The 232,479-nt window shown below is 41.7% G+C and overlaps 3 protein-coding genes across 12 annotated transcripts; 1 reads left to right on the top strand and 2 right to left on the bottom strand.

The window, feature by feature from the left end:
- Window positions 1-16,650: 16,650 nt before the first annotated feature.
- RBPJ (recombination signal binding protein for immunoglobulin kappa J region) lies at window positions 16,651-175,557 on the bottom strand. 4 transcript variants are annotated; one of them, XM_075420662.1, is made up of 13 exons: window positions 175,407-175,557; window positions 52,831-52,884; window positions 51,841-51,952; window positions 49,070-49,108; window positions 45,584-45,679; window positions 33,378-33,543; window positions 32,055-32,229; window positions 30,412-30,549; window positions 30,084-30,196; window positions 27,720-27,860; window positions 22,968-23,123; window positions 22,147-22,250; window positions 16,818-21,354 (listed from the first exon to the last, which is right to left on the bottom strand). In XM_075420662.1, exons 3-13 carry the CDS (start codon window positions 51,864-51,866, stop codon window positions 21,039-21,041), a joined length of 1,470 nt encoding a protein of 489 aa, XP_075276777.1. In that variant the 5' UTR covers window positions 51,867-51,952; window positions 52,831-52,884; window positions 175,407-175,557; the 3' UTR covers window positions 16,818-21,038. The 4 variants fall into 4 exon arrangements, with proteins under 4 accessions (XP_075276780.1, XP_075276777.1, XP_075276779.1 ...); XM_075420665.1 differs by lacking the exons at window positions 52,831-52,884; window positions 175,407-175,557 and having other exon boundaries at window positions 16,651-16,911; window positions 21,295-21,354; window positions 51,841-52,040; XM_075420664.1 differs by lacking the exons at window positions 51,841-51,952; window positions 52,831-52,884.
- A 10,132-nt stretch (window positions 175,558-185,689) lies between these two features.
- Window positions 185,690-191,695, bottom strand: SMIM20 (small integral membrane protein 20). 3 transcript variants are annotated; one of them, XM_075420658.1, is made up of 3 exons: window positions 191,485-191,676; window positions 187,547-187,603; window positions 185,690-186,219 (listed from the first exon to the last, which is right to left on the bottom strand). In XM_075420658.1, exons 1-3 carry the CDS (start codon window positions 191,591-191,593, stop codon window positions 186,182-186,184), a joined length of 204 nt encoding a protein of 67 aa, XP_075276773.1. In that variant the 5' UTR covers window positions 191,594-191,676; the 3' UTR covers window positions 185,690-186,181. The 3 variants fall into 3 exon arrangements, with proteins under 3 accessions (XP_075276773.1, XP_075276776.1, XP_075276775.1); XM_075420661.1 differs by having other exon boundaries at window positions 186,178-186,260; window positions 191,485-191,689; XM_075420660.1 differs by lacking the exon at window positions 185,690-186,219 and adding an exon at window positions 186,267-187,307 and having other exon boundaries at window positions 191,485-191,695.
- A 37-nt stretch (window positions 191,696-191,732) lies between these two features.
- On the top strand, window positions 191,733-231,290 carry SEL1L3 (SEL1L family member 3). 5 transcript variants are annotated; one of them, XM_075420655.1, is made up of 24 exons: window positions 191,733-191,808; window positions 196,236-196,803; window positions 198,870-198,996; window positions 201,869-201,990; window positions 203,379-203,494; window positions 205,773-205,828; window positions 206,842-206,974; window positions 207,555-207,687; window positions 208,435-208,587; window positions 208,987-209,198; window positions 210,741-210,920; window positions 212,021-212,140; window positions 212,772-212,912; window positions 214,317-214,379; window positions 216,584-216,760; window positions 218,353-218,480; window positions 219,108-219,191; window positions 221,425-221,515; window positions 221,620-221,704; window positions 223,871-223,980; window positions 226,599-226,726; window positions 228,401-228,503; window positions 228,599-228,671; window positions 229,981-231,290. In XM_075420655.1, the coding sequence occupies exons 2-24, from the start codon at window positions 196,305-196,307 to the stop codon at window positions 230,145-230,147; spliced, it is 3,201 nt and encodes a 1,066-aa protein (XP_075276770.1). In that variant the 5' UTR covers window positions 191,733-191,808; window positions 196,236-196,304; the 3' UTR covers window positions 230,148-231,290. The 5 variants fall into 5 exon arrangements, with proteins under 5 accessions (XP_075276770.1, XP_075276769.1, XP_075276768.1 ...); XM_075420654.1 differs by lacking the exon at window positions 191,733-191,808 and adding an exon at window positions 192,035-192,300 and having other exon boundaries at window positions 208,435-208,581; XM_075420653.1 differs by lacking the exon at window positions 191,733-191,808 and adding an exon at window positions 192,035-192,300.
- The last annotated feature ends 1,189 nt before the right edge of the window (window positions 231,291-232,479 follow it).

The raw sequence follows: 232,479 nt of genomic DNA, 5'->3' as shown, positions 1-232,479 counted from the left end.
AAGTAAAAAAAATTTCTTTTTTTTTTAATAAAATGAAAATAAACATTGGTGACTTTGTGGATGGAATGCATTCTTCATTTAGGCGATAACCAAAGTTAACATCATTTCATGTATTTTTGGCTTAAATAAATCCCATAGAACAAGCACAAGGAAGTGGCTTTCTTCTGTGCAGCGGCAGGCACCCACACGTGCTAGTGGCAGGGTCTTAGATGCGACCCGAAGGGAAAAATGCTTGGGGTGAAGGTAAAGAGGTGATTTTACAAAAGACAGAGGAGTGAAGACACAGGACGCTGTTCACGGTAGTAACATATTTCACAAATATATTCACAGTCACTCCTGGCTGGTACTGCCTACATGAAAGAAAATAGAACCCATGGGATGTGGAAGGGCAGAAACAGCAGGCATGATGAGCAGAGGCTGAAAGACTTTGTCAGAAAACTTAGTTTTTCTAAACTTTGGAACAACTATTTTCTCCAACTACACATGTTTGTAAACAGACTCAGCACAGGAAAAAAATCTTTGGATGATATGGGTGGTTCACTGAGCGAGGAATTCAGGCTCTTTCCTGAGCAGCGCATGGGTGAGTGTGGGTGCTCAGGTCATGCCCTTGGCCCTGTGGAGCTCGGCAGAAGTTATATCATTTATTTTGTTCCGTGAAAATATCCTGTTGGAGATGCTTCTGTCTCCTAGCCGAGTCAGTATCATTTAAAAAGCTTGTTATTAGGCAGAGATTAAATTTGAGCACAGCGTGGAATGTAGATGTGGATATTAAGTATAACCGCTCTCAAGGTTTTTAATCAGGAACATCTGATCTCTTTACAGAATGATTTTAAATTGGAAATATAGTTTGAGTTCCAGGCACCCAGATCCATGCTCTGCATGCAGTTATTGCCTGCATGGGTTTACCCACACAACTTAGCACACAACTTTGGCTATTATTTTTTTTTTTGCGTCCAGCTTGTCCACAGACAGGAAATTAAAAAAACAATTCGAAACACTGTTTATGCACAATCCATAGAAACAATGTCTTGCCTGCCACGTTAATAAAGGAGCACTGTTCCTGGAATGGTGCTGAGACTACTGACATCGATCTGACCTTTTGCAGATACCCACCGAATTAAGTTATGGGATTTAACTCATAACAAGGAAATGAAAATTTTGCTTCACTTAAGGATGGAGGATGAGACCCTCTACAAACCTGTCCTGTGTGTTGAAACCGAAGGAACAAATTTAGCTGCTTTTGGATTTATGTGGAACAGTGAGAGCAGAAAAAAAGATTTGTGAAGTATTTTATATCATTTGAAAGTCTGTCTCTATTATAAGACATAGTATAAAAATTGTTGTTTAAATAAAATAATTAATCACATTTTAATAATCCACTGGATGTGAATAGTGCTGACTACATGCTGTATAGCGAGACAGCCTGCTTCACAGCTCTGTATGCACTTTAACAGGCAAATTCCTTTTGTAGATGTAGATTCTCTGGTACCTTTAGAGCCCACGTGGCGGTACGTGCACTGTTCACCCGCTCCCACTGATTAGTCTGCGGATAGTGGTTTTGGATGAAAGGCAAAAGCTGTTTTCAACAATGCCTTAATCAGATCACAGGCCCCCCGTGGCCTCCGGTGCCCGCAGCTGAAAGGAGCAGAGTCTCTGATTGATTCCCTGCTCGTAGCTATCAGGGAGCACAATTTGGAGGTGATGAAGTGAGGGAGGCAGAAGAAGATGCTGACAGGGCAGCAGCCAGGAGACGATCAGGGACGGGTCAGAAATGTGCCAGAACAGACACTTTTCCTTTTCACAGAATCACAAAATCACAGAATGTTCAGGGTTGGAAGGGACCTCTGTGGGTCACCTAGTCCAACCCCCCTGCCGGAGCAGGGTCACCTACAGCAGGCTGCACAGGACCATGTCCAGGTGGGTCCTGAATATCTCCAGAGAAGGAGACTCCACAACCTCCCTGGGCAGCCTGTTCCAGGGCTCCTTCACCCTCAGAGGGAACTTCTTCCTCATGTTCAGAAGGAACTTCCTGTGCCTCAGTTTGTGCCCATTGCCCCTTGTCCTGTTGCTGGGCACCACTGAAAAGAGTCTGGCCCCATCCTCCTGACACCCACCCTTCAGATATTTGTAAGCATTTATAAGGTCCCCTCGCAGCCTTCTCTTCTTCAGGCTGAACAAGCCCAGCTCCCTCAGCCTTTCCTCGTAGGACAGATGCTCCAGTCCCCTCATCATCCTTGTAGCCCTCCGCTGGACTCTCTCCAGTAGCTCTTCATCTTTCTTGAACTGGGGAGCCCAGAACTGGACACAGTACTCCAGATGAGTACTGATGACACCTTTTGTCCAAGGCCCACCTACGCATATGTCCCTCTTCCCCTCCATTACCCTCTATGCACCTTTGTGCTTCTTAAACCAGTGCATTAACTCTTTGAGCAAGCCTCCAAAGTCACGAACCTTAAGCCAAATTCCAGCAAGGAGTAGGAATTAAGTTTTTAAAATGCAATATTGCAATTCAGTCATTTTGTTATCTTCTGCCCTGGTCTCCTAGCACAGGAAATTTCAGCCTTTCTGAATCCTGTGTGCATCTTAATGCCGTTTCACCTGATTTGTGCGTTGTAGAAATCATTCCTGGCTCCAAAAGTCGCCCTTCTGTTGCTAAAGAGTCATGGAGTCCTCCCAGCACCTTTAATTCAGGTACTGCCATCAGTGGAAATGTACCTTCAACAACAAATGTGGGTGGAATAAACTTGTAAAATAATAAAAAGAGCCCACATAATAAAAAAGCCCACAAATTCTCCTTATTTAACATTAGTTTATAGGGGCTGGGGGGAGAAATCCTATCTGAAAAGTCTACTTCTACAATGGGCAGTAGTACCTAAAGGCAAACTGTTACCCAGATGTAGGAGACAAATGGCAAAACAGCAAATTTCAGGTGTATAATGCCCATACGTCTCTGAAGTCTTTCTCCTCTTCCCCTTTCTCCCCTGACTCCCGGGGGTTTTTCTCCCTTTGTCTTTCTCTTATCCCTTTCAGCTGCATGTCACCATCTTTTTTTCTTCCGTACCCTTCCCAGTCTCTAGGTTACTTCCCCCCACCACCAATGATTGCTAGGCTTTTTTTTTCCTCTTTGACAGGTTTATTTCCCTTCCCAGATTTATATTCCCAGAAATCACCCTCATCTTCATTTCCCCATGTCATCTCAGGCTGACAGACTCCTGAAACACATTGCTCTGAGCAATATATCCTGCCCACAGGGCAACAGTTCTGCCATCACCCCTTACAACCCTACGTCTGAGCTCATGCCGTGCCTCTCTTGAACACCAGCTCCTGGCAGGCTCAAACAAACAGTATATACTGGTCCATAAAACAAACCCACAGCGCTAAATAACATCCAAGTCCTCCTTTGCTACTTCTGTCATTACTGCTCGCAGCCTCCATTATTAGGATGTGCTTGAAGGCAGATGCCTGAAATACCGCCAGATACAGCACTTGGTGGGGGGGAACATGAAGGATACATCTCACTGTTGCCAAGGCAAAATACAGGTGCTCTGAAGGAACAGCAGCATGTAGATTCAGAACTGCACCCACTAAAGGTTTACACACCCTTTGCACGAGTTGTGGCCTCTTTTCTAGTGTGGTCAAGCCTCTCTTGGCAAGGTGGTGAGGCTGTCCGGGGTCCTGCCTGCTCCTCCATCCCCACCTGCTCCTCCAACCCTTCTGGCTCCTCCATCCCCTCCTGCTCCTCCATCCCTTCTGGCTCCTCCATCCCCTCCTGCTCCTCCATCCCCGCCTGCTCCTCCATCCCCTCCTGCTCCTCCATCCCCTCCTGCTCCTCCATCCCCGCCTGCTCCTCCATCCCCTCCTGCTTCTCCATCTCCGCCTGCTCCTCCATGACCGCCTGCTCCTCTATCCCCTCCTGCTCCTCCACCCGCTGCTGTTCCTCCATCCCCACCTGCTCCTCTGTCCCCTCCTGCTCCTCCATCCACTGCTGTTCCTTCATCCCCACCTGCTCCTCCATCCCCTCCTGCTCCTCCTGCCTCTGAGCCTGGGTATGCTGCAACCTGCGTTCAGGCGTCGTGGCTCGTCATGATGATTTTCTGGCTTGGAACAGATTATTTCAGGATTGGACGATACTGAAATAATACAATGAGGTACAGAAATATTGCAGCCAAAGCACAACAAATACGCACCAGCACAGTTCCTAGGAGCATTTAGCAGGACTTCCCTTAAAAGCAGGCACTTGCTCAGACCCCACGCACAGCCGTGCTAGGGCAGAAGGCTGACCTGAAGACAGCTGCCTTTCGTGGGACCTCACAGCCAGAGACTGGCAGGAAAATCTTGATTAACAACTGCGTAGCGTGGGGTGTAATAGTCCTAGTGTTTCTGAATCAAAGCTAATCCCAGGTCACATACACTCGCGCTATGCACAGACCAGAACATGGTAGGCATTTAATGACTGCAGTCAAACCATCTCGTCATCTTACGATTGCGATGGTGAACACAGTTTTTAAACTGTTTTTCCCCCCATGAAGCATTAATCTTGGAAGTACTCATTTAAGGTGCTGAGAAGATTTTAATAGCTACTCACTTCCTTTGCTTTCTCAGACACCCATTTTCCCATAGCTGATGGTTTTTGACACAAATCAAGGTACACAAACTGAGAGTGCCTTCAGATTTAATGACTGTACTTGCTTCCTCTTCCATTTCTCAGCACTTTGGTAAACATGCCTCTTTTTTTCCCTCAGTCGAAACTAAACAGATGATGAGAGGAACGCAGGGTTCCTAGTGGCAAAAGATGCCTGTTCTCAAGAGGAAAGTGAAGAAAGATAAAACTTAATCGCTTTGAGTTAGGGTTATATGAAAGGAGAGGCTGTAATCATTCTATTGCGGCATCCGAGGCAGGGTGGTAGAGAGTATAAAAAAAAGTTGGGATTTTTTGTGGTGAAGTGGTTTTTTTTTTACTAAATGTCTTGCTCTTCCATTTAAAATGTGACAGAGACGAACCAAATCCCACTTCACTCAGGCGTGCATGAAGGTCAGCAGTTTCCTCGCTCCGTGATGAGAGTTTTCCTATCCATTTTTCTATCTGCATTATTCATTGCTGTTAAACAGCTCCAGCTTTTTACGTACGATCCATCCCAGACTTCTCTCTCATCAGTTACTTCCACATCACAGTAATATGTGCCTCGAAGATGTCAGAATTTCTGTCTAAGTGGTTTATAAAAAGACCCATTTCTAACATTACCATTTTATTTTTCCCTCCTGCAACGCTTGTTAGGCTGCCTTGGGTAGCTACCAAAGGAAAAAAAATTGACAGGAAATGTTTGTGAATTGTAAAGCTCCTGCTTTTCTTGCCTAGCAGCAAATCATCCCTGCCAGGAGTTACTTGTCTGCATCTCTACCAATAATTATGACATGAAGAGTTTTCTTTGGCTTCCACTCCCAGCTGTGTCTAAAAAGCACTGATTTTGAGCTAGTGAGATGTCGGTTGTCCACTCTACACTGTGAGAGGAGAATAAAACCCCTTCGTTAGCACAGGCAGTTAGAGAACTCCAAACAGGAATCATCCCTCATGGGGCAAACACCATTTAGTGATTTCCTGCAATTTAGTCATTAAAATTTTTTAAAATATCTCCTGGTAGAACAAAGAAATGCAACCTGTATACTGAGTTTGATTTAAAACAGTGGACAAATCACTGCATAGCTCCCGTGGATGTTGCACAAATACCAGCGTTACAAAACAAGTGCGAAGAACGGTCACACGTCCAGAACCTGAAGCCACAGCAAAGACGAGGGGCTGCTCGCGCTCTTGGCTTGCTGTCAGAGGCAACTTTTTTTTTTTTCTTATTAAAATGGACAGTGGCTCAGGTCCTTGTTCTGAGAATATTTAGCAACTAATAAGAGGCCTCATTCATGACCAAGTGAAGAGAGACACACTGAGATGAAACCAGGGGACAACTGCAACAAACAAATGGCAATGCCCAAGAGAGAACCAGCTGGAAGCGCTGCATTGACTCTTACAAACCTGCTGCAGGCCTTCTAACCCCTGAGGACTTCAGGCTCTCATAGCTAAACTGAAGGAAGATGTGGAGTAACCAGAGCTGCTTCGTTGCTCTGAAACTGGCTCAAAACTCAGTCCACATGCCTGTGCTGGCATCTGGCAGTGCCGCTGTGACCGGCTTGCTATTATTCTAAAGGAATATAAGGAGAGTAACATCATCCAAGACACTCTGTGTTTGGAGCTGATTTTTGTGGTGGCTTCCCAAAAGCTGGTGATGCCACAGTCTGCATGCAAGTAAGAAAAATAGTGCTACAGTGATGGCACTGAAGCTGTCGTATCAGAGAGGGTGCAGCTGCTACTTCTGCTGAAAACCCAACCTCCCGTCCCTTCTAGCTTCCCAGGGTGCTATAACTAATTTAACGCACCTCTGATCATCTGATGGGGAAAGACAGGAGTCATCGCAGGATGAGGAAGCTGCCTTGTCTTGAAGACAAAGAGCTTTTTATTTGCAGTCCAGATGTGGTCAGTGTTCAACCGAGTTGCAAGAAAATCAGTAGCCACTAAAGCGAATTTTCGGCTACAAGACAGCTTCTCAGAGCGGATTTTCAACAAGAAGAAAGTTCTGCTAATATCAAAGTCCTCGCTTCACTGGGATTGCGGATCTAGGAAAAGGTATCTCAGTGCCCTTGTGTTTATTAAATAGGAAACCTGTTTAAATAGTGTCAACTGACTGAAGCAAAACAACACAGTGCAGGAGAGACTGTCAGGCGTAACTCTGTGTTCCCTGGTATTTTTCAAGCATCTTTCTCCTTTTGTATTTATTACTTTACTTTTTAAAAGCAGTGAAAAGTAAAAGCTGGTGGAAATCCAAAGAACTTTTATTGAAAGGCAGGGTTTTCCACAAGACATCAAATGTTTAACATCCAACGTAACTCATCCGCTGCATTAATTTGTCAAATATTTATTAAAATGAGGATAGACTGTCTTTGCTACACACTGAAGCCAAGACTGACGAGCCTCCAACTGCAGAGGCTGCGTAGAAAGGGAGAGGAAGGGGGGAGAGAAAGCAAGCTGCAGGTGTACGGCTTGGTCCCATATTGCTTTTGTGAGATTAGTAAGAGATGAATGAGGCTGGTAGAAGAGCAAGTATTTGGAGAGACCGTGACTGAAGACAAAGCTGAATCCGACGCACTCGCAGCTGGAGACGTGGTTCCGCAGAGCCCAAACACTGGGCTGGGGAAGGAGCGGAAGGGAAGGCGAACAGGAAACATTTCAGCCTTGCAGAGCAGGAGGGGAAAGAATTCTAAGGAGGAGGAAGTGACCAACGTGATCTGATCTGTGGAGAGAGAAAATCATCGCAAACATTTTCTGGTTCTGGATTGTCAAGCCCCCCTCGAGAGCAAGAGAAGAGGCAGCTGTGCCCTGCGTGTGACGGAGGCACACGAGGAGCAGACAAAAGTTTCCCTCGGCAGGACGACGGAAGGAGAATCAAACTTCATTTTGGGTACGAAAGCACTTGTTTTAGGCAAGGTTGAAAGTGAAGACTTGAAAAGAAAATGACTATTCTGGGACAAAGAGGGGTACTCTCTGATAGGAGGAGATAGCTGTTGCCTCTCCTGCCCCACCTCCAGCTCACTTTGGCGAGAGCTCTTTTCCACCACAGAGCTTCTGTGTCCGCGTTCTGACGCCTGACAGCAGCAGTCTGTCAGGCATCTCAGTGCTACAAGTGGGCTTCGCTAGATAATTTCAAAATCTACGTGTCTGCTTAGACTGCAATGCCTTGTACATTCAATTATTGCCCTAACTCTACCAAGAGCAGCATGTTTCTAAATTAATGTAAACTTACAAAAATGCAATTTTATAACTGATTCATTTTGCATCTGTGCTGCCTCCAAATTCAGTTTGAATAACGTTTTCTAATCTACTACTACATAAAACAAACTGAAGAACTTTGATATTATTTCCATATGCCCATGGGTTCAAACGTAGCCATCTGCACAGCTTCAGGGTCTGCTGCTGAGCCAAGAACTGTTATTTACTGACATTTGTCCTTGGTCGTCTCTGGAGGAACGTATTTGTGCAAGTGCTTTTGAGTACTTTCCTGGGTCTGTGAGACTCTCTCCACCTGTGTGATCAGTTATCACAGATAGCAGTCGGAAGGGCTTTTGAAGAAGGGACACTTGGAAACACGTGCATTTAGTTACATGAATAAGTAACTTTACATCCGCCTTTTTTTTTTTTTGATACTGCAAAACTTAATATCTGGCCTGAGTTCTCTTTACTTTGTTTCATCGTTTTCACACAAACCTTTCTATTTCACAGAATCACAGAATGGTAGGGGTTGGAAAGGACCTCTGTGGCTCATCCAGTCCAACCCTCCTGCCGAAGCAGGGTCACCTACAGCAGGCTGTACAGGACCGTGTCCAGGCGGGTCTTGAATATCTCCAGAGAAGGAGACTACACAACCTCCCTGGGCAGCCTGTTCCAGTGCTCCGTCACCCTCAGAGGGAAGAAGTTCTTCCTCATGTTCAGACGGAACTTCCTCTGCTTCAGTTTGTGCCCATTGCCCCTTGTTCTGTCACTGGGCACCACTGAAAAGAGTCTGGCCCCATCCTCCTGACACCCACCCTTCAGATATTTATAAGCATTTATAAGGTCCCCTCGCAGCCTTCTCTTCTTCAGGCTGAACAAGCCCAGCTCCCTCAGCCTTTCCTCGTAGGACAGATGTTCCAGTCCCCTCATCATCCTCGTAGCCCTTTGCTGGACTCTCTCCAGTAGCTCTTCATCTTTCTTGAACTGGGGAGCCCAGAACTGGACACAGTACTCGAGATGGGGCCTCACTAGGGCAGTGTAGAGGGGGAGGAGAACCTCCCTCGACCTGCTGGCCACACTCCTCTTAATGTACCCCAGGGTGCCACTGGCTTTCTTGGCAGCCAGGGCACACTGCTGGCTCATGGTCAACTTGTCGTCCACCAGGACGCCCAGGTCCCTGTCCGCAGAGCTGCTCTGCAGCAGGTCCGCCCCGATCTCTAATTCTGGCACTTCCCCTTTTCCATGGGGAGTCCGTCAGATCTAACGCTCTCACACCAACAAAACTATCGTCGTCTTGTATCCAGAAAATTAAAGCAATTTTTGACTGCTTTTCCTCATGCACTTTGATTAGCTTCAACAAACTCTAAGGTTAATTTTACCAATATTTCAGGGTTTCCATGTCCTCTCTGACAAGCTGCCTGTCTAAAATGTCAGACCACATTGCACAATTCGGTCTCTTGTGTTTGAGCCCTTGAGCTCCTTCTGTGGTGCAAAGCGAGATGTGACAACTCACCTCCCCCTTACGGAGTGGCCTACTGACGGCACTGAAAACAAGGGGAGGCGCAGATGTATTTTCTAGATTTCACTTATTGCAGTACATTTTAAGGACTGACAGCACACACAGATATATTGTTAAGGGAGGTGGAGGTTTGGGCAGCAGCATGAGTGGATTAAAATTTTTGGCCCCGGTGAAGTAGGAGCAGCGTTTTCAGGCCACTGAATGAGTATGTAGATTGTGTCTGTATTGAAATTAGAGGAAATTAGTTTAAAATATAGACATTTAAATGTCTTTTGGCCTGTGCCAGTGGATGAGGTAGCTTACACCCACAACAGAACTCTTCAGAAAGGGATAAACCTTGCAAGAAATGCTCTAAATAAAGACCTGCAGAATACCCAAGGTGCTGATGATGACTTGGAAACCTCGACTGCTTCAATAGCTAGTTCTGCTTCAAACCCAGTCCCGGGTCAGTCCCAGCCAATCCCCTTTGTTCCCAAACAGCAGCTGCTGCAGATTCTTTCGGGCTTACATCTGCAGATTCTTTGTCACCAATGCGAGTTTACCTGGGTAAGGATGTCAGAATAAAGCGCAACATCGCTTTTCTCAGGGTACCTGAGAGGAGATTGTATATTTATTTTCAAGTGTTTACTCCCAGTGGTCTTACATACACCAGCCCAGAATGTCACTCCGGTGTGTCCAGGGGGACTTCTACTTCTGACCCCACACACCCTTTTCAGGAGGGTGGTGTGGGGCTGGGGAGGCCACTGAAGCGAGAGTCTCCATCCGGCCAGCTGAAGTGCAGGCTTCTTTTATGATTTTTATTCAGGTTATTTAGAGCAGATAGAACAGGTTTAGTGTTGTAGTAAGATGCTGGACGGTTTGTATCCTTTACAAGAAAACAATTCTTCTTTCACCTTCCTAATGAACTGAAATCTTAGCTCTGCCTCTAAGCTGAGATTCCTGCATCTCTCCATTCAAAAACTCAGCAGATTACCAGGCTGACTTCTTGAGGCGGCTTAGCAAGCAGAAACCCAGCATGTTATTGGCATATTCCTGATCAAACAACAGCCAGCAGGGCTTTTCTGGGCAGCAGCTATGGTTTGAAGTCCAGTAGCCCCCAGTTTCCCTTATACACAAATTCTTTCTCATCCCTTGCATTTTTGTCTGTGGTCTGCTGTGCCCAGATCCTTATCTGGGACCTGAAAGTACTGAAGGCGATGCCTCTTTAGCATCCTCAGTAAACAGGACACTGCTTTTCATTTGTGCGCATCAAATCATTCGTATTTCGCCACCCCAGGAATATAACTCACTCCTTGAAGAACTTTACAGTTCAGCTTCACCTGGTAAGTCAGGTGAAGTGACAGTTCGTCTGCAGCTTTCCTATTACACTACCTAATAAAAAAATTTTTGATGGAGATGAGCCAGTCACAGCAAACCCTTTCTGGCAGGGAGAAAGCTTCTCTAGTCCAAGACAGAATTTCTGATTTGAGATGAGAGAGAGACAGGTTTTAGCTCTTCCTGTTCCTGCTTCAGAAAAAGGTTTTAAACCTCAGTTTGCTCCATTCCAGGCAAAATGGACCCACTAAACGGTCACCCGGAAGACAGACTTTACATCCTCTCTGGTCCAGGGTTTTATCAATGCCTATGAACTATACTGGAAATCCAAGAAAAGAAATTATAAATCCCTAAAGAAATTATTACTGTGCTTCAGTGGGGTGCGATGGAGCTAGACTCGCATCCCAACTTTGCATCCAAAGCAAGTATCTTGACCAGATGAACTTTTTTGTTCACCCTTTTCAAAATCTTGTATTTTACAGGTCTACACAGAACATCAAATTGGTTAAGATTAGGTAAATTCAAGATGATTTCAACTTGGGTGGCATACATGCCTTTGTTTTGCTAGTAGATATCTTGTATATCATTTGATACTTTATACCGGAGCTCTTGATTGTTTACCAACGCGAAATAATGAATTCCTAGAGAACAACAGATTGTAACTCAGTTCTGCTAGAGTCCAGCAGCTTATTGTTATTACCATTCATCTGTTACTTGATTTTTCTCATTTTACATTGTTAGGTTTTAGAATAAAATGACTCCTCAGTTCTGGCCATCAAGGTGACACCTTACCTGGTACTCGACAGAGGGGTTTCATGCGTGATCGTTCCTCCTCCTTCTGAGCCAACATCACCTTTGGCCAATGGAACAACACCCTATCAGACAGCACACTTCCCCTTGGCTTACATGACCAGTAACCTTCAGACTTTAACAACTGCATCAATTACATGATTCATAACTCCCATCAGACTTGAAACTTCCAGCAGGTTGGCTTAAAAACTAGCATTCACCTTTGCTGTTACCGCTCTCCTTCCATCGTATGTAATAATTTGGCAGTACTTACATTTAACTTCAGGTCTAAACTAATTTTTTCCACCCTCACCCGGGACCTGGACAAATGTCCTTTGCTTCAGGATATTACTGTATTGGAACTGTGAATTTCCTGTGTCAGAATAATGAAAACAGTCCAATTTGCACTGAACATGCCATAGTGCTTTTGCAGAGAACACTTCACAAGCTGGCTAGCATTTAATTTTTAAAAGTAGCATTTTCATAGGCACGTAAATAGTGAATTAATTGCAAAAGAACATAAAGATCAACATTGTTATTGTTCACTCTAACATAACCAGCTGCAAAGGATTTACCTCTTAAAATAGGATAAAAGTACAGGGGAAAAAAGAGAAGTTAGATTCTAATATAATGTGAACTAGTGAGCAAAGTTTCCTCAGATCCCAGCAGATGACTGGCAAAACTCTACCCATATTTCATAACTGTACTCCTCAAGGTAGCTGGAGGAACAAGTTGCAAACAGAGATTCACATCTGATTTTTAAAAGGTATGGCTGCATGACACATTTAAATTTTCTCCTTGCTGTGAAGATAATCCCATGCAGGTAGTAGCCTAGTTTATTGTTTTTCCATCCTAACGTCCAGTGAGAGGAGAAGAATTTGTTTTCTAATGTAACACATTTATATTGGGAGCTGATATTTGCTTTCTATAAGTTTACCTGCAAGCTGACAGTAAGACATAGCGTAAAAGTAGAATTTTATCAAAATCTATCATTTCAAGCTCTGAATTTTGAAGAAGTCCAGGATATAAAGACACCCAGAGCATAAGTTTTAGGATGAAACACACTTGGCTCGTGACAGCTCAGATAAAGAACAAAGTGTTTGAAGATAGAAATATAAAACAACAAAAGAAACCACATACCATTTTTTCTTTGATTGAACAGCATAAAATTGTTATCAACTTGAAAAATGAACCACTTGGTAGAAAGAGCAATGTATTTGAAAGCTTAAACACTCACCTATTGCATTTATCCACCCAAAATAAGGAAAATAATTTTCCTAATCAATATTACTTGTAAATCAAAAGAATAAACCATTTATTCAGACCATTCTGATTTGTACGTCTATTAAATCTCCAAGGTAAAACTCTTTACCAAAAATTCATTTAGAAGTCCACAACTTCCTGAACGTGTGAAACCAGGCAGACGACAAACACTGGTCTCACAACTGAGGTCAGCACATCAACCAGAGTCCAAAACCCAGGGGGCTCCTTAAACCCAGGCACGCAGTAAAAAGCAGTACGGAGGGGCTAGAAGACGGTCAAAACAGATACACACGCCCACACAAAGGTTAATTCACATCAGGCCCTTCAGAAATAATTCAATTTGCTCAGAACTCTACTCTGAAATTTGAAATAACTAATCAGCAATCTGCACAGCACTGCCGCAAGACGTTTCGGTCTCTTCCAACCCAAAGTATTCTACGATTCTATGATTTTTATTTGGAAAAAAAGAAACCAAACTCCTACTTCATCAAGAATTTTGTATTAGTTACCTACTTTGTCAATACAAAATGTAACACTTTTTTTTTTTTTTTTAATAGTTTCAGATAGCATTCTGCTTTGTATTACTGCAGATCGCCAGACTGCCACCTTAGCAACTACATTTAATCACAATGCTTGAAATGACTGTGACACAAATCAGGCTGCAACACCTATAAACCTGAGCAGGATAAAGGAACAACGGGACCGCGTACTTTCTTCCCTCCAAAGAAGAAAGCAGATGCGGTATTAGAAACTGCATTGACATCAAGAAGCAAATCTGCAGTTGCCTGGTCTGTACGTTGAGGTGCTGATTCTCTCAATCTTGCAAAGAAAGAATTCCACAGAATTATGTTAAGAAGTGTGAGAAATTTAAAAGTCTGGCTTTCAAAGCTGAAGCACAGAAACACCTTTCATTAAGACCAATATGAGAACATTAAAAAAGTCAGCTATACCATTTCCTACCCTAATGATCTCCCTCATTTTAAAATCCAACAACATTGCTGAATCTCTGTCTTTTTTAGAATTTCCCAGTTACGTTTTTAAGGCAGTAAATTCAATCACCATGAATCCTCAGTCTGCCCTTTCCCAATTTCCACAAAGTAAAATGGTTGGCAGTGAGAGAACTGAAATAAAATTTGAAACACACCTAATTGAGAACAAACAGAAAAAAGTACAAGAATAGGAAAGAGACATAATTTAAGACATCACAGATTACTTGGGATGAAAAGGAACAATGAAAGCTAACAAGATACAAACCAGCCATTTGTGTCGTTGGGGATTTTGTGTGTGTGTGCGTGTGTGTGTGTGTATATATCTATATGGCGCTGCATGAGATGCATTTATGCAGGTAAATAAACGTTTCGAGTTCACACTGAACTAAACTCTGCAGCTACATGCACATACAGAAGTATCATGCAAAGTTGTCTTGGACAGAAACAAAAAAAACCAAGTCTGATGTCACTGCTGTCACGTTTGCCATGTGTAATGAACACACCAATGTGGATCTCACGATCACATCCCATTTCGCAGCACAGACACCCTGGCTGGATTAGCTCTAAACTGATTATGTACAATTCTATATCAGAACTGTCGAAGTCAAGAAGAAACACTGGAACAAACTGGCTAACTCGAAAAAAAATAAAGCACTGGGCTCAAAACAGAATTAAACTCACTCGGAGATTTAAAGAAATACTCATGCGTTTGTGGCCAGCTGGCTATTAAGAGACAGTATCAACACAGAAAACATAGCACGTATAGATCTGTGTTTCCACCTTTTCTACAATTGTTGACATTATTCTTCAAGCACAACTACAAAGTTCTTCAAAAGATCCTGATGATATGGTCTGTAAGGCTGCGGTTTCTGTACCGAAACCCTTCCTTTTAAAAACGATAGCCAATGGACAGTAATTTATTATAACTCCCCTTCACATATTGATAAAGCAATGCACTAATTAATGCAGTTGCTATTATTTATTTGTATGTCAAGGGCCCGAAAGTCAAGCCACTCAAGAGAAGCTACAGTAGAAAGTAAGTGACGGAGGTAGGGTGCAGATGCAGACTGAATGGCACAAGATCCCATCTTGCCTACAAAATGCATCTATGGGGGTTTGTCGAGGTGGAAGTGGATGAATTTTCCAGAGGAAAAAATCAGCAAATGGAACAAAGGGGTTTTTTTGTTAAAAGCAGAGAAGATTTAAGGTTTTAATGAACACAGATTAGGGGACAAAATGACATCAAATACAACTAAAGGTGGATAATACGCAAAGAATTTCTAAAATCAGAAACTAAGATTCACGGGCACCTTTATATGATTCCAAATTTAAGCGTGTCATCTTCAGATAAAGACCTGCAGATCATTAAGACCAGCTCTGCAGAAACTACCAGTGTACATCCAAGCAGCTTAAAAACCAATCAACCTTTTCTCCCCCACTTCACAGCACAAAGCAGAAACACTACAGAGAAATGACAGCACATAGCCTCCAAAGTTATAGTTCACCTTACTTAACATCAACTCCTCTCTCCTAAATTATGCAGCAAAATCTACACTTCCTGAGAAAAACTGCAAACTAGTGAAGGATCTGGAGAAGTACACATGAACAGTAAGGGAACTAAGACTAGCATACAAAAGCAGTAGTGCGTCAAAAAGATGACAGCAAACTTTTAACCATCTTTTTCCATATTTGAAGGAGATGCAGAACCTGAGATGTCAAACTCAGGCAGCTTTTTCAGATCCTTTTTTAGAGAGCAGTTAGCTTGCAAGCTTGCTTCTACAGACAATCAAGACTTCAACTTATTTCTCTTTAGAATACCTAATTAATGTTGATATTCAATACAAAAATATTTTTAAATACAGGCTGTAACTCCTCATGCTTTTGGCCTCACACTAAGCATGTGCTACTGGGTGTCAGAAATAAATGTCCTTCATGAACACGCTAACTGAGCACATTGAGGTTTTTCTACCCTTCTCAGAAGCATGCAACTCCAATCTCAACAGGGCACTGTGAAAGGTAAGCTACCTGTCTCAGTTCTGTAATTCTGAATGTTCTGAAGTGGCACACATTGCATGCAATCCTCCAAATGAATCCTTTCCTCTAGCCAAATAATTTCACACCATTCTCCTTTTAATCCTCTGCTCTGGATTTTACCAGGATTTATTATTGAGACTATCTATATAGCCAATTCCCAAGGTTTAGATGAACAGACTTTTTTATAGCTGTAGTTCTTCATCGAAGACCAGCACCATCCCACACAATTTCTTCCAACTATACCAACACTACACTTTAGCAAGTGATCGTTCTCTTTGCCAAAACCTCAGAAGAGATCTGATCTCTATTCTGTTCCAGAAGAATCAATTTATCGTTCCAGAAATGGACTGCAAGAGTCTTTAATATAATTTTTAAATGTAATCGGCCCATACTGTCCCCCTTTCAAACAGCAGAAGCTCTACCAGTGTTGAGTTTCTGGCTATTTTATGTGTCAGTAACATCAGCATTCACCTTTGCAGATGTTTCAATATAAATCTGTAATGCCTTCTTACAGTCAGATGATCTACTTTTTCCAATCGAATCTCTCTTGCTCTCGCCACACCTTCTTAACAACCGCTTCTGGGCCCTTCGCAGTCTTATGGTTAAACTAGTAGTTCTTGTATCAGTTTAATACAAAACTGGCACTGGGAGGTTTCTGCCACTCCAAATTCTCACTCTGTTGTGTCCACTTCCCATCCCAGAAACTTTCTTCAAGTGACTGTGTCATTTGTGCTTGCAGACTGAAAGAATGCATGATTTCTAGTAGTTCCCTATGGCCCTACCAGAAACAAGCTAGCTTGCTAAACTTGTAGTTCTAGTTATTATCCAGCTGAAATAAGTACCAGATAGTCTGCAACTAAGAAAAGGAAGAAAGTAAGTCAGGTATACTAGTTGCAATAATAAAGTTGCTAAAGTTAAACAATTAAACACAGTTCATTTTTTCTTATTTAATAAATAATATAAAAAAAGTGAACCGGTTCTTTTTTTTTTTTACATTATTGGAAAAAAAAACAGTTTCTTATCTAACTCCAGCAATAATACAAGCAATAATGAAACCGATAGAGACTTTTGGGTGGACATTCCATATCCCGTTTAAGTGGAGTCCAGTGTGCACAGCCTCACAACTACTGATGACTTTTCCACTCCTGGGGTTGGTCTTCTTTTGTGCTGTTCTGGTTCCATAGATGACCCCACTGTTCATTTGTAAACAAGAAAAAAAAAAAATCATATTCCTTGGTTAACATTGAAAAAAATCCACAAAAACGTAGCAAGTTTCAACACCTGATCAAATCTGAACTACTTTTAAGATATCGTCATACAGATGTTCAATTATCTTTGTCACATCAACAGTAACATAGCATTCTATCTTTAGCCTTGTAGAAAAAAATGAAACCCAGTATTGTATGCACGTACAGACACAGAGTACACTTGACAAAAACACTTTTATGTGGTTTACATTTAACTTTTATTTAATCCTCAAAACTGCCCATATTGCAGGGTTTTTTCTTGATGAAATATGGAACTGAGCAATTAACTCTACAAAATTATGGTAAAAACTTGCTCATTTTTCTACCTTATTGCTAAGAAACTTTACAGGTGCAGTTTGTAAAAATAACCCTTTTAAGACTGAATGTACATACATGCTACAGGATTTTTTAAAAAATGACATTAGCATAGCACCTCCAGATGGGGCAAATGCAGTGCTGAACACAGACAGAACGTTTAGAGAGTCAGAACCGCTCATTTATTTTACAGATTCTAAAGGGAAGAAATTGTTCAGTCCTAAAAGGGTTAAGTAGAAACCCTAATATACTACTTTCTCTAACAAAGCTGCCATTCAATCCCACAGTACAGTGCTTGAAAACAAAGTCAAAAGTCTGGCACAGGAAAGTATACACATTTGTTCAGTACTCAAACACAGCTGCTTTTGAAAGAAAGTAAATAATACGGTTCACAATTGAAGAGCATCTTAGTTTCAAGGTAGACACCTCTATGGAGTCATTTAATCTATAAGGGGGTAGCTCACTTCCAATAGGTAACTTTTTTCATGCGGCATAAATATTTTCTACATGGGGAATTCACTGATTTATGTCTTGAGTTCATGTCTTTTCAGGTAACCATTCTGATCTTGTAAGTCTGTGCAATGAAACAAAGTATTATTAACACAGTTGTGGGATGCCTTCAGGGCAAATAATTAGGAAAAACAGCAGCACCAGATTATTAAAGACTAAGCTAGTGTTGAATTCTGAAATGCAGTTCCAAACAAAAGAAAACAAGAAAAGGCATAGCTAAATTTGAGCACTTAATTTGCTTCTTCTTCCTATTGTTGGAACTATAACAACATTCTGAACACAGACTCAACTTCTATGTATATAGAATTAACAGCAGACTTAACAGCTAGACTTGAACAGTTATAATAGTTTCATATTGAAACATTCTAAAAGTTGTTTTATCAAAATCTTGAGATATTTTTAATATCATGAAAACTTATTAACACCTCACAAGGCCAATAAATGTAACAATATCACCCCACAGGACAAACTTCAGGAAGATAGTATATCTGAACAACTGGACATGTTAACAACAGTAAGGACCTGGAAGACCGTTTCTGTACTACAGAATATCTACTGGCAACAATGAAGCCACCAGCCCAAGGGAAAAATGGCCTTTAAAATGGTCTTATAAGCAGATCTTAATAGTCTCTTATTCTCACCCACTTGGCTGTAGTGTGTAGAACAGCAGAAATTAGGCTAAGTTGGTTAGGTTCTTTACAAGTCAAGGAATATTACATCTATTGGGCAAAGTTATTGCAAGTAAAGAAACTGAATATAAAAAGTATTGCATTTCTATGCAAAAAAAAATAAAATAACGAGTATAAAAGCAGGTGTCAAGTTCTGAAAAGCTATTTTAAACAGTCTTTGAAGGTTAAAAGGCTTGTTATGGTTTGACTACTGTGTGGTTTGTTCTTGAATACCCTCTAAATCCAATACATATATCGCTCATTTTAATTCTCAGTCTAATTAGTGATGAATATCTGTGGCTCTTGAATTAAGCCGTACTGTAAGATACTTATGTGCTTCTAACAAAAACACTGTGAAATGATTCCTCCCACAACACAACTACAACAAAATTTTATAGCACATACAAAGGTAAACAGATTTGCAAGTAAATACCAGTAAACAGTTTAAAACAGAGATAAGGCCACAATGAATTCTGCCCTTGGTCACTGAAACAGAGATGAGGTGAGGCAGTATTCACTAGTGCTAAGAACCAGCATTGCAACTATGTCATGGGAGTAAGTTTCATAATACAGAATAGCAAATAGGAAGACCTGTGGTAGAATACAAGCACATTTTAGGACAGTGGCACTGATTTTACTATTAGCTAAATACGCTTTATAACTGATTTCTTCCTTTAACCACATTATTTTCACACATACAATGAAGCACTAAAGCAAACAAGTAGAATGGAGCGTCAGAGTACACAAATATGGTGCAGAGACAATGTTTTAAAATGGTGGTGGATGCTTTAAAATGGTGGTGGGTGTTTAAACTGGAATAAGTGGTCAGAAATAAAAGCCCTAAGAAAATGGTCAACACATATGCTTGTAAGCAATGCACTGTAGGAAGCCATGGGTTCACATTTACACAGCAGTTGTGGCTCTTGCTTCAGGGTATAGAAAAGGCTGAACACACTACAAGACTTGTATTTTGGCTTTTACAGAGGAAGATCACACTATCAGAACTTGTCCTACAAGTCTATGCCTAGTTCTGTGACTACAAATGAACTACTGGGGTATACTTCCAAATACAAATGAAGCAGGCAGGTCTACATGGAGGGACAAAACATGGCAAAGTCAAAATGAGAAATAAATGCAACAACCAACAAAGTCAAAGTGCAAATGAGCCTTGAATTTATGATGGAGAGAAGACTTGAATGTTGCACAAGCTGTTGGCAGGGAAAGAGAAACCCACAGGAAAGAAGGATGGGAGAAGCTGACATCTTCATAGTGCTTTTACCATCTTCTATTTGCCCATTTCTAAGTAATAAAATTTACTTCTAGTTATTATGGTATGATCACTTCACAATGAAAGCACGTTCTCAACACAAGTGTTAACACCAAAGTCTGGCCTAATTTACTGAACAGTATGAAGAAAAACATGCTTGTTGTGATTCTCAAGTGATGAAGGGCATCACCGACCAATCCCATTCGTAGCACATACTTCTTATGGTATTTTAGTTACATGCCAACAAGACAGAAGACATGCTGCCAAATGAAGTTATTGGGAACATTCCGCTTTCAAAATAAAACATTTAACTTACACTTAATACAAATTATGTACAAGATTAGAAAAACCTGAACAGATCCTGAAACATTTTCAGATGCAATATGACTGAGCAAGGAAGAGGGGGAGTAACCCAGTAACAACCCTTCAAAAACACCAACGTATGCCTGTGACATGAGCAATCATTAATATGACTGCTTGAGATGCCACTTAGAAAAACAAACTCATGTAATGTTAGAACCTCATGAATTATCACTATAAATACATATTTAAAAAAGGAAACCAGAAATAACTATTAACAATGACTGAAAACAGAGCACTAAAGTTAACATACATTGCATGTATTGCAGGCAAGGCAGAGGCATTTTTTAAAGCTTTTGCACAGACTTCATATAATCTTAAAAAAAATATGCTGGCCTTTACAAGGTTCTACTTGCTGAAATAAAAACAATTTCAGTTCATAAAAAGTCACAAGACTTCAGTTTAAAAAAAGGAACAGTTCCAGCCACAGACCAAAAATATATATATATTTTTTTAAAACTGGAAGAGTATGGTAATTAGATTATACAAGCATGGTCAGGCTTGGAACCTGAATATACTTCAGAGCAAAAGCTCAGAGGAAAAAAAAATATAAACTATTTGGTAACAAAAGTGTACTATACGTTGTGATACAAAAAAGGTATGGTGAAAATGTACCTTTTATACTAAAGCTTATACAAGTTTCTTGGTCCATAAAAACTATTTTGTGTTCATGTTTTCTAGTTTGCTCAACATGTATCCCAGCCACATTTTTTGTTTCTTGCCCATTAAAAAAAACAGCTGAAAAATAGATTTTCAATAAAGTTCTTACGTTTTGGATGTTTTTTTTTTTTTTTATTGTGGCTTCTATATTTAAGATCAGCACTTGCAGGTAACAAGGTTCAAATAATATCACCTAAAATGGAGAGGTGTTTTCCCATGAAACCACAAAAATTGTTCAGTTCTCTTGAATGGAGCACTTAAAAGTCAGTTAAAGTCCGGACAAACGACAGTAGTTAGGAAACTACAGTTGCTGTAGATGATGTGACATTGGTTGGATTTGTGCTGACGTTTGTGTAACTTCCCTCGCTGTTTGTATTTGTTTCACTGGAAGCCACGAGGCTTGAGTTGGCTCTGAGGATTGCTCCAGCAGCACTGCAGTGTGGTCGTGGCCCTGGTTCCGGTGTGTATGTAAAGGTAAGGCTGGTGGAGTAAATTATGCCATCGTTACGGACCAAAGTTACTGGAACCTGGACTGGCTGACGGACCCACCTCCAACCCTCTCGAAATGCAGAAATGTCTGGAACAACACATAGCATGCTCTCTGCGCATCTGAAAAACAGGAAAGTCAACTAAGCATAATAAAACTTAAGCTTAAAGAATAGAACAGAATAGCTCAATTGGAAGGGACCTACAACAATCATCTAGCCCAATTCAGTGCTGACCAAAAGTTAAAGCATATTATTAAGGACATTGTTCAAATGCCACTTAAACACTGACAGGCATGAGGGATCAACCACCTCTCTAGGAAGCCTGTTCCAGTGTTTGACCACCCGCTTGGTAAAGAAACATTTCCTAACACCACGTCAGAACCTCCTGGGTGCAGCTTTGAACCATTCCCATGTGTCCTGCCCTTGGATAATCAGGTAGAAGAGCTCAGCACCTCCCTCTCCACTCCCCCTCCTCAAGAAGCTGTAGAGAGCAACCAGGTTGCCCCTCAGCCTGCATTTCTCCAAACCACACAATCCCATAGTCCTCAGCCGCTCCGCACAGGCCATGCCTTCCAGCCCTTCACCAGCTTTGTTGCCCTCCTCTGGACACATTCAAGTACCTGAACATTGTCCTTAAATTGTGGGGCCCAGAACTGCACACAGTGCTCAAGGTGAGGCTGCATCAATCCTAAATACAGTGGGATAATCGCCTCTCTTGACCAGCTGGATGCGGTTTGCCCTCTTGGCTGCCAGGGCACACTGCTGACTCATATCGAGCCTGCAGTCAACCAGCACTCCCAGGTCCCTTTCTGCAGGGCAGAAAGTGTACACTTGAGTGTATACACGTAAGTATACACTCTTCAAAGCATCCGATAAGATGTAATCACCATGAAAGTAGCAGGAAGTACTATACCTGTACATGGTTTCAGCTTCCACATCCCCAAACCAGACACGTAAATTTGGAGTGAAGTTCTGTCCTGTAAGTTCCAACATTGCTACATCCCCGCCACCATTCAACTGGAAAGGGAGTGAATAGAAAAAAGAAGAAAGTCCACAAAAAAAAATGTATTAATAAAAACAAACACCCTCTCTCAGAAAAAAAAAATTAAAAAAAAATTCTTCACATGCATACAAAAACTGTAAACAGTGCTGTTTCTATCAGCTGGATAAAACTGAAACAAACACACCTACACAACTGAACTGCAAAAAAGCAACACATCTAAAAGATACTGCCAATTAATCTGACAACTGAAGGAACTTCAAGGTTTTGATAGTGGCCACTTAGAACAGAAGTCAACAAGGCTTTGAAAACAAAGGACAAAGAATCTTTCACAGAATGTGTTAGGAGATCTTCATTTTTTTCACAGCACAATGCTGATTTTCTTAACGTGGTTTCAGTCTGGCTCTCTTTGCTCTGTAACTGGCACTTTGAAGAGCACAAATCAATTTCTAAATCATCAGAGGTAGAAGTTCTAAGGATATCACTACCATAGTATTTTAAAAAATAAAATTCTGCACGTATAGAACAATATCGAATAGTATTCTTGTCATGGACAGGCTCATGTATTCTGAAACATAGGTGAAGAAAAATTATTGCAACATGAAGTAATTTTCCTATTTATAAAGCTAGCAAGAATGTTTTCCTACAGTATTCCACAAAGGTACAAAGAAGGTTAAATCAGTATGACAAAAATAATCTCACACAAAAGAGTTTATTAGAAAAAACAAACTTACCTGAAGACTTTCTACAACAGGCACAGGTGTCACTGGTGCATGGACAGGTCCCATCCCCTCATAAAATGTGTATTCTGCTTTATCTGTGCTAATGATTGTCCAAGAAGCTCCATCATTAATCATTTCTTTATTTGGTTCTTTTGGGCATGGAGTGGCCTTAGAAAGAAAGAAAGGTAAGGTTTAAATCTGACCTGTAGACTTGTTTCCCAAGTCACAGAGCTAAAAACCAACTCAGCCAGTAACAATCTCTGTTATTTCAAAAATGTGTTTCCTTACGTTTTTCCTCTAACAAAATGACCTAGAGAAACAGCCACACACATTTCAGCAAAACTAGTAGAAAACTAAAACTTGTGAGGACACTGTACCTCTCACCTATGATACTGTCATCTCTCCAAACTTCTGTTTATTATTGGGTTTTGTTTTAGTTCAGCTTTCAAAGTTTTAACATTACTCAACAGCCATTAACCAACAAACTACAGCAACTAGAAGTAGTGACTTCAAAATAGATCTTCTTTTATTAACGCCAAGTGACAAAAACAGCTATGGACTGAAGTGGAACACTTTTCCTCAACTGTGATTTACATCTTTTTAGCCAAGATTTTGTTTTCTTTGCAGAGAGTTGTTCACCATCCACATGATGGAAAACAGAAGCTTGTATTTCTGTGTTTGTGCACAGACGTGGGAGAGAAGCTGAAATGACAATCTTGCTAATTAGTCAGAAACCTTCACTGTCTCCTTGTAAATACAACTAAATATTACTAAATTAGTATACATACATATTTACATAGATAGAAAATACAGTAACAACTATTTTCTATGGCAACAAAAGCCTCTCTGAACAATTCCATCATCTAGCAATAAACAAGCAAGTTGTGTACAGGTTAAACACATGCACAGAAAAAAATGGGACTCAAAAATTTTACTTTTAATACCTAATTTCCGTTTTCTTCAACTAAACTTTAAAGATATCTATGTATATGTAACCATAACTTTCACGCTTCAAAACTGTTCTATAAACTTCAGTTAGCACAAATATACCAGTTCAGATGAAAGGAAGTTAAGATCAAAACTGCATACTCGTGTGGTCTCTTCATTCTGGTATGATCACGTAAAAAAGCACTAAGAACAGCTTGCAAGGCAAGTGTGTAACAAGGATAGTAACTACAGATCTTTTCAAGCTCAAGACCGAACTGATATTTTTAATGGAAATATATGGAGCTTCTAAATTACTAGCCAAACTTCAGAAGAGGAACTGTTGTATACTATTTTGACACGACATTTTTCCTATAGGTTGACTAAAGTCCCTGTAGGCATAGGCTGACGTACTGCAAATCATGACAAATAAAAAAATGGATATCAAAAATCACAGAATCAAAGAATGGTAGGGGTTGGAAGGGACCTCTGTGGGTCATCCAGTCCAATCCCCCTGCCAAAGCAGGGTCACCTACAGCAGGCTGCACAGGACTGCGTCCAGGTGGGTGTTGAATATCTCCAGACAAGGAGACTCCACAACCTCCCTGGGCAGCCTGTTCCAGTGCTCCGTCACCCTCAGAGGGAAGAAGTTCTTCCTCATGTTCAGAAGGAACTTCCTCTGCTTCAGTTTGTGCTCATTGCCCCTTGTCCTGTCGCTGGGCACCACTGAAAAGAGTCTGGCCCCATCCTCCTGACACCCACCCTTCAGATATTTATAAGGTCCCCTTCTCAGCCTTCTCTCCTTCAGGCTCCCTCAGCCTTTCCTCATAGGACAGATATTCCAGTCCTCTCATCATCCTTGTAGCCCTCCATTGGACTCTCTCCAGTAGCTCCTCATCTTTCTTGAACTGGGGAGCTCAGAACTAGAAGCAGTACTCCAGATGGGGCCTCACTAGGGCTGAGAGGAGGGGGAAGAGAACCTCCCTCGACCTGCTGGCCACACTCCTCTTAATGCACCCCAGAATGCCATGGACCTTCCTGGCAATCAGGGCACACTGCTGGCTCATGGTCAACCTGTTGTCCACCAGCACTCCCAGGTCCCTCTCTGCAGAGCTGCTCTCCAGCAGGTCCGCCCCAAGCTTGTGCTGCTGCATGGGGCTGTTCCTCCCCAGGTGCAGGACCCTGCACTTGCTCTTGTTGAAGTTCATCAGCTTCCTCTGTGCTCAAGTCTCCAGCCTGCCCAGGTCTCACTGAATGGCAGCACAGCCTTCTGGTGTATCTACCACACCTCCCAGTTTGGTGTCATCAGCAAACTTGCTCAGGGTACATTCTAACTCTTCATCCAGGTCATTGATGAAGAAGTTGAACAAGACTGGGCCGAGTGCTGACCCCTGGGTGATACCACTAATTACAGGCCTCCAACTAGACTCCGTGCCATTGATGACAACCCTCTGAGTTCTGCCATTCAGCCAGTTCTCAATCCACCTCACTGACCACTCATCCAGCCCACACCTCCTGAGCTTCCCTATGGGGATGTTACGGGAGACAGTGTCGAAAGCCTTGCTGAAGTCAAGGTAGACAACATCCACGGCTCTCCCCTCATCTACCCAGCCAGTCATGCCATCATAGAAAGCTATCAGATTGGCCAAGCAAAAAAATGAATGACCCCTGTACAAGATCCCTGACTGGCTTCTTCAGATCTGCTAAACCCCTGCCACAAAGCAGAAGGCAAATGCCACAGAATTTGTTCTGGAAGTCCTGCTATGTGAAGAAGCATTTCAAGAAAAAATTACTTCTCCTGTAACAGAAATCCTTGAAAGATTATAATTCCTCTTCTAGAGAAGCATTCCTCCCTGTCACTTCCATCTACATTCTTTCTGTATTCTCCAGAACACACGGACATCTATCTTTAAAGAGAAATCTGGCTGGTACTTCAGCAACTGAATTTCAAGGTTTTTGTAGGTTCATGCTGACCTGATGACTTTTTACAGTATCTCTGCTTTAAGCCTCTAAGGTCTCTGTATTAGGCTACTTCCATTCACCCAAGAGAGATTTGTCACCCTCAAGTAAAGTTTGAGGGGTTTTTTTGTGGGTTTTGGTGTTTTGTTTTTGTTTTTCTTTTTTCTTCCCCAGTGATCACAGTCTGTCTAGACTCCTTCTATAGGAACTGTATTCAACTGTAAATGCTTAAGAGCAGGCAGGTGAAACATGGTACACATGCCTGTTTCTCTGATCTTGGTGTTCTGGTCCAAAGGAAAAAACATATAAAATGCGATTTCTCTTGCCACTGGTAGAAAGAGTTTGTCTTCCACAGGGATTTCACTTACCAAAGAGTGATAACAGCCTGATGTGCAAGTTAACAGATTTTATTCAACAAGCAGAAGCAGCAGGCACCTACTCCACTAAAAGAAATCAAAATAGTGGGTTGTCCTTTTATCTAAGTCCCACCCATGTGAAAGTTCAGAGCTCTTATCAGATTCGGCTCCATCAGTGCTGCAGAAACTGAAGAATGGTAGGATGTCTTGGCAGTTCCACAGGCAATTCCGGGATGTTGAACTAAGGCAGCTGCCAGAAAAGCAGGGAGTTGCTTTTTCATTCAGCCCTTCCCATAAAGTACTTTGACAAAGATCAAATAGCAAGATTGATTCCCAGTTATTGCGATTCCCATGTCGTAGCTTTCTCCTTGATGAAGGTCTGTTCTCCTTTACAAGAAAATACGTTGACAGATGTATCTCTGCTATGTGCTGTGGGTAGGACCAATAGATCTGGTCCCTTCAGAGCCACAAGTCATGAATATGCCTCCTGAAATAGGAACAAATCTGCTCATATTCTCTTTCCATTGTCCCAATTCAGGACAGCAGCCAACTGAGCCTTCTTGTCCCTTCAGTTACGGGAAAACTTTTAAAAAGTTAGCTTCCCCCCTTCCTGCCTCTACCCTTCTTACCCAAGAAGCTACAGCTGTTCCCCTAAGGAAGTCCTAAGTCTTTCCTGAGTGCGGCCATCTTCCTGGAGCACAGCATTATCTCTAAACACCCTGTGCTATTTGAGCTGCCTTGGATGCTTAGAGAAAATTGCAATACTTAGGTAGGCCTGAAATTGGTCACAGTCTTCTTGCTCCAATGGGAATCATCATGCTGAAAGTCTGCTAAAAGCATAACAACATACATAAGACTAAAAGTGCAATTTATTAGCGCATTGTGTAAGCTGTCAGAGTAACTGTATACAGTGGTATTTTTATACATCTCTCCCTAGGGGTTCATTCCTGTTAGGGTAACTTGCTAGCGATACTTTCCTCCACCTGCTGGAGAAACAAACACTTGAACACTGAGACAGCTACATTCTTTACAGACACACCAAATTGCTGTCGCTTTACAAATTACTGTGGTCCACTGCCATAGCTGTCTATGCTCTTAGCCAAGAGCAAGACAGTGTACCTCTGCTAAGTTCATCATGAAATAAGACTATCATAAACTGTATTGTTTCCTGTTTGCTGTAATCTAGAAATGGATACACAAGTGGCTCAACTCCACTGACATATGTCAACATGTTAAGCCACAGTATCAGGACTGCGTGCACAAGTTCCTAGTATGTTTCCATTTCTTCTGTTGGAGAAAATACAATTCATTTCCAGACAGACACGGAAGAAGGCTATGAGGAAAGAAAAACTGATTTGGAAAGGGACAGAAAGTTCATTGCTTTCCATCCTGTCTTTTCAAAACAAACTATTAGACTTGCATTCAAAACCAACTGCAAAACTGGCATTCATACATACTTTGGGAATATTTGGGAAAACTTCGCAACCACACTTCTCACCTATTGAAATATGTTTAAACAACTCACTTGAAACTGGATTATTCTCTCCTGGGAAAGGCACAAATACATTCTCTCAGTGTCTTTAAGGTAAAATGCGCATTTATGGAGCTGCGATACTGGATCATCTGCATCCAATAACGCTGTTTGTTTATCTACTTTTCGAATTATCTGTGAATGAAAATCATATATGTATTTAGGACAATTTCTGTACTTCATTACATTTGAGATTACATATGTCATGTCAGTAAAGGAAGTGAAAGGTCATTTTTAAAATCTAATTTTCATGCCTCCTGTTTCGATACCAACATTAGATTCATAATTCTCAAAGCTTTTGAAAGAAGAACACAACACTGAAGTGACACTCAGTACTACAGCTTCAATGTGCTGCATGCATATATATTTCATCTTTTTTGCTACAGGAGTGTGGAAAAAAATTGAAGCTTCAGCAAAATCTACTTTTGTTCCATTTCCTGCTACTGAAGAGCAGTAGGTCAAGTATTAATAGACTTCTACAGAAGCTTCCACCATTGATAGCATCAACAACATTCTGTGGCAGACTGGTTGCTGAACAAGAAAAGCTGAAAATAAGAATTTACTTTACAGGTATTGAGATGTCCTTAAGTATAATTTTGCAAACGCAACAATCATAGCATATATTAACAATAGTTGGTCATTAAATATTTAAGACAACTGCAAAGAACAATTGTTTCTCACAGCTGGCAGTTCAGTCAAAAAATATCTGCTGAATTAATTCAGAGCTGTTACACTACTTTATTTTTAAAAATTAAAAAAGTTATTCCCTTACAGACAGTGGAAATCTGTAGCTTGGAATTTTAACTCAACTTTCAGAAAAAAGTTTAATACTTCATTTTATGCAACATCAGCAGAAGCAGCAGCCAAAGTGCTTGAAGATTTCTAAGCCGACAATCAGAAAGCCAACCATGTCCTCTGGGATTTCTAATGATAATAAATGGCATTATTAGCAATATAAGTTTCAAGGATAACCTGTTTCTTCAAAGTTCTTTGCATTAACTGATAAAATGTCTGCAAATTACCTTTTAATTAGATCACCTTCAATCAATCTTGCAAGGCAGCATGATAAACGTTCCCAACAGCAAACAAAACAGGAACCTTTATCCTAATTTGTTTTAATCTATGTCTATCTACAAACAAGGTTTTTGGAATCATAAATAATGGTGTCTCCTTTCAGCAATAAGAAAATATTAACTTCAAGCCCACAAATGAAGTGAGATTCTCTTACTGACTTTCATGCACACTGAACCAGAACAGTAGTAACTGGGTCTGGATTTTTCTGTCAAATAATGTGACTTAAACAACAAAAAACCAAACAACCACCAACCAAAAAAAAGACATGAACTTAAATTATCTTTTTATACCATTTACTCTGAGCAGGCTATCTTCCTTTTTTCGCTAAGTTTGCTATTGGGAGAGAATTACTCATTACAGTCCTAGTAAAATAAGTATGGGAACAGGAATAAAAATCTGCCTGCATGGAAGGTAGGTTTTACACTGGCGCATTTTAAAAATTATTTCCAGTTAAAAGTGAAATTAGCAATGGGCTGACAAACCACTATTTCAGAGAAGATCTCATATGAAGCATTGTTTATTATCAGTCACAAAATTCCACTTAGGGCGGCATTAAGTGCATAAAACAGAAGGAAAAAAATCTATAATTCTACTTAAATTTACTTATAAAAAACATTACTGTGTATCCAGCAGTAAAACAATTTTTTGGTTCACAAACCTCAAGCAGTTATAATCAATTTTGTATCAGTGGCAAAGACAAGGGCTGAAATTGTCTCTTTCTAAAAAATGTTATTCCAAAAGCACTTCCAATGTTCCATGCTTAAAACAGACAGTATTAATAAGTGTCCAAAATGCTTTTGCAAACTGGTATCAGTATAATTATGTATTCTTAGATGTACACAGAAGTGCTTTTAGATTCAAATCAGTAGAGCATTTTTAAAGCTGTCCTGAACTCAACAAATGGAATAGTCCTACTGGTTGCAAAGACTTTACTCATCTACTCATTATCAATATTTAAAGTATTTTGCTACATTGAGACCTACATTACTGTTTTTAAAATAGACTTCTTCTTAAGGATAGCTTGCAGATTAACCTACTTTGGCAGTTATGAATTCTGAAAAATTCTCCATGCTTATTTTACAAGCTGTTCTTTGCTTACAGAATTAATCTGCAGATATAGAAATACGCTTTTATTAAAATGAATGCCATTTTCCATATAAACCATGTTATTACCAAAAGGAAACATACAAAGCCAAAAATTGTTAACAATGCAAACCCAATTATGCAATTACACCAAGCAGCCATCTACAAATTAATTACAGCATTGGAGAAATTTAACTGTACCAGTCTTGGGAGTGCCATGCCAGTAACTGAGCAGACAAGTTTGACAGTCTGCCCATAATGAATGTAGCCATCTCTCACTGTGAATTCTTCTCCTTCTGATTCATCATCATCCACTGCATGAAACAGGAATTTTCACATTAGTTGTTTTAATCACTGTTTTCCTCAATAGGAGGAACATTTAGTATCACGCTACTACATCAAATGTACACTCAGTAAGAAAACAAATCTGCATATGGGCAATTAATATAATATGGAGGAAAAAACGCAGGACTCATGTAGGGATGGAGGGAGGGAGGTGACAAAAACATATTGCTTCATTTTTACTTACAGAGGTGAATGTAAAATGCTCCCCACTGTTGTGAACTGGCATGGAAATTGCCACCTTCTACGTGCAAATATCTGGTGCTAACTGTTTGGGATCGAAGTCTATTAAATAGTGCCACTTTTGTCCCTGATGCAATACATACTGTAAGGAACACATACAGACTTGAGATTATAAAATTACTTCATTATTACATACAAAAGTAACAAGAAGTCACAAATACAGTAAAATAAATTAATGAATACTGGAAATCAAGGAATAATTCTGAACTATTGGTGAATTTAGAAAATATCTGTATTTGTGACAGACCAAAAATAATCAAAAAATTACAAGTGGGATAATGTACATAGTGGCTGTTCTCCAAAGGCATGCTAGTTCACAGAATTTTGCCACTTCGCCAAATGGGCCAGTGCTTGCCAGCTGAAAACTCCTTGTGTTCATAGTTCTCCAACAATTGATTATTTGAGCAGAAGCTTTAGCTTGCCCTTGTGAAGTACTTAGACAACTTTCAGTGATCATTTGATGTATAAAGAAAAATTATTCTTATAAATCACAATCGATTGAAAGGAAGACAGACAGAACTATGTAAAATTGTAACCATGCAACTTGAAATTCTCTCATATTTGCACTTACTTATCATTCAAGAGAGAGAAATGCTATGTCTGCTCCCCTAAAAAAAAAAATCAGCAAGTAGCATTTTGCCATCAAAACAGGTATGTTTCTTCTACTTGGTTCATATCTACTATCGAAGAATGCTTGGTTCGTATCACTGTCCATCACAACTATCTGTCTGTACACAAAGTCAACCATGCATACTCTGAGCCCACGGGTGTGAACTGCACAGCAACAGATTGCCTTTAGTCATGCGGCAAGCTAGCAGGCGAGATCCACATTCCCTAGGTGAATGGGTTCCAGCCCAACACAGATGGAAGAGCCTTTTAAAGCACTAATGAAGAGAGCGCGAAAAACAAACAAACAAAAAAAGGGTATCTCTTGAGGTATGCAGGCAAAAACTTTGGTGGAAAAGCAAAAATGCTCACAATTATACATTAACACCAGAGATGTATTTAGTTAAAAAAATAAAAAGTAAGCAAATAAATCTGAGTGAAATATCACCGTACAGATTTCTTAACCAATTACTTAAAAGGAACCATGCAAAACATGTTAAAAATAAAAACAACATGAAAATGGCATGAGACAGTAAGAAGGTGGCTGTGATGTGAAGTGCAGTTTGGATAACATTATGCTACTCATTTACCACAATCTGAAAGCTATCTTTGATACTGATCAAAACATCCTAAGCACCAGATCATGGCAGCTTAAGAGATCCAACAGTTAGAAAGCTCAGGCAGAGCATTCTTCGTGCATTTGTCTACAAGGATTCATTCCTCAGAATAAAGTTTTTTTGGTGGACCTTTTATATTTACTGAATAATTAACTATGACAGCATAAAACTCAACAGTGCAACCTATCTATATTGGAATACTTTAAAATACATTGATGTGTACTGTTCTGAAATACATTAGAAAAAGCAGAAATTGAAAATTTCATTGTATTTACTTCGTAGTCAGACGTCAGAATACATAACAAAAAATCAGTAGGAGGCAAAATGAATTGCTACATAAAGAAAAGAACTGCAAAATACTTACAGTCTGCATTTTTCAGTGACTGTTTCTTTTTAGAAGGTTTGGAGATGACTTTGATCCGTTTACTGAGGAACACACCGATGTCATCACTATTTCCATAGAACATTTTTACCGATAACATGAAGTGCTTTCTTTTGTCCGAGTCTGATATGTATAATGTTTTGGCAGTGCAATAATTCTGCAGGTGAAAACATACTGTTGTTTCTTCTTTTAGGCCAACCCAGTTCAAGAAACCACGTATGTTTAATTTTGAACAAATTAGGAAAATTGATGCAACAGTTGCTAAAACAGATCAGAAACCGCTTTTTCCATCACTTCCATATGGATATTTTTATGACTACTGTTTAGCTTTGTGAAGTTTGGCACCTGGCTTCAGCCCTTTAGCGTCTTTCGAAAGACCCTTACCAGGACTGCAAAACAGATGACTGGAGACTATAGCTGTGTCAAAGCTATCTCTGAGTAGTTAAGAGCACTACTAAAAATTACATTTCAGTAGCGCTGTACAGGCCGTACACTGGGCATGCACAAGATGCTGCCTGTGCAGAAAATGTGAGCCAAATTGAGCCAAACTTTTCTTCAAAGGATGGGACACAATTGGGTTTTGAAACACTAGAAAGTTACTTTTGACTACCTGTTCACGCTAGGTGACAACAGGAGCTTGGAAAAAAAAAAAACACCTCAAAAAGAACTTTTATTATTCTTTTCCTATTCAGCAACATATGAAGCATTTCTAAGCAGACTGGGTAGCTAGGTAGCTATAAAATGCCGCTTAATAAAACCACCAGCTAAAATGAGCACTCACATGCTGCCAGTTGTATTCCAACTCTTTACACAAATATCTTTAAAAAAATCTTGTAGCAATTTATATCACTGCAAAAAAATAATCTACAAAATATATTAAGATGCTTTTTTAAGTGTATCGTTATGGAAATGTACTCAAAGACTACTTCTAGTAACAGATGTTGTTCAGACACTTCCTTGATGAGATTATCCATGCATGCAAGTCAGGGAAACGGACATGGAGTCTGGGCCAGAAGCCTTACTCCAGTTAACCCCTGATGCCTACGAAATAAGCTAACAGTTTAGTGACTCTGAATCAACAACCTACAATGAAAGGGTAGTGCCCTGCCACGATCTCACAAACCAAATCCACATATTCCATTGTCCTACATATGTTTGAGGGATTTTTTTTAAAACCACTTATGTAATATCTGCTACAGTGCAACAAAAGTAATCAAAAATAGGCAAGGGTATTCCTTGAAATATGCACCATGTAGCTATAACATCCTTTGCAGTAATCTGAGCGATTTATTACAATTAGTCTACCTTTCCTTCCAAGTTCAGTTGCTGCATTTCTTGGTCGCTGTTTCCTATTCCAATGAAGGCGCAAGGTTGTGACTCTTGCTCAGTGCAACCATCCCGTTCCATTTGCTCTTTTTTTTTCTTCCATCCACTGCCCATAAGATACACACACGGAGGAGGACAAAAGAACCTGAAAACGAGAAATGCATTATGAGATTACACACAACTTCCAAGAAAACTCTAGAGACAGAAGAAACTGCTGTGCACCCAAAGCTTTCTCAGCCCCTTCACACTTTGCATTCGAGTTTATACGTGCATGTCCTTCATTTGCCTTGAAGATTTTCTAAAACGCAAATCAAAAAAAGAGAAAAAGCAAGGAAAATCAGCATTAGCTGCACTGTCAGTAAGTATCTTTCCAGTTCTATAGACCATGGGTAACAGTCTGCATCTCTGTAGAATGAAATGCTTTCTACCCTTACAAGAAAATAAAAAGACCTTGAACATGATGACAGTGTTTTGCTTTTGTAGGTGCTTAACATGATGCAGCAATTAATACACACGGAACAGTTTCACAAAATAATTTAATGGACAACTGCTGACTACAATTCCTAAACATTTAGTGTTTCATCAGTAGCAAGGAGGGAGTCTATCCTGTTCAAACATAAATACAAAGACTTGCAATCGTTTCAGTTAATGCGCACAATTAATGCATATTCTTTGTTAGAGAAACAATCAAATTTTAAGTTTTATTATAATTTAAAATGTCTCAGTGCTTATGCTAATGAGCAAAAATTATTGCCTGCAGGAAAAAAAAAATCACTTTCTATCTCACCAATAAATGCATAGTGAACATTTTTCCCTTCACTCTGTTTAAAACACAGCAAAACTGACAATATACCAATATACATACAGCTTAAGTATCTATGAATGTCTTTCAAAAGTATCATGCTCTGGTTTGAAAAACAACAGCATACAAAAGAGAATTTGTAGAAAGTAGTTCGTTCCATGACATCAAAAGATTTGCATGTTTGAGAAGCCCACTAAATTAATTTGTGAAACTGCTCCTATAGATTGCTTTTTAAACTTAGTAATTTTAAACAAACAGAAACAAATGCTCTATTTCCTCCACTATGATGATCAACTTCAAAAAAGACTTGTCATGACAATTATTTACTCTTTTTATTGCCTTCACACTGTTCTGAAGCATAGAAACTTCTATAAATATGGAATTATGAACTAACAGAAAGCCACTTGTAGAAGTAAACTATTCAAAGTTTAACAACTACCATTTTTTCATGTGCTTATTCCATTGGTTTTAATGATTAGTATTTTATTCTTTGGGGTAATTATGGGTCATATGAAGGCTCTGGAATTTTTTCTTCTTCCATTTGAAAATGCAGAACAGAGAACCACAGCAACAGGTAGAAACTTGCCAATTTGCAAAGCAGATGTTTCCTGGTAGAACTGTCAGGTCGAGAAAGTACACAGTAAACTACCTCAAAAATAAAATTTAACACTTCTGCAGTAGCAGCACAGGAGCGTACTTCCACTAGCCCAGCTGTGAATCATAAAGCTGAAATTTATAGTTATTTGACATTAGAATGGGTTATTATAACTTTATTGCTGCAATAAGTTCTGAAATTTGAAAATCACCATGAATAAAAAGGTAAGCAGTAATGAATGTTATCAAACAGCACACACTGTGTATCACCTTTCTGCTCGCTATTATGCCTTTTGCTTCTTATCTTCTGCTACCTGACCTCTGTTCCAGCTTTCTTCATGAAAATGCTGAATAATGCAGTAGGGGTATATTTAAGAACACCATGAGTTTCTGTTACATGCCAATTAAATCCTCCCCTTCCTACTACAAGTTTTTGATCTCAAAACCAGGAACGCATTTCCTACTTTTCAATTGCATTTATTTCAAATAGCACAAATGACATGACCTAATTTCCCTCAAATGCTTCTTTACCCTAAAGGAAAAACGACCTTAACAGGACTTATGTTTGTGAGGGAGACAGCACAACAACAATGGTAAAGATAAAAAAATCAAAGTACAAGGTGTATATTTAGTTTCTACACGACCAATCTAATTTATATGCCCTTTAGCACCCCTCATCTAGATGCAAGTACCATAACTTGTTGTTAAAAATGTATTCTGAGGCTCATCTACTGGTTGCTACAACGTTCGAGATGTTTTAGGAAAAGCAAAAGCCAAAACAAAGCAGGAAATAACAGCTTTAGCATTACACTGAGAAAATTGCTACTGTAGACAATCGTGATCACATTTTTTAAAATACACAGATACACACAGGTATTTGCGGGCGGGAAGGAAGCAAGAGCATAAGAAAGAGTCACAATTTTATTAGACTGGCAAGGGGTCAAGCGAGGGCAATGATCATGCCCAAGTACTGTTTAGGAGGCCTACTCTACTTTGCCATCCGAGACAGGGGAAACATGACAGTGGTCCTCTATAGACAATACTTTTCAAATGGGGGTTATGAACTAACTCTAAGGTTAGGAAATGCAGTTTTCTAGGGGAGAAACTTCAAGTAACAGATGACTTTATTCAAGAGTTGATCTTCTGGAAACAAACTCAGATTGCCAGAAAATGCACACCACATATCTAGTCAGCTTCTGAACTCTCAAACTCGAATGGCAACACAAGATCCTCTCTGTGTTAATGGATATATCCCTCTAGTTTTCTTCTCAAAAATTATAAGCTACTTCCAATGAAGAAATTATACACAAACTAAAAATTAGTATCAAACTTTATTAATGCAGCAATGCTTTGCAAAAAACAAACCAAACCCCTGGTAGTCCAAGTAGGTATAACACCACAAAACAAACATCATGCATTTACCTTCTTCCTCATGTACTCTTTTCCATTTATCTTACTGATCAGAACACAAGAAAAAAGATCCCAAACTTTTTTCATACCCTTTTTCATTTCAGCTCTATGCTAAACCAAGTGTTTAAACAACTCTTGAAGTGTTTAAACAGCTCTTTAAACAACACTTCTTCCATGCACAGGAGCAATGCATCCCCCTGAGAAAGAAATATAGCAAAGGAGGCAGGAGACCTGTGTGGTTAAACAAGGAGCTTCTAGCGGAGATCAGGCAGAAGAGAAAGGTCCATGGAATGTGGAAAGAGGGACAGGCCACTTGGGAAGAGTACAGGAACGTGGTCAGAGCGTGCAGGGATGCGACGAGGAAGGCCAAGGCTCACCTGGAATTGAAGCTGGCAAGGGATGTCAAAAACAACAAGAAGGGCTTCTTCAACTACATCAGCAGCAAAAGAAAGGCTAGGGACAACGTGGGGCCGCTGCTGAATGAGGGGGCTGTCCTGGTGAGACGGAGGATGCGGAGAAGGCAGAGCTACTGAATGCCTTCTTTGCTTCAGTCTTCAGTGCTAAGACTGGCCCTCAGGAATCCCAGGCCCCGGAGGTAAGAGAAGAAGCCTACAAAGAGGACGACTTTCCCTTGGTTGAGGAGGACTGTGTGAGGGATCGCTTAAGTGATCTGGATGTCCACAAATCCATGGGCCCCGATGGAATGCACCCACGAGTGCTGAGGGAGCTGGCGGATGTCATTGCTGAGCCACTCTCCATCATCTTCGAGAGGTCCTGGAGGACAGGAGAGGTGCCCGAGGACTGGAGAAAGGCCAATGTCACTCCAGTCTTCAAAAAGGGCAAGAAGGAGGGCCCAGGGAACTACAGGCAGGTCAGCCTCACCTCCATCCCGGGAAAGGTGATGGAGCAGCTTATCCTGGAGGCCATCATCAAGCAAGTGGAAGAAAAGAAGGTTATCAGGAGTAGTCAGCATGGATTCACCAAGGGGAAATCATGCCTGACCAATCTGATAGCTTTCTACGATGACATGACTGGCTGGGTAGACGAAGGGAGAGACATGGATGTTGTCTACCTTGACTTCAGCAAGGCTTTCGACACAGTCTCCCATGATATCCTCCTAGGGAAGCTGAGGAAGTGTGGGCTGGATGAGTGGTCGGTGAAGTGGATTGAGAACTGGCTGAATGGCAGAACTCAGAGGGTTGTCATCAGCGGCGCTGAGTCTAGTTGGAGGCTGGTAACAAGTGGTGTCCCCCAGGGGTCAGTACTGGGCCCAGTCTTGTTCAACTTCTTCATCAACGACCTGGATGAAGAGTTAGAATGTACCCTCAGCAAGTTTGCTGATGACACCAAACTGGGAGGTGTGGTAGATACACCAGAAGGCTGTGCTGCCATTCAGCGTGACCTGGATAGGCTGGAAAGCTGGGCAGAGAGGAACCTGATGAGGTTCAACAAAGGCAAATGCAGGGTCCTGCACCTGGGGAGGAACAACCTCATGCACCAGTACAGGCTTGGGGTGGACCTGCTGGAGAGCAGCTCTGTGGAGAGGGACCTGGGCGTCCTGGTGGACGACAGGTTAACCATGAGCCAGCAGTGTGCCCTGGTTGCCAAGAAAGCCAATGGGATCCTGGGGTGCATCAAGAAGAGTGTGGCCAGCAGGACAAGGGAGGTTCTCCTTCCCCTCTACACTGCCCTGGTGAGGCCTCATCTGGAGTACTGTGTCCAGTTCTGGGCTCCCCAGTTCAAGAAAGATGAAGAGCTACTGGAGAGAGTCCAGCGGAGGGCTACGAGGATGATGAGGGGACTGGAACATCTCCCCTACGAGGAGAGGCTGAGGGAACTGGGCTTGTTCAGCCTGAAGAAGAGAAGGCTGCGAGGGGACCTTATAAATGCCTACAAATATCTGAAGGGTGGGTGTCAGGAGGATGGGGCCAAGCTCTTTTCAGTGGTGCCCAGTGACAGGACAAGGGGCAATGGGCACAAACTGAGGCACAGGAAGTTCCGTCTGAACATGAGGAAGAACTTCTTCCCTCTGAGGGTGACGGAGCACTGGAACAGGCTGCCCAGGGAGGTTGTGGAGTCTCCTTCTCTGGAGATATTCAAGACCCGCCTGGACAAGGTCCTGTGCAGCCTGCTGTAGGTGACCCTGCTTCGGCAGGGGGGTTGGACTAGATGACCCACAGAGGTCCCTTCCAACCCCTACTATTCTGTGATTCTGTGATTCTGTTTTGAATACCTACGGCCACTAGATGGCAATGAAGACCTATAAGAAACAAGTTTTAACCCATTGATGAAGAGAAAACAAGCCACAACAATTACAGAGAGAAAGATCTTGGAAAACTATGACTTACTGAACAAAGAAAGAAACTTGTGAAGCTGAGACAACGTTAAATTTTGTTAAAACTACCAAACAAGAAGAAAGAGTCCAGACATTCATAATGTGAATGCGTTTTCTTATGTGTCAGCCTCTCACCCTTCAGATATAGACAAGTACAATCTACGGGCTTTTAACTTCGTATTTACAATCCCAGCAACTCACGTAGAAGATATTAACTGTACATTTTCTATCCAATAAGTGAGCAAACCATGAGTATCAGCATATTTCTCATTTTCACAGAAGATTAAAGAAAGTGTCTTTGATATGTATAAAAAAATTACTGGAAACAGGTTGTCATTAATAAAACATTTCAGATGTAAATAGGAATGTAAATGTTCATGTGAGAGGCTGGCTTTCAGGTAACTACAAAGAAGAAAATAGAAAAAGTAAATCACCTCCCCTAAATAACTAATTTAGGTAAATTAATTTCCAGTATTAGTGATGGGAAGTAAGGTAGGACAACACTTGGCAGAACAAGTGAAAATACTCTTCTTTCGACCTTTGATTTACAGAGCCTACCTCTCTTTTTTCTTTAACCACAAAACTGAAGTAAAACTGAGTAGGAGGTAAAAATTCTTCTGAAGTATTAATCTGACCTACAGTAAAAAGAAAATTTTGTTGGAGGGAAAGGCAGCTGTGTCTGGTTCTTCTGAGCTCGTTCAGAATTCTCAGTACAAGAAATAATGGTGGAAAATCGTGTAGGATGCAGTTTCCTCACTGAACTTCTAATGTATTCTCTTAATATCTCTTCTCTGTGCTATGAGCAGACTGGCAACTCCTTGCTGAACGAGCAGCAAAATACCACAGAACATTCTTCCGTCTGGTAAACACCTAACAACTTGATCTAAAAAAACACGTGACATCGTTGCGTATTAACTCTGCGAGCTCTTTCATTACTGGAAGTACAACAACCAGGGATGTCTTTCCTGGAGAAAACCTGTTCCACACTTGCTAGAGCTGCAAAGACAAGATGCAGATTCAGTGCTTCCTACTTGTTCACACAAAGCACAGTGACTGAACCAGGGCAACATTTTGGGATACCAGGTCTCTGCAAATACTTCACGTATTTAACATATCTCCACAACATTTTGTTGTGGACTCCTAGTTTCTCAGCAGAGGCTCTCTGTGATGCTCCTCCTATGCACCTTCCAAGAATTTGTGATCAGTGTAATTAAAACAATGGGCAGTTTTAAATTAAGTTAACATTGAGACTGATATTAGTCAGGAAAGGTCAGAGGATCAATCTCCAAAAAGTAAAGGGTGTCTCCGTAGTGCCTTCTTATACTGTAATTTCACGTATTGCTCAAGTGAGGAAATACCCATAGCATCACCAACCTCATATTAGACTCCAGTCTCAGTAACTCAGTACAGCAAACAGAAGCAAGCTGTTACTCATCTGTTCTGACAGATTGGTTCCGCCAGACCAACTGGAAATCAAACATTTTTCCAGGGCAAGAAAATCAAGCTGAGATTTGTCTAAGGATGCTCCCCTTTATTCGAAAAGACTTGAAGGGAAGAACAAGATAATTTCTAGTGGTTTCTGAGTCTTGACTGCAACAACGCGAAGTGGAATAGGTTGAGCCTTTGGCACCACCTGGAATATCATTTTAAATCTGACAATCACCAAAGGAGAGAACAACATTCCTTCAGTCCCTTCAGGCCACTCCATACAGAGAAAATATGGTACTTCAAGTAGAGAAGCTACCCTGACTGAACCTGCCAGTCAGCAAGGGGTAGACAGTAAAATAAAATCAGCTTGTTAGTACCCAGTTCTGATGCACTCAATGCTCTTTTCAAACCACAAGCTTCTGTTCACAATGGCTTGCTTTTTCAAATCATCCCAGTCATCCCTGTGTTCATCGCACAGAAGTCTTTGCCTTCAGGAGGGTTTAGAGGTGTCTGCTAGCTGGATTTATTTATGTTGAGGGTGACGATAGCAGGAAAGTTTTTCCTTTGTACCTGTTGGTCAATTCCGAGTAGGTCAAGGAAGGAGGTGTTTGTCAATTACCCGCACTGCTCTGAGCGCGAAAACTGCTCAGTACTCTTCTTTCCCTCTTTGGAGCTAAAAGAACTAACAACATCCACTAAAGAATTCAATACAACAACATGCAAACGAAAAATCATTATGTGCTAGAGTGCTAAGGATGAAGTAGCGGAGCCACGGGGTAGGCCCTGGAAAAGGTTATGCTCTCAGTGACAACAGTGTTAATTGGAGGGCAGGCACACTCAGTTCAATGAAGGAAGGAGTAGAGCAGAAATTACAGGAGCTCCTCCGCTAACAGCTGTAAAACAAGACAAGATAGACCATTCTCAGGCAAACCAGTAGTGATAATGTTTAAACTCAGAACAGCATGCAATCCACAAATACCAATCTGGCTCACAGTCCTTGATGAACTATATCTTGGAATCCAAAACACTTCAGTCCTTTAAACTGTTGAACGTTCACACTGTTCAGACTCTGAAGAGAGAATTCTCAGTGAATGGTAAATATGAAAAAAATACAAGAAGCACAAGCCGAGCACCCACACTCCTCAGGACTAAACATCACCTGAGTGTCTATCAGCTGAATGCCTTTGAAAGATGACAGCCATCCAACAGGAAACATAGAGCAAAAAGTCTTAAATTCAACTAAAGTCCATCACTGAGCTTCTTACCTCCTGGCTTCTCAGTTAAACTAAACATTAACTTTGGGAAGAGCAAGGCTAATAAGAAGAGTCCACTCAAAAAAGAAAGAAATCTGCTTTCATTGCTGTTATTTAGGGACAAGTATCAAGAACACTCTCAAATTAACCCAGAGAATCTCCACCCCAGTGACAACAATCTGGAATTGTGTTTCTGTGAGGCCTATTTAAACCAGACCACACTACGTGAGATCTGCACCGTCTACAGTGAGTTTTCAACACAGTATTTCACCATCTACTAAGCTTCATTCAAACACTGAAAGGTAGTTATTGTGCTAACCTCTTAATTATGCCATGCAAGGTCTATTAATGATAAATATTTTCCATGACGTCACAACAAACAAGGTTTAAAGACTGGAACAAAAGGTGGAAGTCCTGTGTTTACTTAAAAGACATATCAAATTTAAGAAATAATTCCTTTTGTAACTTGAATTCTTAGTTACAAAGATAGCACAATTTAACTAATTCTTTATGGATCAAAAATTAATCAGATTATATCCATGCCATAATGCAGACCCATAAAATTTCTCCACAAAAACAGGTATGAAATAGCTTTCTGTCTATAAAGCAGATGCATACAAAACAGCTCACTTCAGAAAAGGTGTTTAATGTAAAAATGGTGAGAACTTGATTGACCACTTGCACAAAGCAGCCTTAAACCTTTATTAACTTTGCTCAGTCCAGCAATATGAAGAACAAAAGGGCATGTTCTGCTACGAATAAAACAGAAGCAATTAAAAAAACTCAAAAGCTAATCCATCATTCAGTCTGACTAAGTACCTTAGGGCACACATGGACCCAAGGATTTAATAACTTGTGTTTTTCTTTATGCTGATAACAACAATGACATGACTGGCTGGGTAGACGAAGGGAGAGACATGGATGTTGTCTACCTTGACTTCAGCAAGGCTTTCGACACAGTCTCCCATGATATCCTCCTAGGGAAGCTGAGGAAGTGTGGGCTGGATGAGTGGTCGGTGAAGTGGATTGAGAACTGGCTGAATGGCAGAACTCAGAGGGTTGTCATCAGCGGCGCTGAGTCTAGTTGGAGGCTGGTAACAAGTGGTGTCCCCCAGGGGTCAGTACTGGGCCCAGTCTTGTTCAACTTCTTCATCAACGACCTGGATGAAGAGTTAGAATGTACCCTCAGCAAGTTTGCTGATGACACCAAACTGGGAGGTGTGGTAGATACACCAGAAGGCTGTGCTGCCATTCAGTGTGACCTGGATAGGCTGGAAAGCTGGGCAGAGAGGAACCTGATGAGGTTCAACAAAGCCAAATGCAGGGTCCTGCACCTGGGGAGGAACAACCTCATGCACCAGTACAGGCTTGGGGTGGACCTGCTGGAGAGCAGCTCTGCGGAGAGGGACCTGGGCGTCCTGGTGGACGACAGGTTAACCATGAGCCAGCAGTGTGCCCTGGCTGCCAAGAAAGCCAATGGGATCCTGGGGTGCATCAAGAAGAGTGTGGCCAGCAGGACAAGGGAGGTTCTCCTTCCCCTCTACACTGCCCTGGTGAGGCCTCATCTGGAGTACTGTGTCCAGTTCTGGGCTCCCCAGTTCAAGAAAGATGAAGAGCTACTGGAGAGAGTCCAGCGGAGGGCTACGAGGATGATGAGGGGACTGGAACATCTCCCCTACGAGGAGAGGTTGAGGGAACTGGGCTTGTTCAGCCTGAAGAAGAGAAGGCTGCGAGGGGACCTTATAAATGCTTACAAATATCTGAAGGGTGGGTGTCAGGAGGATGGGGCCAAGCTCTTTTCAGTGGTGCCCAGTGACAGGACAAGGGGCAATGGGCACAAACTGAAGCACAGGAAGTTCCGTCTGAACATGAGGAAGAACTTCTTCCCTCTGAGGGTGACGGAGCACTGGAACAGGCTGCCCAGGGAGGTTGTGGAGTCTCCTTCTCTGGAGATATTCAAGACCCGCCTGGACAAGATCCTGTGCAGCTTGCTGTAGGTGACCCTGCTTCGGCAGGAGGGTTGGACTAGATGACCCACAGAGCTCCCTTCCAACCCCTACTATTCTGTGATTTTGTGACACCATCACTGATGCTAACAGTCTGGGATCTAGCAGAACAGTACCAGAGACAGTCTAAAAGGTGCGTTAAAACATAAGAAAAACTAAAATATTTAAACAGAAAATTGAAATCTTAGTATGTATTCCAAACTTTCATTTCATACCCATACCAGAATGGCAATCATTTCACCATCATATTATTTTATAACAAACATCCAACCATTTTCATTCCTAGTTGTCTTTTGCAAAGATCCAAAATTCTCTACACTCATTTGACTTGATTCCGTTTTTAAAGAGGTGAATCTGAGATACGGTTCATGAACAAATGCAGTTGTGCTGAGATAGGCAACTGAACTGCACCTCACAAAATCCGAAGTGGGAGAAGAATGCCTAATTCCAGTTAGCAGTCGTTTCAAGCAGTAAGAAACAAACGACTAGTTTACTGAACATTGCCAGTACTTAGGTAATGTATGTGCCACAGTGGCTTTAACAGCATCAAGTGCAGTATACACTTCTGGCAATGCTACGAAATGCACACAGGAGCTTTCAGAAACTGTCAGCAAATAACAGTTTGAAGCTTTGCCCTGTATTCTTCAAAACATTTAAGTTTTCCAAACAGTAACAGAACTTTTAATAATCAAAAATACATATGTTATCTTTTTATTTTCTCCCTTCTTTTGATGCAATTTGTTCTCTAAAATAATGACACAGAGCACAGCTTTGCAGAATGTTCCTGCCCTCAAGAACTGCTCTGGTCCCAGGAGAACTAACTGACTGAAGTTACAAATGCACTGTTTAGAAAGTCACTTTCTTATCTGCAGGCACACCCCTCATTATTTAGGGAGTAATATGCTTAACTCATCTGCAGTGATCAGTTAACTATGCAACTCTTGAATGACAACACAATTCGAGAAGATAACAGAGGTCCCTATATTGACAGGATAAATCATTTTGACTGTCGAGTTTGCTGCAAAGGGTTGAAGTTATCATTTACTGGTAGTAAGGCCTTGCATTGCAACCCTTTTGCATTTAAGCATGGCAATGAGCAAGAGGGCTGTGTAATTAAATAGCAGATACACAGCATACTTGTCTCCATACATGCCCTTCCTCCTTCCTCTTTCACTGACTTCCCATTTGATATTCATTAAGAATTTCAGAAAGATCTAAAAAGTACTTTGAGTAAACAATTCCATGGAGCTGCAGAACCTGGACTCAAGACACCGGCTAACAGAAAAGATGACACATATTGAAAGACTAGTACTCAGGCACACAATACAGGCACAGAACAGTCTGCAACTCTATGATTCACAGACATCAGGAAGAGTGATTGAGATTGGCAGCAACAAACCGAGAACTTTGTAGGCTTAATTCTAACATTCCCATTTTCTAGCAGTTTCACACATAAATATCCTAAAATCTCAAATCTCAGAACTGTAAAAAACATCATGATGTAACAGGACTTGCACAACAGTGGCAAAAGAAAGGTTAAAACTTCAAAACTATTAATGTGCTGAATATGTGGCCTTTTGTGGTGAACAAATATTAATAATACAAAGTATCTGAAAACTAACCAAATACTGCGCTACTTATTTTAGTGAAATTTAAGGTAGAAAAGTGTAATTTATACTTTAACAAAATTCTGTGTCATCATGAGAGGAACAGAAATCTGTGTATGAGGGATCATCCCATTTGCTTCTATTAGTCATGCAATAAAGACACCACAGAGAAAACTGCAGGAAATTCACCTTTGCTAAAATGCATTCATCTTCATGTCTTCCTGTAGATTCTATTCCTTAGAAAACCACCTATTACTGTAACTTGTACTGTACTGACTTTTACAAAACAATGTTTACCAAAAATATGGTTATGACTGACCTGTCATTCTTTTTAGAGCTATCGCAGATCTGATTCAGAAAAGTATTTACTGAGGCTAGCAATTTCCTTTTCATATTAATTTGAAATTACTCAGAAAAAACACTCCTCTACAAATAGTCACCATTAATCAGCTTGTTTAATCCAGACTTGAAATGGAAGGTTTAAAACTTGAGTCATTTTAGTTCAATGGAAGAAAAATGTCATCCACAGACAGAGAACCTGTCGTAAGAAACAGGCATCACTACATTGAGTGCCACAGGTTTGCAGCATTTGTCACAATCAAATTATTTACAAGAACACATTTTGATTTACGTTTCTTCAGACCATAGTACAATCTGAGGAATTCTGCAGTGTACTACGCACCAGACTACACACTATAGTTTCCCTAGCTGGAAGCTGTAGAGGGAAGCCAGGAAAGAATAGAGACTTGCCTTTTTTCATTTCCATACGACTTCTGCGCAACTTTAGCATGGAGTATTAGAACTGTTTGATCACCTCGTTCCTTTAGGTAATTTCGCATTGCTTCCCTAAAAATTAAAAGACAAAATAAGCTTTGAAAGTTCTTTTGGTTTTGTTTGTAATTACAATAATTCAAAGACCGCTTTAGGACAAAAAAACCTCCAAACACCTGAAATTCAAAAAAGGCAATCATTAATGGGGTTAATATGAGTTTGTTTTGTTTAAGAGAATTACACAACAAAAAGAAGCAACTATCTTGCATGAAGCAGTAGGGGTCTGTGGTCATTTACAGTTACTACATTTTCCAGAAAAAAAAGATGCTTGTGATGTAAAGTCATATCAATGCCAATCACTACACCATGTTCAAAGCTCAATTTTTTAAACGTACCCTGCCACAAATATTCAATTACAACACACTTTACTAATTCAATATTGTCTCCTTAACCAGTTTAGTCTCTCATGATAATGACAAATTGTTCTGAAATTTTGTTTAAGCTATTAACTAAATCATTGCATGTTTATACAAAAGTTTTCTTTTGGTTGCAAAGATACTAACAAAAGTTAAATTCTTCAGCTTATCGTTTCACCTGGTCTTCTAGAGAAAGCCTCTACTTCCTGCATACAATCAGGTAAAAAAAAAGAAAAAAAAAAGATTTTCTGTTGTTCATCATCACTGTAATGACAGACGTCATATAAAAGCTGTAATTATCTCAAACACACCAACAGCAATTCCTTGAGAGAAGTAAGAGAACAATACACCCTATCATTCTTCTGTATAATAATCTAACTGTTCATTAAGCAGCATGCCAAATTCAACACCCTAGGGTTTAGCTGTGTCGCAGTGCTGACAGGAACACTTTCAAGTCCCTGGAGGAGCTTTTGCAGGTTGAATGCCCACCAATGCACTCATCTTCAAAGTCATGAATCCGAGAAACAAATTATGAATTTAACAGGAAGTTACATGAAGAGATGAAACCCTATAGCAGAGGGATCTTGGGGGTGTGTGTGTGACCTGCATGCAACTGTTGAATCCCATTTGGATAGATCTAGAAAAACAAACATTTCCACTGAAATAAGAGGGAAGATAAAAAGTAGTATTTTGTTGACAAGACCTTTTCCAAAAGAAATCCCCAGATATAGTTTCACAGAGGAAAGCAAGTAGATTGAACGGTGGTTATGTTGGACAACAACAGCAATCCAGCTTTGCTAATGATGTTTTGTAAATTGTTGCATGTCACGCCTGCATAAGGCAGTGATCAGTGCTAGATTTTCTGTTTAAACAGCAGCATATAAGGGCAAAGACTTGAATTACTGTTTTAAATTTGGACTACCTTGATCTATGTACATTTGACATTGGTAAAACTGATGTTTATCCATGAAAGCACAGATGGAAGAACAGTCTCAAAGCACACAGACTTACCTTATTTACAACCATTGTTTAAGAACATATTTTAAACCACAAAACATAATTCACTGTGAAATTTCATTACGATACATATTAGCTGCATTTAAGTGGTTTAAAAACTTTTTATCTGGCAATTTTTAATATTCTTAATAAAGAGTACTGTCATACTAAATTAAGAATATCTATCATACTAAAAACTTTTGACTTGACTACCACGAAAAGAAAACCACTCAATACCAGCAACCCACGCACAAAACCGCTAGTTGCTATCGAATGTTTATTTAGCATTGTATGAGGAAGAAATTCTGCCTTTTCTACTGGTCTGTTGCTACAGTGGATTTGTACAATCCAAGCTCCTAGGAGAACTAGGAATGTTCCTCTCTAATCCCTCCCACTGATAAACACATAACCATTGGAATTCTTATATTATGTTCCTCATTATTAAATCTTAAATCTCTCCATGAAGGCAGTACTATTATAGTTTACATATAAAAACAACTAGCACCGTATGAACAAAATAGTGTTGTTCCGCTGGAGCTTCCACCACAATGAACAGATTCCTAGATGAACAGGACTGTCTTTACACCAAAAAGAACAATAATTCTCCAATAATTGAACTAAATTAAATGCCTTTACAAAAACATTTTTTAGCATTATATAAACAAACGATACTCTTAAAAATTTGTGTGACAGTTTTTCCATTTCAGCATTTTTCTCTTCAGAGAAGAAAAGTCAGGTTGCTTGTTTCCAGCCTCTATCAGTATAGAAAAGATCTACAGGCTACTGCTTTGAAGGACGGCTAGCAGTTCCCAGATGCCTAGCCTGTACTCATAGGAAAGAGTACCTGGCACATCTAGTAGCTAAAATCCTGCACGTGAAATTCAGAGTCACTATAGTTAACAGAAAACTTAGTTAAAAGACCTTAGACTGAATAGTCATTTTTTCAGTTGTTCTTTTTAAATCATAGAAGATAGATGCTATCAGTAACTTCAGGGTGATGCTAACAGGTGTTACTGCTCAAGATGGAAAACAGTTCATTATGCGAAACTTAATATCTTTAAATATCCCTGAAAATAAGTAGGCGAACAGGAAACACCAATGTTTGTTCAATTACCTGTAAGTCAGTATAGATCAATTTTGCATTGAAATGAAGTTTAACAACGACACAAGATAACGTGAAGCTTATTCAGAAATGCAATGAGACAGATATCCCCAACACAAAATGTAAATGCTCCCCCACACCCCGTGCTTTACATAAGGCACCATAATTTCATTCAAAACACAAGTAGGCCAGAGTGACAATGGGCTTCCATGCATTTATACAGCACTATTACCACACAAAACTGTAAAATAATTGCATGACTTCTGTACTTCAAGCAAACAGTGGATTTTAAACTCAGTAGCCACTTGGAAGTTTGTGGCACAGAATAATAAATACTTGCATAGACTGTGTTACAACAGTTTGAAAAAAAATCGTGACTACTTAATAGTTTCTAGTATAAATATTTCCCATGCAGGCCAGGAGCAAATCAGACTCCAGTCACTCTAAACACTTTTCAGAATGGATTGACTTGATGGTACTATTTGATGCTATCTCTGACTGTTTAGTTTTCACCAAAAATTGGTTAAGATCACTCCTTGACAGCACTGTGTTCATTTTGCTCTTACCTGCTGCATGACAGCAGTGACGTAATAGCTGAATTTTGGCAGTAAGAAGTGTTATTTTACACAACCTCACGAGACACTTTTACCCAGGAAAAGAAATCCAGCTCCTTCCTGGTGACTTAAAACTAAGCAGATTAACATCCTACTGAATAACCTACAATAACTGGTATGTGAACTCAACATCGTTTCTAAAAAGACATTTTGAGTATCATATTAAAAACAAGCAATTCACAGTTCAAAATTTTACTTCTGGCATAAAAAAATTGAAAAGCTTGGATATTTAACATTCCAGGATTAGAAAGCCACAATTTTTTAACTTAGAAATCCTTCTGCGAATGAAAAGGTAACTTCAGAAAATTGTTAAAAGCAGTATTTCTTTAATGCTTACCTGGTGAGTCGTTTCGGTTGAGGTCGCTCTCCAAATTTCCTGAAAAAAGAAGAAGTTGCTAATTTAAACCAAAAATGTTTAGTCATAATTTTACAGTGAAATACTATCCTGATTTTACAATTTTTGGAAATGCATTAGAATTTGGTGTCTTTTCTTTGCAATTTTCTAGACAGATTACTATTAAATATTAATCACCTCCTTGCAACACCTTTTCCCACAACAGCAGAGGCTTTTTTTCTTTGGAACACTAGATTACTTTCTTTGCTAAAGTCACATTTGCTTTCTCTCTGAATTGCTTTTGAAACGTTCAGATATCACAAATATGTAAATAATGAGGAGATCTTTGCCATAGCATTAACCAGAAGTGCCAACAAAAAGCAGTCGTCATCAACATACAGAAATTAACAGACTTATCTTTGAGTTGGCAATTGACAGTAAATGCAGGACAATTTCTCAGAAATCTATTTTTCCTTAATAACTTCTTACAAAACGGATGACAACTTATTTCATACATGCCAGTACAGAACTATAAGAAAAATCTCTCTTGTGGACTGTAGCCAAGCACGATCAAGAAACATCCTGCTATACGTTTTTTAGCCATAAAGTGTTTTGAGACAGCTGTATTTCTTTCAGTACTTTAACACTGTTCTTGAGAGAGCGTACATTCTTTACACTAGGTTAAGACTTTCCATGAAAGTCTTTATTTATGTAAGACACTGGATTGATACAGGACAGAAACATTTTGGTTGGACTAGATGACCCACAGAGGTCCCTTCCAACCCCTCACATTTTGCGATTTTCTTTAACAAAAATCATCCTCAGATTAAACCAAAACGGTCAGGTAAAAGACCTGAAAAAAGGAAGGCTGTACCCAGCAATGTACATCTGCAGTATGCATCTGTTCAACCTGGTAAGGAAGTGTAACCACAAGCTAAAACGAAGACGAAGAGGGAAGAACAACAAACAAACAAGCAGGCTTAGCTTAACACCTTTCTCTCTAAAAATAAACTGAGGCATAAGAGACTGTGCTTCTGCTAACAGTATTCATAAACATCTCTACGACTTGCCAAACTCTTTGATAAGTGGGCATATCTTTCTCTTTATGCATCCTAGATAGGGAAAAACCCCTCTCCTAATATGGCCCTACAGCAGTGTTGGAGGCTCCCTAGGACAACAGGGACTTGATCATTAGATGATGTGACAAGAAACTCCCCTATTCGTGCAGTGGATCTGTCCTGAACTCTACAGAAACTCGTTGTGGAAGCATCTGATGCATCCCAATTTCATTTTAGTAATTCTAGAAATGTACAAAGTAAAAATACATAGCTGTTGCCATTCATATAGTTGAGCAGAACAGCACTCTCCTGAAAAGACAGTGACAAGAACATTCAGTAAATATTGAAGTTTTGAGAAACTAAGCTTCTATTTCAAAAAACGTGAGAAAATAGGCTTCTAAAGTACTGGTAGTCCACTCTACGTATGGGAATTGAATAAACAAGATGAAGCTAAGGGTTTGTTTTTTTCAGTTTAAACAATTAATTTAAAATTTACTTTTCCAATCAGACAGAAGTTCCTTTCATATTTTACTTTGTTGTTATTAGTATACTGTTCACTTGTTTGGCTTTATTTTAACTTTAAATGAAAAAATGAAACTGAAATTCTTGCTGCAATATTTATTTTAATGTATTTCAAATTTCAAGGTCTATTGGACATGTACTGCATTTACATTTTTTTCTGCAGTATGTATCCCTGCATTGTCACATTTGTAATGCAGAAAGGTAACTAGTAAACGCAAACAGCTTTGCAGTTTGGCAGCAGGAAAGTTTTATCGCAAAGCCTTTCTGCTCCTACCACTTGCCTTTTCAGGATCTGCCTAGCTTCATCTCCTGAGCATGCCCTGTGCCTCTGATTTCCTCTGGATAACAGTGTGAGTAGGTGTGCGTATCGCACTCCCCAGTACCATCTCTGCATTTACTGTTCTCCCCTAAAGACCTAGGATCATTATATCTGGCAGAGGATTCACCTGTCTGTGACCCACTGACTAGACAAGAGATTACTTTAAGCGACACGCTACAGACAAAAAACATCCCCATAGATGAGCTGCCTGATTTTGAGTAGAACCAGTCTTTGTTTCAATCCCTCTGCACATTTTAATTCACCATGAAAAAATTAAGAGCTGCCTATTTTGGAGCAAAGGAGGCACTACACACACCTCACTTGCTTGTACTGTGGCCAACAGATCCAATCCGAGATGAGGACACTCGTACATCAGAAACTGCATTAACACATAAAAAAACATCCCAGACAAAATCTTACACTCCCCTAAGGCAACGTCTACCCATGCAGAACCCTTGAGCACAGCAGATATGTTCCCCTTACACATACACTTACTGCTGCCAAAAAAGAGCTTTATCTACACAAACCAGTTGCAATTACTTAAAGAAATAAACCCCATCTTTTCCTTTAGTCAAAATCTGAATATACAGCATAGGAAAAAGTACCAAAATCCCCATTTGGCAGAGGCAGAGCTAAAGCACTGAGTCATTCTGGAGATGCACAGGGTCTCCTTGAAGACTCATTGACAGAATCAGAAATTAAACCCTGATGATTTGATGTTCAGTGCAGTACCTTTATAAATCACATGCCAGCTTTCCCTAGCCTCCTCCATACTAAATGACAGACACTGTACAAGCTATGATTGCTGTTATTTCAAACTTTCATATTTGACTGGCATGTTGAAAAATGAGCCAGTTCAGACATTTCAAGGTTACCTGTCAGAGACGACAGACGGCAACATTTTTCTTGCGTAGGTTTTCCCTGGATTTCACTGTTCTCGAATTTCTTTTTATATCCAGTATTTCTATTCCTTCTCTTTGTTTACATCTTGAAAATATGCAGATTAATGGATAACAAAAATATACAGGAGAGGAAACTAAAAATTTATCATAGTTCTATTCCTATAGTGGTTATTATACAAGCTAAATATATATAATTTGAAATCCTAATTATAAGTTATATATCATTATATCTGAATGCTCACCAAGTTCCTTTCCATGCCTGGTTTTTTTTTATTTAACTGTCGAAGACTAAGCACTGTTTCAGCAGTACTGTATTGGAAATCTGGACACACAGTCAAACTGCCGTTTCAATTCACAAAACTAATTCAGTGCAAACTGTATTTTATTAATATTTCCCTGAGACATTGTACTGCAAACATGTATGTGAGCATTAGTCACACCACAATCACTTGTTGTTCCAGCAAGTTATACGTTCTAACAGTTCTTTTCCCAGTCCTGTATTTTCTCCAACCACTAGTTTGTATTCTATTATTTAATGTATTTTGTCTTCTGATGCTTTGCATAAATTAATTTCACTTCCAGATTTTGTACCGTAGGCATAACTTTGCCTCCTACATAATGTCCCAAATCATTCTTCTTTTCAAGTCCATCCTTTTCATTTTGCAAGTCCCAGTTTGCCACGCAAACTTTTATTCAAGCTTCTTTTCCCCGTGGGAATGAACGGGAAGTGAACTTAACTCTTTTACTTTTTACCACTTTAATGCCCCTCAAGTAACTATGGAAATAAACAAGTGCACTAACATTAAATTTAGAAGTACACCAACTGGTTTTGCTCAGACTTTCAATATTCTCAGGTTAGGTAAAAAAACATGACACAATGTGTAGGGTAAGTTACAAATGTTTTCAGAAAATATCAGAATGCCAAATTCTATTTGGAATTCCTAGCTCAGATACAATACGTACTACACTACAGTTTTCTGTGGCTGCAGGAGTATGAATTTCCACTGTTCCCAGCATCTACAAAGGAGCACAAAGACAAAGAAAATCTATCAGTTATTATATGCCTCTACTAAAAGCACCATTTTTTTTTTTCTGTTATACAGTCTCTCTTTCTGGAGATAAACTTCACTGTTGTGGCTGATTTTTTTTTTTTTCCCCCAATGTGTTAATCGGTCTATGTGTCAAGTCAACTTTGGAAGGAAAAACAAACTAACATTAACCAAGACTATTTTGCCATTTGCAAGAACAAAAGTATTAAAAAAAATACATATACTAAAAAAAAAAAATATCACATGCAGTCCCTTCCTCAACTTTGAAAATCTGTGGTTACTAAACTGCTCTAGCACCTTCCTGCCTGGAATGTAAACTTCAAATTTTTCCACTATTGGTCTTCAGCCAAGAACATCCTTTTTACAGTACCTGAGAAAGTCCATTTAGCTTTCTTTACCAAGCACAGAAGCCTTAAAAAATATTTCTATAACATTCAAATAGAGGCAAACTTCAGCAATTTGCCTTAAGAATTCCATCTTCGTTTGGCCTACAGACTAACACAATTTTTGGCATCTGGTAGGATTAGCATGGATCTTTGTAAATAATGCTCTCCCGGGATGCAAAAAGCAAACGAGAGTTGTCAAATTTGAATACAGTAGGACTGACAGCTGAGCAGAAAGCAAGCATGTTGGAAAGGCCAAAATGGGGGAAACAGCAGGAAGAGAGAGGACTGAGAACAGGAAGACATGAGTGGCAAAATAAGACTTGCTAGGTAAGAACGGGCCTAAGAACATCATGGGAGGTGAGGCACCAGAAAAGCCTGTAGCAAGGCAAAACATTCAGATTTAACTCCAGAACATACAAAGACTAGTAAAAATACACCACAGTTACTGTCTTCTCTGTCTACCTTTTTTGTGACAGAAGTTTTCATGGTGTCATAAAAATTTCAACGTTGAAAATAAAAGCAAAATACTTGTCTTACCCCGAAGAATCCAAAAACATATTATCACAGAATCACAGAATAGTAGGGGTTGGAAGGGACCTCTGTGGGTCATCTAGTCCAACCCCCCTGCCAAAGCAGGGTCACCTACAGCAAGCTGCACAGGACCTTGTCCAGGCGGGTCTTGAATATCTCCAGAGAAGGAGACTCCACAACCTCCCTGGGCAGCCTGTTCCAGTGCTCCGTCACCCTCAGAGGGAAGAAGTTCTTCCTCATGTTCAGACGGAACTTCCTGTGCTTCAGTTTGTGCCCATTGCCCCTTGTCCTGTCACTGGGCACCACTGAAAAGAGCTTGGCCCCATCCTCCTGACACCCACCCTTCAGATATTTGTAAGCATTTATAAGGTCCCCTTGCAGCCTTCTCTTCTTCAGGCTGAACAAGCCCAGTTCCCTCAGCCTCTCCTCGTAGGGGAGATGTTCCAGTCCCCTCATCATCCTCGTAGCCCTCCGCTGGACTCTCTCCAGTAGCTCTTCATCTTTCTTGAACTGGGGAGCCCAGAACTGGACACAGTACTCCAGATGAGGCCTCACCAGGGCAGTGTAGAGGGGAAGGAGAACCTCCCTTGTCCTGCTGGCCACACTCTTCTTGATGCACCCCAGGATCCCATTGGTTTTCTTGGCAGCCAGGGCACACTGCTGGCTCATGGTTAACCTGTCGTCCACCAGGACGCCCAGGTCCCTCTCCACAGAGCTGCTCTCCAGCAGGTCCACCCCAAGCCTGTACTGGTGCATGAGGTTGTTCCTCCCCAGGTGCAGGACCCTGCATTTGGCTTTGTTGAACCTCATCAGGTTCCTCTCTGCCCAGCTTTCCAGCCTGTCCAGGTCACGCTGAATGGCAGCACAGCCTTGTATCTATTATAGTAGATATCCATGTGTTGAGATCTCTATTTTCTTTTTGCCTTACACAAGCATGAGCAGATCATCATGGGTGTTGGGGGCTAAGCCCAGCGGGCACCTAAGCACCACATAGCCACTTACTAGCCCCTGCCACTGGACAAGTGAAGGGAAAAGCAAGAGTAAAAAGCAAGAGAACTTGCAGGTTGAGATAAAAATTGTTTAACAAACAAAGGAGAAGTGGAAGAAGAGAGAAACAAAACAAAACAAGCCAATCACTCACCACCTCCCGGAGGTAGACTGATGCCCAGCCAGTTCCCAAGCAAAAGCTGGCTAACCTCTCTCGCCCCCTCTCCTCTCCTCTCCTCTCCTTTTTATAGCTGAGAGTGACATTATATGGCATGGAATATCTGGTTAGCTCGGGTCATCTGCCTGGTTGTGCCTCCTCCCAAAGTCTTGTGCACCCCCCATTCTATTCACTGGGGGGGACGGACACGGGACAGAGTGAGAAACAGCGCAGGCCTTAGCGCTGTGCAAACACTGTTCAGCAAGAGCTAAAACATTACTGTGTTATCAACAGTGCTTCAGTCACAAAGAGCACACCACCATACCAGCTGCTGCGAAGAAAATTAACTCCATCCCAACCAGACCCAGCACAATGAGAAAACTAAAGAAAAATGGATGTTTTCTACATGGGAAACAAGTGCTGGATTTTCCAAAGGTGCACAGTGCCTGTTCATTGGAAAAGTTTCACTCCCAAACGTCCGCCTGTCAAATCATTTCCAATTGGACTACACACTTGTCAGTGCTTTTGACTGATCCAGCAAAGGTCTAACATTTTTCCCTGAATAGTGAAGCCAATTCTTTATTAGTCCAGGTATATGATAGCACACATCACAGTATTTGCTGCAGAACAGTTTAGAGGAACTCATTAATAAGCTACGAGAGATGACTGTAATACCTCAGGATGGATTCTGGAAACAACCCCCAGACAAGCGCCCAGAAGGAAACTTCCCTGGAAGGAAGTTATCCCCTAACTGTTCAGTGCAATCCTTCCAGCTCCTTCTCCTGAAACATACGCCTCTCAACACTGTCAGAAAGAAGATACGGCAGTCAGTAATCCAGGGCAGCATGAGACCTGGAGACTGATTGGGCAAATCCCACTTGCCTGAAACAAAGCTGTCAAGTAAATGGGTTTCAAGACAAATACAGCGTGCTTTGCACAGGCTTACTAGGGGATAGAGATGATTAAGAATACTGAATTAAGTACAGGATAGTGTGACTGAAGAAAGTTTTTTACACCCTCAGAGGAGGTCTGAGGGAAACAATGCTTGAAACAGGAGGAGTCTAATGAACAGAATTTCAGATTTTATACAATCTCTAGAGAAGTTTCAGAATACACTACGCAATTCAGAAAGAACGAACGTAAGAAATTCCAACCTCTGCTCTCCAACAATGTGAAGTGACAATGAAGTTTGGCGAGAGGCTGAAGTTAAGTTCCAACATTTCTAATATCTACCTAATAGTTGGTACCCCAAAGCCATTACGTGTGACAGGATTGGGGAGGAAGAAATACTGCCATTTCAACTACTACGGGTATATTGCGGTTAGGAGTGTAGCAAAAGAAATCTCTTGTGCTTAGCTCAATCCCAGTTCTAAAAACACATTCAACAGTCAGACACAACTTTCTCCTAGACCTCTTATATAGGCATGAACCTTGTGAAAGAATGTGAAGAGTTTGGGGTTGGACAGTGAGACAAAAGCCTTTTAAAGAAAGAAATTAAAACAAGTAATTTACGGGTATTTTTTAATCATTCTCCCTCAACTTTAAAACAACTGCTACATATCTGGAACACCAGAAAGTCTTTCCAATGTACATTCAGCCTTTAGCACAAGACGACCCTCATCATACCAGGGCCTATTGCTTCCACCCTAAGAAACAAAAATACTTTTCAAAGAATTAATTTCAAGTTGCTAAGTGATCAGTTATCACAAACCTATTAAACATGGTGTACTACAAGCTCACTAGTTTCACTTGGCCTACTGAGGTTATCTAAGATCTAGGAAAGCAAAATACTAGGTTTTCTAATTTTACATTTAAAGTTTGAGGATTAATACAAAATTGTTCCTTTTCAGCTGTTAACAGAGACATCATCTGAGAAAAGCTCAAAGAGAAGGATTCAAATAGCATGCTGGGACTATTTTCTCTCTTTTTTTAATTCATTATCCTCTACCCATTTCCAGCTTCAATTTGCTTACCACAGACAAATTAGTGAGGAACTGAAGAAGCACAGAGGAAAATTAATACTCATGGACCTTAAACATGGTTAAGATTAGCAAAGCAAACATATACAACAGTGCTCATGTACAGAATACACTGAAAAGTTCTCAGGAGCTACCCCTTAATCTTCTGTTTGTTAAAAAATATTTCATACAGGTTAAGCAGTACACTGCAACCTACACAGTAAGGCTCAGCTACTCCACTTCAGCCTTGTTTTGGTTTTGCACATTTCTACATTTAGAGGAACATGTTACACCAACAGTAAAAGCAGTACGTTTTAAAACACAGTAATTTTCTGTTAATGGAAGTATATTTTCATATGCACAGATTTCTGTGAAGACAAGATGCAAATACTCAAAATATTTCTGTGCATTCACCTACACAACCATATTCTCTTACAAACATTTCAGAACACAACTCCCAAAGGAAAAGATCATCTATCACTGGGAAACTTTATCCCATCTGGTGGTTTCACAGACAAAGAGAATTCCTACGTATTAAAAAATGGCCATTTATGATCCAGCATAAGCTGGCGTATAAAAAAAGACCACAATATTTCATACAGTGGTTTCTGCTATGACTGGTCTATCAAATACACATTAAATGTAGCTGTTGATTCACATCACTTAATGTTTGCTGTTGGAGATAACTGATGCACTTGATTTCTGTAACTGCACATTATCCACACTGATATCCTTTATTTTTCAAATGAAGCTGAAAATAAAGTACTGTTATGATTTGCCAATGGTAGAAATGCATGGCTAAAAAAAGTGATGTCCTACAGGTTTAACAAATAATTAAAAAACCTAACTACCTAAAGGACACAACTTTTAAGAGATTAATCCAAAAGACATGTAATTGGATATATGAATTCAGATAAGATGGAAGTAAACACAAGCAATTAATATTACTTACGCTCAAATAGAACATTTCATATTTATCTTTTCCACGAGTCAGGATATTAAATAAATGAACCACACAAACTGCTAAAACAAAGACCTACAGTAGGAAAATTTTATCTTCTCCAAAGCAAAAATGGGTTCAATATCCACAGGTCTGATCATGAAGGGAAACAGATAGTGGTACTACCAGCAACATCCAGGGCTAAAGGAACACCACACTGGAAACTCAAACTAAAAGGAAAGAACTAAAATAAATAAGCTTATATTGCCAAAAGAAAGGAGAGATGATGAAGTCATTCTCTCAGCCACTCTATCCTCCACAGCCTACAATTCCACACAACCTTCATTCTTCATAAAGTTCTGAGAAGATTTACTTTTCTCGGGCTACCCACCCCCCCCATGTCTCACATGTATTTTTTCTTTGCCCTCAACTGATCTTCATAGTTTGTTGGAACTTCATGCCATACAGGCTAACATGACTCAACTTTCACTGTGAGTGTCCCTAACTACTGTGGCTTTATCTGCGCAGCATCTTAGACAAACGAGCATTTAAAACCTTAGACTACTCATACCCTGAACATTTTATGGTCTTCCGCTATTTCCTTTCACTTAGCAGAACCATAGAACCTGTTGCTGTGCTACTTCCTCAATAAAAGTACTGCTGTGGCTGCTACTCAGTTCTAAGAAAGGTGCAGAAGACACTGCAGATTATGCAGATCTGTTACTCTGCAGCTATATATGCATCTTAGGAGTGTTCTTTTTTTTTTTTGCTACGAACATACTTAGATTTATGTAATATGACATATGTAACTAAATACACAGATAAATGATGCATTTCAGATGCTCTGACTCCTTCTATACTATTAAGACACCTGTGGTACAGAAACTGCTGAAGAAATGACACCTGTCTCTCCTGTTGCTCCCTCCAGGTGCAACTGTGTTCATAAGCACAATCTTCTAGAGCTGATAAAGTCAGCAAAGTGACAGTTTCCAGACCACCCATCATGCCGCAGGCTGGTTCATCATTCAGGATGAACACATGCACTAACAGAATCACATGCAGTCATCAACTCACTCTCACTTTCGCCTGCCAGAGGCATTTAAGCCCTAATTCTCATTAGGGTGTCTACTGTAATAAATATTGCTATAAAGACCTTGTCCTGAAGATTATGAGTTGAACTAAAAGCTAACCCACTTTCAAAAATAAATAGTTTTCACATCCACATACAATGTACAAAGAGCCAACATCAGCCAATCTGCTTTGACATACTCCTGACCCAACACACCCTCTTTCTTATCCATCCTACAAAAGGAGATAAAATTAATTAAAACCTCACCAATCAAGAATGTCTAAGGGACATGAACAATGCTAGCATTTCTCCTACTCCTAAAGTCCTTTTCTCCTCTGTAAAGAGCAAATGATGGGTGGTCCAACTGCACTGTGTCTCTTTGGAAGTAGGGGGCACAGCAGCCCCTGAAATCACAAAACCAGAAAGTTTTTGATCCATACACAAAACATTCCCTCTCTTCAAGTGGAAGGAGAAAAAAAAAACACCCACCTGCTCCAGGGTGAATGCCACCAACCATGCACTATCACATCTTTGTACTGCATGATCCTGTACTGCTCCGGCCTATACTTAAGAGACTAAGTCCTCCAGCACAGGCAACATGTTACGTGTTTGAAAGAAGTCTTCTACCGTACAGCACTATATACACTTTTGGCACTACATCAAATAATACTGACATAAATATAATAGAAAAAGCTCTGCTTCATTTAGTCACGCCCTCTCACTGGAAGTCACTGGTTCAATTAGAAACTCCCTCTCCCTTCGCTGAACTGCTTTCATCCTCCCACGTCGCTTTCATTATTGTCCTCTTTTCCAATTCCTATAAAAGGAAAATCACAGAACCACGACTGCAATTTAAATACAGCTTGCACTGTATCAGTAAATAGGCTCACTTTTAAACAACTTACAGAAAGTAAACAAAATCACTTTACAGTACTCTACCTACATTTGGAAAAAAACTTCATCCAGTAAATCACAATACTTGTACATGATTCTAAAAATCAAAGGTCTAGTCCTAAAAGGACATAATTTCCATCCATACAGAACTCGCACAACTCTGCCACACTAAGAAAGGCAAGCAAAGTCAGTACCGATAGATTATTTAAGAACAAGAAAGTGCCTAAACATATACCTGGAGCTGTGTTTCCCCTTTTTGCTTGCTGCTGTAGGTACCTGTTGCAAGAAGCTACAGTAGCCCCAAAGACCTCAATTATACTAAAGAACTTAGATATTATCAACTTAAAGGATGCCATTAAAATGTTGGAATGGTTTAGAACGTGAGAAACATCACCAAAACTTACTCCATTTATTAAGATTCCTTTATATTCGCATGCTGTTATTTCTTTTTGATTGACTCCCTAATAAAGCTGGCTCAAATGTTCAGTGGAAACTGCAGATTTGCACACACTTACCTTAGCAACTGAAAGAGTTATCAGCTTGAAAAATCAGCATGCCAACAGAATCTCATTCCCTAAAACACAATATAATTTGGCTCAGCTATTGTAACCACACAGCGAATGTGCAATATAAGGCTCATTAGTTTTATATTCATCCACTCAAACCAAAAAAGAGTGACTGTTAAGAAAAAAGGAAGACAACTGCATGCAGTTCACAAAATTGGCTACTAAAATAATAGTAAACTGCTAATACGTAACAACAGTCTGAAGCATGCTTCCACATGTAACGTCCCACATTCACAGCTTTCAGCGACAACTACTTTCCTCAGCGTACGGTTATTACGATTCTTCTTGTCCATCTAGCACAGTAAATTTTCCCCTCGATCTCACTTTGCACATCACCTGTGAACAGATACTTCACAAATGAAATTGACTTTTATGTCCTAAATGATTCTACGTCCCCTACTAAACCGTAATTTAAGTACCAGCAAGCCTTTAAAAGCAAGCCGTTACCTTTTAAGAAATTAAATTTCTAAATATGGTAAGAACAGACCTATTGAGTAATAAAGCAGTGCTTTTTACAGTTACCATCTGCCCATAACTGCAAATAAGATTTAGTCTGAAGAAGGATTTTTTTAGATGCACGAGGAATCAACTTTAATAAACATACTGATTGTTACCTCTGTTGCCTGATTACTTGACAAAAGTCACAAATTAGTCACAAGGTGAGACCTTTTTAGACCACTCTCCTGCCCGTATAGCAACCTTCCTCTATATTATAGTACCTGAGGATTTGCTCAACCTTGCTTTCAATGACTGAATGCCTGTAGTGTTCAGAGAACAGTTTCCCCCTCTTTAAATATACCTTCCGTCCTTAACTGGAAGAAGATAAGCATTCATCTTTCCATGCAGAAGGCAACTTAAAAAAAAAGGTAGCACAAAAACTTAAGGTTCTTTGTTTTCTTTTAATTGCCGCTGTTCACTGTAATGCCAAAAATACATAATAGAAGCAGAAATTGTGAATGACTCTGCAAGGAAGTGGTAAAGAACCATACTGAACTTGCAAAGGAGGAAGATTCTCAAAAAGCCAGCCTAACCTCACTAACCATAAAGACAACTACATATTTCTTTTGAACACCTCTTAAAGGGATAACAGGTTGACAGGGACAGCCATTGGTCAGCTCAAAATTTCTAACCACTGCTCTACTAAAGCAATAGGTTAATCACTCTTCCAAATGTGCCTTTCCTTACTCTATGTCCATATAAACAAAGGAGCTTCACTACCACAGTGACTGCTTCCTATCCGCAGAAAAACAAGGAGAACATACTAATCTGTCTCTAAGGCGCTTGCTGTCCTGCTCCAAGCTCCTCAACCAGCTTCCCCTGCACCACCTGCAGAGCTCAGACCTTCAGAGAGAGCCAACTCATCCCATCAATCTGTCACATCACTAATACACTGTGAAGCAGGAGGCAGAGAGAAACCAGTGGCTTTGGTTGCAGAAAGCTGTTCGGTCACCTCAGCAAATTCAACTTCAACAGAAGCCAACACAGATTACACAGAAGGAGCAGCTAAGCTTGTTTTCGCTTACATCTAGCAAGCCTGTAACTCTCATGGTAAAGAACTGTATGTAAGAAAAAAAAACATAGGAGAATTCTGTAAGGAAAATGACTTGCAAAAAACAAGTCTTAAGCATAAATAAGAGATTTCACCATCAGACTAACATCCTTAGTCAAAGTTTAGCTTAGGATAGTTGTAAGACTCTCATCCCAAATGCAGTCAGAACTTCATGCAAAATGACAGCTAAGCATACTAACATCTTTAAGGTTTAAGCTGACCAACTCTGACAAGTCTTGCTGTCGTAGTTTAAGTCACTGCTGTCTCAAATGCCTTTCCCACCTCTCAGCGGTCTGTGTCCCAGCTGCTCCAGTTCACAGCTGGACTGTGGCTCCATGGGCAGCTGAGCTGGTTTGCCACCACCAAACACAGGTCTTGCATGCCAGCTTCCCCCTGGCTACACCTGCCCTTACACACCAAACTCTAGCATGCATCAGACCTTTCCACAGATAGCCTGGAACCAGTAACCCAGAAAAAAAAAACCATCTTTCGGGGAAAGAGGGGAGGAAAGGAAGGCAGAAAACTGAACTTTAGCAGTCACGAACCCAGTGAGTGCCAGCACCACGACAACACAATCAACAGGAACGCTCACAGAAGAATGTGACCTCCCACTTTGGTAGCGGTGTGCTATTAGAAATCTGCTGCACCCATAGCTTCAGTTTAGACCCACTTCATTGTATATTAAATAATGTAATAAAAAATCCCAACAATTCATCCATCCCTTTATTGATTTTTTCAGGAACTGTAAGCTCTGACAGCAATACAGTGTACAGCCCACCAAAGCAAAAGTTTTAAGAGCTACTTTTAAAAAACCTTTACTGTATTTTTCTACTTCTAAAAAACACATTTAGGAAATGTGGACAATTCCCTATCATCTCCTCCCTCCAGCAACTCAGTCAGTTGAGTCAATGTTTTATATTTTAGAGGTTTTTTGGTTTTGATTTTTTGTTGTTTTGGGGTTTTTTTGTTGTGTTTTTTTTGTTTGTTTGTTTTACACACACAGTATTACTAACAGTCTGTACCTTCTCTTCATTCCCTTTCTTCGTCCAACTTCCATACTACTGTAATCCTTCAAAAGGCAAAATGGAAGCAGCTCCTTATATTCATTAAAAGGAAACTGCTAGAGTTATACAAGCTTACTTCCATGTAACTACGTCTCATCCACTGATTCTAGACTCATAAAACAATTAACAAATGGTATCAGTATGTAAGCAGGAAACAGGTTATCAGCTCATAAGCAGGTTTCCATGCAAACAGTAATTTCCAAATTGGCAAATAAAATTAATCTCTTCAGTAGATGAAAATGATGACACAAAACCTGTGAATACATACACTTTTTAACAAAGCCATATTTGACACCAACCTGTTTTACAAAATTACAGGTTTTCCTAGATTTCAGATGTTTTCTTATTGCATCACCCAGGAATTATGCGGTTACACTAACATTAACTGGGCGCAGTTGCAAAATGAGCTGTCAGTATCCTAGAATTAATCAGTCTCAAGTATATTGTTTCGTAATTAAGCTTATGAATACATCATCCCACAACTATAAAAACAGCAGCAGTAAACACACAACTCTGAAAAGAGGGAGAATTAGAAGGCTCATTTTCAACTTTCTAGGACAGCTAAATCATTTGGAGGCCATTCTTCATCATCAATCTTTTTCACTGCGGTTGTGCTAAGGGTCTCCAACTGGGGAGCATTTTATAGAAGCAAATTATTCTTAAACCTTTAAAGTCACATAACAAGACAGCAAAATTAAGTGGTATTCCCTCTGCAGTTTACAAACCTGTGTTTTAATAAAAACATAAATGCTTGAAGAGATTTAAAAGCTTTGGATTTTTTTTGTTGTTGTTGTTGAATTGACTCATAGGTAAATTATTTCTGTGTTTCCAAGAGATTAATGTATACTTCAGCTACAGCCCCTGCAATAATTAAGAGAGCATTCCCACGTAGGAAAGACAGAAATTCAGATTCCCATTTAACAAATACCTGACTCTTGAAACAGAAAGAGGAAAATATGGTATGTGTAACAACAAGTATGTTTGTTTAAGTGACATAAGCTAGAAGTTCCTTTTATTACTGCTATTCTTAATCGCAAAACTGAAATATTTAGAAACAAATTGCTAGAGAAATATAAACTCCACAATGCCTATCATCAACTGCAATCATTCTTCTAATGACTGTTGTGGTAAATGGGTCAATGATCCCTGAACAAGATAATTAAACACACTCCAAAAATACACTTTTACTCCTCCTTATCACCGTACATTTACAACAACCATATGAAAAGATTAGATTATGTGTCTGGGATGTCAGCAGGCTAACACCTTATCATCCTTTCTTCTGTTATTATAATATTACAGTTCTCTTATGCCGTTACACATGCTCCTATTGTGCCCAAATAGCTTTTATTGAGCATTTTTCATAAGAAAAAAAAAGTCTGCTGAGCACAAATGCAAAGCTGTTATTATTGTCCATTTTTTAAAATGGAAATTGTGTGAATCATACTTAATTCAAGTAGGCTTGCTTTTCAGGTCTGTCAAGTTTAAACTCCACACAGATGCAAAAACCTCTCCCTGCATCTTAATGAGGTACATTATAAACTATGAAGCCAACTTGAAAACGAGAATATTTCACAGACAAATTCTACCTGACCTAGGTATTCCAAGTGTTTAAGGAACTAGTATTTTAGAAACAACGTTTTACACACCAGCACTTAACTTCTACATGATCTTGAACCTGTGACGGCTACGACACTAGTTTCCCAGAATAATGCCTGTGCTGGCACAAATTTTTGTGTAAGGATTTTACTGCATGATAACGTGCCTAAGCAGTGTTGCAAAGACTCCCGACTGCTGAGCTCTGAACCCAGCCTCTTTTCAAAACATTGTCTCATCCTTTCAAGTACATTCAGGCCAGAAGGGAAAGCAAGTTGTCCAAACTATTCTGCAGTACTGAACAACCAAATTTAAGATGGCTTTTTAGTTAGCAGCTACCACTGCCTCACTCATGGGACTGCCAAGCGCATAGTATGTGGAACACACTAATCAATCAGGAGATTTCCTTTCCGCAATTCCTGCCTACTGCTGCTTCAAACAGGCCAGACTCAGCTCTCCAAGAAAAATGCAAAGATCAGGGACAAATGAAATCACTAAGGTTCAAAAATCAGATAAATAAGCTGAACTCCTGAATTAAAACATGCAGACACCTGTGCAGCCAAGATAAATGAACAAAAAAAGTCTCAGCCTAAAGAAAATCAGGGGATGACCTATACTAGAAGTTATGCCTTAGAATTCAGCGTTTTAGAGATATCGTATCTTTTCTTCCAAGGCATTAATGCATTCTGGAAAATACAGACACGCTAATGGGCCCACAGAGCAGGCTTAGTATTCTACTAATGGCTAATACTCCTTCGTTGCTTTAGTTTCGTAGATTACTAAAAAATGAAGCTTGTGCTATAAAACTGATTAGCCATCCTTGCAATAACTTTGGAACCATTAAATCAGTTCTAAGTAAGTTTAAAAAGAAGAAAAGAGTTTTGAAACACAATTAAGTCGCTACAAGTTTTATGAAAAGTGGAGGCTGGAGAGACATTTCCAAAACACTGATGTCACTGAAAAAGACAAACAGAACTTGGAAATTACATACTGTTTCACAGCTGGTCACTTTGCATATGCCATTTGCATAGATAGTAAGCATATGCCTTTAGCTACACTACAGCTACACTTTGCCCATTAGGGATGAAGGAGCTCATGGTATTGTCCCATAAACTTTCCTCACCATACGGGGCACAAATGTATAAGAAACACAAGTTCTCCAGTCCTGTTGTTTATAGGACAACTTGGAGACCAAAAAAATCCTGTTACTTGACAACAGCATATGCAAAATGCAGTCTAAACATATGAAGAAAATTCAGAACGTCAATTTTAAAGTGCTTAAATTATCTTATACGGTTATGGGAAAGTTTAAATACTGTCAAAACAGCATTCACGCTTACAAAATACAATACCAGCATTTCATCTTACAAGTCTTCAATTTGTTATCTACATGCTGTTCACCCAGGCATCAGAAATACAGAAACCAACTGTTTACTCTACAGTCAGATTGTAAGCAGAGGGTCTCCAGAACTTCTAGAAATGCAACTTAACTCTTGAGTTACACACAGCTTTAGGGGCCCTGCCTTAAGTGGATTTTTAAACAAAAAAAGCCCAAGTTGCATACTAAATTTATTTCTGACTATAAACATCTTGGAACAGGTATCATATTATGTTATGTTTACTAGCCTGAAGAAAGTCTAATAAAACATTCTGGCAATTTAAAAATAAACACTAGAAAAGTATTTCACTGTGTAACTTAAATTTTTTATTTCCCCAGTGGTTCACAAGTTGTTGTAGTAATTCTGTGTGCCAAGTTACCTACCATATTCTCTATGATGGTGTCCAGCACTTTAAATAGATGGTATTGCTATGGGGACAAAAGAAGAACGGCTGGACTGTTTCTATGACGAGAAAGGTAGTGGGAGAAGTGAAATGCGAGCGGCAGGTTTGGAAGTCTGAGGTATTTTTCACTTCTGTTTTGTATTTTTTCCATCTACACAGGAAACTCCCTTGGGGGGAGAAAGACCAACTTCCCTACAGCTAGATATAAGAACATGTGTAAAACAGAACAGCCATCAAGTCTTCAATGTTTCCATACCTTAAAAAAAAAAATCTAAAGAATCAGACAAGAACTTCAACACTGAGATAGCAAAATCTAATTTTCCCACTTCCAAAACTTCTTCAGACAACAAGCTCTTCACAGTAGTAAAAAATCAAGAGAATCAAGAGACAAGAAGATTAGGACTCCTGCGCGCACACACACATCATCATCTGTCTCCATATTTAAAGAGCTCATTCTCTTCCCCAACCCCAGACTACTGTCAATCCATTCTTCTCCACCCCCTTTGGCTGCTGCGAAGCAAGCAAGGCAATGATCAGGAAGAAGTGCGGAGTTAAGACAGTACACCCAGAGGTGCAGAGCCTTCTGCTCCCACTGTCAGTGGATATTCTCATTTCAGGCCAAGACTCCAGCAACCCATTTGTCCACCTCCAACACCAAGGTTAACGGACGGCTGAAGCAGAGTAAGAACTAGACAAGCCTAAATGGTACTTCCCCTGAACACTCTCCTGCCTATGACTATTTTCAGTTCAGGGGATTTCTGAGCCCAATGTTGATGCCAAGAATGAACACAGCTTTTCTTAATAACTGGACCTCACATGGTCCAAGCACATGGTAGATAGCAATGGACACATACTAAGTGCGTTGGAGACCAGTGAGGCAGAGAAGAGACCAAGGGACAGTTCTGCTATAGAACAGGGCTACATTAGATGTGCAGGGCAATCCCAAGGCAACTTGGCATCATAAGTATGATCAGCCTCAAAGCATCACCCCGTCCCAGAACTAAAATGAATTTTTACCATGCCAGAAAAGCCAGTTTCATATTGGAGCGACACTCGAAAAGCCTACAAATCACATGGCTCAGAAGTCACAGACAATCACTGCTGACTTGTGCACTGTAACAGAATGCCACAGATGTGTGAAGGTACACACAGAAAGCCAGCTGTCAAGTGGAGCATGATAATACAAATGTTTATTAATAGAATTACCTACATACAGTAAGGGAAAGCATAATGAATCTCTACTAGCCATTAGTCACGTATTTGCTTTCCAGAAAGCTAATTTAAACAAATAAAAAAACAGAGCTTCTGCATTAGAGGGTCCCAAGCAGTTTTGCTTTGGTCTCATGCAACACAGCTCTGCTACCAGATGTTTCTAACTTTTGAGAACAAAATAAGATCTTTAAAAAAAAAAAAAAAAGCTGCAGATTCAGCTGGATGGGGGTTGGGGGTGGGGGGTTGCTTGCTTTCGTTTATTTAAGCTTTTTTGCCAAGGAAATGTTTTTCCAGTTTTCCCCAGAGACTGGAAACTACAAAGCACAATGTCCTTTACGAAATACATCTCCATTAACCACACAATGTTGTGACAGGCATCCAACAGCTGTTTAACTATGCTACTTTTCATAGTTACAAGATCTGGTCCACCATGACAGCACCCCTTAGGACAAACCTAAAGTACACTCACCATCATGGCACCACCCTTCACAACACACAAGGAGTACAGAAAGGTCCTGAGAGTTCCAGTTATCCTGACTGGTTTTGTAATGAAAACCTGCACAGTCCATCCTTTCAGGTACACTAGAGCCCCTGTTAAAAGCAGTCCCTGAATCTGCACGCCACGCAACAGATAATGTTTGCAAGGAGTAAGAATTATAGGTGAATACAGGCTCCTTACTGGAACAATACTGTGCCGAGACACAGGGCACTTGGAACTCAAGAGTCCTCAGGAAGATGTTTCTAACAGCTACAACTAACAGAAGACACTGTGGAACCCAAACAGAATAAGGAATCAAGAGGACAGACTGAAAGGAAAAAGAAAGTGGACAATGCAATAAACAGCCTGAGGCAGAAAAAAATGTAGTGGATTCCATTACAGATATTTGGCAAAGAAGCAGCTGATAAATGACTGAACTCTTAGGAGAACAGCATGAAGTTACTTTTGGGTTCCAAGAGAGAAATTAAGAAAGCAGCTGAAAAAAGGAAAAGGCCACCGACAGAAGGAGCAATGAAGATCTGGGACAAAGCTTAAGTGTTTGCTTCCTGTGGTCCAGTGTTGCAAGACTGAATGTTCAAACGTTACTTTTACCAAAGAAGAAAGGTTGCACACATCGAGCCTCGCTGCATGGAACTATTCTTCCATTGTGATATCCAACGGACACGATTATTTAACTTTTTAAATCTTGTTGCAAAATGAAGGGAGGAGGAGTGCTTTAGCCAAAGGTCTACATGAGCTGCTTAATGACTGCAAGTAAACTGAGGCTCACTGTTGAAAGAAAAAGTGCACTAGCGTTACAGATCTACTTCAGGACTATCTTGATGTTAATCTTTCAAATACGTATTTTTTTGTGATGCAACAATAACACACAAGTTCATGACAAGTGTATCACAAAATCTACGAACTACTAAAGATTCCTTTTCCGATAAGAACAACAAATGTAGGAGAGAACTATTTCCATCAAACTGGTAGTTTTTATCCTATATTAAAACACCTCAGTATGAATACTATTTCTCTAAGCTTCTGAAAAGCTATTAAGAAAAGGAGATTTAATGTTTGTATTCAACCACTGGACCAGGTAAAAAGAAAAGTTACAATTTTACACAGAAAGTTACACAGGTTCTGTTAACCCACCTCAAGTTAGGAGAAACTTTCTGTATAGTAAATATTAATTCAAGTTGTATAACAAAGCTGTATAACAAATAACCTGCAGTTTATCTGTATACACACACCCACCCCCTTTTTTGGGCAATGCTTATTTACAGAATTTAGCTTTGAAAACCTGGTCTCAGCTTTCCTTTGTTTGCTTTCATCACTTCAAAAACAATCCTTTCTCCCAGTTCTGTTGCTTTAGAAATGACCCATGCTAGTAAGAACAACATGTCCTGTTTCTTCACAGCTTTCAATATACTCCCTACAAAGCCACTAGCAACAGACTGCAGTCTCTGAATTCATTCAAACTTCTATTTTATTCATTCCTCTTGGAGTAGCAAAAGGGTAACAAAATAGTAACAGCTTCCCATGCATTTCTAAGACTATGAAGAGGACTGAAACATGTCAAAAGAGAGAACGATAGTGAAAGGAAATAACGAAACCCAACCAAAATAAAGTGGTCCTCCCCTATGTCTTCTTCCTACCCCTCCCAAAATACATTTCCTGCCTTCAGAGGATCCTGCCTTAGGATCTTTCTTTGGCTTTCCCCATGTAACAATTTTCTTCATCTCTCTGTATCAATGTTTTGTCTTTTGTTACACAAGGTATCTGGAGTTCTTGAATTCTTTAGATTCTATTTTCTCTCCAATCCTCACCGGTTCTTCAGCTGGGAGACAAGTAGCATACCAGTGCTCATTAGACATCCCCTCTCACAATCAAAGACACTGATATGGCCAAGCTTCAAATTCCAAAAAGGAATAAGGTTTGGACTTGACTTAAAACCTACAACTGTTAGATTATCACACTGGTTGAGTGACTTCCCCATTCTGCAGACAATGGTGGTGACACTCTAAGCACATCACAAGCCTTACAGGGCTAGTAACAGCAAAAATTGGGGCAGAAGGGAAGTACTGCTCAGGACAAAGGTAAATGAACACAGACTGCCCAGGAAAAAAAAGAGAATAGGGCTTATACCAAAACTTCACAGGAAAAAAAGTGGAGAGAAAGTATTCTGGTGTACTACTCCATAAATAAAGGGGGTAGAAGCAAAATTAAATGAGGGCTGGTCACAAAATTAATGGAGAGGACAAGACTGAAATCAACAAAGTAAAACTTAAAAAACCTAGATTATTTCAATATGCTATATATACAACAAAAGGAAGCAGCATTGACCAGATCTAAATTGGAATCAGAGGAAAGGAATGTCAAGCAGTGGCTATAAACATTTTTCAACTAATGTCAAAACAAAAAGGAGAAAATACTAGTTAGGAAAGCAATTTGGACACTGGTAGAATAGCATCTTCCATCTTAAAAAAAAAATAAAAGTAGTATCATTAATGAAGGAAACTGCCTAAAATCAGGACATTAAGTAGGAGAATACCGAATACAACAACGTATCAAAAGTGCTACCAGTAAGACTTATGTAAAGAAAGCACCTTAAACTACAACATCCACGATTTGAATCTTATGCACCAGAAGCACACAGGACAGCTTTCAGTAAGTGAAGATGCCTCTTATCTCTACAGATGTAATACTCATCACTGTCTAATAACTTCTGGCAAACACAGCTCTGTTACTCGCTGGGTGTTTTAAGAACTGTTCTAACCGAAGAAGTTAAACTTTCGAATTTGAACTGATGCAATACAACTTTCATGACTGTGCAAACTGACAAGACTAACTAGCCTACTACTAACTAAGAGCCACATAGCAGTAAAATTAAAAGCTAAGAGTCAAGTTAGTTATTCTGATTGCTTCCTAAGTACTGAACAATATATAAAAAAATAATTAAGACTTTGTCCAGAAAAACCATCTGGATGAAACACTGGAAAACCACTGGATACGTCCAAAGAGTTCTTTCTTAAATATTTTATTTCCATATGGAAATTCAGCCTAGATTTGGGGAACACTCAAGACAAGGACTGGCTTCAAACCCTGCCTTGACAGGTACCTTCAGCATATCTTCCAAGGTCACCTTTTATTTACTGCTGTCTCAAAAGCTACATGTAGATACAGCAGCCAGTTGAAAAGAAGAATAATTATACTTACAGCTCAAGGGATACAATAAAAAGAGTTGTCCTATTCTGTCCAGGCTATAGGAGCCTTTAACACTTGCAAATGACTGTAAAAGCCTGGTCCACTTCTCTTTTGCTATCATTTGAAGTATGATTTATCACTTCAACAAGTTAATTTGGAGTAAAACTTCTCAATAAGACCTTTCTAAAAAATTGTTTCATAATGATTCCTTTGTTTTGCCTGTTAACTACTGTGAAATACAGATACTTTGCCCATTGCAAATAAAAATGCAAAAAATTCTGACATTTGTTTTCGCATAGTTGTCACGTTTAACACAGTTCTTAGTATTTTGAGAGGGCTGCTATCTAAATGTAAGCACCGCAAACACAAATTTCTTTACTGTTTTATCAAAATTGAACATGAACCTGGCCAATGTCTGTATTATTAATTAAAATAGATATCAGAGTAAGTTTTGATGCCTTAACTTTCCTGTTTCTGATTACCTTTATGGTAAGAAATTCAGATTTAGAGAACTCCCTATTTTCTATCTCTACATAACGTATTCCTCTTATCATGCCCACAGGTGAGCTAAGAGGCACACTCACCTCCATAGTCAGCAGCAAAACAATTAATACTAGAAGCCATGCTTGTAAACTTACTGCTTTTATGAAGATCTCTCAAACTCTTACATCATGATTAAGATTCAAAGTTAGTATCATCTGTGCTGACTGAAAGTTTGTCACAATGCACTAAGCTTCCTATGAGCCTCTTCCAAAGAGGAAGCCTAATACCAAATCCTTGTTTTGATTAACTGCTCAGCATAGCTTATTAATGAGAGATTTGTAATGCACATGTAAACAAAACCAAACCAGTACCAATCGTTCAATACTAAAAAAAATATTGGAATGCAAAAGGGAAAAAAAAAACCACAAAAACAACACCAAACCAAAACCAACAGCCCAGGACTCAGTGCTGGCAAAGAAGTGCTGAACAGCAGAAGAAAAAAATTTGGCCAGAAAAATACTTGGACCGAAAAGACATGTCCAAAATAGTTTTGCTATATCCCCCTCACTTCTGGAAGATATTACATTATTAAGGATTTTACTAGTCATCACTGTATATCTAACCACAAAACTAAGAGCACGAAAAGAAACACACACATGCAGAGTAATACCAGCGTTGCAATAAAGCTTTTTCTTTGCTGAATTCTTACACTCACTACTGAAGCCAGAGTTGGCTGGCTGATTTGGAAAGCGGTAAAATACTTTGGTTATTTAAAAATAAATACCTATACAGAATAATTTCTTCAGTAGTAAAAAGACGTGGCTGCAGCACGACTTCATTTTTCTTCATGCCACATTTATCCACTGGTCATGCCCTACCCACTGCTTTTATGTCTCAATTGTGTAAGAGTAGCATCTCTCCAGTGTCTGTTCTAATATCCTTCACCATTACTGAAACACGTTAATTATGAATACCATCACTCTTAGTCATCTTTACCACACCTTTCTGTTACACACATTAAGAACCTAAGGAAGTCTGGTATCTTCTGCCCATCTTCCACTTCTAACACAGTTGCAGTAGGGAGAGAAGACATGATGCCAGATGTCAAAACCCAGCAAACTCTGAACAGCCCATAACCATAAACAGCAACGAGAACCGAACCGGGAGACAGCAATTCTGTTCCCACCCCTCCACGGACTCTGCACTTGACCTTGGCAAGTCACTGGTTTTTTGTGCTTGTTTTTTCATGTTCAGAACATGAAGGGCTTTTACGCAGATGACTGGAACAACAACAACAAAATAACTGAGTAAGTTTAATTATTATTTATTCTTTTATGCCAGGCCTTAGAACTCTTCTGCAATGGCACAAATGCAGAGTGAGTGCAAGCACCTCTGATTCTCTAGACCTTCATTTTGAAGTTCCCTTTACGTAAGAGCACTGGTGAAAGCAGTAACACATTATCAGAGATCTCCCCCCCACACACTGTATCAAAAACTGATAAAAGTGTAGGTTCACAAATTCTTACGCTAAGCAAACAAGTTTAACCTTATTTTCTACACTGGCAGTTCTCAATCCACATCTTACAAAAGAAACATTGCCTGCAAGATCCTCTGCCACTGCTCCTGGACAAAATTAAGTTACAGAGTTAAAATAAGAGCCGCCAGGAAAAGGAAAGTAGGGTATTGCCCAGTGAGTATTTTTTACTCTGTGTCATTTCTATGGTATGGAAAAAATTAGGAATCAGTATTGTACACAATTCAGTTCCCTCTCTCAGGCTTGGAAAATTCTGAATTTCATGGCTGCCTGATCAAGTTTCATTCTGATACCAAGCTTCCTGGTAATCTCCCAAAGTACCACACGCTGGAACTCTGCCACAAGTATAGCTTTGAAAAAAACAAAGTGCAGATGAAATGTTCTACAGACAAAGCAATGTTATCAAGAACACCAGCAGAAAGACTTTTTTCTGGCACATACAGAAAAATGTGTACATTTGTCCTTACTCATAAAGGCAGAATTATAGGTGTTCATTCTACTACTCATATAACTAAGTAGATTAGCAATGAAAAGCCTGACTAGGACCCATTGCAATACATACCCTTGAATCTCACCTACTAGAAGTAGAAAAATTAAATTAACAGGTGTAATCTCACATACAGCAGTCAAATATGACCATCTGCCAATACATCTTTCTGCCTATCACAAGTGTTCTGCATTTTGAACACACCAATTAAATGGCACTTCATACAAGTCGGTCACACAATTACAATGAAAAGGAGACAGTTCTTGCTCCTGAATAAGAAGTAAATGAGGAAAAGTTATACCTTAACACAACCACCTTAATGTCTTCACATTTTCAAAGTGAAGCAACGAAAATAACTTTAATTAATTACAGAAATATACACTTAAATTCAACAAGAATATTTTCAAGATTTATCTAGATAAAAAGACATGTTCAAAAGAGCCTCAAACTTAGTGAAGAAATATGCTGTTGACTGAAATGTTCAGATTGATCTAGTAAGAATAAATCATGCCCCAGCAGCATGTCATTTACCGAATAATCTGACTAATCAAAATATTACAACATTATAACGATCATATCTTACTGTATAATTTTACAGATCAGTCAAGCTTTTAAAAAATTACAAAAAACTATAAAATGGAATACAATAATAGTGTTTATCCTTGTAAAGTTCCAGCCTCTGTCTGTTGTAAGGTTGTAAAACTATGACCTTAATCAAGAGATCTCTCATGCTGTACATACTGAAACCCTTACCTTCTCACTTTTCTTGGTAAAAAAGTTTACCATTGCAAACATGTAGTTTACACACTTACAATCAAAAGAGCATGAAGATACAGGGCCATATACCATTATCTGGCTAACTAAACTCCAGCTGAAGAGTATGAAGTATTTTTTCAGAAAATGAAATTACTTTAAATAGCATACATAGGCTCTGAAAATTGGCCTATGACATCACATGGAAACAGGCAATGAAAGAGTTTCTTTAGGTTGCAAGGGATGCTTAACTTTTTTTTTTAAGAAAGGTAGCAACCACAAAACACACACACGCACGCGTGAATTATGAGTAAAGAGCACCACAACATAAGTAGAACTCCAGGAAATGAGATAATGTCAAACTCTAGGCTTCGCGCTTACTTTTCCAAGACTCAGTAAGAATATAATGATATGGAAATTGCTACTTTCTATTAATAATTTTCTCTTCAAAGAAATTTATCAGCTGTTTCCTTTTCTGAGTTTTTACACTGGAAAGAGATTATCATAATTCCATATTATTTCCTTGCCTCATAAAATCTTAATTATTAATTATTGCAATTATGTTCAAGATGAGTATGAAAAGTGTACAATATTAGAACACTATAAGCATTTCCACACAAAAATAATGAAAGTTCAGTAAGATCAAGAACATAATTTCACATCTATAATTATAACCTTCCCTTGAAATATTACAAACTTAAGTCATATCCAGTTTTGTGACCAGAACTAAGATTTCACCTGACAATACAGCTGGTGACTTTTACCTTTTTCCCCTCTTCACCTGAATACATGGGGGAAAAATAAGTGACTCTAGAAGCAGGCAGACACTACAGTTGCTCGATTTTTAAAAATACTGCAATAACATAAATAAAAAAAAAATCCACTTAAAAGCACACCTTCCCTGTGAAATGCTCTTGAGAGGTGCTGATTCAGCACATTACAGTGCCATATAGGTCAGCTCATAACGTGCTTGCAATCAACATCCAAAGAATTTAGGGTGGCAAGTATTACAAACATAGAAAGGATGTCCTTAAACTTTAAAATTCTGCTGACATGATTTGCTCTCCAAATGTGAAACTAATATTTTGCATAAACTACCTTCTTCATTCCCAATAGAGATACAAATGTATTGCATAAGATAAAATACTTGTTTGTATTAAATTTGTATTTTACAAATCTAAAATTACAATTTCTCTTTAATTTTATTTAAAAAAACCAACATAGCACAGAATAGGTATGTATTGCACTGTAACTGTACACTTCACCAAAAATGAGCTACTAACTATAAAATCTTTTTTCAAAATCTCTGCCCATGAATGCATCATAGGTCTTTTAGGTGGGCTTTACAAGTCTTTGTAGGTAGCCATAGGCTACTTCAGTTTCTTTTCACATTCTTTTTAAATAATGAAAAAAAATTGAATGAATTATTACAGCAAAGTAGAAATTAGCAAGTCAGAGTAAAGAAACTTTCTCATTCACAAACCCATGATCATTTATGCAATTCATCGCACAGAATAGCATACTTAAAAGAGAGTTATGTCTGCAAAGAGATATCGGTAAAGGATATTGCCTTTTAACTAGCAGTAAAAAATGCGCATATATTATGCCTCATGAAACAGTCTACAGATTATTTCTGGCGAAATCAAGCTATAAAAAGACTATTTTCAAAGTTTCTTTGTGCTCTGTAACAACCAGAATAAGTCAGAAACGACTAAGAGCTACTTAATACAGCTAATAAACAATGAAAGCAAATAAAAAAACAAATCAAGAGCTTAAGTTTTAAAATTGCTCCCACTGAAACTACGAAAGGTTAAAAGAACATCTGTAAGCATCTCAGAAGACTCCTTCAAGAATATACTGCCCACAAAGATTTCCCAATTGCCAAACTTAAGACACCAACATGCTCCTTGATAATGAGTCAAATGTTAGTCACACAAAACCATCTACTCATTTGATTGTAAACGAGCTTTTCCCAACCTCTAACATTCATCATGCGCATACACACAAGACAATAGCTGCTGTTATGCTATTACTCAAATCTTAACAAGCACTATGTTTAAACCGCCAGTGACAGTAAAATCTGTAGCCTGAAGATCCCATCCTTGAATTCTGCTCCTAGTGTCTATATAATTCTGTTTCCACTCCTTGAGCTCCACTGAAACCATTCTCATTAACATCTTTTGCAGCCTAACCCTATGATGAGGGTCAGAATCGATATGTAATTCTTGCCTTCCTAGACCCGTCAATCACCTAAGACTACCAGCAATGCTTCTTTTCCAGAAATATTTGCCCTGGTTTCCTTGGCTTTGCTGCTCTCGCGATTCACCTCTTATCATTCTAACTCTTCTTTCAGCGTATCCTCCTGAAGGAGCCTCCTCGTTCACCTGTACTAATTCAATAGGTTTCTGTCATGCATCCCTGTCCATTCTCCTTCACTTTATCCAGGGCCAGGATTCAAATTCAACCATTAACCAGAAACATACCTTCTACTTTGCATGTCCTGTGTTCATCCAAGCTAACACCTCAGCTTGCATCTCTCATTCCCTGCACAGATGCCTCACTATGAGCTCAGCCTCAGCACAGACAAAGCACAGGTCTTACTCTGTCCATTACTGCTTCAGTCTCCTTTCCACCACTGCAAGTCATTAATTTTCAGGACTCTTAACTAAGCATCAGCCCTCAAACCATGGCTCTCTATAGGTCCTAGACATAACCTAGTTTTGAGATCCTGGCAATGCTGACCACATCACTAAGATATGCCTCGAGTAGCTTAAATTTTGTCTTGTGACCACATCAGTTCACTTCCAAACTAGTGATGCATCCTTCTTGATCTTTCAAAATCCAGAGTTGATTCTCTTCTATTTATTCTGAACATCCTTCTCTAGATAGCTTTTTTAGCCTAAGGTCAGAACACACAAATCTTCCCCCCCCCCCCCCAATCTCTCGAGCAGCATCCGCTTCACTCTCTACTACAAGACCCTTACTGGTCAATGTCCTCATCCTAAAATTACTAATCAGCATGTAGACGAGGTTAAAGTTTCGACAAACCGTTGTATTTTCATCTCTGAACTTCTGTTCTGTTGCCCTCATGGTTGGGAGAGCTCCACAAAGCAGTACCTTCTTTCACAAACCTCCTACAAGTTTTTCCATAGCTCTCATTAAAAACAAACAAACAAAATGACCAGATGGCTGGCACACCTAGACCATTTTGCTAAAATTCACTGCACTGATGCCAAACATTCTCCTGTGTCATCATAGATCTGATTTGTCTTCCCTTACCCTGAAATCGTTAAGCATTCTGGGTCAGGAAAACACCTCTCAACCACAGAACTTTGGGATGACTAATTCAGACACATAACTTAAATAGTCTAAAACTTAGAAAAGAGTTAGTAAAACAATTTTCTACTTTACAGCACCTATGGAAAACATCATACCAGTGACAAGTCCACTCAGTTATTTTTGTATTTTTCAAGGCTTCTCAACCTCTTTGAAAAATTATTCAAACAGTATCTTGCATACTGCTATTTCACAGGATTTCACTGTTAATCAAGTACTTAAAGCAATGCCCAGCATTTACCATTTTTGTCTATCCTTTTTAAATTTCGTTCACTTGTTTGCGGGTACAGGAATCTTTGTAAGGAGGTTTTGCAAAGGCTTCTTGCATTATTTTCAATTATATCAAAGATCAGTTTGTCCCAGGCTGCAGAGAAGACACCTTTCCATATTTCATGTCATTTTAAAATGATACAAAATCAGGTTCTTAGGATCAGAAATTCTCTCTGTCATATGGTTGTATTAGGCCTAGCACAGCAGCTTTCAAACTAATTGAGGCCTACAGATATTTTCGTAGTATCAGTAATTATTTAAAACAGTGTTCCGCACGCAAAATGTGCTTCTCTAATTAAATAACATTTTCATTAATTTTGTCATCTTAAAATGATGAGTTTCCCTCAGCCATTCACAAACAAAACCAAAAATACTCCAGAAAATCCCAAAATACTATGCTATTATCCCAGCCATAAATTATCCACTTCATTTTAAGTAATAGTTCAAATAGCTAATAATTCAGCTACTTGTTTCATGTTTCTGCATACTTTCTCATTATATCCAGTTCTGTCACTGTGCAATTTAGGTTCAGTCATACCGTACATACAAGTAACTTTGATCAAAACATTCCTTGTGATGCAAGTAGCAGGAGTGTGCCATACGCTGCAAACAAGAAACTGGCACTGTACTCTGACTGGCCCCAAAATTACTGCAGTACATATCTACTATTCTATTCCAAACACAGCATAAACCTATGTACCCTAATTTAGGCTTATGCATACAGTTTTCACAGGAAAAAATTGTTTTTACATTCAGCTTACAGTGACTGCAGAAAAGCCATATGCTTTATCTCAAAGGTTGAGCACCCGTAAGAATAGCAAGCTGCCCATTAAAATACAACACGGTATTTGGGTACCACATTCTTCAGTTACAGCTTTTAAATGGCAAGAACTATTTTTGTGTGCAAGTCAGCTTTTACAGAACAGTCTAGAAAGAAAACTGTCTTTACGGACTATTTTGAAAAAAAAAGTTCAGCTAGGGAGTACCATCAATATTTAATCCTAATACACTCAGCATCAGAGCCATACTCCAGAAACAGGTCATATAATAAAGAAAATCAGGCTCCTTAATGTAATCTAAATATAACACTAACCAAAGTTAACAGCCTTCATTCTACCAACGCTAAAAATATTTAACGATAAGAAAACCAGACTACTTTTCCAGAGAACTATTCGACTTACAGGTTTTGAACAATAAATTTAGTATTAAAATCCTAAACTACACACAATTTTTTCACTCTTGTTCAAACGTTATTTTTCCTAAAGTTCAAATTATTTGATTGTTTAATTTTCAAAAAAATAAAATCTACAGTCATTATCAATATTTTAACAGATCTCTGAGAAGGATAAAAGTAACATCACAAATACAAGAACACTACTGACAAACCTGTAATGATCAACAAACAAAAGGAAATGGAACCCAGATACTCAGATGAGTAAACTAGCAGAAACATGGAAAAACTTTATCGCTAACTAGAGCACAGACTAATACTTGTAGTAAACTTTAAAAGCATTTGTTCCCTTCTCTCAACTCTAACTTCTAAAATAGTACACTTCAGGAACCATAACAAACAAGACCAGCTTTCCTAAAGAACACTTAATTGCGAAAACATTTATGAGCCACAAGATGCCTTTATCAGTACAGAAATCCAGCAAAAGCTTCGATTTATTTTCGACAGACAAGAGCGAGGAATTGGAAACACTGCTGCAGCCAAACAAAACAACAAAATACCATAATACTACCTTCTCCATGGGAACAAAAGCATCAACCACCAACTGCACCCCACCCCCAAGCAGGCTGTTGCTCCCTAGCCACAGAGCCAATGCTGTAGACAATGTAATCCCACAGGGAAGACAGAAGGTCACAGACAAACTGTGAAATCATAAAACAAGGTCCGCGTTTCAGAAAGACACAGCAGTACTTTCACCAGTCAAGATTTCATTTGGAACAAACAGGTGGCATACAGAAACGGCCTGTTCTTCTCTTGACTGTCCCTTCCCTCAGCACATAGGGGCAGGCCACACGTGCTCAGCGCAGTCCCAAAACTAAAGACACAGCACTGGCAATAAGCAGCAGAACTCCAGCTGTGGCGAGGATGGCCATACGCAATGTGACACTGCGGGTGAGACTGTGTACTGTACACCAGCAGTGGACCTGCCATTATTCATCAGCTGTAGGTGGCTACGAGGGTGTCACTTCTTACAGTGACACACACTGCAGCTGGCTAGCCATGATTCAGTATTACCCAGTGCGGCTGAAAGGGATGGCAGCTATCACTCATTACGAACCAGCGTGGCTTAGTGGGGTGGGGAGGCTGCTGCAACGCACTACCAGCAGGCAGGCAGCTAAAACTCCACACAAAGCCCTGGGAACGGTGCGCGGGGAGGAGAGAAAGGGAGCCCTGGTCCCCCAGCCCGAGGGAACGGGTGTCCTGCTACCAGGGGTGGGAAGCCCGACCCAGAGCCGCCCCGCAGCCCGGGACCGGGGGGCGTCCGGCCGCGCGAAGGGACCACGGCGGAGCAGGAACGCGGAGCTCAACTTCTCCCGGCCACGGAGGCAAAACAGCCTTTGTCCGAGCGCTGCCGCTCTATGGCCGCGGGAGCCCGGGGGTCCCCCTCCCGCGGCAGAGCCGGCCGGGGCGACAGAGCCGGGGGTGGGGGGGACGGTCCCCTGCCCGCCGGGCTCCGCCGCCCTCTCGGAAGCTCTCTGAGAGGGACACCCTCCGCAGCAGCGGCCGGGATGAGCGCTGACCCCGCGCGGCGCCCCGGCCGGCGGGGAGCGAAGGCAGCGCCCGGCCCCGCCGGGACCTCGGCGCCGGGGGCCCCGCCGTAGCGCCCGGCCGCTCGGGGCCCGTCACCCCGGGGCGCGGGGGGCCTCCTCCCGCCTGCCCACCCGGGGGGATCCCAGCCCCCCGGGGTCTGCCTCCCGGGGCCTGCCGCCGGGCGGCCCTCCCCTCTCCGGGGCGGCGGCAGAGGCGCCGACGGGCGGCGGCCGGGCAGCGGGCGCCCCAGCACCCGCAGGAACGGCCGGCTCCCGGCGCGGCGCCGCCAACCCCCCGCACTTACCCTGTCACAACAGGCGCCATCTTCCACAAACTCTCGCCAAAACTCCTACTCTCGCGAGAGCAACCCCCCTTCCCCCGCCCCTTCCCCGCGCCCGGAGCGCGCCTGCGCGGGCCCGCGAGACACGCGCGGGGCGGGGGGGGGGCGGTGCTCCCCTCAGACACAACAGCCGAGGCGTGGGAACCGCGCGGCTCTCGCGAGAGCTGGGCGCAGGCGGCCGGCGGGCAGAGCGGGACGCGGGGAAGCTCTCGCGAGAGCAGAGCGCGTCGAAGGGGAAGCGAGGGATTCCCTCTGCGCCTTCCCCCGCCCGGCGGGGAGGGAGGGGGCCGGGGAGAAACCACTCCGGGCCGGGAGAAAGGGGAGTGCTGCCTGACGGGGCGCTCGCGCGACTGCCGAGGGGTAGTCGCGGCCGCCACCGCCAGTTTCTCTCTCCTCCCCACCGCGGGAAGCGCGTGTGGGGCCGCCCGCCTCGTGTTCCTTGTGGGCCCGGCACACGGGCGGCCTGGCGGGCCCCGGGCCGCCCCGGCGTCATGAGGCGTCAGGCGGGGCGCGGGGCCTGCCGCCGGCGGTGAGGGGAGTGGGGTGGGCTCTGGGGTGTTCTGGGAGCACGAGTGAGCTCTTCTTTCCCAGTTAATATTCTCTCAGGAGTTCGCACCGGGGCTTGTAGAAGTTCTGTAAGGAGGCGATGCGCCAGGTCCATCTGAATCATTTAAATCGCTTAAAAAACAAGACCAAGTTGATGGCCATCGAGCAGCTTGGGGTTCCTCACACAGCTGTGAAGAAAGTCAGATCCCACCAGCTGGAGGTCACCTGTGTGGTTGCTTTCAGTAGCTCTCTCGGGCAGTACAGACCAAACCCTTCTTAATTCATTAATTCATGGGGACCTTATAAATGCTGATAAATATCTTAAGGGTGGGTGTCAAGAGGACGGGGCCAGACTCTTTTCAGTCGTGCCCAGAGACAGGACAAGGGGCAGCGGGCACAAACTGAAGCAGAGGAAGTTCCAGCTGAACATGAGGAAGAACTTCTTCCCTCTGAGGGTGACGGAGCACTGGAACAGGCTGCCCAGGGAAGTTGTGGAGTCTCCTTCTCTGGAGATATTCAAGACCCGCCTGGACGCGGTCCTGTGCAGCCTGCTGTAGGTGACCCTGCTTTGGCAGGGGGGTTGGACTAGATGACCCGCAGAGGTCTCTTCCAAGCCCTAACATTCTGTGATTCTGTAATTCCTTATCGAGCTTAAAAAGTAATTCCTACACAGCTCGGAAAACTGGGAAAAGGAAAAGGAATTATTGCTAGATGGTGAATAAAAAGTAACAGTACGAAGCTGGGAAGTAGAAGCATAACTGCTGGAAAGAGCTCTTTGATTTCTTATATAGAAAGATTCCATCGCTTTTTTGAAAAATCATTTTTAAATTAAAAGCCTGATTTCATAGTTTTGTTGTCGTCTGCAACCAAAAGCATGAGGTGACAGATAAATTTGTTCAGCGAACAACAATTGCTGAGTCTGCTGAGACTCCAACCGATGCAGCGACCCTTGCGGCGGCCTCTCAGATCGGCTGCTCAGTACAGGCGCCGGAACAGAAGGCGGCTGCAAAATGAAACTGCCTGGATGTGGTCCAACGTTTTGACACAACAAAAAAATGAAGACCCCGGATTTTGGATTCGTTTAACAACACTACCGGTTCAAGGTTAGGGTCTGACGGTCCGTTAGAAAGCCATGTTTGAAAACTCATCCTTTTACATCAAGAATTCTGTCCTGTCCATTCAACTTCCTTTAGGTCTTTAGTATAGCATGTCAATCTAACTTCAAGCACAAATGCAACATTGATTTAAAGATCCGCTGAGTTTCCAAAACCCACATAATTTTTATTACTTCACCTCCGCATCTCTGCTGTCTCCCAAATTGTGAAAAAAATAACATTTCAGTAATCCCTTGAATATGATTTTGGATTTACCTCCCACATACGCTCTCCACTGCTAACAGTAATTCAATGAATAATGTCTCAGATGAGTAAAATCATGTTTTAAGAGATCGCTTGGCGACAAAGTTTGCTGTAATTCTACTCATTGTACAAACAGCTATTGTTTGCTATCATTAAGGGACTTTCCCCAGACTTCCCTCTCCACATTAGATATGAAAGGACTTTGATTGGCTCCCTCACAGGCGCAGTTCTCGGCAAAAGCACAATGCATACTGGAAATCCTGGGTATTGTTTGCAAAGAGCAACTCATAATCCCTTTGGAAATCTCTTCCTAAGAACATCTTCTCTCTTTTTTTTTATTTTCTTTTTTTTTTTTTTTTGCTCCCAAGGCTAAAGAATGATCTCAGCTTGTGCTAACTCCATTCCATTAAGAATGGTTTCTGGATATTTGCCATGGACTGTCTCTAGATGGTCATTTTCTGGGGCCCCTCTTTTAGTGTGTTTTGAATCAAACTGGAAAATCTAAAAATATAGCACACAATAATCTGCAGTGTCTAGACCCTTCTAACATTTTACAAAGAAGGCATTTTGAATAATAACCTGATTAATTGGATACTGGACCAGGTATATTATTTGGAAGGATTAATCATTACAGAAACTATTGTAGTTCTTTGCATCACTGACAGAGATACATTATAAAACAAATAACAATTGATTTTTTTTTTCTTTTTGATTATAAATGACCTATAGTTCAAAAGGCCAGGAATACTATTCAAATCAAAAACAATAGCCTGAAATTATGTGAGTAGCTGACGGAAGGAAAGATGATAAAACCACAGAGGGTTTTTTAATATTGTTCATGCATTGAATTTTCTTCTTGCTGCTAAATTTTGTATTTCACATAGTGAGCGTGAGCAATTCCTGTTGTCTTTATGGGAAATTGAAAGCATGTAGTACCTCAGGGAACTAGGCCCTGCTTTCTGGTCTGTGATGAAGGTAAACGCTTCCAGAGCTGAGGTAGAAAAATAAATGTAAATACAAGGTTTGCATCGTTTAAAATTTTGTGTTTGCTATGCAAATCGGTAGTTCGATTTTTTGATTTAAGCCCTGCCGAGCTTGGCGGAAGGGTTCTGAATCAGGCTGGTTGCTGCAGAGGTGATTTGGAGGAGCACGGCTTGGAGACACTCTGAAGGACGTGATTTCAACGAGTGCTGGGCTTCGCTCTCCTTCCAAGCAGACGCTCTGCCGGCTGACTCCAGCTGGGTGCTCAGAATCATTAGCTGCCTCCGAAAATGGAAGGCTGTTAGAGAAGCAAATCCAGTTTACTCTCACTTGTAAACTGGGGGACAGGACTGCCTCCTGCTTCTTTGGATTCACCGACATGTGCATATGTGGACAGAGCCAGGTCCACGTGTCTGTGCTCAGTGGGTGCCAGCAGCTTCATCTGGGAATCGGTACGGTTCCCCCATCCTCTCAGGATCTTGCTTTGAGTGGAAAGAGAGGAAAAGACGGGGAGCCTAGCAAGAGCCCACAGAGTCATTAGGGATCAGGCCCTCTGTGTGGATGGGGAGGAGGTCTTTGGTCCGGAGTTTTGTCTCACCATTGGTACTGAAGGAGGTGCTGGCCAAAGGAGCATGAGCAGCCCGGCTCTGGAGCAGAAGGGCAGGCAGGAGCAGGGAGCGCGGGATGCAAGCCCTGATAACTGGGTGGCTAAAGATTTCAACAGCTTGTTTGACCAGTCTGGACCAAACTTTCTTCAGCTCAGTCTTTGCTCTGGGCTTCCTCTAAGCTCATTCCTTTGGGCGCAGCACTAGCTAACATTCTGTCTGGCTTCTCGTTTGGTAACTGCCTCTAGCCTCCCTGACTTGGAGAAAGATGAGAAGACAACAGGCCTGCATGCATTTGTGTAGAAGCACCCTTTGGTTCTTACATGCTCAGCACAAGCACGTAAGAGATGCGCAAGGGGGCGAGGGCTGCCTTCCCTGCTCAGTCTGTCTTTGTATAAAAAATAACTCGTAGTGTGTCTTGTAAAATCCTAGCTATTTATAAAATCTAGTGACCTTAGAAAGCATGGTAGGTAACAGAACCACACAATTATGTGAATCTTCATTATAAGCAGCAGGTTTATCTCAAGGTGTTGCAGTTTGTATCTGATGGTGTAAAGCACACATTCTAGTAGTAGGTACTGTGATACAACCCTGCTGGAATTTTATAAGCACAGGATGTACGGTGTGGTTTAACCGCATGTCTAGGAAAGCAAATAAACAGACAGTTGCCCAGAGAACGTATCTTACATCTGAACTTTGCTGTGTATGCCAACAAAAGTTATCACTTCAGCTGCTAGCTGGACAACTCGATGTCAGAAGTGCCTCTGCGGTTTGAAATGGAAGCTATTGTTCAACACAGCTCAGAGGATTTGCAGCGTTGTCTTGAGGATGATAGGGAGAAAGGATAGGCTAGCTAGCAGTCTGCAGCAGGAATGTTGTTAAATAATTTTCACTGTAAAATGAGAGAGGACAGTGGTGCAAAGAAAAATCTGAATCTGCATCTTAATGCCAGTTATGGCATAAGCATGCCTTAGTATGGTAGTTCCCAAGAGCCACAGTCATGCTGGGACCTCACTCTAGTATTGCCTTGCAAACAAGTACAGTCTCTTCACAGAGAGTTTTTATACCATAAAGGCAAGATGCAAGAAGTGAGTACAGCAAACAATAGGAAGGAAGAGGGGGGAGGGAAGATGAGGTTAACAGTAATAACATCGTGTGGTTATGTAGGTTAACAGTGTGAACAGCTTGAGGACTGACTCCTGTAACCTCTTATTTTTAAATACTTTTCTAGAACACTGTTAAGACACTTTGCATTGTATTAAATTTTGCTCCTCACCCTACCCCAGAAGAGTCTCTTCACTTATTTTCCTTTAGTTTAAGGTTTTGTTCTGTTTGTGTAAACTATCCTGCGTCTCTCTTCTCCTTAGTTTCACTGGTGTCCTCAAAGAGCCCATCTCTGAATCTCTCTTACACAGTGTTCCTCTCCATGCGTGCCCATGGCGGGTGCCTGTACAGCAGTTATGTGTGCACCAGTTTATTCCCTTAGCCCTGCTCTCCACACACAGCTCTTCTGCTTGCCACAGTGGCTGGTGCCACCAGCCTCCCCCTCCTCAGGGTGCCCCTGCAGGTACCGCTGGACTGCAGTGAACCTGTGAACCTTGTAGCGGGTGGCTGTTGGTCTCTTTTTCCCAAGTAGCAAGTGATAGGCTGAGAGGAAACGGCCTCAACTTGCACCAGGGGAGGTGTAGATTTGATATTAGGAAAAATATCTTCCCTGAAAGGGTTGTAAAGCACTGGAACAGGCTGCCCAGGGAAGTGGTGGAGTCACCATCCTTGGAATGTGTAGATGTGGCGCTTAGGGACACAGTTTGGTGTTGGCATTTTGGCAGTGTTAGGTTTACGGTTGGACTCGATGAACTTAGATGTCTTTTCCAACCTAAATGTTTCTATGATTCTATGAATCAGCTGGAGAGTAAAATGTCCTGGAGGCTGGCAGAGCGTGACCACCACCCGCCAGCTACCTTCAGCCCCCACATCCCAGCGCTGACAGCTGCAGACACTTGCGGAGCAGAGGTTCACCAGGTCCCACCTCAGTGCTGCCAGGAGCGTGGCTCCCGCGCTGCCCTGACCTGGTGCCATGGTTAGCGTGCGTACCCACCAAACCAGTTCTAAGACTAAACCACAGTACGCAGCATTACAAAGTCGTTACCAACAAGGAGTGCAGCAGGATAAGCTGTGTAAACATCTCCACGTTTCCGAAACATGCTAGAGGAGATACAGCTCCTTTTCAGTCTGTCCCCTCCCTGTAGGACTGACTTTTGAGCAGAGTACACCAAAGGAAATTTGTTGCATCCCACTGAAATCAAGAGACAGGAAAGACTGAATTAGTCAGTTAGACTGTGAGTTATCACAAATAATTAACAAAGCAAAAGGAAGATTTAAAGATTATGATATGGCTCCAGATGTTATATCACTTTTATACAAATTGAATTGGCAATGCTACAGTTCTGAACCAATGTGAAAACAGATGTCTTTGTGCAGAAAAACTATTTAACCAGAGGTGCTGTCGCAGTTGTGTTGTTTTTATGATGTATATTAGTTTACCATCTACACTGCCAGAGACGTGCTCACACCCAGGCCTGTAATTTGGTGACTGAATTAGAGCTAATTTTTTCAGCTAGTCTGCTCTTCCATTCGTGAGGCTCTTGGAGAAAATGTATGCTGGCATGCTTCACTTTTACCTGCAAGTAAAACGTGTCTGGAAGAACCCCCTAAGTATGAAAACTCATTTGGTTTGACAAAACACAAGAGACACCCACACTCCTGATTATACCAATTTTTCTGCTGGTTATAGTGCTGAAGGGAATTTCAGGCTAAGTATAGCAAGGTACAAAAAAAGAGCTTAGCAACCTCCTCTGAAAGAAAACCACAAACTGCACAGAGCTCCCTGATAAAACTACCACTAAAAACCTATTTGACATTATAAACCAGCCCCTTTTTCTATCTACTAGGAAAGTCTAGGTCCCAATCATAACCACACGCTATGTTGAATGGGAGGAAATATAGACAGAAATCCTTAACCTGTAATTCTACATACAAACAAGTGCACACAGGAATTTTCCTGGTTATGGCTAGAGAGGGGAGTTAGGAAATTAATCGCATCACAAAAAGTATAAAGCTAGGTACTGCGTAAACACTATTTGGAGAATTTAGCAATGGTTAAGCCTCGTGCTGGTCCTGTATGAAGAAGTTAAACTAATTTTATGTGCTTAGTGGCTTGCAGAGACTGTCCGTGGCCTCAGGCTATGAAGATAATACTTGGGTTTGGGCTGTTTCTTTATTTAAAACATTGAGGAAGTTATACATGCCTGAAACAGAAGATTTTTTAAAGTAGTCTAAAGGCATGGTCAAAGAACACGTAATCCTAAAAAATAATTATCTTATAATACTGCCATGTGGTATCTATTTGATTTATTTCTTTTGTCAAGAACAGTTGCACAGATTGTTGTGGACTTGGTCTAACTTTCATACCACTCTCATTTTTAACTTCTGGTGTTCTGTAGCCCATTTTCCATAATCCTCACCCTGAAAAAAGAAAGACTATTTCTGTCAGTAATTAATGAAAATAAATTCCACACAAATTGCCTGAGACTATTTCATTGCTCAGATCGAGGGTGGCTGACACTTGTGAATAAAATAACCTTTTGAATTTTTTCCTTTCAGGGGATTACACACGACCTTTTAATGCTAAAGTTCATTAGTGCTTGGATATCATATTGATGAGCTTTCTATAAATGAATGGATGAACAGATAAGTCATAACTAAGGTAATGAGTTTATAGCTGTTATGGAGGTAACTGAAGACATGTCATGAATGCTAGTTAATTAAAGAATTTCTGTGTAATTTTATTTATTGTCAGTCTTGGTTCAGAATTCACTCTCTCTTCTTGAAGCTTAACAAATGGTGTTTCATTTTTAATGTTCTGGACAGTTGTATCTTTTTTTCTAGAAATCCAGATATCCAGCCATTCTTATTACTCATGGCTTCATTGTCAGTTTGTTTTTCTGCTCATTACTGGCACTGACTTTGCCAAGAGCTAAGCACATGCATAATTTTACTCATGCAGTTAGACTCATTAAAGCTAACGGGATTAGTCAAGAAAGTAAAGCTACTTCTGTTTAAGTGTTTGTCGTTTGAGGTAGTGTGGCTAGAAACAAGATCAGGAAAGTCTGGAAGGAATTCAGACTGAACAGTAATTTCCATTAAAAGTCAGGTAAAGAGAAATTGAAACATTTTTCCCTTGACCTAACCCTGATGGGTGATGAACACAAGGTGGTTACATGCTGGAGGCGAACAGGGATTTTCTAACGTTGTTTTTTCTTCAGAAGATGGGGCCTTGTCAAAACTGAAGCTAGTCTCAGTGCACTTTACCAGGTCACTTCTCAAGTCAAGGAGGGGGGTTGAACTAGATGATCCCCAGAGGTCCCTTCCAACCCGTATGATTCTGTAATTCTGTGTGATTCTGTGAAATCTCTAAATGAAAGATAATGAGAAATACGCATCTCAGCCAACGGCCCAGCAGCAGAGGCTGACTGTAACCTCACAGCAATGTTGCGGTGCTGCGACCTGGGAGACTTCAGGTGCCCCAGGAATATTTCATTAATGTGGGGAATTTGAGAGGCAAACCCAGGACAGGTTTCCCCTGCACAGAAAGAGGGAGATTGCTCTGAATTAAACAATGTAATGTTGTCCGCTCTCTCAGAGGAATGGTCTGACCGTTTGGACGTGGGCTTGTAGGTTGAGGGTCTTGTGTGCGAAATCTTGAAGAGGCGTCCATGCCAGAACAGAGTGGGGAAAAAGTCTGAAGAGGTTTTGTGGAAAAAAAAATGCATTTCCTCGCCAGTACTCCTGCCCTACCTTTGTTCCTCACTTCGAGCGCTGCAAGTCTGCCTTTCTTTGACCTGCCGGCTGAAAGCCTCGCAGCAGCATTACAGCAGCCAGAAATACAATGTTTAGAGCGCAGCTGGTTTTCAGCCCCTTTCTTTGACAGCAGTCTCGTCTGGGGCTGGGAGAGGAGGAGCAGGGAGCAGTTATTCCATCCATCCCAAGGAAGTTCCCTCCTGGACCGTCAGGATGATTTTATGGCAGTTGGTGACACAGGCCAAACATACAGTGGATGATTATTAACTCCAACATGCTATAATTAGTCATTTTTGACCTCTGATGAGATGCCCCATATACAATGAATTATAAAAAATCTGGCCTCTCACTTACCAAAACAAATACCAACTGCTCTGCTATCATTCTGAAGCAATAAATCTCCCGTGGCCTTGGAAAAAAACATCACTTATGGACTTTCACCCATTTTATACCTTCCTTTCAAAACAAACCCTCATTCTGGTCCCTGACAAAAACAAACACAAATGACAATGAACACTTATTAAAGCTACAGTAGAGGCTATTTGTAGTCTAAAAGTTAAAATTCTTAGGTAATAGTCTTGTACCCTGGATTCTTCTGGGAAGAGGTTAAAAAAACAGCAAATCCACAACTACCGAGTGTAATATTGGGGGTGGTGGATGCTTTTAACCATTACTCACTTTTCTCTAGGAAAGTGACTCATCTATGCCCCAATGCATACAATTTTATTAACATTGGAAAGAGCCATGTGGTGTTCATATAGTGTTTAATCTGAATGAAGTCTCAGCGCTCAAGGTTTTCTGATTAATGGCAGAGGAGGAAGACTGGAGCGACAGTTAGGGTTTCGCCAGTTTGTACTGTATATACAGCTGTTGCTGTGCAGGGGAGGGAAACGCAGGGTCTGGCTGTCTGTTCCAAACAAAAAGAAATGGCACATGCTATTACTTCCAGATCATTGCAGTCCCTGCACCACCATCTGCTGGGGGTCAGAGCAGTTGTCCGGGTCGGCGTCAGTCATGCACAAACTCAATGCCTTCCACCGAGCTGCGCCCAGCAGTACATATTTACAAGAACAATAAAGCGAACCTGCTCCCTGGACACAGGCGCCACAATGCTCCGTCACACTGGGAACAAAGGTGCACAACGAGAGTTGATATGCATTACAAAGGAGGTTCTCGGGGATCACAGCTTTGTGATTTCAGGCCGTAACACAAATTGAAGGGAAGAAAAACTGTCACCAATAAGTCCAAACCTAGTGATCATTGTATTTGTAATTGACGTAGCATCGCTAAAAGGGTGCCTGGGTCTCTGTGTTTTCCCTTTTCCTATTTACAAAGTCATCTGTAGAAGATAGTTAAATAGGAGAATCTTTGACAATAAATTGTTAAACACTTGGATATATTATTCTGTAACAGCAGCAAGATGATCTCTGCCACTTACCCCAACTTGTCTGTGTGTATCTCTTTTTACAGGGCTTATGCCATGCGCTGGAGCGAGGTGCAGAGAGCCCTGACTGACGTAAACTGAACAGTTCCTGGAAACGGGATGAGTACAACTGTGTCACTGTGATGTTGAAACTAGATGACCCGTTTTAGCATCTCTTCGGCCCAAACAGCAACTAGTGAGTAATTAATTTCTTGTGCTAAAACCGGCTGCTTCAACAACACCAGTGTGACACATCAGGCGGTACTGTAGGGTGTTGCAGACTCTTCAATTAGTGCTGTCCTGTACCCATGGCTGAACATATGTACACAGACGTGACACCTTTGGTGCCTCAAACTGGAGGTGGGTCTCCTTGCTGTGCCTTAAGGCATACTGCAGAGGCATAGAGGTAAAGCACAACATTTCAGTCTGGGCTAGCTCGCTGCAGGGCTAAGCCCAGTATTTCTGTGCTGCATCAGAGTGGAAGCAGGGGAGCAGTGGAGCCCAGTGCAAAGACATCTGCATTGCTGGGGACAAACTCAGCTGTATTCAACTAAGTTCATTAATTTGGTCTCAGCGTCAGCACAGTTAAAATAGGCAGCAGTGCCAGCATGGGGTGAGAGGAATGGGCAGCAGCCCTGGAAAGCTATGAAAAGAGCAGGTGGAGCTGGACCCAGAACATTTTTTTAGGGAAGGCTCATTGCCAAATAACTAGAAACTGTTCTGCAGTAGGAAAAGCACACGAGAGACTGCTGTACTCCTTGCCTTACATAGCTGCAGTTGTTGTGCTGGTTTTGGCTGGGACAGAGTTAATTTTCTTCGTAGTAGCTACTATGGGGCTGTGTTTTCGATGTGTGCTGGAAACCGTGTTGATAACACAGGGATGTTTTAGTCGCTGCTGAGCAGTGCTTACACAGCATGAAGGCCTTTTCTGCTTCACACACTACCCCACCAGCAAGTAGCCCAGGGGTGCAGAAGAAGCTGGGAGGGGACACAGCCAAGACAGCTGAACCCAACAGACCAAAGGGATATCCCATACCATATGACATCATGCTCAGCATGTAAAGCTGGGGGGAAGACGAAGGAGAGGGGGGACATTCAGAGTGACAGTGTTTGTCTTCCCAAGTAACCGTTGATGTAACTCCAAGTAACATGATGGAGCCCTGCTTTCCCAGAGATGGCTGAACACCGGCCCCTGCCGATGCGAAGTAGTGAATGAACTCCTTGTTTCGCTTTGCTTGTGCACACGGCTTTTGCTTTACCTATTAAACTGTCTTTATCTGAATCCATGAGCTTTCTCACTTTTACCCTTCCGATTCTCTCCCCGATTCCACCAGGGGGGAGTGAGCGAGCGGCTGTCTGGTGCTTAGCTGCTGGCTGGGGTTAAACCACAACAAGGGTCCGTTACACTGCTACCACATGCATAATCTTTGACATTTCATCTGATAGTTAGTGGGTTTGGCACAAGCAAACTCAATCTTGTTCGTCCTGTGCTCAGCTGCTCTGGGCATTTTTGCATAAAGCCTCTCTAGTCCATGTAATGTTTGGCAGCCTTCTCGGATACTTTGCCTGATACTTGGATGAGGAGACCTCCAGGTAGCTGCACCTACATGCCTTCCAGACTCCACCTCCCCAGCCTTACTGGCACCAGGACACCCCAGCTGCTGGAGCCGCAGAGCTGGTTCTGGAGCCTGCGGGGGCATGTGGAGCAGCCTCTGCATGTTCCCTTGGAAAATGTCACCAGGCTCAGTCACATAATTTGTACTTGGAGGGCACTTGCCCTGAGCCATTCCACACAGAGCTGAACTGCACAGGTTGGTACTGCAATTAGGCAGCCTTTCAGTGTCTGATCAGAACTAAAAGAAGGAATTTTTTTTAACAATCTAGTGCTGTGGAACGGAGTTTGAAGTGAAAAGTTGCAGATGAGTGATCAATGTATAGTTTAGATACATATTAAATTGTATATGAAGTGTAAATATCTTGATGTGTGTAATTTTAGAGAGCGGAAGGCAGGGGATGGGAAGCTGGCAGAGTGGCTCTCAGGACACTGGTAATTTGGTAATTTGATAATTTGGTACTTGCTTGCACCTTTGTTGGCAGCTTTATTCTAGCAGCCAGTGACTAGATTAGCACAGGGAATAGACTGGGTTTCTCAGTCATCCTTCCGGACGGAGTTCAGACGTACTCATCAAATAATGCTGGGGGAATTTAGGGCTAGCTTCATATGTTCTGCAGATCAGTATTCAGGAGGTATTTTACAAGTCCTTGGTTTACTAACATGCAAAACACAAGAATACATACATTCTGCCTAATAAAATAACTTTTCTGATAAAAACAAAGCTTTTACTAAATGAGCAATCGAATAACCATGTTGGTATTCTTGTTCTATGGCACGTTCCTGCAAAACCATGCTTGTGTTGGTGGAATACTCTCTCCTCCTCAACCATGTTGTGGCATACTTAAAAGAAATGATGCCCTGGATAAACCACATTCTTAACTTCTGTTTTGTAAATCTGTCACTGCATGAACAGAAGAGTTCAGTTTATTTTTATGAATTGCCTGGAGGAAATGAATTTACATAGCACCTTGCCCAGTGGTACCCAGTTAGGCATACGGCTTAGGAGTCTAATGCCGAAACTACACAGCAGCCAGGGGCTGCACTGGAAACTTTTTGTTAGGTACTTACGTGGGAGATGAGCTGTTGGGAAAATCTAGGCCAAAACAACAGTTTTATTTTTTGTATTGCCTCTTTGCCTCATCAACATCGTCCTTTATCTCTGAGGCTATAGATGTGTTTTTAAAAAGACCAGTTCTGTGAGTTACAAGATCTCTGGGCAATGTAAGTTCAGTCCAGATCAGGCACAAGGAAACGTATGTTGAATCAGCCAGAGCACATAATACAGTGCTTATGCCAGCTTTATTCTTTGTGCTTCCTCAGTGACAACTATGGGAGAAAAAGTGATATTTGGTCAAACCCGACTTGCAAAGAGGCGAGGTTTTGCCTTTTTGAACAAATTTAATCTATTACCTTAAGCTGTACCAGTTGAGTACATTGCATCAAGAAGCGGCGACATTTTTGATCCAGGATTAACTGCTGTAACTTTGGATTTACTGCCTGATGGAGCCTTGGCCTGATTTTTATCCCCAAGCCACTTATATGTTGGTTCATAATGTATGTGCCTTGAACTCATTTACAAATCTACTAACCTATCTTCTTCCAAATCTTTTCTCTGAATTGCTTCTGCAGTAATGTCTGTCAGAAGTTTCTAATGCCTAATGGCCAGATAAATGACTATTAGGAAATAATGGATTCATAAAATGCAATTATGTAGCTTTATGAAAGCAGTATTTTAGTGATTTTCAGCTGGCCTAGGGATGTTTGTGGACTTCTGTTGCTGTTATCCTCCATCCCTCCTCACTGCTTGCTCTGCCCACTTACAGCGTTGTATTTTAGTCCCCTGAATTTGCCAGATTGATTAAGTCTTTGCAGTGTTATTTCCTAAGCATATAATACAGGAGGTTCCCCAAGTATATGCTTGAAACTTCAGGAGGGAGAAAAAGATATTCAAAGCTTTTAACGTAAGCATATTTGTTCCCATTGTTTATAGTGTTACTTTTTGTTGTTATAGAAATCTTCTGAAAGGATTATTGAAAGGGTTGTCTTGCTTTAATCAACTTAGTAAACTTTTGTTTTGTCCTTTATGTTGATGACAAAAGCAGCTGACATTACTTCATTTTACTTGCACATTTTAAGCCATTGCACTGTGTTAATGGCTGAGTAGCACCTCACTGAGCAACAGAACTGTGCTCCCTCAGCTTAAATACTGCTGCAAAAGTAGCACAAGAGAAAAATGTTGCCTTTAAGGTCCTAGAAAAATTCTGGCTAAGCTGGAGTAGTGACTGGAAAGAGATGTGGCAGAGAGAAATCACAGAAGAAGTGAAGGAAAAAGGGGTGGAAAGGCAAAGGGAGAGACTGTTTTTTCAATAAAGAGAGAGAGGGATGGCTGAACAGGCAGCATCAAATTGCTCCCCATCTCTGTTCTGGCACTTGCGGGTCTATTGAAAACAGGCCAGAAGGACATGCTGAATTTGTTGCTCCTGTGTGCCAGTCTTTTCTGCAGCAGCGAGAGAAACCAATCAGTGCTGCTTCAAAAGCAGCTGGAAACTGAGAAAACCCTGGTCCCCTGCTGCCTGGCAAGCAGCAGTACAGGGTCTTCTCGGTTTCCAGCCACTACAGAGGCTCCATTGACAAAATGTGTGTGGCATTTGAAGGAGCTCAATGTGACAATGAAAAAACCTGAGGGAGGCAAAACAAGGAAGGGGGAGAGAAAGAGAAGGGGGGAAATTAAATGGGAGTGTGGGAGCAAGCTGAAGGCAGGAGGACAAAATCACAAGAAAAATATGCTAATCACTGCAAAAGTGGTAAAAATAAATCAGCATTGTCATATTTGACACCTCTGCACTGCTTTATCAAAGAATATAGTTGCAATAGCAAGACTTGGGAAAACAAAGTAAGACTTTACTAATGTTTGCTCTCATTGCCTCTCTGAGATGCAGACACACTTACTTCAGTCCCCCATTTTCATAAATACTGTTATGAAGTAGAGAGCGACTGGAAGACGCCAGGTCCCACTCCAGGGACTGTGTAATGCTGCGAACAGGACCGTTTACATCCTCATCCTCCATTTTAGAGAGAAGCAGAAAGGGTTAAAGAGCCCTGGAAGCCAGGAGGACGGTTTGTCTTAAAGTTGCTCAGAACAGCCGGGAGAGAAAACAAATGCTGCCCAAAACAAAGCCATGGAGCTGGCTGATTTTCTTCTTTCCCTTGTACTTCACTGCAATGGCTATGACAACGCATAGCAGAGTGGAAACTGGGGCATCACTGATAGCTCAGGCCAAAGCAACATGGCTGGGTGTTGTTTCTTGACCACTGTCTGCCTGGTTATGTGGTGGGACATCCAAGAGGGGCATCCAAGAGCTCAGGAGATGCGCCTCTGGTAGCTTTTTTGTATCTCCCAGCTGTCCCCGCTTGCAGCGCTTGTTCAGGGTGAAGTGCAGTCTAGGGGTGCAAGAGCTAAATTTTGTTACAGAGCAACTCAATTGGAAGGATCTCCCCAAATGTCCTTACATGGGTCATGGCTTTTCAGTGCACAGGTCCAGCTCGAGCTGCTTCAAAGTAAAATCCACTGAAATGTATACGGGGTGAGCACAGGGTCTTCAGCACCCAACAGCTTCACTCCACATAGCTGCTCTTATTGGCAATAACTGGGCAATGTAGACATGCAAAAGAAAATATTGCTTGGGAGAGAGCACTAATGTCTCCAGATTTTCTGGGATTTCTCGATACTTTCTGAAAGGTCAGAGAAGTGCACCATAAAAATTGAGGCAGAAGAATAGAAATGCTATTGTTAGTTTCTAGAGGCAGATCAACCAGGAACCGAGTTGAGGGTAAATTCTATATTGCCCATGTTGGAAGTGGGTAAGCTCAATTTAGCTGTGTCTGCCTTTGAGCACTCTGCTGTCATCATCTTAAATGAGTTTTTCTTTTTAACCAAACAAAGGTGCCTGTCCTGATAACAGGAGTTTTGAAGTTAATAAAGCCTTCTTAAAAAGTTCCCAGTTACCATTCAGATTTAAAATAAAATGCTTCCATTTTCCATGTCAAGTTGGCAGTTACTTTCCGTCCTGAGAAATTACTTCTGTAGTTACCGCTTAGGTCAAAAAAATAATCTTTTTTTCCAAAGCAAACTTAATTTGCGCATGACCCATGGCATCTACACAATCCCCAATTTTTAGATCAGTGATCAATTTGTCTTTATCTGTAGGAATGGTAGATAATGTAGAATGGAATTGATTTTCCTGTGATACTTTTACTAGTCAGTTACTGTGTGTTACGATTTTCAAAGAACCTACAGATGCTTTAGCAGCTGTAAAATGAGACCACCATCAAGTCTGTCTCATCAGAAATCCCCCATTGTGTAGTAGGTTAAGAACGAGATGGTGTTTACTTTATTGTTTTGTCTGTTCAGTTCATGTATAGTAGACCAAAATGATACCATATTTTCAAATTTACCATTTCAGGATTTTTCCATCTGAACTACAAGTTAATTTAAAGTAAAGGTGTCCTGCTTCATCTGTAGAATCTGAGCTGTACTTTTTATGTTATAGGAGGAGGTGATAGCAAGGGCTGTAGAGGAACTACCAGCACAATAAACAAACACACAGAGATACCTCTCAAAATACCGTGCGAAAACCTAATTTGATACTTTTAGGGATTTTTTTTGCCCCTTTTTTGTATATGTCTTGGGCTGGCTATGTCTACACTAATGAGTAATTCATCATAACAGAAATAGATCACCATATTGAAGTAGTTAGTGACGAGAATCAGCATGTTCTTTACAAGAACTTCAAGGATTTGAACTTCAGGCTACCTTTAACTCGATCCTTTGGACTGGCTCTTCTCACCGTGCGAGAGTTTAAAGTCGCCCAAAGGCCCACTGGTTGGTTTGGACTCTTAGGTCCCCATTGGAGGCTGGAGCGCATCTCATGCATGCTGGGCAGAGCTTCTGGGTCAGTTCCTGCCAAGGGAATTCAGTGCTGCTGCGCACCAAAATTGCTCTGTGAGCCAAACCAACGTGCAGTAAATGGGGCTGGTCAGGGGATGGGGTTTGTTTCAAAACTGCGTTACTGCTCTGAATCAAAATGCTAACGTATAGGCAACCATATATGTTTTTGTGGCTTTGGGAAGACGCTGCATATTTTTATGTTGTATGCAAACCCAGCAATTTTGCGTGGTAATGCTGGCATATCTGTTTGTATACTTTTCTGCCCAGCAACCTCTGGTAAGTTCTCTGTGTTTAATGATGCAAAGACCAGCATCAGCTACACTGAATCATCATGTAAGCAGAAAAATCCTTACATATGTACTTTAAATGCAACTCAGAAGAGGAAATTTTATTTTGTCAAGTGATAACAATTGTGGTCCTCACATAAACAATACAAAAAACTGGTTTCCAAGCTGCGTGATGGAATAACTGTGATGTAAATTAAGGAAGTTTTACTCCAGTTCTCCAAAAAAGAGAAAGTGGTGGGTTTGCCAAATGAGGAAAACAGACTAATTGTCTGTGATCAAAGAAGGTCCTGCTCTACACAGGATTTCATGAGAACACATGAAGAGTGAAGGAAAAAAAAAGTCTAGAATCGTGTAGGCTTCATTTAAAGCATTGTACTTGAAAATTCATTCACCTAAATGTTGGATATTAAGATAAGTGAAGAAGTCCCTTCGGTTTTCTCAGTTGAAAGAACCCACAATACTGATTGCTTCCCCTAGCTGACAAACTTCGGCAGTCTGCAGGAAAAAGGACACAGATGTAGTAACTGGAAATGATGATACTTGGTATCTTTAAGCAGCTAATATTTAAACTTCACCCACATTAGAAGTTTGGGTTTGCTGCTAGGATCAACCTTTCTCTTTTTTATCTCAGCTCGTATCATAGACTTCACTTTTGTTTTCATCCATGAGTACAGCACATAAATATATTTCAGCATCTGAACAACAGAGAACATTTTCTTTCCAGCTCACTGATTTTGATAGTTAATCTTGAAAAGCAAGTTGATACAGTCTACAGCTCCATGAAAAGCAACCTCTCTTCTGCTTCTACATTTCGCAAGGAAAAAGTTAACCAAAAGCATCAGTCTAAACCTGGGAATAATCAGATTTGAAGTCTCAAAAAACTAGTTAGCTTTCATTTGTTCTTACTCCCCTCTACCAGAGGCGACTACAAGTAACATTAGAAATGCAGATACAATATAGTACATCAATGTGTTGGTCATGAGATCAGAAGTCAGAACTCCCAAATACTAATTCTGACTTTGTCAATGATTTGCAGCTTTTATCAAGTCATTACTATTCAAAGTTTCCCACCTGAGCAAAGGAATATTAATGCTTTGAAGAGCAGAAGAGAGAGTTCGACACTTAACAATTTACCTTTATGATTTCTAGTTTATTTATTTGAATGAATCATTACTTTGCTCTTAAAATGCTGCTCTGAATTTTGTTTGCTACTGCTGGCTAACTTTTTTCACTGAATGTTTCAATTTTGATTAGTCACATTCATTTGTTTAATCTCAGTTCCTTGGCTGGATTGCCAGAGCTCAGGCAAGTTTCTAGTGCAGCTGCTGGTATGAGTACAGATTCTAGTTTCAGTTAATTCTTGCGTATATGATTTTCGCATTTGCTTTCAACAAATGATCAGGCACATTTTGAGTGAATGCACATTTCCAAAAAGCCAGTGGAAAGGAGTGAAAAAAAGTAAAGTGAATAGTGAAAAAACATTTGACTGCTAAAAAAGAGAATAGTGTACTCTGTTGGCTTTGCTCTAATACTCCTGAATATCTTCCACTGGGGTGTGATCCATAAAGGGATTTGGTCACCTAAACTAGCAATGAAGTCCTAAAGTTCAGAGTATGTGCTGTTAGAACTTCAGCTCAGCTTCTGTTTAAGAGTAATAAAGAGCATCCATGTTTGCACCATGGATTATACCCACAGCCTGCCTTCCAAGTTGCTTTGCTAGCTGCCAAAGAGAATGATGGCACCTAAAACCGTGAGCCCTGCAGGAAATTCAGGCAAATGTGCTCTGCTGTCATGGAGGTTGCGTGAGCTCCCCTGAGCTCCTCCTCCTTATTCTGATCTGGAGGCTGCTTTGGCACCCGCGGTTTTGCATTTGCACGTATTCAGAGCTGCATCTGTCAACTTGCAGCTTACTGCCATTGAGACCTGACTGATACCCCAGCTTCGGTGCAGCGACACTGGGGCTCTCGTCAGGGCTGAATTTGCTATGAGTGGCAGGAGCAGGACAGATTTCTCTTTGTAAAAGACAGAAGTAGGAATTGCTGCCATTCACTTTTATGCAATACTCACTTTGGTCCAGATTCCTGCCAATAATATTTTGAGGATCATGTCCCAAGCTGTGATTTTCCTATCCCCAGATTAGAGGCTGAATTTGCCCTGGGAGCTTGGAGATGCTGCGTCCCGGGGAGCTAAGATGCTGTCAGTCAACTGTGGCTCCAAACATCTGGCACATCACAAGCTAATTGAAACCTGCTTCTAGAATGTCTTTTGCATTTATGCCTTGAAATGTCATTCTAGTTTAGGAAACTTTCAGACACAGCCATGCTCAGCTCCTTTCTGAGTCAGAGAGGACTCAAACCTACATTTTCCATCTCCTCGGCTTCCTCTTCCTCAGCACACCTTATGTCCCTTTTTTGTTCTGACCATAGAACAGCAGAAGTGTGTTTGTTTCCTGATCAGAAGATATCTTTGTAAAGTTTTCCACCTCATTTTTGCAAAACCAGAAGTTTCCTCATAGTCAGACACTAGAGATAGCCTCAGATTTAGTTTTTAATCTGGACTGGAGGTGGTCCACAAGTGTGTTCAGAGATATGGTCTCAGTTCAGTCTGATAAAACCCCAAGAGCTATTTGTAAAACCAGCATCCAGATTTTGAACATCTCCTAGGTGTTTCTGATTTTCTTCTCTCAATTTAGCACAAAATGTAAACTATGTTCCCTTCCACCCCAGGTTTACGACAAGTTTAGTGTTGCAGGAGTTATGACAACTGCATCTCTCAAACAGATTTTTAAAAAATTTTATCAGGATTTTAAAATTTAAATTTGGTCAGCCTTTTAAAATTTGATCTCTAAAGAAAGCTTGCAGAACTCCTGAGCAAATGTTAATGGGTCACCTGGTAAGTCATGGAGGTCAATACTTCTTATCCTCAACCATTACATCCCTATTGCAAGTGAGCACACAGAGACAGACGGTGCAGGCTTTTACTTTAGCACAGTCCATGCAGATTAATTAAAAAACAGGCCCAGTGCAGACAATGCCAAAAGAAAAAGTCCAAAGCATGAAAAAAGCCAGAAAAAGGATTACATCATTTCCTTGTATCTTCCCTGAGGACAAGGGATTGGAGAGTATGAGTCAGTCTGAAGAAATGAAATAAAAACAGCCCAGCTTTTAGTGACTTTTCCTTGTTCTTACCTTATGGAGCAGAGCAGACCATTGAGAATAAACAGCAGAAATCTGACTGCTTGCTAGGTTTTAAAATAGGAGTGAAGGTGTGCGTGTGAATAGCTTGGCTTTACAATTTGCGACAAAGATGCAGTGACCGGGAAAAGTGGACTTGAACATGGAGCAGCATGGCCTTGTGTACATCACATTTGCTGCTGCCTACAGTCAACTACGAACTAGGTGTGCTCTGTGGCTAGCTCCTAGGAGAGAAGAACACACGTTGCGTGACCTTGTGGGTACTCAGGCCTCTTCTTTATACCCCTGCTTTGCAGTCTACAATACAGAGGTGCTGGGAGGATGAAGTGGTGGATGACTTACAGACTGCTTTCTTGGTATAGGGACAGTATATTTGGTCTGTGAGTTATGACTTGCATATGACTTTGCCATGTACTTGCCTTGCTCTCCCTCTGACATCACAGTGCCAAATATTCTGGCAAACGACATTTAATAATGCTGCCTGTTTTTCTGCTTAATATTCAGTGAGTGAGAATTATCTGGATACTAATGAACTTCCTACTGTGTCAAAATGGTATTGTTTACTTCTGTTTAAATAATGCTCAAGATAATGAAGGATTGGCTGTGTGAGGCGGGGGTTCATTTTGTAATATCATTCACAATTCCTTTAATGTCAAGGACATTCACCAGGTCAGTCTCTCTACAGACATTCTGATAGACATAATTCTGTGGTGTTTACATTGGTGGAGAAAGCAAAAAAAGACAACAGAACATATTTTTGTTTACTCTCTCCAATGCCAGTGAAGTCTTTCAGTGATCAAACCTGGTGAGTTCCAGGACTATCCTGGAGCCTCCCAGGTCAGAGCTTACAGGGCAGAGGGCTTAATTACCCAACTCAAGTTTCATTGTCCCCCAGTTCCTGAGATTTCATTTCAGAAGGAGAGGATTTGGGGTGCCCTTTTGCCCATATTTTTTCAATTTTTTATTCTTTTCTGGGTTTCACCACTAATTTCTACAGTCTCTTCTGTGTTTTTATATCATGTTCCTTCTCTGCTCCAAATAAAGTGAAGAGCGTGTGTAGAACTGATGGAGGATTTAAGATACGAAGATGGTAAAGACCTAGCTGGCAGTATACATATAATTTATTGTAATGGTTGATAGCCAAAACCTCATGAGATTAATTTCATGATATCACAGTTCATTTAAAAATAAGTCTCTCTGAGGAAATATTTATGCCCATACTGGTGCCTGCGTGTGCAGTCTGAAACAGTAGCTGTGAGCAATGCTGACGTGCACCATGAAGTTCAGTAGCATTCAGTAGCTTCAGGACTCCCTGACAACTTTGTAAAATGACTCCGTGTGCCAGGAGGAGAAAAATATGAAGACCCTATTAAACCCTCCAAAACCTTGGCTGTTGCAGTAATGACCTCTCTGCCTTTGTCAGCCTATGAGGAGCAAATGGGAATGAACCATGGGATGGGTGTGAGAAGCCAGGGCCACGCAATCTTTATGTCACGCTGTGCCTTGGGCAGAGGCTTGCAATCATCTGACCCTGTCCTCAGCATCTGTTTCCCCGAACTGCAAATAGTTCCGTTACCATCATGCTGTTTTACCATCCTACGAATGCAAATTTGCCCTATGACAGAACAAGTCCTCCCTCTGATGGAATAGATTTCGCCATCTCATATTGTGTGTGTGCTTTATGCTGCAGGTCCTACGTAAGCCTAAGAAAAACCTTCTGATGTGTACTACTGATTGTTTACATATGTTATCAGAAGGGGAAAAAACCAGGAAAGGAAAGCTAGCAGCTCATGCTGCCAAGAGACCTGGCAGTGGCTAGAATCACATTTAGATAATTTCCAGTCAATAGGCTTTGTTTTCGTTTTCAAAACAACCCTTCCTAGAAAGTTGCTGCACTGTTATTTTTTCTCTGTTACAATTAGTCCAGTGGAATACTTGCAATGACTCCTGTCCTTACAACCAAAGCAGGCAATGTCAGGAGATGTTTCTGGACAGAAACTGGAAAGTGTGGCAAGATACTGTGCTGCGTACAGGTTCAAAACACACAATGCTGCTTGGAGCTGTGATCATGGTTCTGTGTGATAAAGGCCTTTTAATGGTAATGAAATCAGGGACTTGTGATGCAAATAGAAATTGATGTCAAAAGAAGAAGGAACAATGAGATAAAGTTTAGGACATAAGTGCATTTCTCATCTTCAGGTCAAGCTCTGAAATGGGGCTAAAACAGATGAGTGCTGGAGGACTGGGACTCCAGCTGCCTGTAGAGATCGCCTGTACCAGAGGGAATGTTTCCTTGGCCAGCAAAGGCATCCCTCACAGATCTTCTGAAACCAAAATATTAGAGGAAACAGATACCAAATCAAGTTTAATTAGTCTAGCTCAAATTCTTTCAACTGCATTGAAGTCTGTGTTGTGTCAGCTGATCTGTGCCCATTCACGTGTACAAGCAATGCTGGAAACTTTATTAGGGTGAAACAGAAGTTGCAAACTCATATCAGCATCTCAAGTACTACAATCCCAGCTGGTCCAGTCCCAAGCTTTGGGAGTCCCTGGCTATCAGCATAAAACTATTCTCATAAGGTTAAGCATTTGGGGACTCAAGACTGTGGTTTTTGAAAGTGCTGACTCATTTTCCAGTAACAGCCATGATATGAACTCGACCTGAAGACACACAATATAGGCAAAAATAAAATGTAAACTTTAGTATCAACATAAGTATTAGATATTCATACTAGCGTCATCCAGAGATTTAAAAAAAAGGGAAGTTCAAGTGCAAGCAATCACAGTGCTAAAGAGCTCTAGCACGAATTCTGTGTGAGAAGATGCAGTGTTATTAGCATCAGCATTTCTTTTGACATCTTAGTGATCTGGAGCACAAGGATGGCAGTTGTCATGCTGCAGTGGAAGTAGGGCAGTGATAAATTCACTTCTCGTCCAGTGTCAGATTCCAGATGCAAGACCAAAACACAAGGAGTATCTTCTGTTGTCGTAAACATGTAGAAAAGTGACAAAAGCTATCTGCTTTTGACATCTAAATGAGACACACATAGGAGACTACAGTTAGGATCCTGCTTCTGCTGTGTCATCCCAAGATAAGGGAAGACCAAAGAAAACCCATTAGATGCTCAAGCTGCCTGCAGGTTACAGCATATGCTACTTCCCTCTGCCCTCCATGGCCACTAGAGATATGTTCAATGTCAGAGATTCTGGATGTTAGATCACATGCTCCAATGCACCAATGCAAGACATAAAAAGTTGTCAACGATACAGGAAAAACAAAGTAATGCTTGTAGGCTAGGATGTCAGGGAGATGACAAAAAACCATAGCTGAAAAGGGAACAAAAAAAATGATGCTATTCAGTCAGAACTTGGTGGGAAACTACCAGCTTCTGCTGTGTTTTTCTTGTGAGGGACAAAAAATACTTTCTCCTAAAGACTGACAATGGTAGGACATTGGTGTGCAGAGATTTCATATCTGGAGGTATTCCAGGCCAGCAGAAACGGAAAAGAAAACAACCTGCAGGTAAGTGGACTTTGGTGGCCAAAGCTTCATCCAAAAGACCTAATCTTGGTCTGAGCTACTTCAGATGGCAAGTCATTTGTGCCAGACTCCCAAACATACCCCTGCCTATGAACTTTTCACACGTTTGGAAGTAGGGGGAAAGGTTGGATGAGCTAATTCTGGCTGAGGATATCCTGGTTCCCTGTTGCAGGCTGACCGGGAATATTTTTTAGTTTAGCTTTTCTGCAAGAACTGTCTGACTTCTTTCCCTGAGAAGAGTGAAAAAGGACCAGTACTGTTAATCATTTTACAGAAAAGCCGTCATCCACATTCATTTCACACTCATGACTCCTACAAATGTTAGACAGGTGCTGGCTCAGAGCCAGCACATGGTAGTGGTGGCAAGAACTCCTTTCCATTAATTTCTTTAATTCACTGTTTCCTTACAGACCTGAAAAGAGATGAATCGAAAATAAGTTCTTGCTTATACTGACTTGTTCATTACACCTTGTTGGGGCACTGGGTGCAGGTACTTAAATGGTCTGGAAAATATGAAGAGAAGTTGGCTGGGGAACAAAACCAGAGCTGATGCGCGATAATGGCCAAAACAGAAGTAGAAGCTATACAATACAGGCAAATTCCTATTGAATACTTCTTTGTCTTGCTTTAAAGAAATAGAGAAGCACTCAAGATATACAGATAACTAGTCTGTGTTCCTCACTGCAGAGCTCAAGGAAAGAAGGAAATGCTTCAAGGGTTAGTTCCTGGCTATATGGAATATTGCTGGGCTGAAAGCAGTCAGCAGGAGTTCATCCTGATAGTCCTGCAAACCATTTTATCACAAAAATGTACAGTAATCAGTAAGAAGCAGCCACAGTATTTTCCCACTTCTTTGTGCTTTATAGGCATATGGGGAATGGGGGAGAGAGACTACAGCATGGGGTTCACACCAGTAACGAACGCTGCATGTGAGTAGTGAGCGTCATCCATGTTTAAAAAAATGCATCTTGTGGAAAGGGAGAAAAGGGGAACTATGACTGCATGTAAACTTCAGCTCTTCCTCTTGCCTACTAATTATTTGTTCTGTTGCAAGGGCAATGTTGCTTGCATATTTGTTCATATACCATACCAAAGGAATAAAGATAAGTCAATAAACGGATGTATGTTATATTCTGTAATGTCTTTGCATCTGCCTCCACTGCTACACTGCCAGCTGGGGAAAGACTCTAGCAGCATCAATCCTGTTTCACAAGCTGATCACTAGCTTGGTGAAGACAAAATTTCTCCTATTTACAGAAGTATGAAATTAGAAGCAGCAGGGTATTATACCTTCACCAAAACTGATACTGGCTACTTTCAGAGATAAGAGTATTGGCTTAGCCTTCAACCACGTTCCACAAGATGCATTTTTAGCATATGTTTTCTATTTATACCAATGTGGGTTTTAAGTTGAATCACTGTATTTCAGTGTGATGTTTCATAATGTTTTCGACATACAGCTTTCATTGTCGCAGTGATACAACTATCATAGCAAAAAGCTAGGTGTGTCGTGCACCAGCTTACTTATTTGCAGTTTAGATTCAGGAGTACAATCACTCTTCAGGTTGTACTCAGTTCCCAGCTCAAAGTGCAGATCTGCTTTAATTGGATCCTTTGAACACTGACATTGAAAAAAAAAATTAATTATAGTGGCAGTAAAGTCAAAGGCAAAATGACCCATTGAGGTTTCTGGTTCAGGCAAGCTCTTACACTGTTGTCCTTCTACTAGTTCACTTCCAGCTGACACATGATGTATGGATAATTGTTAATGTGCTGTGACCCAGTTATTAGGAAGAAAATCCCAGTCTTGGCCACAGCAAGATAATTAAGATGAGTAGGAAAAGGTTTTATCCTATTTTGTAGGGTTAAAAGCCATAGGATTTGTGGCATGACAGCAAATGCCTCTTCTGGCATTTTAGAGACACATTTACTAACTCTGTGAAATTATGTCTTTATTCAGTCTCAGGCATTTGTATTTTCCACTTACACATTGCATCCCCACGGCCAGATGGAAGCATTGGTTCAGTGGTCAGCTCATCAGTTTAAAAAAAAAAATTTACAGAATTTTTCTACAAATCTGTCAAACCTGAAGTGCTCTCTCCTGGTCCTGGTGGGCTGCAGTGGCATTGCTGCGAGGTTTCTGCCAAGCAGCCCACAGTTCCAGAACAGAGCCCTCTGCATAAACAGTCCAGGTGCCAGGGGCTGGGATGGGATTTGGGATCCTGCTTGAGCCAAGAGCAAGGGAGCCTTGGAAGCTCTGGCTTTAACTTTATTTTGGCCTCCATCTCTGTAGCAGTCAGCTTGCAGCCCCAGCTCAAGCCAAAGTTTGCCTGCCTGCCAGGCATCCTGCCACGGAGGAGGCTGCAGAGGTTTGTTGCTAATTCACACTGACCCAGGCCGAGGGTCCCAGGGTTTCCAGGCTGCCAGTCCAGCTGGCTTTCTAGGCTCCTCAAGTCCACCTGGAGTCTCGAGGCCATGGCAGATGCTGGCATGATTCCTGTTGATTTCACTACTGCTTACCCCGACTAGCAGCTGCTTTCTCGAAATGGCTGCTGTGATCCCTAGAGAGCACCTTTTCTTTTGGAAATTATGCATTTTGGTATTTCCAGAATTATTTTTTTTGCTATGCCTGCTCAATAGGAACTTTCACAGACTTTTTTCCCTCTAATCTGCACATAAATAAGTTTCAAAATGCCAAAATTTTATCCCTTCAGATATTCTTGGGTTTCGCCACCTCCACTGTAAATGTTGGTATTTAAATCCCAAGAAAGATTAATAGATTCAAATGGAGAACCTCTCTTGAAATGTAGTAGATTACACAGGTTACCCTAAATGAGAAAAGTGGAGCTCTGCTGGCAAGGTCCAGTTTCTTTATGTTTAAAATTTGAGAAACTTCACCCCATGAAGGAATTGTAGCCAGGTTCTGTGGTTTTCCATATTCGTTACGCTGAACAAGAACTGGAAATTCAGAAATGTAATTTTTGCTCCCTCTGCAACTCTGGTAAAGTCTCTGCTGAGTTGTAGAAGCATCGCTAACTGTTGTGAAGACAGCAGCCGTAATTTTTAATGCTCTCATTTGTGGGTTGTTTTGTAAAATACCCCATTTAAGACAGACAAACAAGCACCTAATTGCTCATGAAAAAACCCCGTTAATGTTGATGCATAAGGAAAAGTCCATAACTTCCTAATTCTTAAACTTCCTGTGCTCCTGTGGCTGAACAATATAGAATTGTGTTGAGAAGAAAAGCACATTCCCAGTGGTACCTGTCTGAGTCTGGGATTACACCATCATTTAAGAACACACCTAAATGCAGTTTCAGAAGGCTGCAAAGCTGAAATTTGCCAGAACATCTAGCGTTGCTTTAGTTTAGTACTGGTTTTATCTACCTCCTGCATTGAACAATGTATATTTTAGAACCTTTGATTCTGGGTGCTCTGGTTTCCAAACCAGGAAGCTCCTGCAGCCATTATGCTGGGTCAGATGCGTAGGAAAAAAAGAGCAAAGCATCACTGCTTTGTAACTACCCTATCTTTCTGCAGGGCTTCTGAAAAAAATTAGAAATAGCTTCCTGCTTTAGCAGGAAACTTCCTGTTATTTATATAGTCCTCTCTGTCACCTAATGCAAGGTGTCAGTTTTTTTAACTGAAAAGTAGTGTATCAAGTATTACACCTCCATGAAGCTGAACCAATTCTCATTTCACAGAATCACAGAATCACAGAATAGTAGGGGTTGGAAGGGACCTCTGTGGGTCATCTAGTCCAACCCCCCTGCCGAAGCAGGGTCACTTACAGCAAGCTGCACAGGACCTTGTCCAGGCGGGTCTTGAATATCTCCAGAGAAGGAGACTCCACAACCTCCCTGGGCAGCCTGTTCCAGTGCTCCGTCACCCTCAGAGGGAAGAAGTTCTTCCTCATGTTCAGCTGGAACTTCCTGTGCCTCAGTTTGTGCCCATTGCCCCTTGTCCTGTCACTGGGCACCACTGAAAAGAGCTTGGCCCCATCCTCCTGACACCCACCCTTGAGATATTTATAAGCATTTATTAGGTCCCCTCGCAGCCTTCTCCATGCTGAACAAGCCCAGTTCCCTCAACCTCTCCTCGTAGGGGAGATGTTCCAGTCCCCTCATCATCCTCGTAGCCCTCCGCTGGACTCTCTCCAGTAGCTCTTCATCTTTCTTGAAGTGGGGAGCCCAGAACTGGACACAGTACTCTAGATGAGGCCTCACTAGGGCAGTGTAGAGGGGAAGGAGAACCTCCCTCGTCCTGCTGGCCACACTCTTCTTAATGCACCCCAGGATCCCATTGGCTTTCTTGGCAGTCAGGGCACACTGCTGGCTCATGGTTAACCTGTCATCCACCAGGACGCCCAGGTCCCTCTCCGCAGAGCTGCTCTCCAGCAGGTCCACCCCAAGCCTGTACTGGTGCATGAGGTTGTTCCTCCCCAGGTGCAGGACCCTGCATTTGCCTTTGTTGAACCTCATCAGGTTCCTCTCTGCCCAGCTTTCCAGCCTATCCAGGTCACGCTGAATGGCAGCACAGCCTTCTGGTGTATCTACCACACCTCCCAGTTTGGTGTCATCAGCAAACTTGCTCAGGGTACATTCTAACTCTTCATCCAGGTCGTTGATGAAGAAGTTAAACAAGACTGGGCCCAGTACTGACCCCTGGGGGACACCACTTGTTACCAGCCTCCAACTAGACTCAGCGCTGCTGATGACAACCCTCTGAGTTCTGCCATTCAGCCAGTTCTCTATCCACTTCACCGACCACTCATCCAGCCCACACTTCCTCAGCTTCCCTAGGAGGATATCATGGGAGACTGTGTCGAAAGCCTTGCTGAAGTCAAGGTAGACAACATCCACGGCTCTCCCTTCATCTACCCAGCCAGTCATGTCATCGTAGAAAGCTATCAGATTGGTCAGGCATGATTTCCCCTTGGTGAATCCATGCTGACTACTCCTGATAACCTTCTTTTCTTCCACTTGCTTGATGATGGCCTCCAGATAAGCTGCTCCATCACCTTTCCCGGGATGGAGGTGAGGCTGACCGGCCTGTAGTTCCCTGGGTCCTCCTTCTTGCCCTTTTTGAAGACTGGAGTGACATTGGCCTGTCTCCAGTCCTCGGGCACCTCTCCTGTCCTCCAGGACCTCTCAAAGATGATGGAGAGTGGCTCAGCAATGACATCCACCAGCTCCCTCAGCACTCGTGGGTGCATTCCATCGGGGCCCATGGATTTGTGGACATCCAGATCACTTAAGCGATCCCTCACACAGTCCTCCTCAACCAAGGGAAAGTCGTCCTCTTTGTAGGCTTCTTCTCTTACCTCCGGGGCCTGGGATTCCTGAGGGCCAGTCTTAGCACTGAAGACTGAAGCAAAGAAGGCATTCAGTAGCTCTGCCTTCTCCGCGTCCTCCGTCTCACCAGGACAGCCGCCTCATTCAGCAGCGGCCGCACATTTTCCCTAGCCTTCCTTTTGCTGCTGATGTAGTTGAAGAAGCCCTTCTTGTTGTTTTTGACATCCCTTGCCAGCTTCAATTCCAGGTGAGCCTTGGCCTTCCTCGTCGCATCCCTGCATGCTCTCACCACGTTTCTGTACTCTTCCCAAGTGGCCTGCCCCTCTTTCCACATTCCATGGACCTTTCTCTTCCACCTGATCTCCGCTAGAAGCTCCTTGTTTAACCATGCAAGTCTCCTGTCTCCTTTGCTAGATTTCTTTCTCAAGGGGATGCATTGCTCCTGTGCATGGAAGAAGTGTTGTTTAAAGAGCGACCAGCACTCATGGACCCCCCTGCCTTCGAGAGCCCTGGCCCACGGGATTCCTCCCAGTAGCTCCTTGAAGAGGGCAAAGTCAGCCCTCCTGAGGTCCAGGGTTTTGATCCTGCTTATCGCCCTGCTTCCTTCACTTTCCATTGCTGCATTCTCATGGGCACAAGAAGAGTGGCATGAACAGAAAAGCAAAATGGGGAAGTTTGTGGATCATTGTTTTCTGCTAGAAATTCTCATTCTTTTTATATTAAAAGGAATTTTGTGAGGGGGGTAAAGACTCTCATGTAATATGCCGTCAAATTGCTGTATGTGCTTTCAGCTCTCTATTTTGCCTCCAGCTAAGTCTTCTGGAATTGAACCTTGTGCATATTTAAAGCTTCAAGGCTGTAAACAAGACACAATAGAATATTCTTCCTTTTGTGTGTTAAGGTAGAAGAGAACAGTGTGGTCTGGTAAAATGGTATTTGGCACTGCGAGACGACGGGGCTAAAAACTGAACAAGAGAAGGCTGAGAGGGGACCTTAAAAATGCCTAAAAATATCTTAAAGGTGGGTGTCAAGGGGACGGGGCCAGACTCTTTTCAGTCGTGCCCAGAGACAGGACAAGGGGCAATGGGCACAAACTGAAGCAGAGGAAGTTCCAGCTGAACATGAGGAAGAACTTCTTCCCTCTGAGGGTGACGGAGCACTAGAACAGGCTGCCCAGGGAGGATGTGGAGTCTCCTTCTCTGGAGATATTCAAGACCCACCTGGACGCGGTCCTGTGCAGCCTGCTGTAGGTGACCCTGCTTCGGCAGGAGGGTTGGACTAGATGACCCACAGAGGTCCCTTCCAACCCCTAACATTCTGTGATTCTGTGGTCCCTGTATCATCAGTGGAATAAAGGCTATTACAGAGCATTTGCAGTGGCAGGACAGAAAAGTATAGTGTGGGTCCTTTTACTGAAAAGCAATTCTGCTTGTACCAACTGCATCTGAATTTACAAAGGTACAAGCATGGAAATGGGCAATCTGGCCCCACAGGCAAAGTGTTATTTTACTGGTGCAGATCCAAGGAATCCAGAACCCCAGGAAACAGCAACCAGCAGGTGTCCATGCCATGGCCTTCCTTTAGGAGATGAAGGTACGAACCCAAATGAAGATGTTTTTCTTAGTCTGTTACTACCACCATAAGAGATTAGCTCTTGTCAGGAACAGCTGTGTACAGGTTCCTATCGTTTTAAGGGATAAACATGAAGAAGAGTATCAAAAGCCCTGCACAAGCGTGTGTTTCCTGCAAAACTCTCTGTGCCCTCTCTTTCCTCTCCCTTGGCAGCAATAGATGGAACAAATCTTTCCAATTTACAAAGGTGCAGTAGGCTTTTCTGCAGAAAGTTTTCATTGCCTCTCCCCAGCTGTTTTGGCTTTTGAGGTAAGACTGGTTTAATTTTTCAGATCTGCTAGGATTTGGCCTGCATGTTTTGTTTTCCTTTTCCTGTATTATTGCCGACTTGTGCCCTTCTTGCTTACTTATTGATTGGCAGCCAGATAATGACACTCAAGAACTGTTTTTTTTTGTGATTTTTTTTTTAGGAATGTTTTTTTTCCATGGTAGAAAAACCAAAGGCAGTGAAATTGAGTTTAAAAGTTTAGCATTCACAAGCATTGGTTTTGTTCAGAATAACTTTCAATTTTCTCACTTCAAAATAGAAACAGACAGAACTGTTATAACAACAATGGTGTCATAACAAGTCCCAGATTTTTTCATTGTTGTCCAGCCTGCATTTAATTGTCTCAGTGTTATAAAGTAAATTCAAAAGTTTTGAATTAGCAGCATTTAAAAATCTGTGCAAATCTGGAACTAATAAGGCTTGTACTGAATGTTAGTTCTAGAAAGTAAGGCTATTCCAAAACATATTCATTTGTGGCCATTGCAATCTGAAGTTTTGGCCTGAGCTGACTTTGTACAGAACTGAGGGAAATCACGTGTGATGTTAAGGGAGAAGCCAAGCCCAGAACTCAGGAGGATGGACAATGCTATATGTGATCACGGAAACAGAGATGCCTGGTAATGTAGGAGCAGTGAAGAAATTGCAGCCATATTGCTGTAAAACACCACATAAACAAAGACACCAAACAGGTGGGGTAGATGTGCACTTTTGAGAATGTGTGTGAGGGAAAGAACTGCTAATTCAGATTGCAGGAGAGATGGAAAAAAGCCCATGTGAATTTGTGCAGCCACCTGCCATTAGCTAACCTAAAGTCAAGTGAAAGTTTTCGTGTGGCTAGACAGACAGAAAGGAAGATTAGTACAAGTATTAAAATGAAACAGCTGAGCTTTCCTACTACAGTTACAGATATAAGGCATAAAGTGAAAGAATAACCAGGGAGAATCTGAACCTACTAATCATTAGATCAATAAAAAAGAATTTGTTTAGGACAACTGGGAACTTAAGAATGTAAAAGCAAGCACAAAAGCGATGTTTTGGCCAGGAACGTCTGGACAGAGAAAATAATTTTTTTTTTCTAATGTCAGCAGAAAACTTTGTCTAAATGTCAGCAGCAAGAAGAAAATGTGAAATCGTCAGCAAAAAGAAACATTTATCATTCCTGAATTTCCATGTCACCTATGGCAACTTCTGGGAACAAGGTTTTCTGCGGGGAATTTTATGAATATTTACTGGCAATAGATTTCAAATATTTTTAAACATCTCCCTAAAAACAAAATATATCATTGGATGTCCACTCCAGATTGGTCTTCTGTATCTCAGAGGCGAGAAAAGTGAACAGTGCACCTACTTTTAAGCAAGATCCAGGAAGATCTTCAAAAAATCAAAGTCTGAGGAGGGTAGAGTTTTCTGGGTTTTGCTGTACAGACACAGTTGATCCTAAAATGCTGAAAAAATATGTAGCCTTATAAATCGTTGTTCATCCCAGTGAAGCACTTATTTAGGAGCCCTTTATAAAACCCTGAATCAAGTAGGAACAGGTGGAGACAATTCATAATAGGTTATTAGCAGATAAATGTGGTAAGTGTAGCCATGCTTCAGTACATACCCAGTCCACCACTGCTTCCCAGATCCCACAGGTCCAACTGGCTTATAGCACCTTACAACCATAAGAGCTGAAAAACACCAGCAGCGTCTCCTCATCGCTTTCAAGCGTGTGAGACTTTCACATGAGGCCACCACAATGCAAAGCACTCAATCTGTAAGGCAGTGTGTGCAACCACAGCAGAAGGCTGGATTGTCCCCTGTTAAGCAGGCTGGCCATCAGAGCCCTCTCCTGCTGCGAAATGCCCCTCCTGACCAGTTCAGCGTAGGAGCTTGTCCTCCCGCCTGTCCCTTCCCCACTGAATACTCGGTGGTGGTGTGTCCAAGACGCTGCTGGGAGCTTTTCATGGTACTATGCCCCACTCCTTGTTTTGTGTGGTGGGTCGGAGTTCTGAGCTGAGGTGGATAGAAAGTGCCTACGTTTTTGGAAGGAGGGAGGGCTGGCCATGCTGGTGGACTGACGGGGTAGAGGAAGAGGTCTGTATCTTTGCTTGCCATAAAAGCAGAACAAGTGACACCTGATAAAGAAAATATGATTGACCTTCAGGTAAAGACTAGGGGTAAGCAGGTATTTCTCTGCCTACTAACATACAAGTGGGATGCTCATTTTGAAGCTCCACTTAAAAGTTAGTTTGATGGAGTTTAATAACGTGGCATCTAGGGACAAGAGGGTTTCTTTGAGAAAAAATCTTGGGGTTTGGGTTTGTTTTTTTCATAAATCATGACACTAGCTGCATGAAATGTATGTCTTACCACAGAGTCTATGCCAGGACTATGAAACCCAGCAGTTAAGGCTTAGCATAGCTTAAGACCACAATAATGCACAATTTCTGGAAGAACTGGATCTATCCTCTATGAGTGTTCATCAGTAAACTGCACGGATTCTTATTTTTTTCTGCTTAGAAGAAGACCCAAAGGATTCTCAGAATATCTAAAAAGGCAATGCCCTTTTTGTATATTTGTAACAAATTCCCACTCTGTGATGTGCTAGGTTATTCATCCTGCAGCCTGATTACTGGATACCGGACTATATAATTTATCATAATTTATCAGGGAGAAGACTTCAAAAAGCTAAGTGAAACTAATGCAATTTGTGTTTATTTACACAGGCATTCCTGCTTACAAAAAAATACCTCTCATTTTTAAGAAGATGGTAAGATAATGGCTCAGTCCTCAGTCGTATCCAGGATTACCATGTAACACACTCAGTAAGGGGGAATTTAAACCAATGCTGTATGTTGTGTCACAAGACAGAAACTTTAAGTCCCATGCATGCGGAGGCCCAAAGAGGAACTGCGATGATCCTTTAGACTGTCTTGGGCCACTGAAATGCTAAAAGTGAGGAGAAGGCAGCGCTGTCTCCACTCAGAACAATGAATAACCAGATTTTTAAGCAAATAGGCATGTAGAGGCTTTCTTTAGGAGTGAGTGAACACTGGAAATTATAATCAGTTCCAACCACTTCACCTTAAAGCTAGGAAAGCAAAAATCCTAAATCTAAGGAAAAACCAAAGCAGGAGCCTCAGAGTACCACATAAGCTTGTTAACAATCAGATGTCTGTGCTGTGGTTCCGGGAATTTAAAGGCTATGAAAATAAACCAAATTTTACTATTCAATATCTAAGCAAGAGGCTTCAGCATTACCTAAATGGCCTACCAAAGCTAGGCAGCAGTATGCACTAATATTTCAAGAACCCTTTGACAGTGCTATTTAGAACACAGATTACTACTCAGAACTTTCAGAACCACAGCTCTTGCATATAGAGGTTGCTGAAGATTGATTGAAAACTTGCTTTTTTGCCATACGGCCTACCTGTCTGCATGTTATCTAAAGCTCCTATAGGGTGCCCAGATTCTGGAACATAATCCTTGACTGGAATTGCGCAAATCTCTTGCTAAGAGAGATAAACATTTGCATTGCCTTTTCTGGGTTTATGTAATTCCAGACATATTATTACCATGGAAAATTCAGGAATATTTGACTGGTTCTGTTAAAGAAACATCTTAAGGAAAAGGTTAAATAAATCTCATGCTTATGCAATGATTCAATGGATTTACGATTATAAAACCCAAGCTCGTGGAATTTTGAACCCAACACAATTTTTATTTTGCTGGATTGAAAGAGTAGACATTTTATCAAACCGCAGGAGATCCTGCAAATTTCATTTAATCGTGCTGCATCATTCTCTTTTCTTAGTCTCAAACTAAACTTCAGTGATCCAGAAAAATCTGAAGTGCCATTTTTTGGTATAAGATTTGTAAAGTACCTTTTTGTGTGCATATGTCACATACATATGCACATCTGCATGCACCCACCTTCCCTTTGCTGTCATTTCACCATTAGTTTCTGTATAAAAACTGTGGAGGTTCTTTGGATAAAGTTCTGATGGCTCAGAATACCCACTGAGGCTGACAGCAAGCCAGAGTTTCTGGAAACCTAAATCCTCTCGTTTGAATAGTTTTGAAATTCTTGGCGTTTAGCTTTGAACTTTAACCAAGAAAAGCTATATCTTATAAACAATGGCATTTGTTGATTGGATGAAGGACCAGATCAATATTGATTTTGGCAACTTCTTTTGGCTGGGTTTGCCTGAAGAAATATGCTGGTTGTGGTGTTAAAAAGTTATGTCAGTTCCTCAACATGTGCCTCTTTTTCTTGGAGTATTGCCTGAAAGTTAGTTTCCAAAGTTACTTCCAGAAATTAACCTAGAGCCTGGCCTCCTCAGCAAAGGAAGCTACACAAAAAATATTGGAATATAATCTGTTATTGTGAGCTAACAACAGTCTGCTGAACTGTCACCATGTATGAAATAAAACTATTCAAGAAGACAGATTAAAGACATATAAAACAATGGATTTTTGTTTCACGGAAGTGCTAAAGCATAGGACCCAATTTTTTTTTCCATTGAGTCTGATGTACATGGTTGTTGTGATTTAAAAGGAGGTGTAAAGTAAATAAGTAGAGTGATAGCAAGAAGATTTTAGGCACTATGGGAATTGTCTAGTCGACACACAGCAAAATAAGAGCTGTATGATTTCCATGAATCAGTTCCTGATTCAAGAGCAGCACTATGAATGATCAAAAGTACATCTTTTAGAGAAAATCTGCCATTTTCATTTCAAAGTTTCCACTGAGGCAGAATGTACTGCAAACTGATAAATTTGTACAACTACCATCACAATTAAAATTTTAATCTGAATTTGAATTATTCTTGTTTCAGCTTCCAACTGTTTGAGCCTCTGATGCGGTTGCTACAGGAAAGAGTCACTTTGAATGTGACTATTTATCTATCTATACATGTATCTATCTACCTACTGATCTTCCATTTCCTGTATATGCTGTTAGTTCACATATCTTTCTCCTCTCGTGGTGCTCAGCCCTCTGATGTGTTTCCAGAAAGCAATCATATCACATCCCAGTCTTTCTTTTGCTATGATAAACAAGACAAGCTCCTTCATGCCTGCTCTACAAGAGCAATTTTCCCCATTTCATCCAGGTGCCTGCTCTACCTATACGCAAGACTGAATTCTCAAACATGAGTGAACAGAGTTTCCAGATAACATCTTACCAATAGTCTTGGCAAACAGCATAACTATTTTCCCATTTTAAAAAAGAACTTCCCTCACCTGATTCATCCTGAGATTACTTGTCCCTGTTTGTGTTCAGGTCACTTTGTTCCTCTGACTGCAGCCTGTGTGGCTGACTAGCGCTTTCGGGGTTTTTTTTGGTTTTTTTTTTTTATTGAGCCCTGACGAGGAATACAACTTTACAACAGAAATTCATGTTCTTTGACCCAGAGGAAGAAATTAAACTTCTCTGTCTTTAGGCGCTTTCAGAAAGTGATTTAGTCTGTCCTGAGAGAGGAGTTCAAGACAGGTGGGATAATGGAGCAGCAAAAAGCTGCCATTTCTATATAGTGCATAGAGATGCCTTGAAAACTGCTGTAGTGGAAAGTATTTTGTCAACAGATTATGTGAATACAGTATTGCATTCCCCCTCCCCTAGAAAAGAACAAAACCACTTACTGAACATTTCCGGATTTTCTGTATTATTTCTAAGTTTCCTTTAATAATAGCTAAACATGTTGTTTGTGGTCCTCTCCGGTCATTACTTTTAACCCTTGATTTTATATACAGATATATAAAAAATTATAGTTAATGCATTTGTGATGTCTGGGAATCATCCCTTACCCCTTGCTACTCAGAACCAAGGATGTTTTCTTAATTATTAACATCCGAATTATTTCTTAAGGCAATACAAAGGAGACAAAACAGCCTCTACTACTAAGGATGTACAAAGTAATATATATTTTTCGAAGATATGTATAGAAAACTTTTTCAACTAATTGTCCTTATTAAATGTCTTCACTTTCACTTTAGCATCGTTTCTTTTTAGGAAAAATGTGCTGTTTCAATTTTTTTACTGTTGTAAATTATTGCTAATGAAAAATTGGTTATGAATCGCATTAGAAAAATTAAGTTTATGTTAAAGATGCTAATCCATAATAATTTCAGGGTCTTGTAGTTATAGTCAACTATTGCACTTATTATAACTTACGAAGTGATGTATTCATTCCATAGATTTTATCTTTTTCCCCACTATCATGACGCTACAATAGTTCTGTGTGACGACTTTATTAACAAGCTAGGTTTGCATCAAACTAAAACTGAGGAATTTGTGCACTGTATGTGTAGCTGCCTTTATGATTTTCATTGAGCAACTTTTTCCTTAAAGAGTTCAAAACTGGTTTACAAACAAATACACCAGCTGCCCATCAGAATTGTTTTGTTCAGTAAAGGAATGCAGGTAGCACTGAGGTGTGAAACGGTATGATGGTCTATGTCAGTTTAGGCAAGAGGTGGATTTCAGGTGCAATTTAATTATGTGTTGAAATTTGACCAGTTAAATGTTACTCTTCAAAAAAACAATGGAGAAAATTTAATGGCAATGAATATTCTGTAGTTAGTTTTGCTTAGTTTTCCCTTTATATGGAGAATACAATTTTGGAAGTCTGCCTTACCTTGCATTTTTCTACATCAGGCCAATCAGAGTGATGCATCAGTAGAGCTGAAGCTAAAGAATTTCCTTAAAGATTTTGTGATGACTTTTTCCATTCTCTAAAAGTTCCATTATGCAAACAAACATTTTCAGTATACACTATACACTCAGTTAAATAGAAGTTTTTCCTGACCAAATCTAATAATTTCAAGAAAAGAAGAGAAAATATTCTGAAAGTAAGTGGCCCTCTTTTTTTACTCTACAAGAAACTTTCAGCCTGTTTTATAAGCCCAGCACTTCTTGCAGTCAATGGGAGTCTACTGCCTGAGTTTTGATCAATACTAGTTTTGATGCCAGGATCTATTATCAGTTTGAAATGGTGTGTGATAGAAAATTCTTTAACATTTTACTTCAAATTTGGCTAGAGATCTGAAATTCTCTAACCCTCTTTTACCTGAAATGCTAATTTTGAATTATCATGAGACCAGAAATAATTTCCTTGTTGCTCCAGAATTTGTCAGATGTCTGTGGGAGCAAGCTGTATCATGGAATTTCTGTGTCTCTGCTTCTGACCCTACTTTGCCAAATTCAATAGTCAGAGCACCGAAAAATGAAAAAAAAAAAAGTTTCTTTCTCCAAGGGCCAACATGAGATTTGTTTCTCTTTTGCCCCTGTTTGCTCAATCCTAATACATGTTAAAAAGACTGCTTTACCAGGCCCAGTCTGTGATACTAAAATTGATCCAGACTTCTTGAGAATCCCTCAGCAATTCAGAGGTGACCTGTCAGCCATTATCTTGCCTCGCTTCTTCTCTAACGTACAGTGCATTTGGTGCAATAGCGTGTCCTTGTTGCTGAGGCTGAATCAGGGTCTCAGCCGCAGCTTCTCTTGCTGGAGACGGTGCCTGCCCTTGATTCAGCAGAAGCAACCATTCCCTCCACGACTGTCTCAGTTGGACCAAAGTGCAGCTGTTGGGAAGGACTTTCTTTTCTGCTGAGCTTTTAGAGGAGGCCTCAGATTACATCTACTATGTCTTGTACTTTTGTTTATTGGATTGGAAAGACCTGTATCATCAAATTGTTTCTTCCTCACTGAGCGTGACTTGCAGACTCTCCCCTAACTTTATCACCTACCTGATACATAGGTTGAGCTCCTTTGAGTCTCTGTACACCCTCCAGTACTTTAGCCATTGCTGTGGATCCTCTTGAATGGTAAAAACTAGGACTGCACTATTCTAGAAGCTGTTGAAGCAATGCCAAGTACAGAAACTCTTAGCCAAGTCAATTGCTTGTCTTCTCAGGTTGGTGTTTTATGTCCTGAATTCCACCACTTAGCTCCACCCTCCTGCTAAGAGGCAGAGAATAATCAATGAAGTTATCAGTCATCTCTGAGATTCTCATCAAAGACCCACAAATATGAGACATAGGTTCCCCAGCATGCAAAAGGGGCATCGGCCCACACACCCATGTGCCAGGTCACAGTTCAGTGAAAATCAGATGCTCGCTGTCTCCCTACCAGCTCCTGGGAGGGACTCATGGGCAGGAGGAAGCCAACACACAGCTCAGCCATGTGCTTGAATCAGACAACGAGGGAACAGCAACCTTGAGGTGCTTCACAGCACGTACCTGCCATACAATTTAAACATGTCCAGAGAAACATTCGGACTCTGTTTAGAGGCCCAAAACTGTAGCCATATGGCTCACAGAAAGACAATATCTAGAAATACATATTGAAAACTCAGTCTCTTCACCTCCCAATGTAAGATGTCTCAAAACCAGGCATGAAGGGCAGACAAAATGTAACTGATTTCAATAAAAATGGACGTAGTTCTGCTTCATTACAGTACCAGGCAGAGATAATTTAATTAACAATTCTTACATGGGGTCCTCTTTTCTGGAAATGTATTGCTGAAAGAGCTAATATGATGTGGGATGGAGGCAGAGTAACAGTGCGGAAAGGTTTAAGAGTATGTTTGAATAGTATGATAAGCACTTGCAAGACTTTCACTGGGTCTGATTTACAGCATCAGTGTGTGATGATCTTCAAGTGCTTTGACCTCCTGAGCCGCAGGATTGACAGTCTTCTACTTTATCCCTGTCCCTCTCTATCCCTCTGTCTTCTGGGCTGGGCTATGTTATTTTTAGCTTGAAGTGGAAAAAGGAAGTTATTCAGATCTTTCATCTGAAATTCACTAACTCTACGTAGAAGAGTAGACTTCCTCGTTCATATATGGAGCAGGTCATATTCCTCTTTCGCTATGACTGTCAGATCTGTGATATAACCTCCACAAACCCACTGCAGAGAAATTCAGACAGATTTTAGAGAAGCCACTTACTTTTGCTAAATATAAAAGGGCAAGGACTTGCTTTTAAAGACTGAAGTTTTGCTTTAAAGGTGATCTTAGTAAGAGAAGAAAAAAGAGTCAGTGACATGTGGAACATACATTATGTGTGAGACCTCTTACTCACGCAAGGGGAGAGGGGATACAGAGAGGAGTTTTGCCTGCACTTTTAACATACTCAGAGAGCTGCTTTCTCTTTACCTTGGCAGGACAGCATATTTCTTTGTTCATATACAAAACCAGTCATTATGTGTATCCAGTCTTCTAACTGAGCAGGTTGCTCAACGACGTCCTTCCGTCCGGTACGACTGCCTCGAGTGGCATTGCCAGCATGCTCTACTGATAGAAGCACACTGAGCGGTCAGGGGAGAATCATCTGAGTTTCAGGATGGGTCTCAACATAGGGTGCCTCCCATCTCACATCCTGCTGCGGTAGCAGCAGAAGAAGGAAGTGGCTGGAAACCTGCTGACCCAGCCAGCTTTCCGCTGCGTTTGAGGCCTTCTGTACCTCACGAGCCCCTGCATCATCTCTGTGATAACCCTGTCTCTCCCCTTTCTCACCATCCCTCTGGGCTGTTGCACTCTGCAAACGTAAGTGTGACTAATAGGAGGAAAACAGGATAAAAGCAGGACTGTGGACAAAATTATGAAATCACATGGCCAGTTGGCATCAATCAGGTTCAAAATTCACAAAGTTGTCAGACAGAGGGATCTGAGATACTGGACAGGTCTAATACCCTTTACAAGAAACACCCACATGTTTTTCTGTCTTCTAACATTTTCCCCTCCACATGTGCTTAAAGCAGGAGGAGGCTATTACTGCTTTCATTTTACACCCAAAAAACTGAGAGCTGGTGGTTATAACTAAGCAGCTCAGTGCGGGGACACATAAATCTACCCAACTTCATCATGTAGCAGCACAGCAGGCACTGGGAAAACAACCGCCATGCTTGCTTGGCTAGTCAGCCGTTCTGGAAAGCGACCTGTGCCTTGCTAATGAGATTATCCTGCTTCCAGAAACCAGGATTGCTCATTCAGGAGCCATTTTTTAGTATCTGAAACTTGGCTTTAGAAATTATTTTGGTATGAAAAGGTTCAGAATTGGCTTGGTCATCCCTGCATGGAAGGGTACCCAAAGGAACTGAATGGATCATCCTGAAAGTACTGAAGACTTTCAGAGGAGGTTGGGGTAAAGCAAGCAGCTGTACCCACATCTGTTTGCCAAAGTAACCCCCAGATCGATGAAACGTGTGCTGTTCTGTCTGTGGCTATGGAGACTCTCACTCACATGAAAAAGCTTTGACTTATGCTCCTGGGTATGTCAATGGTTCCACTGGAATTATACTGCTGTTTTCGTAAGCTATTTATTTCCTGTGAATACCTTGGAAAAATTCTTAGAAGAGACTTAAATGAGGACAGTATTGTAACTTGGCAAGTTCACTTCAAAATTCATTAGTGCTCATTTTCTGTTTTCGTTTGCAGAGCGCTGGTGCCTGTCGTCAATAGTCAAGGGGAGAGATGGGGGCTGTTTTGTTTTATTCTGATTCTACAGAGGAAAATCTTACTGGCTTCAGTGTTTGGCCCTAAAAAATTATTGAGTTTCCCCTAGGAAGCTGCAACTTTAAAATATTCTGTGCTGATGCATTTTTAAGTCTGCCCAGATGTAAAATGTTTACATGAATTAACTTCACTTTTGGAGTACCTGAGACAGAACGTTTTCCTAATTAAAGAAGATATATTCTGTGTTAGTGTTTCCTGTCTATTGTGATTCAATCCATATGATCAATCTATATTCCTTGTGTCATGGATTTCAGAAATCATTCAACCATGGTGATTTAACATAGTGCCATGCTGTGTTTGTACAGAAACACGGCACAAGGGAGATTCCAAAGGGATTTTAGCAACCTCCGTCTAACACAGGAATTTCAAATAACATTACTTGGCCATAGGCAAAAGAATTTCCTTTTGGCAGTTTTTATCTCCAAAGAAAACACAAAAAGTGGAAGTTAGATAGTACTGTTATTAGAGCTTTGTTATAACGAGAGAAAAAGTGGTGTTCACAACAGCATGGATACAGCGGCAGCTGAGAGACAGCTCCTCTGCTGGACCTTCGTTTGCTTAGCCTCTCTCCTGGATTCAGGTCTTCATGGAGCCAATCCCTCTCTTGGAACTTGCCTGCACATCTCACTTCCCTTTCTTAGAATCCGCTATATCACTGGGAGGTTTGGAGGGCAGAGAGCAAGCAATGAGGTCAATGTTGAGACATTTCTATTTTAAGTGTTAATTACCAAGGACGTGCTTGGAAACTCAGGTTTGCACTGTGTGAAGTTCTAATGGGAATACAAAGATGAAGACTGAACAATCCTGTCAAAAAACCCGCAAGCGAAAAAAGCCACCCATGCTTCCCCTTGGCTGCAACCTGAATGGTGTAGGAAGCGCCAGAACATAGCAGGTCTTTTTCATGCACTCAACTAGAGCCAGGGAAAAAGGTTAATATTTTCATCGAAAACATTTCAAAATTATCTCCCTGCTTCAACAGTTTTTGGGTTCTCAGTATTTTTCTGGTTCATGTGTTTTTTCCCTTTTTTTTACCAGTTTTTTTACTGGTGAGAGAAAAGAAAGCAGAAAGGTGGTAAGTGATCTGGTTAGTTAGATACGTAGGCAGGTATCTTGCAGTGACAGAGCAGCAAGTCTGCCTTGAGGTAATCAGGCCTGTTGAATTTAAATTTAGTTTTCGAAGATTTCCTCCCATATGCTCGGCATGCATCAGACCTGTGCTTCACTTGATACATGCCGTGCTGAGGGCATGTACGCAGTCATGCATGAGGTAGCTAATGGCACAGCATGACGCTGTTTGCTGTCCAGCTGAGAGAATACATATTCCTGCTCCATTGCGAACACAAGACAGAATTGACTCTAAACTGTCCATTTATTCTTCTGGCTGACATTTATCACCTGTATATGTTGACTTGTAACTTAGTCTTGTTTCCATTTACTTCTCCTTTATGCTGTGCATGGACAAAGCAGCAGTAGATACTTGAACAGTTCCCAGTTTTCATTAATGGTTCTCATGTTAAGTTTCTGTTCCTACTTAACTATGCCTAGAACTGCTTTAGGCTTTAGAGAGCTAGCTCGCTCATTTCCTTTTATCATTTCATGCCGTATTCTGATTGCATAAGGTAACAAAATCATAGAGCACACCTCATCCTCTGTTAGACTGAGCTCCTATTTTAAGTCATCCCCCCCTCCGAGTGCAAGGCTTTCTGTATTTAAAAGCTCATTCTTGTTTTTAGAGCCTCTTTTAGAGTTCAGAATTAGATACCTAGCAAATCCAAATTGAAGTCACACAAGATTTCTTTTCTTCTTAATACTACCAAATAGATGCCCCAGTCAGTTGCATAACATGACCAGGAGTTCCGTAAAAGGTTCCTCTTTGAGAATTTCACAGATGTGACCCCTGTGCATAGGTAAGGCTCGGCGCTCACCAGACCTCTTCGGTGAGAAAAGTGGCATGCAGCACCTCCTCACCCCACTCTCCCAGCCCAGACCAAGCTGCTGCCACAGATGCTCACACTCCAGTCATGAGACCCACCTCGTGGCATTGCAGCCATACTAATTAAGTTTTATTAGTGGTACACATGGTAGCACTCAGTAGAGGAAGAAAGCAGGTTTTTGAAATGTGATTTTATATGAGTAACTGAACTGGAGAATGATGCAGAGAAGTGGAGCTGGAAGGGAAGCCAACACGTCTCGGAGAACACAGGCATGACTCAGAGTCACAGGACCCTGAACACTTGAAGTTCTAGCGTGTAAAACTAAATATGAAAGGACTACTGATTTTTCCTTCCATCTCCTTATTTTGTCTTTCTTTGGGCCATTTTTTATGGTAGCTTCTCCATCAGCTACGCAGAACACCAGATAAACTAAAAATTGCTAGTTTTCTGCCTGTTGGAAGGAAATGTCATTTGTAACAGGGTAGTCCTTTGCACCATGAAGAGGTAATATGCACTAGAGTGTGACTATTCCCATTTCAGAGCTGATTGTGTTACTGAGGCAGTGTAATAAAACCCAGCATTAAACTTTGAAAAAAATAATTTCTTAACAGAAGACTTTCTAATCTATGTTTGGACTACCATTTAAATGGCTGACAAAAATTTGGCCATAAGCCCGCTTCCCTCCTTCTCCCTTCCCCTCTTCTCCTAGTGCTGTAATTTACGGAAGCAAAAAGAGGAAATCTGATGATGACATTTGTAGAACAATTTTTGCTTAGTCTTCCCTACAGTGTTCTTTGCATAATGTTTTCACTTCTTACTCCCATTTTACATGACAGTAGGAAGAAATGGATGCTGCAAGACTTGGCGTGCCCGTGCTAGCTTTCCTTCAGAGAGGAAGGCCAACATGATGGCTGGAGACCCAACTGCATGCCAGGGTCCCAGGTAGTTCCCATTGCCCCGGCTGAACCCTGTGCTGATGCATGATCGCTTCTGTGAGTACTGGATACACTGGCTAGGGCGTAGCTGGCATCTTATAACTGATTCTGCTGAGACTACTGTCTGAATATATCCTTAACGTATTTCTGTTTATTACGAATCTTTAAGAAGACAGGCACATAGCACAATGACACTTCCACAGTGATTTCCATAAGACAGTCTCAAGATATTTTGCAAGGCATATTCGTGAAAGGGATATACCCTTAGAAACTGGCAGTGCACTATCCCAGAAGCCCTGTGATTTCTGGTGTATCAGCATTCAGTGGCCCTTTCTGACAGCAGACAATATCAGATTTTTTAGAAGACAATGAAAAAATCCTTGTAGAATAATCATTTATTTATTTTTAAAGGAAACTAGTAGTGGTGAAGTCAGTGGACCAAAACCGCTAATCCAAAACTAACAAGATATGTTGCATGGACACATCAATGTCCAAATAACAAAAGTCTCCCTCTGCCTGTTTTATAGAAGAGTTTATAAAGTCAGGGAAGATTATAGACAAAAAGGCTTAAGAAGTTCAGAGAAAAATCCTGAATTAAGTGCTCAGTGAAATTACATACGAGAAACAAGAGGAATGGCCCACAACTGATGAGCAGGAAATTTGGCTTACTTGGCAAACAACAAAAGGATAATCCTTTTCTGTTTATTGCCCTTTTGTGTACATAGTTCAGTGCCAAGAGGGCTGAAAGGAGTGAGATTTACCTTCGTGGCACAAAATGCCCACTGTCTGCTGGGACTTGAGTGTTCTTTGAGGCATTGTTGGACCTTAATTCTCCTCATGCTAAGAGATGACGTGGGCAGACAGAGTCGATGGGAAGGATCCAAAAGATAATCCCATTTCTACTAGCTTCTGTTAACTTCTGAATGGTACGCAGCAAGTGAGGCTAAGGTTCCTGTTCCCAGCCGCTCCCTCCTATCTGCTTTTCCTTCTCCAGTTCAGTTAATCTTTCTCTATTCTTGCAGTCTGTTTAGTTAGTCTGTACTAAACTGTTTCTTTTGCAACACTGCTGCAAGCCTTCAACCATCAAGATAACCAAGAGCGCTGGCTTTGACAGCCCAACACTAGTGTAAATTTGCCAGGTCTCGGAGTGGCTGATAAGGCTTTCTGCTAATTTTTTTCTTTCTCTAACAGCAGGCTTGGAAGAAATAGGATGAGAAAAGGACTGTGCTGCTGTTTTGCTGTCCTGTTCTCCCTCTCCTCTTAAGTTTTTTTGTCTTGTGTTGCCCTTAAGAAACTAGGAGTCAGTTTTAAGTAAGAATAATGAAATCACCTTTTTTTCTGTTCTACCAAATGGACTTTTACCACCATGAAAGATTCAGAACAAGGGAGTGGAGGACTCTTCACAAGAACTTTCTGCAGCTAAATAGAAAGGGAAAAAGAAGCAGGGTTAACTCCCTCTCCTTCTTTGCCCAGGTCTCCAAAAATGTCCAAGTGATTATTAAGGGTGACTGTCAGCATGCCATAAAAGAGATCACGTTAACACCTGTGAATCTCTATGCCCAACAGTTTAATTGAAAAGAACTCAGAGCAAATGTGCATCCTCTGCTTCTGCCTTCTTTATTGACTGTGCCATTGCTGTAATCATTGCACATGGCACAATGCATGCTTCAGCCTTCATATGACATTTAGAAAGGCAGTTAAATGCTCTGGCATCTTTATAAGAAAATTTCCCACTTTCAGTCTGTCCGTGATGAAGGGAACAGAACTTCTCCGCTGCTAAGTTCTTCTCCTTAATCATTTTATGGCAATGGAAATTTGGCATTTATACCTGTTTCAGATATGTTCCCTTGAGTCTGTTTCTTTTTAGAGAATGCTACTTTTTACTTCCTTTTTCATTTTGTTCAGCTGGTGACAAAGCGTAGCAAGGAAGACTGACTGGAAAATTGGATTTCTGTTTCATTAAACTGTGTCTAGTTCCAAAATTTGTTTCTGTATGCATGCAAATGCAATCTGCGACCTTTTCAGTGAAAATAAAGCACATCTCTGAGGCAAAGCCCCGAGAGAAGGTTCATAGCGGCTGCATCCCCCAGCAAAGGGTGGAAACACTCTAGAGAGCTTTCGCTAACCAGTCTGGGGTCGGAAAGTTGGTTTTCCACACCTGGTAGAAAGCCAAGGCCTTTCTCTTAGCTTGATCTCTCCTTCTCTCCATATATCATGTGGAGAAGCTATTTTGCCAAATTTTGGTGAACTGACATTTCAGTATTTGAATGCTGCAACAAAATCACATTTTCTGACAAAAAAAGACTTGTCAAAAGACTCCTAATGTTTTATACTTGAGTGCTCAAATAACGTTCTCTGTACGGTTCATTATTGTATAATCTTTTTTGAAAAGAAGCAGCCCTCCAGTTTTTTCTCATCAGTTGCACTGAAAACAGAACTCCAGGCTCGACACTTAAGAATCAAGGCCTTTATACCACAACTTTGATGAAAACACAGCTGTAGAAAAATAAATCGACAGCAACATTTAAGAAAACTGAACTGTACAACAAACCCAACTTGTAAACAAAAATTAGACTCACTTTTTCCTGAACCCCTGTATTTTTCTGCAGTATTACTCGTAGGGTTGTGTATGCATTACTTAGCATTGAATCTAAAAAAAAATATTGCAAACAACTGAGCTGTAGGTGAAGAGCAGACCTAGAGACACTAAAATGAGTTCTTACTGTAGCTGAACTGGCAAAGTAGCCCTTTCACCTCTGAGAGCTGAAAACGTACCCTCAAGTGTACTGTGACACACTTTAACCAGCATGAAACGGAACTCCCACTAAAAATATGGATCTCACCCTTGATGCAGTTTATACTTCTCTTTCCCACCTTCATCTCTTGTCTGTATGGTCCCTTCCCACACAAACAACAGGATAGCTTTCGCCAAGCTTCTCCCTTGGTCTTGTTCACCATGAGGCCTCCCAAACATGTGCAACAGGAAAAAAGTTTGGAGCAGAACTGGGAATCAATGAGCAGCTGGAGACGGACAGAACAAGATTTTTTATTCCAATGGCAATGCCAATTTAAACAGGATTATGGCATTTGCTGCCACCTGATAGTTTCTCCTGATGAGGTCACCAGAAGCTGTGAATTCCCTGCAAAAGCTGTGATATGGGAACACCTATTTTTTATTTGAATTGTCCCTCTGCATCTTTGGTACAACAGAGAGGAAGCATTTTTGGACCATCCCGAAAAAACCCATATTCCTGAAGGGTAGCAGATGGCCACAAACTCTTTAATAGGTTCTTGGCATCCCCCAAGCCCAGGCTGTATTATATCAAAGGTAACCTATCTGGCACACACAATAGCAGCGTGTGATGTGCAGCATAACACTGGATTTCACTCCCCAATCAGCATTTGGAAGATTCGCGTACCTGTTCTTTCTTCATCTATCAGAGTGGGAGTTACATGCTAAAATTCCTCAGCTGAAAAAAACAGACTACTTTATTGACTAAACAAAATTGTTCCTCTAAAAAAATACACACGAGACATAAATGCAGATAAACTGTTCAGTAATTTTCGATAGTTTGAAATACTTATATACATACCATGCTTGTACACTTTTTTTCATTGGAATACGTTTTGCAGTTAACAAAGATGCTATTCCATTTAAGTCAATTGGGGCTTCTCTGGTGTCTCTTAGAACAGAACTGGAGCCAAGATATGTATCTTACTCAGTTCATTAGACTCTGCAATGCTGTAGATTAAATAAGCAAGTATGTCACTAAATCTGTTCAGCATTAAAATGATACAAAATGTGTTTTTCTTCTTCCAACTAAATAGTTTTCTTCAAATCTGAACCAGATGGAAACACAGTGAGCTATCTGGGATGAGCTCATCTGGACTTCTGAGTGGAATGTCCGACATTTGGTCACACATCTTGAGATGTGAGTTAGGGTCTGAATGGGGAAGTTTTTATCATCTTATATTTACTCTTGTGGATAGGCTCATTAGCTTCAATGGACAAGTAAAACAAATGACACGCACACAGAGCAAGACCATGCAGGATACGTTTGTGTATAAAGTCCCTCAAATGTGGTTCACATTCCCAATTGTCCCCTAGAAGTCCGGCAAACACAATAAGTGGAAACTCAGCATCAAAATAAGTTAAGAAATCTGGAGCAGGTCTTTTTTTCTATGTTGTCCGTTAAACCTGCTTTTGCTATATGTGTCTGGGAGATTAATATCTCTGGGGGCACACTGACTTGTAAGTGTCTTAGGGAACCAAGCCCACTATTGCCATTTGACTAATTAAAAAAAAGCAGGCTAAATTATTCCTTTTTATAGTTATGGAAAAATTATGAGAGGAGTTTACAAATGTAAAATGGCAGATATTAAATCCCCTTGTTTACAGGATGAAAACCAAACGGCTTGAGTGAGAACTCGCTCTCACATGGCAATGCTACCAGCAACTCCATACGTTTTGGCTGTAGAGTCATCTTCTGTTGTCAGGTACACCGAATGCTGCAGTGAAACTGCTCCTGTATTGAAGAAGTACCTGTCCTTTATTAGCCCAGTCAGGCTAATCTTGTCTCACTGAATTCAGGGGAGCTTTGCCATTGCCTTCACTGACACTAGTATCTTACCTTTAGTCAAGAGCCTGAATATGAAATGTGTTGAGCTCCCACATCTTCAGCAAAGTAAATGAGACCTGAAAGCACTTAGTACCTTCTCTACATTATGCACATCCAATTTTTAGACAGTCTGGTGATGGCTGCTTCAGGCTAATTTACCAGGCTTTCTGATAAGATAAATTAGCATAGGTAGAACTCCTCTCCGTGAGAATTAAGCTGCTTCTAATATTTAGACTGAACAGGTTTGGTTCTTTACACTGTATTGAACTGGGGCCAGCATACTTTTAATGTGCAGCTCTCCTGACTCCCATGAGCAAGTTGAAAGAGTATTCTGTGGCAATGAAGTATAGAAAATCTGTATGGCTGAGAAAGAATTAGCACCCATCTGCCTGAAAGTTTCTCCAAACTCTACTATAAGTTTTCGTTGTTGGTTTGGGGCTGGGTTTTTTTCCTTTTTTTGTTTTTTTTTTAACCGCTCCCTATCACAGTCCTAGAATAAAGGATTCACTCAGGAAATCACAGAACATCAAACATCACAGATATTCAAACAAAAAGATTTCTAATCAGAATGCCCGACTTTATTCTTCCTATGACTCCACTGCTGTTCAATAAGTTTTTTGTATTTATTCTCTCTCTGTTTTGGAAGGAAGACAGTGAAAATATCTTCATTTAAACAAAATTCAGGCTCATAAGACAGCTTTCTGTCCTGACGAATTCAGAGTTGTTGTGGTTTGCTTTTTTAATCAAAATCAGAGGCATGAGATCTCATTTGTACTGGTTAAATTCCAGTTTATTCCTCTTGCCTAATGTTTTCTCCTGGCTGGCCTTACATCTTCAGCTATGTGTAGCCAAGAGGAATCACCAGGCATGGGGACCTTACTGGAATTTAAACTGACTAAATCTGGGCCTTGCTGCCTTCATTTTGTGACTTTCTTTTTTGATATCCTTGAAATGCTTGACAGAGGCTTAAGAGCTCATGGACCAATGTCTAGATTATTATTTGAATAGCAAAAGATGAAACAGAATATTCTGAAACATAGATGAATTTGCACATGAACTCAAAGCTGAATTTATCCAGCAGAAATTTCTCTGTGGGACGTAATAGACACCAGAAAGAATGAAAAATAGTGGGATAAAAAAAAAAAAGAATCATACTTACTGGAGCTGTGGACATTCTCAGGATAATTAGTTACATATGTTTTTGTTGTGCCCTAGGGTAAAATAAGTTCTGGGATGAGGTAATAAATAAATTAAATGTGGTTTTGGAAACAGCTATCCCTAACTACCCAAAATGTCCACTGCTAGAAGAATTTGGATGCAGCCAACTTTGGAAATCTGAAAGGACCACGGAAACAATTTTTGTAACAGCAACAATACTGCAAAGAAGACACCACAAAAACTGAAGTCAGCACATTCTTGAATGCTGCTGATTGATGCACTGAGCTAATCTAATTGATACATTTTGAAAAGATTTGTTTGAATAAGCTAGGTAATTTGGAAATGAGGTATATAATAAAGTACCCCACATAAAGTCATCAATTACTATAGCACCAACTGAAATACTAGCTGCATCTTTTGTTCACATGGGTGAATTCTATAAATACTGAATTGCTGTCCACTGCCACCACCCTCTTTTTTTTTTTGTCTTTTTCACTTTTTGGAGTGGAAAATGTAAATACAGCTTAGCTTCACTCATCATGTCGTATGTTCATTTACTACCGTCATTTAATCTTGCTTGCAGTGCTTCTAGAACAAACTAACTGTTATGGGTCAGATCCAGGTTAGATCCTGTCCTACCCCTGTGATGAAATACAGAACCTGCCTGACCCAGCCACTCTAAGAAGACAGATTTTAAGTCCTTGACTAATCACTAGACTTGTACACAGGGCTAAAGTCTCTTTTGAGTGGACAAGACAGATTTCAAGGATTTTGCAACTTGCTGGGGCTTTTTTTGGTCTTGTAGGGGCAAGGAGCTATCAGTAAATTTACCCAAGTCTCCTGAGGTTTTGGTAAATTGCATCATTTCCTTCTCACAACATGGCTGGTTAGCCTCACAACTTGTTCATCAAATTTTCCAAAGGATTTCATAGAAATCTCACCATTTTAATTGTCTTCTTCGACTGGACAACAAAATATTAATTCTTAGTCTACAGGGTCTAACTCTTTTCTACATATCTTTGCTGTAAAGTCAGCTGTTCAGATTTTTACTCCATTTTAGCTCTTTTCATTCCTCCTCCATTACATGCAGGATGATTCTGGGCTGGCAGTGCCATAAGAAGAGCCTCCAAATTAAGAAGGACTCTCCCAGTGGGAAGTGGGATTCCCAGTGGGAATCAGCAAGTCCTGAATCTGGTGTATGTTCCCAATGCCTCTTTAGCATTTTGTTAAACAAATGGACAAATCAAGGCCAGGCCAGCTTACCAGTCCTGCCCCTTTGTGCCAGTTTAAGCCTCAGCCCAGTCAGAGGTAATGGAAAATTCAAATTACCCCAGCATCCAAAGGATTGTACTCAAGGACTAGACTTTGGTCTCGTCTTAGTCAGGAGTTCCCTAGTCTTTGGATTTTTCCATCAGTAAATTTTAAAAGCTAAGTGAAAAGATAACAGAAAAAATTAGCTTCCAATTCTGTCATGCTGTTCTCCCACTTTTTCCATTTAGAATAAAGGTGTAAACATTTTTCACTTCTCTTTTTAACTTTGAACAAAATAAAGGCATGCTAACAGTTCACACCTTGAAACCATTCTCAAGTACTAAGGAGTAAAGGGAGAACCCAGAAATCCTCTGGTTAAAAAAAGAAAAAAAATCTGGAATGTTATAAACTGCTTTTTCTCATCCTGAGAAATTCAAAATAACTACAAGACTGAAAAAAACCCCAACCAAAAACCATAACATTTTCTTAAAGGAATTATTTCCAGAAAGGTATTGGAATCTTCCAGCTAGCCCTGTCAGGACAGAAGTCTTCAGATTGCCACTGCCTTATGTCCTACATCTAAATGTTCCTTCTTTGGCCATTATGCTGGTCTAAATAATCTTCTCAGTCCCTGCTTTCTATGTTGCGGCCATGCATCTTCTACGAAATCCACATGTGCAATTATGCACAACCACCAGCTGCCCATCACAAGAAGCCATAGGACAACATCAGTTCCATTTCTGCTAGCTGGCATATTTTTACTTCTAAAAGAGAAAATTAAGAAAGTGCGAAATTTACCAAGTTTTCTGTACCTGATGAATACCTGAAAATAATGCAATTTCATCGCTGGAATGCAACAGATATAATCTTTTAATCTATTTTATACCTTAGGTGACCCTCAGCAGAAGAATTTTTCGGATGGACAACAGCCAAGTCTTCGGTCCCCTGCCATTAATACAGTCACTTGTGTCAGAGAAGCAGCTCTGAACACCTACCCTGTGAAGTTGGCAGAAATTTACTCTCATCTCAGCATCTGTATATAGCTATACAAGGCCGCTTGCAGAATCCAGCTGAAACATTTTACTCCACAGTCAGGTCCTCATTCATCCAGGTAACTCACATGCAAGCTGGAACCTCTCTCCTCTTTAAGTAAACAGAGATGTCTAAGAAATGAAGGGACTACCCAAGCAACATATGAAATTAGGTATTTAACTGAAATCTTGAAGGCAAGAAGTAACTCTGCAGGCAAAAGATATCATGGAAATGCTCAGAACAAATTCAGGGCCATCAAAATAACAAAAGAAGAGATGATTATTGCTGTACAAGACCAGCAGAGGTAGACTGATAAGAGATGAAAGACCTGTGTTTCAAATAAGGAGCTTAATCAAACCTCGCTTGGATACTTACCTCATCTGAAAAGTGTTTCAGCTGTGGCAGGATTTTACTTCAGACTGACTAACTCTAACCACAGCTTCTCACCTCTTCTTGTCATGAAATCAAACATTACAATTTTACCTTGCATTGTTTACCGAGGTTAGTCAAACCTCATGAACACACACCCAAAAGAGGAGAAAGAGAAGATGGGAGTTGTGGCTAGCTAATAAGAACATATTTCTGATGCTAATTATCAACAACTGATACGAGCACCCTCACAGACTAGGAATCCAGTGTTGAATCATTTCTTACCAACATGTTTTTCCAGAAACTCCTTAAGAATACACATTACAGCTGCAAAATATTGTTCACTTTATTAACATTATTATTACCAAAGTTTCCAATACAAATCTGATAGTTTGCAAGTCCTAGTTTCGTTTCCCTTGTGCCTGTGTAGCAAACACTTTATTAGTCAGCTCTCTAGCAGAGCTTGGAAGGAACACGGACTCCCCCAGCACTGCCTATGAGCAACAACATAGCCTGAAATAGTTGCTCCAGGACCCAATTTCTTTCCCCAAACTTGCTTACCTAAGCTGGACACCCATGCAGTTGTGCTGTTAACCCTTTAAGCACTGACCATTGTTTGCTTATTTGGTATTTGTTCCACATATCTCCTGACTGCTTCTCTTGCAATGTCTCTGCTGAAAGCCTCATTTCTCAAGCCTCCCAAGCCTCTAATAATTTTTCCTTTTTTTCACTGGTCCCCTATTCCTGTATATTCAAATACCCACGGTAAGAATTCTGCAAGCAGGTAACTAATGTATCAAAGAGGAGGAAATTGTCCACATCTCTTAGATTGGATCCCTCACTGCTGAGTTCCTCAGCTTTTTTTCCTAGATGTGAAATTATTTGGGGTAACCAATGGATTTTAAAAATCTGTATGAATATTCACTTTGGGCATGAAAGCTAATACAGGGTGCTTGTGCAAGTACTTTCAACCTACTGTATGTGGATCATCATCTTATTGTAGAGAATACCAGGTGAGTGTTTATTAACACAGCCAGGACTTCTGAAGAAAACATTGTGTTCATTTTCTGTTAGGAAAGTTCCCTTCAGAAGATCTTCTGATACTTTTGTCCAGAATCAGGCTTACAGTAATGCCCATACCTAAATCCACATCCTACTAAATACCTTCTGAGTGACCTTTACCTGAAAGCAGTATTAAGAAAATTCATCATATTCAAAGGAGAACAAGGACTGCACCTACCTCAGAAGGCTACTGATCAGTGGGTGTGCATGAAAGTAATCTGGGAAATACTGCTGGTTGCCTGTTCCTGCACTCTTCTGCCTGTGCCTGAAGTTGAACACTGTCCCTAGTGGATTTTCCTCCAAAAGTAATGGGCCTTAGCCCATCCCTAACAAAGCTGAACATCTTCTCTCCACAACCTCCCAGCAAAGTATGTAAGGAAAAGAAAAACTGGGGAGAAAACAAACAGTGATGGGGGCAACAAATGAAAGAAAGGGGTAGACTTCATGGTCATAGGTTAGAAATGAAAAACCAGTAATTGGAGATGGAAGGAGACAACAAACAGAGAACCCTTCCAAGGATCCCTGTAACCATGCAAGCAGCTGGTGGATGCTGTGCAGCAGTGCTCTCCCCAAAGACATGACAGATGAGAGAATGAAAATAGACTCGTGTCCCTGAGATCCCCATCAGGCACCCCCTCCTGTGCCTGTGACAGAGCAGCTGAAGCACAGCAGCGGAAACTGATGGGGAGGTGTCCTACAGCCTGGTGGGTCTTGGGTTAAGGCACATAAACAAAAAGGCAAGGGGAAAACTGAAACCAAAAGCTGATTAAGAGGTTTTGGAGGAGCCTTAAGAGGGACTGCCGTGTGGTGAACTCAATATGCTTGTACATTGTGGTCTTCCAGTTGCCACAGAAAGGACATACCTCAAGGGACCCACACAAGTTGCAAAGCAGCACATGTCCTTATTATACAAGCACTTCCATGTACTATCAAAGATATAGCCTAAATCTAAAAAAGCTGCATATTTTCTCAACTGAATTTAGCAACACAATCTATCCAAAGCTGTTGAAAATCATCTTTTAATAGCAGTTACCATCTATGTTCTATTGGCATATTTATGAAACATATTCAGGGGTGTTACAGAAATATGAGGTATTGTGGGTAAGGTAATCTGGACTCTGCGCATAAATGAGCAGTCACAAACCACACATTAACCATAGTTGGTGACTAGAATTAGGTTAGAGTTAAGCAGTTTTCTACAGGATTGCACTTTACAATGCTAGGAGGGAAATAATCTTAATCACATAAGTAGAACAATTACCATTCTTTCACTTGTTGCCATACTGGTATGCCAAGGCTTGTAGACCTTTCTCCAAAATCCTGTGTTCTGAGCAGCAGCAATTTGCAGTAACATGACTGGCAGAACTTAAATAAATTAGGGTTCATAACTAGTAGATATAGGGCTATGCATTGCATCATTCTTAATATATTAAAATCTAATAATCATCTTGGTTTTTTACAATATCAAATGTAGGGCTTTAGCACAACTCATACTTATTTTTTTGGCAAGCAGAGAGCTGCTGCTGTAGTTGCACCACCAGACTGGCATTCAAGAGATGTACGGTTAGCTACACGTTTCCTGTGTGACTTGGTATAAATTGCTTAATCTCTGTTTCACAACTGCTCATCCATGAAACAGAATTATTTCCTTGTGCCACAGGAATGTGTATTAAAACACATGTATTAACGAGCAGGTACAATAGTGACACAAACTCTATAAAACGGCACTTAGGACAATGTCAATATTAATTGAAACTAACAGTGAAAGCTCTCTGTATTCATACCTGTAACTTCTTCCTAACTTAAGCCCACTCTTCTATTTCTGCAACCATGTGCCAATACCCCACTGGTAATTTTTTTAGTTTTCTGCTTAATTCCCTAGAGAACATTGCAAAAATACACTTTTTATCTAAATAGTATCATATGAGGAAATAATCCCACAGAACTTTATCTCCTTCAACAATTTTTTGCCAGTGATAAAAGTATTGTTGAAAATCTGTCCAATGTGAAATTCAGATATGTTAGAGATGAAACTGTAGGTAATTTGATAGGTAGAAAAAGTGCAAATAGATTATAGCAATGCCTGTTTTAGGACCGTTGATTAAAAAATGCTCTGGTTACGTCTTAAATATATTGGAGCAACTGTTTTCATGGCGGGTAAGGGAAGTGGGGAGGCGAAAAGTGAGGGATGATGTAAGATTGCACAACTGCTCCACGTGGAGTGAATCTGCTCTAGCGCTGAGGAACCATTTGAGGAAGCTGGGAAAAGGAGAAGGGTGTGGCTGGTGAAACCCTGTCTCGCAGAGCCGTAACCACATGTTTAAAATAGCATTGAAAAAATACACCGTGGACCATCTTTCTTGTTTTTTAGTTCAGTAAGCTTTCTACACAACTCCTTTACAACAAGCCTGCAAACAGAAGGAAAAATAGGAGCCAGCAGCAGCATAAAGCATGTCCTTAATTTCCACACTTCTCTCAGTGCTAGGCAAGGAGAAGCTCCCAAAGCCAAGACTCTATTTAGTCCTTGTCTAACTGAAGTATCCTCTCTAGTGACGCACAGTGACAGAAAATGTTTATTATTGATTCCATAGAAAATGAAAGTAGAACAGGGAAAATACTCATCCTCATTCATAATAAAAAGAAATGTGCGGGTTTTGCATCGTGAGTATAGATAGCTCACAGTCAGAAGGAACACAGTGTGTTCTGGTAAAATGAGTTTCCACTTTACTTTTATTGAAGAAAAATATTTCATTTAGGCAGGGCAAGAGACTTTTCAATGCTAAAGAACTAACAAAGCAAGCCATACAACTAAAAGCAGTAACTTCGCTGAAGGTCTCTTTCTAACCAGTTATTTAAAGGGAGGGGAAGTAGACGTGGAACTACCACGATCACAGCTACCATTTCAACTTGGCAAAATGCTTCAGGGGACAGTAAAATGACAGAATGAAAACAAATGAGATCCTCAGAGTGATCCATCTCAAAACAGGTCAAAAGGCCCTTATGTCACTTCATGCCAGTCCCTATTTCAAAATGGTTCAGAAGGCCCTTTCCAGAGGGCAGCAGTCCCACACCTAGCAGGCTGAGTCAGTTCTGAGTAGCCACGTAAGAAACTTCTTTTCCAGTTGCATAAATGCTTCTTTTTTTAGTTTGATTTAAACTGAGGGGTGGTACCTTGACATGATACTGGGATTTGAGGTTTTCATTGTATGGAGTCAGTGCAGTTGTTTGATCAGTTACTAAGATAAATGGAATCCTGAATAAACAGGTACAAGACAGCATATCAGACAGCTGAGAAATATTTTCACACTGTGTCTAAATGTTGTCGATCTTTTATGTATTGGATATGGTATTCACATCCTTAAAATAGCTAGGAGAGGGTCTGTCTGAATCCTCTCACTGAAGTCTCAAAACTATCAGTCATTTAAATTCTCAACTGTTCAGCCTTATTGCAGATATTTGCTCTCTCCTGAATGCTGGCTCAGGGTGATATGAGCAGGTCATTCTCTGAAAAGCTGCTCTTTTGTCAAGGTCTGTAAAGCAAAATGTACAGAACCACAGAATCAATCACAGAACGGTTGAGGTTGGAAGGGACCTCCAGAGGTCATCTGGTCCAAACCCCCTCCCTGCTCAAGCAGGACCACCTAGGGCCAGTTGTCCAGGACCGTGACCAGATGGTCCAAGGATGGAGACTCCACCACCTCTCTAGGAAACTTGTGCCAGTGCTTGGTCACCCTCACAGTGAAACAATGTTTCCTGACATTCAGAAAGTTTGTGATTGTTTGTGCTCTTTGCCTCTAGTCCTGTTAGTGGGCACCACTGAAAAGAGCCTGGATCCGTCCTCTTTGCACCCTTCATTCAGACATTTATCTACATTGATGAGATGCCCCTGAACCTTCTCTCCTCCAGGCTGAACGGTCCCTGCTCTCTCAGCCTTTCTTCATAGAAGAGATGCTCCAGTGCTTTCATCAAATTCATGGTTCTTCACTGGACTCTCTCCAGAAGAGGTTTTACAGTAAACCTCCTCATAATTGGCCACACTGAGGAAGGATTGTATTTATTTATTGCTTTCCAAGAAAGAAACATTGGCCAACACCAGCCTTGTCTAAGAAAGTGTCATGACTTTGTTCTTATAATGTATGTCACTCTCTCAGTCTCCTGCCTTCCAGCTTCACACACTCTGGGATATTTTGTAGAGGAGAAATGAGCTAATTTCAAAGCTGAATGAACTTCATTGTGATCAAATAAGCTTTTCCAAACTTTCAAATATTTTGGCAAACTTAACTTGGCTAATTGACCTTGCTTTCATCTGAGGCATTGGCATCCCGCGCAGCAGTGGGGGTAGGTCCCAGCCTTGCCCTCCCGTGCAGGGATGGCTCGTGGTGTGTGCCTGCTGTGCCGTGCCGGGGCACACGTGTAGAAAGGCACCTTCCCACCCGGCTCTTCCCAAACACCTGCAGCTCTGCGACGCGCTGCCCAGGGTTCGCAGGCTTCATCAGTGTGCGGCCATTTGAGATCTGCTCTGCTGTTGAATATCCACTACCTCTCACCACTGGGGAGAAGATAGCAGGTCAAGTCCAGCCCCTGCCTCTGGCTGTGCTGGGCCACATCTCTGCAACACCACAGGGAACAGCATAGCACGCTTCAGGTGAGAGTCAAGTGAGCGGGCAGGACTGGGTCTGGCCAGTTACTACTTCAGACCCCCAGAGCAGTTCTGCTGCATTTATACGCTGACGGGTCAAAGCTATTAAGCACAGATTTCAGTTGGAGATGTGAAAGGCTGCAGTCAGCTCCCAGAAAAAGTGTAAAATCTCCTTCACATGAGGTATGCAAGGACAAGTTAAAAATGAGCTGTCAGGAAGGCCCATCAGCGATGGGCAGTTTCAGGTCCCAGTTTTTTCCACCCTGCCATTTCTACAATACCTAGCTAAGAGCTTCCTTTCTCCACTGGGAATCAGTCCTCAGGTCAAAACTCCTCAGCCACAGCTTCTTCATTGCAAAGCCATGCACAGGCCTGTTGAACAAAATCACTTCCAGCACTAGGGCTTCTAGTTACTTCTGGCTCGTCCCACATGGGCAGCACACGTCAGCATGGCACCATGCCCCCAGGCTCATGCAGCAATCCCAGCCCACCAGCACCACCTCGGTGATGTTGCCTGAGGCTACGCTCTCCTTCTTATACAGGAAATCACCTTGAAGAGACCGTTTCACCCCTCTTGCAACTGTTTCACATTTGCCTTGATTTATTGATCACACATCCAAGTGCAGGAAGGAAATATTTTCATACTACTTTGTAATCTTTCCCTGTCACCTTCTAAGTTTCAATGCATATTGATGTGTTATTACAGAAAATATAGCTCTTGCTGGGGAGCTCGCAACTACTTCTGTCCTGGTAATCAGACCGACTGATAAGAATATTGCAGGAAGGAAAGTCTACCAGATGCTCCAGAATACTTCAAAGATTGATTGCAAATATTTTGTTTTTGTTTAGATTGAGCTGACTTTAGATTAATTAGAACTGTTGTTAATAAAAAATGAATGACTTTATGCTGAATGTTGCTGCCGGTTACTTCATTAAACTGTGCTCACAGCGAGATTTTTAAAACAAAAATCTTATGGGAATCATTACATTCTCTCACTGTGAAAAGATTTCTGCTTGTTTATCTTATATACTCTTACTGCCAGTTCAGGCGTTCAGCTTTTAAAAAGTTCACTGTCACTTTCTTGACCTGACACTGCCAATTCTCAACCACTGTCACCACCCTATCACCCAAAATGTGTACAAAGGCTGCCGTTCAGATTTCTGGAATGCTGCCTTTTTATTAATTAACTGTAATATTACAGTTACTACTACAATATTACTGCAGTAGTCCCAGTGTGTATCATGATAGTAACATTTCTGATATGCGAGTATAAATAAATTAATATGCCAGGGTAAAGTGGTTACAGCATTTCCCTGTGATCCCCTGGTTAGGACCCAAACCCTGGGGCAATGATATCTGTATTCTCACACTCATGCCTGCTCTGCTGTCTTGGACCTGTCTTCAAACATCTGCGTCCTTCAGTTTCATCATTTGTGAAACAGAGACAATGACATCTTTGTAGACCTTGGTTATAAAGTTTGTGAAAAGCTTTGAAATACTGGGTTTAAAAGACGCTAGCAAAACCCAAAGTAAAGTTAGGAGCTTCATTTGTTTAATTGTGTCTTACCTAGAATCTATGTGATCAGCAGGTCCAACTCTTAAATGGCCTGGTGACAGGGGAAGAAAAAACCCAGACTGTAGGCATGGTGAGAGATTAGAGACAAAAGATGTCTAAATCAGGCTTGCTGCCTGGCGTTCACAGGGCTTTTGTTTAGCTGTCCCAGAGATCTGGTAGACTTGTGCCCAAGGTAGCCATACTCCAGCCTGGCCAGCTGTGAGCCAGCTGTGGTCTGCAAGTCAGGTAACCATGTCCAGGCTGAGATACCCTGTGTTAGCACGGGCCAGGGCTTTCAGGTCAGAACTTGGCCATATTCAGTTAGCTCAAAGGACTCTTGGACTGTCTACAGCAGCACAAATACACCTGGCCATACTCAGCACATTCCTCATCTCCAGACAGGTACGGTTATTCTTAAACCTCTCACTGTAATAATTTTGCATCTCACAAATACTAGGTCCCTATTTACCTCTGTTCATAAACTCGCTTCCCCACAGTTCTTGTTCTTTAGGAAAGGGTCACTGCATCAGAAGGGACTCATGGATTCTCAGCAGGGCAAACAAAAATGTCAGCGGATGAGAGGTCAGACTCTTTCTGTCATTGGAGGGGAGGACAAAAGAGAGATGCATGACAAAGGCTGAGGGGAGAGCCCTCATTACTCATCCTGCCGTTGGAAGAGGCCAGAAGCTCAACAGTTCCTGCCCTCCTGCTCACCCCTGCCAAAGACCACGGTGACAAGCCAAGGAGCAGGACCTCCGACAGACCAAGCAAGCTGCAGAGCCTTTCTGCTGCCACTAGGTATCTGCCACCCTTGACATCACTCTGCTTCGCCAATGCCAGCTACTGGCCCTGACTGAAGCCCACCTCTGCAAACAGCACCATCCATCTCCAGACCCTCCCGGCCCTGGTCATGAGCACGGGCCTGGGGCACTGGCAGCCATGGCTGTGGGAGCACAGGGGCTGCTGTTGTCCTTGTGGGTTAAACTTTGTCTCTGGCAGGACGTAATGCCAGCTTCATCTGAGAAGAGCTTTAGAAAATCCGTGCAAGCAATTAAGGGATGAACCGGCTCCAAGGAAACTTTCTCTCTAACCCTTATTAGTAGTTAGAGGCTGGCCACAAAGCAAGTAGCTTTACATTCTCAGACTTGCAGACACCATTATGATGGATGCCCCGACAGGAGCCAATTCAAAACAGATACACGGTGCTTTGTTCAGTAGCATGGGTGCCCTCGTTCGCGTGAGGTACTAGCACTGTGACTCCATACTGGATTGACATGGCTTTATCTTTTCTAAGCACTCGTCTTTAAGAGATTAAAAAAAAAATTTTTAATCTAGAGCCAAAATAACTTGACTTTGACAAGACTTCAGATTGCCCTGAAACCAAAACCAAGCAATCTATGAACATTTAAAAATGAAATCTGTTAAGAAAAGTCATTTATTTTTAGGGAGTTTAAAAATATTATTATTAACATCTCATGCAGTAGTGTAGCAATGCTGTCTCACAGGACATGTGATGTACAATATCTTCAATATTCTATGATCTGATTCTCGTGTTTTATTTTATGTATGGACAGCTGTGTCTTAGTCAAGGCAGAAACTCTTATTTTATGGATTGGATCATGGTCTTCTGTTTATACTGTGACATATTTTTTACAGAATGTTTCAACAGATTTTCCATGCCACAGGAAGTTTCAGACTGTTTTCGTTCTGCAGTTTGTGAAGTGCCACTATTTTCCATGACATGGAAATCCCAGCTTTTAACGCATTCCTGTCCCAAAGCAAGGAATAGCGTGGGTGACTCCTTCCATCTCACTCCCAGCTCTCATGCCAATCCTGTTGCTTTCTGTATTACCTACTGTTGCTTTTCAGCTCAGGATTTAGGTCTGCAAGCTTAGTAGGTATGATTCTGAGTACAGGGCTAGGAAGATTTCATTAAATGAGCATGCCATTTTTTTAGAGGTGTCTCTCTTCATGTCAGAATCACACTCTAAAGCCATAGTCATGGCCCCAGATTAAATGTATATTGTCCGTGACCAAGCCCTGCATTTTCCAGGTCATAAGAGTTATTATGACTTGGTCTTGAAGGGAGTTGGGTCTTGAGTTGCGCAACTATTTTGCAGATCCTTTTATTTGCATGAACAGCTTCATCTGTAATCATACATGCACCATATGCAAAGTCCTGTTTGCAATTCACATAAATTATTAATTCACAGCTTAAGCTGCACATTTCCTCTATTAGTCACATTTCTTAGAGGCTTCTTATTACTGCAGCATATGGAAGTCCTCTTTCCCTATGGTGCTGTGCAGTGATTAATTGTGGGAATCAAAAGGTATGTAAAAGACATAATTTAGGACCAAACTCCACACAGAAATTTCCCTAGCACAAACCTCAAGCAAGCAGTAGAGTTACTGAAAGTTTATATCACTGCAAGCTTTTTCAGTGTTTCAAGACAATGTGTTTTCAGCTTGTCCAATACCAAATGGACAACACGAGTTTGAGAACTGTTTGTAGGGATTAATGACTAGCTGGGAGGAGCTGATGGCTCCAATGCGGTTGAGGGCTATTAATCGTGGACAGTCATTAATTCTGAGGCAACACCCAGTGTCAGAGTTGTTAATCTCATGAATTGTTGTTTAAAATCATGTGTATGAATGTTTTTAGGGTTAGGTAGTTATAGTCAGCATGTGTGGGGCAGTTCTAGAAAATTAATGCTTTGTATGTTAGGCAGATTGCTTATGTCAGCTCTCTCCATGGCCCTTATTTGCCAAAATAATTTATTTTGGATAATGGATTGTGGTTTACGTTCTTATACGCTCCCAGTACAGGACATTTAAGTCACACCTATTGATTTTTCAACAGCTTCCATGCCCATTTGTGTGTCTGTGTCCCCACCTTTTAAGACAGTGTACTGCAGAAGACAAACTCCATGTTGATACATCTAACATGACTTGTAAAAACCAAAGGAAGGAATTTTAGGTAAATCGCTACTAAAAGAGAAAACCTCCCAGGATGTTGCAGGTTATGTGAGTATACAAGAAAACGACAAAGGAAGGTAAAGCAAACTGCTGACAACAGCCATACCTGCAAGATATTTTAAAGTCAATTGTGAACATGCAGACACATGCCTGTTGGACACGCTGCAAACTTCTCCAAGATGGGTACAGGACTGGGAAAAATGTGCAAGTTCAAGGAACTGTGACAACCTCAGGAAAATGATGCTGGCATGTGAAATAGTTTTCCTATCAGGCCTCCAATTAAAACCTTGCCAACGATAACCTATATCCATTTTTATGGATTTTATGTATGAAATGAAGATGTAGTTTCAATTCCATTCTCAGCAAAGGCCTATTTGCATCACATAAGCCATCTTCAGAGAAGACATTAATATGATTTCCTTGTTGGGGAAGGCAAGACCTAAAGGACTACGGAAAATGAAGCTTCCTTTTTCCTACTCGAGTTGTTTTCTCCAGGTGGAGTTTGAAATATTTTGGTAGTGAAACACAGAAAATATTTCTGTCCTGTATGTGTCTTCCAGGCGTCTCAGCATGCCTAGTTAACACCTTTCACAAGTGCAATATCCGTTTCTAATGGTCATTTTAAGGAAAGAAAAATCTATTGTTTTTTGAGTATGACTACTAAAGCCAGCAAGCAAGCAGACATATAAAACAGAGAACACATGAGCAGCTGCAGATGTAATCCAGGCAGCCAAAAGACTAGTGTGAGCATATTCTTCTAGACCTCAAAGCCTGCCAGAGGACCATCCATCTTCTCCTCTCCTCTCCTCTCCTCTCCTCTCCTCTCCTCTCCTCTCCTCTCCTCTCCTCTCCTCTCCTCTCCTCTCCTCTCCTCTCCTCTCCTCTCCTCTCCTCTCCTCTCCTCTCCTCTCCTCTCCTCTCCTCTCCTCTCCTCCCTTTCAAAACTCCCTTTGCCATCTTGTGGACCTGTTTATTTTCCCTACAAATCCCCAAGTTCTGATGGCTTTTCCTGAAATAAGAAAATAAAACCCAAGTTAGTGGTGGAAGGACTCCAAAGTGCTATTGAGATCAACATTCTGTATGAACATACCAGTCTTCCATATGAGGCTATTACTAATCTTGCTTCACATTGAGCGCTCTCTGAGGGCAGAGCATTTTCGAAGCATTACATTGCTCTGCAGGGAGAACTTTTATCTTATGCACATGGAAAACAGAAGGGTCAGGGAAGGAAGTAAGGGAAGAGCTTAATTCTCGGATAAAACTGGGCACTTAAGTCACCTTTATAAAACACAGAGACACCTGTGCAAATCTGAGAGTTGTATATCTCCATGATAGGGAAACTGCCTCATCTGCAGATGCAGCAGTGTATTTTATGCACACCTGTTTGACTGCACGACAGCTTAGATTCTTGATCTTGCAATGAACTCTTCATAAGCAGGTCACTGTGCGTAGGTGATTATTTTTTGATAATGTAGCCTCGAAGTCTCTCTTCAGAATAGTTTTAAGGTTTCCATGAACTTTGCTCAAAAATGTGCCAAAAGACTTCCAAGTAACAAACATGCTTTTGCAATTTACTGAAACTTTCCCCTTGCGTTCCAGAGAAGCAACCTCCCCATTACTCACCAGAGAGACACATGAGCCAAGGAGGAAGGAAAGGGAATCAGCTAGTAAAAACAGGCAATTCCCTTCTTTAGTGTCTACACTTAGTCATTAAATAAAAAATAGAAGTGAAATCCAAACTTTTTTTTCCAAATGGGTCATTGCCTGAGTGAAGATTGAATAGATGAGGACTATTTGTATCTTGGTTTTGATCAGAACTTTTTGTAATCAGTTGCTTTTTCAAAATAATACTGCTGCACTTCACACCGTAGCAGGGGCTATTGTGCATGTGGCACTTCGGGACATGGTTTAGCAGGCATGGTGGTGTTGGGGTGACGGTTGGACTTTATGATCTGAGAAGTCTTCTCCAACCTTAATGATTCTGTGATTCTGTGATTCTTAATGCAGTCTCCCAAGTATATCTTTTTACACTTCTTTAAATGACTACTGAACTATATTACCCAGTAAACAAGGGGGTTGGAGTATTTTTGCCAGACACTAATTTTACTTGGAAAAAAACTGAGTCAAGGCCAAGGCAAAAAGTTCAGATCTAAATCAAATTCACTTACCTCTAAAGCTAGAGTGTGTTGCAGCCCGAGGTTTCCAACTGACTCTTCTTGAAGATGGACTTTTACAAACTTGCAGTGTTGAGCTTGCTTGGGTTCTAGGCTTGGTTCAACTGGGAATTGTAATTTTAATTTTTGCAAGCTATGCCACATGGAAGGACAAGCGTAGGAGATCGTAGTGTCCCTTCTAGCCTTAAGAATATGGCAATCAATGAAGTAGGAGTTGAATTTTCAAAGGAAAATGTCAGTTAATACATGATGAAATGGTAATTCCTGTTCATTTCACACTACGGTGTATGAAAGGCCAGAGAGTGGTATTCAAACCTTACTTCCTGCAAGACAGTACTGTACTTGGTAACACACTGTGTAGTTTGAGTTGTACACTCATAACTGACAAATCCCCTCTGCAATTTTTCAAGAGTCGTCAGTGGTAGGTAGCAAAAACCAAGCACACGACTCCTTTTTCTTGAGTTATTCTCTGAAACCTTTCTCCACAAGATCACTGGAAAGATTCTGGGGAGGTACGTCGTGTATGCTCGCTACATCAAAGTGCAGAAACCCATAAAATAATCAGTGTTACATTGTCAGGGAAGCGTTCTTCCCATGCATCCTGGCCAGAGCAAATTCTGAAAGGCTTTCTAGTGCCAAAGCAGTTGAGTTATATTTAAAAATGGCTATATTTAGCCATCCCCTCCAGATTTCATTTTCTGAGTATCATTTGGCTGCAGACGAAGGTGTATAAGGACTCACAATCATGGGTCAAGTTATTGTAAATCAGCTGAGCCCCAGGAAATACCTGGCTGCACACTTTCAATTTGGCCAAACACAGGGTAGTATGGCTTAGTTCAGCCATCTTTCCCTGCAGGCAAAGCTACGTCAAATTGCCTTACATTTTCCATGGGCTAAAAGCATTCACACTGGATTTACCACGTCTCAGCTGACAGATGGTAACTTATTAAACATCAGTCTGCTGATGAAGATTTTGAGCCCACAAGATTTCTGAGGCTTTGAAAAGAAATAATTTCTAAAGTATGATACACAGCTTCCACCCACACTGCTAGCTATACATTTGCAAATGCTTTGTGAGTATAAGGTGCCATATTTGCAAAGCCAAGCAGACGTGGCACTTCAGCCCCTTTCTCTCCTCCCTCCTGCTCTCAGGAATTATCCTCCTATTGAAATAAGCAGGCTATTTGGCACAGTTGTAAGTGTGGTAACATAACAAAGCCAAAACTAAGTAGCTCCCACAAATCCAAACCACAGATTAATTCCAGTTTTAGAAGATAATATGTACAGTAGTGACAATGAGAATTATGCCATAAGAAAGAACAACGCTTTGATTGCATTTCTCACCATAATTATATTTAAAGGCTCGTATGCAAATATTCCAAAATACAATAAAAATTGAGTGTAATAGTCAGGATGGCATTTTCCATTCATATCTTTTTCCCACACCTACAAGCCTGCTCTGGAGGTAACCAAACTAGTTTGCACTGGGCATTCCTCCACTAATGTAAGAGTTGCCTCTGGAAGCAGTACTAACAGCATTCTGTGTTTATATACACGAAAAGATGATGGAAGAAGGAAAAGGAAGAAAGGATGTAGGCTTCAGAACTAGTGTGTCTTGAACTTCTTCTGGAAGAGTGAAAGAAGAGCCCCTACAGAGAGTGAAGAAGTCTTTGCTGGCCCAGAATACCATTTGACTCCTTTCTGAGGCACACATACTTTAAAGGGAGATGCACAGCCACATTCCTTCGCTTGCGGGTATTGAGTAACAAGTGTTTGGAGATTTTTGGTAGGTGAAACATTATTTTTCTCACTTTATTTGGGAAATGCTTCTCATTACTACCTTTCCCAGCAGTTTGAAATGAGTCATAAAAGAACTTGTTGATTGTCAGATAAGCTGCCTACATGGGGGTCCTGAAGCACGTATCCTCCAGTGGAACCTGACAATCGGCTGGAGGTTCTTCACTGTTTATATTTGTTTTGCAACTTTGCATTATCGTCATTAAAGAGGGCAAGGATTTAAAGGGAAAGCTGTGTACTTTGTTAATGGGAACTAGAACAAGAACAACATGGTTTTGGCTAAACTTGAATAGAACAGTAGCGGAGCATACAATCAGTGAAAGGAACAAGAACTTTCAGATGCTATAAATTGTGATATACAATGGCTTAACAAAGTGTCTTGATGTTCTGGGCCTGTTATATGTGTTTATTTTTTAGTCCCAATGGTTGATGTAGGAAAAAATGCATAGCTACCACTCCATGAAATACTTGATAGAACTGGAACTGATTACGAATGACGAGAAACAGAACGGAGTTTCAGACACTCCAAAAATAGAGTCACAGCTCCCATTTAAAAAAAGCAAAACCAAAGAAAAAAACAAACAAACCCCCAACAAATAAAGCAACCCAATACCCCAACCCTAAAGCTAAGCTGAAGCATATGAAGCACCGAATTAATTCCTTGTTATTATACTAACAGTTATCTTAGATATGTTGGCAGGGTGAGTGTTGGGTAAGGACTAGCCAGCCTTGTCCAGGACACAATTTATGGTGTTTCTTGGGTCTACAGAACTCTTTGTCTGTGTGAGCAACTCACAGAATGAACAAACAGAAAATAGAAGGTGGCTGCATAGCCATTTTAGACCAGAATCTTCTACTGGACAGGAGACCAATAGGAAAGTAATACCTGTAGGGTTTTTACTGAAAGTGGTAAAACAGAGAAAGCACACTGGCTGAACAAGGTACCTGCCCTACAGATCTTACGCATAGGACTGATCACTTAGGAGTGGCTGATGGAGTGAAACCAACACACTACTCTTCTGGTTTGACCAGGACTTTATCAAGTCCAGGTTCTTCCTTTCGCCACTGCTCTCTCGGTGCTTTGGAGCTTTCTCACCATACAGGTCTGCTTCTGAAAGGAGCCTCCTCTCTGGAAAGTTCACTCACCTTGGGAGAACAGAAATACTCATTCATTAATGCCTTAACCAGCAGCCCAACTACCTGATGTTAATTTTCATCAACATGTAAGTTCCAAAAATGGCCACACTGATAGGAAGTTCATCATGGTTCAGAGATTGCTTGAGACCAATGAGTCAGACAGACAGAAATCACTCTGAAAGTGTAGTACAATTACAACCAGAATAGTTAGTTCACTACGTAAAACAGCTCATCAAGCCAGGCAGTTTAGTTCAGATGTTAGACTGAAGCCCTGGAATCTGAGAAGAATCATCAGTATACAGGTCTGGTAAGATCAAGTAAACTCACATAGGAAAAAAAGCTTCATCTTTCAACAGATACCATTACCTGTTTCATCGCTTCTGGATGATCCCATCCCATATCCATACAGCAAAACTCAAGAAAAGTGGTAAAAAAACTAGAGCCATAAACTATACTAAGCTATAAAACTATAAAACAGTTCTGTGGCTTTCTGTATTGGTAACAGTGCAGAAGAAGTTTGCCTGCCAAAGATGGAAATAGCCAGTGCCTCAGTCAGAGAGATTCACCTATCAAGCTCCTTGAAAAATAAGCAGTTTTTCCACTCCTCAGGAAGGAGACACTATCCCCTGAAGATCTCTGCAATTGCCATCACATTTCTGGGCAAAACTATTAAAAATGCAGTAACCAGAGAGTGCCAACAGCATACAACTGCCAGCTTTCTGGAGGCCTCACAGGCAGGGTTCACCTCAGGACGTGGAATAGAGACTGTCTTTATTGCCACTCAGGCTATCACTAACAGAGTGAAGCTTGACACTCCCATATAGAGCCATATGCAGGGGTGCAATGAGCCACGAAATGCTGGAGGCAGAATGAGGTGACCCTGCACTGTGGTACCTGCAATGTCTTGTTTGAAGCAGAGCTCAGGATGATATGTGATTTTGTCTTTTGTCCAGGCCTTCACCTGAAGAGTCACATGTTATCCTTTTTCTGTGATAGCTACACCAGATTGCTGGTGGATACTTCAAGGTGGCAGAGGCATAGCTGATAACACTGCAAGGACAAGGACACTTAACTCTCAACAGCTACAGCTATTACTGATATTGAAAAGCGAGAACACCTACAGGAATTCAGCTCCTTGATAAAGCATGGCTGGCTTGCTTAAGCTAAACTTAGGCAAGACTGAGTCAGTTGTGGTCACACTAGGGAAAATGCTTTGAACTGCCTGAAAATACTCCCAAAACCTTCAGAGAGGTGAGTTGTCAGAATCATGTGGTGAACCAGGGCATTGACTGATGCCCTGCTAGGTGTGGACGGCCAGAGATCATCTCTTCCTTCCTTTGCTCTGCTGGAAAACTTGTTCCTTACTTCTCAGTGAAGATCGACCCATGCCTTGGTCACATCCAAATCTAGGCAGCTTCATTTGATGTAGCTAAACAACTTTTAAACATTAACAGACTTCCTGTCTTCTCTTGCTCATGGACTCAGACCACTGTGTTGAGACACCTTCCCAGAAGCTTTGGAAGCTGGTTTGAAAACTTGCTCCTAATTTCTAAAGCAGTCGATGGGCTAAACCCCAGAAACTAAAATGAATTCTGATCAACAAGGCTCTGGAGCTGATCTGTCCTTTGCAATCCTGCAATCACAATGCAGCAAAGCCTTCCACCACATCATGGCCCTTGTCTCAGATAAACCCCAAACAATTTTCCTGCCCTGCGAAGTACTCTACCCTAAGCACTTTTTTTTTTTAAATGATTATGGGCAACGCACCAGAGACGACATGAAACCTGCTAGGCATTTAGCTAATTTTTAGAGATAGCATTTGCACATCATGGTGATAGACAGCGATACTGATTCCACAAATAGGTAAGTTCAATATTGAGGAGGAACGAAAACAGGAATATAGGCAGTCAGATAAAAGACTGATGGTAACTAGAGCAGGAAGATAAACAAGGGAGAAGTTGAAGGAAAAGGAAGGCTTTTTGTACTCTTATGGAACAAAGAAGGTCAAGAACAGAAAGGGAGAAACACAAGCTTATGAAGATGGTTTATCAGCTGAGTACCCTCAATACTGCTCAATTTTGTGGTGGATGTAATGATATTTAGATTTTCCTAGTTCTGGAGAGTACCCTATTGCTTTTAACATGGACCATCCTAAGAATAAAAATACAAGAGTAACAACCAGAGTGAATGGGATATTTTCGTGCCATTCTGGTGATACAGAACAGATGGAATGGACCTTGAATGTGTCTCCATGGTGTGACAACCCGGAATCTCAACTGGCTTCTCCCCTTTCCCTTCTATTTTCTTTTACACATTCCCCCGACAGTTCTGAAGAGATACTCCTCTCGCATACTGTATACTAATCACCATTTGTGCGCTCCTCAGAATTAAGCACTGACTTCATTGCATGGAAAGTCTTTAAAAAAATGTGGAGGTGTGTGTGTGGGAAGTCATTTCCAAGTGACATTCCAAGCTCCTCCTTCTCCCTGGCTCCGAGGAGTAATTACTCAGCTGGAAAATGAAACAACGCTGCTATTTTAGTGTGGCTTAGGACCTTGGGCCTGGTTTCATGTTTCAGATTAATGCTTTCTGTGCCTTTTGGAAATTCAGAATAGCAGAAAGGCCACCCTTCAGAGAGAGCTGCATCCTATAGATGCAAGGCATTCTGGAGACATGTATGACTTGCTGCCTCTTTCCTATTTTGCTGTGTCCCATTGAGACACATAGCTGTTTTCCCTCCCACTTGAATGAACTTCTAACCTGCATCCACAAAGCCACATCTGTTCTTCCTGACCCAGTCTCTGGTTGCTCTGTGATCAGCATTTAGTATACTTTGTTGCAACATACTAATAAAGCAAAACAGACTAAACCAAACTGTTTAAAAATTAAGTACCAACATGAGCCACTTCAAGTCAACTGAAAAATCTAGTCTTATGACATCTTACGATCCTGCCTAATTCTAGTCCTAGTAGGACATGGCTGTCTAGGATCCCAGATCTTTGAAAAAGGAGCTGAAATGCTCTCTTCAGCATATCATTTGGTATTTCAATAAGCAACGCTGAAGAGTTTCAGTTATGGTTCTGCCATTTCTTACATTCCAGTGTCTTGGTTGCTCCAAGAACACGGGCACACCAGGGCAGTGGTGAGACGCCATGCAAGGGGAACTTCGATATAACCTATCAGTCCAAGGAATGAATGGAAGAACGGTATCACTTTGCAGAAACAATACGGTCTGAGACCAAACTTTGGAAACTGAGAACAATTTCCAAATTATGAGAATAAAGTAAAGAATAAAAGCTTCCAAAAGCAACATGATCAACAAATTATCAACAGCTAAGCAAAAAATTATCAGAACACTCACTCAGTAACTTGTATTTCCAATATAACAACAAATCAGAATGAAAAAGCTATGAACTCTGTGAACATCTGTATCCTCATTTCCAAAGCTTTAAAGGATTACAGAAAGAAATTGGTATAATTTTAATAGCATCCTATAATCTATCTGCTCCTTTATTTGTATATTCTAGAAATGGTTTCACATTTAACATAGGAACTGCCAGATCCACTCAGACACAGGGTCCATTTAGACCAGAATGCTTCCATCTAAGTGTCCAGCAGGAAATGTTTCAGTAAAGGGCACAAGAAGCCACACAAAAAAAAAGAAAAAAGGAAGCCAGATGTGGTATACTTTGCAACCTTACTTTCCACTCCAGCTCTCTGTACACTCTCCTCTTCATCACTTAAAAAAAGATACAGGTCCTTTTCAAAAGTCTGCATGCTCTTCAAGGTACCAACAATAACAATCCATACTGCCATAAATTCTTTCACCAAAAGTAAGACAGTTTATTAATAAAGCATGAGAAGAATGAATTCCCAAAGCTGCAGGTAGGACATTCACCTATAAATCCCACTTGCACGGTTGCCAGCAGTAACAGTTCATAGCAACTAGACTGTGCAGCATCAGATCCCACCGTCTGCCCTCCACTGAGAATATTATTGGCCAGGTGATTATCTCTGTTTGTGAAGTCTGGGAATGTTTTCAGTAGTGCAAAAGCAGACACACAGACACACCTCAAGTCTACCATATGTGTAGAAGAAATATCTGGTTGATTCTGTAAAGTTCAGAGTTGTTAAAAATTCTGGCAACATGCATTTCACTTCTGCTTTACTAGGGTAAGCATACATTTTACAGGGAAAGTACAAAAGTGAAATCTCACTACTTCAAATAATTTCTTTATACTTCAGGAATTCTAATAATTCAAAATGATCCGTTGATCTCTAACAGGCTGCCTAGACATGGTCACAGAGGCTCCTACAAAGCTTTGCATATTGTCACTTTCTTCCTGCTGGTGACAAGACACCCAGAGGTGGAAATTGCCATCCCTTAGCTTCTTAACAGTGAACAGAAATCAGTCTCCAAAAAACAAATTATCACTCTCTATTCCTTGTGAAAAAGCATGATAACTCACAGCAATAACAGAACTAGTTTGCCATGCAAGTACATAAACACCTCCCTGTTCTTTTTGGTGTCTCGCATCCAAGTTACTCTTTCAAATCCTCCCAACAATTCAGCCCCATCTGATAGCAATCATAAGAGAAAGTGAAAAGCTGTGCTTTCTCAGGTGAGCTTTTATTTTCTCCTCCAGCAGGTGCCTCAAGGTCTTCTTTTTCTTTGAATGATGTAGGACACCATTGCCACCAAAGTGGTGCCATCACTTCCTCCTGTGTGTTGCTGAGTCTCCACAGGTACTGCACAAAAACTTCCTTCTATATCACAGCTATCTTGCAAGAACTTCAGCAGGAACTTCTTCTGTCAACACTGACCTTGGGGTTTAGCCTTTCATTAGTGAAAATCTCCAGAAATATTATTATACTCTGTCTACCTCCAGAAAATGGTGGGACTTTGAACTTTATTATATTTTCCGAAGTCTTCTGGGACCTATCATAAATTGTTGCTTCAGGGAGCTGTTCGAAGAACTATGAACCAGGTTTCTAGAGAATAATGCAATATAGTGGCAAAGTGCCTGGCGCAGGGACATAAAGCATGGGACAGCTGAATAAAGATGGCCGTTGTTCACTGTTGTTCCTTGTACTAATAGATGAGTTCATATCTCTAGCCAAAACCACAACAGTTAATAGGTTTCTTTTTCAACACAAGTAAGTTCACTTAGGGAGAGAATATATGAATATTTTCTATCAAGCATGGAAATTTACTCCAGAAACAAATTACTTCCTTCCTTGAAGCCATGAGAGATTTCATGAGATTTTCCAATCCCATGCCCTAGCCTAGCAAGCTAAGGAACACACAGATCTTTAGAACAAATAAAACAAGAGGCATGAAGTTACATAATTATTTAATAAAACACTTAAAGTTTAGAGTATTATGGACAATTTCAGAATAACTTTGTCAGTTTACTGTAGCTTTTTTATTTCCACATTGTGCCAGCACAATTATTTTTATTCAAGATCCCTGAAATTGGAGGCAATTTCCACTGCAGCATGTGAAAAAGAAGGAAATAAATCCTGATCTTCAGTTTCTGAATGATGGGGCAACCCTGTAAACACTTCCTGGTTGGGCTCTGCAGGCCCAAATTGTTTCTCTAGCATTCTGGTTGACACAGGTGAATGAAACAGTCTGAGGAATCCAAGCCTGAAGTTTTCTAACACCAGCCAAACGCTTCAGCCAGTAGAAGATAGGGATTCTAAAAACTGAGCTTCACCCAAAACAAGTTTAGGGATTGGAAAAAAAAAATCTATTGAATTTTGTCACAGAAAGTTTTAAAACAAAATCCAACAAAATATTTCAAATTGAATTCTGTTGGGTTTTTTGCTCGCTTCACCCTGCTGTGGAATGTAACAAGTTTAGTAGAGTTATGGGGATGTTTCTTCCTTTACTATTTTCAAGTTTATTGTTTCACTTACTCAAGAAACTTCCTTCCAGTTGGGAAACTTAGGGAACAACAAAGCATCGTGACTGTGGCGCCCGTAAGAGTCATGAAGTTACAGAGCAGGAAATAAGCTCTTTGTATGTGGAGATAGCTGGACATGATAAAATTTTGGGGTACTCTTTCTTAAGGGAGGAAAAAATTAGGAACTAAGAATATAAAAATTACAGTTTGCCCCTTATTTTTAAATGAAAATTCATTTCATGTCAAGACCCACAATGGAATCGCAACAGCATTCTAATATTTAGTTTTAATTAGCTTTCTATTTTTTCACCTGCTGTATTCATTGCTCTATCAGAGCTTGTGTGCATGAATTTTTCTTGCACAGCACATGCAAGAACTTGGACATAATGGCTGAAGATGTTTGAGGATCAGAACAGATTTTACTTTTTAAAAGTGAAGTGGTAGAAGCTAGGACAGTGTTACCTACCAGAGCAGGGCCCATTGGCCTGTGGAACTGACAGATTTTCAGTGTGTTGGGGAAACTCGCCGATTAATATCCTAACAATTGCTTTGTCTCCTTTTCTCCTGTGTTTGTGTCACTTCTTTCTGCTGTCACCTGTATGTCCTTCCCTTTTTTGATGCCTTTTCTTTGTCTTTTTTCACCTTCTCTTTGGTCTCAAATGGGTATTCTTCACTCTTTATCAGTGTGCTTCTTTCAATACAAAGAACTTTGCTGGTGCCAGCATTAGTTATCTGTGTTTAAAACACCTACAGAAAAAAAAAAATTGAGTTTCTCCCTTTGTGCTGACTGTGAAATGCAAAATATCCCTCCCGAGCAACACAGCCTAAGGTCTCAGTACTACCGTTTTTCATATCCATCTCAACTCCTTATTGCAGGAATTCTACCTAAAAATTTATTAATCTCTTGCTTGTGTCTTCTTATTTCTTTCCAAAAAAGGAAATAACCTATTTCAAGAGACCAAAGATTTCTCACTGCCCAGGAGTCATGACAAATTCAGCCCTGGGGAGGAGCGGTGGCTCATGTTAGCCAAAGTATACACTGAAATGCTGTTCTGGTGCTTATGGTTTCCAAAGAAGTGTCATGTGGCAAAGATGTCACTTGGTACTTGATAGTTTAATCAAACCCTCAGGGGCAGCAGACATTAATTATCCTGTAGTCCAAAAACATTATTCCCTTCCCAAAGTGACATCATTTCAGTATGACAAATGCATCTCCTTTCACTTTTCTGACTGGAAAGCTAACACCAAATAATTCATCAATGGTATCATTTTTTGTTTAATAGCATTGTTGTTCGGGTGGAAAACATTGCACAAACGAAGAACATCATTGCCATGAGCACAGAAGAAAAAGTCAGGCCTCTGAAACAGATCGAAGCCTCTCCCATTGCGCCATCTATTCCTTAGCAGTTGTTAAGCAGCAGGTTATTCTCCGTTCCTACTTCTCTGTTGGAAACTAACGTTGGCACTGGGATCCTTTTACCCACTTACAGATGTTTACCTCTCCGTGAGGTGACTTTTCAGATGCCAAGCACTTGACATTCTCCTTGGGTTTCCATTTAAAAGTGCTCTGCTCGGGTGTAAACGTACTCCACTTTGCAGGGAGAATTTAATTCAAATGGGCAGAAAAGTTTTGATTACACTCAGAAGGCCAGGCTGGTGCTGAGGTTTTGCGCTCACCTTTAACAAATGGTTTTGTTTACTGCCTGGCCAGATGATGATTTTGTCTGGCTACACCCAAGAGACATCAGCATTTCTAAAGCACCTCTAGCTGTCCAGGAAGAAAGCCAGATTCTAACAGTCACCTTCTTCTGGCAGAAGCATTAAAATCCAGTATTTGATTAAGTTTCAGGTTTATGACTTGGAGGAGGCACTCAGGGGAGGCTTCGCCCCTGTGCCCCCTAGGCTGCCCGCTTCTGGCTGGGGTGGCAGGACGGAGCCCGGCTGCCAGGCCCAGCAGCAGTGAGCTGCGCCGCAATCAGCAGTACCCAAAATGGGGGCTCTTGCCAGCAGCCCGTCAGGCAACAAAAGCATCCTGGCACCATTTTAGCTGGGGAAAACAGAAAGTGCTCTTGAAGCCGCTGTGAAGTGGCGACAGCTACCAGCATGGCTTTCATTTCTTTCTGTGAATGTCCTTACATGCAGTAATTGCTATGCAAGTGGTACATTTCATTGCAGCCAGCTCAGTTTTTGCTTTTATCTGGGAACTAGTTGGATGGCAAGAGTGATTTCAGAGTGGCTGGTGAACTGCGGTTTTCTGGAAATGGCCATCTCAGTGGTCATGGTCCACCTCACCTGGACCAGCATCCCTGCAGGAGATCGGCAGCTGCCGTCCCAGCGGAGACCCTGCAGTAAAAGGTCAGTCTAGGAATAACACCTCTTGGGATGGCTGTCCCTCTGACATGTAGGGAGACTGTGAGAGAACGTCTGACTCCCAAAGCCGTCACACACACTCCTCTGGAAAGCCAGGCCCCCAGCAAGTGCACAGGCATTTAAAGCAGCTGCAGGAGCAGGCTTCAATGGCATTTACAGCTGGCCGTGCATAGAGCAGGCAGGCAAGAGAGACACAGCACCCACTCCCAAGGAGTACTGTGGTTTCTGGCAGAGGTGTGGAGACTCCACGTCATTCCTCAGTGGGATGCTTGGGAAGAAGAAACGAAGCGTGAGACAGAGAAGGAGGAAACACGACAGAGAGAGAGACTCTTAGTCATAAAGCTAGCAAGGGGTGAATGAAAGCAGGGTGGAAATGACAGATGCTTGTCTTGATGCACAAATGAACACAGGGATTTCCCCCTTTCATATGGAAGTGAGAGCTTGGCCATGCATGACCAAATACTGGCGCAGAGTTTCCTATCCCCCAGATTCACCCCCTCATATGAGCATGTTTTGTGCCGCAGACCTGTGTTGCTCTCTGGCACGCTGGCTTTTCTCTACACAGCTGGCAGACAATGTAATACCGCGGGTGCCACCTACTTTCACAGTTTTAGTCTCCCGCCCCCTCTTTTCAGAGTGATGATACATAGTCATGGAAAGAAGGGCAAATACCATGAATCAGAGACGTCTCCAGCAATTCTGCTCTGCATGTCAGCTCGGAAGGGTCGGGAGAGGATTTCCTCTCCTGCATGGAACCATTTTCTCCTCATCCGTATCCGGAGGTTTGTCTCAAGTTGCAATCCTATCATCTCAGAGCCTGCAGTTTTACCTTCTCTTGTACCTTATTGTTCAATACTGCAAACACAATCTTGTTCACCTGACCTGCGTACATGACTTCATTTAGCTCTACTGGACTTCTAACTCAAGTCTGTGCCATCTGTGCCACAAACAGACTACTTCCACCATGTGCTACCTAATTGCACACTAATAGTCCTCTGTCTAAGAAGCCACTACACTGACTCACAGAGGGTTTATTTACAAGGTACATTGCAGACAGATGTTTCGGCACTCCAGGCCAACTGGAAGCTGTGTAGCCATGTTAGAGAAGTATTAAGCCACAGCTGCAAGTTTATGAGCTGGGCTCTGCACCTTGCTGACTGCAGTCACAGCTCAGAGCCCAAGCAGAAAGAGCTCGTACCTGCTGGTGAATGACCACAAAGCTATAGATAAAGGTATAAGGAAGTCAATAATAAGAAGAAAAGCCACAGACAAAAATTTGCTGGAATGAAGACGTCTGATATGTTTTAGTTTGCTGAAGAGTATAAAGTTTTTTGGATCACAGCTAGATCTCCATGAGTGGGGAAAAATGTGGTTTTTGACAGTAGTACCTATAGGTCAAACCAGTCTGAAGTTTATCCTCTGCTTCATAAGACTGAGTCAAATTATGTGCAGCAAGCCTCAGATACAGAGAAAAATCCAGTGTCAGAGGATACTGGGGCAAGGTAACCTCTGAGCTCTCAGAGTCTTGCTGGTGACTGCCATGCTCAGCCCTCAGACCGTCACTGGCTTCCCCTACTCTTCTTACCCCTCATGCTTCACAGCATTTGGTGCTCTCATTACTGATTAGGGTATGTTTAATGCTCAGGTGACCTAAGTTGCTCCCTCATGGCCAGAAGCCACCTCCTGCCCACCCTCAGCTAAGAAGGAATACTTTACAACAGATGAAAAGCGTGCATGTATCATCTGGACTATGAGATTTACTCTTACCCCTTCAGAGGTGTTTCAAGGTGAGCTATTTTACTTTACCCTAAACTTGCACAGGAGCATGCATTTAGATACAGACTTACCTCATTCCATCTTAGGGAAAAGAAGAACAAAGGGGTAGGATAACAGAAGACTAATGTGGGCACCATCTTACCTGTGCTTGGCACTACTGTAAAATTCAACTAGCCCTAAACTTTTCAGGTCCCTTATCACCTGGAAGAGGAAGCGCAGTCTGCCTTCCTTCCATGTCCTGACTGTACCTTGTAGCTTCAAGGCTGATCCTTTTAAATAATAAAGTCATTTTCTCCTAATTTTCTTCCCCAGGGTCTCCTTCCCCTTGCAGGCTCACCTGTAATGCACATCAGGAAGTGGTGGTAAGCCCGCAAGTCTCAATACTTGAATTACTAGCCAGGCGTCAGCAAGTATCTGCCTACACACAACTACACATCTGCAGGAAGGAAGGGGTAAAACCATCTTAGACTGAAATCACCACCTGCCCAGCTGTAGCTCACAGTGTAGTATAAGTAAAAAGGCAAAAGGTACATATTACGTGCCAGAAGAAGTCTCTGTCTTACCCCTTAGTTGCACATGGCAACTAAGGGAGACCATACATGGTAAAAATCAGCTTAATGTAGGAAGTCTCTTATGTGACAAGGGAGCTATAACATAGTGTACTACCTTTACATTTTTCTAGGTACTTGAACAATATGCATCTGGAATGGTTCCACATTTTTAGTGTATAAAATCTAATTTTATGTTTACTATTCAATAGAAGCCAAATTAATTCAGTGTCCTGCATCAATAACACACTTTGATAATCAAATTATGTATTTAATACTAGCCCATAGAACATGAGCTCTGACAGGTCCGGTCTCCTCTCAGCCCCCAGTGAACTCCACAGTCTCATTCAGTCTTGGATTAGACTCAAAGACCTGCGCCCAGTGAAATGATGCATGCAGAGAGAGGGCAGGAGAGCTGCAGCCTGCACACTGGACTGTGTTGTTAGAGTAGTGGAGGACTTTGCAAACACAATGTCAAAATGCCCTGAAGGTGTTATAAAGCGACACCATGTTAATTAAGGCCACTAAATGGCTTTCATCCATTTTGACAGTCTTAGTTCTCCACGGCTAGAGGGAGGGAAACAAGAGCATTGTAGGCATGGAACAGATCTCTAGGCACCATCCAATCTATCTGCCCGCCTTACTACATCTTCTAGTTTTTAAACACAGGTTTGGAAATTTATATTATTCCTCTCTTCTGTACTGTATTTGAAGGTTTAAATCCCTCCTCAGTTTGGTTATTTGCCATAGGTATGTTTTGCGTTCCTATCGTCTTAAAAGCAAAATAAAACAACAAATCACATATCCCAAGTATTGTTCAGTCCCTCCTGGGCTCAAGCAGTCTCGCAAAGCAAGCTATTGCAGAGGGAGGACTACATGATGTGCAGACTCCATCTGCCCCTGAAGTGTGTGTGCAGCACCGGGCCAGCAGCATGTTGAGACGCAGCTCTGTTCCGTGGAGACACTTTCCACGTTTATTGTTCTTGATTAGAAAAACATTCCAAACTTTGGAATTGACATTTAAGACTGAATAAAGTTCCAGTTTGGTTTTATCAGGGCAAACTTTAAAATAGATTGTCTATTAGCCTTTGTTACTATATTTCTTTTACGAGTGTGAGTGGGAAGAGCATTAAGGAAGGCCATAAATCAGATGCATACTTCTGGTGAGTGCAGGAAATCCTTTAACCTTTATGTTTCATAGAAATAGGAATAAATGCAGGTTTACTCATATTGTCTACATTTTCCGAAATATCACCCGAGGAGGCATTTCCAGAAGCAAAATGATCAGAAGAAGAAAAACAAAGACAACAACAAAAAAATCCCCTGAAAACACAGTGGTGCCTAAAGCACCAATTAAAAGCCATTGCCTCCTACTCATATAAGACAGAAGAGACCAAAAAAACCCTGCATTTTTATTTTCTTTTGTTTGCCGGGGTTGGGGGTGGGGGGATAAAGGAACACCATGGTACTGAGACTTGAGACAATTCTCTTAACACCGATAGCGTGCAAGCATGTCCATTTGGAAAATAATCTGCCCTTAGTGACTAACTCCCAGCAGAAAGCTTGGCTATTTGCCAAAATGTAAATATCCCTTCATGTATGCAGGAAATCAGTTTCAGCAAACCCAGAGCTGGTCTAACAGGATGGGAGCTTCCGAGCAGTGCACCATCCTTATATTCTTCTTGGAATGGGTTAAAAGGCACTCACAGCAGCACGTTAGGGACAACATCAGCGAGAATTTAAGCATGCAGCATAATGGTAAAGCGATTAATAAGAGCAGTTGCTAACAGTTGCACAACGGAGGAGTGTTTTAAAATTCCTGCACTCTTTAACAATAATGTGAAGAGACGCTGTGGAAAGCGAGAAAAAAAAAAAAAGAAAAAAGCCTGGCATGGAAGAGACATTCCTTCAGTTCCTCTCAAAAGTTTGAAAAACCTCTGGATAGGAAAATACTACTGAGCAGCCAATCCTTTCCACATTTGGCTAAGCCCAATGCCCAAAATACACAGAACACTACTTCACTTTGAAAGGATTGCAATACTCCTATCTGAGTCATCTGAAAGCAAATAAAATGAGACCTAAACAAATAAACCTAATTGTGCATGGAAACAAATCCAGCTCTCCAGCTTGGCCATGGCTTTGTTTTTGTTAGTTTAAAGCCTGCATATGCAGTTTTAGTGGCATCAGGAGTTATACAAATATTGACAACAAATTGCCAAATGTTGGTTTTTTCCCCTCAGTGCACAGTGTCAAGAAGCTGGGGGAATGCTTCTAAGAACCTTCCCTAGTGCACTGAACCAAATCACAGCTTGATGGGATCCGCTCCAGCCTCTTCTCTGAAGGGTAGACACTAAAGAGATTGAGCTTGTTGATTGTTATCGTCAAAGACTTTTATTTTTCACTCATGAACTCTGCTGAACACAAACCCAGGCTTTCGAAACGTAGCTCAAATGTTTGCACTACAGCCAGGGCATTGTCACATGCTATGTCCTCCACCCCGTGATTTGTTTCTCTTTTGTGTCATCCTTAACCTGCTTCTGGTGGTTCGGCCAGGAGAGAAACAAATAACAATGACCAGTGAGAAAACCAAGCTGCTGTCTGACATCCTTCCCTTAAAATGCTATTGCCGCTTGCTCGTTGTGGAGAAGGGGCAGTCGCCTTGAGATAGAAATCACTCATGAAATCCTGCTGTCATCTGTCAAAGGTAGATTTCAATCAAGCTGGTCTGAATCCTTCGCAGCTCACAAGGAGAAATGAGAATATGGCAAATCTTGATCAGTTGCAAACGAAAGTTAGCAAAAATATATTTACATTTGACTTTTAAATGAAGGCCAGACTTTCCTCTCACACAGAGCCAATGAAACAACACATTTTCTCCTTCTTCTTTGCCTCACATTCACAAGACACCTACAACTTTTATTATTCTAGCTGGCTGGATAACAGGGTTTCCATTTTGCAAAAACATAAACTTTTAATCCCAGGCTAAAAAAAGAAAGAAAAAGAAGGAAGAGTTTTAGAATTGAATGAAGACTCTGAGAGTTTTCACACAAAGAAGCCACAGAAATCAGACTCATGCACCCTCCTCAAAAGCCCAACGCTTGAGACATTTATGGAGAGAATAATTCATATTCCTATTTTTTTCCAATTCATCCTGAGAACTTAGAACTTTGTCTTGTACATCTCAGAGATCACCCAACGACCAGATTATTGAATACCCTGCAATAAACTTCTCTCTCTTTTTTATCAGAAACTGCATGCTACACATAAGAAACTCCGCTAAGAGTTTCATCACAAGTACTGAGTTTCCATGAAAAGTTTTAGGTTTTAATTTTAACATCTCCAGTAAAAAAGTTCTTGACTAATTGTACACCTCTTAGCTTTCACTATTATAACATCCACTCTTTGGTTATGGTAGCATTATATACTCAGTGTATTCACGCAGACATTAATGCAGAGGCATCTACATAGGCTTTCTGTGTTGCATTTCTTATCGTGGTGCAAGTGCCCCTAAGCACTTGCACAGTAAAGGGCAAATCATTAAACTGGTGAATCATTAAGTTGGTGGAAGGCAGGCATAGTGGAAAGGCATGAGAACTTGTGGGTTTGTGAGAAAGTGGAGGAAAAAGGATCGTCTCTCTTTCGCTAACTCTGGACCTTCAGAAAAAAAAAACCCACAATGCTTGGGACTGTTCGTGCTGTGAGCAAACACTGAAATATGACAAGGCATCAAGGCACATTGCGTTACATGATATTCAGGCAGCTGCTGTGATGGCATTTTCAATCCACCAACTGGTGCAACGAAACAAATCTGAAATGTAAAAGCTAGATTTCCACCAAAATATTTCATTAATATTACATGCGTGTAAATCAGGAAACTCAGACTACTAATCCCCACAGCTACCCTAAGTCAGCCCTGGAGGACAAAGCAACGACGCAGCTGCACAGACGGGGTCTCAGAAGGTATTCTAGGTTTCAGTTTGCTGACTGGAGCGTGCAAAATTTCGCTAACAATGTTTTGTTAGTGTATGTTCTTTGAAATTTGTTGAGAGGGAAAAATACCCATTGCTTTTCTGTGGAATGCAAGTATGAAATGACTGCATACCAACATATGAAGATAGCCAGATACAGCCAAATTTGTATGAACACCTACTAGTGGAAAGTCCCGCCCTGTGCAAGAGACCTCAGCGACATGCTTCAGGTCAGGGGAGGAGAAGAGAGCTGAGTCTTCTTCCATCCTTGACTGCAAATTGGGCACCAATGAGCTTCCATAGCCTATGCCGCCCTTGAAACCTGGCTTGCACTTGAAGCAGTCCCACCGCTCTCTGAAGCCCCACCAGCATGGGGGGTTGGGTTGCCATAAGCCCTCACGAGAGGTGCAGACCCGTTGCGTGCAGCACCAGAGCCTTGCTTGCCCCATCTCAGCTGAAATACGCTGCAGGTCCCACACCTTGGGGGAGGGAGAATGACCGATCACCAAAAATCACGACCAAGGCAGGAGAATGACATAATTCCTAGTGAAATAAGAGAGAAAGCAGGAGGGCAGGTTTTGTCTGATTCATCAAAGCAGCTTCTCTTCATGGAGAGATCCATACAAGCTGCTTTCAAATTTCCAGAGGTTAAAGCAACGGGGAATTGGGAGAAGTAGAAAGGAAAATGACATCTGAAGATGTCCGTAAAATAGGGCAATATATATCTGGATAACAAATTACCAGACGTAAAGGGCACCTTACCAGCCTGCTCTCTCCTCACCTCCTCTGTCTCTCCCCCTTTTTCTCACACACCCACCCACACTCTTCCTTGAGCTGGCCGCCTTCTTGAGCACTGAGGCAAGTCAATTAAAACCAAATAAAAACCTATAAATATCACCCATAGGAAGGAAACTGCCCTCCCAATGCTGACAGCTGCTAGTGCCAACCCGAACTGCGCAGGGGCACCGAGTGTCGTCGCTCCCGACCCTCCCTCCCGCCGGCTCTCTCGCTGCCGGCTCCCAAGATGGGGAGACATCAGTCTCCCACCGCAGCACACAAACTCCCCCCGAGCACGACAAGGCAAAGTGTCATTTTCGACCCTTTGTGGGTGGCCACGTTGGTGTCTGCTCGCATTTGCACGGTACTGGACGCTGTGGAGTGTACAAACGGTTCCATATGGCGCGCAGAGGGAAACACCCCATGCAGAGAGCGCCATGCTAGCGATACGGTACCAAGCTGCACTTGGCAGTCGTGTTACTGTGTAGAGCCCCTGGTCCGTATTCCACTTGGCACATCTGAATTATTATAAACATACTTGAGAAAAATCGTATTTCTCAGTTTGCCAAGATACAGGAAGAGTGGCTACTAGCAAGTCCATGCACTTTTATCTTGGGGGTTTTACCTGTTGCCTTTCTGTTTGGTATTTGCCACATGCTGAACTGTTTCTTACCATCTTCATTGTTCTGTTCAAACAGCTTTTACTCCTTCCGCTTCACTTTCTAGGCCACCTGCTTGTTTAATATCTGATCTTCTTGTGCTGATTGTTTGACTGCTATTTTTGAGATGCTTTCTCAAGTTATTTACCTTGCTGAAGTGACATAAGTTCTCCCCCCTCATCCACCCCCTGTCTGTCTGGTTTCCCCTCTCTAGTCTGGCTGAAGTGACAAACTCTCTCCCCTAGCCAAACATTTGTTTTTACAAGGTATTTTTATACCATCACCTCTTCCCTCCATCTCCCCCGCCTACCCACCACAAACATATGCTGTGGTGGGAGGACATTCTGGTTTCACATCATTTGCAATGTTAAGGTGACAAATTTCCCCTCCTTCAAGTATTTTTTTTTTCAAGAACTGGTTTGTAAAATGCAAATGGCAAAGGGCTAGTTTCTCTTTGCATTTTTTTACCCTGTGCATGGAGATGTCCTTCTTTGCTTAGAAGTCATCAGTGGAAGAAAAAGCAAAACCCACTTGATTTATGTTATTTGAAACCTGTTTATACTGTAAAAAATATACAGAAAGAACATTGTCTAGGTTGATAGATTCCCTTTATTCATCCCAAGGAGGACAGGAACGATGAAGATTTCCAAGAAAGTAGGCAAATGTAACCACTCTACTGACTTCATTAATCTATCACAGCCTGTTTTTCCTTGTATTAAAATGCACATGCAGTCACATTCACACAGTAAAAACAACCTCAAGTGCTCTAAGCATCAGGCTTGGAACCATGAAAAACATGACTGTGGCCTTCCTCATACCCAATTAGGGGTACGTGTACTCAGCAGTGATTCTGGTGTGGTGGAGAAATGCCTAAGCCAGCTTTAAATTAGGCAGGAACAATCTAGTTAAAACATCACATAGCCCAAAAAGGGCTCAGCCACTCTAAATATTTACCCTGCTCTGAGCTAGAGGTTGCAGGGGCATGTATACGACCACGACTGGAGAGCTTCCAGTACCTACATTCACCACTGCAAAGCCAGGTCTGATGTGCTAAACATCCTGGTCATTCTAGGAGCATACACATACAGAATGGGCCAAATTAAGGCTGTTTATAAAAAGACTGCATTTACATGGCAGGATGGCTGAAAAAATGCTTTTTATACAGAGACTGTATCTATTCAGCACACACCAATAGACTTTTTGAAGCCAGATAAAGTCTTATTCCCATCCCAGGACCAAACTGAATATTGTTCCAGGATGTCAGCTGCATTTTAATTCCCATTTTATGCAGAACTTTTAGTGCAACACAAGACAGCCCAAAAAAGCACGCACCAGTAATGCATCTTTGTTAATTTAATCTTGTGATGTTGCCTCATATAGGAAGGGCAAATAAAGATAAATTTGAAAAACAAAACAGGGTGGGTCAACTCACTGCCAGCATCAGGGGAACAAAACGGGTAAGTACTAAACAGTGAAATTTATTTATACTGTGTGGCAACAGGCTCCAGAGAACAAATTATTAGCAGAAGGATTCAGTCACAGCACATGCAAGGCTTCCCTCAAATCAAACAGATACGGCTGTCACTGTGGGCAGCCAGAGAGCAGAGAGAATGAAAGAGAGGAAAAACCCTCTCCTCAGACTGGAAACATTTGGTAGTTAAGGGACTCGGAGCAGAACATGGGTAGGGCCTTTTGTTTCACTTTGGTTCTAGCAAGGTCATTTGGGGAAAATGTCCGCAGAAAACCACCAGGAGTGAGCTGAGCAAAGGAGGAGCAGGGAACAATGCAACTTTCTCAGTAAAAAAAGTACACAAGCTGGAAGAACACATGCTTTTTGTCCATCCCAAGAATTTGCAGAGATTTCCCCCTTTGGCACGTTGTGGAAAAGTGAGTAGGGGACCACCAGACCATCACAGAGGAGCCATCCACCAGAATTACCTGGGGATACATTGGAGAGGAAGAGCCATACCCCAACTGAATCATAGAATCATAGGTTGGAAAAGACCTTTAAGATCATCGAGTCCATTGTCCTGGAACTATCAATCTCCAGGGCTCTGCTGGAAACTGTTCAGAGCAGTGCGGTTCTGCTGGCTCCTAATGCATCACCTGGCCTCTGGCACATACCCAGAACCAGGTGATCAGGTGATTTTTATTTTGCAGCACGTACTTTACTAGAAAAACAATATGAAATCCGTGCATTAACACCATGCTTTTGGCTAAAGACACAGTCCTCTTCTGTATACCACTGAAGACTAACAAGAGACCTCTGAACCCCTAAAGAAGCAACCAAAGAGGTATCTGTTGATCCATGAAGAAAATACACACGTACAGGAACAGACCACTTCTCTCCCTTCGAGGTCACTGAACTTTTCCCTGGATTAGACATTAGCTGAACATTCACTCAGCATGTAGGCATGGCACAACCTAGCCTGAACCTATTTTCACTAGTGCTAATCTACTCAGTACTTCACTTTTTCCCTTTCCCTCCCCTCAGAAGAAGCAGTAGAGAAAGAGAGATGTATCTTTGTGACTTGTCTTTTGTCTTCAGTCCAGGTCTTACATTTGTCCTTTTTTCTTTTTTTTTTTTTGGGGGGGGGGGGGGGACGACACACGACTATCTTTACCCTAAAGTGACTGCAGCCCCACGTGTACCTACCTGAGCAAGCCGTGCCGTGGCCCACTCAGGTCCTGTTCCCAATGTAGCTGTGTCAGCACGAGCTCAGCACCAGCTGCTGAAGCCATCTATGCAGCTAAGGAAACACTCGGCCAAGGAGCTGTAGCAGTATCAAACTCAGTGTAGGCTATATGGATGGCATATCCAAAACAGACAGAAAGCTGGCTCAAATGTGTCTGCGAACACTGGCAGCAGCCTACCTTTGTTAATGCTTTCAATACGTTCAGAGAATTGGGGTGAAAGATGCTGCATCAGCACAAAAGCATTCCTGCAGCAGTAAACACACTTGGCTGGACCACTGCCTTTTCTTGAGCTCTGATTTGCTTCAAGTAAATACAGCCATTTATTGCATGTTTCACCTTCTCATGGAACATCTGCTGTCTGTGAGGAGCCAAATAGCAGACAGACTCTCAATCCTCCCGAGATACCTCTGGCTAACAGCATGCATAGCTTTCCTCAGAGGCCAGCATGTCGCTGAACAGTTGGCTTACTATAAACCATTGCATGCTGTAGGTGTTTCCAGCTGCCTCACGCTGCATTTGTGTCACAACCCGCGTTCCTGAGGAGCCTGTGCAGTCTGAGCCATGCTTTATACCTACCCTGGGAGCAGTACATTTCTTGTAAAGCAGTTCTTTCCATACACAAAGCAGAAAATTAAGAGAAAAATCACTGGCTCTTGAGGGAAGGTCAGGAGTAGGGTGTGAAAGTAAGGGAGTTGAGTGCTAGTAACACTGCTCAGCTTATTAGGAGAACATCTCTCCAGGAACAGGGAAGGATATGAAGAAAATAAATAGAGGAAGACCATGAGGATGGGGTGAAGTCAGAGGATGCCAGATGGTCAAGACACACACAACGAAGCAAATGCAAACACTGGCTGAAAACACATCGAGGTATATAAATATCATTCAAAACATAGTGAGCCAGTGAAAACATTCAGAGGCAAAGGTAGATATGACAGGAGCCAAAGGACTTTTTGCTGTAGGACTGTCAGCAGACTGGATGGAAAGTAAAGAAAGCAGGACTGCAGCGGGCTGTAGGAATTTGGCTGTGAGGAGCCTGGTCTGAGTCAGGCTGCTCACTGTGGAGGAGGCAGTGTTAGAGATGAGGTCTGAGGGCATCACGAGGGCACAAAAGAGGGAGAAGCTGAAGCAACCTTTGAGTGACATGAGGCAAAGGTAACACAAATTGCTCCTCCAGACTATGGAATAGGTTACCGTAACACCCAGATTCTCTACAATGTACTTTAGGAGAAGGTGAGCCAGACTCTTACCAGTTTGGATGTCTGTAGAGTCTGGTTACTTTCACTGTCTGCAAAGGAGCTGCTCTCGGTTTACACCAGCTTAAACCTTGTGGTCCTCCGTGCTCAGTGCTGCCCATTGCAGTTTTAAGCATGCAATGGCTTCAAGCAAGAGCACAAAGTCATGCTAAACCAGCCAAGAATTCCTCAGTGCTCCCTCCCACCCTGCCAAGTTTTAGATATCACAAACAGATAATGACAGATGGTGGCACACAGACCCCTGCACTAAACAAGCCCAAGCCCAGCAGCTGAGGCTTCCCCCACATATCTGAGAAGGTAGGCTCACATCTACTCCCCTGGTTTCAGTTTTTGAAAGTTTGAGGAGAAAGAGTTGGGGTTTTTTTTTCAAAAAAATGTTTAGCCAAGCTGTTTTGTTTTATATTAACATGTTGTACTTGTCTGGCCTATCTAGTTTAATATAGATACAGGCTTTTCAACTCTCCACCCAATTATCTCAGGAAGCTTGCTCCGCTCTAAAAATAAAAGCGGACAGACATATCATTACCTTTTATTCAAGGCTGAACAGTGAGAGCTGCTTCCACAAGGGCAAGATACACCCAGCTAGACAAGCAATGTTATCTCGTCTATGGGACAAGCAGAAGCTCCCCACCGCCACTGGGCTCAGCACCTGCGGAGGCTCCTACCTCACACAAGGGCAACTTCACTAGAGCTGCTTGCCTCAGTGTGAGGCGGCAAGTGGTTCTTGCATCTGGACCACACTGCCTGCAAGAGTGCAACTGGTTCCAGCACTCACACTGCCAAGCTGAGCTCCAAGAAGCAGGGACAGAGCAGGGCACACTCAGGGAGCCAATGTGTAGAAGAACATGCAGAAGTGTGATTGTGCCTAACTCTACGTTCCAACGTGTTCAAGAAAAAGCTTTCACTCCATGTAACAGGTAGTATTCAGGGACTGACTTATTTTGAGAGTCAGCCTCTCTGGATAAGTACATCACGTGAACCGTGAACAGGAAGCCAGAAGCGTGGGCAGAAGGCAACTGTGGCCAGCAACCGTGGCCACTCATGTAGTCTGTACAAGTCTGGTGCCTTGATAAATGTATAAAAGTGACAACATCTTTTGGAGGAGAGAATTGGAGACGATGACCCAAAAGGCAGGTGAGGTGATCTTGTTCATTGGTACACTCCACAGGCACATGGAAGACTACCAGAGATTAAAACTTGGACCCTTTGCATCCCCGTGAGTGTTGTAAACACACAACCATTGGCTAGTTTTGGGGAGGGAACAGTCATTCCCATATCTTCACACAACAAAACCTTCTAAAGATTTGTTTCCATCCCTGTGTAAAGAAAGGAAGATCATTTTAAATCTCAGAGTTTCAAGGAACGGAACAATTGTTTACGACACATGTTTGTAAAGAAAATAGTGCAGTTGCGTCAAAGTACGTAATTTACCCTTGCAGTACAAAGGTAAAGAGCCTTCAAACTAGACTGTTGAACTAAGAGCCAACGAGGGCTACATTTTAACCTTGCATTCAGAAAAATCTTGACCATAACTATAAGGCGGCTCACTCGCCCCATCTACTGGTCAATGGAAAGACTGGATTTGCAGGACAATTAAAAGCATCACCGCCGAGGACTCGATTCAGTGGAATCCTCAGGTTCAGATTTCTGACTTTAAAGAGGTTTGTAAATGCCATTGATGGTAGCACTTCAGTAAGCAGAAGAGTGCTTTGCCGAACTGGAGCCCAAGGCCGATTGTTTATCATGGCAGAAATAGGGCAATGACTTCTTTCATTCTGAAAATGCGTTATTTTCTAAGAAAATACTAGGACAGCCTGTTCAGTAAACACTGGCTTGTTAACCATGAAAAATTAAATAAATATGCCTTCTTTTGTTCTGAGGTGGTCTAAGGTCATTTAATGCAGAACCCAGGTCACAAAGCAGCCATATGCATTGCAGCTCAGTGAGGTCATCACAAGGTGACCAGGGCTTTTTAGGGATTTATTTACTAAATAGCGATTCTGATTTCCTAAAGGCCTGTTGACCTTGTATTTTCCGTCACTGTATGCAGTGCATACCCCATATGCAGTGACCCCTCTGAAGTGGGTCTTTTCCTTCAGGGGGCAGGTGGGAGCCTAGCGTGAAAACATAAAGTTTAGGTTGACTTGAAGAGGCCTTTTGCCCTACCCCTGGTAGGAAGATGTGTCGGATGTCTCACCTTGACCTCATGCCTCACTCTCACCCACAGTCTTTGAGGGCAGCACCTGCATTCATACTGTAACATCCCTCTGCTCCACAACTCCCCGGATGGTTGCAGGTCCGATCAGATGTGCCTAGAGAGAAGCTGCAGCCAACAGAAGGGCCACCAAAAAGCCTGCCAGCAAGCTGCTCACCAGGTAACCCAATATACCTGCAAGTTGAATCACCATGAGATCTTACACCCAGCCATGCTCTCTCCACATGACCCCAGCAAGCCTGTGACAGTTGGCTTAGGCAGACACTCAGTATGCAAGGAACTACGCTTCCCGCATGACACATCTCCTGCCCAAAGAACTGCCGCATCTTGAAAAGTCTAAGCAGAGACAGGACTAAACTATCAGCATGTCTATCTAGGCCCACGCACAAAAGTTCACAGAGAAGTTATTGTCGTAACCGCAACAGAGAACAATGAACTGTCATTCTCAGCAAGCAGAGCCCAACATTGTCTTCAAGAAGCGCAGGTGGCAAAGCACAAGTGCGACCGTCTATCATAATGAGCTATGATTCTAGCTACCCAGCAAACCCCGTGAGAATAAACCAGACACAGCAGGAAAGAGACTGTAAAGGAGGAGGAACATCATCCTCACTGAGGCTCATTCATCTCAGATTATAAACCTGAGGAGTAATTATGACTATTTTTAAATATATCATTTCTATAGCAGGCAAGGAAAGAAATCATTGGCAGTAGATCTACACCTGCTGATATACCAAGTGATGTGTTGTACATAAAGTTCATAAAGCACATGAACTACTCTGAAGATCATCACAAGAAGTTTGCTTAGCCTCCTCCCAAAAGTATATTTTGGGCTGAGTTATTTATCTTAAGGGTATGGTAAAATGTTTCTGAAATTGAAAGAGCCCAGGACTTTATAATGGAAAAAACAATCACAGAATCATTTCGTCTGGAAAAGACCTGTAAGATCATCAAGTCCAACCATCAACCCAACACCACCATGTCTAGTAAACCATGTCCCGAAGTGCCATGTCTACATGTTTTTTGAACACCTCCAGGGATGGCAACTCCACCAATTCCTTGGGCAGCCTGTTACAATGCCCGACCACTCTTTCAGTAAAGAACTTTTTCCTAATATCCAGTCTAAACTTCCCCTGATGCAACTTGAGGACATTGCCTCTCATCCTATCACTAGTTACTTGGGAGAAGAGACCAACACCCACCTCTCTACAACCTCCTTTCAGGTAGTTGTAGAGAGCGATGAGGTCTCCCCTCAGCCTCCTCTTCTCCACGGTAAACAAACCCAATTCCCTCAGCAGTTCCTCCTAAGACTTGTTCTCTAGACCCTTCACCAGCCTCGTTGCCCATTTCTGGACATGCTCCAGCACCTCAATGTCCTGCTTGTACTGAGAGGCCCAAAACTGAACACAGTACCCCAGGTGCAGCCTCACCAGTGCTGAGTACAGGGGCACGATCACCTCCCTACTGCTGCTGGCCACACTATTCCTGATACAAGCCAGGATGTTGTTGGCCTTCTTGGCCACCTGGGCACACTGCTGGCTCATGTTCAGCCGGCTGTTGACCAGCACCCCAAGATCCTTTTCTGCCAGGCAGCTTTCCAGCCACTCCTCCCCAAGCCTGTAGTGTTGCATGGGGTTGCTGTGACCAAAGTGCAGGACCCGGCATTTGGCCTTGTTAAAACTCATACAGTTGGCCTTGGCCCATCGATCCAGCCTGTCCAGATCCCTCTGCAGAGCCTTCCTACCCTCAAGCAGATCAACACTCCCACTCAGCTTGGTCATCTGCAGACTTACTGAAGGAGCACTAAGTCCTCTCATCCAGATCATTGATAAAGATGTTAAACAAGATCAGACCCAAAACTGAGCCCTGGCGGACACCGCTTGTGACCGGCCACCAGCTGGATTTAACTCCATTCACCACCACTCTCTGCGCTTGGCCATTCAGCCTGTTCTTTGTCCAGCAAAGAGTACACCCATCCAAACCATGGGCAGCTAGTGTCTCCAGGAGGATGCTGTAGGGAATAGTGTCAAAAGCCTTACTAAAGTCCAGGTAGATACTATTCACAGCCTTTCCCTCATCCACTAGGCGGGTCACCTGGTCATAGAAGGTGATCAGGTTGGTCAAGCAGGACCTGCCTTTCATGAACCCATGCTAGCTGGGCCTGATTCCCTGGTTGTCCTTCACATGCCTGGTGAGCACACTCAGGATGAATCGCTCCATAATCTTCCCCATCACCGAGGTCAGGCTGACAGGCCTGTAGTTCCTGGGATCCTCACTCCAGCCCTTCTTGTAGATGGGCATCACACTGGCAACCCTAAATAATATGGATGATAGCATCTTGGAGCAAATGCTTGCACAGCCTCACAACTGCAGTGTAAGCTGGGAATCAGCATTTTTACTTGACATCACTAGTGAAGTCACAAAAATGGCCAAGAGATTTGTCAGATGAAACATATAACAGCTAGCATCTCAGTTACTCAGAGAGTGGGGTAGAAGAAGCACTGTCAGTGTCCAGAAGTGTCTGCGAGGAAGGTCCACTGAAGTCAGGCCCTGAGGGCTACCTCCCCAAGTTCTCTGAGCATCACAAGCCTGCTGGGAGATTCCTGCAGGCACAAAACCACCTGCTAGCTAGACAGTGGGGAAGCAAACAGCTGACGGCTAAGGTGTTGTCCAGGACCGTGCACAGAGATGTGAACTACAGGCAGTGCCCAGAACTGCTGGCCGTGTAAGCTGGCTTCCTCAAGGGCAGGTGCTTTGGGAGTCCTGTAGCTAAGCACTCCCGGCTTCCTCAGCAGTTCCTCAGCTGCTCAAGACCACTAGCACAACTTACGAGCATTTCAATTCTTCAGCCTATAAAATACGGAGTGATGGAAGAGGGGCTAGAATTTACACACGAGAAAACTAGTGCTAACTGCATCTGGGCTCGTGAATTCCTGCACAAGTCCCCGCGCCTGAAGACCCACCCCGTGAAGAGTACCTCCCAACAGCCTGGGCTGCCTCCCTCTGTGGGGATGCTTGGCGCTCAGCTCCCCAAGCAGCCACCCCCAGAGCAGAAGCTTCAGCCCTGTCGTGCCAGGAGGACCCACTGAGAGCTGCTGGTCGGGTGGAAGCTGCTGGAAGAGGAGCCATAGCAGGTAGCTGTGAAAGAGGCGACCCTGCTGAAGAGCAACGCTGAAAGAACGCCAGCCTGGTTTTACTCCCCACGGAGCAGTACAGCTCTCAAAAGCGGCCTTCACGGAGAAGGGTCAGACTTCATTAATTCTCTAGTCTCTCATGGCAGACACCTTCAACAGGCCAAGTTCTGGCTTGTTAGGCTGGGAAAACCCTCTCTGTTCCCTCTGCAAGGCCAGATTTAGACACCTGACTTACATCACAGGCCCAACGTTTATTATGTCAATCCAAGCTGATAAATAATCCAGAAACTGGCAAAAGCAAATGTTTGGCGAGAGTTGTGAATACAAACCAGACTTTAACTGAAAGCTACGACCACGACAGCAGATAAACCATTCAGTCTTTCTTTCTCTGTTGCTATCAATGTACGTGAAACAATCCTCCTTATCCCGCAACTCCCCAATCTCTGCCCCATTATCCGTGTTCAGAAACAATCCTCAATTGCTATTTGAATATTTGCATGACACTCAACAGATTGAGGATCCTCCCCCCCCTTTTTTTTTTAAAACCAAGGTGAATCAAACATCCTTGTTCCTGGCTGTGAATAATTCTATCATTAATTATGTTAGTTATATACAATACCTTTGAGGGGGAAAATCTAGCACTATTCTTCTCTGAAAGAATTTATTTTCTTGGTTACATCGCAGAACTGAATGCAATTTTTCTTCCCTTTCACCTTTTTCCTGGGAACAAAGTCTGCATTCCTCAGCTGTGATCACTCAGGCTGCTGGTTGTTTTTGGGGTTTTTTTTTGTTTGTTTGTGTTTGGTTTGGTTTTTTTTAAAATAATAATGCACAAGAAGAATACAAAGACAGGGTTCCCTAGAGACTGAACCATGTATTTTATATCAAAAGGCAACTCGCTTTCACTGGAAAATAAGCAGTACAGGAAATACTAAGCCAGAAGTTTCATTCTACATTCAGACACTTAGAGACTAATCAACTGGATAACTGCCCACTCCTGTTTGGAGGGTTCTTCTGGGGTGCAGGGGTAACTATATTTTTAGTCACAGATATTCTAAAATTCAGAAGAAAAGAAACAGACAAAGTAACTAGTATATCACTTCTTGCTACCACCACAAGCATTAAGAAAATTCTTAAACATGCCACTCACTCACCAGGAAATAAACATCAGAAGGAGCTGGAAATCACTGCTCACTGCTTTGCCACCACTCAGCTTTGACACGGTCACTTTCCACCTCCTTGCAGAAGTCCGGCAGCAACTTTCCAAGCACCACCTGCGTCAGGGCACACTGTAACGTCCCACGGGATCAGCCAGCTCACTCTGACATAAAACTAGGCTCAGGCGCTGGAATCAGCCCAGGGGCCAAGTCCCAGCTGGCAAATCTAAAATGACTTCCAGCCCAAGGGAAATGATAGAGAAGTGTTTGGAAAGAGCTTGCGTAGAGGGCTTCCAAGTGGTAGTAGCCCTCCCCGAGAGAAATAGGAATGCTGCCTAGGCTGGAGATCAATGGATGGTTTGGACTGTTTGCGGTGTGTCAGAGGGATGGTTCTCTCCTTGTCCTGGACTGGGCTGAGCAGCCCCTGTTCTTTTGCAGGTGACTAAAAGGAGTTTGCACAAATGTGCCTGCAGCTCTTGGCTTTGCTGGGTGGAGAGAGGTGTGATTGTCACTCACGCCACACTGCATGTCTGCCTTCCAGTTGCCAAAGCTGTCCTGTCAGCGACGCTTCGAAAGGGAGCATGGCTAGCCAGTTTGACCAGAAATTGCCCCTCACCTCTCCTGAAAGTGCAAACACCTCTTTGAAAGCCCGGTCCGTCCATACTTTCACCAGGCAGCAACTGCTGGTTACCACTCCCTCCTTTGTGGTGGGAAAAGCAAACACAGAGCCTTCGCTTTCCTTTGCGCTACAGACACATAGTGAGCGTGTTCACTGGACAGGCCCCTACTCAGGCAAAGGCTGAGACTTCACCATGACCCTTCACTTCCCTAAAAATACCGCTGGCTGAATGGAGCCTCCTGGCAAGATAGATAAATCCAGTCAAAGCTGAGGAAGTGTGGGCTGGGTGAGTGGTCGGTGAAGTGGATTGAGAACTGGCTGAATGGCAGAACTCAGAGGGTTGTCATCAGCGGCGCTGAGTCTAGTTGGAGGCTGGTAACAAGTGGTGTCCCCCAGGGGTCAGTACTGGGCCCAGTCTTGTTTAACTTCTTCATCAACGACCTGGATGAAGAGTTAGAATGTACCCTCAGCAAGTTTGCTGACGACACCAAACTGGGAGGTGTGGTAGATACACCAGAAGGCTGTGCTGCCATTCAGCGTGACCTGGATAGGCTGGAGAGCTGGGCAGAGAGGAACCTGATGAGGTTCAACAAGGGCAAGTGCAGGGTCCTGCACCTGGGGAGGAACAACCTCATGCACCAGTACAGGCTTGGGGTGGACCTGCTGCAGAGCAGCTCTGCGGAGAGGGACCTGGGTGTCCTGGTGGACGACAGGTTAACTATGAGCCAGCAGTGTGCCCTGGCTGCCAAGAAGGCCAATGGGATCCTGGGGTGCATCAAGAAGAGTGTGGCCAGCAGGACAAGGGAGGTTCTCCTTCCCCTCTACACTGCCCTGGTGAGGCCTCATCTGGAGTACTGTGTCCAGTTCTGGGCTCCCCAGTTCAAGAAGGATGAAGAGCTACTGGAGAGAGTCCAGCGGAGGGCTACAAGGATGGTGAGGGGACTGGAGCATCTCCCCTACGAGGAGAGGTTGAGGGAACTGGGCTTGTTCAGCCTGAAGAAGAGAAGGCTGCGAGGGGACCTTATAAATGCCTACAAATATCTGAAGGGTGGGTGTCAGGAGGATGGGGCCAAGCTCTTTTCAGTGGTGCCCAGTGACAGGACAAGGGGCAATGGGCACAAACTGAGGCACAGGAAGTTCCGTCTGAACATGAGGAGGAACTTCTTCCCTCTGAGGGTGACGGAGCACTGGAACAGGCTGCCCAGGGAGGTTGTGGAGTCTCCTTCTCTGGAGATATTCAAGACCCGCCTGGACAAGGTCCTGTGCAGCCTGCTGTAGGTGACCCTGCTTCGGCGGGGGGGTTGGACTAGATGACCCACAGAGGTCCCTTCCAACCCCTACTATTCTGTGATTCTGTGATTCTGTGAATGTGTTGGGTCTCTTCCTACGCATAATTCTTCTTCAGAAACTCCCTGTCACTGGCTATAACAGCAAATACATGGAGAAACATTGTATTAAATATAGCAATTCCCCAGATGCCCAGCCTCTGCAAATTTAAGTGGATGTAGCCTTTCCTTCATTACTTTATCTAAAGTATCACTGTGATATTTTCTATGATGATACAAGATGGTAAATCCATCAGAATTATGAGGAACACTTTCAACATAACAGCTGGCATTCAACACAGAAATACTCCTATGAAGCTGACCATAAAGAATACACGCTCAGAATATGCAGATACTTCTAAGGGCTCTCCCCTGCCATGTGGCTGAGAGAGAAGTTTAATGGTAACAGGACAGTCCACACATTAACACAAGAGAACAGAGGGTACAACTTGTGTTCCCATCCAGGTAATATCAGCAAAGCAGACATAAATATTGCCATACTGCTTGTATGCAGTAGAGGTAATATTTCATAAGCTGTTTTATACATGAAGAAGTCCATTCACCCAGAACATGATCTTGAAAATGTCAGAAGATATTTTCAGATAGTTAGGATCTGAAAATCCCACTCGGGATCTATTTCAGGACATATAGACCATGAGTAAAGAAGGTCCCTATAACTTAAGTGGGAACCACAATATTTCCCTTGATTTATCTCAAAACCTGCAAAGGAGACAAAATTGCTGAATCCTGAAAGAATTAAGTGGTAAGCAGCCTCATACCTGTTGTAGCTGTTTGCCCCAAGAGCCAGGTTCCTAAGCAAGGTAATCCTACATGCTTCTTCAGAATGGAACTGTGTTTGTGATTAAACATTTCTGTACTACCACCAGAACACCTAACATGGACACTTCTAGTATTGGAGCTGTCTGCATGAAAATGTAGATAGGAAGAGTAATCTAGAAGGTAAGAAATCTTCCATAGATTTAGGGCTAGAATTAGAGCCTGGTCTTGATGCTTTGTGATAGTCTCAACAGAGAGTAGCATGCAAACTTCTTTTATCTTGGAAGACAGAAAATAACAGGAATAAAATATCTTTCACTCTTCTGAGACTTCGAGATGATCAGAACTTTAGCTAGAACATGCCATCTGAGGAAGATTCCTGGAAGAGGGTGGGGTAAAGTGACTGACTGCAAATAGAGCATGAAATTGGATAAAGTAAATCGTCTTTAGAATTTCTAGGATCCAACAGAGCACACAGATCATATTCCAGGCAGTTCTCAAAGGATGCGACAGTTCACAAATGAATCACAAAGTCCCATCAGTATCTTTCCACTAAAACCACTGGCACAATTGAAATACTGTATTTTTACCTTTATCTTCATCTCTTCTGTAATTCCAAAAGATTGAAGCAAAGGGAAGTTTCTCATCATCTTGAAAGCAGTCATTATCTGGATGTCACGCCTGCCTTGTCAGGAGCCTTTCTAAGTGATGTGCACCTAACCACCTGTGGAAACCAGAACCAGGTGTAAATTCTTTTTCAGTCCCGTGAATAATTTTGTTAACAAATGCAGATGTGAAAATTCACTTAATCCCATTTTGTCAATACGGCTTGCTAACAGCCCTTACTCTTCTGCGAGTTTGATGAGTGATGGTTTTTCTGACCAAATAAAACCAGCCTTGTGTTCTTGTACTATGTTTACAGCAATTCTCTGTTAGCCGGGCCTGGTTCTTACAAGCCAATAATAAATGAGACAGACACAGGGTGAATATAAACTTCTGAGCTGTTGAAAGGAACCAACAGCAGCAAACATGTTTCCTTTCTGCCTGGGCTGGAGAAGCAGGTCACTCTCACGATGTTTAGGTAGTTCTAACAGACCCAGTCATTTATTTTGTATGCATTACGATGCATCCAGACAGAAAGAGTGCCAGCATGTCTGGGTACTTCTGGGACTTCTTTTCAAAAACATCTACCTAGCTGTTACTCTTTCCAGAAGAGCACACAAGAATCATGGCAAACTCTGAAGTAAAAGTGGGACATGAATCAAAATTCCCGAAGTAGAACATGTCAGAGTATTAATCTTGCTACTTAATCAGGTAACTGGCTCGTCAACATGACAAAAATTCAGGGGATATATTCCATCTGGACTTTAGCAAAGCATTTGGAATGATGTCACGTGGGAAACAGTAGCTGCAAGAATTGCAAGCCAACTATGGAAGCAGCTAAAGTGGAAATGACAAATGGGAAGTCATTGGCCTGGAGGGATTTTACTGGTGGCATTCCTCGAAGAACTGACCCGGGACAAATTTAACGTAATTCTTTGGCCCAAAAATAGCAGTATCCTAATGAAAGGTTCTGATTAAACAACTTGGGAGGCAATGTCAGTGGCAAAAGAATAGATGGAATGGTATCTATGGGACAACATTTAACTGTTCTAAGTGCAACAGGGAATAATAACAAGAGTTTTTGCTATGAACCAAAAGCTTGTCAGCTGAAAATCACGAGGAGGAATTCTGACACGTATTAGTTGGATTGCCAGACTTAATGTATGGGAATGCCTCTCTTAGATCCTCACAGCTCCTTACAGGCTCCTTCAGTTAGTGGTGCTGCTGGCACCATTGCTGTGATCCAGAGGCAGAGAGAGGCAGGCAAGGGGCAGGCAGCAGAATCACATAACGCGTATTAAAAACACACAGAAAATGCAGGGAGAAGTAATACCGCACAAGTTCGTTATGTGGGACATGGGATTTTGGACTGAACTATGAGAAATTCTTTGTTCTAACACATATGTGTAATATGGGACATCCGGCAAGGCTGTGTCAGCCACACACAGGATGACTACAAGAAGGACCAGGACAATGGAGCTCATTTCAGAGGAAGCTACAAGCAGACAGTGAAGATTCTGTTACCAAGATTACCTGCTTTCCAGGCTTCAGAGGACTCCTAATGGTGCTGTTCAGCCAGTAATGCCACAAGTTAGAGCTCATGTATGAACCTTCCTCTTATCTGTAGGTGGGAGGAGATCTGGATCTAGAGCTGGCCTGCTACAGTCACTGGCACCCCAAAAGTCACAGATAATAGACCAGGGAGTAAAAGCTTCTGGTTAATATCCACAGTGGTGTCTCTTCATCCAGGGTGGAAGAATAAATACATTCCTAAACCGTGCCTGAGCCATCCAGTCGTGGGAATGAAGGGGTGTCTGAGGAGTAGGACTCCTCCTACAGGAGTTTCTGCTGGAGCAACGGGACTACCTTCCTCCTCTACCCTGATTGGTATTGCTGATACTCACTGTACTGAATTACAGGAAGAAGTTGATAGCAAAGGAGGTGCCTTTCCCTGTGACCTGGGGCCTGGAAGATACATTTCAGCATCAGGTCTCTTCCAACCCAAGTTCTTCTACGATTTCTGACCTCTCAAGGTAGGCTAGAGTGAAGGGTAGTTATATTATTTCTCCTTAGACGCTCTCTTCTTATGATAACCTCCTTGTCTTGACTAGGAACTTTCTTTAGAAATGTTTACCTCTGATCTGCTGGGGAGGAAACAGGAAAGGGGGAAAGAAGTATCCTAATTTGCTGCGTGAGCAGCAGAGCCTATGAAGGCTGTATTCCAATGGATTTCTGTCCTGTGTCACTCAGGCTCCTGCCCATTCAGCTGACCAGTATGCCCAGTCTCCTCTTCATGTCCACCACCCTAACTCCAAGGTGTTCCTCCAGGGCTTCAGGAAGAACACTCTTTTCCCTGTAGTATGCCCAGTCCTTCCTCCCCTCCTTTAACTGCCACTCAGTTTCCCTGCTCGGTACTTGTAGCTCTCTTACAAGACTTAGCTACATTTTTGGCATGCAAAGGTCAGAAGGGAGGACCCACTGCTACAGAAGACAAGGGAAGTGGCAAGTCAGAATACTGAAAATGGCCGAGTCCCAGAACATTCCTGAGGCACCTGGGCCACTAACAAAAGCTGAGCCATTTTCTGCTTTTTTGTGCAACTGTAGTAACATTCATACTGGGTTGCATTTCAACTTACATGTAGAAGTTTACACTCAAATTTGGAGATCTTTTAAAAAAACATTAGTATTGTGAAAAGCAGGTGGGTGTTCTGTTTCACTCCCAAAATACGGAATTTCCATACCCAGAGCATAATATTTCAGCTGTATAAAGTCCTAGGAAATTTCAGAAGTTGTTTCCTTTTGGAAAAGATTCTTCAAAACATTTTAAGTTCTTGGAACCAAAATACCTGATTCCCAGAAATCCAGACCTATATTTTCAAACCATGAAGAAAACTTATCAGACAAGAACAAAAAATGTTTTCTAGAGCATCAAAAAGCCCCCAACCCCTGTATTTACCTTCATCATGCCTTGCAAGGAAGGGGAGCACTATTCTTGCTCTTTTACAGATGGAACTGAAGCTCGAAGGCTAAATTGCTTACCTGCTGCCAGACAAAAGCGTGCTGGAACGGGGAACTGACCACAACAATCTTAATTTCCAAGACAGCGTCTTAAACACTGCACCATTTTTCGTGCAAGGCCCACAGAGTCTGCACTATGCACAAATACACCTCGGGTCATGGGCTAATACGTGAAAATGAGAGCTTCAATATGCTTTGACCTGCCCTTTGTTTCTTGCTCTCTCTTGTTATACATTGCCCACATGGAAACAGCGTATATCCTGCAGCACTTTCTCAGAAGCTGGAAAATCATTTCCTTCCACTAGCAAACACACTGTTTGGGCTGCGTAGCACCACAGAAAAAGCCAATGCAGCTTTTCATTTACTGCTGTGTCTGCATGTTAACATGAAGAAGGTCAGTAGGAGTGTACACAGTACTGAGAAAATGAGTAGTTAATTATTGCTAGGCTGCAAGAAGGGAAAATATATGATTTATTTTGGTTTAGAAAACTGCAAATCGCAAAACCTGCTACTTTTTCTGGACTGTTTTTTGTGGAAGGGCATATGTACAATAAAATTTGCGACAATCATTGGAAGCTATTCAACATGCTTTGGGTATTACAGAAAAAAAAATGCCCTCTCATCAGTGGGAACAATCTCAATAAACAAAGTACAATATTTAGCAAGAAAAATCCCATTTTTCTTGCTCGTGTGTATAATTTGGCAACTTGCCAGTATCTTTTGGCATACTTATTCCTCCTGAAGTGTTTGTGCTTGAGGGTTTCATTGCATCATCAACAGTCTATAATGCTTCAGAACTAAGCTGTGTTTAGACCAAAATGTCAGATTTGCTCTTCATGGCACAAGTTTTAATAATTTCAAAACTTATCAGCATACAACAGCAGGCCTAAACTTAGTACAACCAGATGTTTCTGTTGGGATGTCAAAACGCTGTTTCCAGTCCTCCAAAGGCTGGTTATATTTGCTGTTCATATTCCAGCTAGAATAAATAAACAAAATGCATTCATATTACAGAACAGATAAGACAGCTGTTTTAAAAACATTCTAAGAGGGCATTTTTATCAAATGTTTTGTCCCAGCCTTTCCATCAAAACAATCTGAACAGGTGGACCAAAACTAGCAAATTAGTTCCTCTGCCAAAGGCAGGCTAGTCTTTCCCAAGTACTAATAATTATATGAAATTATGCATAAACACATCTAATATCTTCATGCGATTATGTTGAAAAATAATAGTTTTTGCAGGCTACAAAAGTAGCAAAACCTCTCACTTCCAGAGCAAGACAAGGAAAGAGTCCTGGGAGCACAGGTTGCTATACTGAAGTTCACCTGTTCCTGGGTGGTTAGAAGGAGGCGAGGCTCGTGTCCAGTGTCCACCAGCAGAACAGGGCATTCTCACAAAGCCCAGCTGCAGGATGACGACCTCCCACATGAGTCTCAGGCAAGTCTCCAGGCAACTGGCAAATGGCAGAGCAGTCATAGAAAATTTCAGTGTCAATTCTGGAGGCTTACTGCAGGATGTTCCTTGCTGTAGTTTTAAACAGACAGAATACCAAATATTTGAAAAAGACATTCACTACCCTAACACTTTAAAGACATGGCCGGTCAGCCCACTTTATTAGGTGGAACACAGCAAGTGAGACGTGATGATCATTAAAACCAACATACACCTTCTTCAGGGTTTAGGTTTACTGCAGTAGTATTCAACAGACACGTGCTGCTGCAAATTCTGTGCAGGCAATTACAAAACTTACCAAGCATTTCTGCACTGGAATGAACTAGAGATCACGACCAACAGACATGTACAGTTCTATAAATGCCAAATAATGGAGTTCACGTACGCAAATGTTTTGCAACATTTAAGTAACAGGAAAGCAGAAGGCTCAGCGCCTGGCAGCAACAGCCGCTGTTCTGAAACCATCTAACCATTTTTCTAGGGAAGATTCACACTCACCAAATTGCTCAACTTCACAAAGTAAAAGAGTAGCAGAGATCATCTCATCTCCTAACTCCAAGCTAAGTAATTTATCATCCTCTGTCACATCATTTATCCTGGAAAGAGTGGTTTAATAATTGTTTCACACTATCACGGTGCCCATTTTTTAAGCACTTGTGTCACCAAGTGACAGAAGCAGCATTACTGAAAAATTCTCAGTTTCTCCTGAAACTCTTTGTTTTGCAGGTAGTCAAAGATGGAGTATCTGCATGTAAGCAGTGCTCTGTTTCCACTGGAAAGCGGTTTTAGATGAAACAACTTGGCTGAAACTGTCCAACACATCAGTTTTGTCCAGGAAAAAGAAAAAAAACAAGGCGCCCTCATTTGTTCTTCAGTTTAATCAATTCTTCTTTTCCTAGCGAACACCGAATTAGCTTTCTGGCAGTGTCGCTCTGTGCTATGTAGTGAAACTTCTGTCAACATCCCTACAGCGAATGCATACGCTCACTCTGACTTCAATCATCGCGTGAAATCACCTGAGAACGCAGAGAAATCAAACATGGCCACATTTTCCCAGAAAGCAAACTGAAGAAATTGTAATGCTTACAGTGAAAATAGGCTAAAAAATAATACAAACTCAGAAAAGGAAACGTGTCTGTGTGGGAGGGGAATGACAATGACAAGTAGAAAAGGAACAGCAAATAACAGAACGGTGGTTTGGAAAAGAACACTGTAAGAGTCAGGTGTTTCATCTGTCATCTTCATAAAACTGTGCAATGTCCAAAAAAAAAAAACAAACCAAGAACATCTGCTAACTTTATAAATAACACCGCACACACATCCTTCATAACGTATACGACCCTGCAATGGGCTTTAAAATAATGTGTACCATAACGAAGTGCTAAAAATTAATAAAGACAAGAAGGTAGTATATTAAACTTAAATGTATGTGCTACACCTGTAGTCAAGAACAATATTGGTTAGGTTATATACTGTAACTACAGCTTATAGACTGCTTCTTTCTTTAGAAATCTGAAAAGACATAGTTTATTCAGAACCTATTATTAAGGCAGACATCCAATTTGGGTAAAGATTTTCAGTAGGGGCAATCCTTTAGTCACCTGTTCTAATGATCATTATGCTCACCATGAAAAAGTGCTTTTTAACAACAATTCTTTAAAGTACCTTCGTTTCTACCCCAACATTTGGTGTTAACCTCCCGTATCAGGTGTACCGGTCAAGGTTTTGGCAGCAAGGAAGGCGGGATGCAGGAGTCACCCCACGCCGGCCACTGTTCCAGCTGGCACTGCAAAGGACCCACTGCAAGACACAGCTCAGGCCAGCAGCCAAGTGGGTGGCACCTCTGTGAAAATGCCAGACATGCAAAGGAACGAGGGGAAAAAAGCGGGGAACAGCAGTACAAACACCAAAGCCAGAAAAGAAAGAAGGGGAGGAGGTGGTCCAGGCCTCAGAGCAGATTTTCCCCTGCAGCCCGTGGAGAGGACCACGTCGGAGCAGATATCCACACTGTGGCCTGGGGAGGAGCCCACACTGGAGCAGCTGGTATTTTCCTGAAAGAAGTGCAGCTCGTGAAGACCCCATAAAGGAGTAGGGGAGAAGTGTGAGCAGGAGAAGCAGAAGAATTGTCACAAGCTGACTGCAACCCCCATCCACCGCTCAGGGGACCGAGGGGGAGGAAAGAGAGGACTCAGGAGTGAAGTTATTCCTGGAAAAAGGGAGGCAGCACGAAGGTGTTAATTTTTTTGTTTCTCACTATCCAAATCTATTTTAATTGGCAATAAACCACATTAATTTTCCCCAGGTTGAGTCTGTTTTGTCTGCAACAGTAACTGGTAAGCAATCTTCCTGCGTTTATCCATACCCACGAGCTTTGTCATCCTTTTTTCTCCCTGTTCTGTTGAGGAGCAGGGGTGAGAGTGGCTGGGTGGGTGCCTGGCAGCTGGCCACCATTAACTACTCGCAAAACAAGTGAAAAAAATACACGTTTGTTGAAAAGGAATAAATTTTAATGTACAAATTTACACTCACCCTGGTATATTTTCTGTACTGATCTCTCAGTATACACTTCTATCATGTTTTCACAATAAAACCACAAAAAGTAATTCTCAAACTAAGGAGGAAACTGCAGCGGTCAGCATGATTTATTCTATTCATAATTTATTCTACAAGTGTTTACAGATTAACCACAAAAATAATTGCTCTTCCCTTTTCTCAAGGAAATAAATATTTCACTTCTAAACTCAAGAATCATTCAGCTCTCTAACAGTCTGTGCACTATGCCCCAGCATCCCCTCTCAAAACGAGCATGTTTTTATCTCTTGGGATTCCAAGCAGTAGCGCCTGTTGCTCCTCACGTGCCCAACAGCATATTCAGAATTCTTCTCCAGCGACACCCAAAAACACACTTCAGTGAAAGAAGTAACAGCTGAAGATGTCCGTCTTCAGCGTCGCCTTGCAACACACCCAGCCGGCAACATTACTTTCTTCCAAACGGATCAGACCACACTTTTAACCCTACAAATCAAATATGAGAACACCAGCAGTTCATAACCGGGCTGTTGGATGGGAAAGAAAAGAAAACAAAAAATTGGTCCGCTACTCCAGCCTTGTGCCTGAAACAACGAAAGAGCCTAATAATTTCTGCACTGAACTCACAATTCTGCTTAAGCTTGCCAAAATATTGAAAAAGACATCCTCATCTTGATCTTAAGCTACAGATAATGGAAAAAAAAAAAAGAAGCTATCACACCTATAGGTGAGATGTTTGAATACTGTTAGAACAACCATCTAGAATTGCACTTTACACTTGAATTTGCCTAGACTTCACCTTCAACTAGTGGATCTCATAACTTCTCCTCAGCAGCTAAATTTAGATGAAAAATTTATACTGAGGAGAACTGGTCATCAGGCACCTGCATCTTGGATAAATGAGATGGCCCAGTGCTTTTTAACATTTAATAAAAAAGGCAGGTTTACCAGACTTCTGTTTCACAATACCCTTCCTACTCCTCTTCAGCATTACACCACTTTCCTGGAAAGTAATTCCTGCACTGATGATTTAACTGATATGTGTACTAAGGACATGGCATTAATCCTATTTGGTTTTCCCCTGCTGCTGATGTTAGGCTTTTCTAAAAATAGGAATAAGTTACCATTTAACATACTCAGATATGAACTGTTTCACCAAGACAAGCACTCTCACGTCTTTAAACAAGCAGTGCCAACCTTGCATAATGAACAGTCAGTTCCATTACCTATGAAACAATGAACTGCGAAGGATGACCTGCCGTACTTTAATTTTTATTCCTCTCATGCTTTTATACACCTTCCTTCTAGTGGCAGCAGCAGGGATCAAAAAGCTGTTGGCACTGCATTCCAAATTTCCCTTTATGTGTAGTGGATTTCTGCCTTACCTCTCCACCCATGAGGCTGGAAAGCGCTCACAAATTGTGGTTCAGCTGAGCAGTAAAGCTGTATTCCACAAAACCAGGGTGCGATAGTGTATGTTTTACAGCTAGAGCTCAGTCGACCCATGGTTCTTGTTTGCTCTGAGCTGTTCAGAAGTTAATCTCCGGTGTGGAAGCTGGCATTTATTTCAGAAGCTATGAAGATAACAGAATCTCTACAACTTCTTTAGTCAGTTAAGTCAATTTAAAACAAGTTTCATTAAAACCATAATTTTCAAGTGAAAAATTAGTCTAAAAAAAAAATTTCACGGTAAGTTTATTATGTATGTATTCTTTGAATGTATTCTTGACTGTATTATTTAAAGCTACATAAATATTCAGGTCTTACTTCAAGAAGGTCTTTGAAACTATGCAAACACATTAATCAAGCATACCTGCAGGCTGAATATCCTCTTGAACAATACCAGCTCGGTTTATTGACTGTTCTTTCTCTGGAAAACAGAACAGAAAGGACATTACTTAAAAAAAGAAAACCCAGACATCTTGACTGTGCCTAATAAAATAATGTTGAAAATTTTATTCATTCTGGATGCTCCACAGTAAAATTCTGGTGCATATCCACCTACGCAATGCAAATGCAGTATTCACACTTCACTAAGAAAGTAACGGCTAGTCTGTTTTGAGATATTACAAACAATAAGATACTCATTTTAAAGTAATGACTACTGCTTAATAAAAAAATGCCAAAATACCTGCCACGATCCCATCACTTAAGGAATGACTAGAGCTTTTAGGAGCTATCACTCAAACGCTAAACATAAAACTCTTAGAAAATTTACTCTTTCCAGAATCAGTGATCCCCATTTTCAGGCCCTGACAGATCTTGCATCTTATCACAAGCAGATTTCATGACAGCATCTACAAAATTACTGCTTGTAAACCTGTGTGAAATTAAGTATTGGAGGGATATTATCCATACAATGGGCCTGTGTCAGGCTCTTCTTTTTCATTTGAAAGATTCAACCACTTCCAAGCAGAGACATGGACAAAACTATATTGCTTCCCTTTAGTAAACGCTCCTTCTTTTTGTTCTCCCCCCTTCCAGTTAAGCACTTTACCACTGTGGTACTTTGAAGCAGGAAGACAAAGCCCAGCTGGATGAGCCTTTTCCCCATAGCACTGAACTTTCTAAGCCTTTAAAAAATTGCAGGGTGTGCATTCTCAGGAGAAACTCAGAACTAAGCTCACCTTAAAACTAGAAACTTTTCAGCATCCTATGCCACTGGGAATGCACAGGCACTACATGTTATTAGGCTGCCTAGGTACAAGCCTAAGGCTACCAGAGGCTAGCAAGCATACCACAATAATCGGTTCTACTTGCAAGTGGGCAGGAGCTAGGGGCAGATCTTCTCCAGTTCTGTTCACTGGGAGTGACAATTGCCATTCCATCCTTTTTAGCAGACAAAATCCCAGGGAATGGTCTAATTTCAAAGGAAAAGGTGTGAAACCCAGACAGAGAAAACAGAATAAATTAGGGGAAGGAATCAGACTTATTCTAGGACATGGAGGATAAAGATATTTAGTCTTCAGTGGAGACTAAGATTGGAAGAGAGGCAGACACCAAATGGGAATCAATCCGAGAGGTCTGGGAACACACTTGAGGTGAACAGAAAGAGCTGTTAACTGGTCAGGCAAAGCAATGAGTGCAGAGAAGTGACAGATGAGAAATACAGAGACAGGACACGGAATAGTCAATAGGTAGACTGGGGTGGGGCTCAGAAACAACCTGGAAAACAGTTAAGCCAAAAAAAAGGACAACGGGGAAGAGCCAGTCTTGACGAGAGGACAGCCACCTCACAGGAGGGGGCAGGAGCTGAGTCTCACAGTCCAGCAAAATCACAAAATCTACTGTGAAAACGCCCCAATATCAATCCAAACAGCAGCTGTCAACCCACTGTTTTAATTAATGCAAGTGGAAGAGGTCTGTCCTGACGACCTCAAAGTCTCAACGCTGCCACTAAATTATGTCTTTGATATGAGGAAATAGTCTTTTTTAAAGGTACTTACAGACAGGAAAATATTAGAAACATCAAGGCCACGAACTGAGGTACTAAAAAAACCTATAAAATGATAGCTCTTCTCCATGAAATTAAGTCAAACCCCTGTGTGCACAACTGAAGGTACATATTAACAATTTGATTACATACAATTTTTCCAAGTATCTTCCATTTTGTTTGTTAAACTGCTAGGAACTCTTCTGAAGATGTGCGAGAAGAAAAGTCTTCTTTCTGAATGTACTGTGCCTCATTTGTGCGGAATTTGGGAGATACACAAGAAAAACAAGATTGAAGAAGGAAAAGACAGTATTTCATGTTTACATAGTTCAATGTCACTCCAGAGAACTAAAATCCATTCTTGCTTTTTGCAGGATTACTGAGTGATGCTAATCGAAATGTCTGACTTCAGATCCAGTGCCCCAAAATTTAGAAATACTGAGTATTCACCACAGCTCAAGCCAACACAAGATGTGAGCTTCTACAGAAGTTGTCACATAGCTTACTAGACTGCACTCCAAAAAAATCAAATCCTTTATACCTCAAGGGTTAAAATACTTCCAACTCATGTACCACAACCGTGAAATTCCATGTTCTTGTCTATAAAGCATTATGACAACTAATGCTTGTGCTTCTCTCATACCGCAGCAATAAGCACCAAGAAAAGCACATAGGAAATTCATAAAGGTGCGATCAAAGGAGAGTTTGAGCAGCATGCAATCAGTAAAGATTAGAATCAGGCACTAAATAGCAAGTTTAACCACTTGCTAACTGCGCATCACTCATATGCTAAATGGAGATTAATAAAAAAAAACCCCTAACCTGCTGGGGAACATTCTCTCATGTAATTCACCAGTACAAAAGAGGACGTTGTCCACTAGTTCTGTTCTTCCCTTAAGGCCAAGTCACACTTCCAGTATTCTATTTTTGGAAAGTCCGCCATAAGCAAAATTGAATTAAGAATAAGATTTTTTTCAGAGCAGAAAACCTATCTTTGTGGGCAGTTTCCAACTTCACAAACATAGCTTCCTTAAATAAAAACTTGCTTGCAAGTTAAATGTTACTTCAGCTTTGATGCAAGGCTAAAGTCCCTCCAAGAAGGTCACTAAGTTTGTTACCCTTTTTTTTCCTCCCCCTAGAAACCTCTTCACTTGCCTTAGCAGATTAACCACAGGCATCTTCAGGTTATCACCAACAGCTTGCTTAGCTTTATAGAAGTTAAAGCAAGGGAGTGAGGCTGGTTACACCAAACTTTTCCCCACTTCCTTTGGTGGCAATTAACAGGAGTTTAGGAGCAATGGGTGCTCCCTGTGCCGCTCTCGCGGCACACAGCACCTGCCTGGAGCCTCCGAGGCTTCGCACCCGAAGCTTCAGGTGCCTTCAAGCAGCCAAGAAGCTCCCTGGTTACAGGGTTAGTTGCACGCTCTGGTGGGTTTTCTGTGTTTCTGGCAGAAAACTGGTGTTTTCCTCAGCAGTCATTTTCAGAGAAAACTCTGCAGACAAAGACCAGCTCCAGCAAATCATTGCAACCGGTAAAGAATGTGTTACCACATTTTCAGTCAAACTTTTCAATTGCAGCTGGAAAACTTAACTCAAACAACATATAGAATCATAGAATGGTTTCAGTTGGAAAGGACCTTATAGACCATCTGGTTCCAACCCCCCTGCCATGGGCGGAGACCCCTTCCTCCAGACCAGGTTGCTCAATGCCCCGTCCAGCCTGGCCTTGAACACTGCCAGGGAGGGGGCAGCCACACCTTCTCTGGGCAACCTGTGCCAGTGCCTCACCACCCTCAGAGTAAAGGTTTCTTCCTTACATCTAATTTAAATCCACTCTCTTTCAGCTTGAAGCCATTACCCCTTGTTCTATCACTCCATGACCTTGTAAAAAGTCCCTCTCCAGCTTTCTCGCAGCCCGCCTTCAGCTACTGGATGGCTGCTGTAAGGCCTCCCCGCAGCCTTCTCTCCTCTAGGCTGACCAGCCCCAGCTCTCGCAGCCTCTCCTCACAGGAAGAGTGCTCCAGCGCTCGGACCGTAGCTTCTATAACCGCACTTAAATCCTCTCAGTCACCTCAGAGAAGAGCGAAAGGGCGTTCTCAATCACACGCCGGCCAATAACTTGAAGAAAGAGCACTACGAGTACTATTATTATCATTTTTAAATATCTCTCAGGCGAGCCGGCAGCCTCTCGGAAACCCCTCGCCCAGCGGCAGCCCCCAGCACACGCCCCGCCGCCCGGTCGGGGCACAAACCCCCTCACAGCGGCACGGCCGGGCCCCGGCCCGCTCCCCGCCTCGCTCCGCCGCCCCGGGACTCACTGTACTCCTCCAGCCGCAGCAGCGGCCGGAAGTAGATGGGGTAAAAGGCCGCTCCCACCACGGCCACGAAGCCGCCAAAGATACCGAGCGTGCGCGACAGCCCCGCCATCTCCGCCGCCGGCCACAACCCGGAAGCTACGCGCCTCCCGCTTCCGGCCTGGCCCGGAAGCGGTGCGGCACCTGCGCACCCCGCCCCCTCCGGCCTGGCCCGGCAGGAGCGGCGCGGCGGCGGGCAGCGCCCCCTGGCGGGCCGGCGGGGCACAGCCCAGGGCCGGCGCCCCCCGGGCGAGGCGGGGCCGGTCCCGCCGCCCCCCGCTGTGTCAGGTACCGGCACCGGCATCTCCCGGGCAGCCTCGCCCGCCGGCGGGACCGGGGAGCCGCCCCGGGCAGGGGCCGCGCTGGCACTGCGGAGCCACGGCGGAGCCCCCGCGCCACGCCGCCGCCGCCGCCGCCGGGAGGGAGGGCGCGGCCCGGCGCCGGGGTCCCGCCCGGGGACGCCGCCCGGTGCCCGTCGCACTGGGGTGACCGGAGCGGGGGGGGGGGGGGTGTTTGCGGCGCCTCACGGTGCGGCCGACGGGCTCGGCACCCCGCGAGGGACTCGGCCCGGCCCCGCCGCACCTGCCCAGCCCGGCCCTGCCCTGCCCTGCCCGGTCGGCGGCCCCTCCTCCAGGAAGCCGGATCTGCCGCATCCCCGTCAGCGGCGCCGGCCGCGCAGTCCCGGTCGCGCAGGGCAGCATGCGGCCCTCGCCGGAGCCCCCCGCCGCGCTCCGCCGCCCGCCTCCGCTCCCCCCCCCCCTCCTCCTCCTCCTGCTGACGGTGAGTGGAGCGGGGCCCGGGGGATGGTGCGGGGCCGGCCCACCCCGGGGCCGCCGTTCGTAGCCGGTGGTGCGGCCCGGCCCGGCCCGGCCCGGCGGACCTCGGGGTGCCGCCGCCCTCCCGCGCCGGGGAGCGCCGGGGCGCCGAGCCGAGGTGCCGGGGAGCTCTGCCCGGGCGGCCTCGGCTTCCGGGGTCGGAAGGAGTGGGGCCGCCTGCGGCCTCCGCCCGGGGGCTCTGCGAGCTGGCGCGGGGTTTCGGGGGCGGCTGCTGAACTGGTTTTTCCCTGCTCCGCGCTGCTGAACGCGAGCCGCGGCTGCGGTCGACGTACGCCGGGCCGGTGCCGAGCGGAGCGGGAGCGGAGCAGCACCCTGTGTGGCGTGTCCTGCTCCCGCGCCGCGAAACCGAGCCTGGCGGGGCGGGCGCCCGCGGATGCGGGGCCGCGGTCAGCCCCAGGCCGGGGGGAGGCAGGGGCCGCTCCGCAGGGCGGTGCGGGGTGTCCGCGGGGCGAGCTCGGGGAAGGTCCTGCCGAGGCCTTGCTCCAGCAAGCGAGAGAGGGGCTGCTTGTCATCTCTGTAATGCTGACGCCACCGAGACGTTTGCTTCCCTGCCAGCTGCTGCCATCGCCTTCCGCGGTGACTTCTATCCCAGCGTCTGGTGGGACGACTTGGGCTCGCTCCGCCAGATCCAGCAGGTTTCGAGAAAAAGATCGAGAAAAAACACTTATACGGCTTTCGTGGCGAAGCTGCCCCACGCGACAACGCCTCTGTGTCTTTGTTGTTGAGCTCAGCCTAGTTCATGGTGGTGTGGTCAGTGCAGCCTCCTGACTGTGCTGGGACTCCTTTATGTTTAAATCTCATAATCGCGCTCCTCGTGTGATCCTTTCGTCCTCACTCTGTTGCCAGAGACGATGCACAGTTAGCTCTGCTGTGTCTGAGGTGGTGGGGAGGGAAGAACTAGGGTTCCTCACCGGGTAGGAGCGTGTGGGTAACACGCGCTGCATAGAGGCAGCCCAGTGGCAGCAGAGACTCAGCCATGGGCTGGGAGAGTTCCTGGTCTGCGGGCTCTGCCGCGGCTGCATCGCTGCGGGGTCACTCGGGGGTCTTCACGCCGTGCTCCTTGCTGGGTAAGCCTCCCGAAGGGTTTGGTAGGTGTGGTGCAACAGCAGACCCAAACCTGCTTCGTGTGTTTTTGCAGCACGTGTCTCAACTAAGAGCCAGGCACCAAAGAACACAGAGATAAATTCCTGGAGTAACTCTGTGGGAGCCATTTAGCAGAACAGGCACTAAGCGGAAGGCGGTAAGGCCAGCGCGGCTGAAGCTAACCTTATGCATCAGCAGTCACGGTACATCGTGCTTGGCTGTTCTAGGAACGTCATGGCGTTTGTTCTACAAGGAACAGGCTCTGGGTTGCAGAGCTTGCTACCTTGGGATCCCCACCACAGAACTTCTGACATTCACTGGATGTCAGAGGCCACATCCGCACGCTGCTGCATCTTCGTTAGTGAGCTGTGCCGGACCCAAGCTCCCACATCTCTGTATCAGATAAACCCCTGAGAAAATGGAGAGCTGGCTTTGTTGGCTGTGCGTGTTTCGGCAGTAAATGTGTGTATGGGGTAAGCACAGAGTGGTGCTTTGTCATGTCTACTTGGTAGACTTCTACATTTTGTGATAAACACATGGCATTACTTTTATAATGCATTACCATCTTCCTCATGACACAGTCCCCATATGACAAGGATTAAGCTGTTTATAAATACGCTTTATTATAAGATAAAAAGATGTATAAGAAATATGAATGATAACCATCAATTAGAAGAGGTTTGGAGTAATTTGTGGTTGCTGCTACGTGCTTTTAACGCTTTTAGAGGTATCTATACCCAATGAAGTAGTAAGTAGGAAACGTAAAAGGATAGTATATTTGTCAAGTCAAGCTCTGAAAGACAGTCAAATTAGTATTGAAATTAAGGATCTCTCGTCACCTTTCATGTTGGTAGTTGTACGTGTGTGTTATTTTGTGGTATGGTGGTAACTTTTCCAATGGACACCAGCCTCCCGTTGCTGTTCCTTTTTTAGCCCCTTCAGAATGCATCATTTTTACAAGATCCGTTTTGTAGAATGGGAAACGAGGCAGAGAGGAAGGCTGTCACTCTAAAGAGACTACCTGTTGTAGAAAGCCGAGATACTGATGTTGTGGAGTGTTTCGCATTTTTCTAGCATTTTATTTGTTCAAGCTGTATATCTTGGTGCTCAAACACAGGTTTATGGAGTGTTCAGCATCAGTGCACATTTGGCTTCCAGCATCTCTTGTCAGACACAAGAAGATGAAGAGCACTCTGTTGTTCTTGCGGAAAGTGGTTTAAGTGACAAGTTCAGAAAGACCTAGGAACACTAAATGTATCTGGTTATCTGGTCTTACCCAACTGCTAGCAATGATACCCAGCTTTCTCATCCAGAAGTTCCCTCATTCAGTTATGTCTTGCAGCTTCTGCCTTAAATAAAGTCAAGGTCTTGGGACGAATAGTCTCCTCTACGCACAGTTGTGTTCCGCTTGCAATCCTAGAGCTCTTTTGTGCCTGTAAGGAGGCAGGGATCTGGGGGGAAAAATAGCATTTGATTGCATAGTTAAATCCAAAATCCTCATCTGTAGGAATAAGGAAGTAGTATAGGCAAACTTAGTTCTGGCTTTTCCAAATATTTACACCTTCACAGGTTTTGCTGGCTTGATGTTTTTTCAGTGTAGCTCTCAAGGACTGTCAACATATCCTTAAGAATTGAAAAGCAAAGTAGTTTATCATTAGGGACTTTTACTGATCCACATATTGGATTGTGGGCAAGGTCTTGTCCTCCAGGTGCACAGCCCATAATTCCAGTATTTAGAAATGTACTAACGACTTGGCCAAAGCTTTTAAATATTTTGAGAATCACAGTGAAAAAGCCATCAGTCCAAGGTAGATATCCAAGATAAATTTCAGTTTGATTTGTTTAAGCTTAGCAAAGTTAAGTGTCACCCAAGACGGATCTTCTCATTTTAAGCAATCCTAACGACCAGCTTCCCTGGTAATCCTGAGGGACAATTCTGAATATTTTAGGCAGATCAGGGGACCTGGCAGAAGTGCTGTGCTGGTGGCTGGCCCTCTGAGCCAAGTAATCCGCGGTATCCTTGGCAGTGCATCAAGCCGGACGCTGACCGCAGAGCAGAAAGAAAAGAAGCTGTTTGAAGCCTTAGAGACAAGAACTTCACCATGGTGGATAATCCCGGTGTGCATCCAAGCACTCACTCCCGAAGTATATTGCAATGTGCATAGCTCTGGAGAGCAAAAGCTGAGCAAATGCTGCCTGCTGGTCCGTCTTCGGGGTAGGAACATTTCAGTAATAAGCTCCTAAACACTTCACAAACACAAATTCATTCTCGGGAAACCGTTGTGAGCTGCCTTAGTTGTTACACTGCCCTTCAGGTGCCTGCGTGGGAGGTGACAAAATCAGCCAACTTTTTAAAAAGATGCAGAAACGTCAAGCTGTAGCAGTAGTAGTGAGCAACAATGCGACGAATAAATGCCGGTACATTTCAGTATATACCCTTTAGGCCTGATCCTAGGAGCGTGTGTAAATAACATGACATGCAAGTGACTATCTTAGACCGGATTCCGCTTGCGGAAGGGCCAGAGGATACACCCTGTAAACACGGCTTGTTTGTAGACGCCTATGTAACTTTGAGAACTTGGTGTAGGGGAGTTGGTACCATAAAAACCTTGGGGTAACTGTTCCGTAATCCATATCTGCGTGCTCTGTGAAAGAGTCCTGGTGTTTTGGAGTCTGAGTATGGCATATAAACCTTCTCCTTGTACAGTGTTGTAGTATTGCTGCAAATGTATTAGTAATCACGTAAACTTAGATTCTCTGTTTGACATAATGTTTTGTGTTTGTTTTTTTTTCCAGAATTTTGTGCCCTCCTTTGGAAAGGAGACATTACAGACAACGGCAGTTACTCCACAGCTTGAACAAAACATGGATTACGTGGACTTTATTCATTTAAACATTTTAGAAAAAAAAATTCGTAACAACTCTGAGGTTTCAGTTCAGTACTTATGTTCTAAGCCTTGTATCATCAACTTGGAAGCAGTTGCTTCCTCCGAATTCAGGACTGGTGTGCCAGTGTATAGAAAGAGATGGAAGGATGAAAAGAACCTTTACGTTAGCAGAACTCGACAAGTACATTTGAAATTTCCGAGCATCATGGTTTACAGAGATGATTATATCATCAGAAACTCAATAATAGTGCACAGTGTGATATTATACGCATGGATTAGTCACAAATCAGTTAGCAGCTATGATGTTGAGCAGAATGAAGACTACCAGGATGCAGTGGCCAAGAACTACACATTTTTAGAAGCAGTTCCACCTTTTGAACGCCCGTATAAAGACCACAAAGTTTGTCTTCAGTGGGGTGCTGACTATCTGTGGGTGCTCCAGGCAAACAGGATACCTCAGTGCCCTCATGAAAGTGGTAGGTGCAATGTCACGTTGTTTCCCAAGGGAACTGATGGGACCTAAATAATGTCTTTTGTAAGCTGTTAAAAAGTGCATGCCTGTAGTAAACAGTAAATGTTACGTAGGGTGATTTACTTGGCCAACATTGTTGAATATGTGAGCTGCATGACTGCAGGATTAGAGTTGGAAATGGCTGAAGTCATCATGTTCTTTGGAGTTGCCTTGTTTCATCGCAGCCAGCCTGGAGATTTGTAGCAGCATGGCCTTCTGTTTTCTAAGTGTATTCAAACAACTGTATTTAAAACCCACTGATGTCACAGAATCACAGAATGGCATGCGTTGGAAGGGACCTCTGTGGGTCATCTAGTCCAACTGCCCTGCCGAAGCAGGGTCACCTACAGCAGGCTGCACAGGACCTTGTCCAGGTGGGTCTTGAATATCTCCAGAGAAGGGGACTCCACAACCTCCCTGGGCAGCCTGTTCCAGTGCTCCGTCACCCTCAGAGGGAAGAAGTTCTTCCTCATGTTCATCCGGAACTTCCTGTGCTTCAGTTTGTGTTGTTGCCCCTTGTCCTGTTGCTGGGCACCACTGAAAAGAGTTTGGCCCCATCCTCCTGACATCCACCCTTCAGATATTTATAAGAATTTATAAGGTAGAATCATAGAATGGTAAGGGTTGGAAGGGAGCTTAAAGATCATCTGGTTCCAACTTCCCTGCCATGAGCAGGGACATCTTCCACTAGACCCGGTTGCTCAGAGCTGCATCCAACCTGGCCTTGAACACTGCCGAGGAGGGGGCATCCACAGCTTCTCTAGGCAACCTGTTCCAGTGTTTTCACCACCAGTGGACATTGTTCCTTTGTCTTCAGAGAGAGTTGCTCAGTGTCTTGCTGCCTTATGTAGGGTCAGTCTTGCAGTCCTTGCATACATAACTCTCACAGAGGTAGTCTACTTCTGCTTAAGATGATGACCACACACTCAGAAACAAATTTTTAAGTCTTTATAGTGCAATAAACTTTATAGGACTTTTTTTTCCCCCCCCAAAGCCATTATGGACAAGCACCTGAGTTTTAAAAATTAATAGTTTTAAATAAAGAGGGTGTCTTGCCCAACTTTATAAATTACTGAAACCAATAACTCTGCTTTCAAGATTTTCTCAGTTCTCCAGATTTTTTGCTGTCTGCCTGTCTCTAGCTTTCCATCTGCTGACAGTTCTTTTTGTCCTCTGTATATATTCAAAGCAGAACCTGAAAGCAGAAAGGTTATTTGCTTCTAAAGGTTTCACTCCCAGAAAACCGCAGAACAGTATTTTGTGTCATTTGTTTTCACTGTATTGGCGCTGAAGTGCACCGAAGCTGAACAGGGAAGCAGTGGTTTTACTGCCTTCAGGGACTTTCCAAAATGCTGGTTGGGGAGCATGTGGTCTGTGGCAACAGTGTGAAACATCTTATGCATTGTCTAACTGTATTACAGACGAAAACGAAATAGGAGGATAAAACATTCACATTTATTTTTTAAAATAAGCTTGTAACAAATTGCTTGGGGTTTGGGATCTTTTTTGTTTGTTTTGGGGGTTTTTCTAGGAAAGCCTTGAAGATCTTTTTCCTGTTACTTAGCAGGGGCAGCATTATCAGATTTGTTACAGGATTACACGTATCAGTTAAGAACAGAATTGGTATCTGTCCATCCATAGAGTATAAACTGGAGAGCTGAAAATGGAGCGCAAGTCCAAGAGCTGTGGAGTAATCTCACATAGGCATAACAAAGATAGGATGAGATTTAAATAAATAACATAAACGAAGATTTCTTTCTTACTAACTGGTCCTTTAAGTGCCTTAGATGATATGAAGGAGTCTGATCTTTTCCGGCTGGAAATGGACTCCATTTCACTTTCCCATGGGTTATTCGGTCCAAGACTGTAATGTGTCTAACAACCGCAAGTGAACGTGTGTTTAAGGATTTATTGAAGATTTGTGTTAATTTTTAATCCGTTGTGTGATTCAAATGTTTGACTGTACGGGTGTGAGCTAATTAGTTATCAATACTTGTTTTCTGGCAGATTAAGAAGGATTCTATTTTGCAGATGGTGTCCAGATTCTCAACTTCATATACGCTTCCAGTGGGGAGAAGACAGGAATTGTGAAGAAATTTGAACAGTTTGAAAACAGAGAACTTGAGACAGTCAGACAACATCAGATTGATTATCCTATGTAAGTATAGGCAATTAGTTGATGTAGGCTGTAATTGATTATTGAAGGCTATAGAATGTACTTAAACTCATAGGCTATACCACAAATTAAAGGAATACTGCCTACTAATGTGAGAAAAGTCTCAAAAGGAAGCTAATTAGCAGTTGCTTTTGTTCTCTGATTTCCGTTTTGGAGCGGATTAAGCTGAACCTCAGAAAGATACTTGCAGTCTGTGTTAGTGTAGTTCTGTGTAAGAGACCAGTATGAGGTGTAGCTGTACTGGTTGGGTGTAGCTGTACTGGTTGGGTGCAGTTGGGAGTGTAAGTTAGCTGATGACATGCTGTCACCATCAGCCTGCTGTCTCATGACTAGCTGGCCTGGGGTTGCCTGCCTTACAAAGAGATTGGCATTTCCAGCATCGTTTGCAGACCAAGTGTAGGTTGGGTTTCTTGCAAGGGCAAGCAGGGTGGAGCAGCTTTTTCCCTGATAAATTCACACTCTAGTTTATTTTGCAGCGGACAACCCCTTAGTGATAAGAGTCCGCTGCCTAGGGGATAGTCTTCTCTCTTGAGCTTGTGCTATTGCCTTCCACCATCGCTGTGTAACCTCTGCTAACTGGACGGGAGTAAAACCCTTTAGCCCCTGCATGCCATTCAGTTACAGAGGATCGCTCTGGGAAGATCATCTTTCTCTACTCCTCTCCCCCTTCCCAAAACTGTCAAACTCTTGGGTCATATTTGGCAACTTTAGAGGAAAAAGTATGTATAGAGAGATGTAAATAGATCTCCTTTCCACCTGATGCTGTTACCCCAGTGACATTATTACAGAAATAGGAAATGATCGCAGGAACTGGAGCTTGCCTGCTGGTTTGTGTTTGGCCTGCGACCGCAGGCAGAGTGCCAGAGGAGACTTGCCAGCTAGTGCAGGTTGCATACAAGTTACTAGTCCTCAAGCTGTAGCTCTGAAGTCAGAAGTACAGCGCACTTTTTAGTTCCTGGCCTCTTCAGGACAGGTGACAGCCTGGTTTGTGCAGCCTACTGCCCTTTGCTCACCAGCAGCAGGTTGCCTTCTGCTGCTGGCAATGAGGCACAGGAGCTCTGGCTGAGAATGTATGGTATGAGTTCTGTGCAGCTCTTTACCTGCTCCGCACAGTTCCACACGCTCTCGCCTTCGGGGACCCCTCCAGTGTTACCATAAAGCGTTGCCTGTGTGTTGTGGTTGCGTGACAGCCTGGGGTAGCTCTGTTAAGAAGAGGAAGAGAGTTTTCCTTCAGCTTTCTGTGTGCGAGTGATGGTTCCCCGCTGCACCAAAAGGCCAACAGAAGCAGATGGGTCAAACTGAAGTTACCCGTTTGACTTCAGTCAGAGAATTGTAAAGAAAGAGGAGTGGAGGTAGACAGCTGTCATTTGAGGCTGTTGACAGCCCGCAGCAAGGATAGGCTGGGGCTGGAAGGGGCTACTCACGCTGTACGGCATTCTGCAGTGATGGGGGATGTGGAATGAGTCAGCGTTGTCCCAAACTCTGTCCCAAGAAACTTGTCCAGAACAGTTATGTGCTCAGACTGGCAATCAAGGATTAAATGGAGACTGCAGCATTTAAGTTTGCTATATTGCCAGAGATGAAAGATGAAAACAGCAGTATGTGAGCATAAGCAGTATTTCTGGAAGCACAGTGTTTGCCTGTAGGTCATAATGATCGATTTATAAGTGATTGTGGTTTACAAACCCTTCTACCTCATCCGTGTACCATCTGTGGAAGATATGGTGTCATTACCTACTTAAGGTGTAGACTGTTGGGAGAAGCTTTACCACTGCTTCATTTTTTTTTAAGCAGGAGAGCAGATGTTAGGCATTCAGACCTACAGTGGTTTAGTTTAGGAAATGATACAAGGTGCTGTATGTTTAGCAGCTTCTGGAGAGAGAAATAAGGCAAACTAACCCAATTCTGAAGTGTTGTAAACAAATATTTACATTTTTTTCTTAAGTATAGAAATACAAAAACTGAATAGTGTCTTCTAAAAGTCACTAAGAAAAGAGAATTATAATAAAAGAGATTATAATAATCGTAATGCTTTGCTGGGTTGTACGTTGCAAGTACAGTTTTCAGAGGCATTCAGAATTGGCTTAACTGCTGTGGAAATGTTACGGAAAGAAGTGGTCAAGTTGCCATTAACAGCACCGACATAGATTTAGTCTGGCACAGAGGAGCTCCTTAAAATCAGATACTGTGGTATAAATTCTGCTTTTTGTGCCTCAGCCAGCTTTGTACAGAAGTTTCTCAGTAGGTAGCATTGTCAAGTCTTCAGGTTTTTATTTTGCACAGCCCTGTAGTTTGCACAGACTCCACCTTTATTTATCCTGTGATAGCTCTGTGACAGCTATTCGTGCATATCTGTACTACCCAGAGGCTGGAATCATTTTTAACTGCTTCTCCCAAGCACGTTTTCACAGTTGGCATTTAGTATAGAGGACACAGCTTAATTTTTACTGGCTTCCACAATCAAGGTTACAAGACCATGCGTTAGGGGATCTTGTACTGTAGCTTGCATGCGGGAGGTTGGCTCCGAGTTGTCTTGGTCGTGTTTCCAGTTCCATATTGATGTGGGATCTGGCAGTAGCTCTGACCTGCCATCCTGGAATTGATTCAGATAACACTCCCTTACTCCCCTCTCATGTTGGTACTGCGAAAGCGCAAGGTTGAAAGGAGATCACAGATCCAAGAGTCTTTAAGTGCTGTTGCTTTGAAGGTTATCACTGCAGAGGATGTGTTCTGTTCTGAAGATTACATGTGTGAAACAGGTTTCCTAACTTAAAGTGAAATGAATGCTTTGCAAATTGTATAAGGAGATTTCTCATCAGGAGTGGATTTTTTTTGTTTATTTTTGCTCATGCAGGTTCACTGTTTCAATCTGGCTGTATTTACTCCATCACTGTGAAAAGGATCTGTGTGGTATACTCTATTTTATCGATCCGAAAGAAATGTACAGTACTCCTGCTGTATTTCTAAATGAGGAAGGTAAGGTGTTTTATTAATGCCCTTCAGAAGGGGTCTAATATGTTCTTTATAGATCTGTGCCTAGGAATAGCATTTATGAATGTAGTGTCAGACCTATTTTGTGAAACTGATCCCTTGCAAAATTCTTCTTTCTTACTATAAGGTCCGAATAGGACATTAATAGGGCAGATTAAGAGGGTAAAACTGGTAAATGGTTCCATAGCATCTAGTCTGGAGTAACTGCAGAAAACATCTGCTTTGTTAGGAGAATAGACTGACTCCTACCGGTCAGGAACATACACTGGGATTAGAGTCTCACCTCAATGAATGACCTTCATTATTATTACTGATGTATTATTTTAATATTGTTCTCAATTCTTACATACTTACTACATGAACGTTTTTGAAAATTTGGAATAGCCTCAGGAAAACTCCCAGTGATTCAAGGTCTTGCCTATGTTACAGTGTTCAAGAAGCACAGTCTGAGGTAGCGCTGTCTTAGTCTGGCAACACCTGCAGCAGAAGAACATTCCTGCCAGAAGACAGCTCTTCAGCCTCTAATAGAGAATGAGGTTGAGCAGCTGGGGACTGGCTGGCAGGCTCACAGAGGAAAGAAGTGTGCAGAATTTTAAAAGTGCACACCTGGCTTTCTCATAAGACATTACATTTTTTCCCCTTTTTTGCAAGTTTCACAACTAATCTTTTCCTCTGTGTTATTTTTGCTATTTCTGTTTTCTCTGTCTTGTCACCAATCTAGATAGTTAATCTGTCCATTATAAACTGAGTGTGTTTCTCTGAAGAACAATCAAAAGTGGCAGCTCAGCTGGAAGTTGTCAGCTTGTTATGAGATTTGCTTGGAGAGGTTTTAGGGCCGGTTTTATTCTCAGTGTTAGACTAAGTTATCGTAATAGCCTGTTCTGGTCTTAAGATCTCAGAGCATGAGTCTAGCTGCTGCAGGTCTGAGTAGTGGAGAGTAGAGTTGTCTTGTATGTGACCATTGTGCTCTCATGTGCTAGCAGCTGAGTGTTGAGTAGGTGCCACCGTCTGCTGGTCCCCTCTGCTGTTTGCTGCAAATCGTGTCTGCTTTCTGGTGTTTGAGATCAACTGTGGCACCCTCCCTGTTTGCCTTATGCTTAGTGTGTTTATCCCTCAGACAGCTGGTTTTGAGTCTGTGGTTTCGTGTGGGAGCCTGGGCATTAGCAACCGAGATGTGTAGCTGAAATGTGGAGCATGTTTCCCTGGGGTTCTGTGAGAGCTGATGTGTGGGTTGGCAAGTCCCCAGATCTCTGCTAGTGAAGAAGAGGATGAAGAAGACAGAATGACTGTGAATAATACGCTAGGAAGCCCATTATTAATCTTGATGTTTCTGTGGTGTTTATTCCCTTTGTCTTCCTTTGTTGCTCTGTCAGGTTATGTGCATATTCAGGTGCACCTGATGAGAGGAGATGACCTTGCAGTGAAAACTAGCTTCAGCCTTCCTCTGAGACAGTGGTTTCGACTGGATCTCTCTTTTAAGGGTGGACAGGTAGGTGTGCTACTAAATTACAGGATTACGACTGAGATTTCTATAATTTGATTATGCCTCTGACAAACCCCTCAACAGCTGAGGCTGACAGAAATAATTTGTACGTGCTCACATAACAAAAGAATGAAAAATCTAAAACTAGAAATTGGCTGGGAATATTCAGAACATCCAACTTCGGGAAGTCAACTTAGATGATTAAGGTAGGAGCCTAGAATTACTGTGTATCCAGGCGCAGAGTTGCTCTCCAGAGACTTTGCTGACTGTACAGGCAGCCAGGACTCCTGGCATAGATACCCTATCTGGATATTGTAGGTTACATGGTGTGAATAGCTCCTAGGGACTTTGCACTTAGAGACTGAGAGGTTTTTACCATTCTGATATGAAAATTGAAGTGTCTGGGCTTCTTTGTACAGTAGCATGCCTCTTGCCTAGATATTATTATTAGCATAGCTAGCAGGAAGCATGTGCAGCTCCCAAGTTTTGCACATTTGACAAAGCAGCGTAGAACTGTCTGCCATGAAAAGACAAAAAAAATTGCAGTGTCCCTCTGTAGTAGATGAAATACATAATTTACATTTTAACAGATCGCAATTGTTTTTTCACAAGAACCTTCCCAAAGCAGCTGTGAAAACAAGTCAGCCTTCCTGCCCAAGTTCTTGTCTGTACCTCCAGCTATTAAGGTGTTAGTGTGTGAAAATAATCAAAAACCTTAGTCTTATTTTTCTCAGCATCTTTCTCCTTGAAAATGATTGAGTAGGTTACATTCTGAATTGTAAAAGTAATTGTTAATTAATTGCAAGAACAACTAAGCAAGTTTAAAGTATGAATTAAATGACTGATAAAGCCAAAACAATGCTGTACAGGGAGAGCAATGTGCAGGGTAAACTACTGCTATTCCTGTTGCACCCCACCTTTATTTAAGTATGTAAGTGGTGACCAGACTGTCTTGCAAGTAAATCAGGTAGAAACATCTATTTGCTCTTAATATAATATGCTTTTAAATACATTATTTAAAGGAAAAGTGAAAAAACTTTTGTACGATCAGAACTGTCTTTTTCTGCTTGTTTAAATTGTGGTCATAATTTAAGTTCACAGGAAAGGCCAGACCCTATGGAATTTGAAGGTCAGCTTCAGGTGCAAATGTAAAAGTTACTGTCAGTATTGATACACGATATATTAGTCTGGACTTGGAAATGTGAGGATTGCTTGTATGATTAGATTAAGAAAAAATATTCTTCCATCAAAGAGCAGAGTGAATTTATTCAGGCGTGAGATAATGTGGTCAATAACTTTCCACTTCTGAACAAGATATGGGAGCCGTGAAGAGTTTAATGAGCACTCTTGTGCAAAGAAGAGGAAGTAGGCCTAAGCTTAAAAGCATTTCAGTACTTAGAGCCATTTTCTGGGACAGATAAAGCTGTGGTTCAGTCGCACCTTATTGACATGTCTTCCTGTAGTAATTTTTTAAATGCTAGGATCCTCAAAAGGTGTAGAAGATTTTCCTTATTTAGACACTTATTTCACTTCCATTGTTTAGGTACATTTAGTCCAGCGTGATCTTAGGCAAAATATATAAATTAGGGAAGGTTTGGAAATTGAGGCATCGAGAAATTAAGAGTCAGCTTTTAAGAACATCTAAAGATGTAGATGAATCCATAAAAATGCCTAGGCATTTGAGAAGATTTTGCAGGGTTGTGTTGTGATCCTTAGGTGACTTAGTCCTTAGTTACGAAAACCTTATCTTGTCTTCCTTTTCAGGGATCTGAATACCTTACCCTTCTGGCACTGAAGGTCTCCATCTCCTGTAGAAGTAGGAATGAACGTAGTTTTGGTTTGGTTTTTTTTTAACTCATGGCCTACTACATTAGCTTTGTGGCCATTCTTCACCTGTAAGCTGCATTTTCTTAAGATCGATATTTTCTTCATTTAGCATCTCTGCTCTATAAAAGCAAAATAGCCGTTCATGCTTTGGAAGAATGAAAGCTTCAGCAAAGTACAGATGTCTCATAACTGATCGCAGGAGTGAAACAGATGAAGTAGGCAACATCTGTGCTGTTTTTGCTACCTTTCATCTCTCACGGTTGGCCAGGACAGACCAGTGCCAGTGATTTCCACTAAATTCCCCTGACGTAAATCAGATAAATGACAACATCCTCTGTAGTGCAGAGGAGATGCAACAAGCTGCAGCGGTAATCTTCTGAACTGTGAGCTAAAGTGGCTTAATAAATGTACTGTGTAGTATTTAGTCTATTATAATTAATATTTTGTGTTCTTTTAGATAGAAGTAAGCAATGTTGGGAAGAATTTGAAAAGACATCATCATCAGTCTTTTACGTAAGCAGCGTTTTCGCCTTTGCCAAATAATGTATGTGTATGTGTTCAGATTTGGAAAACGGCAGATGGAGGGCACAAGTTTGTAACTGAGATTCCGAATGATTTTTTAAATGTCTGTGGTCTTTTTCCACTCTACACTCTCAAGACCAGTTTGCATTACTGTGTTTACATTGAGCGTGAGCTGAATAATTTTATTAATATCATGAGCTAGTTGAGCTAACGTGCTGCACAATCTAGTACTAGAGTCTGATAACTGCCACGAAAACCTGATCGGAAGGTTAGTGGCATTAGGATGAGTCTTCACATGAAGTCTTGGCCTTACTGAGGTCAAGGGAGGTTTTGCTGTTGCGGTGAGGACGCCAGGATTTCACCAGTAAAATTGTTAATCTGCTTTGCTTAGGTAGAGAGCAAAATTTCTACCAAAAATATTCTAGCCCCATCCATTATTTTAAGCAACTGAATCAGGTGCCCTTTTTTAAAATCGATCTTTAATTGTTCTCAGTCACTCTAATTTAAGATTAACTCTTTCTTGTGCAAATAATTAAAAAACCAAAATTTTGTATGGAAACAGTATAACGATAAATTGTATGGTAGACTTCAGTGTTGTTCTTTCTCTGTTATGGTTTACAAACCAGAAATTGTGAATTTATACATAGTAACTCTAGGAGACAGATAACTTAAATTTTCATGTGCCGGTTTTAGATAAATGCAGGGGAGAGGTGGGACTGAAATCGCTGAGGCTGTATAATAAAACTTCAGAGGATACCTACAGGTCAGAAGAATAAAGCACCCTGCTGGTTTAGTATGTTTGTAGGCAAAGGTTTTGTTAAATTTACTCCAGAATTTATCGCACTAAATTGCAGAGCAGATTTTGAGAGTAAACAGATGAGAAAAGGAAAAGATACTGGAATGAGTTTAAGGCTGTAAGTTACTGAAATTCTGAGATACGGATTTCTCTTTTTGTTTCGTAGTACCTCTTGATAGCCAGCTTACTTCTCTTTCATGTACTTAAGTTTTAGGGAAGATTTCTATTATGATGACACTGCTGGATACTTTGTTCTTGGAGGCAGTGGCTATGTAAATGGTATTGAAGCATTCTTTGGACCTGTGAAATACTATCGTCTCAATGTGTTGGAAACGGAACAGGTAAACAAAAGCAGTATTTGGAAATGTTTAAATATTAGCAGCCAGCTATGGCTGTATTTTTTCTTGACTGAAGCTCCTACCAAGTGGTGAACTTGCTATGAATCATGATGGTACTTGGGAATAGATAACCAAAATATAATCAGTTTCTGTTGAAGTCTAGGAGTGTTAGTTACCACTTCTAAGACTTCTAGAAGTGAGTATGTATAGCAAAGTTCCTAAATTTGTATTGCAGTAAGGACTAATTTGCAATATTGCTTTGCTTCCCAAAGGTTTTGATGATACAGTATTGAACACATTTGATTAATCCATGGTTTTGCTGAAGTTGGTGGTAAAAGTCACATAAGCTTAGTTGATTTTGGAACTTTATCCATGTTCTTCTGGACTATGCTGGCTGTTTAAGGTCATAGTCTGTTGTGGCCAGCATCAGGTTGTCTGACGCATGAATATGATGTGCCAGCTAAGCTGATTGTAGTAAACAATCTGTTTCCTTTGTTATTTGCCTACAACACTGCTTTCTCGCCAAGCGTAGACGACAGCAGATACTGTAGATGCCATTTATCCGTCATTTGCCTTTTTATAGATTTCTAACCCTCTTCATGACAAAGAAACAGTGGAACAAATTGAACTCTACTACGACAGATGTATGGACATTCAAGAAATAGTTTATGAGTACAACTATATTGTAAGGCAAGGCGAAAAAGCACAAAGAAATTGTAAGTGTTGGTCTATGAGATATAAATTTTAAACTGCCATCTTTGGAGACCTCTTTTCTTTCGTTTTACCAGAATCTGGTTAACAATCATCAAAATTAAACTTGAATTCATACATAACAAGAAAAAAGGCAATTTGAAGAGTTTAGCCTTGTTACTGGTAGCTAAAACGGTGGTTTGTCCCTGCAAAGACTTTTGTGCCATGGAATACAAACTTAAATCATGTTGTTGATGTTTCTTCTCTAATAAGACAGGTGCGTAAAGGGACAAAGAAACACTTTCAAGCTTGTGTGTAAACTGTTCAGTTGCCTTTCTTCTGTTTCATTCCTAAATGATCCTAAAGGCACGTGTATTTTAAACCCTTTCCCAAAAATGGGTGGGTTTTGCTAGAATGTCTCTGCCACAGTTGCCTAACATGCAGCCGTTCACAGGTTTATACCAAGGCAACCACTTTAATGAAAGAAGAGTAACATAGCTTAAATTTGTGCTGAAAACTAGCTTGTGTTTCCAGTTAGAATTCGATCGCATGCATTGTGACCAGACTGTGGAAGAGAGTAGAAGAAATCTTATGTATTTGTAAGTGGCCTGTGCTAGCTGTATGAGTTTTTAGTACTACTCTGTGTTAAGGATGTGCTTATCTTGTCCATGACTTTTTAGTTTACCTTAGAAACACCTTTTTTTTCTACCAGAAGTTTGTTTTAAAGACCAGCCAAGTCAGGTTTTGTGTCTTAAATATTGTGTTTTCTCTAGGTTACTATGAAAACTCTTATTTGGAGCTGATTCATAATTATGGAGAAAAATACAAATGTGATGCCTTCATGTGGGGAAAAGAGCTCAGGGAAAAGTACAACACTTTGTTCAAACTGCTGCAAGAGATAGACTTCAGTGCTCCAGATGGTAATCGTATGTTTTTTTATTGTTCTTAAATAACTCCACAATATATGTCATGTAAGTTAGTATGCTTTGACTTCAGTTCGTGGTTTATATCTTTTTATTTCATATCAACTAACTTAGTAGAGGAGTGCCATGTGGCTGATATGTTGTGCTGCAAAGGAAGGATGGCTTTGAAGGAAATAGAGATATCCTTATGCTTTTAGTGGTTGGTTACTTTGGGGCAGTCTTTCGGATTTTTCTTCACCCTTCCTATTCAATAGTACCTTGTATCTGTAGGAATTTTGGTTGTCTGCGCTGGGAATACCATTCAGCATGAGAAACTGACTCAGTCCTATGAAGTTAAGGAGGGGAAGTCAATTCCTGGTTTTAACTCTTGGAATAACTGTGCCTCCTGTGTTTTATTCGTAGTGTTAGAAGATGGAAGCAATACAGTTACAGAAGTTGGCCAGAGGATATTTGAGAAAGTTGCAAAGGGTCTATCCCGTGCCGATGGCCTCAGCAATATGGGCTCCTCTGTCCCTCTCCTGGTGGATTCCAGTTGCTGTGGATACCATAAGGCTTCCTATTTTCTTGCGGTCGTATTTGAAACAGGGCTGGGTGTGCCCGTGGACCGTACAAAGGTAGGATATTTAGTACATTTGGTTATGTCTGTGAAAGTAATGACTTGCAAAGGCAGTTCAGAAATGGGAGGAATTTTTGATCAATAGAAAAAAGAAATGTGAAATGGACCCCAGATTCAGGCTGTGGTTGAAGAGATTTACCAATACAGCTACTCCTAAGTAGCCGATGGCAATAAAGTCTTTATGAAGTCCTGGTGGCGGGAATCTTTATCCTCCTCATCCAGAACAAGGAAATCAATGGTGTGGTAAGACCTGAAAATGGTGGTGAAATGAACAGCATGGAATATACAGCTTTTCCCAGTCACTGAGGAGGTAGGATGAGGTAATAATCCTCAAGTCACCCACAGTCATTTGTAGATGGGTATGAAAAAAGTCTCACGTCAGGCAAATCCCCGAAAGTGGAAAGTGCATGGTACAGTCAGGAAAGAACTCCCATTTTACAGTGTGCAAAAATGCGGCACTGAGTATATTATGGTCAAATGGTTAAAGGTAACCAAATCAGAAGTTTTCTTTTGGAAAAAAACTAACCATGCTTCAGCTGAGCAACTGCAGAGCACGTGAACTCCTGCCCTTTTAGGCAGGTTGCAAATAGCTGAAATGTTCCCATGCGATTCCATTGCAAGGTCAACTAAAGGGGAGATATTTGTATGTCACTGGAAGAGAGCAACACTGAAATTGCCAACAGATATTTAAGTGTGATATAATAGTGTAATATAAAATGGTCATAAAGAATAGCAGATCTGCCTAATGTGGTTACAGGGTACTGAATCACAAGAACCCTTAGAGGTCAATCTGAGATCGAGCTCACTCCAGTTTCTCAAACACAAGAAATGTTAGACAGGAGCCATTTTTATACCCTAATTATGGAGTATACCTAGTGCTAATTGTGGAAGCTAAATAATTACAGCGTTGGATCCACTTCAGATAGTGTGGGAAATGATTTAATACCCAGCGCAGACAGGACACCACTGTTTTTATTGCTGTGTAGCTGAAAATGCTTTTGGCAAATCTATGATACCTTGACTATTTTGAGCGCCCATTAACATGTAGCTCAAGGAGGCTTTGTGCTGAAACCTTGTCAGCCACAAGTCCCATCTTTCTAGCCCTGTCAGATCCTTAGGGTAAGATTTTTCAAGTACTGTTTGTTAACTTCCATATGTTTCCAATGAATTCAGTGAAAAAAATTCACTTGACATCAGTGAGACTACTTAAGTCACGGCTATGTATGAAAAATATCAGTATAATTAACACTATAATAAAGTGGCATTAAAAAATTGCTGCACACTTAGTGCTGACAGAGTAAGTTCAATGCTTAAAAAGTATTTAGAGAGTCTAGTTTTTCTTTCAAATATTTCTATACATATAGAAGACATTTTAACTACTTTAGGGCTGTGCTTGATTCTGTGAATGTGTTTACATGGCATAGCTAGTATATCAGCTACCAGTATGAGCACTCTGTTACCTGTAAATCTCCACCAAAATGCTAAACTTGTGAGCTGTGCTATGAATTCACTCTTGTTTATGTCTGTTAATTTTTGCCAGGGACTGCTGTATAGTTTGGTTGGCGCTCAGGGCAATGAGAGACTTGCTGTGATGAATCTTGGCTATAAACATTACCAAGGTATTAATAACTACCCACTTGATTTGGAGCTGTCGTATGCTTATTACAGTAATATTGCGATAAAGACATCGTTGGATCAACACACTATAAAAGGGGATCAGGTAAAAGAGTTAATAAGTGTATCCGAATTGGTTTTCTGTGCAAATGACTTTTCATATATTAAGATTAATTATGTGGCCAGAATATTTTTGTCTTGATATACAAATATTAGCTCATCTGATTGATGTCCCTGCGTATGGCAGGGGTGTTGGACTAAATGATCTTTGAAGGTCCCTTCCAACCCACACCATTCTATGGTTGTTACAAAAGGTATCATTACTCAATTGCTTAGCAAGGGGGAAACCAAATCAAAGTTAGGCTCAAATCCTCAGAATTGTCTGCAGCTTTACTTCAGTAAAGTCTCTTATTCTTGGGCCCTAATTCCTCACTCATATTATTAATTTTTAGTATAATTGAATGTGTTTATTAAGCTACTGATTTGCTGCTTCAGTAGCTAAACATCATGAAGTTCCTGCAAAAGATTAATTGTTCTCTCCATACTTTTACCTTTCCTATAATCAAATGTAAAGATTTGGCTGTTAGATAACTAACTGGTGAGATAAAGTTACAGTAAAATGATTGTAGGATGAACTGTGAAACAGGAGGTAACACAACTTTGTCAGTAAAGAATACTCAAGGTAGGCCAGTATTAGGACCCTGGTGTATCAGAAAGAATGATTATTGTACAAAAAATGGAGAGACTTTGATTGCCGAATAATTAAAAACCAGCAGATGGCCACCTAGATAAGAGTGCGGTAGGGTAGGTCTTCATCAAGCTTTCTGCCAGCCTTTTTTTTTGATCTCTTAAGAGAGATTTCAACAGAAACTAAAAGGTCTTAAAAGGCTTCAAAGAACTTCTTTGCCATTATTAAGTGCATTTAAAAGTACAACGGGGGGGGTTGTGTTCAGTTGCTGGTGTCTTGGCATATCCAGTGTAGAGTGGACTTACAGTTTTGCACTGTTACGAGGCAGTGAATGGTTTTTACGTGGATGTAAGGATGTTTCTTAATGCATTGGCCAGTGGAGGGGTGGTGAGAATTTTAAAACCCAGAACTGATAACAAATTTTTAGGGATAAACAAGAAGCAGGCACCATTTTCATTTTGGTGGCAGATGTATGAATTGATTGTGTAATAATTTTTGTTTGTCCACCTACTCTTCAGGCATTTGTTGAAACTATAAGGCTGATGGATGATGAACTGCTAAAAGCTCAAACAAAAGAAAATGGTGATGTCTTTATGTGGTTAAAACATGAAGCAACAAGAGGAAATGCAGCTGCACAGGTATAAAGCAATGCATTTCCCCTTTCTTGGTTTTGTACACACATCGTGTATGTACATCTATAGACTAGGTAGGAAAGTTGGAGGTGAGTGAAGCAGACAGACATTTCCTCTTTCAACCCAGAATTGCTTCTTTTTTATGAACTTGAACTATTTCCAGTGTTTCTGTCTGATGATACCCAGTGACCATGCAAAAAGCCATAACAATGATGCAAGGCAAAAGGGAAGAGTTGTCAAGAGTTAGCAACCTCCTTCTCTGATCGTTTTCATTGGCTTTGTATTTGATATGGTGCAGTTATTGCTGCTGAGACCAGCAGCAATATTTTATGATACTGAACCATCTGCATGCGTCAGAACTGCTTTCATCATTTACCTCTGCACTTAAATCAAGCCAGACTTTTGTGGTACTGACAGCTGCAAAAAATAACCCTGCTGTAGATTTAATATCAGTATATTTCACCACTGGGAAGCCCTCTGAATATTCCTGATAACCGAATGTTTTCAGACTGTCGAGGCTGTATAACTAGTTTCTGCACATACTTAAAATCTATTTAAGCCTTCAAAAGTCTGCACGTGCAGTTCCAGTTTCAATACTAGCATTTATAAAATTAATGCTTATGTTGTTTTCTTTTAGCAACGATTGGCTCAGATGCTGTTTTGGGGCCAACAAGGAGTGGCAAAAAATCCTGAAGCTGCCATAGAATGGTATGCAAAGGGTGCAATAGAAACAGAAGATCCAGTGTTAATATATGATTATGCCATTGTGTTATTTAAGGTAAGTCGTTTCATATTTTCACCTCAAAAAATCACAGAATCACAGAATGTTCGGGGTTGGAAGGGACCTCTGGGGATCATCTAGTCCAACCACCCTGCTAAAGCGGGGTCACCTAGAACAGGCTGCACTGGACCGCGTCCAGTACCTCCAGAGAAGGAGACTCCACAACCTCTCTGGGCAGCCTGTTCCAGTGCTCCGTCACCATCAGAGTAAAGAAGTTCTTCCTCGTGTTCCTGAGCTGGAACTTCCTATGCTTTGGTTTGTGCCCATTGCCCCTTGTCCCATTGTTGGGCACCACTGAAAAGAGCCTGTCCCTGTCCTCTTGGCACCCACCCTTACGCTATTTATAAGCATTCCAGTGACATGGATGTTTGTAAGTTACCTGCAGTGACACACTGTGAGACTGTATACAAGTGCTTTTAGATTTACTCTGAAAGTCAGTAGATAGTTATGGAGCTAATGCTGATTTTTACCAGATATGCACAAGAATTATAAAAAGAGCAAGTTAAAAGCTATTTAGTCACTTTGTTGCTAGCCAGATTCAGGATTAAAATACCACCTAAATTGTGGATTCTGATTTTTCCCCAAAAATCTGACCAGCTAGTAGGCATAGGCCTTGGTGTAGAGATGTAGGTGAAAGTTCGATCCTTTCTTAGAATACCCTCTATTAGATGTCTGGGATTTTTTTATTTTTTAGGAATTAATAGTCTCTGCAGGCCATTAGTTTTTTCCTGCTAGAAGAGGTAGGCAGAGGAGGCTAAACTCAGGCATAACCTGATCTAAGTAAAATAAGTTGTATCAGCGAAGCGATGTCACCCAGAAGACATTAAACGGTACTATAGGTTAGAGACATTAGTGAAGAACTGTTAGGTCTTCGTCTCATTCCTTTGGCAGTGGAGGGCTGTTCTCTACAAAATCCTTGCTAAAGTTTTGCTTGTGTTAATTTTGAGCACCCATAGTTAGACCCATGTCTGGAATTAATTTACATGGATATCATCAGCATAATGTCTCTGTATTTCCCTGGAGACACTCTGATACCCTTTTTCAGGAAAGCTGAGAGCTTATACTCATTGCCAAATCGTGAACAATCTGTGCACCTTTGAATGCTATTCATTCTTCCTCAGTTGCTGTAAATTAAAGATCTGTGATTTTGTTTACCCATAGAAATCACTTGGATTGACTGATGAAATAATTTTTGTTAGACTGAATCACTGAGATTTTGTAAAGCTGTGAATGACAGATGAGCACAAAGCTGCTTTTTTATTGTAGCTTTTTAAAGCTGAATAGCACCTACTAAATAATCGTATGAATGTTAAAATGCATTTTGAATGCATTTGTGTGAATTTTCACCAGCCTGTGTTCTGTGTTTGCAAACAATGATTGTTTCACATATCCATTTGCTAGGGCCAAGGTGTGAAAAAGAACACAAAACTTGCTTTGGAACTGATGAAGAAAGCAGCAGCCAAGGTAAAATGTAATAAATATTTTATTGTAAAAGTCCTAAACGAGGTGCTAATAATAATGAACTTTGATGTATATAAAATGCACATTATCATAATTCTGTGTAAATACTAGTTGCTTCTCCCAGTGTCTTCACTATGAATGGTGAAAGCCTTATTTCCCCCTATTGGGAGACTAGACCACTCAAAATCAGCCAAAATTTCTATGGAAGAAAAAGAATTCTCTCTACTTACCTATTCTGGAACTTGATGATAGTTAGGTGACTTACAGAGTGAATAGTTGATCCATGAGTATGTTTTTGCCTCATGTTCCTAAGCATTCTCTTCTGGAGCGTACTAGGTATGATTTTTCATAGGAGTCCCTACCAGGCTTGAGCTTTTGATGTGGTGATCTCTCCAGAGTCAGGTAGAGATAACTGCCATCTTTGAAAAGCCGTGCCCCCAGGCCTTGCTAAAATAACAGAGCATCTTTAAGTTGTGATGTGAGTGAAACAGAATAAAGACTAAGGTCTGGGTTGTACCTCCTCAGACTGTGCTGGGTGATGGTGCATTCCTGCAGCTCATGGGCTGAATGCAGAAGACTGCTGGCCTCCTGTCCACCACCCCTGAGCTGTGCTGGTTTATGGCTAGTTCTCTCTGCTTAGAGTTAGAACTCCTCCAGGCGATGCTGGTAGCTGGAAGAAGACTGCTCGCGCTCTCTCTGGCCGACTCTTCTCTACTTCAAGGAGAAGTCCCAGATGTCCCAAAGCCACCAGTTTTTTCCATAGCAGCGCAAAACGTTGACAGGCACCACAGAGAAGAGAATCCTCACTCTGTTTAACAATCTAGTACAGTCAGATTACCCAGGCCATGATCTGGTCCTTAGTATAAAAATAAAAGGATACCTAGACCTTGAATACCATCTGAGTTCTAGAACCAGAACTGACAATGACAGTAGTACTTCACTGCTGACCACCATCAGAAGAGAATTGTGCCGGTTCTATCCTCCCTTTGAAACAAGAGAAGACTACCTGTTCTACTACCTGTTTTGGAAAGGCTTGAATAAACTGAGTGGTTTTCATTCACACTGTGATCAATATTCCCTTGACTCAGGATTTGAGGAACAGATTCAAAGACGCATACTAGAGACAACAATTTCTTTACCCTTCTCAAACCCAGATACTTATGTTTTTATGCTCCGGTGTACAATTTCTATACAAAAATAATACCGTAATTATTGAAAAGTTTAACTGCTTTAGCATTTTAATGGGTAAGCTAGTAACACTGTTGAAATCTGAAAGGAAAAGGAATCCTTTTCCAGAGGACCTTTGTAAGTGCCAGTAGTATGCAGTTCTTTCTACAGAGATTACAGGAAGAGACTGTGTAGTGTAGAAGCCAATAGTAGCCAGCAAATAACTTGTATTTGTGCACTGAGAATTTTTAGGTAACTTTTACTTTATGTCACTGTTCTGGCATGGTTGCTGTTAAACATATATTATAAAATAAGAGGAAATAATATGTTCACGTTTATTGGCACAGAGCAATTTGAACGGCTGGCATGCTTTCAGCCACCATATGATCCACCAGTTTATGCAAGGAGATGGTGACTCATTGCAGCCAAACTAAAAAAACTGTCCCAGGAGGATTGTCTTCTCTTGATCCATAATCGTTGATGCAAAGATGCAACTTTGTAATAGCATGTAGCACTATCTTAAGCAGGTTCTGTATGGTGTTGATCAAATGAGTTTTGAAAATAGCATCGCAAAATTCTGTGTACATTGCTTCTTTTTTATTCTCACAGTAATGTTCTAGTTTAAAAGAAGTGGTTTTTTTGATTGCTAATCCTGTCAGCCAGGTTCTGGGAGTTCACAAGAACAGGTGGCCCGTTTTGGCTTTGCAGAAGAAACAGGTGAAAAACAGTCACAGTTTGCTCTTGTCAACAAGTACAAATCTGAATGCAGACATGGCTGAGACTCTGTAGAATAAGATGACACTGGAGTCTTATTCCTTGCTTTCAATATGAGACCACAGAAAAGAATAGCATGAAAAAAGCCATCAAACCTTTACCTCTCTTAGTCCCACATCAGTGTCATTTTACATGGATCGTTGTGCCAGGCATCTGGACTGGGTGCTCTCGTGACCTTCCCTAAATCGGGCAGCGGGTTGAAATTGTGAGGTGACCCAAAGCAGAAGCAAACGTGCCACCTGACACTGCTCTTCTCCTTCCCTAAGGGCTTGCCCCAGGCAGTGAATGGATTGGGATGGTATTACCACAATTTTAAAAGAGACTACAGAAAAGCAGCTGAACACTGGTTAATGGCTGAAGAATTGGGAAATCCAGATGCATCATACAACCTTGGTGTCCTTTATTTAGATGGAATTTACCCTGGAGTACCTGGTAGAAATCAAGTGAGTAAATATTGAATAGTACTATTTCTTACATATGGGCCCAGTTTGGATGTTTTTGCTTTATTCTTGAGATTGCTGTGTTTACTCTGAGTCAGATTTTGATACTTTTATCACAAAGAATGGTGTTACTGGGTAATTCAGTCAGATTGCTTAGAGGGAGGTGTACCTCAATTTCTGTTCCTGTAATTTAGAAACAAAGCAGGTGCAGGTTTAGCTCCAGGGACTGACTCTGCTTTCCTCCTTCCAGTGATGCTGGCCAGGATTGTGTGTGCTCTCGCATCGTGTGATCCGTTCAGTTTCTCTCAGTTTTAGATTGGAAAGGTTATAGGGAAAGGATGCTTCCCACAATAGATGAAAGCAGCAGAACCTTTGTCCCTGAATTGTAATCAGCTATGCTGCGTTCACGTAGCTTCTGTGAACCTCAGAACGGCAGTACAACACTTTCAAGCCAGACTTCCAGATGTAACTGTTTAATGTAGTCCTGATAAACTGCACTATTTTGATTTTTCTTTCTGTGACACAGTCCATTTTTTTAATTTTCCACATATCAATGAGAAAAGTTATTTTGCCCTAGTAGGAAGGGTCTACTTTGCTTATGTTTCTTTTAATTAACTTTGTAAAAAATGCCCTGTGTAGGTAGTTAATGACCAACAGCACAAACATAGTAAGGTAGGCTGTAATAAATGCAAGCAGACCTTGTGCTTGGAGCTAGAAGATGCTTCCAGTGTGGTGTTTGAGTTCTGAGATCTGGGTACATGCCAGCGAGCCTTTCTGCTGCCGACAGCAGCAATGCTCACCAACACTGCATTTGACAAGCACATTTTCCTTCCCCAGTGACCAAAATACACATTTTGGAGTAGACTGATTATAAGAGGACACCTAAAAGTGCCCAGGTTTCTTTATTCACCAAAGCCATGGGATAGAAGTGCTTCGTTATGGCTGTGATGGATACTCTGAAGTCTGTGCTCACTCACAGAAAACATATATCGATGGTTAAAAATTTCCTGAAATATATTATTTCAGGCTGGATGCTGCTTTGGTTTACATTCCAGATTACTGTTTCTGAGTGTAAAACATGGGGAGTCACACAGCCCTCCCGCTTCCACGGCCCTGGCCGTGCCTACACAGCCTGTGTTACCATCCGTAAGCCAGCTTCACAGGCTCGAGCATGGTGGCTGCGTGCCGATGGACGTGCTGAGCACTGCCGCTGCTCCCCAGCCTTCATCTGAGCATCTCGTCCTGTGTCTCGTCTCCAGGATCCCACAGTAATCTCCGTACTAGTGAATAACTAATTTGACTTTTGTCAGTGCACACAAGATTTGTGTGCTACCAGGTATTGGTTACACATTTAGACACTTTTCTATTTGATATTCAACGTATTACCAGAATTTATGTTTTTAAAAACCTTTTTCCAGCCTAAACTTTTAAAAAGTCAGAAGAAAGTAATTCAGTTCACCTAAGTACATTGGAAGTGGCTTGCCCTCGTTAGCCAATTGCCTCTATTAATTCATTTGATGAGATGAGTCCCAGGAAACAAAACTCAATAAACAATGATAATGCAGAGTTGCTAATTGTGTCTTGTTTCTTCACAGACAGTTGCTGCGCGCTATTTCTATAAAGCTGCCCAAGGAGGACATATAGAAGGGACTTTACGATGTTCTGTGTACTACATCACAGGAAATATGGAAGACTTCCCTAGAGATCCAGAAAAAGCTGTGATGTAAGGATTGAAACCATTTGTTCAAGGAGAATATATTTCTGGTGGGATTATTGGTGATTTTTTAAGTCCATAGTCTAAATGTCACCACTTCATGGTGCTTACCTCCACGACAAAAGGTTCTTCTGCAGTAAAGTGTGATCCACGTGAATATGTGTGTTGTTTAAGTGACCAGTAGTTTTTGAAGGATACTGAGTACTTTTAGTACTTTTTGTTCTGGAACAACTCAGAGACCTTGTGTCTAACAAAGCCATACTTACTTGATTTTCAACAACTGTCAGGCTCTTGATGTGGTAGAACTGGTATTTTGCATCAAGACAAAGACAGATAATTAGTTATAGCACTTATTAACTCATGTTTGTTTTCTAAAAAAAAGAAAAGTAATTTTTGCCAAGAAAAAACATACGATATCTCTGATATGCTCATGGAGATGAATGGACAAAATGTTCTCATTCAGTCAATAGTTACAATACTGATGCAACAACTACTGTGAAATCCCATAGTTTGCCTTATGGAAAAAGTCAGAAGGTGATCCTGTATCCTTTAGTGTCCTTTGAGTCAGTGTCAGTTGGGATAACGTTACTGGAGCACAGCTGTTCATTTTTCTTTATTGTTTGTTCTTTTCTACAGCTGGGCGAAACACATAGCAGAGAAGAACGGCTACTTGGGTCATGTCATCAGAAAAGCTCTCAATGCTTATCTGGAACTTTCATGGTATGTTTGTTCTGTTCTCTTCATTTTCTGTTTTTCACTAACTTCATAGCATGATAAGATACTTAACGTTGGGCCATCACCTCAAAAAAAACACAAATAGCAGCACCACTGAAATCAGTAGCAAAACACCCATTAACATAAAGGGAAGGAGGAGTTGACCCGAAGCATAATTTTACAGTCCTGACAGAATCAAGTGAAAAAGAGGGAGTTTGTAACGTGAAATAGCATTGTATCTGCTGACTGTGATTTTCACCCCATAGTGCTGTAGCATGTAGTGTGCACTGCATTAGCCAGAAGAATGCCTTTCAATTTTAATATTCCCCCTGTTCCAAAAACCACACTTTGCTTTCTCTCTTCTGTGTAATTCCATGTCATGAAAACTCAGGCTGCTGGATTAGATTTGTTCTTTTTTTGTGTATAGTTACTATTATCTTTTCGGTGCCAGATAGTAGGAGGCCACAATGAGCCAACCAGGAGGTTTCAAAATAGCCTTCAGGTTAATGCTCCATTTTTGCAGCGACCTGTAGGCATGAGCATCAGCTACTGTACCTGCAGGCATCAGACTGTCATGCATGATAAGAAAATGGCTTGGTTAGTCCTGCAGCCTCCCCTTGCTAGCACTTACTTAGTGCTTCAGGCTTAGGAAATCTACAAGAAACTGTCAGTGGACTGTTCCAGGGTAACCTGTTCCTAGAAGAAGTTTCTTTTTATTTGGTCCGTCGCAGACATTTCTCCTGAGACTTGACCTCACTTTTCAACACTGAGTGAAAGTCCTGTGCGCATGACAGGCAGGGTATTAGGATCCCAGAACGTCTGCTCTCAACAGCTAGGAGGAAGAATCTGCTGGAGTCTCACGTGAGATGCCGGTGACTGGGAGTGTATGGGTAGTCACTTATAAATACTGGTCCTAGTCATCTCTGGTATTGTTACGCTGCCAAGCAGACCAAGTACTGTGTTCCTCAGTCATCGGTGTTAGCAGCCACGTGTTCTATACACGTTAGTCATGGTAGTTTGATCTTCAGAGACAGATTTAGAGGTCTTAAATGTCGTTTCTTTTCCGAGTTGCCCTTTGGGACTTAAGGATCAGAAGAACTAACTTCCCAGCTTAGGTATCGTGAATCCCCTCTGTGGTGCCAGTTCTCCATTGTCCCAGATGTTTTTACAGTGCAAGTACAAAGAAGAATTTGTAATCGTGCAGAAGCAGTTGGGAAACAGGAGGTTACACCTGCTCATTCTGTGAGGGCAACTGCTTTCCCAGTTTCGTTTAAAGTTTCTTTGCCTAAGCACCTACTCTTGAAGTCAAATGCGTATTTAACCGTATTTGCTTCCAGTTAAACAAACCATTGGACCCTGAAACTTGCCACAGTTTTAGCTTTATGTTGTGGGGGAAGTCACTGGAAACATGACCCATAAGTAGGAAGCTTTAGCAGGAAAAAAAGTACACCAAGTGGTTTTTTTATATTGTAATTTTAAAACCAAACACATGATTTTAAAGACTTCCCCTTAATTTTGAATGCTTAGTTTTCATAATATTGAGTAGATGAGTGACAAAAAACATGAAAGAGATGCTGTCCTCTGGAATTACGAGCAGTGCAGTGCTGCAATACTGAATTGCTCTACTGCAAATGCAAAATGAGCTTTTATTACTTGCTTCACAGTCAGTGAGGTGCCTAGAGTCCATAGAGAGACTGACAGTTATTTTATTGTCACATTCAAATATAATAAGAGACAATTCTTGTTCCAAAGAACCTGTAGTCTAAAAAGATAAGAGAAGCAAGTCATAGAAATAAAAGGGTAAATCATACCAGAGAAGTACTCAGATGAACGTTTGACAGATACACACAGCTAAGTTAATTACAGATGTTTTCAAGTGGAGGAGGTAAGAGTCTTTAAGAATGTTTTAACTAAAACATTTAAATAGCTAATTTGGCTTAATATCGATTCAACTTTATCATCAGTCTTGCCGTTAGATTAATGCACACTGGAGCCAATCTAGCTTCAGTGCGAGAGAGGAAACACTGGAAATTCTGGAGATCCCGCATGGCTTGTTACACCAGGCATTGCCAGTAGATGTGGCTGTTGCATGCGTTTGCCAGCCGCTTGCTTTTAAACCTTGTACAAAAATTTTGCTCTTAGGTGATTTTATCAATTTATTTAGTCGGGTTTTTTATCTATAACTAAAATGCGTGTTATTTCTGTTAGGGTTTTCATGATTTATTTTATCTAACCTTAGGCATGAAGCTCTGCTGCATTATGTTTTAGCAGCTGAAACTGGGATTGAAGTGTCACAGTCAAATTTAGCACACATCTGTGAAGAAAGACCAGTAAGTAAATGTATTCACAACTCAGTATCCTAAAAGGAACACTTGCTAATGATAATGTGATCCTGATCTTTTATCTGTGAATGGATCAATTATTTTCTTTCCAGGACCTAGCAAGGAGATACCTAGCAAGTGATTGTGTTTGGAGATACTACAATTTCTCTGTTTCTCAAGTCAATGCACCCTCATTTGGTATGTATAAAGAATTCATTCTGAATTTTAATTTAACTTTTTTTAATATATTTCAAGAACTACGTTTGTTACAAATTCTACGTGAGTGAGCAAGTTAAGGGAAGAGTAATCTCTGCTTATCATACGTTTCCTTTATAGTGCTTTAATAGAAATATCAGGGGAAAAAAGGTATTTGAAGTGTTCTGTTTCAGCACAGCTTTTCTGAGAATTTCCTTTTATGGCATAAAATGGATAAATTTGAATAAAATAAATTAAAAAAGCTAAGCCCTGAAAAAATGGGTAACATTTGAATAAAATAAAATAAAGAAGCTAAGCCCTGAGAACAGGCTAGATATTTAGAAGCCTAAGCATTTAACTCAAGGTTTAAGAAAAAAAAAATAGCCATAGACTTTACAAGCTCATGCTGTTCAGTTTATCAAAGAGAAAATCCAAAAGTAAATATACTTCCATATCATAATTGAGTCATGAGAAACTAAGGAAGGCTAAATGATTGCTTATCTATTTTATTGTGAGTTTTGCTGTTAGGTTACAGAGTTTATCAACATTGGCACATTATCTTACCTTGGGGAACTAAAGGATTCTTTGTTTAAAAAAAAAAAAAGGCACCTTTCTGGAAGAGAAGGTTTCTTTGCATAGTAGTTACATTCCTTCGGCCTTAAATTTTACTACATCTGTGACTTTAGTGACTAAGTCATTTTGATGCCTTCAAAAGAGTTATTCAGTATTTGAAAGCATGGATCTGATTCTCTCACACGAAGGTTTAAGTACTTTGTAGTAAGCACGTAGAGAATTGGAGTGTAAGCTCTTCATTTAAATGCACAGCAGCGTGGAAACTGAATACCACACTGACAGAGCCTGAAGCCACAGGAGCTGACAAAGCCTGTTAGCTTTTGTGAGGATTTTGTAGATGCCTTAGCAAGGTGCAGTTTGGATGGCCCTTTGGCAGATCCACTGGTACAATCTTACATTAGAGTAGCTTCTGAAGACTCACGGGGTAGGGCTGTGATTCCATTCAAGTAAAGGATAGAAGGCTTGTGGACTTCAGTAGAGGAAGGATTTTACTACTTCATCTCTTCCTCACATGGATAACATAAGGGAAGTTTTATCTCAGACCCCTCTGTGCAGTAGTGGAGGATCAAATCCCCAGTGGGCCTGGGCTGGAGAGCCTAACCCTGGCAGCAGAGACTCCCGGGGCTTCACTATTGGTGCAACGCAGGGTGACCTCAAGGCCTGTTGCAGGATTGCTCTCCAGGCCAGGGCTGGAATGGTTGAGGGGGAACGCTCTGGGGGATGGTTCACTACAGCACTTGTGGTCTTCCACTCTGCATCTGTGCCAGCCTGTCCACGTAGTCTTTCTGCCTTTCCTGTTTGGTCAGTGGCCAGCTTGCTTTCTGGAAGAGCTCTGCTGTAAAACCAGGTGGGATTTCTAGGTAGCTGCCATAGAGGCACAGGGCAAGGGGCAGAAGTGTTTCAGACCACTTGGGGAAAGCTTAGGTCAGATAATTGTAGACTTGGTCGTGGGAGTTTTTAAACTCTTTAGCACAGATTAGTGCAACGTTATGCTTACTCCTGCTTGGGTCAATGCCCACTCTGTTGGTGCATTTCATGACTCTGCAGTATCCCAGAAAGATGTTTGTAAAATATTTGCTAGGCTTTGCTTCCTTCTGGACCAGGAAGATGCTATATGTATTGTTGTCCTGGGCTGGGTTGAATTTGAAATTAATGAAATTGTCATCAGCAAAGTTCTGTGACTTTTGGGATCAGTTCAGCTGCCATAGTGAGAGGTGCAGAACAAGCACTTGGGCAGCATGTTTTTAAGTCTCACCAAGTTAGTAGGGCTAACCTGAATAATACAGGTTGCCGAAAGACAGATTCAGCAAGTGAAGAAGAAAAACAGCATGAAGTCTCGAAGTCTTAGTTTTCATAAAAGTAACAATATCACTCACTAAATTTATTAAATAGAAACCGTGAGAAATTTCAACCAAGATAAATACTTTCAGTATTCAGTCTTTTGTAAAGTAGCCACAAACAGAGAGAAAGAGTACCTTTTCTTTTTTAATACACTGCTTTAAATAGAATTACTATTAACTTCTCCATCACATTCATAGCTGGTTAATTCTATCTCTACAAATACCCTAAATGATCTGCTACCGGTTTCTTCCACAGCTTATTTGAAGATGGGTGATTTCTACTACTACGGTTACCAGAACCAGTCTAAAGACCTTGAGCTCTCGATGCGGATGTACGCACAAGCTGCGTTAGAGGGGGATTCACAGGTGGGTCTGAAGTTGTAGTGTGTTTATAAAAAACCAAAAATCAGAGTTTAGAACAAACTGAGGATTCACGTGAGACTGGTTATTCTGCTTGGCTACATCTGTGCACTGAAGAGACCTGCTAGAATAAGTTATAAGTATTTCACAATACCTTGTGAGTCAATAGCTTCTGTTTCATAGTAATAGAAGTTAAACCTAGTATAGATGGGCAGTCTTAGAATTAGACTGTTTTGAAAGCTAAAGGTGAATGGCATAATTCAGTACTACCCTACTGTGACACAGTTGGTTCTGTTGTGACCTTGGTATTTTTGCTTCTGCAAGGGGAAGAGTTAATAGACTGCTGAGTTTTATTCCAGTCCTATCCTCTGCTATTTTGGGAAATAAACAAGAAGACTGATCCATTTCCCTTGGTATACTGAGTGAATCCTAGGGTGAATTGTGTTCACTCCACCAACAAAATCTTCATCTTAAAACGTTTTATAATGAAAAGATACACCATGTCACATTACCAAAGACATGCAGTGTTTCAACACTGAGTGTCCTGCCCTCGGACCCTCCTGAAGCGTCCCAGGTGAAATCCTCTGTTCTTCCTCTCCCTGTGACAATGTCCCCAGATAGTATCTTGGATGTGAATTTATTAGAGGTAGCATAATTGGGTTCTGGTTTAAGGATATTGGAACAAAACATTGCTGCTAATAAACTAGAAAAGGAAAGAAGAGAGTCATGAACAGTTACTCTGAAGTATGAAAGCCAAACTGATGGAGAATCCTGTAATACGTCTCCTGTGTGTTCATCTTCATGGCTCTGAAAAGACCTAATGATTGCCTCAGACTTGTCAAAACTGTATGATTAAGGATTTAAATTGTGTGGAGCGAATTTCTGCTCTCAGTTTCACTATTCAGATTGCGAATGATCTATAGAGCTAGGTGGAGGGGAATTAAACAGTAACGCAACAGGAATTATTTGTGCCTTCAGTCTATATTTCCCTAGTAGATAAAAGAATACAATGTGATATGGTGGCTGTATTTAAAGGTCACCTGGGTGTCCTGGTGGACGACAGGTTGACCGTGAGCCAGCAGTGTGCCCTAGCTGCCAAGAAGGCCAATGGTATCCTGGGGTGCAACAAGAAGAGTGTGACCAGTAGGTCGATGGAGGTTCTCCTCCCCCTCTACTCTGCCCTAGTGAGGCCCCATCTGGAGTACTGCTTCTAGTTCTGGGCTCCCCACTTCAAGAAAGATGAGGAGCTACTGGAGAGAGTCCAGCGGAGAGCTATGAGGATGATGAGGGGACTGGAGCATCTGTCCTATGAGGAAAGGCTGAGGGAGCTGGGCTTGTTCAGCCTGAAGAAGACAAGGCTGAGAGGGGACCTTAAAAATGCCTAAAAATGCCAGCAGTGTGCCCTGGCTGCCAAGAAAGCCAATGGAATCCTGGGGTGCATCAAGAAGAGTGGCCAGCAGGATGAGGGAGGTTCTCCTTCTCCTCTACACTGCCCTGGTGAGGCCCCATCTGGAGTACTGTGTCCAGTTCTGGGCTCCCCACTTCAAGAAAGATGAAGAGCTACTGGAGAGAGTCCAGCGGAGGGCTACAAGGATGATGAGGGGACTGGAACATCTCTCCTGTGAGGAGAGGCTGAGGGAGCTGAGCTTGTTCAGCCTGAAGAAGAGAAGGCTGCGAGGGGACCTAATAAATGCTTATAAATATCTCAAGGGTGGGTGTCAGGAGGATGGGGCCAAGCTCTTTTCAGTGGTGCCCAGTGACAGGACAAGGGGCAATGGGCACAAACTGAGGCACAGGAAGTTCCTTCTGAACATGAGGAAGAAGTTCTTCCCTCTGAGGGTGACGGAGCACTAGAACAGGCTGCCCAGGGAGGTTGTGGAGTCTTCCTTCTCTGGAGATATTCAAGACCCACCTGGACAAGGTCTTGTGCAGCCTGCTGTAGGTGACCCTGCTTCAGCAGGAGGGTTGGACTAGATGACCCACAGAGGTCCCTTCCAACCCCTACTATTCTGTGATTTTGTGATTCTGTAAAAATATCTTAAGGCTGGGTGTCAAGAGGATGGGACCAGACTCTTTTCAGTGGTGCCCAGTGACAGGACAAGGGGCATTGGGCACAAAATAAAGCATAGGAAGTTCCTTCTGAACATGAGGAAGAACTTCTTCCCTCTGAGTATGATGGAGCACTGGCACAGGCTGCCCAGGGAGGTTGTGGAGTCTCCTTCTCTGGAGATATTCAAGACCCGCCTGGACGAGGTCCTGTGCAGCCTCCTGTAGGTGACCCTGCTTCAGCAAGGAGGTTGGACTAGATGATCCCCAGAGGTCCCTTCCAACCACTAACATTCTGTGATTCTGTGAAAAGTAAGGAACCTCAGATTTTTTTCCAGATGATGTCTAAGAAAACAGTGTCACAAAAAATGAACGCCAATTCTTTTGCATTTTCAGTGTTCACCTGGGTATGTGGTTAGGAGAGGAGGCTCTTGTAATTATTCAATGAAGGTTACATTATACTAAATAAATTTATAGAAGACAATTGTAATTATTTAGATACTTGATGCTTACATTAGACCTTAAAGATACATGTGAAAATTTAATGGTTAAAAAGTGTGTATGCTTTTTATTGTTAGGGTTTCTTTAATTTGGCCCTTGTCATAGAAGAGGGCAACTCCATACCTTCCTACATTCTGGATCACTTGGAAATTGATCGGGCATTGCATTCTAGTAATACTTCACTTCTTCAGGAACTTTATTACAGGTGAGTCTTTTTTTCCCCTCAATCAGCATCTTCTGTTTTTCCATGTGAGTAGCATTTACTCTGGGGAACAGCAACTCGTGTAATTATTAACTTTGGTCATTTGTATGATTTAAGGCAGGTTAAGGTCAACATGTTTGAAATGCTTAAACTGCCTAAATATATTTCAGTTTATGCCTCTTTTGAGAGACCTGATTATATGTGGTTACCTGAAATAGCAGGTACTGGATTTAATGATCCAGGAAGTCTTTTCCAATTCTGTATATTTAAGTTCCTAAGTTAGGCACTGACAATTTGTATACTGTCCAAAACAATCTTTTAATGATAAATATAGCATAATTTTAATGCAGAATTTAAAAGTATGTAATTGGGATAACAGCAGTTGTTCCTATTTATTCTGCAAAGATGTTCCAGCCTGTTTATGCTCACACTGTGCCTCAGAGCATCCTGGCACAGGTGTTGTGGCACAGAATATTAGATATGTGAGAAGTTCACAGGTCTGCACCAGCATTGTTCATGCACAAACCACCTAGAGACCTCTGGTTCCAGTACAGAACTTAGGTTTCCTTCACCTGGGTAAAGCAACGTCTGTTGAAAAGCACAGCAAGAATGGGAAGCTTACACAATATTTGGTGGATTTGTGGAATTGCCTGACAGATATTTAAAGAAGGAGGAGCTGACGGTTGATACATGAAGCTGTGAACCAGGAATGAGTGGTTTATCTTCTGTTTTGCTAGTCAGTGTTGTGTGACCCAGAAAAAGTGGAGGTGACATCAACATTAAAATCTCATTTGTCGTTGCATCAACAATCCACTGAAATTGCTTTTCACTGCAGTTAGCTTGAACTTGTACCCTAAATTACCTCCACTCTGCATGAAATTACCAGTCACATAAATAGGGCTTCTGGACCAGGTGGTCCGTCTGGGACTGTAAGCTGGAGTCTGAAGTCTGCCTTCATTTGGGCTGAATCAGTCTGCTTTGCATTGAGACCATCTCCAGAGCTGACAGCGCTGCAGGGATTTCCCGTCATCAGCCACTTTTGTCCAGAAAGGCACATATTTTTACACACACACCCCCCTCCCTCCTCAGCTTGGTAGAAAAGAATCAGTTGTAGCTTGAAATAGGTGCCTGTGGTTTAGCTGTCTAAACTTCCCTGGTTGGTGAAGTCCTAACTGAAGGAACAGAGGAGCAACTCAGCTCAGCCCATAGCAGATACCTCATAGCTAGTCAGCTGAAGCACTCGTTAAGCTCTAAGACTGCATGATGTTGTACTCCATTGTCTCTAAAGGGATGTAGGCACCAGTCTCCTGCATAGGCAACCAGATTTTGTACATCTAATCTTGGAATCCAGTCCTGCTGCTGTTCACTCACATTCGTTAGAACAAAGTACCTTGGGTATGACCTTGTGCCGTGACTGCTTGGCAAGGGTAGCCTGGATGTTTAGACCCAGTGTTGTCTAATAAGAATATAAAAATGTACTCCTAGGATAAGGTATTCTGTGCTTAATGAGGTTAATCTATGAATTTTTACTTCACTGTCTGTGAAATAATGAAAATATATCTGCTTGTTTTTCTGGGTTACTGGGGTTTGCTGCAAACCCACTTGAGATTCCCAGATGACAGATGCCACAAAATTGTGGAGCGGGACTAATTAAGTATTTTAATCTTCCTGTTGTAGGTGCTGGAATAATAGTAACCAAGAATCAATTAGTCCATGCACATTAGCATTGCTTTATTTTTACATGAGAGTTATCTGGAACAGTATTATACAGTCTACTCTGGTATGTATTGCTCCTTTGGCACACGCACAGTTCATTTGGAGCACTACCTTGGCTTTGCACTGTGCTAATATATGTTTTTAAACTTACTGTTACAGATCTACTTCATGGGAACCTTTGTTCTATCAATTCTGGTTGCATTGGCAGTGCAATGTTTTCAGTCTTTAGCTGGTAAGTATTTGTCATAGTGAAAATGAAGAAATAAGAGTGATCTTTTTATTTCAGTATAAACTTCAAACACAAAAGCAGGAATTCCAGATTTGGTAGAGCTGCCTCTGAACAGCAGCTGCTTTGATGCAAAAGTCGTTTTTTGGTGGTTGAAAAGGGTGGATGACGCGAGGCATAGGTTTAAACCTGTTGGTTTCTGGAGAATTTCCCTTGATAAAGGAGATTCATAATAAAACATTAACTGCAGGAGATGGTGACTGGAAATAAGAGATTAATTCGTCATGCAGTATTGTTAGAGTAATTATAGGACTTTGATTTCATATGTTGTCTCCGCAATATGCGACGAGACTGTGTTCGCTGTTTCATGTGACTGGATCCGCTCAGATACAAGGTGGGAGAAAAAGTGGGGTTCAGAGACCTGGTACATTGGAGGAACTCGGCAGTTCAGCCTGCTCAGACCAGTAACCGAATCAGTAAATACATTCAGTCAGCACTTGCAGACTCCTCTGTCCTAAACTAGAAAGGTTTGTTGTGTGTTCTCTGTTCTGATGGGACAGAGAATATTAAGAGACAGAAAACCAAATGGCAGACTTCAGTCTCTTAAAACTCCCATTATTTTCTCACCGTAGTGAAAGAGATATCAGAGACCAAACTACATTGCTCAGGAAAGGGAAAAAAAGAACCCTACCATTACACGCAGAAAAAATGATTCATCATTTCAAAAGCATTGCCAGCTTTAACCAAGTGTTTCACTTTATATTGCAAGACAGGATCTTAATTGGGAAGTCTTGAAATGAATACTGCCAGTTATGAAAATAATTTCTTCCACTCAGTACATTTTCTTATGTTGTGGTTTAACCCCAGTAGGCAGCTTAAGCCTATGTCAGAAAATACTGTTTTCTGACATATTTCTGTAATAAAATACAGAAAAAAATACTTTCCACATTGACAACCCACACCTATAGGGAGTAGTTTTTTTAAAAAATAGACATTATATATAAAAAAGATTATCTGAACTTTATAGTTCCTAGGTAGCATTTAAGACACATAGCTGTGAATAATGCTGACTATGGAAATAATTCTGAAACCCTGCTTTCCTTTCTTACTAGCTATAATTGATGTAACTTGGGAATCATACTACACGTGTATGAAGTATAAAGTTACAGATAATTCTTCTTTCAATATTTTGTAACCTTCGAGTATTATCTTTATATTGTGATTTTATATCCATATAGTATTTAAATATTGATGAATAGGCTTCTTAGATGCAGTGGGGTCTTTTTCAATAATTTCTTTTGATGTTTTTCTGAAGCCCGTAATTCTTCTGGAGCAAGGTCAGAACCATCATCAGATGAACCTTCTTCCTCAGGGAATAGCAACGAGGATGCTACCAGACTAGGACAGCAAGAAGAATCTACTTCTTCAAACGATGTAGCGTGGCAGGATTCAGACCCTCAGAATCCTCTTGTTACAAGCTGAAGTGCAGTTTTCTGGAGGCTGACGTCCCGTCGGGAAGATGGGATATGAGCAACTACAAATCTAAGAACTGGCAACCAACCCTATTAGTGGCGTTAATAATGCAGTCCAACAGCCCAAGTTGTAGGGGAATTCACTGATGTAATTTCTCCACTATAGAGGAAACCCACCTTTACAATTTATTTAACACTCCAAACAGATAATGCAGATTATCTCATGATACCCAACATGTGATCATACTGTATTTCGTTGAAGGACTGGAAGAAAACACGCAAAGTCTTTGACTAATTGAAGAATGAGCAAACCTCCCATTTGTTTTTATGAAGAAGAAATTTTACTCACATACCTAGTATCTTATTAAGTTGTCTTTACTGCATTTTGTCTTATTTTACTGGTGAAGTTACCAGAGTTTTCCAAGTTGGAAGCATAGAAGCGATACAACAGTGAAACCCAGTCAACAACACTTTCCAAGTTCTGTGGCACGTCCGTCGGGACTTTGGTACATGCAGTGATAACAATTACTTTTTTTGGCATTTTTTGTTCCATCCTAACTCTTTGATGTGAAAAGTGCTTTGTTTTGAAAGAAAAACACCAGGAAGATGTGCAGTATGATCATAACGTAGTATTTCTGCTGGCTAACCCTTGAAATGTCAAAGTTTCAGAAGTGTCAGCAATTCCCTCAGGGACGCAAGAGTCAATGTTTCCCCTCTCTGCCAAGAGTCGCTGATTAGAGAAAGTAGCTTCCCTAATGAATAAATAAAAGAAAATTTAAGTGTGAACAGGTGACACAAAGTGAACGAACAGTTTATTTTTGGATTCTTACGTAGATAACATTGGAAAGGATTTATTTCATGTGCTACAGTAACTCTTAAAGACACCTGTTTAAATGACGGTTATTTTGGTAAATGTTAGCTGGCTTATATGGATGATGAGTACGGAGTGCAAATGCCTTCTGTCTGATTTAAAGCTGTCAGGTAAGTGGCTGTAGGAAAGGCCTGACCTTTAGCGCAGGTGTGCATGCACCTCTGCAAAATAATGTAGATCACAGACTATAAATTGCATCAGTCTATGCATTATTGAGGGTTAAATCCACTCTCCTTGCACTACATTATTTACTCTTGTAAATAAAAATATTTTTCTAATTCAGCCTGTATGTGAAGGATTTTTATTGTTTTAAAGCACCTGTCAGATTAAATTCTTGCTTCATAATATCTTGCTGTTGCAAATTCTCAGGAGTGTTATTTAGGGGTCTGTTTTCTTAGCTTCAGATGGGACAATCAACCTTCATTTTTGTTGAGGAATACAGCATTCTCACAGAGCAGACCTGGAAGAGTTTTTTGGTTTGTTTTTCAATCAAGACATGGGATTTTTCAGTTAGAAAGGGTCAAAAAGGAACTAATTAAAAGATAAAAAAAAAAAACAAAAAAAAACACCTTCAAGAGAGATTAAAAAATATATATAGAACACTGTATGTATACACATATCATCAGGGAATGCTTCTGTTGCAGAAAACTGAAAATTGAAGAGTGTTTGGAGAAGAGTTGGTACTTCGAGACAGCAATTCCATTGAGTAAGCAAGGGGGAAGAAATCCAGATGCTAAAGCTTTTTTTTTTCCTTTCCATACGTATAATGAGAAAGTGAATTAAGTGTTCCACATTACTGATTTTTTCATTTATTTGAGTAAGAACAGTGCAAATAGATTACTTTTTGTTCTTAGTACAGGTGTACATAGAAGCTATGTAATATTTTTTGTTCTGTTTTTTATGTATAATTTGGTATTCCTTTCTACTAAGTATGCTGAAGTGTTACAAAGGAGCTTCACTTCTGCATCCTGAACAGTTGTTGACGTACAGAGGTTATATGCTGTGCTTTTGGTATCCGTTGCAAATGGATCACCACCATTTTCTGAGTCTGTTTGCAGTTGCAAAACTTTGTGCGGCTAAGTTTGATTATGTCAAGTTCCTTAACAGAAATGTATGGATATTTTAAGAATCTGCTCAACTTTACATTTATCACTTACAACAGCACAGAGTTTTCTTTTATTAAAGCAGGCAGGGCCAGCTGGTGAACCCAGAGGTATTGCAGAAAATCCAGGGTAGCCTTTGAAGATGAGTAAATAATTTTCACATTGTAGGCATGATGTTAGGCCCAAAATGACACATTCTTAGAATGGTCACAAAAACCCCCTAACTACTGAGACATACATATGGCAAGTCTTGCTTGTAGTAAGCTACACTTGTAAGATGGATTTTACTACATGTGTCATGTCTACGTAAGTGACAGTCTCTAGCACAGAGAGTGCTGCTTTTTTTGAAGCCCCTAGCAAAGTATTAA

This window comes from Opisthocomus hoazin, chromosome 5, assembly GCF_030867145.1.
Source record: "Opisthocomus hoazin isolate bOpiHoa1 chromosome 5, bOpiHoa1.hap1, whole genome shotgun sequence".
Lineage (NCBI taxonomy): Eukaryota > Metazoa > Chordata > Aves > Opisthocomiformes > Opisthocomidae > Opisthocomus > Opisthocomus hoazin.
The sequence above is the reverse complement of the archived record's forward strand: the minus strand, read 5'-3'. Positions and strand labels throughout refer to the sequence as shown.

Coding starts and splice junctions, on each gene's coding strand:
- SMIM20 (XM_075420660.1), bottom strand. CDS start 191,593: ATGGCGGGGCTGTCGCGCACGCTCGGTATCTTTGGCGGCTTCGTGGCC. Junction 187,604..191,484: donor GCTGCGGCTGGAGGAGTACA/GTGAGTCCCGGG, acceptor TCTGTTTTCCAG/AGAAAGAACAGTCAATAAAC. Junction 187,308..187,546: donor AGAGGATATTCAGCCTGCAG/GTATGCTTGATT, acceptor TTATCTTCATAG/CTTCTGAAATAAATGCCAGC.
- SEL1L3 (XM_075420653.1), top strand. CDS start 192,220: ATGCGGCCCTCGCCGGAGCCCCCCGCCGCGCTCCGCCGCCCGCCTCCG. Junction 196,804..198,869: donor TCAGTGCCCTCATGAAAGTG/GTAGGTGCAATG, acceptor TCTATTTTGCAG/ATGGTGTCCAGATTCTCAAC. Junction 226,727..228,400: donor CTTCAGGAACTTTATTACAG/GTGAGTCTTTTT, acceptor TTCCTGTTGTAG/GTGCTGGAATAATAGTAACC.
- RBPJ (XM_075420662.1), bottom strand. CDS start 51,866: ATGTTGCCGTCTGTCGTCTCTGACAG. Junction 30,550..32,054: donor GTCACTGAAAAATGCAGACT/GTAAGTATTTTG, acceptor TGTTCCTTACAG/TATGTATTGCATCAGGGACA. Junction 21,355..22,146: donor GAAGCTGAAACCATGTACAG/GTATAGTACTTC, acceptor CCTGTTTTTCAG/ATGCGCAGAGAGCATGCTAT.